This window comes from Bos mutus, chromosome 26 (assembly GCF_027580195.1).
Source record: "Bos mutus isolate GX-2022 chromosome 26, NWIPB_WYAK_1.1, whole genome shotgun sequence".
Lineage (NCBI taxonomy): Eukaryota > Metazoa > Chordata > Mammalia > Artiodactyla > Bovidae > Bos > Bos mutus.
The window spans coordinates 39,841,335-40,085,127 of record NC_091642.1 but is presented as its reverse complement, the minus strand read 5'-3'; the positions used below and the strand labels follow the sequence as shown (position 1 = coordinate 40,085,127).

The following is a 243,793-nucleotide window of genomic DNA, read 5'->3' as shown; positions in this document are numbered from 1 at the left end:
TTCCAGATAATTTAAAAATTGTGTAGTTGCACTAACATGCCTTGATTTCTTTTGAAGAACCATGATCCAAGGGGTGTTATTCCCTGACGGATGACAGTAGGAATGGCAGAAGACAACAATCTGAAACAGGTACTCTCACAGGCGATATGTGGGTTTTCACACTTACCTTTTTCAAAAACATCTTAGTTTCTGGAATTTTTTTCAGCCAGGTGGAAGTTGATCAAATGTTTTTGTGATGACCAAATTTTGAAACTCTTTCAGAATTATCAAATACAGTAGTGATCTTTTGGGAATAAGGAGTTAGTTGTGTAAGAACAATAAAGCTACATTAAAAAAATAAATCCTTGCATAGGGCTACACTACAGCTTTAAGTGAAGACAGAGCATTTTGGACCTTACCAAGCTTACGTGAAAGCTTCAAATTATGAAATGTAGAGTAGCTAAAGTATAACACATATTCCTTTTATGATACAAAAGCAGATAATATGGACATAAAGGTTAAGATATGAAAATGACATACACACTAAAACAAATCACAACAGAAACAGGCTTTATTTCAACCAGACAAGTGAACACTTTCATTAACATCAACTTCTTCAAGACTTGAAGACATGGAAATTAAAGATGGTGCCCAGAAGGCAAAGAAGGAAAGTCTCATCATGGAACAATGGTACTGCCCTTCAAAAATCCCTTTCGACAATATGCTCAATTCAAAAGATTAATTAGTTCTGAATCATTAGATCTCATGTTTCAATATTTGTACAAAGCTCTCATTTTCAAGTTACCCATCAGTCCCAATGATATCTTTCAAACAGAAAAAAAAATATAGATCAGTATCATAATTTTTTTTTTTAAATTTTAGAAAGTGGGATTGAAATACAGTTTTCAGTCTAAAATATTTTAAATAAAAAAGTTTGTTATTATTTAAGATGCATTGTTACAAAGCTCCTAGGTACATACATGTACAAAACACAGATGTTACTACATGACACCTCAACCCATGACTTCTCCTAAACATCCCAGTGTGAACAGTTATCTACCGGGAGACTTTCCCTGTAAATTCCAGCATCTTGCACAGGATTCGCTGCCACTCACATGCTCTGCATGGATGAGGACATTTAACCAGAGAACATTTCAATGTAACATTATAACCCAACATAAAAGAAATTCAATGCAACACTTTATATTCATAAGGGTGATGACAAAATTGCATATATTAATCATTTTCAACTTTTGCCAGACTCACTAAATTCATGAACACTTCTTCAGAGTTTTCTCTTCAAGGGCACTTTTGAGAGCTGTAGGTCTCGTGCTTAACTTTGTATTGAGTTGGTCAGCACCTTGATTAATGTGAACAAGGACACTGAAGAACGAATGTGTTGCAGGGGTGGGGGAGGGGTCATCCGAGGACAGAAACGGGGAAGGATTCTCTTTTTCCATAAGACAGTCAAACAGAAAAAACAAGACCAAAAAAAGGGAAACAGACAAACAAACAAACAAAATAGTGTTCACAGTAAAACATGCCAGATTTGTAGTTTCATTTGAAACCAACAGCAAATCATGAAACGTCATGAAAAATATGTCAAGGTAAAATCTTCTAGAGTCATTACTAAATGAAATTAAAAATTATCACACTGATCAGTAAACCCCAGAAGAAAAATAACCAGCACTTACATTTCAGGTCCTTCTTTAAACATCATTCAGCTTTTCAGAGTCAATGCATAAAATTGGTAGGTTTGGCCACGTTGCACAAATGTTTTTCCTTTTTTAAAAATACAGTATACAGAAAAAACTCTTGTATTCCCCATTTTGAATCATAAGCTCAAAACCCAAGAGTAAAAGATCAGCAAGAAGGATTTTAAATTATGTACAAATCCAGCAGGTTCATCTGCCATAATGGCTTGGCTTCCGTCCCGTGGCTCTCACCCTCTCCAGCAGCAGAGCTTGCGTCCCTGTCCTCACAGAGGGCTGCTCCATGTCTATGGCTCATCTCTACTGGTCATCAGGCATTTTGAACAGTTCCAACAGTGCCCCGACAGCTCCAAAGTAACCCTACAACAACAATGGGAAAACTTCTGTATGATTATCTCTGAACCTTGGCCCAATACCTGCTGTTTTTCATAATTTGAGGAATGCTGCCCACTAATGCTGTGTGTGCGTACATGCTCAGTCACTCATTCATGTCTGGCTCTTTGAGACCCTATGGACCGTAGCCCGCCAGGCTCCTCTGTCCATAGGATTCTCCAGGAAAAAACACTGGAGTGGGTTGCCATGCCCTCCTCCAGGGCACCTTCCTGACCCAGGGGCTGAACCCGCGACTCTTTGTCTCCTGCATTGGCAGGCGGGTTCTTTACCACTAGCACCACCTGGGAAGCTGTAGATAATGAGAAATTTAAAACCTGAACTCTGGTATGAAACATGATAGAATAATAATAATAATAAATGCACTGCGTATCTATTTGCTTATAAACATTAATTAACAGATGTAAAGTGCTTAGAAAAATCTCTGGCACCACAGTATACACTACTACCTTGCTGTTGAGTATTTTTAGGATTTTTCGGATTATAATTATTTCATTTTAATCCTTGTTATGGCAAAATTCACATTATTACCTCCATTCCACAGATAAGAAATGGAAGGTAATAAAGTAAATTACCCTTTCAGGGTCACATGCCTTGTCCTGGGCTCAATCCCCAAATCTATCTGACTCCAAAGTTGTCATGTCTCACAGGAAGGAACTCTAAGCTTCTCTCATCTGTAAAAATGACAGAACCTGAAAAACAGAAATATTTAGAGAAGTTGGTTTCCAAAAGGCAGGAGACGCCTCTTCTCTGCTATTTGCCTGGCTCAATGGTTACTTCCTGCAGAAATGGGTGGCAGATGTCAGAACACTACACAGCAGGGATCTCTGCCTCCACTGCCAACTGCTAACATTTATTGAGGGCTTGCTATAAGCTAGAAATTGTTCTAAGAACGCTACATGAATTTCTTCACTTAATTCTCACAATAACTTTATGAGACAAATACTATTATCACTTCATTTTACAAAAGCTAAAAGAGAATGGAGAAGTCATTGACTAAGGTCTCCAAGTCAGTGGGAGCCTGTGTTCTCAACTGCTTCACTAGACTATTTCTTTTAGTTCCAAGATACATGCGTGTGCATGCTCAGGCAGGTGTGACTCTTTGCAACCCTATGGACTGTAGCCCACCAGGCTTCTCTTTCAAGAATACTGAAGTGGATTGCCATTTCCTGCTTCAGGGAATCTTCCCGACCCAAGGATCAAACCAGCATCTCCTGTGTCTCTTGCATTGGTAGGCAGATTCTTTTACAACCGAGCCACCTGGGGAGTCCACTTCTCTTAGGAGATGCTCACTCATATAAGTGAAATGAATGAGACTGAGTGAGGACTCCAGGCAGGGCAGGAAAGCCACCTTACCAGCCCTCCCAAAAGTTCTCTCTCCATACCTTCCTCCAGAAAGACCTGCCTAACTGAGAATGAACCCAAGGAGGTAGAGAATTTTCTGAGAAGTACCTACAAGGAGATACAAAAACGCTCTATTTTCATTGGCCATAGAGACTGAGTTTAACACTTAGTAACAAACCATAGCTATCATCCAGAGGCCTAAGACTGTATGAAGGATATGCCTTTACACCCGGAGAAGTGGGTTCCCCAAAACATTGGGTTTTGCTCCCTATCTTACCATCAACTAACTACCCGTGTGCCCCGTAGATGGCTTTTAATCCCTGATGACTTCCAGCGTTTGTTTTGTATTTTAGTCCAAGAGGATCATAACTTAGGGTTGCCAGATAAAACAGATAAATGCTAGATAAAATAAGTGTGTCCTATTTGATTGCTAAATATAGTAACACTAGGGTTTCCCCAGTGGCTCAGTGGTAAAGAATCCACCTGCAATGCAGGAGCCGCAGAAGATGCAGGTTCAATCCCTGGGTCAGGAAGATTCCCCTGGAGGAGGGCACGGCAACCCACTCCAGGATTCTTGCCTGGAGAATCCCATGAACAGAGGAGCCTGGTGCGCTACAGTCCACAGGGTCGCAAAGAGTTGGATACAACTGAAGCGACTTAGCACAGATATCCAGAAGAGTGTTTTTCTTTTTCATTTTATTTTTTTAAACAAAACTTTACAAGGAAAATCGATTAACTAAGTAGATAGAAAGGGAGATGCTCTGGTTGGGGGAAGGAAAGTGAAAATTCTGAGGCCCCATCCTCCCCACAAAAAAAGTTAATATCATTTCTTAGCCTGCGTAAAAACATGAAAACAAAAACTTTCTTTAGTACTAATGTCTATCATTGGCCTTTAACTCTTTTGTATTTAACTTCCTATTGTTTTATATGCTTTAATAGAACATAGGTTTGCTGCTGCTGCTGCTAAGTTGCTTCAGTCATGTCGGACTCTGTGTGACCCTGTAGACAGCAGCCCACCAGGCTCCGTCGTCCCTGGGATTCTCTAGGCAAGAACACTGCAGTGGGTTGCCATTTCCTTCTCCAATGCATGAAAGTGAAAAGTGAAAGTGAAGTCGCTCAGTCGTGTCTGACTCTCAGCGACCCCATGGACTGCAGCCTACCAGGCTCCTCCATCCATGGGATTTTCCAGGCAAGAGTACTGGAGTGGGGTGCCATTGCTTTCTTTGAGAACATAGGTTTAGAGAGCCCTAAATAACTTAGAAATGCATCAGCAACTTTTCAAGTAAATAATTCAGTTTGGAAATGAGAAAAATGCCACAGTATTCATTACAATGGAAATTTATGATACTGCCTATTCTTCCTGCTGCATTATATCCAAGGCACTGGGTACCTGCTATGATAAATAGCTGCCTTCTTAAAAAAAAAAAAAAAAAAGAGCTGCTTTCTACAGTATTGATTTTATTTTCTTCCATTTTAAAATTAATTAATTTATTTTTGGCTGTGCTGGGTCTTCGTTGCTGTGGGGGCTCCTCTCGTGGTGAGCTGGGACTGCTCTCTAGTTGCAGTGCTCAGGCTTCTCTTAGCAGTGGCTTCTCTTGTTGAGGAGCACGGGTAAACAAGTTCCAGTAGTTGTGGCACATGGGCTCAGTAGTTGTGGCACACGGGCTCAATAGTTGTAGCTTGTGGGCCCGAGAGTGCTGGCTCAGTGTTTACTCCACGGCATGTGGGGTCTTCCCAGAACAGGGATTGAACCTGTGTCTCCTGCACTGGTAGGCGAATTCTTCACCACTGAGCCACCAGGGAAGCCCTACAGTATTGATTTTAAAGGAGGATAGAGGAGGTGGGAAGAAAAGAGGGCCCCCCTACTCACTCTTAGAAACCTCCAATTTAGAAACTGGATATAAGGGACTCTGAATTAATCAGAGCTCTCTACTTCTGTAAACAGGCTGCCTAATGTCTAGCACACTAGCCTCTCAAGGCCACCAGGTTACTAAGAGTAGCCTGAACACTTCTGTTCTCACTGACTGAGTTGTTTATTTGCCAAGGGTCAGTTGTGTTTATCCTCAAATTTGTTTAGGATAATTTCATTGTCAATGTAATAATCTAATGTAATTATATACCACCAAAACCAATAAAAAGAGTACAAGATGGAATGGTCACCTCTATGAAAATCCAGTTATTTTCTTAAAAAAGATGAAAAAGCTAGTTAATAATAGTGAAAGTTGCTAGGAGAGTAAATGTTCAAAGTTCTCATTACAAGGAAAAAAAATCTTTGTAATAATGTGTGGTGGTGGATGATAACTAAACTTATGCTATTAATAATAACCATTTTATAATACATACATATATTGAATCATTATTGTCTACCTTAAACTTATACAGTGTTATGTGCTAACTCTATCTCAAAATTGAAAAAAAAAAAAAAGCTACAAAGATTGAAAAAGGTAGTCACAACCGTTGCTCTCTAGGTAGATTCTACGTATGAAAGATTGGGATAATTTAGAATGATTTTGCAATCAAATTACTTCATAAGGATCTTTAATTTCTTGATCTACTTTAAAGAAACAAACCAAAAATCAAAAAATGTACATAATACTGTGGATTATGAAAAAGAGACAATTACAAAGCTCCCATCAGCAGAACCCATGCTCAAAATTAGGTCTTGGACCTGCCTCAAAAAATTGGTGAGCAAATGAACATTTACACATTTTATATTAAAATAGAATGTTGAAAGTAGGGAGGTATTTTCCTAGGATCATTCATTTTTTAACTTAAAAAAAAATTAACCATCTACTAGTCTTGATTGTCGGAGAAGGCAATGGAACCCCACTCCAGTACTCTTGCCTGGAAAATCCCATGGACGGAGGAGCCTGGTGGGCTGCAGTCCATGGGGTCGCTAGGGGTCGGACACGACTGAGCGACTTCACTTTCACTTTTCACTTTCATGCACTGGAGAAGGAAATGGAAACCCACTCCAGTGTTCTTGCCTGGAGAATCCCAGGGACAGAGGAGCCTGGTGGGCTGCCGTCTTGGGGTCGCACAGAGTCGGACACAACTGAAGCGACTTAGCAGCAGCAGTCTTGATTGTTGGATAAGAGAGTTTCCATTTTACATACTGTTCTTCCTTATCTTTTGCATAAATACAAACTAAGGAACCCGCTCACATGTTAGACAACCCAAAAATGTCCACAGAGGACAATTAAGTCCTTGTGAACTCAACTTACCTCATGTTCCAAAAACAGAGCTTTTAGCTGTCCTTTGGACCAAAAATCCATGGCGTATGCTAGCAGCTTCATGGAGACCATATTGATTCTGAGAAAATTCCCAACGAACACAACTCTATCAATATTCTGGGAAAAGAAAAAACGAAAGAGAAACAGTGAACCATGGCATAAAAATAGCATTTAACAGATCCAATGCTTTGTATATCACTGTGCTCCAGGACTTTGCAGAGTGAATTTGTTGTTGTTGTTAAGCAGAATTATTTCAGGATTTCCAAGGTGAAGCCAAATCAACCTCATAGTTCATTCCACAGTTTGCATGGGTGAGGCAGAGACTGATATTGGGCTTGTTTACAGGTATTATGTTAGGTTGCCCTGGGTCTAATATAAAATTCACCTCCCAACATTTCATATATGGAATTAAAACTGGAATTCAAGCTCATCGAAATTGCTTGTGCTTTCCTTCAATCCCCCAAACTTCCAACTCTAAAATATTATCAACTTATAAATTATTTTTTTATAAATTTTATCTATTTTTTAAAAAGTTTTTGGTGCTCTTGAAGGCAGCACCAAATCCCAACCACTAGGCTATCAGAGAACTCCCAACCAACTCATAAATTAAATGGTTATGGTATAAGTTATTCATCTAACAAGTCTGGTCAGGTTGCTCTGTTGCAAACACTGGGAATACAAAAAAGAAATGGTACCCAGTTTTGCCCTTTCGGATATATGATGAAATATCCTGTTTGATCAATATGTGGGTTACAATAAGATAATGAAAATCACATTTATATTTTTGTTGTCATGGATACAGATTTGTATTCTGAACACACACCTCACACTGAACTCAGCCTGTCTGCCACACAGACGCTGCTCACCATCACTCACTCAGAGAGTCGGTTGCTATGGTCACTCACATAAAAGGGAACAGAGTCTTGGGATCTGGCATTATTTTCTGTTCAATCTATCAAGAGCAATCAGAGTGTGGGAACATCACTTTCTAACTGTCTCAGATTTCAACAATACATGTTAACAAATCTATTAACCACAGTGAAAATTTTCCCTGGGTAGAGGTGTGGGAGGTAACTTTAATGTTTCCACAAATAAGAGCTGTAGCCACAAACTGCCCAGGTAGGACTTGCTCAAACTTTCGGTCCTGCATTGCTCTGGCAGGAAGCCAGAAGAAAGGGAAATGGCATTAGAATGTGATAGATACTCCTATTTCAAATAAATTCCAGGTGCGTCAAAGATATAAACGTTAAAAAAAAAAAAGAGACAAAGAAAACACGGAAGAATTCTTTTTAAAAATGTTGAAGTAGAAAAGGTGTAACACTCAGACTCCATTAAAGAAAAGTCTGACATATTTAATTCAAAAATCAAATATTTATTCAGCATGTTTACCCTATAATGCAGATAATACAGAGTCAAAACAAAACAGAAAAACTAAAACCAGTGCTACCTCTAGTGAGGTTAAAATTGAGGGATGGGATGGCAGTGGTGACTCATTTCCATGTATAGTCTACTTGTGGTGTCTTCAGAGCTCTGTATTATGTGTTTGTATTCTCTATTCCAAAAAAAAAAAGAATACAAACTTTAAAAGTTGGTAGAGAACTATTTGATAGCATTCCAGTAATCACAGAAAAATATTTTAGAGTCAGTAAATGTGGTGCCCCTCCGTGAAATGGCTGGAATCAAAGATCCTCCAGTCAGTGACTCCAGGGAGCAAAGCAATGGCTGGCAGGACGCTGGCCAACAGAAGCCTGGCCCCAAGCGATCCGTGAGTCCTCTTATTCATTCAACACCACAGAAACATTCAAAAGAGTTACTCCAACTGTTAATAGGATGTACCATGGCTACACTATAATCCAACAATAAATGGTATTGACACTGAAATAAAAATAAAAAATAAAAGCAGTTATTCTACTCGTAAAGTGATTATGATACCTGTAAAAAGATCTGCTGGCTCACGGCAGCTCTCTGGAAAGTAGGGGAAATGGCACCTATTACTCTATTGGATGGAAGACATTCCACCCAAGTGACCTTTGAGAGTTTATGGGCACAGCCAACTATACACATACTAGTCCTAGGGCTTGTTTGGCTACTTGGGAAAACTTTCCTCAAAGGTTAATGTCAAAAAGTAAATTCTCTGTTAAAGTGAATCCCATGACCACAGTGGACTTTGAAAAGGCATGTCTCTGGAATACATACTTTCATCTGAATACCACCCTCATTTAAACTCCAACTGAAATGGGGGCTTACAAAAAGCATGACACTGATCCATAGGCCAGTGACAAATTCTGTTCAATGCTGTAAAAGGAGTGTGTCTCTTTCGTAACCCTAGAGTTCAAAGGCAGGGCTGTCACCCACCTGTCATACAGGCTGCCTCCTACCCTGTGTAATATTCCACTGTTCAACTAGAAGGGGGCTGGAGAGGGTTTCTGCAGTTACCTGTACTGTTCCAATTCTTGATCTGAGTGGTGGCTATACAGGTGTGTGTGTGCACACATGCACATGTATCTGACAATCTGTCGGCTGTACCCTTGTGATTCGAGCCCTCTTCTGTATATATGTCACATTTCTATGAAAACTCGTATTTTAAAAACTCTTACTGATGCTCCAGTGCTAAGTCGCTTTAGTCGTATCTGACTCTTTGTGACCTCATGGACGGCAGCCCACCAGGCTCCTCTGTCCGTGGGATTCTCCAGGCAAGAATATTGGCAAGCAGGGTCTTTACCACTAGCGCCACCTGGGAAGCCCCACTACTGATGCTACAGTGATTCTTTAATACTTTTGCTATTACTTATTCCACATCCTAATGCCTCTTTCTTGTCTTCCTAATACAACTCGGTGAGAACTATTCTACTTGACACATCTTGTATTTCAGAAAAGGGTTCTGTTCTTCTCAAAGCAATTTTGCAATGTTTTAAAACACGTTACCAAAGCTTTGTCAGTCACCAACTCTGCCCTTTCTTGTGCCTGGGGCTCTGGCTGGCCTCAGCCGTAGCAAGCTCTCTGTGCTTTGATAGCCCTGTACAATGCTGCTTGAACTCCATGCCACAAGGCAACACTGTAAAGAAGCTGAAAGCAGAGAGAATATCGAAAATTGCAAGTGGAATGTTTTACCTGCAACTGTTTACAAGGATGCATGAGCTTTCCCTCACCGTTCAATAGGTGTGTGTCCACAAGGTTGGAGAGGTTATAGTATGGACTGTCATTTTTACTGTTTCCCCAGTTAGATGGTTTTATTTGTCATCACCCAGTGTCTCCTTAAAACACATACTCCTCTCCCTCCCCCAACAAACATCCCTCATGTTCTGCAAGGTATGATTATGAGAAACAGCAGGTTTTCCAAGGATCTGTAGTGTTGTGAGGGTCACCAGTTACTGCACTGCCAAAAATGGTGTTTATGAATGACAGATGGCTGTTCCCGGGGTGAAGGCCTTACCTCATTCAGCGCACACATCCGAGCAATGGAGCCAATGTTGTTGGTGATGGTGACAAGGGTGGCTCGGGCGAGGTCTTCCTTGCTGATGGAATCTCGCTTTTCCTTACTCATCATGTTGCCAAAGCTATGTTGGAAATATTAGCGAGTGTTCAAAATCATCCTCAGGCAGGCCCCATGCTTCCACCAAAGTACAGCGGAGAGTTTTATGAATAACTCTGATCAAGCTCAAATGACCTGATTTAGCTACCATGGTTTACAAGCTGACAGGATTACCATATGGATGATTGGCCGCCCTTTTCTTAATAGGGACAAAGTAGCATGGCTATTAATGGGGGGAAAAATTTTTTTTTTAATGCCTCTAGATATCTGGACAAGAATGGAACAGGGGAAACTGTTGCAGTTTTCCAGAACCTTCTTTCAAAGCTGCCTTATTTTAAGCACAGGTATCCAAAGCTAAACATCTCAGTGCTTCACCAAGGGCAGGAGATCAAGTCTGAGCTCCAATACCATAGATCCTTGCACCAGGCTGGTGGGTTGACATTAAAAAAAAACAAAAAACTAAATGAACAGCCAGGGTGGAGAGACTGCCTTGTGTTTAATCGCTACTGCTCCTAGCTACTTAGTCTCTACCTTGATGCTACCGCAGATCCTTGAAGGCCAAATCGTTCATAGTCTCCTCCGTAAATGTCCTTCACCAGCTTATCAACATTGGTGCTGTCGCCTTTGGCTGCCATTTCCAGAGCTTCTTCAAAGGTCTCACAACCAGTCAGCAAGCAACAAAGGCCTAGGAATGTTCCACCTCCAAGACTGAAGGAACAATAAGGTTTATTTTTTAAGTTTTACTGGAAGACTTTGCCCATCCAAGTCCCCAACTACATCAAGACCACTAATACGGGTGAATCAAAACAGAAAAAAAACTAAGGGGGCACTTGAATTAAAGTGCTGGGTGAAAAAGAGCTTCAGGGTAGATCGGATTGGAAAAAAAAAAAAAAAGAGGGCAGAGACTAAAAGAAACATCAAGGAAACTTGCCCTGAATTTTAAGAACAAAACCCAGAGAAAGACTCTCACTGATTTCCGTTGTGAGACCTTCAACCAGCCGCTGACCTAAGTGCTTCATGCAATCGTCCCGCCTAGAAACTGGGGCCAAATCATGAGCTAGCTCCCTTAATTTGGGTGGTGTGGAAGCGGCAAATAACCAGAGAAATGACTGCTATTAAAAAAACAAACAAACAAACATATGTAGCTAAATGCAAATACTTAGAAACTGTGTATACATGAAGCACAGTTCATATCTAGAGAGACAGACTCTATGACGACAAGACTGAACTGGGACTCTGCCAGGAATAGCCAGTCCCAAAGCTGTATCTTTCCTCCGACCTTGCTTCTCCTGCAGAAGTAATGTCACTGAAGATTCTCAGAAATTTCAAAAAGGAAACAATTGATGGATCTCACATTTGATTTTTTTTCTAGTAAACTTTGGAAAAGATTATTAGTATTTTACTTACCATGCGATAGTCAAAAAATAGCAACAGAGATCTTAAAATGGTTTCAGTGTTTGAACCATGTTTTAAAAGGTTTCAGTTTTTTTGTGGGGGTGGGGGGGGGTGCTGCAGGGAATTCCTCTACGATAGTCTTTTGAGACAAAATTCGAAACCAATCATGATAGTTGAGAGGGAACTCAATTGTATTTGAGGGGAAGAAAAGCAGATTCAGAATAAAACTGTCAGCAGTGAGCGCCTGGCAGAGAAGAGCACTGATATGGCCATGAATGGGCCTTACTTTCTGTTTGCCACTCAGAAGAGTAAATGCACATCAGTTTGTTCTGAAATTCCAAGAACTGCCAGCCCTGGGGATTCCATATGTGTTTGGATACTGGCTTTTAAGAGGAAATTCAAATTGAGATTGAGGTTATTTTCAAAACTTAAATCTAAAAAAAAAAAAAAAGAAAATTTAGGGTAAACTATATTTATTGTCAAAAAGTTGTTACCAAAAAGGTACCAGATTATAGACACACAGTTCTTTAGGATTTACATCTAAGGTGTAACTGTAATATTTCTTAAATAGTGATTCTTACGAAAATGCATACTTGATTGAAATGATGTGTCTTCGTAGCAAATTAGGTAGTTAGGCACCAGGCATAGCCATGCAAACTAGGTGCAGTCCCATGAGGACAAAAAGAGCTCCACGGGCATTACACTCTTGACAACTCAGTCACAGCAGAAATTCTGGATTTCCTCTAAGAAAGTTTGTGTTTATTTACATTTAACATGGTGCATCATGAGATGTTGTTAGTTTTTACTCTGCCCCACATAGCTAGCATGGTTTAATGGGAACACTTTTTGGCTTGTGTGATGTGAATTTGTCTTGTTTTCTGTGTGTGTGTGTGTGTGTGTATAAAAAGCTTAGCTCCCATTTCTAGTTTCTACTTTTCATCCACACTAATATCCTGTCTTTGAAATCAGGTATTTGTATTCCTCAAGGTGTTCAGCAACTGACTCCAAACATACAAGCACTTAAAGGCACTGGCTGACTTAGAAAGAAGGCAACTCATCATCTGATGTGTTGGTATGAGTGAAAAGGGACGAGGGCTTTGTATGAGTGGAAAATGACAGGTGACTGACAAAGAATCGGTGCTGAATGGGGAAAGCAAGCATGCACTGGCACAGCTGGGACACTGCAGGTTGGACGAAAGAACGTACAGTTGCAGAAGAGCACTTTATTAACATCCTCAACCTGCCCCCCGTTATCCAGTCTAGTGATTCTCTCGCTCATCATCAGATGCATGTTTGTTTCAGCAGACACATAGCAAAACCCTCAGCAAATCAGAGACCAAAACATCATTGTTTTTTTTAAAAAACCCAACAAACTTGTAGTGAGGAATTTCAGGAAGAAAGTAAAAGAATCCAATTACATGAATGCTCATGCCCTTAAAACAGATTCCAAAAGAATGAAATAAGCTGCACTGCTCATTTCATTGAAGCTTGGAAAGTCTTTACATTCCTCTTTTCATAGATTACACATTCTAACAATATAAGCCGTTAAGTTCTGCTTTTTTTTTTTCATTGACTGCTATAATATAATTGGAGTTGTGTCAACAGAAAGGAAATGTTGCTATGAATCTAGGATGCAGTAAAATTACATATAACACTGAAACAAATCATTTAAAATCATAAGTCTAAAAGAAAACTGATATCCTGTAATAATGTGGGTTCCTAAAAATAAAAATGCTTAATAGGAAAATAGGGTATACGAGAATAACAAAAAACCTAGAGTTACAGCCATCCTACTAGGAGTAGCAAAACTTAAAGATCAAGCCATTTGCTTCAATCAGCGATTTCCAAAGTGTGTTCCACACACTGATGTTCACGGCTGACCAAAATATAGGCACACCTCATTTTCCTGTGCTTTACTTTATGGTACTTTACAGATACTGAATTTTTATAAATTGAAGGTTTGCGGCAATCCTGGATCCCCAAGCCTATCAGTGCCATTTTTCCAATGGCACTTGTTCACTTGTGTCTCTGTGTCACATTTTGGGTACTTCTCACAATATTTCAAGTTTTAACATTATGATTTTATGTGTTATAGTGATCTGTGATCTTTGGAGTTAAAGGATTATGACTTGCTGAAGGCTCAGATTATGGTTAGCATTTTTTAGGAATAAAATTTTTTAATCAAGGTATATATATTTATTTTTAAACATAATTCATTGCACAATTAACAGACTACAATATAGTGTAAACACAACTTTTAAATGCACTGGGAAACCAAAAGACTTATGTGATCCGATTTATTGTGATACTGGCTTTATCGCAGCAGTCCGGAACTGATCCTGCAATTTCTCTGAGGTATGCCTATAGTTTATAGATAAATGGTTTTCTAACTTGGATCAAAAACAAAACAAAAAAACTTTGGCAGAATAAATGGTTGGACAAGGAAGACCTGGGGTCCAGAGACTTGATATTTCGTTCCCTTCCCCAACCTGTGGCAGCCCTGGAAAGGGCTCTCTCATAACCTTCAGTCTCCTGCAATACCTTTCCAAAACTACTGGTTAAAGAGAGCTTGTCAGAAAGCTTGGACATCCAAACAGTATTCGCTGATTGCGAAGCACTGGTCATTAACCAGCATTTACCAGTCACTGGAATTTATAGGCATTACTGCACATATATCAGATACCAAGCAGCACAGTTTGGCTCATTATTCAAAGACAACCAGATCCTTGGAACCTCCAAGGTTGAGAGCATGTACCTGTGACATAAATCATGACTTTGTTTAGTGTTAATCAACAAAACTATAAATATCTCTAATTGTGGACAATGGTTAGCTTGCTGTTACCTTGGGACTAGCTCTACCAATTCGATGGCTCCTTTTGGGAGGAAGTCTGTAGCTGAAGATTATACCTTTCCCAGAAGATCACTCTCTTCAGGTAAACCCAGTCTAGCCAAAATATTTACTTGTCTCTGATACTTCTGACAGTCCTAATGAGGCCGTGGGGCCGATTCTTCAGCTTAGTGCTGTATTCTTAGTAAGAAAGTGTGTTGCCTGGAGGCAATTTACACACACACAAGCAGGATCAGTCAGGATGTGTGTACCAGGGTTTCCTTATACCACTAACTGTTAACATTTGGGACTTGACACTTTTTTGCTGTAGGGAGCTATCGTAGGATATTTAGCAACACCCTTGGTCACTAGATGCCAGTATCGCTGAATCTCCAGTTGTGACAACCAAAAAACAATGTCTCCAAACATTGTCAAACGTCCCTCCCCTGAGGGGCTCAATCTTCCCTTCCCCAGTGGTGAACCACTGATTTATGCAGACCCATCAAAAGTCATGTTAATACAGGAGAAAAGCTCCTGTTAATACAGGAGTGCTCGCCTCCTCATGCATGAGTAGAATTACAGAATGTCGGTACTGGAGAGGCGGGTACAAATTAAGAAACAACTCACTTCATGGCACAAACAAGGATACTGAGGCTCAGAGGAGTTACATGGTATCTCTGTCTATCAAAAACAACACTTTCAATATCATGTCTCAAAGCACGCGTCACACAGCGCCAGTTCCTTAAATCATTCCTCCAAAAATGGGTTCTTGTGGTCCAATAAGTTAAAGAAACTTCATTCTAATCCTCTTACAAGTAAAGAAAACCCTTGTAATTTTGCTTACACTATGATCTCTCAAAGACTTCTGACCCTGTATCTTCGTTCCGTGTTGAATCCCTACTAACAGGAAGCTGAGCCCACATGCCCGTAGGGTGTGTGTACACAAAGAAACACTCCCTGCACCCCACTGCCGTCACAGGGCTGTTTGTCTATCCACTGCACTTCCAAATTCCCTGTGAGGTGTGCTGACTATTCCAGTTTGCAGCAGGAGCATTTATCTGAGGGTAAAAAGCACTGTAAACAGAGTCTGGCTCACTGATTGGAATGACATTATTTCAAGCAATTCTTTCTGTGCTAGGCACCAGGGCAGTTCCAAAGGAAGGGTTTCTCTGCAGCCCTCTGACTATCACAAGCACCCTTCCACCTGGCTTCTGGGTTGTGTGACCCTTTTCCCGCACCTGACCAGTTTCCCACCACAGCAAGACCTGTGTTTTATTAACCTTTCTATCAATCACCCTGTATAACACATTCAATAAATCCTTTTTGGTTGGTTGAGGAGGTAAGATCTTTCTTTTAAAAATGTATTCAATATAAGTAACCTTTTCAGAAACTGGTCTTTAAGGAAGAGGCCTGGGTTTAATAAGCACAGAAAGGTTCTCCTAGTGGAAACCGCGTTTACCTGGTCCCTGTAACTCTTTTATAGTTGTCCTTGGAGTACACAGCTAGGATGCTGACACCTGAGCCCATGTTCACCAGCAACATAGGGTACGGGTTATCCAGGCAGTACGGCTTTTTCTGACACAATTCGGGATTGGTGGGATTTTCAAAGTAGTAACATTCCGGCTTGCCGTTGAAGCCAATGGAGTCGACGTAAAGCAGGCCCTGAATCAGACAGTCCAGTTCGTCCAGTTTGTGGAGCTGCAGGTCAGCAATCTGAAAGAGAACAAGCCCGTGGGAGGGAGACTGCCACCACCTCAGGGGATGTCCTGGGGGCTTTTCTTTGGTCTAAACGTATCATGAATGTGAAAGGCATGGAACCATTCTTCTAGCACCGCATTGGGAAATCTTGTTGAGACTCAGTCATTCCAGTGGAAAACCAGCCCTTAGCATGTGGGGTGGGTTAAATGCTTGCCCCTGAAAGATATGCCCATATCTTAGTTTTCAGAACCTGTGACTGTAACCTTATTTGGAAACAAGGTCTTTTCATATGTAATTAATTAAGGATCCTGAGATGAAGAGAGCATCCTGGGTTATCTGGATAGCCCTAAGTCCATGGACAATTTCCTGATAAGACATAGGGAAGACTGGATGGACGCAGGGGAGAAGGCCACATGAAGACAGAAGGCAGAGACTGGAGGGCTGCACGACAGGCCAGGAATGCCAGCAGCCACCGGATGCCAGAAGAGGCAAAACATGGGTTCTGCCCGAGAGTCTCTGAAGGAAGTATGGTTCTAGCAACACCCTGATTTCATCTTTCTGGCCTCCAGAACTGTGACTGAACACATTTCTGTGGCTTTAAGCCGCTAGAAGGGTGGTAATTTGTTATAGCAGCCACAGGAAACTAACCCAGCGTACCATGGGGTGAAGAGAGTGAGAATGTTCTGGAAGCAGAAAGACTTCTACACTTCCTTGAAAAGATACACAGTCTTGAGGGAGGCACGTGAGCCTGGGGGCTGGGGACAATCTCCTTTGAGCCCAAATAGCCCAGCTCTCCTTTTCCCAGGCACCAGGCTTTGGAGTTAGAGGGGCCTGACTTTGAATGCTAGCTCTAACACTTAGCTAATTGAGGGATGTGGGGCTAGTTCCTTAACTTCTCAAGCCTCAGTTTCCTCCTCTGTAAAATAGGGACGATACCCACAGCATAGTGTGAAGACTACATGATGATAATATATAAAATGCTGGGACTTCTCTGGTTGCCTAGTGGCTAACACTCTGCCCTCTCTGTGCAGGGGGGCCCAGGTTTGATCCCTGGTCAGGGAACTACATCCCAAATGCTGCAACTAAGAGTTCAAATGCCATAAATAAAGATCCCATGTTCTGCAACTAAGGCCCAGAGCAGCCAAACAAATAAATATCTTAAAAAATAAAATAAAACAAAATGCTTACACATGGCTTGGCAAGTACAGAGGACTCGAAAAATAGTGACTCTTTTACTAATAGCTTAAGCAATGGCACCCCACTCCAGTACTCTTGCCTGGAAAATCCCATGGATGGAGGAGCCTGGTAGGCTGCAGTCCATGGGGTCGCTAAGAGTCGGACACAACTGAGCGACTTTCCTTTCACTTTTCACTTTCATGCATTGGAGAAGGAAATGGCAACCCACTCCAGTGTTCTTGCCTGGAGAGTCCCAGGGATGGGGGAGCCTGGTGGGCTGCCGTCTATGGGGTCACACAGAGTCGGACACAACTCAAGTGACTTAGCAGTAGTAGCAGTAGGTAGTCCTAGAGTGTCCTTTCATGCTCCTGAGAAACAAAAACTCCTTTTCTCCTAGGTACTGGGGGGAAAAAGAAAAGGGGAATGAGTTAACTGAGGGCTAGCCTTAGCAGGCAGTGGGTACTTTGCATCCTCAAAAGTTTATTAATGGTCCTCAAGAGTGATATTACTGCTGGTCCCCCAAAAAACGAAAACAATCTAATATTCACCAACATGAAACTGAGTCAACAATGGAAGATAATTTATAGGGTCTAATTTAAATTTTAAAAAATCTCTTTAAGAAAATAATAACTAGTATTTATTGTTTACTATATGCCCAACCCTTATACTAGATCATTTAGTTCTCACAAAAATCCTATGAAGAGGTACCATTATCCTAATGCTGTTTGAGGCTCATAGACCTGAAGTAACTTCCCCTAAGTGACACAACTGGCAAATGCTTTGCTGTTCTTCTGTCTTCATTCATAATGAGTCCTTCTTCTGGGATCTGGAAACCACCTACATGAGTACTATACTTAGATATATTGCCCCCAAAGCATCATCTTCATTATGAAAGTTAATAGCTAGAAGGAAATTTTGGACTTTTTGTCATCTCACTGTCCCAGTCAACAAAATCTACTGAAGCTTTATCTGCAGAGCAGAGTTAGAATAGGTTACTGGCAAGATGGTGGACATTTTCTTGATATACAGGAAAAAGCATTCTAAATGACACATGATGATAAAGCAAATCTATCAAATGATCCTGAACATTTCATTTTCCACCAAGTGAAATTCTGGGTGAGATGCATATCATGTGTTCGGGGGTAATACTAGAGGTGTAAGACCATCTGGAGAGCTAAACGCTATAGTGATACACAGCTGGGTAAACCCTGTCTTCTCTTCCTCCTAGATTCCTCAGCTCTATCCATGTCTTCCACTGCACTCACAGCAAGGGTCACATTCTGGCTTGCTTTGTGGTTCACTGGGTGCCCCTGCACACCACGCTCAAAGGCCTGTCCATTATAATGGCTTAATAAACATTTCTTAAACAGAACAGGGAAAGCCGTCCCCTCTTAAATCACCCCACACTGAAAAGTAGTGATTTCATCAGCCAGTCTTGGGGTCATAGGTTAATCTGCTTAAAAATTAATCAGAGGTCCATCAACAATATTGAAACCCATGCCCAGAACTAACATCACAAACGTGAACAAAGTGTGTCCAGGAGACGTCCTGAAACTGCTCAGGAGAAAGAAAAACCTGTCAAGGCATATAAAGCATGCAACTTTGCTCTGAAAGGAAAGATCTCAACTTTTCCCTCAAAATCACTTTCAAATAATGTGCTAGCTGCAAACAGACATCTCTTCTATAGCATTTTACTGAGGGACGGGTATTTGTTTTTATTTTTTAATTGGAGTATAATTGCTTTACAGTGTTGTGTTGGTTTCTGCTGTACAACACGTGAATCAACTATATGTATACGTATATTCCCTTCCCCTTCAGCCTCCTTCCTCCACCCATCCCGCCCCTCTAGGTGAGCACAGAGCACTGAGCTGAGCTCCCCGGGCTGCGAAGCTGCCTCCCACTAGCTGGCTACTCTACATGTGGGTGTATTTATGTCAGTGCTACTCTCCCAATTGGTCCCACCCTCTCCTTCCTCTCCACAAGTCCATTCTCTACGTCCTCTTCTCTATTCCTGCCCTGCAAATAGGTTCATCAGTACGATGGATATTTCTGAAGCCTGAGGTCATGCACCCCACACTGAGAAACAGAAATATTAGTCACTTTCATTGAGACCTATGGAGACCTCCCTCGAAGGTCTTTCTCATCCGGGAAATAGGACAGGCTCCCAAGTGTAAGCCATGAGTCAAATCATTACTTGGACAGCATGTTCAGATCCCAGCTACAGAGAAACGCTCTTTCTTGGGACTTGGTTTTCTTTATACTGGGGGTAAAGAAAAACAAATGCTGCAGGAGCCAGTAAAGGAGTAAAGTCCCCTGACTAAACGTTCAAGTAACAGAAGGATGGGGATCGTGGCACACAAGGCAATCCACATGTGTTTAAAATTCACTGCAGCCCACGTGATAGTGGGGGCTCACTGTTGCCAATGATCAGATTTCTCAAGAGTCAGAAATCTAGATTTTTACGTGAAACTTCCAATTTTTAAATGCTGGCAGCTAGTTTAAATTAAATATCTATATAGAAGGGCACCATAACAGCTGTGGGCTACATCTGACTTCCCACTAATAGGCAGTAAATTCCTATGAATTTTATATGTATTCTTAATGGTGATCTCTATAATGGGTCTTAGATGATGGTAGATCTGAAATATCAGATGCAGCGAATATGCAGATGAAGCTTCAGTTAATGTGAACATAACCTTGTCACCAAGGTGTGTTGGTAAATGTTTAACAATTACCTCTCTAGGAGCAAAAGCCCTGGTTTACAGCTTTTACCAATTTCAGTTGTATCATCACTCCCACCACGGCCAGCTTCAAGCTGCCAGCACAATGTCACTAAGCACCAACTTGGGAAGACACAGTGGGTTCTCATGAGCCAACAGGAGCTGACTCCAGCGCACCACTGCGTGTAACTCTCCTTAGCACTTTCAGAAGATATGATTTGCAGGACTTCCCTGGCAGTCCAATGGTTAAACCCTTCACTTCCACTGCAGCGGGCATCAGGCTCAATCCCTGATGGGGAACTATGATCCCACATGCCACACAGTGCAGCCAAAAAGAAAAGACAGTATGAGTTCTGCCTGTTCTTAAATCATTAAGTTTAAACTATTCCCCAAACTTAAAAACAAGAAATCAAAATTAGCCCTAAAACTCAAACTCTGTAAATAATGGGGATAGAGGAAGAAATAAAGTAAAAAAAAAAAAACACACAAAAAAACCCCCACTTTTTTTCAAATTATTACTATGATAAACTAATTCTGTTTTGCCCATTCCCAAAGTCACCCAAGCAAGCATGGGTGCAGTGGGGATTCTCAAATTTTAGGCACCATCAGAACACCTGGAGGCTTTGTTAAATCAGATTGCTGGGCCCCCACTCCCAGAGTTTCTGATTGCCTGTCTAACAATATCCCAAGTGATCCAGATGCTGCTGGTCCTGCGACCACACAGACTTTGGAGCTGAAGAGCTGGTATGAATGTATGATCACAGAGTGACAACAGGCCTTCAATAAAATCACATACTGTCCCCAGTACCGGCTGCTCTAGTTAACTTTCAGGGCTCTTTTCAAGAACCGGATGAGATGGCTGTGTGAATGCCTTGGAAACATGAGCTACACATGAGTTATACAATTTATACAAGAGGTGAAATAATTCAATCTTCTTAAGCTGAAATACATTTGGAAACCCACTTCCAAACTGAAGGCTCTAATTTCTCAAAGGAATTCAGTGATTCCCTGTATGCTGAAATTAGAAAAAAAATATGGATTATAAACACAAGACATGTTGAGGATACAATTGGAAGAGGTTCTCCTTATGTGCTTCCCTCTGTCAAAAATAACTAACTAGCAAAAATTATTATATATAAGATAGGCTAAACAAGAAGGCCCTACTGTATAACACAGGGAACTGTTGTCAGTATCCTAAACATAATGGAAAAGAATATGAAAAAGAAGGTGTATATGTGTATCAATACAGAGAATCTTTCTGCTGTACAGCAGAAATTAACACACAATTGCAAATCAACTAGTGAAAGTTGCTCAGTCATGTCTGACTCTTTGCGACCCCATGGACTATATACAGTCCATGGAATTCTCCAGGCCAGAATACTGGAGTGGATAGCCTTTCCCTTCTCCAGGGGATCTTCCCAACCCAGGGATCGAACCAGGGTCTCCTGTATTGCAGATGGATTCAATTAGATTCAACTAGGAAATCAACTAGACTTCAATACAATAAACTTTCAAAGTAACTAAATAAATAGCTGAATGAATAAATAAATAAATGCATTCATACATACATATGTATGTTCATAAATATGAAAAAAACCCATCCCAGGAGGTTTCATGCCTGCTCTCTATGGGAGTATGCCATTGACCTACCCCATTATATCACTCTCCTGCCCTTGAGAAATGAGTCACTAAATTGTTTGTATGATACACATTTGTATGATACCCCACACTGTCCAAGGTGCTTTTGCTGACATTGGCTCTATAAGTCATACTGGAAATGGTAGAAAAGGTTATCTTACTAAGCTCAAGAACAATCTGCATATAAAATGGTTGACTCTGAACTATAGATTACACTAGGGGCTCTTTGCTCCTTACACAGGAGAGCTGAGAGAGACCAGAAAGAGAGTTGAATTTCAAATATGTTTTGTGAGTGAGAAAAATAACAAAACCTGAGTAGGCAAACAGAAGGCAGCCCATATATTGATACTTTCTTTTATAGATGGCTAGACTGTTAGGCAAGTACTCCAGACTTGCTGCCTGCACCAATCTGTTTATTAGGCTCCAGCAGCCTGAAGGAACAGTTCAGTTCAGTTCAGTTGCTCAGTCGTGTCCAACTCTTTGTGACCCCATGAATCGCAGCATGCCAGACCTCCTGTCCATCACCAACTCCCGGTGTCCACACAAACCCATGTCCATCAAGTTGACGATGCCATCCAACCACTTCATCCTGTGTTGTCCCCTTCTCCTCCTGCCCTCAATCTTTCCCAGCATCAGGGTCTTTTCAAATGAGTCAGCTCTTCACATCAGGTGGCCAAAGTGTTGGAGTTTCAGCTTCAACATCAGTCCTTCCAATGAACACCCAGGACTGATCTCCTTCAGGATGGACTGGTTGGATCTCCTTGCAGTCCAAGGGACTCTCAAGAGTCTTCTCCAACACCACAGGTCAAAAGCATCAATTCTTCAGTGCTCAGCCTTCTTTATAGTCCAACTCTCACATCCATACATGACTACTGGAAAAACCATAGCCTTGACTAGATGGACCTTTATTGGCAAAGAAATGTCTCTGCTTTTTAATATGCTGTCTAGCTTGGTCATAACTTTTCTTCCAAGGAGTAAGCATCTTTTAATTTCATTGCTGCAATCGCCATCTGCAGTGATTTTGGAGCCCAGAAAAATAAAGTCAGCCACTGTTTCCCCATCTATTTGCCATGAAGTGATGGGACCAGATGCCATCATCTTAGTTTTCTGAATGTTGAGCTTTAAGCCAACTTTTTCACTCTCCTCTTTCACGTTCATCAAGAGGCTCTTTAGTTCTTCTTCACTTTCTGCCATAAGGGTGGTGTCATCTGCGTATCTGAGGTTACTGATATTTCTCCTGGACAGAGGCTTCTTTTTTTTGGTTAAATAAGACATGACTTTTCTCAAGTCAGATCCTTGAGAAACACATTTGCTCATGACCAACAAAAATTGAGTAACTTTCTCCTGGGGCATTACCCCAGAGGAGGGATAGAGCCTTTGATAGAGGTTGCTTAAATGCTGTAGGTCACCTTGGTTCACTTCAGGCTCCCTAGAAGAGATGGACACAGGCAACCTTGAGGGACCTGGGGAGCTCACAGCACTAGCAGTGGGTCAGCATCTGCTGAATCAGAATTGAGCTAACACTCAGCTCTCACCTAAGGGGGCACTATGAATGCCTCTTTATGGCTCTTTAGCTTTAGTTTCCTTATCCTTGTAGCCACCTTCTGCTGCCTTCTGAAGATGATGAAACTGAGTCCCACAGGAGGGACATGATTTATCCAAAGGCACCCAGATAGTTAAATGCAGAAACATAATCAGAATTCAGGATCAGTGCTTTTTCATTTATGAATTTGCACTTAATGTTCATGCTCCTAGATCTCAACCTTCTCAGTTTCAAAACTCTTCAATTATTGGGCCCCAAAGAGGAGAGTGAAAAAGTTGGCTTAAAGGTCAACATTCAGAAAACTAAGATCATGGTATCCGGTCCCATCACTTAATGGCAAATAGATGGGGAAACAGTGGAAACAGTGGGTGACTTTATTTTTTGGGGCTCCAAAATCACTACAGATGGTGACTGCAGCCATGAAATTAAAAGACATTTACTCCTTGGAAGAAAAGCTATGACCAAGCTAGACAGCATATTAAAAAGTGGGACATTACTTTGCCAACAAAGGTCCGTTTTGTCAAGGCTATGGTTTTTCCAGTAGTCATGTATGGATGAGAATTGGACTATAAAGAAGGCTGAGCAGCAAAGAATTGATGCTTTTGAACTGTGGTGTTGGAGAAGACTCTTGAGAGTCCCTTGGACTGCAAGGAGATCCAACCAGTCCATCCTAAAGGAATCAGTCCTGAGTATTCATTGGAAGGACTGATGTTGAAGCTGAAACTCCAACACTTTGGCCACCTGATGTGAAGAGCTGACTCATCTGAAAAGACCCTGATGCTGGGAGGGATTGGGGGTAGGAGGAGACAGGGATAACGACAGAGGGTGAGATGGTTGGATGGCATTACCGAGTCAATGGACATGAGTTTGGGTAAACTCCAGGAGTTGGTGATGGATTGGGAGGCCTGGTGTGCTGCAGTACATGGGGTCACAAAGAGTCAGACACAACTGAGCAACTGAACTGAATTGAACTTGGTGGAGAAAAGATTCCATGGATCATTTAAGTAAGTGGCAGCATCAAATTCTACTGCTGGGTAGGGAACACGGACACAAAAGGAAAAGTGAACACCTGAATATAATCAATCTGATTGAAGGGAACGTTCCAGGGCTCTATTGCTAGCTCTTGCAGAAACTACTTATCAATGAGATAAATGATGCTCCTTTTGATTGTGCAAATCAATTTGCATTAGAGCTTTATTAAATACAATGAATAAGGCATTGATTTACTAATTTATTCATTAATGATAAAGTTTCTGGCAAGACTGATCCCAGAATCTTTCAACCCTTCCTTCTTTTATGTTCAAACACTTCTGTTCATTTAAATTTCTCTATTATTTTTCTTTCTTCTCATTTTATTCCCTGTGAGATGAACCTAGACATTAAAGAGATTATCTTGATTATAGAAATGGGGAAATTGGAACACACAGGTGTTAGAGATTGCTTAATAAAGAGGAAGTTAGGACTCTATGCCACTCATCCATATCTTCCATTTAGCCAACTCTGTCAAATCTAAATAACCAACACAGAGGCAGAATATCCTGCTGGTCAGGATAAGGTATTATTTACTTATTTGGCTGCACCATGTGGCGTATGGGATCCTAATTCCCTGTCCAGGGATTGAACCCACACCCTCTGGACTAGAATCACAGAGTCTCAACCACTGGACTGCCAAGGATGCCCTCAGGATAAGTTACTATTCTTATTATGTAGAACCATACTGCCTAAATCTTGTTTATTTATAAAGGAATTTACCTGTAAGTAATATCAAAGATTTCATTTTTGTTTGTGAGCAAAACTTCTAAGGGACATTCATAAAACAGAAAAGACACAGAGCAAATGGGCAGAAAGAAGTACTCATTTTTAGTAAGATGTATAAAAAGTCTTTCCTGCAGGCCTCGGTCTATATATCTATGAAACTGGCACAATAATTATGTTTTTCACAAGACTCAAGAGTCTGGAAAACTAAAATAGTTCAGAAGGTGATTTACATCACCTTGTCTTTAGCACATTGTGCAGACATAATTGAAACAAAACTGAAGAGGGCAGCTAATATTTACTGGGCATTGTAAGTGCCAGGTACATATTACAGCCGCCAGCCCTATGAAGTAGGAACTATTTTTATTCTCATATAGACGAGGAAACTGAAGCAGTGAGAGGTGAGGTAAACTTGTCCCAAGTTGCCAAGCCTAGTAGCCTAGTTCTTCCACCGGGGACGCCATGCTTATGGGCATAGGAGAGGCTTCCTTTGTTTCTCTAAGAGGTGGTTTTGCGGTTTGCACAGGGCTAAAGCGGAAGACCCTGCTGCTGGGAGGGATTGGGGCAGGAGGAGAAGGGGACGACAGAGGATGAGATGGCTGGATGGCATCACCGACTTGATGGACATGGGTCTGGGTAAACTCTGGGAGTTGGTGATGGACAGGGGGCCTGGCGTGCTGCGATTCATGCGGTCGCAGAGTCGGACACGACTGAGTGACTGAACTGAACGCGGACATACCGTTCTGAAATCCTCTTCGAACTTGAAAGCCCCGCCTCCCGTGGCACAGAGCGTGGTGTGCAGGCTGGAGAAGTTCTTCTCGCTGCCCATCTGGATGAACTTGTGCATTGCACAGCTGGGGAAGCGGATGAAGTGCAGGTTCCCCTTCCGCCCACACATGGTCAAGTTTTTCAGTTCCAGGTGGACGTCTCGGATCCCGGTTTTCCCATAAGCCGTGTTAGAAGTCAAATACTTCCTGATGCTCTTTAGGTTCTCCACCTCCTCCTGCTCTTCTTCAGCTGTAATATCCTTCGGCTCAAAGTAGACCAATTTAACCAGCGTCCCACCGATATCCATGCCGAACCACGGGAACGCTAGGGGACAGAAAGAGTGACCATGAATTCTGTACATTCAAGAAACAGTCAATAATGAAACGCAGTGGTGTCGCATATGTATGTGCATTTACCATTAAATTTACCAGAATTCTACTCTAGGTGCCTAAAAGAAGAGACAGGCGAGGTGAAATACCCTCTTTAAAATGGTGCCCGTGATTCTGCTTTCATCCCACTCAAGAGTTGGACTCAGAATTGACTATGAGATAAGAATAGGATTCTCTAAGGCAGTCAATGGCCGCTTGCTTCTCAGGGCTCCAGAATGTCACCAAATGGAGTGCAATTTCAATACTTAGAGATACATATTTTGCATACACTCTGGCTCCCAAAAGCTATTTTATCAGAATTTCAGGGAAAGAAACAATGATCTGACACCAGAGGAAATGCTGCTATGCTATCTGTATGTACCAAGAGATGGTATGTTGACCCCTAAGCCTCATGCTCTCTTCCCAGAGCACTCTTGGATGATAATTATCACAGTATACAATTTTTGCCTTCACGAGCTGACTTTTATACAATGTGACTCCACCGCTTCACTCAACAGAATAAACAGGAAGGAGAAAGGAGAGACAGTGGGTTATAAGAGCTGAGGGGCAGACATGATGATTCCAATGGCAACAGGCCTCTCAAAAGAACAGATCGAATTACAACTCATTCCTTTCTTTTCTAAGGAAGAGATTCTCTCTCCATCTCCAGGTGCCCACCCAGAAGTCCTCACCTCAGCCCTGTGTCTCCTCCCCCATCGATTCTGATTTAATTCTTGGGGAGGACCTAGGCATGAGTGTTTTTTTAAGTTCCCCAGATGTTCCAGTTTGCAGGCTTGCAAACTGCTGAACTACAAGAACCATGACCACTGATGGTCAAGCCTACAAATACCAGGTATACAACACAGAGGCATGTTTTGTGTAATATTTTAATACATAAATATATGTTTATATTTAATAAAATGCTGGAGAGGCTTACCTATGACAAAATGAATTTCCATAGTAATTATTTTTATTGTTATTGTGAGGAAAGGGCTGAGCTCCCTGAACAGGCTGAGTTTATTTAGAGGCAACCTGGAAAATTAATACTGGACTGTTGAATGCTTTGTAGTAAGCACGGGGCAAACTCAAATGGGAATCTGAAATTTGGAGATCCCTTTTCATCTTCCTCAGTAGACTGTATGGGCTAAATCTGAATCTTACAGTAAAAGTGAGTTTACATTCTAAATCACCTATACTGAGATCTCGGAGAAGGCAACGGCACCCCACTCCAGTACTCTTGCCTGGAAAATCCCATGGACGGAGGAGCCTGGTAGGCTGAAGTCCATGGGGTCGCACAGAGTCAGACACGACTGAGCGACTTCACTTTCACGCATTGGAGAAGGAAATGGCAACCCACTCCAGTGTTCTTGCCTGGAGAATCCCAGGGATGGGGGAGCCTGGTGGGTTGCCGTCTATGGGGTCGCACAGAGTTGGACACGACTGAAGCGACTTAGCAGCAGCAGCATACTCAGATCTAAACTAAAAACACCAAAACTGAGTTTAAAGACTCAAGAAGTTAAAGTGGCTTCTTTCAAAAAGCTTATTTTATTCAGCCCTAGACAACAGCCACTTGAGCCCTGGTCAAATTGTGCACATTATGCCTAGAGATTACACGGCCAGCAACAGAACTAGGACTTAGAGGAAGTCTTCTTTCTAGGCAGCCCCACTATTTAGCCCTCTCCATCGGTACACTGGGAAGGGAGAAGGAAGGAGTACATAGGAGGAAGCCATTCCTGCCTAGAATCTTCTCTCCTGTGCTTGCCTGTTGTCATTTGAGTTCTGATCCAAGCCAGCTCCTCCACACTTGGTAAGCAGTAACTCTAATGGTAAATCCCAAACTCCCTAGAAGATTGAGAACAGCAGGGACTTCCCTGGTTGGTTCAGTGGCTAAGACTGTGCTCCCAATGCAGGGGGCCCGGGTTCAATCCCAGTTCGGGGAACTAGATCCCATATGCTGCAACTAAGAGTTCTCATATGCCATAACTAAAGATCCTGTGTGCCTCAGTGAAGGTCAAAGATCCCTCATGCCACAACTAAGACCTGGTGCAGCTATATAAATATATTTTTTTTTTCTCAAAAACATATTAAGAGAAGCAAATTCCGGTAACAAGACTGTTAACAAATGTCCTCTTATCTTTGCAGAAGTTTGCAAAGCAAATCCCACACAGCTCAGTATAGACTGGGAAGCTTGCCTATCCTAGCAGGAGAGAGCAGAAACCTGGGAACCATTCATCCCTAGCTCACAGATGATGTTCTTGGTCCATTCTTGAAAAATCACTGTCAGCACGGCCCACAGTGTGCATGCGTGAGTGCTCAGTCACTTCAGTTGTGTCCAACTCTTTGTGATCCCAGGGACTGCAGCCCACCAGGCTCCTCTGTCCATGGGATTCTCCAGGCAAGAATACTGGAGTGGGTTGCCATTCCCTCCTCCAGGAGACCTTCCCGACCCAGGAATTAAACCCATGTCTCTTACATCTACCTGCACTGGCACAAGGGTTCTTTACCACTAGCGCCACCTGGGAAGCCCAACCCACAGTGTAATAGGTGGAGTCCCAGTTCAGGATTCTGAACAACTGCTTCTCAGAAGCAGCAGCCAGTAACTAGCTCACACTAACTTCCTTCACCTCTCTGGATCACAATTTCCTTATCTGCGAAAGGAGTGGACTGTGTAAGAATGGCCTCTAGCCCCCTCCCTCCCATAAACTTCCCAAGGATTTTTTTTTTTAAGAAACACATATACAAAAATCACAACCAGCCACAATCAAATAGGCCAACCAGAGCCCTAGTTTTAAACCCCACTGAAATATACTGTAGTATGTCAACACTGTCCAGTTATGCAATCGAGGTTGCAGGTATAATCCATTCTTGTCCACGTAGGAAAGACACCTACTACTGAATAGGATGGGAGAAGTGTATTCTGGAACACTGCTAAGGATAACCATTTTTGACAGACTCTGCCAACATCTATTAAAAGCACACATACATTTTAAAATGCAGTTAATTCCTCTCTCGGACCATATTTTTTAAAGGACTAGTATTTGAGGATGGGTATAAAGAAATTTACTGCACCCCTTCTTGTTGACTAGTCACCAAGTCATGTCCAGCTCTTTGGCAACCCCATGGGCTGAACCTAGCAAGGCTCCTCTGTCCATGGGATTCTGCAGGCAAGAATACTGGAGTGGATTGCCATTTCCTTCTGCAGGAGATCTTGCTGACCTGGAGATCAAACCCATGTCTCCTGCACTGCAGGCAGATTCTTTAACACTGAGCTACCTGGGAAGCCCACTGCATCCCTTACAGTGGCCAAATGTAAGAAAAACAAAAAAGCAAGATCAAAACAAATTGGAAGCAACATACATGCCCTTTAACAGAGAAACTTCAATAAAGCATGACTTTCCAAACCATGGGATATTAGGCAGACATTAGAAAGAATGAATGAGATCTATACTAGAGATACCCCCAATCTTCTACAGATGAGAAAAACAAGAGATACCTAGCAGTGTAAATAACTTATTAACTCCATCTGGTTTGGAAAAAAAAAAAAGAAGGGAGAAAGGAAAAGAGGAAGGAGGAACGAAGGACAGTGGGCAGGCAGGTGGAAGGCAGACCCCAAGTGTTTATGATTATATGAGCCCACAGGAAGGTAGAGAAGGCCACCCCTTCGGGTTGTTTATATTGTCGGAGGATGGTGGGATAAGTAGATTGTATAGGTAGAGGCTAGAAGTCAGAGAAAAGCATGAGAAAATTCTATACTTAGAAATTTCAGTATGTGAAGAAGTAAAATAAGAATTCAGTGATAATGGAAAATAAGACATCTTAGTGCAGAATGGACAGAACAAGTTGTATGTAACCCAGAAAAGCCCCTGTGGCCTGTATATGGTTGGCTGTTGTTAATTTAAGTACAGGCAACTGAAAAGAGGTCTCCCTTTTTAAAATGTGTCTAGGGACAGCTAAGCATTTTATAAATTATTTATAATTCCAGTTTCTTCTTCCTGCGTCACCTCCTCCATTTCAAAGCTTTTGTTAGCAGCTCAGCAAAACAGTGGGGGAAAGTGTTGAGTTTTGAAAATTCAGTTAAATGGCATATGAGCAGTTTGGGTTGATTGGAAAACTATAGTTTAAATGGCAATATAAATTGCTTTCACTTACTGTATTCATTCCTTACCTTCATAAAAAATTAAATGCCCTTCTATTTACATTTTAATGCTTTTATAGGACACTATCATATTTTAAATGTTCAGTTTTATTTATCTTCCTGATATCAAGGGCTACCTAAACGATAGTTCCCATATACAAGCTGTGGTTGGAGACAGAAGAGAAAGGGAAAAAAGAAATCCGAATGCAGCCACCATCCATGACTCGTGTTTTCTTTAATCCAGGGTATGCAGATGTTTTGATAAATTTAGCTGAACCACTGATAAGAATCTCTTCTGTGTTTGCCAGAAGTGATGCTCCTTCTAGATACAGAATATCTGCACTCACTCTTTACTCTTCCCTTTTAAACCCAGATGCTTTTTTTTTTTTTTTTCAGAAGCCTCTAGATCAAGAGGACCCACATCTAGAGTTGATGTTGAAATAACTTTGTTTCACCTCCTAATTTAGTGCCAACTGTGCATCACCTAGGCTCTTTGACTGGGTGGGACTGTGGGGTTCTCTCCTTTGGGGAGGAGATGAGTATTTCACATGGAGGAAGGAGAGTGAGCCAAATACCTGGGAACCAGAAGCCCACCTTGTGGTGGTCACTGGTGCTGCTGGCCCCTTCCCTCCTGGACTGAGTTTCTTTCCCCACTCTTTGTTAATAGATTGTCAAGCAAACTAATAAATAGGTGGGAAAGAAGTTTGAGGATTGTGTAATCAACAGAAAAGAGACTTTTCAAGTACTTTGGAAGATATTTTTATACTATGTGAGTACCGATTATGCTCAAGTTGCCTAGGGACTTCTGCAAGTTAAAAACACCACCAATAACAACTTTAATTTAGATCCAAGTATGTAATACAAACTGTATTTCTTTACAAATTTCCTCAGTGCTAGCCACCCCCTCACTGTGTCTCAATTTCACTGACAGCATAATGAAATTCTCTGCTAATGTATTCACAGAAGCACTGAACTTTAAGAGGTGGAAGGGATCTTTGGTCAAATTCAACACTTTGTTTACAGATAACAAAATCGAGGTTTGGAAAGCTCAAGGGATTACCCAAGGTTGATCACAGTAGGTAACAGAAACTATTTTCAGTTTCATGAGCCCACATATTCCCCATTTCGCTAGGCTGGTCTGAGTTGAGTTGTCAGTCACAGACAGAATGATTGTAGGCAGGTTTTTCTCTTGAGCCATTTACTAACCTGTAAGATGAAGTAGACTAACTAACTAAGGTTCTGTTAAATTCTTACATTTCATCATCCCAATTACACATATACAAAGTCCTCCAAAAGCATAGCTTTAACAGCATAAAATATAAGAGCTGAAAACCTAAGAACTATTTAAGGACCTTGAAGAAAATGGTAAATGTAAAATTTAATAAAAGGGTTTCCATAACATTGTGAAGAAACCCGTAATTATTGTACACAGAGCAGTCTGCTAAACATTAAATACTCTACGCAAAGAAACTTGAGTCATGGTTTCTTTTAAATTAATGCATACCAGATTTCTTGAAATTTTAGTCACACTGCAACCCACTCCAGTATTCTTGCCTAGAGAATCCCCATGGACAGAGGAACCTGGCAAGCTACAGTCCATGGGGTTGCAAAGAGTCGGACATGACTGAGCGGCTAAGCACAGCACAGCACAGCACAAAGGTATCAGAACACAAGCACTTCCAGAGTAGGAATGGGAATATAAATGGTTGGAATCCTTCCTCTGGGCTATTTGGAAATATATACTAAAAAGCACCACATTCCTACGCCCTTTGATACACTGGTTCCGCTTTACCCTATAGAAATAGTTATGCATGCATTCAAAAATTTATCTTAAAAATCATTGTTTTACTACTACTACTGAGGAAATGAATTTCATGTCCAAAAATAAAAGGTTGGTTATAGACAATTATCCATTAATACAAAGGAACAATATATCACCATCAAAATAATTTTGTAAGATAGCAATTAATGCGGAGAAGGCAATGGCACCCCACTCCAGTACTGCTGCCTGGAAAATCCCATGGATGGAGGAGCCTGGAAGGCTGCAGTCCATGGGGTCGCTGAGGGTCGGGCATGACTGAGCGACTTCACTTTCCCTTTTCACTTTCATGCATTGGAGAAGGAAACCGCAACCCACTCCAGTGTTCTTGCCTGGAGAATCCCAGGGACGGGGGAGCCTGGTGCGCTGCAATCCATGGGGTCGCACAGAGTCGGACACGACTAAAGTGACTTAGCAGTAGCAGCAGCAGCAATTAATGACATGAGGAGAATGTTCATTATATATTATTAGGTAAAAAGTGCGGGTGGTTAGTGGTACATTTTGTATGATTACAGTTTTGTGTAAAAATTAAACAGTTACTTGTTCCCAGAAAACAAGACTAGAAACTTCAGGCCAAAATGTTAACAGGCATTATGGATAGTGTGTGCTAAGTCACTTCAGTCCTTTCCAACTCTGCAACCCTATGGACCACAGCCCACCAGGCTCCTCTGTCTGAATACTGGAGTGGGTTGCTGTGCCCTCCTCCAGGGGATCTTCCTGACCCAGGGATCGAATCCACATCTCTCATGCCTACCTGCATTGGCAGGCAGGTTCTTTACCACTAGCACCATGTGGGAAGCCCATTAGAGTGGGCTTATGGTTTTTTTCTTCTGGCTTTGCTGATAGGATGTTTTTCAATTTTTACAATCAATATGTTTAATCTTCATAAGCAGAGTTATTTTATAATTCTCAATCAAAAACTTCTCTGTAATGATGCAAAAGCTAAAAAAAAATGTTTTAATTTCACTTCAATGAACAGAGAGCAGGTCTGTGGTCTTGCTCATGAAAAAGTGTGCCTTCATTTCCTCATCTCAACAATTTGGGTTACTCATCTCAACAATTGCTTTCTCAAGCAATATTCTGCTCATGTCAAGCCTGTTACCAAAATCTAAGATAGCACTATAAAGAGCGTGTGATATATATATACACACACAATGGAATACTACTCAGTCAAAATAAAAGAATTAAATGTTGCTATTTGCCACAACATGGATGGACTTGGAAGGTATTCTGCTTAGTGAAATAACTAAACCAGAGAAAGACAAATACTGTATGCTATATAGGGAATCTAAAAAATAAAACAAACTAGTAAATATAACCAAAAAGAAACAGACTCACAGATATAGAGCACAAACTAGTGGTTACCAGTGGGGAGAGAGGGGCAAGAAAGGGGTAGGAGAGTAGAGGTACAAACCATTAGGTACAGTAAGTTGCAAGGACATACTGTACAACACAGGGAATATAACCAATATTTTGTAATAACTATAAAAAGGAATGATGCTAAAGCTGAAACTCCAGTACTTTGGCCGCCTCATGCGAAGAGTTGACTCATTGGAAAAGACGCTGATGCTGGGAGGGATTGGGGGCAGGAGGAGAAGGGGACGACAGAGGATGAGATGGCTGGATGGCATCACCGACTCGATGGACGTGAGTTTGAGTGAACTCTGGGAGTTGGTGATGGACAGGGAGGCCTGGTGTGCTGGGATTCATGGGGTCGCAAAGAGTCAGACACGACTGATCGACAGATCTGATCTGATAAATGGCCTATAACCTTTAAAATTTGTGAATCACTATATTGTACACCTTTAACTTACATAATATTGTACAGCAACTATATTTCAATTTAAAAGGTTGGGAAAAAAAAAAAAAGAGGGACTTCCTTGGGTGTCCAGTGGCTAAGACTTCACATTCCAACACAGGGTGTGCAGGTTCCTTCCCTGGTTGGGGAGCTAAAATCCCACGTAACTTGCAGTCAAAAAACCAAAACATAAACAACAGCAGCAATAGTGTAACAAAATCAATAAAGACTTTAAAAATGGTCCACATTAAAAAAAAAAAAAAACATTTAAAAAAAGAAAAGGAATGACAGGGGAAGCCTGACACTCAAGAGCAGAGTTGTTTAGCTAGTTAGATGCTTGACATCACCAGGGCTCTTTCAGGCAGGAAGGGACCTGATTTCCCTCACTGTTGGCAAGGCACACCCTTGACAGCCTGAATGTTAAACTTGGAATTCAGAACACACTGAAGAAAGCACGGGGATGTTTGTGGGAATGGATCACCATGGCAAAGGGCCCACGTCGCTGTGTGATAATAGCCCTTCTTCTACTGACAAGCCTCAGATGCCCATCAATTTTCTCCCTCTCCCAGACAGGTGGGAAAGAACCAAAAGGCCGATCATATTCTCATATGCAAAAGGGGAACAGAATAGTGAGAACAGTCCTTTCAGAGAATAATCCTTTCAGAACTCCCAAGGCAAGTAGAAGTATTACCACAAGTCACCAGAACTAACTTCTGGATTTCACCACCTCTGCCATACAGGCTCCAGTTAACTGTTAGGCACCAAAGGTTCCATGCCTACCATATTTTAAACAATCACAAAAAAATCAGAAGAAAATATGAATTTTCATGTCAAAGGAAATGCTGTCATACATAACAACACATCCAACTTTACAGCAACAGTCGTAAAAGGCCTTTTTTTTTTAAATGGAGCAAGAAGCCCACAAAGTCAAGAGTGCCTGAGATCCATGAGAGTGAGACTCTGTTTATATTCTGCTCTGTGCCAACCCCAGGTTAGAAGTGACGTGAAACCCAATCAGGGTCTACTTTGCATGTGCAATTTGAACGGCAGCTCTGTGATTTTCTTACAACTGTATTTCCCGAAAGCAACTCCCATTTTAGTATTTTATGCAACTAAATTTTAAAGTCAAATGTTTCAATTATCTTTAGTTTTAAAAACTGATTGTGTAGGGACTTGCCTAGTGGTTCAGTGGCTGGGACTCTTCTCTCCCACAGCAGGGGGCTTGGATTCGATCCCTGGTTGGGGAGCTAGACTAAATATCTTGCATGCGAAGACCAAAGATGCAGGGGGCTACAACTATGATCTGGTGCAGCCAGATAAATAAAGAAAGAAAAATAAATATTAAAAAAAACCCAAACAACAACAACAAAAACCTTGACTGCCATCAACAACATTTCTCAAATTTGCCTCATCATAAAAAACATCCAAGGCACTTGTTAAAAATACAGACTCCTAGGCCTTTGCCTGGAGAGCCCAGAGCAGGGGGACTAGAGACAATGTTTTCAAGGAGGAGCCCCTGGAATTCTCATGGGTCAAGTTCAAAACCAGAGTTCTAGCTGAACTAATGCTCTTGAATGCTCATAAGTACTGGACCACAATTTGAAAGTGAGAGTCAGAGTCTGAATGAGCTGTCTTTGCTCATAACTGCCAGGGAGCTCAGGCTGCCAACTGAGGCCAATGCATGGTAATGACCCGGCTGACGTCCCCATTCCCAGAGGGACTTGGAAACATCTTATCGCTTGCTAATGAAATTATTTCTGGACAATTTATAACACCAGTGCCGCGGGTGATTTTCACATTTTAAAGATAGCTTCTCAAGTTTCCAGTTATCATTCAACCAGGACTGAACCCAACCGACATGGGTCTAGAAATGTTACACATATAATTAAATTTCATCATGTGCTCCTCTCTCCCAATGACTTCCATTTTAAAGGTAACCAGCCATTCTTCCATAAAGAAGTAAGCTCTGGCAACAGCACTCATGTATTTAGGTCAGGCAGGCAGATATTCTCTGATTTGCAACCCACGGCACAGACAACCCCATGAAATCAGAACAAACAGGTATACTGACATGAAAGTCATGTCTCTCTCTCTTTTTGTTTAAGTTAAGATTTGGGAGGGGAAAAAAAGGCCTTGCAGGGCCCCACTGTGGTGGCACCAGTAAGTGTATTCTTAGCCTGGATCTGGGCCAGGAGGAATCGGGGCCAAGTTGGAGCCAGACCTGCTGCTGCTGCTAAGTTGCTTCAGTCGTGTCCGACTCTGTGCGACCCCATAGACGGAAGCCCACCAGGCTCCCCCGTCCCGGGATTCTCTAGGCAAGAACACTGGAGTGGGTTGCCATTTCCTTCTCCAATGCATGAAAGTGGAAAGTGAAAGTGAAGTCGCTCAGTTGTGTCTGACTCTGTGTGACCCCATGGATTGCAGCCCACCAGGCTCCCCCATCCCTGGGATTCTCCAGGCAAGAACACTGGAGTGGGTTGCCATTTCCTTCTCCAATGCATGAAAGTGGAAAGTGAAAGTGAAGTCACTCAGTCCTGTCTGACTCTTAGTGACCCCATGGACTGCAGCCCACCAAGCTCCTCCGTCCATGGGATTTTCCAGGCAAGAGTACTGGAGTGGGGTGCCACTGCCTTCTCTGGGAGCCAGACATGACGGGACCCAAAATGTCAAACCCCTGAGGCTAAAACAAACTTTTCCTCGAGTCTCTTCCATGAGTTGCTGACAGGCTCAGTGAGGTGCAATCTCTTTTCCAAGGTCCTGGAATCTCTCTCTCCATTCCACCTTCTTACAAGAAGTTAGAACAGTGAGGACGGTCATTGCAGTGTCCATTGAACTCATCTTCTCGCCCTCACGCCTGAAGTCCAGCCCTGCTTTCCTGCAACAGGTCTTAAGGAGGAGAAATGAAAGGCAGATGAAATTTGTTTCCTATTCCCTTGCAATATTCTCAGGCTGAGTGTATGTGTGTGTGTGTGTGTGTGTGTGTGTGTGCATGTTCAATTGTATCCTACTCTTTGGGACCCCATGGACTGTAGCCTATCAGGCTCCTCTGCCCATGGAGTTTACCAGGTGAGAATACTGGAGTGGATTGCCATTTCCTCCTCCAGATGATCTTCCTGACGCAAGGATCAAAACCGAGTCTCCTGCCTTGGTAGGCAACATTCTTTACCACCGCACCACCTGGGGTGGCAAGAGATGTATACAATTACAGATCTTCCATGTGGTCTTCACCTTTAGTTACACCACTCGACTCATCAGAAATGGCTTTGCTGGTGCTCAGCAGTAAAGAATCCACCTGCAAGGCAGGAGACATGGACTTGATCCCTGGGTTGGGAAGATCCCCTGGAGAAGGAAATGGCAACACACTCCAGTATTCTTGCCTGGAGAATTCCATGGACAGAGGAGACTGATGAGCAACAGTCCATGGGGTCACAGTCAGACATGACTTAGTGACTAAACAACAACAATTCATCAGAAATATAGTCCATGAATTAAAAAGAAGATGCCACAGTTTTGACCATGCAGAGATGTGCCAAGGGGACCTGAAGGCAGTGCACCTGTATGACTGTCTCCAGTGTGATCATTTCAGCCACCAGAGCTGATCCCAGCATCCACTTAAGAATGGTTCTTCCAACTTCCTAATACCTTGCACTGAAGCTCAAGATGGTAATCTCATTACCTCCTTAAACAAATCCCAGTTTAAATCTCCAAGAGGTTTAGCTTTGTGTCTTGACAAGCCACCAGAGCATGCTTACTTACTCTAGGGACGCTATTGACAATTTAATACCAGGGGGTGGTTAATTAAAGAGGCTTTGGGGAGAACGGCATTGCTAGGTGGCACTGCAGAGAACAACGGGGCTACCAGAAATGAGCTTTGTTCATTAATTTTAGCTGTGAAAGCCTGGCAAACCTTTCAGGTCTAGCTGGGTGGGGACTGAGAAAAGATGTGCTAACTGCTCATGTGGCGATACAAGCTGAAATCGAGGAGGTCACAAGGACCCTCCTTCAATGATCTAAGACCAAGTTATATGCTTATGGGGCCACCAATTCAGTGAACAGATACTTTGTTCTATAGACTGGGAGGTTCTATGGTGGAGTCAGGATGCAGCAATGAACCCGGTCTCCTGGCATTTACATTCTCCTCTGCAAGGACTGATCATTAATCAAGAAGTCTGGAAAGAAGAAGTGAAAATTCTGCTATGAGTGAAATTCACATTGTCCTTGTACCAGACATTACTTAATTAAAACAATCCTTTAATATTTACAAAGGGCAGCAGTTCTGTGCAGGGTTCTCTTTTGAGCACAGTAAAGTTTGACACTTCCCAGACATTCAGGAACCTTCTAATTCAACTGCAGATAAAGTTTGAACCTACTAAATGTTTCAAAATCACAGGATGCTAGTGTTCGAGGGATGTAAGGGCACTTTTTTAGGGAAATGCACATCAAAACCACAATGAGGTATTTCCTCAAACCCACTAGGATGGTTATAATTTAAAAAATGGAAAATAACAAGTGTTGATGGGGATATGGAGTAACTGGAACCCTCCTACACCGATGGTCAGAATATAAAACAGTGCAGTCACTTTGGAAAATAGTCTGGCAGTTTTGCAAGAGGTTAGACATAAGCTTGTCTATAATCTAGCAATTGCAGTCTTGGGTATATACCCAAGAGAAATGAAAGCATATGCCCACACAAAAATTTGTATGTAAATGATCAGAGCAGTATTACATATAATAGTCAAGAAGTGGAAACAACAGAAATGTACATCAATTGATGAATAACACAGGACATGTCCATACAATGAAATATCATTTGGCAATAAAAAGGAAGGAAATACTGATACATACTAACACACAAGTGAAGTTTGAAAACACTATGCTAAGTGAAAAGAGCCAATCGCAAAAGACCAGATATATGATTCCATATACATGAAACATCCACAATAGGCAAGTCTATAGAGACAAACGGAGAAGGCAACGGCACCCCACTCCAGTACTCTTGCCTGGAAAATCCCATGGACGGAGGAGCCTGGTGGGCTGCAGTCCACGGGGTCGCTAAGAGTCGGACACGACTAAGCGACTTCACTTTCACTTTTCACTTTCATGCATTGGAGAAGGACATGGCAACCCACTCCAGTGTTCTTGCCTGGAGAATCCCAGGGACGGGGGAGCCTGATGGGCTGCCGTCTATGGGGTCGCACAGAATCAGACACGACTGAAGCGACTTAGCTGCAGCAGAAGCAGGACTAGGAGTTGTGGGAGAAAAGGGGAGTGATTGCTAATCAGGTTTTTTTGGGGGGTGATGATGTAGTCTAAATTGTGTTAATGGTTTCACTGTGAATATGCTGAAAACCACTGAACTGGGCACTTTCAATGGGTGAACTGTATGTGTGTATGTCTCAATAAAGCAGATTTCATAACATATATAAAGCTCTGACCCAATCCATGCATTTTACCAATGACTTTTAAGATATAAATGCCAAATTATAAATAGTTTTTGAAGGAAATCTTTCTAAAACGCATGACTCACTTCTCATATTCTTAAAGAAACATGAATAAAGTCTTAGCTCTTTTGATGACTCAGGGTCATGTGAGAATCAATTACTGTACCCACTATATACTGATGCCCTCAAGTACCACATTAACTTGTGCTTCCCTGGCTGCTACTGTTTGAGTATTCATCTGTCTCTGTTATAGCTTTCTATGTCTTTCTTTTCAGCTAATGCTGTTAATTTCTTGGCTGCTGTTGGTGTACTGTAATGTCTATCCCTAACCTGCTATGTATGATTGCAGAGAAACCAGAAGATCAAGTCTGTTAAAGCTGTGACTTGGGTGAAAGTAAATAGACTCGAGAGAGTCCAGGAAGTACTCCAAGTGCAAAATGCACGAGCATCTCCAACTTGATCTACTTTCCAACACTGATTTTTGGCAGCTCAGAAGGGTTTGTTTCCTTCCAGATTCTCAGCTGCCTTCTGGGTTATGGCTGCCAACATGCCAGAAGTGATGATCGCTGTGATCAGCAGGAACAGCCAGATGTAATATATAATTGGGAAAAGAGATTCAAATTTCACAGATATATGAGTATTCAAAATATTTTGTCTGGTGCCACTTAGTTTGGGGGCATGGTGCCCTTCTCTATCACTAAGGTGAGACTGTCAAACTCTTGAGCATGGGAGCTTTTTTTTTTAAACATCTTAACTGTGGATCTCAAATATGAAAGAGGTAAAAACAGTATCTTACTTAAGTTGGCTTATTTTACAAAACATATCACGTATTTAACATTAAGTTAACCAATAAGAACGATGCTGTTTTGATGAACATAAAGACCGGAAAACTGTCATTTATGGATGACAGGCGCAGCGTCAGGAACCTCAGCACAGTCTATATTTGTACTTTCTTTGGATTACACAATATGGAGACAAATTTGAGTCACAGACAGTAGGCGTAAATCCTATCTGGTTTTGCAGCAGTTTTCCCTACAATCTCAGAGATTGCGTGAATCAAAACTGATGCAGTAGCTTGAAAAGATTTACTGGAAATGTATCACAAAAAGCTGAATAGTAAAATATCTAACAGCTCCTCAGTTTACTTGTAGTAAACATTAAAAAAAAAAACAAAACAAAAAGCCTCTAAATTTTATACATGCTAAAACTCGACGACGACATAATCAGGACGCAACAGGTTATCCATTTACTTGTGAGAGCATTTGCCAACCAAATATGCCTAAGCCTTGCCCCAGATTTAATGGAGGGTGGTAAACGTGTGCTGAAGTACTAGCTTATGCAAGTTTATCTGGATGTGTGGGCATAGACACACAGGCCAAATTTCAAAAAATACCTCAGGGCTGCACACATGCCAATCAAAGGTCTCTTTTTAGAAGTTCTGGAGAAGTTTATTCCAGGGTCTATAAAAAATGCAGCAGCATTGTAACAACTAGTGTTAAGGGCATACTATGTGCCAGGCGCTGTGCCAGGAGCTTCACAGGCAATATTTAATTGTCATAACCGAACGAGGTAGGCACTGTTATTATGCTCAATTTACAGATGACAAAACTGAGGCGCAGAGAGGTTAATGAACCCACCCAGACATTAGTTAAGTGAGCTCCAGCTTTTTAATTACAGCTTTTAAATAAATAAACAATTTTTTTTTTATTGAAGTATAGTTGATTGTAGAATGTTGTGTTAGTTTCAGGTATACAGGTGTTTACACACACACACACACACACACACACATCCTTTATTTATTTTTGGCCATGCCACACAGTATGTGGAATCTTAGTTCCCTGACCAAGGCTTGAATCCATGCTCCCTGCATTGGAAGCACAGTCTTAACCACATGACTGCAGTTATATCAATAAGAACTCACTGATGTTTAACTGATTTGATCCCTAGGAATGTTTGACAAACAAGAGTGATACTAGACAGATTCAGGATCTTTTTTTTCTCTTTTGTGGTTAACCTGAAATACAGGGTCATCGGTGGAGAGATTGCCTGGAATCACAAATATCTCACAAGTTTCAGCAATGTCCCTCTTGGCTCAACCCTGAATCTTGCACCTCCAGATTGCCAGGCCCGAGTCCAGACCTACATCCTACTTGTCTTTCTTTATCTCCAGTGTGAGTGCTAGCTTGCCTGTTCCCAGCCTACTGACTTCAGAAGAAAGGAGGGGAGAATTCTTGTAAGACTGTTCCTAACCTCTCAATGAGGGCTTCCCTAGTGGTTCAGTGGTGAAGAATCTACCCGCCAATGCAGGAGACACAAGGTCAATCCCTGGGTTGGGAGGATCCTCTGGAGAAGGAAATGACAACCCACTCCAGCATTCTTTCCTGGGAAATCCCATGGACAGAGGAGCCTGACAGGCTACAGACCATGGGGTGGCAGAGTCAGACACAACGGAGCAACTAAACAACAAGAAACCTCTCAAGCTCAAGACAAAAACTACATAGGAGATACCAGATGCTTCCATCTCAGTGATTTTGGAGTGACCCCAAAGCATCTGTTTTGGGGCACAGGACTATTTCATCCCAAGAAAGGTTTCAAAATCTCAGACCATGAAGAAATGGTTAAAAATTAATGATATTATGGAAATAGTACTCTAAGCATAAAAGCTATCTACAAATTCTTATAGAAAAAAAAATTAATGATAAACAAATAATAAAAGGTACTGCCCCCCCCCACCGCAAAAAAGAAAAGGAATCCTTCAGGGCAACACGATATCAGATTTTCAGCTATCAACAAATAGGATGCAACAATTTTAACCATGGTTAGATAATTGAATTTATTCATCTCATCGTGCATCATAAAATACTATTTTCTCAATTGGATATAATACATTGTTAATGTTTTTAGCAAATAACAGATTATGCCTATTTTTTTAAAGCATTCTTATCCTTTAAACATATATATGAAAATATCTACCACTGAAATGATACGATATCTGAGATTTGCTTTCAATATCATCCAGTTTGGGAGGGGAAGATTTGCATGTAATAGCCTAAATAAAATAAGATTGGACATGAGTTGATAACTGAGTTGAGTGATGAGTACTTAGTAGTAGGTTATACCATATACTCTGCTGATGCTGCGTCGCTTCAGTCGTGTCCGACTCTGTGTGACCCCATAGATGGCAGCCCACCAGGCTTCCCATCCCTGGGATTCTCCAGGCAAGAACACTGGAGTGGGTTGCCATTTCCTTCTCCAAGGCATGAAAGTGAAAAGTGAAAGTGAAGCCGCTCAGTCCTGTCCGACTCTATCGACCCCATGGACTGCAGCCCACCAGGCTCCTCCGTCCATGGGAGTTTTTAGGCAAAAGTACTAGAGTGGGGTGCCATTGCCTTCTCCGACCATATATTCTAGTTTTGTATAATGTTTGAAATTTTCCTAAATAAAAAGATTTAAAAACAAAAATCCCAACACTCTCCAAATACTTCTTCAGGACAGTGAGAGAACAAATGGAGCATAATGAGTTGCCTTTGGAGTAAAATGCAAGTGGGGATGAAATGGAGAAGTCCCTTTTTTGCTTGAGAGATCCTGTTTTGGAAGCAAACTTACATACCAAGTTCTTTCTCCTCCTGGCTGAGACAAATTTCAACCTGCCCATCATAACCAGAAACATGAAATGAAGATACTCTGGCAACTCCACCCTGTTGCTTCAGCAGCAGTAAATTCTAAATCAGTGTAGAAATTCTAAATTGGCAAGGCTCAACTGGGGCTGGATTTATACCTATAGCCTCTTGATGAAAGTGAAAGAGGAGAGTGAAAAAGTTGGCTTACAGCTCAACATTCAGAAAACTAAGATCATGGCATCTGGTCCCATCACTTCATGGGAAATAGATGGGGAAACAGTGGAAACAGTGTCAGACTTTATTTTTGGGGGCTTCAAAATCACTGCAGATGGTGATTGCAGCCATGAAATTAAAATATGCTTACTCCTTGGAAGGAAAGTTATGACCAACCTAGACAGCATATTAAAAAGCAGAGACATTACTTTGCCAACAAAGGTCTGGCTAGTCAAGGCTATGGTTTTTCCAGTGGTCATGTATGGATGTGAGAGTTGGACTGTGAAGAAAGCTGAGCACCGAAGAATTGATGCTTTTTGAACTGTGGTGCTGGAGAAGACTCTTGAGAGTCCTTTGGACTGTAAGGAGATCCAACCAGTCCATCCTAAAGGAGACCAGTCCTGGGTATTCATTGGAAGGACTGATGCTGAGGCTGAAACTCCAATACTTTGGCCACCTCATGCGAAGAGCTGACTCACTGGAAAAGACCCTGATGCTGGGAGGGATTGGGGGCAGGTGGAGAAGCGGACGACAGAGGATGGCATGGCTGGATGGCATCACCGACTTGATGCACATGAGTTTGGGTGAACTCCGGGAGTTGGTGATGGACAGGGAGGCCTGGCATGCTGTGATTCATGGGGTCGCAAAGAGTCAGACACAACTGAGTGACTGAACTGAACTGAACTGAAAGAAAAATTATATTGTTCTCCAATCCACAGGCGATGAGAGTGTAACTCAAAATTTGTTATTCAAATAAAAGCAATGGTGAATTATGATTTTGCTCTGATTAATACTTGGGTGCAAACATGTAAGTATACACACACACAAAGACATGTATGTTATTGTCTCCTTTCCTTGATTCCCATGCTGCACTGCTGGTACACTAACACCTACCTGCTCGTTCTACCTGCTGGGTCATCCAGCACTAGCCCCAAAGCGTTAGTCACTCAGTCGTGTTGGACTCTCTGCGACCCCATGGACTGCAGCCCTCCACTCTCCTTTGCGCATGGAATTCTGTGCAGGCAAGAATACTGCAGTAGGTTGCATTCCCTGCTCCAGGGGATCTTCCCGACCAGGGAGCGAACCTAGGTCTCCTCTATTGCAGGCAGATTCTTTACCATCTGAGCCACCGGAGCCCAGCTATTTTATTTTTTAGATTTTTTTTTTTCTGTGGGGGCCATTTTCAAAGTCTTTTTGAATTTGTTACAACATTGCTTCTATTTTATGCTTTGGCTTTGGCCATGAGGCATGTGAGATTTTAGCTTCCTTACTGGGGATAGAACCTGCACCCCCCTCAGTGGAGGGAAAAAGTCTTAACCACTGGACCACCAGGGAAGCATGTGTGCATGTGTGCTCAGCCATGTTTGACTCTTTGTGATCGCAAGGAGTGGGTCCCACCAGGCTCCTCTGTCCATGGAATTTTCCAGGCAAGAATACTGAAGGGGGTTGCCATTTCCTACTTCTCTCAGGGAAGTCCCAAGCCTAACTATTTTTGATGTAGAAATTTCAGAGGGAAAAAGGAAAGCAGATAATAGTTGTTCATCTAAAATCCAAGGGGGATTTGCTCCAGAACCTTGAACCCCTCCCCACCAAGTGGATACCAAAATCTTCAGATGCTCAAGTCCCTTATATAAAATAGCATAATATTTGTATACAACCTACATGCATCCTTCTGTATACTGGGGATAGAACCTGCACCCCCCTCATTGGAATGATCTCTAGATTACTTATAATACATAATACAATGTAAATACTATGTAAATAGTTGCCAGTACATGGCAAATTCAAGTTCTGCCTTTTGGAACTTTCTGGAATTCTTTTTCAAATATTTTAATAGAATCTGTAGTTGGCTGAATCTGCCGACACAGAATCTGCAGGTACAGAGGGTTGACTGTGTGTGAGTCTAAATTCTACCCTTATATTACAGTGGGTTTTCAAACATTTGTAGAATACTTTCTTTCCTGAGAATGAGGCTCCATCATCTAATGTCTCATATTCTAGTACTGTCCTAAGTATCAGAAGATATATTGAGCTTTTTCTCCCATTCTCTGCCCACAAAGCTGTGATAATTCAGTTTGTATTACTGCTGCCCTCTGGGACTTTTCTCTGAGTGACATGTGACCTGTATTATGGTCAGTGGTCAATATTTAACAACTGGATCTCTGAAAATAAAGCCCTGATTTTCGGCGTTTGCCAATTCCCGTTGTGTAAATACACCCATTGTAGCCAATTTCAAGCTGTCAATACAAGCACACTGACTGCAGAGTTGGGATGTAATGTATACAGCTGGCTCCGAGAGCCTGTAGCAGCCAGTTCCAGCACACCACTGGAACTCCTGGTTTGCCCAAGATGGTTCTGGCATCTTTATTAATGGTACCCTCTACCACTCTGTAAGGCTGCTGATGCAAAGGAGACATGGACATTTTGGACATAGTGGGGGAAGGAGAGAGTGGGATGATATGAGAGAATAGCACTGAGACATATACATCACCAACAGGTAAAACAGATAGCCAGTGGGAGGTCAATGTATGATGCAGGGAACCCTAAGCCAGTGCTCTGTGACAACCTAGAGGGGTGGGATGGGGAGGGAGGTGGGAGAGGGGTTCAGGAGGGAGGGGGCGTATGTATACCTAATGCCTATTTATGTTGCTGTAAGGCAAAAACCATCACAATATTGTAAAGTAATTATCCTCTAATTAAGAAAAAAATAAAATAATTTTTAAAAGACTGCTGATGAAATATTATGTGGTCACTGCAAAGAATAAATCACATTTGGGCTACTTCTTCACAGTAGAAAGCTTCCATGAAAGGAAAGAAGACGTGATATCTTCCCTGACCAAACTCATGCTATCTTTCTTCTAAATACATGGTATCTCTTTAGATGTTTTTCATCAAATGAAGGTAGCTGAGGAAATATGAATGGTGAACAGTTTTAACTATGTTCAAGCCTTCTGACTCATACACACAGTTTCAGGACTTATGGAACTGCCATAGCACAGGAGTAGAATAAAGTCATGTAACTGGTTTCAGGCTATACTACAGCTTGGAATCACATGGAAGTAAATATCACACCCAGAGTCTAGCACGGTACCTTGGCCCAAAGGAATAAAAACTGACTGACCCCTGTGCGACCCATGGGGAGTATTAAATCTCAGTTTTCAAGGTCACCCAGGTCAATACTTACCTGATCTCCTTTATGACAGTCCAAAAGAAGTCATCCTGTAGTCTAAACTTTAATACTTTCTGGTAAGTCAATACAACCTGTACTCAATCACATGGGTGAAGGAATCTGTCAGCTGAGAGTATGGCTCTTGGTTCTTCAAAGGGTGGGACCCCAAGGAAAAGTCAAAATAAAATAGATATCTTTAAATATCTATATAATATAAATTAGATGTGCTGCATTGTCAAGGAACACAGGGTAGAAACTGTGAGATGGATTCTGACTTAGTGTAAGGAAGGATATCTAACATCAACTCCCGTAATTTCTATTGAGTGCCTATGTTTTGATGGAAGACTCACCATACTGCTGAATCTCAAGTCAGCTGAGACTGAGCTTCAAGTCAGCTAAGTCCATCCCTGTCTCTTCCACTCCTGGACTGCTTACTTCAGGCTGTAAAGCAGTTGTTTTTCCGTAAGCCCCAGGATTCCCAGCAACTGGTACCACTTAGGCTGGCTTTAGCTTACAGAGGTCCATGCAGGTCCAGAGTGTCCCGAGCCTCTATCTAAAGTCCTGTGGCCTAAGATTCAGCATAGAGTCAAGGCCAGACAACACCAGAAGGTTCATATTCTGGCCCTGCAGGCAACAAGCACCCAGAAGTATCCATCTCATCTTCTGCCAGAACAAAGTTTGCTAGGCTGAGGGTTAAAAAACAACACCTAAGCACTGGATGTGGCTGTTCTGAATTCTGAAGCTTTGTTTGTGCAGCTTTTATAAAGGAAAAGTGCTCCCTTTCCTTATCTTTCTCCTCTCCATGGTGCCTATCTGCCTCACTCAAGGGCTGAGATATCAAACGGTAAAAGATCAAAGGAAGATACTTCCTGTTTTAAAAATAACTTTGTCCTGACACTAGATTAGCAGTAACATAAGTTACACAGCTTTCTTATTCACATCATTCTCAGGCAGGGCCTGCTCGTACTTGGTCTCAAGAGTTGCCATGGAGCCACCTATGAAAGTGACAGTGAGATAAAGACACGACACAGCCATGTGTCCTGCTTCCAGAAACCTCAGAAGGAATTAAGGAAGCTTCCATTTAGGAGATGATGTCAGATCAGGTTGGAGGATACCCTGAAACCCTGTCCACAAAAGTACTCAGTCAGAGCAAGATGGGTTGATGAGAATCCTGAGATTTTAGAAAGATTTGAAAGCCTCTGTGACTAAATAATAGCAAGAAAATTAATATTGAATACCTTTTATAAATAGTAGCTAGTATGAATAGTAAAATATCTTTTGCTCTGCACATATCAGGATATAGGCATTCTACTATACGAGACTTCACCTACATTTCCCACATTTGGTGCTCAAAACCGGTAAGATGTGTGTGTGCATGCTAAGTCCCTTCACTTGTGTCTGACTCTTTGCGACCCTACAGACTGTAGCCTGCCAGGCTCCTCTGTCCACGGGATTCTCCAGGCAAGAATACTGGAGTAGGTATCTATTTCCTTCTCTAGGAGATCTTCTCGACCCAGGGATGGAACTCACATCCCTTCTGTCTCCTGCACTGGCAGGTGGGTTCTGTATGACTAGCGCCACCGGGGAAGCCCTATTTTCCACATTTGGTCCTCACCACTGGTAAGACAGATGCCAGTTATTTGTAGTCAACAAAGTGAGCCTCTGAGAAGGTAAGCATCTCAACTGAGACTGCACTGTGAACAGGTAGTAGAATGAGGCTCCGAATCCAGGTCTGGTGACTCCAAAGCTCCTTCCACTCTAGAACACCACCCATTCATCCTGGGAATCCAAGAGGGTCCTGAGCCTGGTCTCCTGACCCAGCAGAGTCCAAATCGAAGCTCAATTTTCCCGAGTCCTAGAGCCCTTGCTCGGTTTCCTAGAGAAGGATAAACAGAAATTTATTCCTCACAGTCCTGGAATCCAAGATTAAGACACTGGCAGATTCAGTGTCTGGTGAGCTCAGTTCCTAGAAAGCGGTCTTTTTTATTTTTAAGCTTTTTATTTTGCATTGGCGTATAGCTGATCAACAACCCTGTGACGGCTCCAGGTGAACAGTGAAGGGACTCAGCCGTGCATATACATGTATCGATTCTCCCCCAAACTCCCCTCCCCTCCAGGCTGCCACACAACACTGAGTGGAGTTCCATGTGCCACACAGTAGCTCCTTGCTGGTTATCCACAGATAACTGTCTTTTTGCTTTTAACCTCTGGAGAATTCTCTGGGCTCGTCCTTATGACCTAATCACTTCTAAAATGCCCCACCTCTTATTACCATTATCTTGAGGGTTAGGATTTTGATATCTGAATTTCGGGGGGACACAAGAAATAAATCTAGAGTAGGACCTATCTCATAGGGAGCTGGGAGTGCTGTAATGAGATAATCCATGTAAAATGTTTTGGTTCCTGGCACAGAGTAAGGGTCCCTTAACATCGGCTACTGTTACCTCCACTAACACATGAATGAGCTTTTTGCCAAAGGTGTACCAACTGTATACACCGATCTCTTCTACAAGTTTTACAGAACACACTTCCTTTCCCAAAATAATAGGCTTAATGTGGCAGAAAAGAAGGCAGCTAGCTGAAAATGGAGGCAGACTTGGCTTTGAATTCTGGCTCTGCCGTTCACTGACTTCAGGTAGGTTGCTTCAATTCTCCAGGCCTTTCTTTCCCCATCGTATAAATCAAGTGTGGGAGTGCTGACCACATTCTTTTGTAAAGACACATAGAGAGCAATGGGACACACAGCTGTTGCTCAATCATAGCTAAGCTAGTTACTTGGTCAATCAAAGTGACCACTGTAAGTACCCACTATTGTCATAAATCTTTTCACCTTCTTTCCAAACTATAGAGAAATCTGTTAGAGGCACAGATCATTATTTTGATGTAACTGCCTCTACAAATAACACTCCCTTACCCCTTGGAATCATTGACTGCTTTCAAATACACTCCCAAGGATAAAACATAGTCAAACATACACACATACAATTAGCCAACTCTAAGCATCTAAAACATCTCATAAATTAAGTAATGAGATACCAAGCTTGATAGCTGCACTATCCAGAGGAAAGAAAGGTCTGCTGAGACATTCTGAGCACCCTATCTAATTCAGAATACTGTCATCCCAAGGCGAACACTGCCCTACACAGTGAAGGTAAAGCATAAAATTAAATGTAATGGAAGTCAAACCTTGATTGCTTTTCATGGTTATTGGTTTGTATTAAAACATACACACACACTATTAAGAGTCAGGCTATCACACACATTAAAACAAAAAACCAACCCCAAACCTGTTAATTAAAACCAGTACTCTTCTTTCCTGACTAATTATGTCTCCAAAAACCATGCTGGATTTTGTTTTATACCCTTGTTGAATGTCCCACATGTTAAAAATTAACAGCACTCTTTCTGTCAAAATTTTTGGTTACTGTGCCAAACAAAATATGTTTTGTATTAACGTTGAAATTCACTTGGCCTTTTGGGGAAAAGTGGTGTTCAGGTCCCTAATGAATCCTGACACCTAATTTAACCACGTAGATACTGAACACTTGGGCACTTAAATTCATAAATCTCTAGTCCAAATGTTCATTGTAGAATTCATAACTTCACTGACAAACTTAGAAATCGGACCACATCCCCGAGGTAGGAATTCTAGAGTGTGCCCCTGCTTTCCATCCTAAGTCTTTTGTTCTTGATTTGCAAAGCTTGTCCACCATCTAGAAGTTCTGATTATGTTTTTAATAAAAACGCATATATAGTCACACCGTTCCAGCCAGAAAATTCTACCTATTTACCTTTATATCCTGGTTTTTCCATTAGCCCGATTCAGAAGTTGGGGAAACTCTAGGTGCCAAAGCTAAATATCCTAATATTTAGGAAAGTGAAGACTTACGCTTTGTCAATGGTGGCCAGCTAAAACTGGTAATAGATTTGTGTTTCTTCAGTTTATACCCCACGAATGTGTTAGGTGCATAATGAACTCTCACCCATTTTCTGCTCGAGTTCTATCTGCATGATCTCAGAATCCAGAACTTCTACTAGGAGGCTGCAGGCACTGCTCCAGCCCTTATTCCCGCTTGTTGAAGAGGGCAGCTCACATCCTCGAGTCTTCTGATGACTCTCAAATATTTGCCTTTCTATAGCATAGTGTTTGCTGGCTCAAACAGCAAAAAAGTTATCTCCTTTGCATTTTTCTCCTCTCTTCAGTAGTATGGCTCATCTACAAGTATCCTTAGGGTCTAAAATATCCAGGATTTCAAGGAAACAGCTCTATACTTTTTTGTGCCATTTCTGTTCCTTCTCCAAAAAGTATATATTCATCAGTTTCATCAAAAATAAAAGAGTTATGTACAAAATTGTTGCTGCTGCAGTGTTTATGATGTTTAGAGACTCAAGCTGCAGTCTAAAGCTACTAGAGACAGGTTAAATAGATTACGGTGTATCTATATAATGGAATATTGGGAATGTAATACAACCACTACAAATGACGCTTTAATGCTGTAAGAAAATGCTTTTACTAAGATTTTCAAATAAAAAAGGGTAAGTTGGGAGTTTGGGATTGATATATATAGTACTATATTTAAAATAGATAATCAAGAAAGACCTACTGTATAGCATAGCTGGTGGTGTTTAGTTGCTAAGTTGTGTCTGACTCTTGTGTGACCCCATGGACTATAGCCCACCAGGCTCCTCTTTCCATGGAATTTTTTTTCAGGCAAGAATACTGGAGTGGGTTGCCATTTCCTTCTCCAGGGGATCTTCCTGACCCAGGGACCAAACCTGTGTCTCCTGTGTTGGCAGGAAGGTTCTTTATCATTGAGTCACATGGAAGCCCACTGTACAGCATTGGGAACTATTGATACTTTGTAATAATTTATAATGGAAAAGAAAATGAAAAGCAATAGATATATGTATATGTAAAACTGAATCACTTTGCTGTATATCTGAAACTAATATAACATTGTAAATCAACTATGCTGCTGCTGCTGCTGCCAAGTCGCTTCAGTTGTGTCCGACTCTGTGCAACCCCATAGACAGCAGCCCACCAGGTTCCCCCATCCCTGGGATTCTCCAGGCAAGAACACTGGAGTGGGTTGCCATTTCCTTCTCTAATGCATGAAACTGAAAAGTGAAAGTGAAGGCGCTCAGTTGTATCCGACTCTTCTCGACCCCCTGGACTGCAGCCCACCAGGCTCCTCCATCCATTGGATTTTCAAAGCAAGAGTACTGGAGTGGGTTGCCATTGCCTTCTCCATCATTACTCCCAGACATAACCAATTAGATCATATCTTCTTATTTTCAATAAGCAGTCAGCACTTCTCAAATAATTCAGAACATTGATTTCCAGGTATTTATCTCTTATGCTATTTATCCAAATAGATTTACATTGGAATTGAGCACTTTAGAAATGTATTAATAACAAAAATATATTAAACACTTATAATTGGACCACATATGGCTTTCCTTGTCTTCTATATAGATATACTTACTCAATCATTAATTTACTTATAGTAATACCATCCAGACCTATGAATAGTAATAGCCTGAGAACAAAATCCTGAGCATTAACGTCTGACCTCAGAGTTACAGGGTTTAACCAAATCAATTATTCACACACACCTCAGATATGCATTGGTTCAAACTTTGCACCTTTCCATTCATGCGTACCTTTGTTTACTGATTCCCTAATTAAGTCACTAATAATAATAAAGTCAATATGTAAAATTCAAAAAACCCTAAAAACAATATCCTAGAATATTACTAAGGTCTATCTATAGGCTTATTTTTCATAAAACTAAGATGCTATGTCTTTTTTGCAGCAGATCACGTTACACACAAAGATTATGGGCTTACTTGCTTCATGTCAATCCCATATTTATACTTTATCTACTATGCCTGTCCTTCATTCACTTAATTTTTCCATGTTTTAAAGATGGTACATATGGTAGCCAGCCTCCAAGACAGCATCCAAGGATTCCTGGCTCCTAGTACTCGTAGCCTTGCAGTCTCCTCCCATATTAAATCAACTATGGTCCAACATAAAATAAAAATTAAAAAAATCGTATCTTAGTGTGATCCAAAATTACCTTCAGCAAACGGCACATTTTAAACAGCCATTTTCTCTGGGTGATGGTATTTGTGAGCACTTCTTCCTGCTTTGTTTCCTCCAGTTTGTATTATGTAATATTTTTATTGGAACAAGGGTGTTGGAAGTAACTGTGGGACTAGGAGTGTCATAGATAATCAAATAAAACATTTTGGCTTTCTTATATTAGCCAACTCCCACCTTTTTGTAAACAAGAAAGTCAATCTGAGGTGTCTCTGTCAGCTCAGTCTCTTGTCCTATGGGTTAGTGGTGGACAGTGTTTTGCATGTGTGATAACAACTGGCATTTGCCAAATAACTGCTATGTGCCAAGCAGGAATTTACATATATATATACACACACACACACACACACATATAATATATATCTTATTTAATCCTCAGATCAACCTGATCACATAGTATGATTAGCTCCATCTTATCAATACTGAAACTGAAGCATAGAGGTTAAATAAGTAGCCCCAGGTCACCCAGATGTAATTTAAACTCAAGCCCTCCAGAGTCTGGATAACTCCACCATTTACAAACATTAGGCTCTTGGCATTTTATTAGGACTATAAAATTAGTTTCAAAATATTTGGGAAATGAGCTGACTTCATAAGGTGCTACTTACGTATGCTTCAAAGAATCAGAACACTAAGGAGCATACAAAAGGATTTGCCCTATAGAGACCTTACCGAGACTCCATTGAAGGGCTTTCGCCTCGTCTGTCCCATGGATGGAAATGGCTACTTTGATGAGGTGGTGGTGATGTCACCTGTACCTTTTTCGTCAACATCAATCAAGTATTCATGTATCCAAGTTGCAAAGCATATGAAAAAAACTATCATCTGTAATAAGACTTCCAACTTAATTGGGGAGATAAGACCAATAACATGCAGGGACAAGGCAAAAATAAAAAATTTTTAAATGATAATAAAATGCTAAGCCATGTGGTAGACTAGATGACTAGGGTGGAAGTTATGAAGAAAGAACTCTCAGCTCTTTAGAATCTTAGCACTTTGAAAGTACAAGAAACAACCCTTGAAGATCATTTCGTGGACTCCAGCATTCCAAGAGGAGATCTAACCTGGTTGAGGCCACACAATTGCTCAGTAGCAGAGACAGGTAAAGTAACCAAGGAAGCTCAATGAAACAGTTGAGTCTTGGAAAAGCTTTCCAAGGATAAGCACAGTGAGTGAGGTCATGGTACTTTTGATGAACAGAGTGGACAAGATTTCCTGGTTTAACAAAATCAACCTGCCACTACTCTGATTTTTAGATTACAAGATTGTGAATAGTCCTCGTACTGAGGGATTAGATTTAATTTTTTTAAATAATCAAAAACTACTGAATTGCCTGTTTCGTTGCATTCATTGTTTTCAAACATGCAGTATTTCAAAGTGTATTGCACTCTACCCAATATATTACTAAATAGAAACACATCTACCCACATATGCATTCCAGGTGCCTATCTGACAGAAGTGATACCTGGCTGTCCTAAAGCACTTCTGGTTCAGATAGAAGCAGGAGTCTGAAGTTGCAGACTGTAAGTAGGAAGTAGTTATTTGTCCAACTTTGATGATTTTATCAACAATACACTCAAATTTCATTTAAAGCATGTAAATACTCTTTGTAATAATTGCTTATGTAAAATTTATCAGTCATCAGAAAATAGAGAGATACTTAAGTCTAAGTAGATTTGTTTTAGATTACCTAAAAAATCAACTGATTGGGCAAATTTTTTCTTTTTTTTTGTAAAAAGATACTTGAATATTAATACACAAGGTATAAGGATCCTAAATTAAACCTAATTTCAACTAAGAAAATTTGGTAGTGAACACAGCAGATGTGGCTTAGAACATGTAAAATTTATTTCAGAAACGTTTGTTCAAATTTGAGGAAAAAATAGGCTAATGAAACACCAATTCTGATGAATTTTTTTAAAAAGTTGATAAATAAGTATGATCACTAAACTTAAAATACGTACGGTTTTCATTAAAAAAAAAAAATACAAAACCTATTTCAATACCTGACAAAACACACAGGCATAAATTTATACTTTCTTATATTCTAAATAATGCTTCCAGTGGATTTTCAAGCAAAAGTTAAGCCTCAAGGTTATTTCTCTGCCTTCCTGCAGAGAAAATTGTTAAGAGAGTATATTTTCAATTCCTCAAAAATTATTTCAAGAGGTATGATACACTCAAACATAGACCATTTATGCTCACAATACTACATAAAAACTCAAAGCAGTTCTCTTTGTTATATTTTAGCTATTTACATTTTAAACTCTAATATAGTTTGTTAAAGTAAATCAGAGAAATAAATGAAATGTGGCTTCAAAAGAAGTAAAACAGGTTAATAAATCATAAACAATCAATACTAGTGCATAAATAAAGTCATTTTCTAACAAGGTTCAAAAACAAAAGAAAACAGAAATTCAGGTTTTAGATGCCTTCCTTACAACCCTACCAATCTGCTGTGTGGGTTCAAAGTTCCTGACAAGAAGTTAACTTTGAACCTGAACTTTCAGACTTACAAAACACAAGTATCAGAGTTACTGAGTCCCACAGTTGGGTTAAAAAGCTTCCCAAAGTCTCAGACTTTAACTGAATGCAGAAAAGCTAAGAGTCTAAGATAATAAACAGAAACAGCAAAAAGTGAAGTTGCCAAATATCAAGGTTTTACAGATGAATCTAAAGTATATCTAGCAATTTCCCTGTATGAAACAATAAATAACCTATACGCAAATATGCATGTTTGAATGCAATCACGTTATTAGCATGCATTCTACTTACTTTGCTTTTTTGCCATTTATAAGCTTCATTGGGGAGACCCAGAAAGAGGTAACAAGTTGAAAGAAGTTCGGCTCAGATAAGAAACAGCTGTATACTTGATCTACAAATTTGCATCTCAGAACGTTCCGTGGGGGAGAGACTCTTCTCAAATTAACATATATACAAGCTTTAGATTGTGAAATTACGCATTTCAGCTTTCAGCACTGTATATTACTGTTGGAAACCTCAACTCTACCTCCCCATTCTCCGAAAAAAAAAAAATCCACCTCCAATCTTCATTGGTCCACATAGTTCCGGCCCACATGGTATCAGTGGGTGTGTCCCTCCCAACAAGTCCTCTCATTGGCTGCGAGGAAACAGCCTCTAATAGGCTGTGATTTGGGGGGCTGTCAAACTCCACGCCTCCAGACCTCGCGCTCGCCAATAGACCCAGGGAGCTGGCGGCTCCTCTGCGATTCAAAGGGCAGGCTGACTGCCTGAGCGCCAACCCCAGAAAGATGAGCTCTCAGAAAAGGACGAGGAGAAGGGCGACGGCAGCTCAGGCTCGCCCCCCACCGCTGCTCGACTCCTACTCCCGGACCGCACCAAATGTTGGCACACGTGCATTTTCCCACCGACAAATTAGTAAGGCGGCCAGCGCGTTTGCCTTCTGCAGAGCCGTTACCCGAGGAGCAGCTCAGAAGCCGAGTCAAACCGGCCCATTTTACAGATGAAAGCAGGAAAGGGATCTGTAGCGCCTGGCGCCCCTGGGGAAAGAATCAGTCCCGTGCGCCCCCTCAAAGCCGTCCCCAGACAGCTGGGGCTGGGATGCCCCGGGCGCGCTTAGGTGCCTGTCCCGCCGCTCCTGGGGGTCGCGCCCCGTTCTGCGCCCGCGCTCCCCTCCCTGAGAGACTTACGCGGCCTGTTCTTCCTCCCGGAGTCCATCCTCCTCCGCAGCCGGCATTTCTTGGCGGGGGAATCGTGCTGAGGGGGCGGCGGCTGTGGCTGGAGCTCTGGCTGGAGCGGCAGGCGCGGGGGTGCCGCGTCGCCGCCGCCCGGGGGGCCCCGGCTGCAGAGGCGCGACGGGTGGAACCCGTTGTGCAGCAGCCCGTTCACGGCTGCAGCGCCGACGCCGGCGGGAGTCCCCGGGGCGTGCGGGGCCGAGCGCTCAGGCTGCCCGCCGTGGTCGCCCATGCCAGAGGCTGGTGGGGCGGCGCGCGGGCCCCGGCTCAGACGGCCTCGCTGGAGGTCATTCTCGGGCGTCTTTATTTCCCCGGATCCTCCTTGCGGCTTCCGATTCAGCAGCCGCAGAGCCGGCGCTGGAGGATGGCGAGCCGGGCGCTCCTCCCCTCCTCCCTCCGGCGTTCCCACCTCCTCCACGCCCTGACCCTCGAGTGCCGGCCCCCCGGCGCCCGCCTGGAGCATGCCCGCTCCCGGCGCGGAATTGGGGATCCCCGCGCACCCCCAGCCGGGGCCCCCAGAGCCCGCCTTCCCCCGCTGCCCCAGTCGCGCGACTTCAAACGAGGCTTCCTCGCCTCCCAGACCTGTCCCCGCTACTGAGCATGCCCAGTCCTGCCCGCCACCGCCGAGCTTCAACATGGGGACTGAAGTTCTCCGGCTTCGCAAAGAAGAGATGGGCGGGTTGGGCTTTGTATGGCGGAGCAAGCCGAGAAGGGACTGGGCGAGGCCGGCGTGAGAGGAACGAGCAGCTTCGGGAGGAATGCGGGCGGGGGGAGGGGGGAGGCAATAAATATATGTAGAGGTTTGGGTTTGCTAATCCTGTCCGCACCGAGCTAGATACCTTTGCAAGGTCATTCACGTTGTCCCCTCCTCCCTGAAAGCTTTGTGAGCGTATATGTGTTTCTCTGGGTTTAGTTAAGTGACCACACTACTCACAGGCACGAGGGGAAGAAGGAGAACGATTATTTATAGACAGGTAGGCGGATTTGGAGAGGGAGGGGAGTGTAATTTCTTTACTGGCACTCACAGACACCATGTGGCCTCATGGAGTTGTCTTTTACAGGGAGGAACCTAGGAATACAGTGTAAGGACAGTGAAGGACATAGATGTAGGCGGGATTAACTGGTGCTGGAAGAGACCAAGTAAACAGAAGCAGTCCCAAGCTATAAAAAGCACTTTCCTCACCCAGAAAGGACGCTGAAGAGACAATGTCACCCTATTTATAGAGTAAGGAGTTGCCTGTGTTTTCAGAGGGGCAGGCAGCATCACAGGGGAGACAGCACCACAACCCTGGAGTCAGAGCTGGATTCAAACTCCAACTCAGGCACCCAACAAACCCTGAGAAACTCATTGCTCAAGTTAACACACCTGGTTTCATGAAACAGGACTGGGCATGCTCAGTAGGCAGGACAAATTTGGGTGCTGAGGACCTTCCCAAAGTTGTGCAATCCCTTGAGGCCTCAGCTCTTGACTCTAGAAACTGTCTTGAGAAATCTGCTACAGTCCTGGTGCACAGTAAATTCCCCAAAGATTGGTTATCCTTATTACTGTTATTATTAGCAGATCGCCCTTCATTTCCAACAAGGGGAATAAACCATACTCACAGTCATGTTTATTGTGTAACTTACTGTGTGTGATGTTCTCCATCATCTGCACTTATTTAATCTACAGAGGAGTCAGAGGCCTCAGAACACTCAGCAGCAGCCAGGGGCCTGTACCTGGATAGGAATTCCTTCCAGCAGTCTAACCTGGAATCAGCTTTAGGACCCATGACCACTTGAGTGCACAGGTCCCGTGCACAGGTCCCTTGACTCCTTTTTTTTAGATATGGAAACTGAGCCACAGACGGATGGCTGAGGTTATTAAGAACAAAGCAAAGAATAAACCAGGTGGTTAAATGACAAAGAATCCAATGGAGGAAACACAGGAGGCTTGGGTTCAATCCCTGGGCGGGGAAGATCCCCTGAGGAGGGCATGGCAATCCACTCCAGTATTCTTGCCTGGAGAATCCCATGGACAGAGGAACCTGGCGGGCTAGAGTCCACAGGGTTGCACAGAGCTGGACTCGATTGAGCTCGCACGCACATTAAAGAATAAGTCTTAATTCTCCTATTTTTGTTTCCCTGACGTTATCATATTATTTGAAAATATGAAGGAAAAACCTAGATGACCTGGCCCCTGCCTCACCTTGAGCTCCTGATTCTCCCTCTACTGAGCAGCCTTTCAGTTCCTCAAACACACGAACATCCCTTTTCATCTGCTGTGTTCCCTTGCGTGTTCCCAGATGTCTGTTTAACAGATTCCAACTCAGTCTTCAGATCTCTACTTCAACCTCTTAAAGTAGCCTTCCCTGACCCTTGGAACAAGATTAGAGCTCCCTCCTCCTACGCTTGACCTTCATGACTATCAGTTTGTAACACCACAATGGGGGTATAATAGGACATGACTGAGTTGTTACAGTGATAAAATGAATATATATGTCAAGTGTCCAGCCCATCATAAGTGCTATAAAAAAGCTCAATATTTGATTGTGCGTCTCCCCCAACTACACTGTAATCTCCATTAAGGCAGATGACTCTCTTTCATAACTATCCTTAGGAAGCTCTTGGTAATTATTTGTGACTGAATAAATGACTTGGGTGGTATTTCCCCAGCGTGTCTCTCACTTTCTACTGTAAATTTGCTAAAAACAAAACGCCTGGATTGTCACTCCTAAATATTCAAATATAAAGCTTTCAAATTCTGACATAATTTAAGCTCAGTAGTTTAGGAAGCACTTTAGAGCAGAAATGCAGAGAGTTAGCAATGCAGTGTATCCAAGGACATATCCTCTCCAGCATGATTCCCAGGCATGGTGAGGAAGGCCTGAGCCAGGTGGCTCAGACCCAGGTAGGGCAGGAGCACTGGTGCTGGGGACAGAACATCCTCTGCCTGCTTCCTTTCTCTCTTCTTTGCTCTGGGTGCCTTGAATCGGCTATACCTTGCATGTGATAGAGAGGAAGCCAGGTGGCACATCGCAGGTTTATGGGGTGTGTGGGAGTCAGGGGGGTGCGGGGAGGTTGTGGTTCAGAGGTGTCATTTTGAGGTATGAACTATGATGTGCTCCAGCAGGGGAATGGAACAAATAATGTTTGGAAGAGAGAGAAGGAGGAAGAACCCACAAGGCACTCTCTCCCTCTGTTCATTCATTTATTTACCAGTCATTTATTATGAGTGCACTATGTTGTAGGCAGTGAAATAAATGCTGGGAGTAAGTACGAAGTCAAAACAAATGGCTTCATTGCCCTCTAAGGGCTTACAATTCATAGACAGAGAGAGACAGAGACAGATAAGTCAATGATTCTCCATCATGTGGGTACATAAGAATAACCTAGGGACTTTTTCCTTTTAAACTTCTTGTTGAAAATAACATACATACAGAAATATATACATATCCTAAGGGTAGAGCTCGCTTCCTAAGGCCCACTTGTCTTCACAGTGAATTTTGCAGTGAATGAAACAAAGTGTGTCACCTATACTATGGAAGGGAACTCCAAAGGACTCCAGAGAGTGAGCAATGATGGAACAGGGAAGAGAAGAGGAAGATGGGGCTGAGATGGGTGTTAAAATACGCTTCAGGGAGGAAATGACCCTTAAACTGAAGTTTGACCAATCATGGAATTTCATCATGGAACACTGAAGGAAATCCATTCAGAACTGAGGGAGTGGAGGCCCTGCAGGTGTTTTGAAACCATCTGGCACGCTTGGGAACCTGCCAGGAGATCAACAAGGCCGAAAGGCAACCTACCGAGGGAGGAGGTGAGTGATGGCCAAAAACATGAGATGGGGTCCAAATCTCAGATGGCTTTCTACACCATAGGAATCAATTCAGACTTTTTTCCTGAAAGCCATTAGAAACCACTGAAGAGTTTTAGATTGTGGAAAAACTCCTAGATTCGCATTCTGGAAGGATCTCTGGCATCAGTCTGGAGAACAAAATAGGGGAGGAGGTCCCTAGTTGGAGGGACCAGATAGACGACTACTGGAAACAACCAGGAAAGAAGTGAGATGGGACCAAGTGAAGGACATACCATTCAGAATGAGATCACTAAGGGGACTCAAAAACTGTTTAAAGAATTCATAGGACTTAGTAACCAACTGCACAACGAGGAAGAGGTAAGGCCAGGATAATTTTTATGTTTCCAGTCTGGGCAACTGGGAATCTGGTGGTTTCAGCATGTAAGACAAAATATGCAAAAAAGAAGCAAGACCTTCTACTTATATTCTCTCTGGGATTTATATTTAAGAAGGGTGATCCTTTAAAAATGTAGATATGATCATGACATTCTTGTACTTACACTGATAGGTAAGCCATATCAATATCTGTCTGTTTCAGTCTAACTCCGCACTCCCCACTTGCCTTCTTTCCTCCCTCTCTCTTCCCCTCCCCCCATAAAAAGAGGGAGGTCAGCACTAGTTTTTAACTACTATTAATTAGACTTTTAATTTACTTTTTTTGGAAGACACAGATTAAAACCTGTCCACCATGCCATCATTATACATGATCACTGTAGAAATTCTAGTTCCTTGCTAAAATGGAAATAAAATCCAATGTGCCCAAGCTTTTTACCACTTAATAACCACACTGATGACACAGTATGAGCTTGGGAAAGGATACTCTTCAAGACATAGTTTAAAAAGAATTACTAGAATTTTAACTGTCAGAATACTATCCACCCACGATGACGTCTTTCATTTTTTCCTCTTTTGCTATTGGTGTCGGGGCCTTTCTTAGAGATTCGCATGAGGCACTTCAGGAGGCTATTTTCAAGGACTGTGCTATTTTCGATGACTGTGCTTTTCACTTCGACGACAGTGCTTTCTTCAGGGCCCTAGGGAGTAGCTCTGCTTCAGGGAGTCAAAGACCACCAAAAACCAACAAAACTGCCCTGTGAATAACTGTTATGGAGAGATTCTGAAGACCACTTCATCAGAGCCTCCCTCTTCTCCTTTCTTCAGAATTGAGCAACTGCTACACAGCAGGTACCATACTAAGTACCAAGGATATAGTCTTACGCAAAAACAAAGTTCCCATCCTTATCCAGATTACAGAATGGACAGGCCTTAAGCACGTAATCACAACAGCAAAAGCGTAACTATCACTCCGAGAAATGCAAAAATGGAAAGACTCCCAGTGCCATGAGGGCACATACCAGGGTGACCTGGACTCGTCTTAAACTTTAGTAGATGAAATGACATTTGCTGAATTCTGAATGCTGAATAGAAGCTAACTAAGGTGGAGGTGGAAGTGCAGGAGGTATTCTTAGGCTCTCTTATGTCATAAACATGTGGGCACTTCATAAACACTTGCTGACTGAAAAGATGAATTGACCCTGTTCCTCTCAATAGGGCAAATCGAATGTCAGGAAGATTATTCACCAAAATGAACCACTGGAGAGGGTTTAGGCCAATCCCGTTCTTTTTACTATTTTTTCTATATGGCTTGATGGAATATTTTAGTTTTTGTTGTTGGGTTTTTTTGGTTGTTGTTGTTTTTTCTTTTTTTGGTCAATAGAAGTGGAAAAACAAAACATCAGCAGTTGCCACTACAGTAATAACTGTGTGTACAGGAATGAAACACACCCCACATGAACTAACTTCCTGTTACTCACTAGTATTTTTTGAGCACCTACCAATGATGATTTATAGGTCACCATTACCAATGGTGAAGGGAGATGGGAGTGTGACTACCTAGGAATTTGATAAGCTATAATCAGAGTGACCCCAAATACTGGGCATAAGTTTAGGAATGTATCTGGCTTTAGCAAATTGTCAGTAGGCTTATTATCTAACATTTATTGAGTTCTTACATGCCATACACTGTACTAAGCACACTGGAAGTGTCATCTTTTTTAATTAGCAAGGTAGTCATGTGAGTTGGATTTGGATACTATTATTAGCTCATATTTTGTATGAGCAAACTAGAGCTTAGAGAGGCTAATGGGTCCAAGGTCACACAGCAGAAAATCTAACAGACATTTGAGTCAGGTCTGGATGGCCCTAGAACCTCACGTTTTGTAACTCAACCACCATGCCGCCCTCCCAAAAGATGGTGTACCTGCTGTCACCTGCAGATTTTACACCACGGTTGCAGACACCTGATATAGTATCCACTGCCCACACAACACTGCCTTTTAAACTACTGAGTCCCTTTACTTCTCACTGAAATGTTTTTGCTGTCCGGTGTCTTAGACTTTTGTTTCCAAAAGGGCTTTTTTCCCTCCCTTTTAAAAAATGTGCCAGCTATTGCCATTTTTCTATTTTGTATATCTATTCAACAAATATTTTAAAACGATGTGCAAACCATTGTTCCAGTTACAGTGATGAGCAAGGCAGAGAAGTCCCTCCCATTCCGGAGCACACATTCCTTTGGGGAGGGGGACAAGGAAAGTCAGAAAATAAACAATAAATACAGTCTGTGTTACGTAACATAAAAATTAAACGAAATGACGTGAAAGAGAATTATTGGGAGAAAGGAACCAGTTTACATGCAGGTAGTTGAGGAAGCCACACTGATACCGGTTTCTGAGGGCTGAGAGACTGAGGTGTGAAGCACTGTGAAGAGAGGTTTAGAAGAGCATTCCAGCACATGGAAGAGGGAAGAAAATGAGTATCTGTATGAGAGGGCTGGATGGCATCACTGACTCGATGGACTGAGTCTTAGTGAACTCTGGGAGTTGGTGATGGACAGGGAGGCCTGGCGTGCTGTGATTCTTAGGGTCGCAAAGAGTCGGACACGACTGAGCGACTGATCTGATCTGATCTATATCTATGTGTGTGTGTGTTTGACTCTTTGGGACCCCATGGACTGTAGCCCACCAGGCTCCCTCCTCCGTCCATGGAATTTTCCAGGCAAGAATACTGGAGCAGATTGCCATTTCCTACTCTTAGGGGATCTTCTGACTCAGGAATGGAACCTGGTCTCTTGCGTCTCCTACGTTGACAGGTGGACTCTTACCACTGTGCTGCCTGGGAAGCCCACTTCTGTATCTATATCCATATGTGTATGTGTGTGTATATATACATATGAATATATATACATATATATATTCATCTCTTCATCACCAAAGTTCCAATATTTGGGGGCATGCTGATGAATAAGGGGTATGCATTTTCCTTTGAGAATGACAGCAGTGGAAGGAAGAGGCTTTGATTAGGTCCCAGCATTCAGGACATTCAAATTTGTCTTATAGTTTTCCTGTTTTCTGAGTGAAGTCCCCTCTGAATCCTGAAGTTTCATCAGCTACAAATAATAAAAGCTGCTTTAACTCATTCCTACATAAAATGAATTAGTACAGGGAACTGGGTGAATAAAAATCTCTGAAAGGCTAAAGGAACAGCCTCTAGGCTGAGCTCCCAGCAGTGAATCCCACCACAGGATCACCTTCCTAAGGGAACTGCTGCAAGGGAGCTGCTACTTCTGGTACAATAGTAAACCAAGAAACCAGGGAGTCATTGCACCCTTGGGTCCCGGGCTGTCTCAGGCTGAATGGAAACGTCCAGAATTCATGCCCTATATTCTGTCTGTCCAAATCCATGGTGTCCAGGACAAGACACCAGGACCCCTGCTGCCATGCCACTGCCCACCAGACAAAACGGCAGAAGTCGGGCCTCCTCCTCCATCTGGACTTCCACATGCTGTCCAGCTGCATCTGCTTGGCAGAGCTAAGCGGTGTACAGGACCCGGGCACTAGCAGGGCCTGGGAAACTGACATCTTCAATTTTCTCATGTGTAGCAACTGATACGGCATGTTTAGTTCAGTTCAGTTGCTCAGTCATGGCTGACTTTTTGTGACCCCATGAACTGCAGCACACCAGGCTTCCCTGTCCATCACCAACTCCTGGAGCTTACTCAAACTCATGTCCATTGAGTCGGTGATGCCATCCAACCATCTCATCCTCTGTCGTCCCCTTTTCCTTCTGCCTACTATCTTTCTCAGCATCAGGGGCTTCCCAATGACTCAGCTCTTCTCATCAGGTGGCCAAAGTATTGGAGTTTCAGCTTCAGCATCGGTCCTTCCAATGAATATTCAGGACTGATCTCCTTTAGGATGGACTGGTTTGATCTCCTTGCAGTCCAAGGGACTCTCAAGAGTCTTCTCCAACACCACAGTTCAAAAGCATCAATTCTTTGGCCCTCAGTTTTCTTTATAGTTCAACTCTCACATCCATACATGACTATTGGAAAAACTATAGCTTTGACTAGATGGACTTTTGACAGCAAAGTAATATCTCTGCTTTTTAATATGCTGTCTAGGTTGGTCATAGCTTTTCTTCCAAGGAGCAAGTGTCTTTTAATTTCATGGCTGCAGTCACTGTTCACAGTGATTTTGGAGCCCAAGAAAATAAAGTATGTCACTGTTTCCATTGTTTCCCCATTTATTTGCCATGAAGTGATGGGATCAGATACCATGATCTTAGTTTTCTGAATGCTGAGTTTTAAGCCAGGTTTTTCACTTTCCTCTTTCCCTTTCATCAAGAAGCTCTTTAGTTCCTCTTTGTTTTCTGCCATAAGGGTAGTGTAATCTGCATATCTGAGGTTACTGATATTTCTCCCAGCAATCTTGATTCCAGCTTGTGCTTCATCTAACCTGGCATTTCGCACGATGTACTCTGTATATAAGTTAAATAAGCAGGGTGACAGTACACAGCCTTGATGTACTCCTTTCCCAATTTGGAACCAATCTGTTGTTCTATGTCTGGTTCTAACTGTTGATTCTTGACCTGCATGCAGATTTCTCAGGAGACAGGTAAGGTGGTCTAGTATTCCCATCTCTTTAAGAATTTTCTGCAGTTTGTTGTGATCTACACAGTCAGAGGCTTTGGCGTAGTCAGTGAAGCAGGAGTAGATGTTTTTTTGCAATTCTCTTGTTTTTTCTAGGATCCAATGGATACTGGAAATTGATCTCTGGTTCCTTTGCCTTTTCTAAATCCGGCTTGAACATCTGGAAGTTCTCAATTCATGTACTGTTGAAGCCTAGCTTGGAGAATTTTGAGCATTATTTTGCTAGTGTATGAGATGAGTGCAATTGTGTGGTAGCTTGGACATTCTTTGGCATTGCCTTTCTTTGGGATTAGAATGAGAATTGACCTTTTCCAGTCCTGTGGCCACTGCTGAGTTTTCCAAATTTGCTGGCATATTGAGTGTAGCACTTTCACAACATCATCTTTTAGGATTTGAAATAGCTCAATTGGAATTCCATCACTGGCAGTAGCTTTGTTTGTAGTGATGCTTCCTAAGGCCCACTTGGGACTTCGCATTCCAGGATGTCTGGCTCTAGGGGAGTGATCACACCATTGTGGTTATCTGGGTCATTAAGATCTTTTTTGTATTGTATACGGCATGTTACAGGGAGCTGAAATGGAGCTGAGTGAGCCCATCTATTTACCTGCAATAACCTCAATTGAGAATCTTGATAATGAAGTGGCACTGTTTGCCTCAGAGTTTTCTGTTTCCAGCAAACCCCATGGGACAATTGTTTACCCTAGGATGTAGCCAGGCTTGAAGCTCCCTATAAATCCTTCAAAGGGGCTGAGATTGAAAATAGGACTAAGCAACTAATAATAATAATGATACTACCTTATGCAGTTAAGAATTCCATCTTTGAAGTCACTCAGACATAGGCTTGAATCCCAGCTCCTCCTCTCAGCCAGCTTCCTCTATTATCTGGCACTTTCCAAGAATTTTGTGATGAGGTAAATGTACCGTGTCTACTCTTTGGTGGTGGCCACTGGCCATGCATCATTTCTGAGTACTTGATATGTGGCTAATATGACAAAAGAACTGGATTTTAAATTGTATTTATGTTTTAATTAATTGACATTTTAAAAGTTAGCTTATTTTAAAAACCACTTTATTGAGCTATGATTGACATATAAAAAAACTGTACATATTTAATATATACTACTTGATGAGTTTGGAGATAAGTAGTATATACCTGTCAAACCATCACAATTTGGCATAAATTTATCCATCACCTCCAAAAGTCTCCTTCTGCCCTTTTCCTCTTATTATATGATGATGATGATAAAAACACGTAATATACCACCTACCTTCTTAGCAAATTTGTAAGTATACACTAAAGTATAGCCATATTGTTTCCCACAGTAGCTAAACCATTTAAACTCAAATAGTAATATGTGACCAGTAGCTACTGTACTGGAGAAGGCAATGGCACCCCATTCCAGTACTCTTGCCTGGAAAATCCCATGGACAGAGAAGCCTGGTGGGCTGCAGTCCATGGGGTCTCTAAGAGTCGGACACAACTGATTTCACTTTTGCTTTTCACTTTCATGCGCTAGAGAAGGAAATGGCAACCCACTCCAGTGTTCTTGCCTGGAGAATCCCAGGGACGGGGGGAGCCTTGTGGGCTGCCGTCTATGGGGTCGCACAGAGTCGGACACGACTGAAGCGACTTAGCAGCAGTAGCAGCAGAGCTACTGTATTGGACAGCACTGTATACAATGGGGATAATAGTGGTACCTACCTCATTCATTTATTCAATGAATACTTATACAGTATCTTCTATGAGCATCTACAGGTATTGTGCTAAGGAAAACATCCTGAAGCCTACAACCAGTAAGGCAATCAGACCCATTTAACAAGTGAACAAATAAAATAGCTACAGTTTATAGTCAGCAGTATAAAGGAAGTAACACGGTAGAGCTTTGCAGAATAACAGGGGGTGAGAGGACACAGGATAAAGAAGTTCACCCACATGCTGGCTTCTCCATAACCTAACATAAAACATGAAAAAAGTGATGACTTAAATCACAACAACTGGAACAGGACCTCTCAAAAGCAAGAAATTTAAAAACATCCCACCTTTGATTGCAACACTCTTTTAAGTTGCTCTGACACTTGACCTTTTATTTTTACTGAGAATAGAATGTTCTATATCTGTTTTTTTTTTTTTTAAACCAGCTTCTGTGGGTCTTATGCTTATGTGCTCAGATCTGTTGCCTGCCATGCCCCTGCCCTGCCTGGTGAGGCAGGGGGCTGGCTCCCGAAAGCCAACTTTCTTAGGGTCAGTTGTCTTCCAGCAGGCTTAGTCAGTGGGAGATGTTGGTGAGAATGGCAGAATCTTCTCTTCCTCCCCTCGCTGTCTAGGGAGGCATCTCCCCAAAGTTGCTGACCCTCTTCTGGGGTCTCCATCACCTATGGACACGCCTGCCTTAACTGTCTTCTGCTTGGTGACCATAACTCCTGGGATCTCATTCTATCACCTTCTCCCTGCTTCTCGCCAGCCTAAGGTGGTGATGGCTTCGTGCCATTGCTAATGTCTGTGTTGCCTCACTGTTGTCTGACTAGCTTCTCTGCTTCTTCTTCCTTCTCTTCTGAACACCCTGGTTGGATGTTAGATGACAGACCATCTATGATGTTGACTCAGGATTGGACCTAGGACCATACCCGAAAACAGTTTTAAGGTTTTAACTACTTCCCATGGCATCCCTTTTTGGCCCACCCCTCAGGCCCGTTGAGGTATGATATTCATTATTCCATTATGGGTGGGTATATTTGTGTCAGAAATGCAACCTTCAGAAAATTAAATTTATCAAGTCAGCAGGGCTGCAATCATATAACCGCTGAAATAATGTATTTAAAAGGTCTGGAATCTCTGAATAAAGATTAAACAGTCCACTGGTCATATGAGATGTAGCATGTTCAATCAGTATACTGGAAATTTTATTAGCATACTTTATACTAGTTTCTGTGTAAATAAATAAACCCAAAAACTCAGTGACTTAATGCAATGAAAGTATATTTGCTGTTCTCAAAGAGTTCAATGTTGTCAGCTGAGGGGTGCCTGGTCTGTGTGGTTCATTTGGAAACTAGTGTTGCCCTAGATGTTGACATCCGCTAGCAGATGAGGGACAAAGAGAGTAGAAAGTGGTGGTGTTTTAGGGACCAAAACTGGAAACAGCATACATCAACTTTGGCCACATCTCACTGGGCAGAACTCAGTCAGTGTTCCCTCTGCACACCCACACCAGTTGCAGGAGAGCCTGAGAAGTGCAGTTTAACTTAATGCCTAGGAAGAAAAAGAAATGACCGTGGAAAATACATGGTCAATAACTACATTTCATTCTTCCTCCCATTTGTAGAATAAACTCCTCCCCGCTCACTTCCTAAAACATTATCCAAAGCTCTAGACCTTGGTGTCGGAGAAGGCAATGGCACCCCACTCCAGTACTCTTGCCTGGAAAATCCCATGGACGGAGGAGCCTGGTAGGCTGCAGTCCATGGGGTCACTAAGAGTCGGACACGACTGAGTGACTTCTTCACTTTCATGCATTGGAGAAGGAAATGGCAACCCACTCCAGTGTTCTTGCCTGGAGAATCCCAGGGACGGGGAAGCCTGGTGGGCTGCTGTCTATGGGGTCGCACAGAGTTGGACACGACTGAAGCGACTTAGCAGCAGCAGCAGCAGACCTCGGTGATGCTCAGCCAGTTCTATTTGGTTCACATGTTGTTCTTTTTGGTTGAGTACTTTGCAAACTAAAAAGAGGAGTCGTCTGCCCCTGCTCCTTTCTCGTCCCCAAATATACACTGGCGAGCAGAGACAAGGAGCTTCAGGGTCCCATCTGGAAAGGGAAGAAGTAAAAGAAAGCCGACAGTGGCCCAAAGTGGTTGGTTAGGCATTGAGACATTTCCCTGACCAGAAAGCACTGGAAAATGTCTTTTGATTGGACTCTTGCTCTCCTGTATGAGAGGCATTATCTTGTCCATATTTCTCTGTGACCCCTGGTTCCACTCTTCTGGAATTCTCTTCATTGTTCATTATCTATCCTCTGTGGCAATATCTGACGTGAGTGATGGGGAGTAAATTATCTCTGACACTATGCAGATTTTGTAGTCTGCCTCCTTCTCATGGAAACCTGTAAGTCCAAGGCTGGTTGTTGCTTTGTACCTTTTTCTAAAATTTATTTTTGGTTGCTTTGGCTCTTCATTGCTACTCACAGGCTTTCTCTAGTTGCGGCAAGCAGAGGCTACTCTTCATCGAAGTGCAGCGGCTTCTCTTGTTACAGAGCAGGGTTTCTAGAGCGAGGGCTCAGTAGTTGTGGTGCCCAGGCTCAGCTGCCTTGCAGCATGTGGAGACTTCCCGGACCAGGGATGGAGCCCATGTCCCCTGCATTGGCGGTGGATTCTTATTCCCTGTACCACCCGGGGAGTCCTGTTCTGTGCCCTGACTCATCTTTGTCCCAGACTTCTGTTTTCTTTGGAAATATCATTTGTGCAAAAACCTAACAGACTTCCCATTGATTTCCTTCTAGACAGTTCCTGTGCCACAAACTGAAGACCGAACACTGTTGCAGGCAGTGTTCTCAACATTCTTTATATCTTTCCCCCTTATCCTCATGACTCCCTCATCTTAATGGCAGCCACCTGGATGACGTCAGGATCGAAATGGAAAGCCACACCTGGGAGGTGATCTGTGCCGAGAGGTGGTGGTGACATAGCCGTTCTCTGTTGCTCACAATTTTCTCACTTTTATTTCCTACCATTTGAGGTCTAGATGTAGTCTACTTCAAGACTTCCAATTAATGTAGTTTTTCTATTTTCTTTCACTTCTCCCTGCAAACTGCCCAAATGTGCCAGCCACTTGTGGCCAAAAAGCACTAACAGTTTGATTCCTTCCAACTGCTTCTCTTGGAGCTGACAGTCAGGAAGCATATGGCTGGCCTCTCAACTGAGAATTCTTGCCAAGTTTTTGCCATGACAGCATGCATTGCCACCTTTTCTGCCTCCGGGATCAGTTTCCTTTCTTCCCACAACTGGCATGCTAAGCCGGTGCCACTTATTTCAGGTTTTCTGGATTTTTTATTTTAGGAGTTCCCGCCTTTAAATTGTAATACTGGAGAAGACTCTTGAGAGCCTCTGGGACTGCAAGGAGATCAAACCAGTCAATCCTAAAGAAAATCAACCCTGAATATTCATTGGAAGGTCTGATGCTGAAGCTTCAATACTCTGGCGACCTGATGCAAAGAGCCGATTCATTGGAAAAGACCCTGATGCTGGGAAAGATTGAGGCAAAAGGAGTAGAGGGTGGCAGAAAATGAGATGATTAGATAGCATCACAGACTCAGTGGACATGAGTCTGAGCAAACTTTGAGAGATAGTGAAGGACAGGGAAGCCTGGGGTGCTGCAGTCCATGGGGTCACAAAGAGTCAGACATGACTTAGTGACTGAACAACAGCAACCCCCACATCAAGGTCCCATTTGTGGTGTTTGTTATGGTATTAATGCTAGTTGCATAAAAAGAACCTTCAAGTCTCAGTACCTTAAGACAACAAACACAGTCAAGTTCATGTTTCACTCCACAGTCCAATGTAGGGGTGAGGGCGAATGTGGAGAGGGAACTCTGAGCTGTGCAGTCAGAGAGGAGGCTCAGAGGTTCTACCATCTTCAATGCATGACTCCTGAGGGTGCTCTGAGCATAGATATCCAGCCAGCAGCTGGGAGAGGACAGAGAGCACAGATGATCATATGGGTTGTTTTAGGAGTTGGGTCTGTGAGTGGTGGTGTCTCACCCTGCAGACATTTCATTTGTCAGAAATCACCAGTATAGCACAAAAGCTCAGTAGGTCATATAAGTGAGTTGAATAGGAACCAGGATGAATTCAGAAAGTGCATATTCTTTCTAAAGTGAGCAGCAGCCACTCAACTCCAACTGCTTATTGTCAGGTGGGAATGCAGGGTTGCCAGAACTCATTTTTCTAAAGTAGCCAGAAATCCAGATTTTTACATGAAGTCTTGTGATGTTGTCTTCCAACAACACAAGAGAAGAATCTACACATGGACATCACCAGATGGTCAATACCGAAATCAGATTGATTATATTATTTGCGGCCAAAGATGGAGAAGCTCTATACAGTCAGCAAAATTAAGACCGGGAGCTGACTGTGGCTCAGATCATGAATTCCTTATTGCCAAATTCAGACTTAAGCTGAAGAAAGTAAGGAAAACCACTAGACCATTCAGGTATGACCTAAATAAAATCCCTTACGATTATGTAGTGGAAGTGGGAAATAGATTTAAGGGACTAGATCTGATAGACAGAGTGCCTGATGAACTATGGACGGAGGTTGGTGACACTGCACAGAAGACAGGGATCAAGACCATCCCCAAGAGAAGGAGATGCAGAAAAGCAAAATGGCTGTCTGAGGAGGCCTTACAAAAAGCTGTGAAAAAAACAGAAGTGAAAAGCAAAGGAGAAAAGGAAAGGTATACCCATTTGAACGCAGAGTTCCAAAGAATAGCAAGGAGAGATAAGAAAGCCTTCCTGAGATCAGTGCAAAGAAATAGAGGAAAACAATAGAATGGGAAAGACATCTCTTCAAGAAAATTAGAGATACCAAGGGAACATTTCATGCAAAGATGGGCACAATAAAGGACAGAAATGGTATGGACCTAACAGAAGCAAAAGATATTAAGAAGAGGTGGCAACAATACACAGAAAAACTATACAAAAAAGATCTTCATGACCCAGATAATCATGATGGTATGATCACTCACCTAGAGCCAGACATCCTGGAATGCAAAGTCAAGTGGGCCATAGGAAGCATCACTATGAACCAAGCTAGTGAAGGTGATGGAATTCTAGTTGAGCGATTTCAAATCCTAGAAGACGATGCTGTGAAAGTGCTGCAATCGATATGCCAGCAAATTTGGAAAAAACAGCACTGGCCACAGGACTGAAAAAGGTTCAGTTTTCATTCCAATCCCAAAGAAAGGCAATGCCAAAGAATGCTCAAACTACCACACAATTGCACTCATCTCACACGCTAGTAAAGTAATGCTCAAAATTCTCCAAGCCAAGCTTCAACAGTACGTGAACCATGAACTTTAAAGATGTTCAAGCTGGATTTAGAAAAGGCAAAGAAACCAGAGATCAAATTGCCATCATCTGTTGCATTATCAAAAAAGCAAGAGAGTTCCAGAAAAACATCTATTTCTGCTTTATTGACTATCCCAAAGCCTTTGACTGTGTGGATCACCACAAAAGGCAGGTCTTTCTCAAGACCTGCCTCTTGAGAAATCTGTATGCAGGTCAGGAACAGTTAGATTTGGACATGGAACAACAGACTGGTTCCAAATAGGGAAAGGAGTACGTCAAGGCTGTGTAATGTCACCCTGCTTATTTAACTTACATGCAGAGTACATCATGAGAGACGCTGGGCGGGAGGAAGCACAAGCTGGAATCAAGATTGCCGGGAGAAATATCAATAACCTGAGATATGCAGATGACACCACCCTTTGCCTGAGGACACTCAGGCAGTCTGTGAAGAAGCCTACATGGGTTTACTGGTGTCTCCCATCAAGAGTCGCACCATTTTGCCCACCATGCGAGTGTGCCACCTTGATCAATCATCCATCTCCAATCGAGCCTTCGGATGATATAGCTGCAGCCAATATTACATTTGCAACCTCATGGGAAACTGTGAGCTAGCACCACCCAGCAAAGACTCTGAGTTAATAGATTCTTATTTCTTTTTTCCTTATTGTTGTTTTAAGCCACTAATTTTTTGGCATTAGAGCTCAGCAATGGATAACTAATAATGGCCCTAAGTCATATTTTACATTTTTTAAATACTTTTATTTATCGGGCTGTGCTGGGTCTTTGTTCCTACGTGGACTTTTCTCTAGTTGTGGTGTGGCGGCTTCTCTGCTGTGGCTCCCGGCCTCTAGAGCACAGATTCACTAATTGTGGCACATGGGCTTAGTTGCTCCCCAGCATGTGGGATCTTTATGGATCAGGAATCGAACCCATGTCTCCTGCTTGGCAGGTGGATTCTTTAACACTGAGCTATCAGGCAAGCCCCATTTAAAAAAATTTTTTTTTAATTTAAACATTGTATATTAAAAAAGATTCCTTCTACTGAATTCAGGTTATGAATTTATAACATCTATAGGGAAACCAAGAAACAGTGGGCTCCCTTTTTGTGATTTTTGCTTGTTTTGAATTGAACTTTTCAAGCATGATAAATCCAAGAGGGAAAGTGATTTAATTAACTGCATTACTTTTTGCCAGATTCAGTAAGACTGAAGCTTAAACATGATTCCACTATTTATTGGTTATGAGACCTTAGAAAATTTACTTGACCTCTTTTGACTACAATTTCCTTAACTGGAAGAAAGGAATAACAACAGAAGTACTTCTTGGGGCAGGGGGAAAAATTGTGAAATACTTTGAAATAAGAAAAAATTAGTGGGTGTCCTATCTGTTAATCTATTAAAAGTTTACTCTCTGCATTTCATTGGCTTTGAGTTATTTTACAACTCTACAATTTGCAGAAAACAGAGTAATGTAAATGTTCTTATACATAGAAATGCAAATTGTGTCCAGGGGTATGCAACCCATTACTTTCCCATGGATAAAGATCAGTTTTACACCAATAAAGTAAGTGCTTAATTAAGCATTCCTGATGGCTTAATGTATTCTCATTTGGACTGGCTGCAACATCTTAGTTATTACATCATTAATTAAATTAATAAAACCAGAGACATGTTTATATTTGTGAGTCATGACTCAACTTAAAAAAATTTCTCCTTCAACAGATTTCAGAGTGTTATTATGATGAATAAATTAATTAATGCATGTAAAGCCCTTGGCACCATGACTGGCACAGAACTTAAAATGCTAAGGAAGAGGGTAGTGAAGATGCAAAGATGTGAGGTCACCAATTTAGGTGAGACAAAGGTCTGTTGGTCTACCTTCTCTACAGATTCCTTTTGCTTTTTAAAAAATTTCCTATTTATTTGGCTGTGCCAAGTCTCTTAGTTGCAGCATGTGGGATTCAGCTCCCTGACCAGGGATCAAACCTCGTCCTCCTGCATTGGGAGTGAGAAGTCTTCTCCACTGAACTACCAGGAAAGCCTCTTCCATTCCTGATTTCTAAAAAGAATAATCAGAGAAAACAACTTTGCAAATCAACAAAATGGCAGTCAACATGCTAACCAACACAGCAATTACACAAGATTTCCAAACACTCATCTCACCTATCCTATCCCAGTGAGAAAAATAATACAATACCAACTTTAACAGTTGCTGAGAAGGCCCATGAAAGTAATATACATGGGGGGACTGTGAATGAGCCAGAAGGGTGCTAATCTGAAAACAGATTTAGAAAGCACGTGTCTGAGAATTCTTTCAATTCTCTGCTTCCTGGTAAGTAACTGAAATGCCTTAAGTGGGCCAGCTATAAGAAACAGCTCTATCAATTTTTGTTCCAGACAGAGATCAAATATTTAATAAAGAGAAAACATTTCTTCTTACACTGCCAACTGAAATTTTTATCACTTGCCATCTGCCTCTGCAAAGATTAGGTCACTAGCCACCACAGTTGCTGACCTACACCCCCTGAAAAGAGTTCAGGGAGGCAATCAGGAATGAGGCACTCTGTGCTCTGGGGAAAAACTCACAGAATAGGCCTTCAGATAGTTAGATATTTTCAGAAGATTTTATGAGCAGAATTTCTTGTATCTGCTCATAACTAGAAAAGCACTAAAATAATTAATGGAGACATCTGCTCCTCTTGACGAGCACCAACCTTCTTGTGACCAGCAGTAACCTTCGGCCAAAATATGTGCTTGTTTGCACATATCACCCCCACCTCCCAAATCACATATATACAGACCTCCCCCCTTACCTCTTCAGAGCAGTTCCTTAGAGCTACCTGAGAAACTGTCTCCCAGGTTATAGTCTTCAATTTGCCCCCAAAAAACTTAACTTCACAACTCTTCCCTTGTGTATTTTTTTTCAGTCGACACTAGGAAGTGAACAAACCTGATGATAACTGGAAACAAATACTCTGGCTTAGCATCAGAGAAGCAGTATGGAATGGAATGATGAACTGGAAGTGGGGGCCACTCTAGTCAAACGTTGCCACCCAGGAATTCTGGCCTCGGTTTTGTAAGAGCAGCAAGAATCTCAGTTATTACGGATATTTCTTCAGTTCAGTTCAGTTCAGTCGCTCAGTCGTATCCGACTCTTTGCGACCCCATGAATCGCAACACGCCAGGCTTCCCTGTCCATCACCAACTCCTGGAGTTCACTCAGACTCACTCACGTCCATCAAGTCAGTGATGCCATCCAGCCATCTCATCCTCTGTCGTCCCCTTCTCCTCCTGCCCCCAACCCCTCCCAGCATCAGAGTCTTTTCCAATGAGTCAACTCTTCCCATGAGGTGGCCAAAGTACTGGAGTTTCAGCTTTAGCATCATTCCTTCCAAAGAAATCCCAGGGCTGATCTCCTTCAGAATGGACTGGTTGGATCTCCTTGCAGTCCTAGCTCAAGCAATTAACTAAGCACCCAAATCAGGCAATCAAGACACATCTACCATTTCTTTGTGACCTCTGACTTAGGCCATGATGTTCTGGATGTGCTCTCTAGGTGGCAACTACTTGTTGGTGACACTCATCAGAAGTTTCTTATCATGGTTTGAAGCCTTATTTACTGGCATGAGTAGGAGATGAAGTGCCAGAGAACTGCTGATCATGTTTGCTTATCAGACTGGGGTTGCTGGTCCTCAACAAAGAGAAAGAGTAAGTAATATTTGTGGCTCTCCTGTCAGCCACTGGATACTTTCTTTTGCCATCGCACTTTGCTTTGTCCATCATAAAATGTACACGTGGGGAGAAAGGGTTCTAAGTATGTTCATCCTTTCAGGAAGCTTGTGAAAAACTGTAAGTGTTAGTCAGTCAGTAGAGTCTAATTCTTTGAGACTTCATGGACTGTAGTCCATCAGGCTCCTCTGTCCATGAAAGTCTCCAGGCAAGAACACTGAAGTGTGTAGCCATTCCCTTCTCCATGGGATCTTCCGGACTCAGGGATTGAACCCACATCTCCTGCATTGCAGGCAGATTCTTTACCATCTGAACCATCAGGGTAGTCCAGGAAGCTTGTATTGTAGTAGAAAACAGACAACTTTGGAGTCATATAGACATAGATTTGAGCTGCAGCTGCAGTGCTTAAGAGGTAACTGACTATGGATACTTTGCTTAACACCTCTGAGCCTTGGGTTTCCTCACTTGTAAGAGAATAAAAGTTGAATACAGAACCAGGCTTCTTCATTCTGACTGTTCGGCCATCTTCAGTGTGTGTCTTTCTGCCCATAGGTTGCAAGGTGGCTGTTACAAGTACAAGCATCGTTTCTGAGTTCCAGGCAGGAAAATGCAGAGTTAAGGTTAAAAGGCACATGTCAGCTATGTCTCTTTTATCAAAATTCAGTAGCTTCCTAGAAGTCATATTGAGCAGACTTTTGTTACTGGTCATATTAGCCACCTCTGGTTGCAAAGGAACTTGGGAAATAAAATTTTTTTTAGTTGAGTACATTTCCACTTACTCATAGGGCAGAATTCTCCTCTGAATGGGAGATTGGCTATTGGGTTAAAAAAAAAAAACAAAAAAACAAAAAAACAACCAAGTGGTATCTGCCAAAGTGCTCAATAATCCTGGATATTATGTTTATATTATATTAGTTTTTATCTCAGCTAGTATATTTCCTTTGTCATCATATCCAAAGGGCTGGGCATATGGTGTATGTGTGTGTATTCATTCTTGCTTCTTGCCCATCTAACTGGTACGTCAGAAGTACATTCTTCCTAGCTAGACTTAACAAAAAGCTAAAAATTAAAAAGAAAGAAAAAAAGGCACTTCTTCCATAAGTAACTACGCCAAGAAAGTACCTTTGGTGTTTTTTTTTTTTTCCTGTTGAAGATGAACCATTATCATTACGATAATAGCTAAAATTTACTGAGCATTTATGGTGTGACAGAGACTGTGCAAAGTTTTTCTATTCATTATAACCATTATAAAAACTCTATAAAGTGGATTCCATCATCCCTACTTTACCAGTAAGGGAACTGATGCTCAGAGAGGTTAGTTGGCTTAAGACCACACAGCTAATACACAGTAGAGCCAATATTTGAAGGTGGATCTGTCTGATTGCAAAATTCCTGCTCTCATTTTATAGTATTGACTATACTGGCAGGTTGTGAGATGTTCCTCACCTACATTTGGAAACTCTTTCCAAACTTTATTCTAAAGCCCAAATCTTGGTCTCAGCACTTGGCCAATGCCACAATAATAACTGATGTGGGTAAACCCCACCAATGGATTGTAGAATTAGTGAGGTAAAGTTTGATGAAAACAGGATAGATGCATATTTAAAAAGTATCTCCACATGAGAAACTCAATTATAAAAATAGTAACTTCATAGTGTAGAAAGCAGGCTCACATCACCGTAACCAAGTAATCCAAGTTAACATCACTAGTAATGAGACAGAGCAGTATCATGTGACCCCTGAAATGGTGCCCTGAGAAGCGCACAGCATTACTTCTGTAGTGTTCCTGCCAAAAATGCACAAGCTAAATTTAATCATAAGGACATCAGACCCAACTTGAAGGACATTCTACAAAGTAACTGGCCAGTATTCCCCAAAAGTATCAATGTCATGAAAGACAAAAAAAAATTAAGGAAGTGTCTTAGCCTGAAGAAGACAGAAAAATATGACAACTAAATGTAATGTATGATCCTGGATTGGATCCAGGACCAGGAAAAAAAATCAGTGTGACAATTAGGGAAATTTGAATAATATCGGTATATCAGTTAATAGTATGGTAAGAAAATTTTCTATTCTTCATAATTGTGCTATCATTATGCATTGTGAACATTTGGAAACTGGGTGAAGGATATATGAGAACTTATTTTTGGTTCTTGGTGACTTTTTCTTGCATCATTTTTTATAAGTTTGAAATTATCTTAAAATTAGAAATTAAGAAAAACCTGCCTTACCCAGTTCACCTGCTAAAGGTGTTTACTTATCAAAATTATGTCTGAACTGCAAGTATGTCTCCACCAGTTTTCTCATCTGCTCTGTGTTCTGTCTCTAAGAGGCTGACCTGTTCTTTGTCCAGATGGTACCAGGCTCAGTGGTGCCAGATCTGAGAACTATTCACACCCTAGATAGCATACATTTGTATATTCATTATGACAACTTTCTGGCAAATGAAAGGAAAATGTTTTGTGCTAAAAAACAAAGTATTGTGACAGTCTGTCATGATATGGAGGTAAAGTGTCTGGGGAAGGCTACTTTTTTGTTCTAATTCAGTGCGGGTGAGCAGTGGTCCTGCAGTCTGTTTCCTTCCGTCACCACCCGGGTACAGCCTCTCCTCGTCCAGATTAGATCTCGGCATAGACCACCTCCTGGCGGAGGGATATCCCCTTTCCTTATCTCTCCTTCAGCTGCAAAACAGAACCTTCTCCCAGATTTTCAAATATCCTGAGGCGCGACATCCTCAGTTGGCAGCGGGTAGGCTACACTGACCAGCCAGCGTGTAAAGAGGAGATGCAGACCTCAGGGCTGTAAGATGAAGAGCTGATTCTCAAACTTTCCCCCAGAGGTTCCCCAAGGTAGAGGAGAGTTCTATCAGTTCTGCAAATAACTGAAAATCCAGTTGAGGCTAGATTACACACAAAGAAATTTGTTTTGAGCTCTCAGGCAGTCCAGAGCTCAAAGGGGCTGCAGGGCCACTGCCATAAGGGCTTCCCTCCATTTCTTTGATACTCTCCTGGTTTATCCTTTGTGTATCAGTTTTGTCTCTAGATTAGAGTCCTCACTGAATAAATGGCTTACAGAGCAAATGCAGACACACATTTCTTCATGTTCTACAGGAGAAAAAGACTACCTTTCACCCACTGTACCACAGAAACCTTTCCCTTCAGGCTGACCGAGGGGTCAACTGAGGTCACACGTTCCACTCCTCTGCCAATTACATGCCCCAAGGGAGCTGTGCCATGAATGGCTGGAGCCTGAGTTCCTAAACCATTCAACGGCAAGGTGGTGGGATTACCACGAGTCATTCAGAGTAAGCAAGACACACTCCCAAAGCTAGGAATGAGGTTCAATTCCTTTGAGTACTGGGCCTCCTGAAGAAAAAGTGGATACCTGAACAAAAATCAGGGCTTTGCCAGGGAAAGGGATGGGAACAATTGACGCTGTTAAGTGAATTCCTATGCCCTGTGAATCTAGAGTGTTGGCCCAGCCTGACCTTCTACAAACAGGACTTTTCTTTGTATACCTTCTTCCTTTATAAATGGATTATACTGCTATGGAAGTTCCTCAAAATATTAAAAACAGAAACATCACATGATCCAGCAATCCCACTGCTGGGTGTACATCCAAAGAAGTGGAATGCAGGATCTCAAAGAGATATTTTCACACCCATGTTCCTGACACCACTGTTCACAATAACCAAGAGGTAGAAGCAACACAAATGTTCACCCCCGGATGAATGGCTAAATGAAATCTGGTTTACAGGAATATTATTATCAGTTCGTAAAAAAGAAGGAAATTCTATCACAAGCTACAACATGGATGAACCTTGAGGACACAATGCTAAGTGAAATAAGCCAGTCACAAAAAGACAAATATTGTATGAATCACAAATGGCCATCACATTGCGAATATTATATGAATCACAAATGGCCATCACATTGCGGGTTGTGATGACGTTTCACAAATTAATAATTTTCTCTTCCATCACATTTCATCTAATTTTAAAAATCCTTTTCCTGCTTTCTTTTAAAATTTTATTTACATTCTTGCTCTATTTCATAATGTCTGAGCCGGGTTCATCTTAGAATGAATCTTCCAATTTTGTGGGAAATTGGTTACTTTATTTTATATATATATATTTTTTTTATTTAGAGGATAATTACAATATTGTGATGGTTTTTGTCATACATTAGCAAGAATTGGCATTAGGTATACATATGTCCTCTCCCTCTTGAATCTCCCTCCCACCCCTTAGGTTGTTATAGAACACTAGCTTTGGGTTCCCTGCATCATGATGGAACTCCCACTGGCTATCTATTTTACATATGGTAATGTATATGCAGATATTTATTCTGTGGCATCCAGAAACCCTTAGCCACATTTGAGAGGAAAGGTATGGAACCTGGAGGAATGGGTTTTCTGGAAGACAATCTCTCTAGTTAAGTGAATTGTAATGTCGTCATATACATGATGAACTATTAGCCATTAAAAAGGCTTATGAAGAGTATAATTTTTTAATGCGGGAAATTCTTATTTTACAATAATAAATAAAAAAGACAAAAGAGAAGTCAACGTTGACCATGACTATAAAAGAAAGAAGTGACAGGAACAATATTGGGAATTTGAAACAGAGATATAGTAAAATACCCCAAAAGAAACCAATGGAAATGTTAACAGTGGTAGTCTTTGGGTGGTAGATTTCCAGGAAAGTTTTTCTTTGAACTTTCAATTTTCTTGTTTTTTTTTTTTTCCCCCTCCTAATTTATGATGCGTGTAGAATGTTTAGTAAGGAAAAAGTGAACTGGGGTAAACATAAAAATTGCATCTCTAAGGGACTCACTTATAAAAACATAAACATTATGACCACTGTTCTGGCTGTTCAGAGAAATTACACTACCACCCACGCCCCTGCTTTTTTATTTTTAATGTGATTTTTGACAGTTGAGGTCAACATAAAACTTCTACTGTAAACATAAAAATAACGATAGGTCCAAAACTAGGTGGCTCAGCTTTCTCTGTGATTTAACTTCTTGGCCATTTAAAGTTTTATCTCTGAGTAACAACAAACTATTCCTATTAGCATTGAAAGTAAAGTAATTCAGAACAAAATGCAATTCTTGGTTGTCCGAAAAAGGATTAAAAGTCTTCTATACAAAAATAGAAAATTGTTCACAGGGATATAATTTGAAAGTCTGAAAGCAGCACATTTATGTGTAAAAAGGTCATTTTGTTTTAATTCTCCCTTACGTAACTCACATACTAAAATTTAAGGAGGCTGAGTTTGTTCCATGTGAGTGCTCTTTAATAGTGCTGTCATTCCGTTTCTTCTAAGTACAGCTTTACATAAGCATCCCCATGTGGAAATTCCAAGGTCAGAATAATTCAGATTCTCTCCTGGGGACGAACTGTGTTTGTCTCGTGTAAGATGACGGAATGTCCCTGTAGTGAGATGGCTCTGGGTTCGGTCTGCAGACTCTGCTAAGACTCAAGCCCCTGGATGTGGTCCAGCCATGATCTCCATCAGTGTGGTCACAGGGCCGCTCTGAGCTGGCATTTGCAGCTGCTGCTCTCCCCTGCCCTGAGCACCTGCCCTGCAGAGACTTGAACTTGGTCTATCCAGGCATGTTCTAGTCAGCTGCTGTTGGTCTGCATCTTACTACTGTGGGGCTTTGGGTTAATCGGTAACTTAACTTTTTGTGGCAGGAAAACTTATTGAGAATCAGTTTTTTTTTTTACATTCTCCAGACCCTGTGCTCACCATCCCTTTTCTCAGCAGCAGACTCGTGGTATTTTCCTGCCTTGGGGTTTTTTTGTACAAGGAAAGACATTGCCATGGACCACTTTTTGCTTTGTTAAAGTTCAAACTCGGCCAGCTTCTTCTATGCATTCTTAGAAAGACAGGAGAAAGGGAGACTCTTTGAGAGAAGCAAGAAGGAAGAGACAGATATACCTGTCACTAAAAAAGGGGAGGCCTGGGAAGTGGAGGAGCCCAGAGATTTGAGTAGCTAGAGGAGGATGCTAGTGCCCAGAGAGGAAAGGTGTGTAGTGAGGTATACCTTGACCTACCCCAGCCCCTCAAAGATCCTTGACATTGCAGGTCACACAGAAGACATGGCATGTCTCATTTCAGAGGACATTTCCTAGTACAGAAAATGGGCATCCAGCAGGTAATCATGCAGTTGGATAAGAAAGGACAGGGCCAGACCCCCCCATGCTTTAGCACACTGGGCAAGAACTGGAATCCTGAGTCAGGTCCCGTGAAGGAAGCCCTCAAATGGCTGAGATGTCATTTCTTGCCATCCCAGTGGAACCATGTTAGGAGTTAGATTTAATTAAATTTTAGAGCATAAAATAACTGGACATTTCTTACTCATTTGAATTTGTGTATATTTCTGCTTTGGCTGTTTGAACCTCTATTTCTTCATCATATCCTGGAGATCAAACACTTGCCTCATAGTATCACTGTAAGGATTAAGTTAGGTTAAGATGGGAGGACCTGGGAAGGCCATTGGCCATACTCACTAGGTGGTTGGTTGCTGTTGATTCTCTAAAAAGAATGTTTTTTCCCTTCACTTCAAGATGGGACTGCCAGAAAGAATGGCAGAAGCTGCCATTCAGCTTCTATGGAAGGCTTTGGGTTAGGGAAGGCAGAGGGGCAGTGATTTTAAAAGTAATAATAATGATTGCTACTTTTTTTGGAGTCTATTAATTGGGGACTTTTTAATATTGAGGTTTAAACTGATTTGGGCTTTCTGGGTGGCTCAGTCATAAAGAATCTGCCTGCCAATGCAGGAGACGCAGGAGACTCAAGTTTGATCCCTGGAGCAGGAATATTCCCTGGAGAAGGAAATGGCAACCCACCCCAGTATCCTTGCCTGGGAAATCCCATGGACAGAGGAGCTGGCAGGCTACAATTCGTAGGGTCACAGAGTCAGACACGACTGAGCACACATGCATGCACATAAGTTGATTTACAATATTTTCTTTCAGGTACAGTACCTGAATTCACAATTAAAAATTCACAATTTTAAAAGATGGTAATCTATTTATACTTATTATAAAAATTGGCTACATTCCCTGTGCTGTATAATATGCCCTAGTAGCTCCTTTTATGTATAGCAGTTTATATCTCTTAGTATCTCTTAGTACCCTAAGCCTGTTTTCTATAACTGTGAGTCTTTTTTTTGTTGTTGTTGTTATATTTACTAGTCTCATTTTTCAGATTCCACATATAAGTAATAATATAAAATACCTGTCTTTCTCTGACTTATTTCACTAAGCCTAATGCCATTCAGGCCCATCTGCACGGTTGCAAATGGCAAAACTTCATTCTTTTTTATGGCTGAGTAGTATTCCATTTCACCCACATGCTGTATCCTTTTATTCATAATGATAGGCAGTATTTATTAAGAACCTGTTATGGATCAGACATTCCTAGACTATAAATCTTGTCAGAGGTTTTTCATCTGTTCTGTGGAGTTCTAAGATTCCATGGAGGGTCTCAGGAGCTGCAGTGAAGGGTCAAAGGGAAACCTGTGAGTCCACATACAGGGCTGATTCCTTGGCTTCAACTAGGTCAGTTTTGCATTTACCTGCTTAATGCATTGATCCTCTACATGAGACTTTGTTTGAGAAGTAGTATGTCTTTTAAAAATGTTGGAAAACTTCTACAGAAATATTGGATCATGATGGCAATCTAAACAAAAACATGTTCATCCAGCCTTCCTCCCCTGATCTAAACCCTAAAACTAACCTAAAGGATATATATATCTACAGATACCTATAAATATATAGATTCTATATGTCTTTAGATATATAGATATTTGAAGATCCTGTTGACTTGCAAGAATTTCTCTAAACGGATCAAACATTCTGCACAAACTGTTGAAATACAGAAAGTAGAACTGAGATAACACTGAAAAGGGACCCCTGCCCAACATTAAAGAAGAGGGCACCTATAAATTGTGAGTCAGGCTTCAGTACTGCTCCAATACTCAGTATTTTCCAGTAGTTAGGGAAAGGAGATAAACGGTCAGGAGGCAGTCCCAAACCAACATTTAGGGTGATTCTGGTAGCATTCCAGCAGCAGGGACAATCAGGCAGTTCCTCTTTTCTTCCTTCCACCTGTGCTACGCAGCAAACAGCCAAAGTAATTCCAATGGGACCTCTTGGGGATTATAAGCAAAGTAATAACCAAGAGATGTGCGTACCCCATAAGAAGTGGGAGTTCCCATGCTCAGAAGACCAGCTACTGATCCACTTGATCTGGTGGTATATCCTTCCTCTAACCATAGGAAGCAGAAACAACGAACAGATAAGCACTCAAACATATACGCAAGGCTAAGAGGTAACGGAAAATGCAGACAGATGAACAACTGAGAATCACCAAGTATTTGAAGAAAAACAAAGAGGTGTCCCAGAAGGAAAGAATGGAGGGAATGAAGGGAAATAAATATTAAAAAACCAACAGAATAAAATAGCTCATTGTCAATGAAAGACATCACACCTCCAATGAAAAGAGCCCATTAGTGCTGCTTCAAATGAATAGAAAAACAAAGCAAAACCCAGATCACATCCAGACACTTGATGGTAACATTCCAGAAAACTAAGGATAGATGACAATTAAAAAATTATCCCTAGGTAAAGAAATTAACAGCTAAAGTAAAGCATATTACTTGGGAGAAGGAGACCATCATCTATTATTATAATTTTGTAAAAATTATAGAAAACCCTGGCGTCACATGGGAATAAAGTCCAAAAATAAAACCACACAAGGCCAGTTCCCAGGGTCTGCCTCACAATACCAACTCTAGTGTCATCTAGAGCTAGCTGTTCATCTGGCTACATACCAGTGGGGTGCACTTTTAATCACGAGCTGTCTTCCCATTAGCTCACACCTATTTCAGTGACTAATTTTGAGACTGGCGTGGGTACCACTGAGGACACAGGGCCCACCCCTCACATCCCTACTTACCAAAATGGAGTTGCTGCTGTTTTTCTCTCCGTGGAGACTCTCACTCTCTTCCATGCCATGCCTCTCCTGCACAACATCAGCTCGTCCCAATCCAAGAACAGTGCTGAGTGGAGAATGGGAACCAACCTCCAGTCAGGTTACCTGCGAGTCCACACAAAGGTGAAGGTTATTATACCTTATAAGAGCAGCTTGCAGAGAGGCAGGGCATGAGACAATGGGAAATGAGAGGGACCATTCTGATGGGGAAGCGGTGAGGACAACAGAGAAAGGAAGGCTGGTCTGCAGAGGGGCTGCAGCATAGTGTTTCCCCAGGGCTAGGGAGTAGAGGTCCTGAAGTAAAGAGGGTAAGCGGAATGCAGTGCAGAAAATCAGATTTTGTCAGATCAAATAGGATTGATATGGGAAAATACAAGATAGTGTTAACTAAAAGTAATCTGGATCAAAGAACCTGTGAACACAGTTTGATCCCTGAAGGTGTGTTTTCTTTAAATCTTTTATATGCCTGCTACATGCTGAGGGCACAGCAGACAAGAGGCATGAATGGAAAGCCTGCCATTTGTACCCCCAAAGGGCTTATAGATCAGCATCATAGATAGCTTTCAAAGTAAACAAAGGTTAAGAGTGACTCTCACTGGCTGTAACATTGTTCTTTTAGTATCGCTAAGTCCTGTTCAATTCTTTTGCAACCCCATAGACTGTAGCCCTCTAGGCTCCTCTGTCCATGGGATTTCCCGAGCAAGAATACTAGAATAGGGTACCAGTTCCTTTTTCAGGGGATATTTCTGACCCAGTGATCGAACCTGCATCTCTTGCACTGGCAGGCGGATTCTTTACTGCTAAGCCACCTGGGAAGCGGTTGTAAAACTAGGAGTGAGTTAATTTTCTTCCTTATAAATCATGCTTTCTACAATAGCTATGTATGCCTTTTATGAGAGAAAAGCAATGAATCTTATATTTTAAATACACAAACACTACAGAAAAATGAAAACAAAGGAGACTAGGCTATAGAGAATCGATTCACACTCATCAGGCTAACAACAGCTTTATTTATAAAACACAATGCCAATTTTATTTATTCAGCCATGTCCAAGATCTTACGATAGCGGCCGAGGTTATACAGAGGGTTAGGATAAATCCTTGTTCACAAGGAAGATTAAATTATGGTTTATGTGGTATTTATGGAAGAGGGAGCTGGAAGAATGGTTAACAGATAAGGCACGTATTAATAATTGTATTTCTTTGATGAATAAAATAAGGGCTAACTAGAGGTGTATGCGGAGAAGGCAATGGCACCCCACTCCAGTACTCTTGCCTGGAAAATCCCATGGATGGAGAAGCCTTCTTTCCTTGCTTATGATAAAGCTTATTTCTAGGAAAGGTCTTAGCAATATTTAAAATTTATACTGATGAAAACAAACCTGTAACACATGCAACAAATATCACTTCTTGAAGAGATGATGCTGGTGTTACCACTGCCTGTGAAACCAGGTTGGAGCTGAACATCTGATGAGGAGCCAGAAACAGAATCCCCAAGTGATGAAGTGTTACCAAACACAGAGAGACTTTCCTTTTTCAAGACTTTCCTCAGTATTACTGGTCTCCCTAAACTCAGGCTTGCGTTTAAGCAGTTTCTGTTTTTTAAAAAATTTATTTATTCACTTAGTTTTATTTTTGGCTGAGTCTTTGTTGCTGCACAAGAACTTTCTCCAGCTGTGGCGAGCAGGGGCTACTCTCTAGCTGTGGTGTGCAGGCTTCTCATTGCGGTGGCTTCTCTTGTGGAGGGTGGGTTCTAGGCAAGCGGGCTTCAGTAGTTGTGGCCGCATGAACGCAGTTGCCCCAAAGAATGTGGAATCTTCCTGGACTGGGGATCAAATTCATGTCCCTTGCACCAGCAGGTGGATTCTTAACCACTGGACCACAGGGGAACTCCAGCAACTTCTATTTAAATGAGTAAACAGTCATAATCTCTTGCTCACTGATAAACACACGCTGTTCAGGGCTAGCAATTAGTTGGTCACACATTTTCAGCGTTTGGTCTTTGGAGACTTTTTCAAAGACTGTGCTTGTGATGCCACTGTCAGCACTGCTATCTTTGGACTGACCTGTACTCACCACTCTCTCAGCAATCTCCCCGTGACTCAAAGAAAGCATGGGGGCGTCGTTATGTGTTCAGCATCTCTTCAAAGTCTGCTCCTTTCGACTCTATTTACACTGTCAGCTGATACGTTTTTGGCAAAAGTAATGAGCTTTGCTATCATCTTTTAACCAGAGTCTCTAAATACTTCAAAATCTTTATTGGTCAGGTAATTTTCAAACATCATTGTGGCCCAAAGTCTGTACTAGTTAGCGTTGATTTACTGACATCATTCTAAGCGTTAGCAGTTGTGTTGGTGGCTCAGAGGGTAAAGAACTGACTGCAATGCAGGAGACCTGAGTTCGATCCCTGGGTTGGGAAGATCCTCTGGAGAAGAAAATGGCAACCTGCTCCAGCATTCTTGCCCAGAGAATCTCACCGACAGAAGAGCCTGGTAGGCTACAGTCTGTGGGACTGCAAAGAGTTGGGCATTACTGAGTGACTAACACAAAGGGCATTCTCGAGACTAAATTCTTAAGGAAGTCTTGGATTTTCAGGCTCCTGTTGACCAAAGCAAGAATACTACTCAAAAAAAGGAAAAAAGCATTTATACCTGTTCTTCAAGGAGCATAGAATTCCCTGGTCACAGGGTCATATTATGGATGTAACACTGGGGGCAAAGTAAGCACCATAAACATTATTTTTCACAAGAAGTTCAGGAGGGGGATGTGCAGAACAGTTGTCCAGGCACAGTAAAGTTTTGCAATTGTCTTCCAGTCCAGCTTGCTTGCAATGAGTTCATGTTGCTGGCACAAAGTGCTAATACAACCAATCCAAAAAGATTCCTCTTGTTACTGGTGCTTTCCTGTTTGCATAATACTGCAAAGGTAAACTGTGTACACCTTTTTGTTTTTTTAATGTATTCATCTGGTTGCACTAGGTCTTAGTTTTAGCACGTGGGATCTAGTTCCTTGACCAGGGATCAAACCCGGGCCCCTTGCACTGGAAGCCTAGAGTCGTAGCCACTGGACCACCAGGGGAGTCCCTGTGCACACCTTTTAAACATCTTGGACACAGACTTTTCTCAATCACTGTCAATTTTAACTTGTGTGTGTCTGCAGCCTAAGCACAACCAAGAACAGTCAACCTTTGCTTGGCATCCTAGATATCTGTTGGTGCCTTTTTGTCCGCCATTGTTAAGGTTTGTCTAGGAATGTAGTAGCAGTACAGAGCTGTAAATGTGTTCAGGGCTAAGGTTTTCATCAGATATAATCTTGGCAAATTTATCAATATCATTTTCAGTGGTCTCGTGATCATCAGTAGCTTCTTCACCACAGATTTTAAGATACTTGATACCGTGATGCTTTTAAAAGTTTTACAGCCAGTCTTCTGAATATTCACACTCACTCTCAATGTTCAGTTCTTCATGGTATAGCCTAGCTTGTTTTATGACCTACAAGGCAGTCAGTGGTGTATACTGACTTCTTTGTTGTTGAATCCATTCAGTTAACACACAGTCAGGATCCTTGTTTTTGGTCCTATGAAATGTTTTTCTATTTTTCACTAGCACTTGGTTATCACCATCACCGTAAAAATTTTAAGAACTTATCTTTCTGTCTGTACAAGTCATAAGTGTTGATGGTTCCCACACCATATTATTCAGTAAGGCATCTCACAGACATACCACCACCAAGCTTTGCGGTAACTCCACTTTCTGAGCTATTGACAAAGACAGATGCATCCTTTTCTTCTGTTACCCAGTGGCATGTCTTTAACTCTTTGGGTCATTTTCACAGTGCAATTAATCCTCAAGCCACCAAATGTCAGCCGAGAGGAGACATTAGTGGTGATGGATATGATGGATATGAGTGCTGAGATATACCTAAGGCTGCAGAGCTGAGGTTTTGCTTCCAAATAATCCTGGTGCCAAACTTATAAAAATGCTTTTGGGTCTCAGACAGTACTTTTTTGGTTTTGTGTTTCGTCTATTTTGGAATTGTGGAGTAGAGACTGTAGATCTGTATTAAAAATATCATTTTAATGATGACAAGACTGAGGCTCAATTAGTAACTTGATTTTCTATTTCTTTTCAGTCTCCTAAACTTCGGCCACTTTATTGGACAAAGAAATTTTATTTTTTTTTGGTATTGTCTGCCAAGATGATTTGAGTTGGAATATTTTTAGCAAAGGAACCTAATACTCTTGGCTGTTTGACTGACATAGCCAATAGTTGAGGCCTGTGCTGGGCAGTGTGAAGATGCCTAGGCAAGAAGAGGCTGGATGTGCTAAATTTATAGTCATTGAATCTAGATGTTTCTTTTTCTTCCAAATGATCTGTTTGGTACTTAATCTGTCTAGATACTTATTGTCCCACAATGAGTAATCAGGACAAATGAGAGAAAACAGCTCATTTCAGATCTGTCTCAAATACTCCTACAAGTTTCCCATAAATATCCACTCATCTGAAAGGTTTTGTTTGTTTTTTCTAATGATTCCCTAAATTATACATCCCAACTGTGACTCAGAATTACTGTTCATCAAGTTTCAGAATTAAAAACGTATTTTAGACATTCTGCTAAAATATTTCCTTTAACTTAGAAAGAATTCATTAGAATCTTGAATGCCTTTTAAGAGTCTGTGGTTAGGGTCCTACATCAAATATTATTTTATAAGTTCTTTGTGGAGGACCGGCCTTTCTCCCTTAGTCTCATCATCCCCATATTTGTGTAGATCTTCATGGAACATCTATAATGAACTGGAGATTGTTGATTCAGGCCTAAATCTTTTTCTCTTTTCCCATTATGTGCGAGAGCAGTCCTTAGGACTGAGGGGTTTATAAAACTATGTAAAGCACAGTTCCTGTAATCCCAGAAGTTTAAAACCTAGTAAATAAAATGAGAAATATATAAAATCCAATGAAAATTCTCTATCTCAGGAGAGGAAGGGATCACATTTGTTACAATCTATACCACACTTATGTTATTTTTTTACATTGGTTTCTCCTGTAAGACGGCAATAATAACTACCATTTATTGGTCTCTTCTGTACCCAACAGAAGCTGGCATTTAAAAAGCACCAGACTCAGAAATGTCCATTGACCTTGCTCAGTGTCACAAAATTCTAAGTGAGAGAGTCTGGAATTGATCCTACTACTTGACTGCTGCTGAGTCTTCAGTCGTGTCCGACTCTGTGTGACCCCATAGACGGCAGCCCACCAGGCTCCCCCGGCCCTGGGATTCTCCAGGCAAGAACACTGGAGTGGGTTGCCATTTCCTTCTCCAATGCATGAAAGTGAAAAGTCAAAGTGAAGTCGCTCAGTCGTGTCCGACCCTCAGCAACCCCATGGACTGCAGCCTTCCAGGCTCCTCCATCCATGGGATTTTCCAGGCAAGAGTACTGGAGTGGGGTGCCATTGCCTTCTCCAACTACTCGACTAGAAAGCTCTATTTATTTTTCACTCTGACTTAAACAACACTCTTTCCTTTGCCTTCAGCATATATTCTGTGTTCCCACCTGTCTCTTCACTATAGTCCGTTCTCCTACTTTAGAAAAGAAAGGCATACCCTAACTTATCTGAAATCTTATGGTGTTTTATCTCAATAAGTAAAAATCTCTGGTTGCCCAACAAAAGGATTATTCAAACGACTGGGAGACTTCACTGGAGATCCAATGGTTAAGACTTAGTCTTTCGATGCAAGTGGTGCAGGTTTGATCAGGGAACTAAGATCCCATACGCTTTGTGGCCAAAAGACTGAAACATAAAACAGAAGCAATATTGTAACAAATTCAATAAATATTTTTAAATGGTCCACATTAGAAAAAAATCTTAAATAAGGCTCCTTGAACAATTAATCAAGGCACATAAAATCCTAACGTTTGTCTTTCTTATACATATTTCTGTTAAGAGAAAAATGTTGCTTTAGAACCAGCATATTTTGGCCAGTGTTTGGATACTCTGAATTAAAACAGAATAGGTATTGGGGGTGACTGTGCCTCTGCCCTTTATGGACTAGAATCAAAGAATGCAGTGCCCTTGAAAGTTCCATGATAGTAAAGGAAAGACAGCTTAGATTTTTTTTTTTTAAGGAAAGCAATTTTTTTCAGCTACTTAAAGAATGCTCATCTTGGCACTTGTCATTAGCTAGAAAAAATTATAAGATTTTTCTCAGGTTAGTTGTCTATCATCCAATAAGGGAGCTAAACCCTATTTTATCAAATCAGATCATGAGATACTTATCCTGATTAAAGTCCATTCCCATTTTTAATATTTATTTGATTGTGCCAGGTCTTAGGTGTGGCTTACAGGAGCTTTAGCTGTGGCCTGTGGGACCTAGTTCTGTGACCAGGGATTGAACCTGGGCCTCCTGCATTAGGAATGCAAGGTCTTAGCCACTTAGCACAGGACAACCAGGGAAGTCCCCCATTCCCATTTTATTTCATCTTTTGAGTTACTTACTGTTTACTAACTCCTAATAGCTTCCCAGGTGGCTCAGTGGTGAAGAATCCACCTGCCAATGCAGGAGACACAGGAGATGTGGGTTTGAGCCCTGGGTTGGTCATTACGATCTCCTGGAGTAGGAAACAGCAACCCTAATAACAACATCTCCTAATAACAAGTGAATTTGCTAGATGCTGGGCCAATTAGTTATTAGCTGTGTGACAGAGACTGGTTGTGTGCTCATCAACTGGGCTTCTTCCTGGGTGTGAAGGAAAACCACATTTCCCACTCTCCCCTGCAGTCAGACTGGGACCACATGCCTAGGTTCCTATCCCAGGAACATGAGCAGAAGTAATCGACACCACTTTCCAGGCCTAGTTATAAACTCTCTGGGCACCATTATTCAAGCTCTCTCTTCTCCTTCTGCTGGGCCCACGGAGGTCAAAACTGCAGATTACCAGATGAAAGGAACCAAGCCACTGTTCTGAAGACAACTGCACAGGGGTGACCCTACTATCACTAGGGCTATGACATGAATGACAAATAGGGTGGAGCTGTAATTTTTTAAAATAGCATCTACCTTTAATTACCCTGATTAATATAAACAATGTATACTTTTATTATGGAGAAGTAAATGGCAACCCACTCCAATATTGTTGCCTGGGAAATCCTGTGGACAGAGGAGCCTGGCAGGTAACAGACCGAAGAGCTGGACACAACTTAGTGACTAAACAACTACTTACTTTTATTAAGCATACCAGATTTCGAATCAAGATTCCTAAAGAATATCACACCTGTTCTCATAGATCTTGATTTATATGCAACTTCTACTCTTAGCTGGATACTACATTGCATTATTGCAAATTAAGAAATGAAAAATGTGTTGCTTTGTTTCAGTTAAGTCATGTAAAATTACTTATATGAGAGCTGTATCATCGTAATCTTGACAGCTCATAGAAATACACTGTACAACATGGATTCTGTAACTTCTCAGTGATTTTGATACTGTTACTTAAAAGAAATATTAGCATATCTGAATTGAAAAATAAAATCTGACTTTTTCTGTCAGAAAATAAGTCATATTTTAGAGATTAGTTTCCAAATGAGGACTGGCTTTGTTAATTGGGTCATATGGCTTTGTCATTTGTGGTCTGGTTGACCACAAGATAGGGGTACTTTCCATATATTCAGTGAATGAAAGCTTTAAGTCTTGACATAACTATATTTAAAATATGCTAAAAGAAGTTTATAAAAAACACTTTACTATCATAAATAACTGAAATTAGTATCTCCAATTTTGACTGAGTATATTGGTTTAAATGAAACACTGCTGAGTGAAAGAATAAAAGGTAAAATTAACATTTACTAGATAATCTGTGATAATAGCATTTCTGGTGCAGTTTCAGAGACTGAGACTCTTAATATCTGTCTAATAAAACCTTTTATAAGTGAGATGGTTTCTAATTTATAGCTTTCAATAAAACTAAAAAGAGGACCTAATTCAATTATTAGCTGATAAAACTTTTAAGTAATTTTGGATAATAAATCACTTATTTTTGACATCTAATTTGAAAGAAGTTAAAGAAATTGGGTGACACTGCCATAATTTCTATTATTATATTATTATTGTGAAAAACAGCAAGAGAATAGAAGTGGCACTTTGTCCTATTTTTAGAAATAATGTTCTTCTAGGAGTACCTCAACTAATGATATACGGAATTTAGAAAAATGGTAACAATAATCCTGTATACAAGACAGCAAAAGAGACACTGATGTATAGAACAGTCTTTTGGACTCTGTGGGAGAGGGAGAAGGTGGGATGATTTGGGACAATGGCATTGAAATATGTATAATATCATATATTAAATGAATTGCCAGTCCAGGTTCGATGCACGATACTGGATGCTTGGGGCTGGTGCACTGGGACGACCCAGAGGGATGGTATGGGGAGGGAGGAAGGAGGAGGGTTCAGGATGGGGGACACATGTATACCTGTGGCAGATTCCTTTTGATATACGGCAAAACCAATACAATGTTGTAAAGTTAAATAAAATTAAATTAAAAATAATAATAAAATAAACTTTTATTAAAAAAAAAAATTTTTTGCATACTGCATGGCATGCAGGATCTTAGTTCCCTGACCAGGAATTGAACCCTTGAACTCTATATTAGAAACACAGTCTTAACCCACTGGACCACCAGGAAAGTCCCCCCACTAACTTCAATAAAATGTACTCGCCTACAAATTTCTACTTAGGTGCTTGGCAATTATGAAAAATATTTAACTGAACTGATTTTTTAACTACGTGTACAACAATAATAATCTTAACTACAGAGTATTTTTTTTTAACTTAGAGGGAACTAAAAAAATTAAAATCTGTATCTTTGTTTGAAGCACATGATAAGTGATCAATGAAAATCTTTGGAGCACAAATACTCTGTATTAGGGTAAAAAAAACTTGCATTAGGGTGAAAAACTGGGGGAAATGGAATGAAAAAGAGCTCAGGAAGTAAAAAGAACAATGCTCATTTTCTGAGTGCTAAAGAAGAGTTCATGTATTTTTAAAAAATGTGTGCTAGTCTCAGAGTTGCTAACATGAGATCATACTATTCTAATTATTTGGAGCTGATACTTTTCCTTGTGTATCTATTTTTAAAAAATTGGTTAGGTTCTTATAATTTATGTATTCATATTCTGGCTCTGGCACTGCCTATGATGAGACCTTGGGCATGCTGCTTAACTTTTCAGAGCCTTGGTTTTTTCCCTATAAAATGAGAAAGTTGAACCAGATCACTTGCATGTCCCATTATGTCTCTAATATTCTATAACTCTGTGACTAAAGACTCAGAAATATTCCTTTAGATGACTAAAAACAAAAACTACCCAAAGAGGTGTTTCCTTTTCCCCCCTTCTTTCTCATTTTCCTTTTTCTCTCCCAACATCACTAAGGCCCTGTTGGCATACAGCAAAGATTGTATGTTTTGAGGGAGTTACTAAAATTGGTCTCATTATGTTCCAATTAATTACAGTGAACTCACTGGCTTCCCTCAACCAAAAACAGTCAAACTACTCATGACATCATTATTTCCCCTAGTAATGAAAATCTGAAATGCATATAATAAAGGTAATATTTTCTGAAATAAAAAGATCACATTGGCATGATCCTTCTTCCTCCTTCTGAGGAAGACAGAATCTTCAAATAGCTCATCAGAAAGAGAACTCTTTAGAAAAGTTCACCAGAAAGTCTATAATTGCTCCTGAAAAATATGTGAGGTCCGCTAGCACCGCCTTGTGCTATTTTCAAAACAATGCAAGATATAACGCATAAATAGTACTGTTTTGGTTTTAAAAGGTCTGTCTAGTCAAGGCTGTGGTTTTTCCTGTGGCCACGTATGGATGTGAGAGTTGGACTGTGAAGAAGGCTGAGCGCTGAAGAATTGATGCTTTTGAACTGTGGTGTTGGAGAAGACTCTTGAGAGTCCCTTGGGCTGCAAGGATATCCAAGCAGTCCATTCTGAAGGAAATCAGCCCTGGGATTTCTTTGGAAGGAATGATGCTAAAGCTGAAGCTCCAGTACTTTGGCCACCTCATGCGAAGAGTTGACTCACTGGAAAAGACCCTGATGCTGGGAGGGATTGGGGGCAGGAGGAGAAGGGGACAACAGAGGATGAGATGGCTGGATGGCATCACCGACTCGATGGACGTGAGTCTGAGTGAACTCCGGGAGTTGGTGATGGACAGGGAGGCCTGGTGTGCTGTGATTCATGGGGTCGCAAAGAGTCGGACACGACTGAGCGACTGAACTGAAGAAAACTGAACTTTCATTTTGATAATAGAATGGTCTGATTTTTCATATTTGCAGTGAGAAAAAGTCTTGAAATGCTAGTGCTGTGTTCTTCTTTCTTGTTCCATACTTCCATGTAGTTAGATCTACCCATGTCGACTTGGGGACAACTGAGATTTTTAGATCAGGGATTCAAAGAGAGACAGTTAATAACTCAACTGATGGACTTCCAAAAAACAGCAGAGTAGGGCAGGGAACCCATGTGAGGAGATGGTTGCTGACCAACCCCGGGGAGCTATGTGGAAAGGAGGCCGGGGACTGCAGTTCATCCCCACCATGCGAGTGAGCGTGCCTCTTCGCGTATTAGGAGACCCGCAGGTGCTGCGGTCATCACTGTCAGCTCATGGCTGCATCTGCGCTGGGCCCTTAGCTCATCCAGCTGAAAGACATCTGCTGCTGCTGCTGCTGCTGCTAAGTCGCTTCAGTCATGTCCGACTCTGTGCAACCCCATAGACGGCAGCCCACGAGGCTCCCCTGTCCCTGGGATTCTCCAGGCAAAAACACTGGAGTGGGTTGCCATTTCCCTCTCCAACGCATGAAACTGAAAAGTGAAAGTGAAGTCGCTGAGTCTTATCCGACTCTTAGCGACCCCATGGACTTCGGCCCACCAGGCTCCTCCGTCCATGGGATTTTCCAGGCAAGAGTGCTGGAGTGGGCGGCTGCTGCTCAGTCGTGCCTGAATCTTTGCAATCCCATGGACTGTAGCCCGCCAGGCTCCTTGGTCCATGGGATTTCTCAGGCAAAAATACTGGAGTGGCTTGCCATTTCCTTCTCTATAGGATCTTCTTAACCGGGGGACAGAACCTGGATCTTGGCAGACGGATTCTTTACCACTCACTGAGCTACCTGGGAAGCCCAGAGAATGTCTGCCTGTGTCCTAAGACCTTGCTAGGCTCCCAAATGAACTGCTGTGAATTTCAACCTTGTCAACAGGATATATTTGAAAAGACATATATTTAAAAAGATGTTTATCTTTTCAAAATCGTGTGAGATCCTTCCCCACCAGAGGACACTGAAGATGAAGTAGAAAACAGAAACCCCAGCTTTAGGACTTGGAAGAGTCTGGACTGGGAAACCCATCTGTGGAGTATGTGTGTGTGTGTGCGTGTGTGTGTGCAGTTACATGTATGTATTTATGCTGAAGAAATATTAGGGTCTTAAGACTAAATGGGATGGCATATAAGAAAGTGCACAGTGTGAATTCCTCTATACATCCTATTAATAAAAGTTTTATTGAATACCTAATGAGGATTTATTGGGCACCTACTATGTGCCAGGCACTGTCCTTGGTACTAGGGATATAGGGGTGAACAAGATGGATGAGGTCTCTGTCTCATAGGTCTGCCCTATAGTGGGAGAAGACATATTATAAACAAAGAAAGTAATTTCAGTTATTGTAAGAATGTTATGAAGGAAGTAAATGAGGTCGGTTGGATAGAAAGTGACTGGCTGGGGGGTGGGGGGTGAAGGGAGCAATCTCAGGGACAGTGGGCAAAGATCACCTCTTTGGGCAGGGTAACACTGAATAATGACAAGTTAGTCATGGAGAGACATCTGGAGAGAACAGAGGGAAGACAGAGTGCAGAAGCTCTCAGGCAAGTACCAGTCGACCATGTTTTAGAAAGATGGCCAATGATGCAACCTCTGCAAGCTCAGGAGTGGGGAGCCTCCTTCAGTGAGGAGATGATTGGGTCTTATAGCTCAACACACAGTTAAGTGAATAGTGTGTTGTTTCTTTGACACACCGCATAAGAAAATTCTTATTACGAATTTAAAAAGAGCTTGTAACAAAAAGCTTCCCTGGGCCCCCTCCTGTCCTGCTTCTCAGAAGCAATCACCCTTACAATCTACTTTTAGTTCTGTTGACATATTTTTGAATAACACACTCCTAACGTTATTTCTTCATGTATTAATTATAGGCACTATCTACTTACTTCCTACAATGACAGATAAGCACTTAGCCAAGAGAGTTATGGTTATTTTTCTGCCTCTACTGGTTACCCTCACACCTATAAATAATTAACTTCTATGTCCTGTTCCTTCATCTCTTGATTCCCACATTGTAAGACTGGGATATTACAGACCTAAACCTTTCTGTTGCTTTTCTTCCTCCCATTTCCCCCCTGCATGTCTCTGTTGCACACAACCTCCTATGCACTATAGAATACAGTAATTCTAACTCTTTTTTAGCATGTCATACATACAGGACCCTTTATATGTAGGTGCTGCCTGCTTTTTCCATCTCCTGTCATTGTCCACAGTAGCTATACTCAAAGTCTTACTGAACTAGGTACTTACAGTTTTTGTAATGACTTTTGTGTGCTCATGTCTTTTTTTTCATTACCTCATATGTTTTCATTGCCTGGAATGGCCACCTTCTACAATTCACTGGCAAACCCCATTCATTCATTTCAGTCTACATGCCACTTTACAAAACCTTCCTTGGTGGATGTCATTTGTAAATATAAAAAATATTTATTCAATGGCTGTTATATGCAAGGCACTGTTGTAAGTGTCAGGGTTACAGAGGTTCTAGACAGACACGCATGAGCTTGCATACCAGTGACTTATGCAGATTGAATAAAAACAAATAGCATGATGAAACATATTATGTGTTAGGCTTTACTAAATAACTAACAAATGCTATTTTAATCCTCACAACATTAGGGAGACTTTTATATCCTTCCCGAGGTCACTTCCTGTAAGTGACTGAGTTTATATTCAAACTCAAATCTGTCTATCATCAGAGCTGTCACTCTAAATTATTCTCATTCTGCTCCTATTACTCTTTGTACACTTCTATCATAACATTTGTCATACTGTTTTGAAATTGTGCATGGATTTCCCCATATAAACCACAGGATATAAAAAAAAAAAATCATTCGTGTGACTATTTTCTCAGTTTTCTCAGGATGGCCACAGAAGTAATACCATTCTACAGGCATAAGAGAGAAATGATTGCATTACATACGATGGGTGCTGTAGGGAACAGGGATTATATTCTTGCTTGAAATCTCAGATTGAGAAAGACTTGCTTTAGGACAAAGCCTTCTTAAAGACAGAGATACCTGCTGCATAATGGGTACCTGATAAATGTTTGTTGAACCTGTTATTCAAACCTTTGCAAAAATACCTACTCAGTTTTTGGATTGAAAAAGTGTCTACATTAGTCCTGTATTTGGAGATGGCTTTGCAGCAGGAGCTTGGCACTCAGTCTTCTTTCAGTAGAGTTTCAGGGTGTTCAGTCCAAACTTTAAGAAGCAGTAGGAAGCAGTGGTTAACTGTGCAGACTCTATAGCCATCTACCCAGATTCCAATTCTATCGTTTACTATTTGTACAATAAGTGATTATTTAACATGTGCCAGGCACTTTTAAAAGTACTTTACAGGCATTTCCTGACTAAACCTAACACCTCTGCGTAGTGAATACCTTTACTATTCCTCAATAGTGCTACGACTCAGTTTTCTTCTCTACTAAAGGCAGAGAGTTGGACATGACTTAGCAATAGAACAATAACTAAAGGCAGGATACTGATAACAGAATACTTTACATGGTATCTAGGATTGAATGAGTATAAAATGCTTAGAATAGTATCCAGCACAGAGGAACTTAGTTATTACTACTTGTACAGGCTGTGATCAGAGCAAGAAATCAGCTTGATGTAACTTAATTTTTTCATCTTAAGCTAACGTTCACTTCAAAGGGACTAATGGGAATTATCTGGAATGGGCCTAAATCTTAAGCATCTCCCAATCAAGTTGGCTCTGTGTTTCTAAGGGAAAACTAGTGGCTGGTGCTGAGATGGAAAAAGCAGGAAAAAATACCTCTGAAATCTGTTCAGTTTTCTGCATCTGCTCTGCCATGTCCCAGTTCCACATTATCACCACCTCTTGTTGGGATGGCTGCAATAGCCTCCTGGCTGCTTCAACGGCATTCTCCTTGGCGGCCTCTATTCTCTGCTCCAGGAGATTAACCTTTTCAAAACACAAAGGCCAACAGTATTGTATGATACGCACACTTACAACAGTCCTTTGGTTTCTCATTGTTCTTAGAATAAGAATCCAAATCAGCCACTTAGTTGACTAAGCCTTGTAGGATCTGCCCTTAGCCCATCCCTCTCCACCCACCTCAGCCACATCAGCCTTCATTCATTATTCGGCAAGTATTTGTTTGATCACCACGTATTTACGGAGTCACTGAGGATACAGCAGTGACCAAGAGAAACACAGCTCTTATAGAACTTACCTTTTAGGAGGTGGGAGAACAATGACAACAAAAACCAGACATGTAATAATTACTATAAAAAAGATAATTGCTGGTTGTAATAAGTAGGAAAATGAAATCTAGCCTGCAAATAAGAAAGAGGAGCATTTGAGATAAGACGGACAGTCTTTTCTAAGCAGGTAATATGATAAAAGAGATCTAAAGCAGGAAGAGAAGTGAGTCACATGATAAATGGAGAGGAGAGAATTCAGGTGGAGGGAATCTATGCAAAGGTTCACATATGTTATAAGAGGCTGGTGTGTTTGAGGTACCCAGAGTAGAACTCATGGTACAGAGGTAAGAAAGTGGGGAGTAAGATTGACTGGTACTTGATCCTGTAGGGCCTAGTAGGTCATCATAAGAATTAGGAATTTGGGGGACTTCTGGTAGTCCAGTGGTTAAGATTCTGTCTTCCAGTAAAGGGGGTGTGGGTTAAGACTCTACCCTCCAACGTAGAGGGGGTGTGGGTTCGATCCCTGGTCAGGGAGCTACGATCCCACATGCAGGGCAGTGTGGCCAAAAAAAAAAAAAAAAATTAGGATTTTTTTCTCTTTTCATTTTAGAAAAGCTCAAAGCTGTAAAAACTATGAACTGTTTGTCACATAACTGTTTTGGTTCTATTTTCTTTGTTCTCTCTTCTTTTGTTCTCCCTAACATTCTTTTTTCCCCCTCAAATCTTCTGAAGGTAAGTAGTTGCAGACACTGATACACTCTGCTGCTAAATACTGAAACAAACATCTTTCCAAAATAAAGACATGCTTCTACATGGTTACAAATTATCACATGCCCCCAAATTAATACTGACTCAGTATAATCTACATGTAATCCATATTTAAATATCCACAATTGTCCACAATATGTTTTTCTTTTTGCAGTTACTTTTTAAAAAATCTATAACCAATGAAGATTCATGAATTTCATTTAGCAACAAGCACCTGCCTTTTGACTCTCTCTTTCCCTAACACTGACATTTCTAGGTCTGTTGACCTGTAAAATGGTCCTCACGATTAGATTCAGGTTAAACATTTCTGTCAGGCTTCCCGGGTGATGCACTGGCAGGAATCTGCCTGCCAATGCAGGAGATGCAGGTTCGATCCCTGGGTTGGGAAGATCCCCTGGAGTAGAAACTAGCAATCCACTCCAGTATTTTTGCCTGGAAAGTGCCATGGAGAGAGGAGCCTGGTGGGCCCCAGTCCAAGGGGTCACAAAGAGTCGGTCTTGAGTGACCACACACACACACAATCCATTGTTTTAGCATTCACTGATAAGCTTTATCTATGTTGATTTTGGGGCTTCCCAGGTGGCACTAGTGGTTAAGGAACCTGCCTGCCAAAGCAGGAGACATAAGAGACGAGGGCTCAATTGCTGGGTCAGGAAGATCCCCTGAAGGAGGGCATGAAAACCCACTCCAGGGTTCTTGCCTGGAGAATCCCATGGATAGAGGAGTCTGGCAGGCTACAGTCTACAGAGTCCCAAAGAGTTTGACATGACTGAAGTGACTTAACAGGGATGTCAATTTTTACATTGGGAGTTGCAAAGTGGGGACAGTTTACTATTCTTTTTGCATTAACTGGCATTCTCGTGTAAAGAATAGCTTTCCATTTTTAGTCCTTTTCTCCCTCATCCATCCTCCTACAAAGAGGACTTAAAACATTAAATGTGTTATTAAACTATTACCATCATTATTCTTTTGATGCACAATTTGTGCCAAACATGGTCAGTGTAAAACCCTTTATGCCAGATCCAGTGTCCTTTGTTAAATGACTTCATTCATTCTGAAGACTTCTTTGCTTTTTCTGACAAGAATGTTCTAGGCTCACTTTATAATTTTCTTGCCCCAGACCTGGAAGCAGTCTTCTCTCCAAGAGGCACTGTTTTCTTTTAGGGATAAATGGTATTTAGAAACCATTTGGGTGGCTTGGTCCTGGGGTGTTCATTGTTACTGGGGTGCCAGGGCTTCTATGCCTCCAGGCCCTCTCAGTGGACCCAATTAAGATAAAAAAAGATAATAAAACGCAAACAACCCAGGTCATTCTACTACCAATTCAAATCTAACTTCATGGGATTCTTCTTTACTTTCTATTATATTTATTTCCCTTCTCCCACAGTGAGAACCCTAGAACCAAACATGAATATATTTACTGATTTGCTTTTTCCTATAACACATGCATAATAGTTTCAAAATTATACCAATACCCGTTTCAACATCAAGCCTACTAAGCCAAGTTATTAATTTTTTTGCATTTCTTTTTGCTCTTCATCATATCCCACAACTCCTAACTCCTGAACATAGAATACTGTGCCCAAGTTAACTGAACAAGCTCTTTATCTCTGTGTAGCTATGCTGACAATTTGATATACAGGTAAATTCATCTCTTTCTTTGCATTAAATTTTAGGGCTTGCTTTTATTTTTAGATTTAATTTTTTGAAAAGGCAAACTCTGTTTTTTTTAAAAAGTTACAGAAGTCACATTCTCATCCCCTATAGATAACCATTTACAACTAATTTTCTGTTTTATAGTTTTTGTATTTCTATCTTCAAAAATATACCAAAAATGTGTGTGGAATATATATGTATGTAAACTCTGATTTCTTCTTTTTGCTTACATAATAGTACAGTTTTTATATACTTTTGCATCTTTTTTCTTCACTGAACAATACAAATATCATTTTATTCTAAAACATCATTGAAGTGCTTTAAGCCAGAGGCTGACATGATCATTCCCACCTGAAGCTGGTTTTGCTGCCCTATAAATAATGGAGAACAGGATGTGAAGCAGGCGACCAGCTGGAGGCTATAGGGGTCTGGGCAATGAAAAGGGAGGGGAGCATTTTATTTCACTTCTAACAAAAAAGTGCAACAGATACATTTGTTTATGAACTGGATGAGAGTGGTGAGGGAAAAGGAGAGCTCAGAGATGATTCCTCCTCATGAATAACTAGGTAGATGTGTGGTGGTGTCATTTACTGAGGCACAGATTAGGGAGGAGAGGCTTCACGTTTTGCAATGAAAAATCACAATCCCATATTGAATATGCCAAGGCAGAGATTAACAGTAAACAAGGAGAGGGTGACCTTTTGCTGGCCCAGAAGCCAAATGAAGAATGTTTCAAGGCTGAAACATTTAACTGTGTGGATGAAACAAACTGTGAGGAATACTTCTGGGAGCGAGAATAAAATAAGGCAGAAAATCCACTGGTTCTTGTATTTATCCTGCCCCTATACCTGGGTGCTTACTCCTCTCTTTTTTTTAAACTTATTTGACATCTAATAACCCTTGGAAATCCAGATTAAACACTACTTGCTCAGGTTCCAGTGACATTGTCTTTAGAAATGCTCTAAACATTTTCTTCAAAACACTCAGTACAGTTGTAATTTCTCAATTATTTGTCTTTGCAATTTTTTGTCAATTATTGGAATATAACAGTGACAGACTTTTATTTTCTTGGGCTCCAAAATCACTGCAGGTGGTGACTGCAGCCACAAAATTAAAAGATACTTGCTCCTTGGAAGAAAAGCTATGACAAATCTAGACAGCATACTAAGAAGCAGGGACACCACTTTGTTGACAAAAGTCCGTATAAAATTATGGTTTTTCAAGCAGTCATGGACAGATGTGAGAGTTGGACCATAAAGAAGGCTGAGCATTGAAGAACTGATCCTTTCAAACTGTGATGCTGGAGAAGACTCTTGAGAGTCCCTTGGGCAGCAAGGAGATCCAACCAGTCAATCCTGAAGGAAATCAACAATGAGTTTTCATTGGAAGGACTGATGCTAAAGCTGAAGCTCCAATACTTTGGCCACCTGATGTGAAGAGCCAACTCACTGGAAAAGACCCTAACGCTGGGAAAGACTGAGGACAAGAGAAGGGAACAACAGAGGATGAGATGGTTGGATGGCATCACCGACTCAGTGGACATGAGTCTGAGCAAACTCCTGGAGACAGTGATGGGCAGGGAAGCCTGGCATGCTGTAGTTCATTGGGTTGCAAACAGTCAGACATGACTGAACAACAAAGCTCCTGGAGGGTTAGGGTCTGTTTTGGTAGCTCTCCTCCACTGTCTCAGTACAGCCTAGTCTAGTGTGTGGTACTTAGCAGGTTTTCAATAAATATTTGTTGAACAATAAATAAATGTAGCACCTGGAGGGCCCAAGAGTTGGAATCAGTAACAGCTAGTAAAAAGCAATACAGGCATTATGAGGTAAAGACTGGAAGTGTAGATTTTTGGGTAGACTTGCCTGAAGGGGTAATGAAGAGTTTGACACAGAGGCCCCTAAAGACTTAAGTTCCAGCCCAAACAGTAAATTACAGTTTTATTTGATCATCTGTGCTTTCTTCCCTTTCACATCTACTTTCTCTGCTCATTTTTACTCCTGGCCTTGCATCCCTTCTTTACTCCAAACTGGCTCACCACAAATATGATTTTGTGGGGAAAGAAAGCAAACGGAATGAGACAGTGGGAAGTTAGAAAGGGAAGCGGGGTAGGTTATGGGAAACATAAATGTAGAAAAAGAAAAAGAAAGACAATAAGCTCAACAAAACAGTTACTATGTTACAAATGCTGCTAACCAAATAAAACAGTGGAAAATAAGATCACATGTGAGAGGGCAGGTCTTGAAGTCATCCAGCTGAGTTTAAATTCCTAGTTCCACCATTAATAGCTGTATGCCTTTGAGCAAATTATTTAATCTTGAACTCAGTTTCCTAAAAATCTATAAAAATGGCATAATAACAGTTTAAAATCTATAAAAAGTGCATATTAACAGTATCCACCTCATAGGGTTGTTCTCCAGATCAGTACCATAACCAGTTTTAAAGTGCTTAGGACCACGGCTGGCACAAGGTAAATGCTCAGTTAACGTTAGCAGTTACTTTTCTTTAAAATGAAGCACAGCACGCAGAGATGGCCCAAGTAGTAAATATTTGTCATATGACTGTAATAACACTGCACCAAAAGAAAAGGATCACTTTAAGATAATCAGAGACGATGTACTGGCACTTACATTTGAGCACTGCAAAGACCTTACCTGTGCATGCAAGATAGGTAGCTGCTTTATATTTTCAGAATGGCAAAAACTAGCAAACAAACCCACAAAGAGTGAAGAATGCTTTTGAAAATCTTTTCTGAGAAAAATGTACCTTGTCCATGAGGGCGCCTATGGACAACAGGTAGGATCATGAAGCGAAGGAAGTGAAGTGACCTTCTGGGTGCGGGCAGCGCTCATTCTAAGTTACTCTTTAGAAGCAGAGCCTGTCCCGGTCCACAGTGAAAAGGCCTGCCATTTCTCACCTGGTCCCTAAGGGAGTCGCGGAGTTAAGTGGAGTGGCAGCGGCCTCACTTCGGGGCCTCCGCTACGTCTTTATTGTCTCCAGATTGGAATCCGAGATCCGCAACGCTGCCAAGAGAGGGTGGCACCCACCGCAGCCAGGAAGCAGCATCCTACCCGGCTTGGCACGCGGATACCCGCGGGAAGCTCCGCCCACTAGCCGCTCTCCAGTCTGCTTCCGCCCATTGGTCGCTCGGCATACCGAGACCCGCCCCCAAATTTGAAAGCTTCTCCCGGGAGCGGAAGAAAAATCCACAGAGAGAGACCGCGGCGCTCCAACGCGTCTTTCCGGAAGCTCCGCCCACTCCCAGCGTTCAATGCGGGACCCTGGCCGCCATTGTTTGAATTTGAAAAGGGCAATAACTCAGTGCTGGTCGCGGGTGGGGCTGGCAGGGTAACGTTTGCAGGTGAGGGCCCGAGGAAGGAAATGGGGGACTCCATACATACCAGGTGAGGTGAAGAAAGGTCTCAGACGGTGTGAGTACCTTCCGACCGGGCTCAAGACGCCCCTCAGGTTACTGTCGATACGTGGGGCTCCGGGTGCTCTGTGGAGGGCTGAACCATTTTACTAGAGTTAGGGTTTAAATCTGGTCTCTGCCGTTTCAGTCCATGGGGTTGCAAAGAGTCGGACACAACCGAGCGACTGAACAACAACAACAATCGCCGCTTATTAACTCTGAGGCAAGGCAAAGTCTTTAGTATCTCTGGGCCTCAGTTTCTTCATCTGTTAAAAGGGCTTAATTATAGAACCTACCTCTTCCGCCTCTTACGAAGATAAGGATAATGTGTAAAACTGTTAGAAACAGTGCCATTGGTATAGTAAGCACTATGTATTTGCAAGCCTTAGTATTTTTATTATTGTTACTGCTGCTTTGAGGATCAGGCCTCCTTTGCCAAATCTGGTGTCCTGTATCCCCAAGGTGAGCATTTTGCTCGGCAAGTGGCTTGGTCTGTTTTTAGGGCAGTCGGGGGCTCGATGTCTGTGCAGTTATTTCCAGACTGCTACCGCCGGTGCCGGGGCGCTCCCTTCTTGGTCTTTGCAGTGCGGAGCGAAAGGGGGGGTGTGTGGCGTGTGTGGTGACTGCAGTCATCTCCACCCACCCACCCTCACCCCCGGTTTGGAAGGTTTCCCCCATCTCATTATACTTTTTGGTTCAGTAATTCCTGCTTAATGTCGCTCTCTAATATTCCTTACTGGAGGGCTAATTGACAGAAGGTCGAGCCTTATGGGTTAGTTTGTTTTTAATCCCCAAGCTGATCAAATTCAGGTTTGAATCCGTTCTTAAAACAAGCATTACCCGGAAACAGCCTTAACTGTGTACATTTTATTAAATGTCCAAGACCTGAGACTTCAGGTTGCAAAATAATGTAAAAGACTCATAAGTTAATTGTAAAGACTTTTTTTGACTGTATTTTGTGGATGACATGCGGCAACCTCAGTTAGTAATCAGTCTTCGATCATGAAATCTCATTGGAGAGACGAAAAAGGATACCATTTCTCAGACTTGGGAACAGCCTTCCGCAATGAGGTCTTGAACCTTGCTGTTGGCTAGAGATAATATAGGACCAAAAAAAATTTTGCGCATAGAGAATTTTATTTATTATTTAACCCACTTAACCCACTATACAAGGAGTCTTTATCACTGCCTAAATCTCTGAATTTGTTGTAGGGGTACAGAGTAGTATAAGATAAGGTCCTTGCTCTCATTTCTAGTCTAATTAGGGAGGCCACACATCCATAGAAGTTAACTACAAGTACAGGAAGTGACAATGTATCTCTCAATTTTATGATTGTTAAGGGGCAGTTTATTCATGAAAACTGAACATAGAAGCAAGCACAAACAACTGTAACATTTTTTTTTTAAGGAGGTACAATATTTTTTTTTAACTTAGTAATTTCATAAAAGATGTGTCAACATTTTTTTAAGCCAAAAATTAATTGAAGGCCAAGAATGAAGGTTACTTTCCAGTTTCCTGGGCATTTCCATGAAACTTGAGTTATGAAATGTCAAGCCATTACGTTCATGTTTTTGTAAACTTTTCCTCTGTGTTCTACATCAGTGGTTTTTATTCTATCAGATACGTTTTCTTTCTAATTTTCACCCATAAATTAAATATTTGAAATATTCTATCAAACTACATTTAAATACTTTTCTCATTTTGATTACATCACTGATACAATGAAAGCAAAAAGCAATAAAGATTAAACGTGCTTAATTGTATGGTTGGTTGATGTAGTTTGCTGGGTTTTGTTGAAGGTAAATGTATAGTTTCTTTAAATCTTTGAAGTTTAGGAAAAAAGAGAAACAGCTTTGTATTGAGTTTGGGGGTTTCAACGCTGATCAAGGAAAAAGATACCACAAGGTGGCAGTAACACACAAGGGTCTTTACCAGGTTAGCACTTGGACAGGACTGCATGCTTGGAAAGCTGCCCAAATCGTGAGACTTCTCGGAGACTAGAGTGAAGGGCTACCACCTAGAAGGGGAGGGTAAGGAATTGGAGAGAAGTGGGAATGATAGCAGAGGGAGCTCAGTATAAGTGTCCTAGCACAGTAGGGAGTCTGCATATCTGAGAACTTCAAAGGGCAGCAGTGGCTTGGGGTCTTTATTGTCTTGGATTTTGTCTGTGGCTAGCGGATGGTTGAGTGCAGTTTCATGGAATGTGCAAACCAGATAGGCTCTAAATGGCTAAAACTAAGATTATTTTGGCTATGTATAAAGCAAACAGATGTATAAAAATTTGAGTTTGACACCTCATTGGTTTTTTGAACTAACGTTGCCAGCCTGCTGTGAAGAAGTAAACAATTCAGGGCCAGTATATGGGGACCATCTTTGGCTCATTTACTTAATGCCTGTGGATGCCCGTTACAAGTACCTTCTTGAGCCAGGAACCCTATTGGCAGTGACTGTTCTGAGTATATCATAATATTCAAAGAATATGGTGCTCTCTCCATTTCTCCCTAATATTGTGCACCTAGTGGATTCTCAGTAAATATTTGAATGTTAATATTTTATCAGTGAAACTTACCTCTACATTTGTCTTTAAATTTAGCGAGATGCTTAATTTAGTTGTAGTAGTTTCAATTCAGTTCAGCCCTTCAGTCGTGTCCGACTCTGCGACCCCATGAACTGTAGCACGCCAGGCCTCCCGGTCCATTGCCGACTCCTGGAGTTTACTCAGACTCATGTGCATTGAGTCAATGATGCCATCCAACCATCTCATCCTCTGTTGTCCCCTTCTCCTCCTGCCTTCAATCTTTCCCAGCATCAGGGTCTTTTCAAATGAGCTAGTTCTTTGCATCAGGTGGCCAAAGTTTTAGAGCTTCAGCATCCGTCCTTCCAATGAATATTCAGGACTGATCTCCTTTAGGATGGACTGGTTGGATCTCCTTGCAGTCCAAGGGACTCTCAAGAGTCTTCTCCAACACCACAGTTCAGAAGCATCAATTCTTTGGCGCTCAGCTTTCTTTATAGTCTAACTCTCACATCTGTACACAACTACTACGAAAACCAGAGCTTTGACTAGACAGACCTTTGTCAGCAAAGTAATGTCTGCCTTTTAATATGCTGTCTAGGTTTCTTCCAAGGAGCAAGCGTCTTTTAATTTCATGGCTGCAGTCACCATCTGCAGTTATTTTGGAGCCCAAAAAATAAAGTCAGCCTCTGTTTCCATTGTTTCCCCATCTATTTGCCATGAAGTGATGGGACCAGATGCCATGATCTTAGTTTTTGAATGTTGAGTTTTAAGCCAACTTTTTCACTCTCCTCTTTCACTTTCATCAAGAGGCTTTTTAGTTCTTTTTCGCTTTCTGCCATAAGGGTGGTGTCATCTGCATATCTGAGGTTATTTCTATTTCTCCCGGCAATCTTGATTCCAGCTTGTGCTTCATCTAGCCCAGCATTTCTCATGATGTACTCTGCATATAAGTTAAATAAGCAGGGTGCCAATATACAGCTTTGATGTACTCCTTTCCTGATTTGGAACCAGAATGTTCCATGTCCAGTTCTAACTATTGCTTCCTGACCTACATACAGATTTCTCAAGAGGCAGGTCAGGTGGTCTGGTATTCCCATCTCTTTCAGGATTTTCCACAGTTTGTTGTGATCCACATAGTCAAAGGCTTTGGCATAGTCAGTAATACAGAAGTAGATGTTTTTCTGGAACGCTCTTGCTTTTTTGATGATCCAGCAAAAGCAATTTGATCTCTGGTTCCTCTCCCTTTTCTAAAACCAGCCTGAACATCTGGAATTTCTCAGTTCACGTACTATTGAAGCCTGGCTTGGAGAATTTTGAGCATTACTTTACTAGCGTGTGAGATGAGTGCAATTGTGCGGTAGTTAGAGTGTTCTTTGGCATTGCCTTTCTTTGGGATTGGAATGAAAACTGACCTTTTCCAGTCCTGTGGCCACTGCTGAGTTTTCCAAATTTGCTGGTATATCGAGTGCAGCACTTTCACAGCATCATCTTTCAGGATTTGAAATAGCTCAACTGGAATTCCATCACCTCCACTAGCTTTGTTCATAGTGATGTTTCCAAGGCCCACTTGACTTGGCATTCCAGGATGTCTGCCTCTAGGTGAGTGATCATACTATCGTGATTATCTGGGCCGTGAAGATCTTTTTTGTATAGTTCTTCTGTGTATTCTTGCCACCTCTTCTTAATATCTTCTGCTTCTGTTAGGTCCATACCATTTCTCTCCTTTATTGTGCCCATCTTTGCATGAAATGTACCCTTGGTATCTCTAATTTTCTTGAAGAGATCTCTAATCTTTCCATTCTATTATGTTCCTCTGTTTCTTTGCATTGATTGCTGAGGAAGGCTTTCTTATCTCTCCTTGCTGTTCTTTGGAACTCTGCATTCAAATGGATAATATCTTTCCTTTTCTCCTTTGCCTTTCGCTTCTCTTCTTTACTCAGCCTTCTCAGACAACCGTTTTGGCCTTTTGCATTTCTTTTTCTTGGGGTTGATCTTGATCCCTGTCTCCTGTACAGTGTCACAAACCTCTGTCCACAGTTCTTCAGGCACTCTGTCGGATCTAATCCCTTGAATCTATTTGTCACTTGCACTGTATAATTGTAAGGGATTTGATTTAGGTCATAACTGAATGGTCTAGTGGTTTTCCCTACTTTCTTCAATTTAAGTCTGAATTTGACAATAAGGAGTTCATGATCTGAGCCACAGTCAGCTCCCAGTCTTGTTTTTGCTGACTGTATAGAGCTTCTCCATCTTTGGCTGCAAAGAATATAATCAGTCTGATTTCAGTATTGACCATCTGATGATGTCCATGTATAGAATCTTGTGTTGTTGGAAGAGGGTGTTTGCTATGACCAGTGCGTTCTCTTGTCAAAATTCTACTTCTTTCTGCTTCATTCTGTACTCCAAGGTCAAATCTGCCTGTTTACTCCAGATATTTCTTTTTTTTTTTTTTTAACTTTACAATATTGTATTGGTTTTGCCATACATCAACATGAATCTGCCACAGGTGTACACGTGTTCCCCATCCTGAATCCCCCTCCCGTTTCCCTCCCCATACCATCCCTCTGGGTCATCCCAGTGCACCAGCCCCTACTCCAGGTATTTCTTGACTTCCTACTTTTGCATTCCAGTCCCCTCTAATGCAAAGGACATCTTTTTTGGGTGTAGTAGTTTACTGGTAAAGTATTCCATATTCTATTCCACATTCACCTGTAACATATCAGGTACTGTTTTAAATACATTCACATCTTTTTTTTTTTTAAGTCATGCCTCATGGCTTGCAGAATCTCATTTCCCCAGCCAGGAATTGAACCTTGGCCCTGGCAGTGAAAATGCTGAGTCCTAACCACTCAACCACCAGGGAATGCCCAGTACTTTACTTTTTACTTGTATCGTTTGGAAGAATTCAGTTGAAAGTAATTGTCCAGATAACCGAATTTAACTCCTAAATTATAAAACATTACAAAGTCTCATATTCTTTAGAAGACACTAAAAAAACTAAGCACAAGGTTATATTTATTACACCTTCTTATCTGACTTCTGAGAGCATTTCAGACAGATTGAATGTTTTATACTATCTTACTTTGTAGATTATCTTCACTCTTGAAATCTCTTTGGATGAATCTACCTACCTATAGGTTGGATCACATGAACAGTAGTGGTAGGCAGTGTCCAATATTAGTTGATTCAGAATCTGTAAATAATCTGTTCTTTTGTCTTTTCCATGGCTCATTATGTTGGAATAGTAATATCTTTCTTTTGGAAAGATAGTAGATGCAATAGTAATATGTTTCTTTTGAAAATCTAGTTTATGTGGCAAGAAGTAGCGGGCTGGACTCATAGACTTTTTAAACTATGGATGGTTTATATGCTGATATATTGAGATTTTCTAAAGACGTTACTGTTATTCTTACAGAATGGAATCTAATTTAAATCAAGATGGGATGTCTAGACCATCTTATGTTTTCAGTGCTGACCCACTTGCAAGACCTTCAGAAATAAATTTTGATGGCATTAAGCTTGACCTCTCTCGTGAATTTTCCTTAGTTGCTTCAAGCACCGAGGTAAGTACAAGAAAAGTATTATGTTGATTGTCGTGATTGAGTGTTAATGGACGTGTGCACACATGCACACATACACTTTTTGACAGGTACGACTAAAGACGAGCTTTCCAAACCTTGTAGGTTTAAGACAGACTTATCTCAGTAATTTTCTCATGGTGCCCTAAATACAGAACAGTTGCTTTCCAAATAGTAGGTGCAGACAAGTTAATAACTATTTATGCCTAACCTAGTAGCCATTTGAGAAAAAATTAAATGAAAAAAGAATTTTAACATCCTTCTTCACTAACCAAAGGTTACTTACTGATGGGTTATGTGTGCCTTTTGGGTGCTGCACAATTTCTCAAACTTCGCAATCAGATTAGACACTGCCACCTTCGTTTCCTTTTCTTCATTGTTTTGGGGTTGGACTTGCTTTTCATCACAACAACCACTGAGAAATCCAGCTTCACTAAGATATGACTTTATCAAAAGAAGTAGTGTGATCCAGTGTTGAAACCAAATTACTTCATGGTTTTCAACATGTGTCAAGTATTGGTATGGTTCTCTCAAAAATGTCAAATATTCCACTATGCCCCCGGGAACTGCCCTTAGTTTAAAAAATAATGCAGATTAAAAAAAAATTAGTAGTGTTTAAGAAATAAACATTACAAAGTTTCTACCACCCTACCTGTTACTATGTTTGCTGTGTTTATAGACCTTTTCTTACAAATGTACTTTCATTGTATTTATATTCTCTTTATTACAGATTAGATTGTTAACTTTGATGCCTTAGAGATGTACTAACCCCTTTTATAAAGACAGATGGAGTGGATATATGCATAGGTATAACTGATTGACTTTGCTGTACAGTAGAAACTAACAACATTGTAAATCAACTGTATTCTTATAAAAAAAGACTGAACTCTAATTAATGGAAACTGTGTACTTTGGGTTATAATGACATGTAACAAAGTTACCACTCTGGTGTGGGGTGATAGTGGGGGAAGCTGTGCTTGTGTGGGGACAGAAAGTATATGAGAACTTTGTACTTCCTCATGTACTTTCTCTGTCCTCAGTTTTGCTGGGATTTTAAAACTACTCAAAGTGACTTTGTTTTGTGTGTGTGTGTGTGTGTGTGTGTGTGTGTGTTATGTAAGTAAGGGGTCTAGGAACTGACACTAGCAAAAAAGGCAGACTAGAATGCTCCAAGTCCTCATTTCCCCCATGAAACATTAAAACAACAACAGTATCTAGAGACTAACTAAAATACCTTTATGAGAGCTCTGAAAAGCAAAAATGCACACCAACCATGTGAATACCCAATTAAAAAAAAAAAAGCTATGAAATGGTAGGAAAAAAAAAAAGGATGGAAGGGGAAGAGGGGGTATAGGAAACATAGATAAAAGAAAAGTAATTATTTAATACCCATTTCATGTGTCAGGCTCTTTTACTTTAGCTGATTTAATCATAAAAGAAGAGAGGAAGAGATGGCCTGTTTTTGTACTGCTCACAAGCTGTCACTGGTTTTTGCAGTTCTAGATGGTTGAAGAAGAAAAATCCAATTTCATGACATGAAAGTTATATGAAATTCAAATATTGATTGGTTTACTTATTTTCTAGGTCTTCTAGGTCTGCTTTTGTATCACAGTGGCATTTGCTTGCTGATGGGCACATGTGTTTATAGTGTCTGGCTATTACAAACAAAGCTTCTATGAAATTTTGTATACAAATCTTTGTATGGATATATGTTTCCTTTTTTTCTCCCCCTTGGATGAATACCTAGGGTTGGAATGACTGGATCATTTTTAAGAAACTACCAAACTTTTCCAAAGTGATATAGCATTTTATATTCCCGGTAACAATGTGTTAAGTTCTTCCACATCCTCACCAACCCTTGGTGTGGTCAGTCGGTTTGTTTTTAAATAGACTTCATTTTTTAGAGGAGTTTTATATTCACAGCTAAAATGAAGAGAAGATACAGTGATTTCCCATATTCTCTTTGCCCCCAAATAGCTTCCTTCATTACTAACATCTCCCACCACAGAGGTACATTTGTTACAATTCATGGATGTACTTTGACACATAATCACTCAGACTGGTTACAATATAGTTACATTATGGTTTATGCATGGTGTTACACATTCTATTGAACAAATGTGTAATCACATGTATCCATCATTATGGTATTATAGAGTGTATTTTCACTACCCTGAAATTCATCTGTTTCACCTGTTCACCCACCAACATTGATCTTTTAACTATCTCCAATGTTTTGCCTTTTTCAGAATATCATATTTTAATAGTTGGGATTATATGGTCTGTAGCCATTTCAGATTGGCGTCTTTCACCTAGCAGTAGGCATCTAAGATTCTTCCATGTCTTGCCATGGCTTGATAGTTCAGTTGTTTTTAGTTCTGAATTGTATTCCGTTATAAGGATGTTCAGTTCAGTTCAGTTAAATTGCTCAGTTGTGTCTAACTCTTTGCGACCCCATGAACTGCAGCATGCCAGGCTTCCCTGTCCATCACCAACTCCTGGAGCTTACTCAAATTCATGTCCATCGAGTTGGTGATGCCATCCAACCATCTCATCCTCTGTCGTCCCCTTCTCCTGTCTTCAGTCTTTCCCAGCATCAGGGTCTTTTCCAATGAGTCAGTTCCTTGCATCAGGTGGCCAAAGTATTGGAGCTTCAGGTTCAGCAATCGGTCCTTGAAGCGAATACTCACTTCTTTAGGATGACTGGTTGGATCTCCTTGCAGTCCAGGGGACTCTCAAGAGTCTTCTCCAACACCACAGTTCAAAAGCCTCAATTCTTCAGTGCTCAACTTTCTTTATAGTCCCCACCTCTCACATCCATACATGACTACTGGAAAAACCATAGATTTGACTAGATGGACCTTTGTTAGCAAAGTAACGTCTCTGCTTTTTAACATGCTTTCCAGGTTGGTCATAGTTTTTCTTCCAAGCAGCAAGCGTTTTTTAATTTTATGGCTGCAGTCACTGTTCACAGTGATTTTGGAGCCCCCCAAAATAGTCTCTCACTGTTTCCATCGTTCTGAATTATATTTAGTTCTAATTTTAATTTAGTTTATAATTTAAACTAAATATGTGTAAGTATATATTTAGTTTATAATTTTAATTTAACTTTTGTTTATAAGTTTAGTTGTGAATTATAATTAGTTCTGAATTATATTCCATTATATGGATGTACTGTGGTTTATTCATTCACCTATTGAAAGACATTTTAGTTACTTCCTTTTGGGGAACTATGAAAAAAACTTTTATGAGCATTCATGTGCACGTTTTCTGTGGACATAAGGTTTCAGTTTCTTTGGATAATTACCAATGAACGTGATTGCTAGATTGTATGGAACAAAAATATGTTTAATCTTGTAAGAAACTGTTAAACAGTCTTCCAAAATGGCTGTAACATTTTGCATTCTCACCAGCAGTGAATGAGAATTCCTGTTGATGCACATCCTCACCAGCATTTGGTTGTCAGTGTTCAGATATTAGCTATTCTAATAGATGTGTAGTGATAGCTCATTTTAATTTGCATTTCCTTGATGACGTAAAGTGTGGAGCATCTTTTTATATGCTTATTTGTCATCTGTATATCTTATTTGATAAGATATCTGATAAGGTCTTTGACCCATTTTAATCAGTTTGTGTTCTTATTACATTTTAAGAATTCTCTATATATTTTGGCTAATAGTCCTTTATTTGGTATCTTTTTGCACATATTTTCTCCCAGTCTCTGGCTTGTCTTATCATTCTCTTGATTATGTCTTTTACAAAGCATAAAATTAGTTTTAATGAAGCCCAGCTTATCTGTTACTTCTTTCATAGATCATGCCTTTGGCGTTGAATTAAAAAAGTCGTTACCAAACACAGGATCATCCAGATTTTCTAGAATTTTAGTAGTTTTGCATTTTACATTTAGGTTTGTATTCTTTTTAAGTTAATTTCTTTGGCGGGTGTGAAGTCTATGTCTAGGTTAGTTTTTTGCATATGGATGTCCAGTTGCTCCAGCACCACTTGTTGAACAGATTGTCTGCTCCCTCGTGTAGCCTTTGCTTTTTTGTCAAAGATCAACTGACTGTATTCATGTTGATCTGTTCCAGGGCTCTCTTCTGTTCCACTGATTCGGTTCTTTTGCCACTGCTACACTATCTTGATTACTGTCGCTTATAGTATGTCTTAAAGCTGGGTATTGTGAGTTCTTCATCTTTGTTCCTCTATTTCAATTTCATGTTGGCTATCCTGAGTAGTCTTTTTATTTTTAGTCATTCTAATAGGTATGTATTGATAATCTAATTGATATTTGCATTTACCTAATGACCAAAGATGTTAAATATGTTTTCATGTACTTATTTGCCCTCTGGGTGTCTTCAGAGAAATGTCAATTTAAATCTTTTGCCCATTAAAAGAATTTTTTTTTAATTTTAAGTGTTCTTTATGTTCTCTGGATACATCTGTCTGTCAGATATATCCTTTGCAAGTATTTCCTCTATGGCTTGTTTTTTCATCCTTCAACTGTTTTGGAAGAGAAGTTTTAAATTTTGACGAAGTCCATTTTACCAGTTTGTTCTGTTATGTATTATGCTGTTGATGGCATATCTAAGAAATCTTTGCTTAAGGCCACAAAGGTTTTCTTCTATGTTTTCTTTTAGAAGTTTTTAGTTTTATATTTAAGTCTGTGATCTCTGACCCATTTGAAATTAATTTTTCTATACAATGTGAGATATGTATTCAAATCGCTATTTTTAAAATTGTATATAGATATCCAATTGTTCTAGCACAGTTGGTTGAAAGAGCTATCGTTTCTGTACTGCGTTTCCTTTACAACTTTGTCATAAATCAAATACTCTTGTATGTGGAGGTTTATTTTTTAATACTCTATATATTCTGTTTCATTTATGTATCTCTCTGGCTGTCGGTACCCCACTGTTTTGATCACTGTAGCTTTAAAATGTGTTGAACTCAGGTGGTAGTGTTAGCCCATCAAATTTCTTCTTTATCAGAATTGTTTTGACTGTTCTAGGAACTTTGCATTTATCTATGAATTTTTAAATGAGCTTGTCAGTTAATCCCTCCAAAAAAACTTCCTGGGATTTTTTGTTGCGTTTGCATTGAATCTATAGATCAGTTTTGGAAGAATGGATTGGATATCTTAACACTGAGTCTACCAAATAATGAATGAGGCATATCTCCGTTTATTTTGGTCCCTTCTAATTTCTCTGAGCAATGTTTTTAATTTTCAGTGTATGGTGTTCCTGATCTATTGTTAAGATTTTTCTTTAATTAGTTTATAATTTTTGAGGTTATTGCAAATGGTATTTTTTTTTTAATCAAATTCTGTTTCTTCCAAGCATATACAGAAACGTTACTTTTTGCATATTGGTCTTCTATCATACTACATTGCTGAACTCATTTAATAGTTCTGGTAACTTTTTTTAAGGTGTTGTCATATTTTTAACATATAAAAATGTAGATGTTCATGATGTCTGTGAATAAAGACAATTTTATTTCTCCTTCCCATCCTTTCCCTCTTCCTTTTTCTTCTCTTCTTCTTCCTCTTCCCTCTCCTTCGCTCTTTCCTCCTCTCCCCCTCCTTTCAACTGATGACTTAGGCTAAAACATCGAGAACCTCTCATATAGTGTTGAATAGAGGTGGTGAAAGCAGAAATCCCTTTGTTGTTACTCATCTTGCAACTCTTCTCTGATTCAGTCTTTTGTCATCAAATATGCTGTTAAGTATAGGTTTCTTATAAGTGCTCTTTATCAGGTTAAGGAAGTTCCCTTCTGTTCCAGTCTGCCTGTAATTCTTATTATGAATGGATGTTGAATATGTGTATCAAATTCAAGTCACTCATATGCACTTCTTTTGCATCTAGTAGTGATGAAAGTTTCTCATTTGTTCTTTTAATCTACTAATTGATTTTTGAATGCCAGCTTGACCTTGCACTAGGATAAACTATTTTTTGTTAGGATATACTTTCCTGTTTTATGTATTAGCTAATATTTTGTTAGGGAATTTTTGCCTCTCTTTTTTCCTGACAGGCAACTTTTTTTCAGATTATATTAAAACAATTACATGTCAATAATAAGAAAACAGTCTAATAAAAATGGACAAAAGATTTGTACAGATACTTAACAAAAGAAGCTATACATAGGGTTAATACAGACATGAAAAGGTGCTCAACATCATTAGTCATAGTCAGTTCAGTCACGTCCTACTCTTTGTGACCCCACGAACTGCAGCACGCCAGGCCTCCCTGTCCATCACCAACTTCTGGAATTTACCCAAACTCATGTCCATTGAGTTGGTGATGCCATCTAGCAATCTGTTGTCCCTTTCTCCTGCCTTCAATCTTTCCCAACATCAGGGTCTTTTCAGATGAGTCAGCTCTTTGCATCAGGTGGCCAAAATATGGGAGTTTCAGCTTCAACATCAGTCCTTCCAATGAACACCCAGGACTGATTTCCTAAAGGAAGGATGGACTGGTTGGATCTCCTTGCAGTCCAAGGGACTCTCAAGAGTCTTCTCTACCACCACAGTTTAAAAGCATCGATTCTTTGGTGCTCAGCTCTCTTTATAGTCCAACTCTCACATCCATACATGACTACTGGAAAAACCATAGCCTTGACTAGACGGACCTTTGTTGACAAAGTAATGTCTCTGCTTTTTAATATACTGTCTAGGTTGGTCATAACTTTCCTTCCAAGGAGTAAGCGTCTTTTAATTTCATGCTGCAGTCACCATCTGCGGTGATTTTAGAGCCCAAAAAAAGTGAGGTCAGCCACTGTAGCCATTGTTTCCCCATCTGTTTGCCATGCAGTGATGGGATGGGATGCCATGATCTTCGTTTTCTGAATGTTAAGCCAACTTTTTCACTCTTCTCTTTCACTTTCATTAAGAGGCTCTCTAGTTCTTCTTCACTATAAGGGAAATGCATAAATTAAATCCACAATCAGATACCACCCTCACACCCACTAGAAGGGTGATAATGAAGAAGACTGGCCCCACCATCCACTGGTGAGTGTACAGAGCAACTGACATGTTTATCCACTGTTTGTGGGAATAGAAGATGGTACAACACTTTGGAGAACATTTTGCCTTTATCTTATAATTATTAGGGATATTGTTCTGTAATTTTTTCTGAGGATATCTTTGTCAGATTGTGGTATTCAGGTTATGTCAAACTCAAATTAATTGAAAGGTGTTCTCTTTCCATTTTCTTAGAGTTTGTCTTTAATTTGTGTAATTATAATCTTAAATGTTTGAGAGAATTTACCAATAAACTACCAGGTTATTGCAAATGGTATTGGTTTTTGGAGGGTTTGGAGTTTTTATATAGGATTATTTTGTTTGAATATAAGTTGAATTTCTTTAATAAGTATAGGGTTATTCAAATTTTCTTCTTGTGTCTTGTTTGGTGAATTGTGTTTTTCATGTAATTGTTTTCTTTTTACTTTTTAATATAAAGCATTTCTTTAAAATTATTTTTAAAAAATGAACTAAGCTAATTCCTTTCTTAAAGGAAGCAGTAAGGAGAATATAATACACCAAAATAAATAAATAAATAAAAAATGCATGATGGTCTTGAGCATTTGGGTTAATTGAGTATTCTGGGGACTTGTGATTTACTCTACTCTTCTATGTTTTAGTGACTTTCAGCCCTGTTATTTGTATTGGTTATAAAAGTTACAGTTTTATGCCAAAGAAGCATATTGTAAACTTTAAATATAAATATAGAAGGCAGGGAAAATTGAATCTTCTCTGGCATTTTTGTTTTTTTTAAAACAGATTTGTTTTTCTTTAAACAAATATAAAATGGATGAAAACAGAAGAGTCACTGTTTGCTTAGAGGTTTTGTATAATCTCAGATTATTCTATAACAATCAGCCACTTTAAAGAAAGGTGATCTCTGAAACTCTACATTTTGTGTCTTTAAAATATTTTCTCCTTTTTAAGGCAAACAGTTCTGAATCTAAAGATTATCTCCAAGTTTGTCTTCGAGTAAGACCATTCACACAGCCAGAAAAAGAACATGAGTCTGAGGTTGGTGCTGAATTTAATTTTATAGTTTATTTCCATTAAGTGAGCACAATATCATCATTTTAATGTACTTGTTGTGGGTTTTTAATTATTTGTGTTCTAGGGCTGTGTGTATATTCTGGATTCACAGACTGTTGTCCTGAAGGATCCTCAGTATACTGCCCTTGGTCGTTTAAGTGAGAAAAGCTCTGGGCAGATGGCACAAAAATTCAGTTTTTCCAAGGTAGGTACCCATATGAAACTGAAAATTTTTCTTTTAAGATAAAAAGACTTGGCTTGAGCTAAATTGCTGCTGCTGCAGCTGCTAAGTCACTTCGGTCGTGTCCAACTCTGTGTGACCCCATAGACGGCAGCCCACCAGGCTCTCCCATCCCTGGGATTCTCCAGGCAGATACAGTGGAGTGAGTTGCCATTTCCCTCTCCAATGCATGAAAGTGAAAAGTGAAAGTGAAGTTGCTCAGTCGTGTCCGACTCTGTGCGACTCCATAGACAGCAGCCCACTGTCCATGGGATTTTCCAGGCAAGAGTACTGGAGTGGGGTGCCATTGCCTTCTCCAAAATTGCTACCTAATTGTATATAATGAACTCTACGCACCTGTGCAACTCCATAGACAGCAGCCCACCGTCCATGGGATTTTCCAGGCAAGAGTACTGGAGTGGGGTGCCATTGCCTTCTCCAAAATTGCTACCTAATTGTATATAATGAACTCTACACACCTTGTGCTTATGAAACTTAGATCTTAGGTTCTGGTATTTTTTTCTCAATGGTAGGGCTCAACTTTTAGGTGTATAAACATATAATTGGAAGTGAATAAATCATTGTAAAAATCTTACAGTCTCTTTGTGGTTGGTGGAAATGTTCTTTTAACAGTTTAGATGAAAGGTTATTGGCTGGATCAGATTTCTATCGTGAAAACTTTTGGCAGTAGTTAAACTAGGAATTGTATCTGTTGGGATTGGGGATATGTCAACTCTAAGAATGAGTCTTGTAAGACAGATCTTTTAAATATTAAAAATATTAAAGGGTAGAACTCATGACTATTAATTAACTTGAATTTTCTAAAACTACTTGTTTTAAAAAATGCTTGTTTAGGTTTTTGGCCCAGAAACTACACAGAAGGAATTCTTCCAGGGTTGCATTCTGCAGCCAGTTAAAGACCTCTTGAAAGGACAGAGTCGGCTGATTTTTACTTACGGGCTAACCAATTCTGGAAAAACTTACACGTTTCAAGGTAAATGGTTTTATTTTTGGTAGAAAGAAAAAAGGAAGCCCTAATATTTGCTCATTTTCATAATACTTATAGTTATGTTTCCATTACCTTGCAAATTTGCTCTGTTTTTAATAGTAATAGCATATTGAATGTGTATTGCCCATGGCTTTTAAATCAGATTGACTTAATTTGTAAAACTGCTTTACCCATATGATAGAGAATTAAAGATGATGAAAACTTGGGAAAAGGACTGATGTAACATAAGGAATTAAGCAAAGAAAACCAGGGAAACACTTTATATTTTATTTTACTTTTATACTTTGTGATAATGAATGATAGCCAGTTTTAAAATCGGATCTGAATGTAAAATTTCAAGTTTTACATCAGACTAATAGCTGATAAATGTCAGTTATACAATGAAAACCAAAGTGATGGAACACTGAGTAATCTGCAACTTTCCTCACTTTTTGTCTTAGCTTTTTACTCTTGCCTATTGGTGGTATAAAAGGAGTCTTGGTAGCTCAACAATGTTTCTTTACTCTTTCTTAGTACTTTGAGAGACTGTAAAACACAAATTCTTGTCATAGGCACAGAAGAAAATACTGGCATTCTTCCTCGAACTTTGAATGTATTATTTGATAGTCTTCAGGAAAGACTGTATACAAAGATGAACCTTAAACCACATAGGTCCAGAGAATACTTACGGTTATCACCAGACCAAGAGAAAGAAGAAGTCGCTAGCAAAAGTGCATTACTTCGGCAAATTAAAGAGGTATGGGAGTATTTTAGCAGATAAAATACACATAATTGTGACCTTTTATTAGCTCTTCAGTTTGTTTTCAGCCTGTATTGAAATAGCTTGTTGTAGTTGTTGTCTTTTCTTTGTGATTAAAAGCTTTTTTGAAGACATTTCTTCATTTTGTATTGTACAAACAGCTGAAATGTTTAAACAAAACAAATATAAATGTTCTTTAATCATTTTAGGTTGTTGTAGAAACAGCAACTTTCTATATACTGATTTTTTAAAATCCTTTTTCTATTTGTAAAAGTAATGTGTATATACAAAATCTAAACAAGAGGATATGAAAAATAAAAAATAATTTTCTATAATTTCATTTCTGAAGAGAAAAACTAATAGTAACAGATATGAGCATATCCTTTTTGGTCTTTTTCTCGGTATACCAAAAATAATAAAATCTACTGAGGTTTCTATGTACGTCTATACATTGTGTAGTCTGTGAGTCATGTCCGATTCTTTGTGACCCCATGGATTGTAGCCCCCCAGGCTCCTCTGTCCATGGGATTTCCCAGACAAGAATACTGGAGTGGGTTGCCGTTTCCTTCTCCAGAGCATATTCTGAACCCAGGGATTGAACCTGCGTCTCCACCTTGGCAGGCGGGTTCTTTACCACTGAACCACCGGGAAGTTCATCAGATCAGATCAGTCGCTCAGTTGTGTCCGACTCTTTGCGACCCCATGAATCGCAGCACGCCAGGCCTCCCTGTTCATCACCAACTCCCAGAGTTCACCGAGACTCACGTCCATTGAGTCAGTGATGCCATCCAACCATTTCATCCTCTGTCGTCCCCTTCTCCTCCTGCCCCCAATCCCTCCCAGCATCAGAGTCTTTTCCAATGAGTCAACTCTTCACATGAGGTGGCCAAAGTACTGGAGTTTCAGCTTTAGCATCATTCCTTCCAAAGAAATCCCAGGGCTGATCTCCTTCAGAATGGACTGGTTGGATCTCCTTGCAGTCCAAGGGACTCTCAAGAGTCTTCTCCAACACCACAGTTCAAAAGCATCAATTCTTCGGCACGCAGCCTTCTTCACAGTCCAACTCTCACATCCATACATGACCACAGGAAAAATCATAGCCTTGACTAGACGAACCTTTGTTGGCAAAGCAATGTCTCTGCTTTTGAACATGCTGTCTAGGTTGGTCATAACTTTCCTTCCAAGGAGTAAGCGTCTTTTAATTTCATGGCTGTAGTCACCATCTGTAGTGATTTTGGAGCCCAGAAAAATAAAGTCTGACACTGTTTCCACTGTTTCCCCATCTATTTCCCATGAAGTGGTGGGACCGGATGCCATGATCTTTATCTTCTGAACGTTGAGCTTTAAGCCAACTTTTTCACTCTCCACTTTCACTTTCATCAAGAGGCTTTTGAGTTCCTCTTGACTTTCTGCCATAAGGGTGGTGTCATCTGCATATCTGAGGTTATTGATATTTCTCCCGGCAATCTTGATTCCAGTTTGTGTTTCTTCCACTCTAGTTTTTTCTCATGATGTACTCTGCATATAAGTTAAATAAGCAGGGTGACAATATACAGCCTTGACGAACTCCCTTTCCTATTTGGAACCAGTCTGTTGTTCCATGTCCAGTTCTAACTGTTGCTTCCTGACCTGCATACAAATTTCTCAAGAGGCAGATCAGGTGGTCTGGTATTCCCATCTCTTTCAGAATTTTCCACAGTTTCTTGTGATCCACACAGTCAAAGGCTTTGGCATAGTCAATAAAGCAGAAGTAGATGTTTTTCTGGAACTCTCTTGCTTTTTCCGTGATCCAGCTGATGTTGGCAATTTGGTCTCTGGTTCCTCTGCCTTATCTAAAACCAGCTTGAACATCAGGAAGTTCATGGTTCACATATTGCTGAAGCCTGGCTTGGAGAAGTTCATATACACACGTAAATATAGTCATATATAAACAGTTGTGTATATCTTTATTCCTTTTTTTATATGTGGGATAATGGTCTTTTATTTGAACAAAAATGAGATTTTATAGACATTCTATAACTTGCTCTTTCATTTAACATATCATAAATCTGTTACTACATTAGTTCACGTGTCTCATCGGTTGGTTTTTTCCTTTTTTTAAAATAATTTTTTATTAAAACATGTTTTAATAAAGTTATACTTGTCTATTTTTTCCTTCTGTGCCTTTTGGATTTTGTGTTATGTTTTTGCATGTTTATTCTAAAATTGTTAAAAACTAGTAATCTTTTTGGATATATTGAAAACACTGATGGGGATTTATTTTTAAATAATTTAGAAATCAGGGTTTCAAAGTAGTGTTGCTCAGTAGAGAGTAAAGTTCAGAGTCCATGATTATGCTCTCTGAAAGTAAAATAATATTTTAACAAGATTTGTGGAGATTGGTGGATATTTGTATAGATAATTCATAGAGGAAATTCAAGTCATTAATATTGAAAAAAAAATTCTCCAACAGGTTATCTAGTTAAAATATTATTTTGCCTGTGAAATTATTAAAATATTAAAAACTTGAGATCATATTTTCTTTTTTAAAAATCTCTTTTTATTGAGGTTGCTGTACAGTATTATATGTTTCAGGTATATGACATGAGATACACACTTTCACTTCCATAGATTGATTGTAAACTGTATTTCTCCAAAGCAATTTAGCAGTACTATATTATGAGTGAGAACCTAAAAAAAAGTTCATTATCTTTTCATCTATCAATTCAGATTAAGGTATATAGCCTAAGGGAACAATTAAATTACAGAAAGAAAAAATATACTAAGGTGTTTATCTTAATAGTATTTAATTAAGTCATTTCACATCACATCTAGTCAGTTATGCAGCCACAAATGTTTGTTAATAATTTTTAATTTTATAGAGAGAAAGCTTACAATGCAATCAGTGTAGGGAAAAGAATAGAAAGGAATATATTGAGATATTAATAGTAATTGCCTCTGAGTGGCAGGGATCATATATGACGGTATTCCTTTGAATATTTTCTGTAGTTTCCCCAAATTTCTTATTAGGTTGTTGAATTGAGTAGATGTAAGGCTGGTGACTTATTTGGATAGGTAATGAATTTACTGGTTATTTAATCTTAACAAAAAACATTTTTTAACTTAAGAAATCTTTTTCAGGTTGTTATGCATAATGACAGTTATGGTGCTCTTTATGGTAAGGTTTCCTTTCTCATATACTTTTAAGATGTTGATTATTTAAAAGACTTTTAATTTTTGAATCACTTCTGGTGATTTAATTTCTTTAATGACACAGTCAATAATACTTCAAAAGTGGTACATAACTATATGAAATGCCAGTCACCATAAGGTTTTATTTGGATTTAATAACTGATTGTTACTGATTGTTAACTTTTACTGATTGTTAACTTTTATGTTGAATTCAAGAGTGGCACTATTTTTTTCTCTGTCCTTTACGTTTAATTTCATTTTGGTTTGTTAACATATTTGCAAAACAAAAAAGCCAAATTTTGGTTAACACAAATATTTTTATCTGCTTTGGTCCAAAAAAATTTGGACACTGCTAATTAGAAGATTTGTATACTTAAGTTTTTCAAGCTGGGGAATCTTAAAAGATAATGAGATAATAGCCTATTATCTTATTTAATTTTGTGATTATCTTTTTTTTATTTTCTGTAGGAAGTCTAACAAACTCTTTGAGTATCCCAGAGTTTGAAGAATCCATGAAAGATTGTGAACACTCAAACTTGAACATAGATATTAATAGAAAATTTTCTGTGTGGGTATCTTTCTTTGAGATTTACAACGAATGTATTTACGATTTGTTTGTTCCTGTATCATCTAAGTTCCAAAAGAGAAAGACACTGCGCCTTTCCCAAGATGTAAAGGGCTATTCTTTCATAAAAGGTATACTGATGAGTATTGTTTCCTTTTTTGCTCTGAAGTTTCTTTCTAGGCTTTGTTATAAGAAAGCAGACTGGAAATTGAAAGTTTTTATACTATTTATTAATAGCAAGATAGTAAGAGTAGTTTGTGCTTTGAAAATATGTTTTGGAATGTTCATTAAATCTGAAGGTAAGAGGGTTTAGTAATTTGTTTCTGGAGTATTATTGATTGGATTTTAGGGAATAGGAAAAGCTGTATGTGTATATTCACATTATTCTGCTGCTCTGTAACAGTATTCAGACCTTGGAGTTACTAGGTATACCACAGTGGTATTTTTCCAACCTTTTAAAAATCACTACCCTACAGCAGGAAATACTTATTAATGACATCATGATTCTCCACCTGCACGCATGTGTGTGTGTGTATGCATATTTACAATTGAAAATGATCATTATATTTACCCTCATTGCAAGGAATACACTTTGGTGTTTTGTACATTCTACTTCATTTTTACAAAATGCTAGTTATGGCTCAAGAAATTTGATTTCATGACTCACAAATGAATTGCAATCTATCTAAAATCTCATAGCTAGTTACTTATCTAGGTTTACTCTGTAATGTACTTTGTCTTTTTTTTTTTTTTTTCCGATGTCTAATTCTGAGGAATCTTAACCTATTTTTAATTTTCCCTTTGGCAAACTGTTGAAGAACATTTACTTTTTGTGTTTATGCTAGAAAATCATTATAATATCCTCGTCTTGTGTATTTATTTTCTAGTGGAATATGAGATAGCTGAGTTGGCTATACCTAGGACGTGTTATTAAAAGAAAGATTTCATTATATGTCTTTAGGAAAGAGATTACAAATCTTCAAAGAGATTACATTATATAGCAAATGCTGTACATTTGTAAATTGATATGTGCCTCTTTATTTTTTAAAGATCTACAGTGGATTCAAGTATCTGATGCCAAAGAAGCGTATAGACTTTTAAAGCTAGGAACAAAGCACCAGAGTGTTGCTTTCACAAAACTGAACAATGCTTCTAGTAGAAGGTAAGGAGTAAATCTTGTGGTATAAGCCTGACCTGAGGCACCCAGGTGTTCTGTGCTAATTTGAAAGTGAAAGTGAAAGTCACATAGCCCCGTCGGACTCTGCGATCCCATGGACTGTAGCCCGCCAGGCTCCTCTGTCCGTGGAATGCTACAAGCAAGAATACTGGAGTGGATTGCCATTTCCTTCTCCAGGGATCTCCCCGACCCATGGATTGAACCTGGGTCTCCTGCATTGCACGCAGATTCTTTACCAACTGAGCTTATAGGGAAGCCCTAGTAGCTGTGCTTATTTAAATACAACTAATTTAAGATTAAATCAGACAGTAGGTTGTCTGATAAGATTATCAGGACTAATTTCATGTTCTAACATACAATTTACTAATTTGCACTCAAAGTGAAGTATTTTTATTCTTTCTATACGTGAATATCTAAGCTCAATGTTTTAATTGCCTGTAATATAGGACATTTCTCTGGGTTTTTTCTGCTTACTCCATGAACATAGACACTATAAATACTGAGTTAGGCCAGTATTTCAAAGGGCTAAGGAAGGATGTTTTAATGAAAGGGATTGGAGAATGAGAAACAAAAGGATGTTAAGTTTGAACAGTGAGATACTTAAAACAGATTTTCTCTTAAAGGGGAAAGAGCCCCGTCTCCCATGTATGGCTTAAGGACAACATATAATCCAGATAAGCCAATATTTAGTAGGCATCTAAGCCAAATGTATACTTGGCTTGATTCAAGTGATTTAGCTGTACATTATACCTAAAAGTAATACCTTTGTAAGCAAATTGAGACTTTATTATGAATTACTTCATTCATAGAAGTTGGAATGTTGAGAAGAGTAAATTTGAAGGGTCTGGGGCTAAGTGAAAGAAAGATAAGCTCTTTGGTTTTAGTAGTTGAGTGTTATGTAGGTGGCAGTGGAGCACTAAACTGAGATACCTGACGGCTAGTTGGAGAATGTAGTACTGTGATGATGGCCAGTATTAGGGTGAAAATAGATATTGATGTAGATGCTTGCCTCTCCTATTAGAATGCAGAAATAAAGAAGGAATGATAATATGTAATCTTTGTTTATTTCTTTTAGTCACAGCATATTTACCATTAGAATATTACAGATTGAAGATTCAGAAATACCACATGTAATACGAGTCAGTGAGTAAGTTGAGCATTGTTTAAATTGTTATTATTTTGAATTTTTTTGTTTTGAAGAATTTTTTAAAGTTTTTTTCCTTTGGTTAATTTAGATTGTCTTTATGTGATCTTGCTGGCTCAGAACGAAGCATGAGGACACAGAATGAAGGTGAAAGGTTAAGAGAGACCGGGAATATCAACACTTCTTTATTGACTCTGGGAAAGTGTATCAGTGTTTTGAAGAATAGCGAAAAGTCAAAGTAAGAGTTGCTGAACATGTTATCAGCATATCAAGGATTATATTAATAATATTTACACTTTCAGCTTTGCTAGTTTTAGAAAGTTCTTTTGTTTTTAACTTGCTTCTTACATAATGACTAGGAATGATAGAAATGAAAAGCATTATCAGTCAATGCCAGTGACTCAGGTAAACACAGTATTTTCTATAGCAAATATGTATCAACAGACAACTTAGATAATAAGCTTCTAATGCTGGTTTATTAACAGACTTTGAAACCATATTATTCTTATTAATGCACTGTGTTTTTCTGGATGTAGATTTCTGTATTAACTAGCATTTTAGGCTAAGTAAATGATAAATCCAACCTTTACCATTTTCTAGTTAAGGTTTATATATTGCATAATTGCTATACACTAGAGAACACAACCCACTTCATTGTGACTTCCTTTACATTTTGCCTAGTTGGTTATTATTGTCAGTATTAATAATAATAGTAGCAGTGTTTAAAGAAAACAACATGAATAAACAGAAAATGACTAGTACAAATGAAACTAATCACTAACCTAGAATTTAAGTCCATGGTTGTTATGTTATTTCTTTGTAAAATTTATCAGTATCCTGACTTCACAAGACTTGTTTTAACTTTTGATTTTTTGAAAATTTTTTCCATAGGTTTCAACAGCATGTACCTTTCCGGGAAAGTAAATTGACCCACTATTTTCAAAGTTTTTTTAATGGTAAAGGGAAGATATGTATGATTGTCAACATTAGCCAATGTTCTTTTACCTATGATGAGACACTCAATGTGTTGAAGTTCTCAGCCATTGCACAAAAAGTAAATATAGCTAAATTTCAGAATTTGTTAAGCTTTGTATTATTAGAGTAGTAATGATTTTTTTTTCTTAGAGTAGATAATACATTTTGCACTTACAGCTGTAAACCTAGAAAATAATTGAAAATTAAAAATGTAATATTTGAGTAGTAGGCATAGGAAAAAAATTGAAAGTTACCCCTGCTTAAGAGAAAATGACCTCAGTAATAAATAACTTACCCATTACAAATTGCAAGTACGCAGCGAACTATATGCTCTGCTGTCCGTCTGGCTTATATAGTGGCTAATCAGGAAACCACCTGCTGGGAATAGTACTAAGACCTTAACCCAGGAAAGTAGATTTATATGTAGTATACATGTGTAATTAGCTTTTTTCTTATCAAATATGTATTTGAGTATGCTAATTCCTTCTATATTTGGATAGATTTTTCTTTTTAATTCTCAAGTTGTCATTTGACTTAAATTTATAATTGTTTTTTCTTTGTTGACAGTTTTTGCCTTTGTTTTAAAAGTTACATTCAATATTTTACCAGGTTTATGTTCCAGATATTTTAAATTGCTCTCAAGAGAAATCATTTGGACCTGTCAAATCTTCTCAAGATGAATCATTAGATATTAATAATTCAGATAATAAAATACTAAATGAAAAAAGATCCACGATTTCATGGGAAAGTAGCCTAGAAGATGTGGTGGAAGATGAAGATTTGGTTGAGGATCTAGAAAAAGCTGAAGAAAAGCAGAATGTGGAAACTGAATTTATTGATGAAGATCTAGATGATACATTAGAGGATGATAAGGCTTTTAGTAGCCATGCGGGGAAGAGAGTATGTATTAACTCATACTTCTAAAATTGGCTTATTTATTATTCTGAAGTTTTGGTTAGTAATTCTTAAGGCTCTTTCTCCCATTTTTTCCAACAATACACTAAGTTTATCTTTCATTACATGTTTTGAAAGTTGCCATTTCCTTCTCCAATACATGAAAGTGAAAAGTGAAAGTGAAGTCGCTCAGTCATATTTGACTCTTAGCGACCCGATGGACTGCAGCCTACCAGGCTCCTCTGTCCATGGGATTTTCCAGGCAAGAGTACTGGAGTGGGGTGCCATTGCCTTCTCCAAATATAATGAATACTCATTTGCATTTCATCTGGATTTGCTAGTTGTTAAAATTTTACCATTTTTATATTCTCTTTCTGTGAGTGTGAATACACATCTTTTTTGCCTGTATCATTTGAAAACAAGATGCAGACATAATGACACCTTACAACTAACTACTTCAGCATGTTTCCCAAGAACATGGGCGTGTTCCTCACAATCAAAAGGCCATTTTCATACCTAAGCACTTTCACATTAATACAGTAACATAGTGTTGTATTGTCGATATCGAGATTTCTCTAGTGGTCCAAGTATTTCCTTTCATAGCCACTTTGTTTTTGATCTACAATTCAATACATTGCTTTTGATTATCACGTTTCTTTAGTTAATCTCTAATCTAGCATAGATATTTTTGAAAACTTGTGGTTAATTGTCTTGTAAAAAACCTCCAGTCTGGATCATCTTATTATCATAAGATAATTATCATAAGATGATCCAGGTTTAACACTTTAGGCAAGCTTGTTATATATATGAAGTTCTGAATTTCCCATTGAATCACATTAGGAGGCAGAGTGTCTAATTTCTCCATTTTTGGTGAAGCCAAGTTTTAGTTAACTCGGTGTTGTGTTTCAGGTCTCTTTTCATTGTTCCCCAGTATCGTTTCACCCTGTGATTTTAGCATACTCCTCCAAAATTTTACCTTGCAGTCTTAAGTACAAGAGTGCAAAATGTGTGCCTAGTACCGATTATTCTATTTTAAAAAATCACTTGATCATCTTATATTTATAGAAACAAATAAGATTTAATGGTGTTTCTTATAATTTCTGTCCAAATAAAATTCATACATATATTTAAGTTTCATTAATCCTGAAATACGGCTTCCCAGGTGGCTCAGTGGTAAAGAATTCGCCTGCCAGGGCAGGAGATGCAGGTTTGATTCCTAGGTCAGAAAGATCTCCTGGGGAAGGAAATGGCAACTTGCTCTGATATTCTTGCCTGGAGAATCCCATGGACAGAGGAACCTCGCGAGCTACAGTCCATGGGGTTGTAAAGAGGCGGACACGACTGAGTGACTGAGCACGCATGCACACAGTTCTGAAATATAGATCATGTCCACATTACTGGTTCCCCTCATTAACTGACTTGAGTGGTGTTGACACATCTGACATCATAGTACTCTTTTGGACTATAGACGTTTAAATAGATCAGTGATGTATTGAGTTAAATACTCTCATCTTAATAGTTTATTCCAGTGTCCCTGAAAGCCACTGTTGTGCCTGTGTTGCTTAGGAATGAAGATGAAAGCTTCAGATGCCATTAGTCCTAGTTTATCTGGTCACCATGTGATTGAACATGCTTTACCCTGGATCTCTGTAATGTAGTACTTCCCTCAGTGAAAAACTAGGCTAAGTTGTTAATAGTCGTCCTTTAATTTTTTTTTGATCTCAAAACTGAAGTTTATATATCAATGTAATGTTTGTTAAACTTACTAAGTTAGTCATTTATGAATTTATTAAGGAAAAATAATGTCATTTATGTAGGATTATGTAGTGTAAATGCATATCTTATAATATTTACTAGGTACTTCAAAATTAAAATTTTATCCAAGTTTTTTGTAATACTTCTCAAAATTAAAATGATTAGGCTTCTCATGCTTCACATTGTTAGCATTTTATTAATTAGAGGGTTGTGAGTATTAAAGATCATTATGAAATTATTAAAGATCGTTATGAAATATATTGATAGTAACATATCTATGCTTAAAATTCATTTAACTTGAATAACCAACCAGAATTTTTTTCACTCAATACTTTATCATATACTAACAGTGGTAGAAAACTAGTTGTTGAGAATTACTGAAAGAAACCAATTTCCCAAGGTTTTCATACAGATTTCTCTGAGTCTCCCACATTTCTTCTTCCATGTGAAAAGTGAAAGTGTTAGTAAGTCGTGTCTGACTCTCTGTGACCCCGTGGACTGTGCCTGCCAGGCTCCTCTGTCCATGGGATTTCCCAGGCAGAAATTCTGGAGTGGCTTGCCATTCCCTTCTGCAGAGGATCTTTCCCACCCAGGGACTGAACCTGGGTCCCCTCCATTGCAAATGGGTTCTGTACCATCTGAGCCAATAGGGAAGCCCCTCTTCTTCAATAGTTACTGTGAGTTACTATTAAATATTTATTGTTTTGAACAGTGGGAAAAGTCTGTGGTTATTTAAAATTATAAAAATATTATATAATCATGACAGAGTCTAGAAAAAGAAAAAGGGAAATAAATATAAATGTCTCTAAATCTACTTATCGTGTTAATAGATTTTTACTGTTTGTTACAATATTGTTAACTGATTTTCTTCATTTAAAAATAAATTGTGGAAATTATGAATTGTAAATATGTCATCATAATTCATTACAGTAGTTTCACTGTATGATGGTGCTATAGTTGAACCCATTTCTTAAGTTTGACTTTCAAGTTGCATTTTACTTTTTTTTTTTTGTTTACATATAACCACTCATTGTTGCAAAAAACACAGTGTCTATTTTATAGCCAAAATATAAAATTATTTCCTCAGTAGAAGTTCTTAGAATTTCAAAGTCAAGATATCTGTAAAATATTTTCAAATATAAAGTTGAGAAAGTGAAAGATCTGTAGCTTTGAGAGAGTTTATTAGTTTCTTATTGAGAAACTTTAATCAGAAACCTTAAAAAAAGGCTATCAGGCTGTTTTCTTGACTGCTATAATTTACATACCTATACTGGCTATAATGTCAAATTTTAATTGTTTTATTGTTTATTGTCCATGTTAAATGATTAATTATGTGTGTGCTTTCAAAGACAGAGTTGTTGCTTACATTTGGATAGTTATAGAAACCCAATAAAATATGTAATATCTCCCTTTGCCATTTTGAAAACTGGGGATTCACAGTAACTGCTCTGTGTAACATGTCAGCTTTATATTTTGACAGACTAACTTTAAACTCAGACTTAAGCATTTACCACAGACTTGGTCCTTACTTTCCCTACCTAGGAAATTTGAGTGCTCCTACTAAGTATAAAAAGGGTTGTGTAGATTAAATGAAATAAAATATGAACTCCCCAAAGTAGTTCCTAGTAGATAATAGATGCTCAAATTTTCTTTTCTCTTCATTCTTTGTGTAACCAGACAGACATTTGAACTGTGTTTCTAAAATGTGGTGAGACGAACTTGATTTTTCACATTAATCAATCTCTGCATATACATAGTTTTTAGTGAAAATACTATCTTTGTTAAAAAGAAACATAGTAATGAAAAGTTTTATTTTTAAACACATGGAATATCTTTCTCTTGGAATTTATTTGCTTTTTAATTAGAATTTTAATATTTATATTTTAGAAACTTCTGGATTTAATAGAAGATTTGAAAAAAACTAATAAAAATGAAAGAAAGGAAAAAGTTAACATTGGAATTTAAAATTGTGACGAAGTTACACAGGAGTTTACTCAGTATTTGGCCCAACGAGAAGCTGACTTTAAGTAAGTTTTTTTGTTCATGTCTAATAAAAATTGAAAATTTTATTTACTTGTGAAAAAAATTTATTTTTGCTTTTTTATATTAGGTGACTTCTAAACTCTAACCTTTATGCAAGCTTGAAAATAGCTATTACTAATCCCCATGGTGACTGTGAATTATATATGAGTGAGCATTTAAATTGACTTTTAATTTATAAGTCTTTTTATTTACTTTCTGAGCTCAGATGGTAAAGAATCTGCCTTCAATGCAAGAGACCTGGGGTCTATTCCTGGGTCAGAACGATCCCCTGGAGAAGGACATGTCAACCCACTTCAGTATTCTTGCCTGGAAAGTCCCATGAACAGATGAGCCTGGTGGGCTAGTCAGTGGGGTCTCAGAGAGTTGGATACGACTCAGCAACTAACATTTTCACACTTTTACTTTAATTTATAATGTGCTTAACCTTAGAAATTTAAAATAAAAATGTAAAGTAGTGGTTTTTCTGTTTCTTAATGGGATTTATTTCTGTTATAAAGGGAAACTCTCCTTCAGGAACGAGAAATTTTAGAAGAAAATGCTGAATGTCGTTTGGCTATTTTCAAGGATTTGATTGGTAAATGTGATGCTCAGGAGGAACCAAAGAATGAAGATCATGCCATAAAAGATGAAACTGAAGTATGTTAACTGAAATATTAAATACATGAAGTATAGGTACCAGGATTTAGTATATAACATCAGTGATAATTTAATATACTTCAGAATTTAAAAAACCACTTAATATGTAACTTTAAGTAAGTGTGCTTTGTTAGGAATATAAACACAAATAGTTTAAGTATAGCTATTGAACTTAGGAAAAAGTAGCTTTTACGTTTATATCTCAGTTTGGTGTTGCTTGAGTCATTGTGTTGTTTGTAGGTAGATTGCTTTTTGTCTGATTATGGGATACCCACTCAGATTTGTTTTAAACTCAAGAATTTTATGGGGCTGACAGACTTGTGGGATCATTTAATTCTATTCTGATTAAAACAAAAATATATATAGAAAAATCATTCTTGCTTGGCTGAATAACCGTTCTCTACTGTTTAGGAAACATTTTTCTTTTCTGCTGCTTCTATGGAAGCTGAAATTAATCATATCTTTTTGGAATGGTTGGTTGTTTTTGTTTTGCTTTGTTTTTTAATTACTCAGTTCAGCGGTCCACGATGATAATGTCTAGGCTCTTGCCCTCAAACCATCATTCTGTGTCCCTGACATAGTTTGGGATTCAGTCTGAATTGTGAAAATGAGGATTTGTTTCTTCAGCTTACCCAAAAAATATTTTAAAGACTCATATGACTAAGAGTATACCTGAACTAGGTAATTATAATTGTTCTGTAAACTGTACATAAACAACGTACAGTTTATGACATTGTTCTTATGGAGAAATAAGTCTCATGTTCCATAAAATAGAAGATGACTAATGGAACACATCTTTTTCATATTTGGAGCTACTTCTATATAAGAAAACATAAACATGTCTATAGTCACCTAATAGAAAAACATAAATAATATGTTTAAAAAATTGTAAGTTGTGCATTTGTTTTGCTATTTGTTTTTAAAACATGCTAGATGGTACCACACTGAAGTAGTGAAAGCCACTGTTAACATTAGGCATGTGGTTTTTGCTATTTTTAGGAAGGACATAATTATGTAGGAATTGAAGATATTATTGATTCTCTTCAAGATGATGTCACTGGTATTAAGAAACAGGCTGAAATTGCTCACTTATATATTGCATCTCTTGCTGACCCCCAGGAAGCTATTGCTTGTTTAGAAATAAAGTTTAATCAAGTTAAAGCTGAATTAGCTAAAACCAAAGAAGAATTAATCAAAACCCGAGAAGAGTTAAAAAAGAGAGAAAGTGGTAAGTGGTTGTATTATATCCCTATGTAGATGTTACAAATTCTTAAAAAGACAGTTGGTAAGTATGAGATTTATGCAGCTTATTTACAAAGTGGTCAGAAAATGATGGAGGTAACATTTAATATTTTACCATTTGTATGAGTTTACAGTAATTTACTAGTAAAAATATATTTTTCCTTTTCTTTACTTTTAGACTAATATTACTAGAAAATAGACTTTCAGGAAAACCCAAAACCTAAGTGTAGCTTTATTAGCAAATTAAGAAATCTCATAGGAAATTGTAAAGCTGTGAAGTTTGTTCATTTATGTGTGTGTGTGTGTGTGTGTGTGTGTGGTGGTGGGGGACTGGGAGGACTTGTCACATCTGAGTTTCAAGTGTTAGATGAAATACGCTGCCCTTTTCTGTGTGAACAAGATGGGTGGAAAATAGCAGATAAGTGATGCCTCATTATGAAGTGGATCAGAAAGGTATAAGCTACTTCTCTTCTGACATTATTCCAGAAATTTCCTACTATTGAGCAGATGGCATTCATTTTTGCCCTGGGTTTTGAAAGTAGCTTTTTCAGAAACAGTATTTTCTGGTGGTAGAATTTGTAGCTGTTTGTGTACTTTTAGTGCTGTGAAAATTCTTTTTCCTGAGTATAACAATGAAGTGTCTACTGTAGCAGCTTATGTTTCATGTTTATTTAGTGATATATTTTTTTAGGTGCTTAGATATTTATTTTTAATATTCTTACTTTTTCAGAATCAGAAATTAATTTAAATTCATTGGTTCAAGAGCTTGAGAAATCTAATAAGGTAATGCGTTTAAGCTTTATTTTATCTTAATAAGGAAATTAATAAGTAAAATTGACAGTATGGATAATTAATGAGTATATAAGTGACTTCACTCTCATACCTCTTTCCACATATGGTCTCTGGAAAGTTTCTTGGTCTTTCCAGAAAAGATTTTATTTGTATATGTGTATATATATGTGTGTGTATGTGTGTAACATACATCTTTTAAAAAATTTATACAAATAGGATTGTAGTTCTGTGTCTTGCTTTCTTCCTTTAGAAGGCATCTTAGATCTGTATGTGCTGCCAGAGAATCATCTCTATGTCACTCTTTTACCAGGTACATTGTATTGAATAGATTATTTAAATAGTATTTATCTTGTCTGAAGTTACTGTTTTAAAATTTAGGATATGGCCTGATCAGTGTGCAGCATCAGAATCTGAAAAATCTCTTGCACTTTATACCTTCAGATCAGATAATTACTCTAAGTGGTTGTAGATGGATTTGACATTGTTAGATCTAAGTATGAAATTGCAGGGATACATAGAGGTGAAGTGAATTTAAAACTCTAAACTTAATATTTTTCCTGACCTTCTCTTAACTTACATTTGTTCTTCTAAAGAGCTGAATATTTTAACATATGATCAGATATAAATAATTCGAAATCTTGGCATCTAATACCCAGTACTTAAAAAGATAACCAAAATAATGTACTCAATACAAGACATTTTAGCTGTTGTTTAGACAGTTCCTATTCTCCTTTCCTTTTATTTTTTTCCTATTTATAAAAATAGCTGCTAGTTGTAAACATACTGTTATATTAAACTATGTAAAATAGAAGGTACAGTAGTCCCCCGTAATGTCTCTCTTACATTGAAAACAAATCCAAACCAACTTGGTTGGTAGCTCTTAGAGATTATTTTATGTATATATACACATAACTACACACATATATGTATTTTTTATAGAACATTTTCTATGAACTCTTTTAAGTTCTTTAGTTGTCTAAGTCTCACAACAACCTTATGATGCAGATACTGTTATTTTTTTATGTAGGCATTAAATAACTTGCTTGAGGTTCACAACTAGAAAGTAGAGAAGCTTGGAATCAAACCCAGATCATGTGACTCCTGATTCCTCTTATCCATTATGATGTATTGCTTCTCTTTCATTTTATATTTAGGCATGTTAATTTTTTAAATGAAAATAAAGTCATGCTATGCATAGTGTATTGCTGTTGTTTTGTTTTGTTTTGTTTTGTTGCTTAATCTTAAAATTTGAAGCAGTTCTAAACTGTATCATATTTGCATTCTAGTTATCCCCAAAGTACATTGACTAAACTTTGTTTTTTTCCTTCCCAAAGAAAATAATTATGCAGAATCAAAGAATTCAAGAGTTGATGGATAAAATTGACCAAAAAGAGGATACTATTAACAAATTTCAGAACCTAAAATTTCATATGGAAAACACATGTAAAGGCAGTGTAAGAATCTAATTTTATTTGTGTTATAAATTAAAGAAAGAATATGTTTTGTTTGGTTTAAAATAATTTAAAATAGCTTATACAACTTGAGACTAATTCACTAAGAATGTTGACTTGCTTATCTTGGCATTGAATGCAATTCACTATTGCACCGAGATGAATTTTTGAAAACTTAGAAGATGGCAGTTTGATCTCTACAAACTAAGCTATGAATGCTTTGTACATAAAAGGGACAAGACCGTGTAGCCCTTAGAAGTTTAAGCCTCAGCAAACTGGATGAGGAGCTCTGGGGTGAAAGAAACTTAAATGTGCTTTGATTCCACAGGTCATAAAGATCTGTATCTCTCTGTAGCTCTACTCTATTGATATATCTGTCTATATCTGTATGTCCATCTCTGTAGAACTATAAATGACATTAGGTTTTAGAAGCTTGTTTCTAGTTTGTACAGTTTTGCTAAAGTTCATCTATTTAATAGCAGGGATATTTTCTTTTAAAAATTACATTATTAACTATAGCATATAAAGCCTTTATGGGCTTGTCAGGGCTCAGCAGTGAAGAATCCGCTTGCCATGCAGGAGGTATGGATTCAATCCCTGGGTCGGGAAGATCCCTGCAGAAGGAAATGGCAACCCAGTCCAGTGTGTCTTGCCTGACGAATCCCATGGACAGAGGAGCCTTGTGGGCTACACTCCATACTGTTGCAAAAGAGTTGGACACGACTCAGTGACTAAAATATAAACTACAGTGTTTTAAGGGTTTTTAAGTAGCCTTTCATAAATAGAAATTTAGGTAATTTTATATTTAGTTAGTTTAGGATTGGATGATCAGCCTGTCTTTTAGTTGTTTTATTAAACAATGGTTTTTGGCTTTCTTTTATATTCATTTTTTATTGCAGTACCTTCAAATTATTTTTTGACATATTGTTAATAACACAATAGGTTGAGTAAATTAATAGCTAAAATTCTCTGCTTTTGTATGTCTTTTCTCTAACAGAGGCAAGCGTGGTATACAGTAGTTCCCCTTTATCTGCAATTTCAGTTTCTGTGGGTTAACCAAGGTCAGAAGGATTAAATGAAAAATGCCTGAAATAATTCATGAGTTTTACATTGTGTGCTGTTCTGAGTAGTATGGTGAAAGCTTATGCCATATTGCTCCATCCTGCCTGGCCTGACTCATCCCTTTGTCTAGCATATCCCTCCTGTTAGTCTTGTTTATCAGATTGTCTGTTGTTGGTATCATAGTGCTGTGTTAGAGTAATGCTGATTTTGCTTAATAATGCCCCCAAAGCAGAAGCGTAGTGATGCTGACGATTTGGATATGTCATAGAGAAGCTATAAAGTGCTTTGTTTAAAAGTAAAGGTAAAAATTCTCAATAAGGAAAAAAAAATTGTATGCTGAGGTTGCTAAGATCTATGGCAAGAATGAATTTTCTATTTGTGAAATTGTGAAGAAGGAAGAAGAAAATCTGTGCTAGTTTTGCTGTCGTACCTCAAACTGCAAAAGTTATGGCCATAGAGCAAAGGTGCTTAAGATGTAAAAAGCATTAAATCTGTACAAGATAATTTTGAGAGCAACAGAGGCTGCATTCACATAACTTATTATGGTATATTGTTATAATTGTTCTATTTTATTATTGTTAATCTCATTCTGTGCTTAATTTAAAAAAAAAAAAAATTTATTTGGCTCTGCCAGATCTTAGCTGTGGCGTGAGGGATCTTTAGTTGCAGCATGTAGGATCTAGTTTCCTGACCAGGGATCAAACCTGAGTCCCGGGCACTGGGAGCAGGAAGTTTTAGCCCCTGGGCCACCAGGGAGGTCCCTGTGCTTAATTTTTAAATTAAACTTTAGGCATGTACTAAACTTTGTAAGCATGTAAAGGAAAAAACATAGTGTATATAGGATTCAATATTTCCATGGTTTAAGGCAACTGCTAGGTCTCAGAATGTATTCTCTACAGGTAAGCAGGGACTACCGTATTATAAAATGTTACATTTGACCCTCCTTTGGGTCTTGAGAGTTGAATGCCAGTACCCACAACTTTCTCTGTATCTTCTCAACATTAGATAGGTTTTTGATGCTACAAGGGTAAATAAGGAACATTGTCTGGAGAAGCATAGCTCAACCTTTGTCTACTCTTGTAGCAGCCCTCTCTTTTGGCATTTATTATAATATTTATTAATTATAGATAAATATGAATGCCATTTATTGGCATTTATTATTATTTTGGCATTTATTATTGGCATTTATTCACTCCATCTGACTTTTTGTCACTTCCGTTGAATACGTTATTGTAAATTAATTAATAATTATATTAACAGTTTAGGATTTATGTTAATATAGTTATCAACAAATTATATTGGTAATGTAATTAATATTTTAATTATAATTTATAATTATATATTGTTGGATTTTTTTCCAGATCTGTTTTATGTATTATTTAACTTTTCTGAACTGGGAGAATACCCCTGTAGTAAGGTAGAGAGTTAGGAGAAGAAGCATAAAATGATTTATTTTGTCAAGAAAAACTGAGATTCTGTGTGCCGGGTGCTCTGCTAGATTCTAGGGATTATACAGATTAATAAAAACTACTCCCCTTAACAACTCCCCAGTAAGAGAAAAGCAACATAAATGTATTTATAATGAAATGTGCAGTGGTAATCAGTATGTACAAGAAGCTGAGAATAGAAGGGTTTGAGAGAATACTTTGTGCAGATGAAAATGATTAAGTTGAATCTTAAATGGCAAGTGAAATTTATCTAGTCCAAAGTAGGAGCAGTTGGTGGGTGTGAGGGACAAGAAGATACACTGCTTTTCTAGATAAAAGAATCAGAATGCACAGTTATGGACATAGAAGGCTTTCAGTCAGTGTAGGAAAGTATAAGTTTTAATAATTTGCTCAAGAAGAAAGTTTGAAGCAGGAGAAGTGAATAATGATGCTAGGAGCAGTAGATTGGGGTGAGATAGTGTGTGTGTTAGTCACTCACTTGTGTCCGACTCTGCGACCCCATGGATCACAGCCCTCCAGACTTCTCTGTCCATGGGATTGATTCTCCAGGCAAGAATACTGGAGTGTGTTGACATTTCTCTCTCCAGGGGATCTTCCTGTCCCAGGGATCAAACCGGGATCTCCTGCACTGCAGGCAGATTCTTTACCATTTGAGCCACCAGGGAAGCAAAAGGCCTTAAATACTTCATTAAAGCATTTGGGTTGTATTCTGTAGGCAGCAAGGAGTCTAAGGAGAAGGATAGCAAAGTTGATTTTTTATTTTGAGTTGATATTTTTAGAAACTTGGAAGATAGGATTGAAGTGGAATTAGAATGAAGGCTGGGAGACCAACTAGAAGCCTCTTGGAAAAGTTCTGGTGATAGTTGATGAGGTTTTGATTTAAGGTAGTTGGGTAGTGGTAGTATGGATTAAGAAGAGGAAATTGATTTGTGAAATAAAAGGAGGAAAAACTTTTTACAACTTAGGGCTTTTGACTTTTTCAAGTAAATGAATTGCTGGACCTCCAGGCTCTTAGCACTTTGAGATTATTTGCCACCTGTTTTTGTTGAGTGAGTGAGTGAAAGTTGCTCAGTCTGTCCGACTTTGCGACCTCATGGACTATACAGTCCATGGAATTCTCCAGGTCAGAATACTGGAGTGGGTAGCCGTTCGCCTCTCCAGGGATGAAACCCAGGTCTTCCGCATTGCAGGTGGATTGTTTACCAGCTGAGCCACCAGGGAAACCCAGGAATACTGGAGTGGATAGCCTATCCCTTCTCCAGGGCATTTTCTGAACCAGGAATCGAAACAGTGTCTCCTGCATTGCAGGCGAATTCTTTACCAGCTGAGCTCCCAGGACTTGATCTGAATTTTAAGTTCAGCCTTAGATTTGTTGAAGGTTAAGGAAAAAAAAAAAAAAAAAAACTAGAAAAAGAGAAGCCAGAGACAGATCACTTCTATTGCCTACAACTTTGAAGAAGATTGTTGGAACTTTAGCAGGGGATTATATCTATTTCTGTAGTATGTTTGCATATCACGTAATGTTAATAATGTTTATGTAAATAATAGTAAAAAAGCAATATAAATGTAAATAATAGTAAAAAAGCAATATAAAGTAAGCAATATTCCTAATTTAATAATCCTTGCTTTTGAGTAAATTTTTTAGATAGGCTCTAGACTCTGTTTTATCAACTGACTTAAAACAGTGTGCTAACTTGTTCACGTAAATAAATGCAAAGTAAATTAGAACTTAACCTGACTGTGCTGATCAACTGTTGATCTAGGGTCACTGTTCCAAAGAGTCCAAAGCAGACTCTTTTAATGATTAAAAGTTTGTTTTGAATGGTTCTTTAGCATCCTTCCTAACAAGAATACTCTAGGCAGAAAATATTCCTTTCGGGAACTGACACTTGTGGAGGATAGATTTTTTTCTTGGTGAAGATTGTATAGTTTGAAGAGGAGAAAATTGATTAGGTGATTATAATACGTCTGAACGTGGAAGAGGGGACAACTTAAAATTGTCGTGGACTGTTTGAAAACTCAGACTTTGTCAGAGGTCTGATCCCTCTATCCCAGGACTTTGTCACTTATCAGTGACACCAAGGGACTAATTGTGAAAAAGCATGGAGGTTGTTCTTCGTGATATTCTTTGATTAGGGCTATCTAAAAAAATTGCTCTTTTTTTTTTAATCATTACTTTATGACTTAAAATCGTTTAAATCTATATCTCTTAACAAAGTGATGATTTTATAATATAAAATGATGTTTTATTTTCTCATATAGTTTTACCTACCACCTACCCGCCCCCCGCAAATGGTTGGCTACCAATATGTAGGGATTTAATTAATCTCTGCCTTTCCCAAACCTTTAATTACTTTATAAACATGCACTTAATTGCTAAGGTTTCACCCTTCTTTCTGGCTTCCTTTCTGCTGTCCTATTAGGGAGGTGTAGTCTTTGCCTTAAAAAATGAAAATCTAAATGGTGTTTTTCATCTAGATAAACTAGGAACTCAGTTTTAAAGCAGTATGTAGATTGTGTATCTTTGAATATACAAAGGCAAGAAGCTAAGATTAGAACTTTTTCTGGGATTGGTTAAAGTGTAGGACGTGGTTACTTTGAGCTTTGGTTGCAAAACAAAATGACTGATGTTTTCTAGTTATTCATAATTACTCAAAATTTTAAGTGAAAGTATCTATAAGGAGCAATTATGTCATACTGTTTTCCTGTTTCTCTTTGTCAAAGCTCATTTTGTTTATGATTTAGAGGTAAGTGTTTTAGGACTTGGTTATCTGCAAATAAGTCTCTAACCCACCTAATCTTCTTAGAAAATCTAAAGATGAATTTGTTTTTAGTTTTGGTTTCAGGATGAAACTACACAGTTACTTTTTTTTGGTGGGGGAGTCCTGCTTACTGATTATACAAGTTAGTTAATATTACTTATTTCATAGAGTCATCAGTTATTTTAGGGTAGGGTGAGATTTAGGAAATAACCTAGAAAATATCTCAACAAACTTGAAAATATAATTTTTATAATGCAGTATTGAATTTTAATTTATATAGTTCTTACATTTATTATAGCTTTCTATATGTGAACTAATTTTAATTTATTTTACTTTAGGACAATGTTGGTAATTCTTCTTTAATAATAAACAGTAAATTGGTTTGTGATGAAACGACTGAAATGTCTAAGGACAGCAAAACTAAAAGGTATTCAGGAAGAAAAAGATTAAATGAAAATGAACTTCAACAAGATGAACCACCAGCAAAGAAAGGTACTTGTTCAGCTGCTAACAGGAGGCCATTAAGAAAGCTGACTCCTACACCAGGAAACACAAAAGTTGCAAGTAGAAGGAAATTTACTTATCTAAGGAAAAAACCTGAGAAAATCTAAATGTCCCTAATTTTTACACTAACATGTTATAAACTATCTAGAGGATGCAGGTATTTAAAGCTGCCTTTATTTTAATGTTTTTAGATATTATGCTCTTATCAATTTAGCATCATGATAATTCTCTTATTTCCGTGCCTATCGTAATTGCAAGTCACCTTTTCTGCCAAAATTTCTCCACACTTTGTTTCTCTCTTTATTCTGTTTTTCATTTGAAGAAAAGGCCATTTGACAGGAAGACTTTGAGCTAAACGTTACAAAAGGCAAATGTGGTCAGGTTGTGTTTTCTGTGAAACTGCTAGAAAAGAAGTGTGCTGAGCTTACTCACTTTATGCTGTACCTCCCTGGCTATGTAGGAGAACATAGCGGCTTTCACCTTGTCTCTAAACTATTCTGTCTTTAGGAGAACTTTTATAATATAATACAGAGAAGGAAGACTTTCTAAGAGAACATACATTACTTTAGAAACCTAATTAGCTGCTTCACTTTGAGATAAATGGATAAATTAAGTCTTGCTTTGTTTATTAGTAAAATAAGTTAAATATACCTGCCTCCTAAGGTTGTTAAGAATAAAAACAATTGGATAATACACCAATATAATACAAACTTCATAGAACCTCAGTAAAAGTAATGTTTTCAAAAGTAGTTGACTTAAAGGATAATATAGCAGTAGTCGGACATGACTGAGCGACTGAACTGAACTGAAAGCATTAGCTATATTAATGTAATAATTTATGAGCTAATAGGTTGAAACTAATATGCATTTGTTGCTGTTCAGTCACTCATTTGTGTCTGACTTTTTGGCACCCTGTGCACTGCAGCATCGGAGAAGGCAATGGCACCCCACTCCAGTACTCTTGCCTGGAAAATCCCATGGGCGGAGGAGCCTGGTAGGCTGCAGTCCATGGGGTCACAAAGAGTCAGACACAATTGAAACGACTTAGCAGCAGCAGCACTGCAGCATGCCAGGCTTCCCTGTCCTTAACTATCGACTGGAGTTTGCTCAAGCTCATGTCCACTGAATTGGTGATGCCATCCAACCATTTTATCCTCTATTGCCCATTTCTCTTCCTGCCTTCAATCTTTCCCAGCATCAGGGTCTTTCCCAGTGAGTTGGTTCTTCGCATCAGGTGACCAAAGTATTGGAGCTTCAACATTAGTCCCTCCCATGAATATTCAGGATTGATTTCCTTTACTATTGACTGGCTTGATCTTCTCGCTGTCCAAGGGACTTGTGAGAGTTTTCTCCAGCACCACAGTTCAAAAGCATCAGTTCTTCGGCAGTCAGAGTTCATTATGGTCCAACTCTCAGATCTGTACATGACTACTGGGAAAAACCATAGCTTGACTAGATGGACCTTTGTCAGCAAAGTGATGTCTGCTTTTTAACATGCTGTCTAGGTTAGTCATAGCTTTTTTTCTAAAGAGCAAGCGTCTCTTAATTCGGTGGCTTTAGTTACAGTCCACAGTGATTCTGGAGCCCAAGAAAATAAAATCTACCACTGTTCGCACTTTTTCCTTATTTATTTGCCATGAAGTGATGGAATTGGATGCCATGATCTTAATTTTTTGAAAGTTGAGTTTTAAGCCAGCCTTTACACTGTCCTCTTTCACCTTCATCAGGAGGCTGTAAAGTTCCTTTTCATTTTCTGCCATTAGAGTAGTATCATCTGCATATCTGAAGTTGTTGATATTTCTCCCAGCAATCTTAATTTCGGCTTGTGATTCATCCAGTCTGGCATTTTACTCTGTATATAAGTTAAATAAGTAGGGTGACAGTATACAGCCTTGACTTATTCCTTTCCCAATTTGGAACCAGTCTGTTGTTCCATGTCCAGTTCTAACTGTTGCTTCTTCACCTTTTTACAGGTTTCTCAGGAGGCAAGTCAGGTGGTCTGGTATTCCCATCTCTTTAAGAATTTTTCACAGTTTGTTGTGATCCACACAGTCAAAAGCTTTAGCATAGTCAATGAAGCAGAAGTAGATGTTTTTCTGGAATTCCCTTGCTTTTTCTGTGATCCAGTGGATGTTGGCAATTTGATCTCTGGTTCCTCTGCCTTTTCTAAATGCGGCATGAACATCTGGAAAGTCTCAGTTAACTTACTGTTGAAGCCTAACTTGGAGAATTTTTTTTTTTTAATATATATATTTTTAAATATAAATTTATTTATTTTAATTGGAGGCTAATTACTTTACGATATTGTATTGGTTTTGCCATACATTGACATGAATCCGCCACGGTGTACATGTGTTTTGAGCATTACTTTGCTAGTGTGTGAAATGAGTGCAATTGTGTGGTAGTTTGAACATTCTTTGGCACTGCCCTTCTTTGGGATTGCAATGAAAACTTAACTTTTCTAGCCCTGTGGCTGTTGCTGAGTTTTCCAAATTTGCTGGCATATTGAGTACAGCACTTTAATAGCACCATCTTTTAGGATTTGAAATAGCTCTGCTGGAATTCCATTACCTCCACTAGCTTTGTTCGTAGTGATCTTCCTAAGGCCCACTTGACTTCACACTCCAAGGTGTCTGGCTCTAGGTGAGTAATCATACCATCGTGGTTATCCTGGTCATGAAGATCTTTTTTATACAGTTCTTCTGTGTATTCTTGCCACCTCTTAATAATATCTTCTGTCTCTGTTAGGTCCATACCATTTCTGTCCTTGATTGTGCCCATCTTTGCATGAAACATTCCCTTGGTATCTAATTTTCTTGAAGAGATCTCTAGTCTTTCCCATTCTGCTTTTTTCCTTTGTTTCTTTGCATTGTTTACTTTGGAAGGTTTTCTTATTTCTCCTTACTATTCTTTGGAACTCTGCATTCAAGATAGGTATATCTTTCCTTTTCGCCTTTGCCTTTCGCTTCTCTTCTTTTCTCAGCTATTTGTAAGGCCTCCTCAAACATTTTGCCTTTTTGCATTTCTTTTTCTTGGGGATGGTTTTGATCACTGCCTCCTGTACAGTGTGTGAACCTCCGTCCATAGTCCTTTAGGCACTGGAGAAGGGAATGGCAAACCCCTTCAGCATTCTTGCCTTGAGAACCCCATGAACTGTATGAAACAGCACACTAATATGCATGGTCATTTTCTATTATCCACTGAACAAGTGGTGCCGTAACTACAGGGAGTATAACCTTTTTATGATTTCCACAGCACTGTTCCTCTGTTTTTTACCTTGTTTGGGGCCATGGAGTAGTTGAGAATTCAGGGTAGTTGAGAATATAGGATCTGTAGATCACTAGGAAGTGGAAGTGTGCAGGAGCGAGTGATCCACATGGTACAGCTAATCCTAAGGGTAACTCATTCATGAAAAAGATGATTATATAGTGATCTGAGTTGTTAGCAATAAATAATTTGGATGTGAGTAGGTTTATAAGTTTAGGTAACAAAATACTTTTTTTCCCCCTAAATTCATAACCACTGTGGCTATTTCTTAATTATTTGTTGTTAAGAGATTATAAGGACTACGTAAGAGATCATATGACAATTATAACTATAATATAACCATTTCCCCCCCTCTACCTGCTACTAAAAAATCTCCAGAACAAAATACATGATTTCTGTACTTACTAGGATAGGATTAGGGGGTTATAGTTATGCAGGATTGATGTTTTCTGCTCTTAAAAGGAAATGCAAAGCTATTTCCCTATGAAAGTGAATTTATTTCTTTGCGTCACTGTATCTGTATTTTGGGTAAACTGAATAACCATGTAAACATTTCAAGAAATAAGCCTTCAGAATAGTGATAAAGGAGACAAACCAGAAATATGCTATAGTCTGCTCACCTGTGACTTTTCAACCAAAACTAATTTTTGTAGCAAAATATAGGTAAAGCAGTATATGTACAGGTTGGGTGTGGTGGAAATATTGAATTAAAGTAATTATCTTTCTTATTGCTATGTTTATTTTTTATAAGTTAACCTATATTAGGCTCATATACTATAAAATCTACTTCATCTTTATTGCTAGACTAATAATTTAATTTCTTCTTGACAACACTGTTTTGAATATGGTCTATGAATCCTTTGATATGAAACATAAAAATTTATAAAAGGATAATCTGAATATCTGAATATCAGATGCAAATCCAATTTCCTGAAGTATCTTATGTAATTATCTAGTTTATTAAAGTATAGTAAGAGAACAACGTGACAAAATACTTTTTTTGATCACAAAAGCTATCTTGCACTTGCTTTAATTTACCTCAATGTTTAGGGATATGTCCATATAGTATGCATGACTCAAGTCTCTTCTCTCAGGATATTCAGGATTTATTTGTGAGCTCTGAATTTCTGATTATCATTTTTAACTTGCTTACATCCCATCTCTCCTGATAAAGGGTTCAGACATTTTTTTTATAACTTGTCTTCTTAAAGGGCAGGAGGATTTAGTCATTTCCACTGGTGAAGTTCCACCGATGAAGTCATAGGTGTGAAAATTGTGCCATAAGTACTAAATTACTTAAAGGGAAAGTAGAACAGAAGTGTGAATCAGGGGGAAAGAAAGTTATTCCACTTTGGGATGACGTGGCTACAGTTTTGTAAAATGTTAGGAGACAGTCTGATAAAAAATAATGCATTGGTTGAAGATTATTTTAAAAAATTCATTAGAATAAATGGGCAAGTTTGTTATAAAAGTAAATAAGAGTGAATCTGTTAGTTTCCAAAGTAGCTGGAATCCTTAGAATAAACTGAGAATCTGAAGGAGCTAAATTATGAAAATGTAACTACAAACATAGGAAAATCTTCAATAATCAACTCATTAGCTTTTCAGAAACCAGGCTATAGAGCAGGAGTAATGCCATGATTTTCCTCTCCTTTTTGAGTCAGAAGAGACAATGTAATTTATAGGTATTAAAACGTTATCCAGTGTGCTTTTAGTTAGTCTGTTAAAGAAATCTTGGAATCCTGTTATGGGATTACATAATTACTGCTGCCCAAGAGCATTTAAACTATTGCGTGAAGGAAAAGAATATGGATTGTATTTGAAAAATGAAAACTTAACAAATAAAGCTTGTTTTCACAAGTATACTACTGAATGTAAAAATGGATAAATTTTTGGAGTGGCAAAATGATGTTCCCAGATTATATAGTGAGTTTCGGGGTGAGGGGATACTCTAACAGGGGACATCAGTATATTGAGAGAACTGGGATTTCCCCCCCGCCCCGGTCCTGTTGAGGTATAATTGAGAAATAATATTGTGATATATTTAAACTGTTTAACATGATTTGATATACATTGTGAAAAGTTTCCCACCATGTTAATTAATTAATACATACATCATCTCATGTATTCACATATTTTCCCCCTCTTTTTCTTTTTGGTGAGAACACTCAAGTTATATACCCCAAGCAAATTTCAGTTTTACAGTACATTGTTATCAATTATAGTCACCATGTTATAGTTAGATCCTATGACCTTATTCATCCTCAACTGAAAAACTATACTCTTTTCCATCAACCACTATTCTACTCTTTGTTTCTATGAGTTAGATCTTTTTTCTTCCTTGTATCGATACCATACAGTATTTGTCTTCCCATGTGTAGTTAATTTCACAAAATGAACCCTCCAGGTTCACCTATGTTGGAGATGGCAAGATTTCATTCTTCTTTAGGTTGAGTAATTATATTCCACTGTATACATACTTACACCCCTTTTGAAAAAATCCATTCACCCATCCATTGACACTTGGGTTTTTTTCAACGTCCTGGCTATGGTAAAAAATGTTGCAGTGAACATAGGGCATGAACTCACATGAACTTTGAATAGTGATTTCATTTCCTTTGGATATATACTCAGAAGTGGCGTTGTTAGATCATATGATAGTTCGATTTTTAATTTTTTGAGAAATCTCCGTACTGGTTTTCTACTGCCTATACTACTTAATATCCCCATTAACAGTGAGCAGATGTCCTCTTTCTTCTCATTCTTGTCAGCGTTTGTTTTTGTTATCTCTTATCTTTTTGATGATAGACATCCTAACAAGGGTTAGGTGATAATCTTACTGTACTTTGGATTTCCTTTTCCCTGATGATTAGTGATATTGAACACCTTTTCCCGTACCTGTTGATTATTTGTATGTCTTTTTGGAAAAATACCTGGTTGGCTCCTCTGCCAGTTTTTAAATTGAATTGCTTGATTTTTTGGCTGCTGAGTTGTGTGTTTCCCATATATTTTAGATATTAACTCCTGGTCCTACCGGACAAATGGTTTGCAAATATTTTCTCCCATTCCACAGGTTGCCTTTTCATTTTGTTGACTGATTCTTGTGCGTGCATACTGTTTGTATGTAGGATAGTATTAATTTTAAAGAGCTTTTTATGATCTTAAAGATGCCTTCTTAATTGAACAGATTCATTAGACTGGGTACTATCGTCTCTCATCGAGATGCCCAAGAGCCTGCCACAGCAGGGGGGAAAATTTAAGGGCTTGAATCTCATTGCTGTGTGAGATTTGATATTTATCTCTTATGGAACAATTACATGTAGCCAGCCTGCCAGATAGGGGCTTTATAATGAAGCAAACTGATATGTTTAGATCCCAAATGTATTATAGGGGTGACCATCAAGTTCTTCCAGAAGTTTAAACAGATAAGTACCTGGATCATTGTGTATGTACGCTCAAGGTGTTTGCATGTACAATACATTCCAGATTTACCAAATCAGTATGTTTTATATCTGTTTGGAATCTACATTCTGAGTTCTCTTGCTCACTCTAAAACTAGAGAATCACTGTTGTAAAAAAGATACCGTAAAGATAAAACCTTAAAATTTAAAACATAAAATTACACTACAGTAACTGAGTTAATAGAACTGGGGCATGTTAGATTATAAATTTGCACATATCTAGAACCGGAGTAGGTGACTGATTACAAAAATTGTGTTTTTCTGATCCAGTGATATGTCTTAGAGATAGAAAAGGAGAACATAAGCAACATAGCTAAATGTCAAAAATAATTCATTTAGGATTATTGTTCAAGTATGTAAAGATGCATTAGACACAGAGAGTCTTCTGTTGGGAAATTTGGAATATAATAGATGAGAGCAACAAGTATACATAGTATTTCAATATAATATGATGTACTCAGATTCATAGGATAATATGGTGGCACTTACTAAAAAGACAACTATAAAATATACCTTTTAAAGATTCTTTGTACAGTTAACAACTGAAAGTAATAGATTTTTTGGAGAATTTCAATCCAGTTCTCCCTTATGACTGCCTTCTACATTTATGGATTTCATATTGTACCTGGAACCTCTAAGCAGGAATTTGATTCTTAATATGCTTAACGAGACTGCCAGATAAAAATACAGGTGAAATTGACAGATAAATGGCCAATTGGGGGGCGTGCATGAAGGTCAGAAGGACGTGTTGAGTGGATCAATACAGTATTGTGTAAAAAAGACATATAAATTGTATTAGAGTCATGTTGTATATAAAATTCACACATATAAACATCAAACCATGAAGTGAAATAGAATAGGAAAAAAATTTAAAAACCAAAGGTTCAGATTCTTATGTTTTGAAGTAATTTTCCTAGGATATGAGACACTCATCAGATGAGTTATTATCATAATGGAAATTGTATGAAAGCATAAAAAGATAAATTTGTATATCTGGAGAATTGAGAATTATGTTTCAAGAGTTAATCATGCAATCTGTGAGAAAAATTTGAACATAATTTATACTGGACAGTTGTGTGAGATGATTTATTTTGTCAACATAAATATTAAGAATTAACTTTTAGCTAATAGTGCATCCTCTGGACACAGTTTAATTTATATCAACTGTATTTGTTAAAGTTCTTGTACTTATATAACATTTAGAAAATGTTTTAACATACATTATATATTAATTTATTTGGCCCTCTTAACACTACCTTGTAGAAAGTAGGGCAGAGAAATATCCTATTTTTGAAATGTAGGTATTAAGCCTGAAAAAGACAAACTTTTATTTATTTTTAACTAGCTGAGCTCTTCTGTACAGATTTTCAGTTTTTAATAATGTCTAACTATATCCCAAGCACAGTGTTCCAAGTTCATTTATTTTCTTGATCTTCACAATAACTCTGAGATGAAAGTGAAGTCGCTCAGTCGTGTCTGACTTTTTGCGACCCCACGGACGGTAGCCTACCAGGCTCCGCCATCCATGGGATTTTCCAGGCAAGAATACTGGAGTGGGCTGCCATTTCCTTCTCCAGTGGACCTTCCCGACTCAGGGATCGAACCCAGGTCTCCTGCACTGCAGACAGACTTTACCCTCTGAGCCACCAGGGAAGCCAGCTCTGAGATAGGTGATATTATTATTTCCATTTTACATTTGAGGAAACAGCCATGGAATCAAACAGTTGATTGACAGTTATGCAACTAGTAAAGATAAGGCTCCATTAGACTTAGCAGAAGTTTAACCATTTTTCTCCTAATTTCCGCTCTGAAAGTATAAGGCACTCTGTAAATCACTGATTTAGTAGACCTATAATATAATTGTACTTTTAAACTCTTCTTTAGTCAGCCTTAGGGTGTGATTCCCTACCCTCTGTCTCATAGTAATAATAGAGATTTGTGGTAGACAATTCAAATAACATTAAATGCTGTAAAAAGAAAGTAGAAGTAACTGGTAATCCCATTCAGAAGTAGCTGCCAGTATTTTCTAGTACATCCTTTACTAGTAACTCTGCTGTGACTTAATGGAACTATAATTTTTACCTAATTGGGTTTATAATATGTATGTTTTGCAACCTGATTTTTCTTTTTTAACTCAATAGCGTATCTCTGTTTTTCATTGTTTGTTTTCATATGTTTCATATTTTTGAATATTGGCTTATATGGTAACTTAGATTTTATTAAAGTTTGCAAGATTAATAATGTATATATATATTTTTTAAAGGACTTACGCATGCTAGTCCAGCTATCACTGAAGACCAAAAGAAAAGTGAAGAAATGCAAGAGAGCATTTCAGATGAGGAAAACATTAGACTTCTACAAGAAAATAATGAAGAGCTAAAAACACGTTTACTCACCATTGAGAATGAACTTAAAAATGAAAAGGAAGAAAAAACAGAATTAAATAAACAGATTGTTAGTTTGCAGCAGGAACTTTCTTCTTCTGAAAAAAAAAGTTTAGGCTTTAGTATAGAGGTCCAACAAATTCAGTCGAGTTATGACAATGTGATTTCTGAATTACATGTGCAGAAAAGTATAAATCAAGAACAGAAGGAAAGGATCATGAAATTGTCAGAGGAGATAGAAACTGCTAGACGAAACATCACAAACAATGTTTCACAGATAAAATTAATGCAAGCAAAAATAGATGAACTGCGTAGACTTGATTCAGTTTCTCAGATCGCAAACATAGATTTACTCAATCTCAGGGATCTGTCCAGTTGTTCTCAAGAAGATAATTTGCCAAACACACAGTTACATCATTTGGATAATGATTATTTGATAAGTAAGCAGGTTAAAGAACATGGTATTCAAGAACTTAGTAGGGAAAGGTCTTTCCACTCTACTGTTGAAGCCATTTGGGAAGAATGTAAAGAGATTGTAAAGACTTCCTCCAAAAAAACCCATCAGATTGAGGAACTAGAACAACAAATTGAAAAATTACAGGCAGAAGTAAAAGACTATACAAATGAAAACAATAGACTAAAAATAGAGGAGAGGGAGAAAAAGAATCAAGATGATTTACTAAAAGAAAAAGATAGTCTTATACAGCAGCTGAAGAAAGAAGTGCAAGAAAAAACCATTAGTCTTGATATTGAAGTACAGCATGTAGTGGAAGGAAAGAGAGCACTTTCAGAACTTATGCAAGATGTTACTTGCTATAAGGTGAAAATAAAGGAACTTGAAGCAATGTTAGAAACTCAGAAAGATGAATGTAGCCATTCAGCCAAGTTAGAACAAGAAATTATGGAAAAGGAATCTATCATTTTAAAGCAAGAAAGAAATCTGAATGAATGTCAAGCAAATCTTAAAGATTCTATCCAAAATGCCAGAGATTTAAGTGAAAGGGAAGTCAAATTGAAAGAAGAAATCATGCAGTTAACAAAAAATTTGCAAGATGCTAAGCATTCACTTCAATTAAAGGAAGAAGAAAAGGAAAGAAACTGGCAAGAAACAGAAAAGTAAGCTAAATGTTTTTAAAAGGTTTTAAAAATTTGCATTTCTTTTATTGATTTTTCCATATAGCTTTTAAAGAATTTAGGTGGGCATAACTTAAGCTGGTTAAATATAGCATTGTATGTTGAGAGAAGAACTTGAACTTTGTATAAACCTTTGGGACTGAATGTTATTTATATGCAGAGTTCTGTTTATAAAATCTCCTGAAATCCTCTTTGAAGTACTCATTCATGCTATGGACATTGCAAATTTGTGAAAAGATCTAATTTTGTAGGTTACTGGTCACACATATGATCCTAAGTGATTAGTGATATATCACCATAGGAAAGTGATTTTTGATTTTTAGGTTGAAAGAGGAGCTCTCTGCAAGCACTACTCTTACCCAGAATCTGAAAGCTGATCTTCAGAGGAAGGAAGAAGATTATGCTGAGCTCAAAGAGAAACTGGCTGATGCCAAAAAGCAGATTGAGCAAGTACAGAAAGAGGTTAGTTATTTGAAAAGTTGTGTGGCCAATTTAAATGATAATCATTGTTTTCCTTATATATCATGTTTATACACTAATTTTAGTATTGACCAGAACATTTGTCAACTCCATAATTTTTTTTAAAATGATGTGATCTGTTATTTCACCAAAAATTTAGTCAGCTTAAACAAACCAAAGAATGTCTAATAGTAAGAAAAACACTTGCCTTATATAAGATTAGAACCTTTTTTTTTCTTTTAAGGACTAAGCTCAAGTCTCCCCCAAAAATAAAAAGTAAACTTCTGTTTACAGATTGTATGTAGGAGAGTATGTAGTGCAGTTGTGACAAGTTTTTATTATAATTTGATTTTAAAAATAGGAAATACGTTCACATGGTTCCAAATGTAAAATACATGGAAGTGTATATAGTGAGGGGAGGCCGTCAGGCTCCCACCAAGGAATCAGATGTTACCAATAATTGTTTTTTCTTCACTTCTCCGTCTTCCTCTGTTGTTCCTTCCTTCTCTTGCTGTTAAAAAATGGAAACCTCCAATAAACACTATGTGAACCTTGTTTTTCTTCACATAGTGTATCTTGACTGTCTCTCCATCTCAAGATATAAGATATAAGTTTCCAGGTGACTTTTTTAATGACTAGGAACATGTATTTATGGTTAATAAGTCCCCTATTGTTGAACAATTAAGGTAATTTCCAGTTAATGATGCAGTGATGTCATTTTGAACTTTTGTAAGTCTTCCTGTGAAATAAATTCCTGAAAGTGGAATTTATGAGTCACTGGTTTGTACATTTTGATATTTTTTATGCTTTTTAGAGATTATGCCAATTTACTCACCAGAACTAATGTGTAAGAAAGTATTTTTTTCTATACTCTTATCCACAAAGTAGTATTTTATCATTATTTCTTTGATATCTGCTAACTTGACATGTAAATAATATATCTCAACTATAATTCTAACTTGCATATCTTTAATTAGAATGAACATTTTTTGGTTTATAGTTTAATTTTTTTTTCTCCTGTGGTCTGAGTATTCATATTCTTTAAGTTTAGGTTTTTTTTTTTTTTATTGTTATTGCTTTATGGGAGCTTATATATTTAGGAAATTAACTTTTTAGGGATATTAATTGTGGATAACCCCTGCACCTGACCCCTATCTTGCCATTTTTCTTGATTTTGATTATGGTGCCTTTTTCCCTTGGAGCAATTTATTTTTCTTTTATGAATGCTGTATTTTATATCACAATTAGACCTTTTTTAAAAGTTGAAATAATTTTAAATATTTTTCATTACTTAGAGTTAGTTACAAAAGAATACTTAAATGCTAAGGTCTGAAGATTGTTCACATAGCATGTTTGTGGGTCTCATCCATTTTTTGTTTCCTATCCCCAATGAAGTTAATATAATGAATGTTTTGTATTTGTCTTTTTTTAGATCTGTTAAAAATGTAAGTTAAACTATATATATATTTTTTATTTCTACACATTAATTGTGTTCTGAGACATTATCCACATCATATTCCTGAGAGTCATTTATGTATGTAGGTTATAGTTAATCACTTTCACTGCTGTGTAATGTTCCAAAGTGTGTGTGACTATGCAATTTAGTTATCTATTCTCTTGACCATTTAGATTGTTTTCATTCTTTGCTCTTAGAAGAAAGAGTGATCCTATTTTAAACATGCCCTAGGTATACGTGTACAAGAATTTGGAGAGCATGGGGTGGAATGGTTGGGTCAGGAGATAAAGGGGTATCTTATGGTTTTAAGTTGTATTCCTCACAGTGTCTGTTTTTATTCACTATATGTCTATTCTAGTTTTCACTTTGTGAGATACGTTTGTTCATATTTTCTTTTAATTTTTCTGTCCTTTTAAAAATTATTATTGTGTTGGATTTCTTTATCCTTGTGTCTGATTCTTTTTAAAAAATTTTTTTGTTTATTTATTTATTTTTGGCTGTGCAGAGTCTTCACTGCTACGCGAGAATTTCCACCAGTAATTCTTTACCATTTCCCACCAGGGAAGTCCTTGGTTCTAATTCTTATAAAATATATTGCAAATACCTTCTAGCTTACTTGTTGAAAGTCAGGCCTCCTCTTTCTATGAAAGCCAGTCAGTGTTACACTTATTTCTGTGATTATTTTTTCCCTTAATTTTTTTCTGTTATCTCGATATTTATTTTTTTGTTAGTTCCTCTGCTGCTGCTGCTAAGTCGCTTCAGTCGTGTCCGACTCTGTGCGACCCCATAGACAGCAGCCCATCAGGCTCCACCGTCCCTGGGATTCTCCAGGCAAGCTGGAGCGGGTTGCCATTTCCTTCTCCAATGCATGAAAGTGAAAAGTCAAAGTGAAGTCGCTTAGTCATTCCCGACTCTTAGCAACCCCATGGACTGGACTTTTAAAAAGATTTAAAACTTTTTTATCCAGCATTTGAAGTCCTTGAATAATTTTTTTAGGTAGCCTAAGAAAACTGACAATAATATAACATTAATGTAAATTAAAAATGAATGAAAAGAATGGGTGTGAACTTTTTGATCAAATAAATTATAATTTTCATGACTGTTAGGCCTGTACTGGTAAAGAGAAGCTCCCGCTAAGACTTGGGAGATACCCTCCATCTCCATATATGTAATATAGTTACTCTATGTGCTTGTGTGTTTTTATTTTTATAAATGGGATCAGCTATACCTAACAGAAGCAGAAGATATTAAGAAGAGATGGCAAGAATACACAGAAGAATTGTACAAAAAAGATCTTCACAACCCAGATAATCACGACGGTGTGATCACTGACCTAGAGCCAGACATCCTGGAATGTGAAGTCAAGTGGGCCTTAGAAAGCATCACTACGAACAAAGCTAGTGGAGGTGATAGAATTCCAGTTGAGCTATTCCAAATCCTGAAAGATGATGCTGTGAAAGTGCTGCACTCAATATGCCAGCAAATCTGGAAAACTCAGCAGTGGCCACAGGACTGGAAAAGGTCAGTTTTCTTTCCAATCCCAAAGAAAGGCAATGCCAAAGAATGTTCAAACTACCACACAATTGCACTCATCTCACATGCTAGTAAAGTAATGCTTAAAATTCTCAAAGCCAGGCTTCAGCAATATGTGAACCGTGAACTTCCTGATGTTCAAGCTGGTTTTAGAAAAGGCAGAGGAACCAGAGATCAAATTGCCAACATCTGCTGGATCATGGAAAAAGCAAGAGAGTTCCAGAAAAACATCTATTTCTGCTTTATTGACTGTGCCAATAAAGCATAGTCTTTGACTGTGTGGATCACAATAAACTGTGGAAAATTCTTCAAGAGATGGGAATACCAGACCACCTGACCTGCCTCTTGAGAGATTTGTATGCAGGTCAGGAAGCAACAGTTAGAACTGGACATGGAACAACAGACTGGTTCCAAATAGGAAAAGGAGTACGTCAAGGCTGTATATTGTCACCCTGTTTATTTAACTTCTATGCAGAGTACATCATGAGAAACGCTGGACTGGAAGAAACACAAGCTGAAATCAAGATTGCCAGGAGAAATATCAATAACCTCAGATATGCAGATGACACCACCCTTATGGCAGAAAGTGAAGAGGAACTCAAAAGCTTCTTGATGAAAGTGAAAGTGGAGAGTGAAAAAGTTGGCTTAAAGCTCAACATTCAGAAAACTAAGATGATGGCGTCCGGTCCCATCACTTCATGGGAAATAGATGGGGAAACAGTGTCAGACTTTATTTTTGGGGGCTCCAAAATCACTGCAGATGGTGACTGCAGCCATGAAATTAAAAGACGCTTACTCTTTGGAAGGAAAGTTATGACCAACCTAGACAGCATATTCAAAAGCAGAGACATTACTTTGCCAACAAAGGTTCGTCTAGTCAGGGCTGTGGTTTTTCCTGTGGTCATGTATGAATGTGAGAGTTGGACTGTGAAGAAGGCTGAGCGCCAAAGAATTGATGCTTTTGAACTGTGGTGTTGGAAAAGACTCTTGAGAGTCCCTTGGACTGCAAGGAGATCCAACTAGTCCATTCTAAAGGAGATCAGCCCTGGGATTTCTTTGGAAGGAATGATGCTAAAGCTGAAACTCCAGTACTTTGGCCACCTCATGGGAAGAGTTGACTCATTGGAAAAGTCTCTGATGCTGGGAAGGATTGGGGGCAAGAGGAGAAGGGGATAACAGAGGATGAGATGGCTAGATGGCATCACTGACTCTATGGACATGATTCTGGGTGACCTCCGGGTGTTGGTGATGGACAGGGAGGCCTGGCGTGCTGCGATTCATGGGGTCGCAAAGAGTCGGACACGACTGAGCGACTGATCTGATCTGATATATAAATACTGCTTTTAAAATTTGATCTAATTTTAAGATTTTTTTTTTTCATAGTTTTAGGTGGTATCTCTTTTTAAGTAATGTTTTACTGTGCAGATAACTAACATTACTCTAAGGGCGAGAATTAAGAGTGTCTTCTGTCTTTCATTGTTCTGAACTTACATGTATCATCTCATTTAATTTTCATACAAATGTTAGGCATAGGGACTATTTTTAGCTTCCATTTTATGACTAGGGAAATAGGCATTAAGAGAAATAACTTGTCCAGTGTTAGAGGCAGGATGGAAACGGAAGCAGTCCTTATGTACATCTTGGTGTAATATATAGTCTCTATATTATTGGCAGACAGTTTATTTCTGTAAAATTGATGAAGATGGTGTTTATTAGTGGAAGTCCCTTGTTTTTGAACAAAATAATATATAAAGTTAAATTTTATTAATGTATGATTATACAAGGAATATATGTTTATTATAGTAATTTTGGAACATACAGGAAAACTAAAAAGAAATGTAAAAATCCCCTGAAACCAAAGAACTGCTATTATTATGGTATCTCCATAATTTTTATGAAGGGGAACTTTGTTCAGTTTATTTCCTTCAGTTTATGAGATCCCTAGGTATCTTGAAAATTGGCCTAAAAATGTACTTTGATTACATGTTTTCTCTACTTATCCCTTTCCCTTCTCTCCCCTCTCTCCTTCTCCCCTCTTTTCCTTTAAGGTTTGCATACTAATTCAAAGTGCTTTTTGATTTCTTTAATAGGTTTGTAGGATTAAGTTATCTGTAACACCAAAAATCAATTGACCTTCCCTTGCATGGGTACTTTTTGATCTTATAATTGTTCTGTTTTCATCTTCTACATGCCATTATTAGCTGTTAAGTTACTTCTTATATTACTGGATCATATTACTTAATAAATCTTGGAAATCAGAGTCAGTATTTTTCCCCTAGAGTATCTCTATTGATTTTTCCATGATAATGATTTCCCTCTTGCATGCATGGGACTATTCTGAGTCTTTTTTGGGAGCATTTATAGAGTTTGAGATTCTGATAATTTGAGTTACATCATGTATGTTGAAATCTGTAATTTTTCTAATGCTCTTAAAAGGACATTAATCTTTGAAACAGTGGCCTTGAATTTTAAACAACAAAAGCAGTTAATATTTTTATAAATACCTAATTTGATTTATTACTTTGTAGATCTCTGTAATGCGTGATGAGGAGAAATTGTTGAGGATTAAAATTAATGAACTGGAGAAAAAGAAAAACCAGTGTTCTGAGGAAATAGATATGAAACAGCGAACCATTCAGCAACTTAAGGTAACAGTTTTGTTTTTAAAGATGATTTAAGTAGATTCTGTTGGTATATTTTAGTGTTTAATTAAATGTATATATATATATTTCTAAGTAAGAAATGGATAATCTGAGGATTGTAACCTGGAAGACAGTCTTTCAGAAGGCTCTTAGGACTGTTCTACCCATTAGAGGTCAAAGCAAAATTGCATACTTTTTGAGACAAAGGGTTATACATCAAATGATATATTGTTGACAATTTACAGTACTCAGATGTGCAGTATAAAGTGAGTAGGGGGTAATCATGGCCCATTTGACCATAAGAAGGAAGGTTATCTCCTAAGGAGTTACCTTGCTGGCACCAGGAGAAAATAGCTTTTTACCATCCAGCAGGCATTCCTGTGTCTTCTAAGGAGGGGTTAATGCCAGTGCATAATGCACAGTTAAAATAGGGTAGGAGGCGGGCACAGAGAATTTTATGTTTGAAAAAAATTTTTCTTTTTTTTCTTCTCCTGCCTTAAAATGTTTATCACAACTCAGGACTCTTAGGTGGTAAACCCAGCCCAGTTGTCTGGTCAAGGTGCCTAGAATAGCTGGGATTGCTCCAGAGACGCGTTTGCATTTGCCGTCAGGGAAGGGCACCGCAGCCCTGGGTTTAGGGGAGATTCCCAGGCCTTGGGAGCCCAGTTTCAGGGGGATGTCTTAGTCCACCATCATGTTCCCTGGCACCTGCAGAGCAAGAGTCACGTTTTCAAGAGATGTTTAGAGGCCTTTAGGGGGGAAAAGCTGTTAAAATCCTACTTTCAAGAAGACAGTTAGTTCATGATTCCAATACCTTAGGGATCTTTAGGGGACTTTGAGGAACAGCTATGAGTACTTGGCGATAAATGATTTGAGCATCAGTCCAAAGGAATGGTGAGGTGTCAAAACAGATGGAAATTTTGTTTATAGTGCGCCCTTGTGTAACCAGACACCGACTAGGCTCTTTCCCTCACTGTCGGACCACCTTTGACTACCGCTGTTGTTCTCCGTCTATTTCCGTCCCCATCTGCCTACCTCTGTCGCTCTCCATCTGCTTCTGTCCTGTCTGACCACCTCCATCGTTCTGTTAACAGCCTGTGGTGTTCTCAGCGTTTGGGTCTCTGGTCACCCACTTCCGCCCTTCTCCGTCTGTTTGCATCCACCGTCCTTGTTCTCTGTTTCAGTTGTGTCATGCTACTGCATCATTCTACATCCACCTCCGTCGCTTTCCATCTGTCTACCTCCCTCATTCTCGTCTATTTCCACCCTGTCCGTCCACCTCCTTGGTTCTCTGTTTTCCTTTCTGTGGGTGCATCTCTGTAGCGCTGTTTCTGGTCTGTTTTGTCCCTGTCCGTCAGCCTTTGTAGTTCTCTGTGTTTCCATCCGTCTCTGTCCACCTCCATAGTTCCTCTCTCGTTTTCTTTCATTGTCTCTTCACCATCCTTCCAGCTCCAGATGGAAGGTTAGATTACCAGACAGGTTAAAACTAAAATTGAAGGATTTCCAGTGTCCATAAATTAATGTTGCGTCTTTTTCAAACCTTCCAGCTACTTTCTACATATAGGGCATGTGGGGGCCCTATTTTTTGTGCATCTTGAGTTTACTTGATAAAGAATTTATTTATGGTTTACTTTGTTGTTCCCATATTAAATATATTTCTTCCCCTGTATGCTTTTTGTGTTGTGTAAGAGAACATACATGCTAGCTTAAAACATTGAGTGAAGAAGATGATTTGGCATTTTTGAGGTAGATTAAAGGTATAAAGTTGGGGGTTTGTTTTTGTTTTATTTTTTCCGATTATCACTCTCACCTTTACTCTGAGGTGAAACAAACTTGGAAGCTTAAGACTTAGCCTTCTAGGAGATGGATTTCAAAGTTAATAATAAACCCTGTTCAAGTCCCACTATTAAATATTGGTGTATAATTAAGTTTCACTTGGATTTCATGTTCTTTCATTTTGCAGGAGCAGTTAAATAATCAAAAAGTGGAAGAAGCTCTACAACAGTACGAGAGAGTGTGCAGAGGTCAGAGACACAACGCTTCTTCCAGTACTAAAAAGGCTGCAAAATAAGTAGCTAGAGGAACAGTTGCTTCATCATTTTCCTTTGAAAATTTTGAAGTGAAATAAGGACAATATAAAATGTAACTTTATCAAAAGAGAAAAGCATTGATTCTCAAGAGTAACTTACCACCCTGAAGTTTATCAATGAAGAGGGACTAATTTGGATCAGGAACTTGGATGTGAAAATATATGTCCCTACAGAATCTTATTTTCCTACCCTTTTAGGCCATTGTCCCAGAAGCATCTCATATTTCCGTAATATTTTTGGAATTTTCCTTTATTTTGGCTCCTTTGTCATTGTTGTCAGGTGTGAATAGATCTTGGCTAGTCTATAAAACATTCTTTGAACCAGAATATAGTTTCTTTCATATTTTAATATTTTATTTCTTGGCCATATATCGAGATGTGTGGTGTAGGCCCATTTTGAGTACTCTTAATCTTCCATCTTCTCCATTCTCTCTAAACTTTCATCCAGGCCACTTGTACCCTACATAGTGTCAGATCTTTTTGGGTTTTGCAATCCGTCCTTTCCTTTATTTTTTAATTATTTGTCAATTCATTTTCTCTCACTTTTGTTTTTTAAGTACTATTAATTGTATGAGTATTTTTTCTAAGTATAAAGGTGATGTGTAGCTTCCCCCTTTTTGAAACTCTTTTACCTTGGCTTTTTTTTTTTTTATGTTATCCTTTTTATTTAGGAATAATTTCAAAGGCACATTACTTATTGGATAGCTTTCTGTTCACAATTCCAATACCTTGGCTTTTGTGATCTATTCTTCTGGTTACTGCCTTTCTCTCAGAATGGACCTTAGCCGCTGTGACAGATTTCCTGAATAAGGCATCGTTATCTTTTTTGTGTTTGTTTTCACTGTTGAGTTCCTTCACCTTTGTGATTTTAACTTTGTATTAGACATTCTCTGACAAGCCAAAAAGTACATTTTTAGCTCTTAAGGATTTCCCTGGCTTCTAAAGTTCTATTTAAATATTGAATGCCATTTACCTAGGTATCTTATTGAGTTTTTAAATTGAGATATACAAACCATAAAATTTACCCTTTAAAAGTGTACAGTATGGTAGGTTTTAGTATATTCACAAACTTGTACAACCACTACCACCATATAATTCCAGAGCATTTTCATCACCCTAGAAAGAAATGCTGTACTGATTAGCAGTCACTCTCCATTCATGCTTCCATCAGAACTCCAGTTTGGTTTTATCTTAACATAGACATCTTCCCTCTGAGTGTGTTTTTCTTCTCCCTATCTGTTGCCACACAGACTTCCCTTTTCTTACAAGGACACCAGTTATGTTGAATTAGGGCCCACTGTGGAGAAGGTGATGGCACCCCACTCCAGTACTCTTGCCTGGGAAATCCCGTGGGCTGAGGAGCCTGGTAGGCTGCAGTCCATGGGGTCACTAGAGTTGGACACGACTGAGTGACTTCACTTGCAGTTTTCACTTTCATGCATTGGAGAAGGAAATGGCAACCCACTCCAGTGTTCTTGCCTGGAGAATCCCAGGGATTGGGGAGCCTGGTGGGCTGCTGTCTATGGGGTCGCACGGAGTTGGACATGACTCACGTGACTTAGCAGCAGCAGGGCCCACTGTAATCCAGTAAAGGGAGTTCCCCAATGGCTCAGCTATTAAGAATCCACCTGCAGTGCAAGAGACATGGGCTCCATGCTTGGGTTGGGAAGATCCCCTGGGACTTCCCACTGGAGCAACCCACTCCAGTATTCTTGCCTGGAGAACCCCATGGACAGAGGAGCCTGGTGGACTGCAGTTCATGGGGTCGCAAAAAGTTGGACACTACTGAAGCAGTTTTGCATTCAGGTACACTAAGCCAGTATGACCTTATTCTGAACTTGATTACCTCTGCAAAGACTCTTTTTCCAAGTAAGGTCATATTCACAGGGAGTAGACATAATTTTTTCCCCTGACATGCTGGTGGGTATAAAGGAGTATGTCATTTTGGTTCACTCAGCTGCAGCAAGTCTTAGTTGTGGTCCGTGGGATCTTCCCAGAGAAGGCAATGGCAACCCACTCCAGTACTTTTGCCTGGAAAATCCCATGGACGGAGGAGCCTGGTAGGCTGCAGTCCACGGGGTCGCTAAGAGTCGGACACGACCGAGCGACTTCACTTTCACTTTTCACTTTCATGCATTGGAGAAGGAAATGGCAACCCACTCCAGTGTTCTTGCCTGGAGAATCCCAGGGGCGGGGGAGCCTGGTGGGCTGCCCTCTATGGGGTCACACAGAGTCGGACACAACTGGAGTGACTTAGCAGCAGCAGCAGCATGGGATCGTCATTGTGTCTTTGAGATGTTTTGTTCTGGTGCACAGCTTCTCTAGTTGTGGACACAGGCTCCACAGAACAGGTTTCGTAGTTTAGACATGTGGACTTCGTTGGTCCACAGCATGTAGGATCTTAGTTTCCTGACCAGGGATTGAAACCATATCCCCTGCATTGCAAGGCAGATTCTTAACCATTGGACCACGCGGTAAGTCCTGTTTGTTGTTTTGATTTACATTTCCTACTGATATTGAGCATCTTGTCTTCTGCTATTGGCCGTTGGTATATCTTCTTTGCAGAAATGTCTGTTAATGTCCTTAATGTGCTTTGCCTATTTTGGGCAAAAGTTGCCCCCTCAGACAATGCAGTTGGGTTGTTTGCCCCCTCCCCCAACTTGTTTTGTGTGTGTGTGTGTGTGGAGTTGTGATTTTTATATTTTCTGGCTTCTAGACTCTTATCAGGTAAATGTTTTCTCCTATCCTGTGGGTGGTTTTTCACTTCCTGGGTAGTGTCCTTTGATAGATAAAAGTTTTTAATTTTTTAAGTTAATTTTTATTGGAGTATAGTTGCTTTACAATGTTTACAAAGTGAAAGTTTTTCATTTTGACGTTACCTATCTTGTTTTGATTGCTTATGCTTTAGGTATCATGTCTAAAAACCTGTTGCCTAATCTAAAGTTACCTCAGTTTTCTTCTAAGGGTTTTATAGTTTTTAGCTGTTGTATTTAGGTCTTTGATTCACTTTGAATTAATCTGTTTGAGTATAATTTTGTATATTATGTGAGGTAGATGTCTAACTTAATTCTTTTTCATTTGGAGATCCAGTTGTCCCAGCACCATTTGTTGAAAAGACTATTCTTTCTCCTGTTGCATTGTTTTGCATCTTTGTTGAAAATCAGTTGACCATAAATGTAAGGATTTATCTCCTAACTCTTAACTCTGTTTCATTGTTCTATATGTCAGTCTTTATGCTAGTACCATACAGTATTGTTACTTACCTTTTAGTGAGTTTTGAAATTGAGAAGTATGAATTCTCTCACTTAAAAAAAAAATTTTATTTGGCTGCCCTGGGTCTTAGTTGTGGCACTTGGGATCTTTAGTTGTGACATGCCAACTCTTAGTTGTGGAATGTGGTATCTAGTTCCCTGACCAGGGATCGAACCTGGGGCCCTGGCAGTGAGAGATCTTAACCACTGGACTGCCGTGAAATTCCCAATCACTGAGTATTTCTAATCCAGAGTTTTACATGACATTTGTATGTCGTTTCTTTCACAAGTTGGTGCAATGTCCCTTCTTTGCACAACCAACCTGTTCTCGAACATTATGCTTAAGCTTTTCTTCCTTGAAGCCTTGCTAGGACATTATATAGCTTTCAGTGATCCTCTCTCCTGAATGTTAAACACTTGATTGATTGTCTGCCAGGCATTTATTTAGCTATGATAATTCATAGCTGTCTTTAGATAGCTTTGATGAAATATCTAGTTCCTGTCCTTTTGCTTTATTTTGTGTTTTATTTGTTGCATATTTCTGGATTCTTTTCTTGAAATAAAGTTCAGTTATTGGAGGCTGTGACCAATATAATTATCTTTTTTCTTTTACTGTTTCTGCCTTTCAAAATAGATGGATAGCCATTAGTGAAGTTATCATTGGTGTCTTGGAACTTTACTGATTGCTATCTAGATACTTAAACTCCTTTTTTTGAACCCTCTAATTTAGAGCAGAAGATAGGATGTAGGAAGAACAGATTATTTGAATAAAATTGTGATTAACTATATAGTCAATATATTTGCATATCATGCTTTTTCAAAGGAAGAGTTTGGGGCAGAATACCAGTACTACTTTAACCCTAAGAAAGAATTCTGTTTCATTAATTCTCCTGGTGGCTTATATCAATGAACAGAAATACTGAAAATTACTCAAAATATTTTCTCATTGTATTGTTTTAAGCTTACTTTATAGTAAGTATTTTAAGGAAGCCATCTTTAGATATTTGTGTCATTTTTAGTGTTTCTTTTAGTGCTCTGAGTTTGAGCTATGCATTTATAAATTCATCACCTCTGACATGAATAGTAGTCTTGGTAAGAGGTGTGGGAAGTTAGCCCTGGTACTGTGTCACCAAAGACAATAAGCCAGTCTTTCCTCCTTATCTCTTTCAGGTAGGATTAGAATTATTTATAATCCATTATTATAGTTATTTTTTCAAGGGCCAGAAACAGTTTTAGTAAGGTTATAATAGCACAGTTGTTCCTGAGGAGCTGGTTTAAAAAGCACTAGAAGTAAATATTTTGCTTTGAAAATTTTTCTAGAAAAAATAATTACTTGAGACTTTTGAAAAAGTAAATTTGGGATTCAGTATTTATTGTTTTAAGGAGGTAAAAATTATAGTTTTAGTTTTGGTTTAAGAATATTAACAGTTCAGTTCAGTTCAGTCGCTCAGTTGTGTCCGACTTTTTGCGACCCCATGAATCGTAGCACGCCAGGCCTCCCTGTCCATCACCATCTCCCGAAATTCACTCAGACTCACGTCCATCGAGTCGGTGATGCCACCCAGCCATCTCATCCTGTGTCGTCCCCTTTTCCTCCTGCCCCCAATCCCTCCCAGCATCAGAGTCTTTTCCAATGAGTCAACTCTTCGCATGAGGTGGCCAAAGGACTGGAGTTTCAGCTTTAGCATCATTCCTTCCAAAGAACACCCAGGACTGATCTCCTTTAGAATGGACTGGTTGGATCTCCTTGCAGTCCAAGGGACTCTCAAGAGTCTTCTCCAACACCACAGTTCAAAAGCATCAATTCTTCGGCGCTCAGCTTTCTTCACAGTCCAACTCTCACATCCATACATGACCACTGGAAAAACCATAGCCCTGACTAGACGGACCTTTGTTGACAAAGTAATGTCTGTGCTTTTCAATATGCTATCTAGGTTGGTCATAACTTTCCTTCCAAGGAGTAAGCATCTTTTAATTTAAATTTTGTCAAATAGGTTTTTTTCTAAATCCCAGTATATGTGTTTATTAGTACAGGTGTACCTCAGAGATGTTCAGATGCTAAATCACTTCAGTCATGTCTAACTCTTTGCGACGTTGTGGACTGTAGAGCCTACCAGGCTCCTGTCTCCATGAGATTCTGCAGGCAAGAATACTGGAGTTGGGTTGCCATGTCCTCCTCCAGGGGATCTTCCCAACCCAAGGATCGAACCCAGGTCTGTCACATTGCAGGCAGATTCTTTACAGTCTGAGCCACCAGGGAGTCCCTTAGCACACCCGTGCACATAGTTAAATGGCTTAAAACAATGCAAATACATTACCTTACAACTCTGGAGGTCAGAACTCTGAAAAAAGGTCTGTTAAGGCTAAAATCAAGATATCTGCAAAACTGTGTTCCTTCTGGTTGCTTTAGGGGAGAATCTGCTTCTTTACCTTTTCCAGATTAAGACATAATAGTATTATGTTTAAAAAAACAGTGCTCACACCTAATTAAAAAATACTTCATTGCTACAAAATGCTAACCATCATCTGAGCTTCCAGGGAACTGTAATCTTTTTGCTGATAGAGTAGAGCCTTACGTTGATGCTGAAGACTGCTGACTGAACAAAGTAGTGGTTGCTGAAGATTGGGGTGGCTGTGGCAATTTCTTAAAGTAAGACAGTGAGGAAATTTGCCGCATCCATTGACTCTTCCTTTCGTAAACAATTTCTCTGTAGCATGCTCTGCTGTTTGATGCCTTTTTACCCACAGTAGAATTTTTTCAGAATTAGAGTCAAGCCTCTTAGACTCTGCCACTGCTTTATCAGTTTATGTAATATTCTGAATCCTTTGTTGTCATTTCAACATTTTTCACTCAGAATAGATTCCATCTCAAGAAACCACTTTCTTTGCTCATCCATAAGAAGCAACTCGTCGTCTGTTCAAGTTTTATCATGCGATGGCAGCAGTTAAGTCGTATATTCTGGATAACTGGCAGCACCTACGTCAGCACTTGGCTTCTTCACCTTGCACTTTTATGTTTTGGAGACAGCTTCTTTCCTTGAACCTCAAGAACTAACCTCTGCTACCTTGAAACTTTCCTTCTGTAACTTCCTTACCCCTCAGCATTCATCAGATGGAAAGAATTAGGGCCTTGCTCTAAATTAAGCTGTGGCTTAAGTGAATTTTGTGGTTATTTTTGATTTCTCTATCCAGGCCACTGAAAGTTTCTCTATATCAGCAGTAAGTCTCTTTCGCTTTGTTATCATTTGAATATTCACTGGGGTAGGACTTTAAAGTCTCTTGAAGAACTTTAATTTGCAGTCACAACTTGAGTATTTGGAACAAGAGGCCTAGCTTTTGGCTAGTCTCAGCTTTTGATATGTCTTCCTTACATAATCATTTCATGTCTAGCTTTTGATTTAAAGTGAGAGTTGTGTGCCTCTCCTTGAGCACTTCCTTTCACTTGAGCACTTAAAGGCCTCTGTAGTGTTATTAATTGGATTAATTTCAATATTGTTGTGTCCTAGGGAATCGGGAGGTCCATGGAGAGGGAGAAACAGGGAAATAGCTGGTCATGGGAGCAATCAGAGCACGCACAGTCTTTATGGGTTAATCTTACTATCTTGCATTGTTGCAGTTCATAGCATCCCCCCTAGAAATACAATAGTAATGTCAGAGATCAGTGATCATAGGTCATCATAACAAATACAACAATAATGACAGAATTATTAAAATGTGATACAGAGGCAGGAAGTGAACAAATACTGTAAAAATGGTGCTTATAGACTTGCTTGATGCAGGATTGCCACAGACTTTGAATTTATAAAAAAAACACAGTGTATCTGAAGCACAATTAAGTGAAGAACAGTAAAATAATAGTTTTATAATTTTCATTAATAGCTTAATTGAAAATGATTAATTTTATTTGAAAAGCTTTTCTGTCTGTTTATTCTTGCATTCATCTGTACATCAATTATTTGTTTGATCCTTCATTGATGCCAGTACTGGTCTAGGCATTGAAAATATAGCAGTGAACGAGACAAAGTTTTGTCTTGGTGGCACACATATTCTATTTAAGTTAACTTAATTTTCAATATGGATATCTAGATGTAGATGTTAATAATTTCTAAAATGTTCTTTATAAATTTTTAGATCTGAGCGTTAAAGAAAAAATAATCAAAGACATGCAAATGACCCTGGAAGAACAAGAGCAGACTCAGGTAGAACAAGATCAAGTGCTTGAGGCTAAATTAGAGGAAACCGAAAGACTGGCCACAGGTAAAACAAGATTGCTTACATATTTCAAAGCATACTTTTTCATTTTCTTTCACTAGTTTGCTTTCCTTTTTAATGTGGTTTAATATTTATAATAATTTATAATAAGAAAGTATTTATTGTCTTTTTGGAATATCCTGTCACTTGTTATGTTTTACTGTGATGAAAATCATTGTATCTCATTGAAAAGAGGAATCAGTATACTTTCATAATAACTGGATGATAGCTTGCAGTGTTCCCCAGATGTTAAGAATAAACTTTCAACTTTTTTCACCTCTCTACAGCAATTGGTATCATCTTGTATGTTTAACTCAATAAATACTCTGATTCTGTCCTTCAGAATACCATCAGTGGGTTTTGTTTTTTTTTTTTTTAATTTTTGAGAGCATGAGGTTTCCTATATATTGGCATGCATTTAAACTGTATACTCAGAACACTATTCAATGAGTTATTGAGAGGTTTTCGTAGTTCTTGTCTTAGAATTTGGTAAACTTGTAGAATGGTCTGTGTGTATGTGTGTACGAAAGTCTCTCAGTCATGTCCGACTCTTTGTGACCTCATGAACTATACAGTCCATGGAATTCTCCAGACCAGAATACTGGAGTGGGTAGCCTTTCCCTTCTCCAGGGGATCTTCCCAGCTTAGGGATCGAACCCAGGTCTCCTGCACTACAGGTGGATTCTTTACCAGCTGAGCTACAAGGGAAGCCCAGAATGGTCTCAGTTCTATTTAATATCCTGGCCTATGATCTTCTGCTTCTGGGCTCTGCTGTCTGTATTCCTGTCTGTATCCCATGCCACACACATCTCTGTGCAGTATAACTTTTGCATGTAGTTTAAAAAAAAATTTATATTTTCATATCAGAATTGGAAGAATGGAAGGAAAAATACAAAGATTTGGAAGCCAAACACAATCAAAGTTCAAATAAAGAATTTGAGGATAACACAGATGTACTTAATACAAAACTCAGTAAGCTTCAAGATGAGTTACAGGTATGATTTTTATCTACATGTGTAATTTTATCTATATATTTATTATATTTCTCTTAAGATTATTTAGTAAATATTTTATAATTAATTTAGATATGGAGGTACTCATAGCTGGGAAATGTTAGAAAATAATTTCTCAGTACACATTGAAATGACATGGGGAAGAGATTCCCTAGAATACAAGCTACTAAGTGCCAATGAAAATGCAGTGGTCGGGTCTTCAGTTTTACATATTTAATTCTTGTATCATCATGTCTTACGTCTTTGTACCTATTTTTGTACTGTTTAAACTTTTAACTCTTCAAATACTGCTGTAGAGATGAAACTATTAGGAAAATTATTTTGATTATTGTAAATGTAAAGATGGGCTCGATAAAGGACAGAAATGGTATGGACCTAACAGAAGCAGAAGATATTAAGAAGAGATGGCAAGAATACACAGAAGAACTGTACAAAAAAGATCTTCACGACCCAGATAATCACGATGGTGTGATCACTGACCTAGAGCCAGACATCCTGGAATGTGAAGTCAAGCGGGCCTTAGAAAGCATCACTACGAGCAAAGCTAGTGGAGGTGATGGAATTCCAGTTGAGCTATTCCAAATCCTGAAAGATGATGCTGTGAAAGTGCTGCACTCAATATGCCAGCAAATTTGGAAAACTCAGCAGTGGCCACAGGACTGGAAAAGGTCAGTTTTCTTTCCAATTTCAAAGAAAGGCAATGCCAAAGAATGCTCAAACTACCACACAATTGCACTCATCTCACACACTAGTAAAGTAATGCCCCAAATTCTCCAAGCTAGGCTTCAGCAATATGTGAACCGTGAACTTCCTGATGTTCAAGCTGGTTTTAGAAAAGGCAGAGGAACCAGAGATCAAATTGCCAACATCCACTGGATCATGGAAAAAGCAAGAGAGTTCCAGAAAAACATCTATTTCTGCTTTGTTGACTATGCCAAAGCCTTTGACTGTGTGGATCACAATAAACTGTGGAAAATTCTTCAAGAGATGGGAATACCAGACCACCTGATCTGCCTCTTGAGAAATTTGTATGCAGGTCAGGAAGCAACAGTTAGAACTGGACATGGAACAACAGACTGGTTCCAAATAGGAAAAGGAGTTCCTCAAGACTGTATATTGTCACCCTGTTTATTTAACTTCTATGCAGAGTACATCATGAGAAACGCTGGACTGGAAGAAACACAAGCTGGAATCAAGATTGCCAGGAGAAATATTAATAACCTCAGATATGCAGATGACAGCACCCTTATGGCAGAAAGTGAAGAGGAACTCAAAAGCCTCTTGATGAAAGTGAAAGTGGAGAGTGAAAAAGTTGACTTAAAGCTCAACATTCAGAAAACTAAGATGATGGCATCCGGTCCCATCACTTCATGGGAAATAGATGGGAAAACAGTGGAAACAGTGTCAGACTTTATTTTTGGGGGCTCCAAAATCACTGCAGATGGTGACTGCAGCCATGAAATTAAAAGGCGTTTACTCCTTGAAAGGAAAGTTATGACCAACCTAGATAGCATATTTAAAAGCAGAGATATTACTTTGCCAACAGAGGTTCATCTAGTCAAGGCTATGGTTTTTCCTGTGGTCATGTATGGATGTGAGAGTTGGACTGTGAAGAAGGCTGAGCGCCAAAGAATTGATGCTTTTGAACTGTGGTGTTGGAGAAGACTCTTGAGAGCCCCTTGGACTGCAAGGAGATCCAACCAGTCCATTCTGAAGGAGATCAGTCCTGGGTGTTCTTTGGAAGGAATGATGCTAAAGCTGAAACTCCAGTCCTTTGGCCACCTCATGCGAAGAGTTGACTCATTGGAAAAGACTCTGATGCTGGGAGGGATTGAGGGCAAGAGGAGAAGGGGACGACAGAAGATGAGATGGCTGGATGGTATCACTGACTCGATGGACGTGAGTCTCTGAACTCCGGGTGTTGGTGATGGACAGGGAGGCCTGGTGTGCTGTGATTCATGGGGTCGCAAAGAGTCGGACACGACTGAGCGACTGATCTGATCTCATTGTAAATGTAATTATTACGCTGAAAAAGAATAGAATTGTATGTCTGAACATTGGAATAGATTTGAAACTATATTACTACATTTGAAAATATATTACTACATAGAAGATAATCTGTTTTCTGTTTATATATTTTTCCGTATTTAGCTTTCACATACCATGAATAGGACGTACAGGGCAAAGATTTTTTAATGGGACTTAACAAATATGTAAAACTTTATACATTTTATTTATTAGAAGTTACAATCCAACTGTAGTTTTGGCATTGAAGAAAGCATAGTAATGGGTTTTGAAAAGATTGCATCTAAATTATTTTCTTAAATTCAGGCTGTATAGAATCAGATGTTAAACAAATAAATCCGTTCCTTTCTTTTTTGTAACTATTAATTACATACTATAGAATTTATCCTTTCCATTGTCAGAACTGAAAGCAGCTGGAACAGAGTGGATAATCCATTAGTTATGAAAAAATACACTAATTACTTTGTGAATATTCATATTAAGGAATACTGGTGTGTTTTGCATTCTAAAATAATAAGATCATGTATCTTAGATAATAAGCTTTGTAATTCTGTAATGGACTAGTGATAATTTATCTGGCACAGTGGTTTTGCAAGTTTTAAAAACAGATTTTTAAATACATAGCTTTTAGTGTAGTAGTATTATTTTTGCTTCAAAAGAAGTTTTACGTCAGTTTTGAATGTATAAATGAGATGTTTTTGAACTTGAAGGATCTATGGAAGCCTCTTTAAAATTTACTGATCAACTGTATTTTCTATCCAGCTATTCCCTGTATTCTTTAATAAATATTTGTCCTGTTACACAAGTTACTCTTTATTTGACATTCTGTATACCTGGGAAAATTTTATTTTGGAATCTCAGCTGGAAATGACCACTACAAATCAAAAAAATTTTTTTTAATCTAGCATTTAAAAAGACTTGGTTCTCTGTAATTCAGAAATTTCAGTTATTTCTTCTTAAGCTCACTGATGAAGGAAAGTTCTTAAATGGATTTTATAGCAAAATTAAGTTTATGAATGAAATAACTATTTAGGAAAGCAACCAACAGTGTTCATTTTATAGTCTGAAATATACTCAAACTTTGTCATTATTTAAAGAAAAATGCTTGTTTTAAGTTTTTGAAAAGGTGAAATGAAGAGCCATGGATTATATGGAAATGTTTATAAATGCAGATTTATTAACTGCTTTCAAAACATGTGATAGTTACTTATGCTATTTCTACATGTAGGAATCGGAACAGAAACATGAAGCTGAAAGAAAAAAATGGTTAGAAGAAAAAATGATGCTTATCACTCAAGCAAAAGAAGCTGAGAATCTACGAAACAAAGAGATGAAAAAATATGCCGAAGACAGAGAGCATTGTTTGAAGCAACAAAATGAAATGGTTGGTAATAGTTGTACTTTATCTGCTGTGTATTTTGCCTGCTTTCTTTGGCTTCTTAAATTGTTGCCTGGGAGTCTTAGATTCTTATCAGTGTCTACATGGTTGTGTGGGTTTGGTTGGTTGTTTATTTTTAAGGCAGTTTGTCTATTTGTAAGATGAGTTTTCTATCCCAGTTTATCTTGAAGTTCTTATTCTTGGGAAAATAATTATTTCTCAATATCTAGATTCAGAACTTAAAAATATTTTCCTTTTGACTGCCACAGGGTTATCCCTACTAGAATGTAAAATATTTGCATTTTGAACTGTAGATTCTAACATGGTGTATGCATTTTACCTCATAAGCTGCTTTTGTCAGATCTTTTTTTAAAAAAAAAAAACATCAACTATATAGTTTCTAGAAGACTGTAGGTAGAAATAACTTTGTTTTACTAGCTATAGTTCTCAAGTAATTCTGTCTTATTAATAGTTTGTGTTTTTTCCTCCTATTTTAATCTACAACTTAGTCTCTTTGATACTCAATCAGAAAAAAGTTCAAAGTCATCGTTGATCCTGGGAAAACTATTGAGTAATATGTTATCTTTAAATGAAAAGATAACCTAACCCTAACCTAGTTCCCTGTTTACAGTAATGCTAACATGGCAGTATCACATTGCCATCTGTTGGCATTTCCTTTGTTTATGACAGAATTTTACTTATATCAGCTCAATTTTTCTGAACAAAAACATTAATTTTCACTAAGTTAAAGAAGATTTTCCCACAGATTTTAAGAAATATTTTTTATTTTGAAATCACTTTATTTCCAGAAACATTGCAAAGCTAGTACAGAGAATTTCTCTATATCTATTACCCAACTTCTGATGTTAGAGCTTACATAACAACAGTACATTGATCAAAACCAACAAATTAATATTATTATAATACTGATTGCTAAATTATGGATCTTACTAGAATTTTACCAACTTTCCCAATAATTTTTTTTTTTCCTGGATATAGGATCATATCTAGGATACTGTGTTCCATTTTAGTTGTCAGGTTTCCTTAGAGTCCTGACCCTGTTTTCTTTGTCACATGACAAAGTACGTGAGACTAATACTTGTTATTACTACAGCACCCAGGTAGCAATATATTTCACTTCATGTACCAATGCCACGTGACTGGAGTTACCTTCAGGAAGTGTTGTGCTGAGCAAGATTGAAATGCTACATCTATCTTAACAGGAAATGCTGCTGCTGGTTCTGTTTCTGTCCATAACCCATTTAACCTTCCAGACGGTAACAAGAGGCAAGAAGTGAAATCAGAGCTGTTGACTTTCATAGTCAGTCACTCCAGCCCCAAACCAGGAATGGGCCTACTTCTTTTCCTAATCAGTGGTCCCTCTGGCAGCAATGCCAGCAAGTAAACCTCCTTTGAATTTTTAGTCCTAGAGCAAACTAGCTTTCTCCTTTCTCCTATATATTTCTTTGCACTTGTACCTAGGACGTGTGTCTGCAATATTTAAGAAATAAATTGTTGATTTTTTAGAAGCCTTTTAAGCTGGAATACACAGAACACAGTAAGTAAAATAAACCGTAGCCAGTCCCCAGTTAACTACCATTGAGTTTAAGAAATAAAACAATATTAGCATCCAAGAGACCCCATCTTCTCAATGATAATAACTATTCTATCTTTTAATGTTAAACTTCAGTTTTGTTCATTTTTTAAAACTTTATATAAATAAAAATACGTAGAATGCATTTTCTTGTGCCTGGCTTCTTTCACTCAGTATTATGTTTGTGAGGATCATCTATATTTGTTCCAAGTAGCTGGAGTTAGTCTCCTTTCATTGCTGAGTATTTCAGTGTATAAGTATACCACAGTCTATTCAATTTAAAGTTGAAGATACAGAGGTTGTTACTGTTTGGGGCTGTTATGAGTAAGATATCCTGTAAACATTTTTATATATTTCTCTTAGTGCACGTGTGCATTCATTTCTATTGCATATATAGCCAAGAATAGAATCGCTAGTGGATAGGGTAAACATCCCTGGAGGAAGGGATGGCAATCCACTCCAGTATTTTTACCTGGAAAATCCCATGGACAGAGGAGCCTGGCGGACTGCAGTCCATAGGGTCACACAGAGTCTGACATGAATGAAGCAGTTAGCAGGCAGGCAGGCACGGTAAACATATGTGGAACTCTAGTAGAATGCCAGACTAATTTTCAAAGTAGTTTTACCCATTTATACTGCAATTTGTATTGTTGGATGTTTTGTTTATTGGCTCTGCCTACCCAAGTCCCCTTGTTTATTTTCTGTTTGACTATCTTTTTTATACAGGAGTTCCTTATACTTTCTGGATAGGAGTGTGTTGCAATTACCTTCTTTCAAACTCTGGTTTACCTTTTTACTCTCATTGCCTTTTTAGAACAGAAATGAAGAATTATTCTAATTCATTTTCTCAGTCTTTTCCTTTATTAACTTCAAGGACATGAAGCTGTTCTCTTACATTATTTCCAGAAAGGTTTGGGGTTTTACCTTTCCTATTTTGATTCCAGTGTTAATTTTTGTGTTGGGGTGAGATAGGGGTAAAGGCTGTCATCGTTCTTATAAATTTGAATTACCAATCGACCTGGTAGTACTTTTTGAAAAAGCTGTTACTTTTCTACTGCTCTGCAACTTTTGTTGTAGGTCAGTTGTCCAGTGGTTAACTTTTGTATATGGTGTGAGATTATAAGTCTTTTTTTCCATTTGGCTGTTCAGTTGTTCCATCACCCTTTGTAGAAAAGACTGTTGTTTTCTCCATTGAGTTTCTTTGACATTTTTATGGAATATCAATTGACCATGATATTTTTGGACTGTATCCTCTGTTCTCTGATGTCTGTATATCCTTAAGACAATATCACACTGTCTTTATTATTATATATAGTAGGCTTAAAATGGTATGATTGCTTCTACTTTGTACTTCATTTTCAAAGTAAATTTGACTATGTCATTTGCATTTTCATGTTATTTTTAGAGTCAGCTTTTCCACTTCTACTCACTCACAGACACACAGATACACACACACACTTGCTTGGATTTTTATTGAAGTTGCTTTAACTCTAGATCTTCTAAGGGAGAACTGACATTTTAAAAATAATGAATCTTTTAATCTTTGAACACAGGTTCTCTTTATTTAAAAAAGAAAGTGAAAGTGTTAGTTGCTCAGTCTTGTTCTACTCTTTGCAACCCCATGGACTGTAGCTGGCCAGGCTCCTTTTTCCTTGGAATTCTCCAGGCAGGAATACTGGAGTGGGTTGCCAGTCTCTTCTCCAGGGGATCTTCCCAACCCAGGAATCGAACCTGTGTCTCCTGCATTGCAGGCAGATTCTTTACTGTCTGAGCTACCAGGGAAGCCCCTTGTTTATTTACATGTTCCTTTATTTCTTTCAGCAGTGTATTGTAGTTATGTTTAGATCTTGCACATATTTTCTCTAATTTGCCAGTTTTTCAACCCAGTGAAAAAGTATTTTTAATTTTCATTTTTCTGTTGTTTGTTGCTATTGGTTTTGTCATTTATTTTTTTGTAATTTTACCATCTCATTTTGCAAATATTGAGGGAAATGCTAGAATTAGTTTAAAAGCTCTAATTGTTTATTGAAGGAAGTGCCCAGTAAGCTTTTTTTGTTTTGAATGAGGTGGGATAGGATATAATATGTGGATAGTTAAGGTATATAAAGGCATTATGTATTTGGTTTTTTAAGTAAATATTTTATCTAGACTTGTCTGTGTAGTTTGTTGTGTATCCTGTTCACAGTTGTATTTATTGTGTTATCCATAATAACTTCAAAAATTCTTAGATTCATAATGTTACAACATTTACTTTAGCATTTTGTGTTTATTCTGTTTAGGAAATACTTAAAGGACAGTTGGCTGAGAAAGATGGTAACCTCCAGCAGTGGCGGGAAGAACGCGATCAACTTGTTGCAGCTTTAGAAATACAGCTGAAAGCACTGATCTCCAGTAATGTACAAAAAGATAATGAAATCGAACAATTAAAAAAGATCACATCAGAGGCTTCTAAGACAGTCAGTAGAATCTTTTTCTTTCTATGCCTTTTTTGATTAAACATAGGAGTTTTCCAAAATTATTTAATTGATTAACTTTTAAAGAATACAAATGTTAGTAGATCAGTTAGGAATCACAGATTGAAAAAATTATTTGCATGTTTGCCATGAATTTTGAGTTTTCAGAGTTTACTCTGAGTTGACCCATCAGTGACTGGTTGAGGAATAGTACTTTCTCTAATATTTTGGCCATATCTTCAGGTAGAGTATTTAGAAAATAAACAACTGGTGATTTAGTCCCTCATCTGTCTTTAAAATATGGCAGTGTGACTCAGCCTGAACTCTTGCTGATATTTAAATATTTGAGCCCATCCTAAATTTATGATAAAGATACACACTGTTTTTGAAAATAAGCACAATGGTGAGGAGATGTGAGTCATTCAGCAGGTACTTTTTTTTTCTTGGCCACACCACTCAGCTTGCAACATCTTAGTTCCCCGATCAGGGAATGAATCCGGGCCCCAGCAGTGAGAGCTCTGAGTTCTAACCACTGAACTACCAGGGAATTCCCAGGAGCTACTTTTGTAATATGCATTGGAGTTAGGAACCCTAGATGAAGAAAGTATTGCATTTCTCAGATAGCTGTTTCCCAGGAAAATTGAATCAGGGTGCATCTAAAGCTAGTCTTTTCAGAGTAAATGATTGGCATTTGAAAATATGCCATTCTAAAGCCTTTAGATAAATAATAAAATAAATGTGTATGTGTGTATCTGTCTCTTACATCAAAAGACCTTGTGATTCTCAGAGAAAGACTGCTCAAAACAGGTATTAGCATGTTGTATAAATTGTACAGAATAGACAGTTAGAAAAATGAGGTATCAACTACTGTCATTGTGGTTTGGGACCTTTGGGAAAATTACTCAACATTTCTGAACTTTAAATCAGAGGTGATAATGTCTTCCTAATGGAATTGTGAAAATTTATTGAGAGTGTTTATAAAACAGTTAGCACAGTTATTACAACAGTGGAAGTCAGTACATGCTAGTTGCTTTCTGCATTATGAGTGCAAATAGGATCCCTTTTACTTACAATTCTGGGTAGGTGACATAAGAGATGTATTTGACTTTTGATTTTGGTGGCAGTGATTAGAGGGTCCATGTTGGAATTTATCAAGTTTAGCAATGTAAATATGATTTTTTTTTATAGATAGGGTTTAGGAATAGAGAATATCCTGTGACTAAGTGGGATGAAGAGCGTGCAGCAAGGAAAAGTTCAGTTATCAGTATAGTCTTTTCTACTCTGATTCTGTAGTTGCATTCCTAAGACACCTCTAGTTTTTCAGAATTACATTATCAAAGTGATTTGGGAGGTTTAAGCTCCAACTCAGTACAGAGTCTGGTTTTGTTATTTAATGTCTCTAGGTCTCTGTTTCCTATACGGAAAGTAGAAATAATGATTCTTGCCAAATCTAACTCTGAGTTGCAATGAAAGTAAAATGAGAGAATATATGTAAAACACCTTGGAACTTGAAAGTAATCTTTCAAATTTCTGTTTAGGTCAGACTCAGAAGAGGCTGGAAAGTTGCCGAGTCTATGAGCATGCAAAAGAGGAAGAAGGAGAGTTAGTTGGTCATTGAAGTCTTTAGTTACTTCCAGTATTGAATTCATCTAAATCTTGATTTTATATTCTTTAGGTGAATTATTTTAATGTATATTCAGTTACAGCGGCTTGTTGCTTTAATATTTCCTTATTTTAGGAAAAACAGACCATGGATATCCACCTCACACAAATGAGTTCAACAGATCCTGGCAGGGTTGAAATTGAACCTCAGTCAACAAGTTTTGAAATTTCCAGAGGTGAAGTAGAGGTGGGTATTTGATAACACAGTCTGTTCTTTAACCCTCTTTGCCAATGACCATTAATTACTAAATAACACTTGAAAGTATAATTTAATTAGCTGTTGAAGGTATCTTGCTGTACAGTTAGCTATGAGTGCTCTTGGGAAGGAGAACTAAAGGCTTTTGAGGGGAGATGCAATTCTCCTGAGGAAATTTGATCCCCAAATGATACTGATCTCCTCAAAATGATACTGATCTCAAACAACAGATCTTTTAATATAAATAAATTTGATGGTCAGAAATAGGAAATCCCACCAAAGATAAAATTTGGATGACTGTTTTCTCTCATAAGTAGTCCATTTAAAAAGCATTCTAGTAAATAGTATTTTTTGGAAATTTTACCCACTTTACAACTTTATCACAAAATCCCAGTAACCTCACAGTGAAGTTTCTTTGGTTTGAAGTGGGCTTGGGGTTCTGTGACTCATGTTGTATAGCATAGAGTTTATCAGAGTGCCTATGAAATAGGTAAAAATCATATGTCACTTTTTGAAAATAAAATTACTTTTTAAAATATTTATTTCAAAAACATTTAATGGGAGCATTCATTGTTAGGAACTTTGCTAAGCCCTGAGGGTAAAGACATAAGATCGCCATCCTCGAGGAGTAAGAATTCTAATAAGACAGGTATTTAATGACTGTCTTGTTTGACCATTAGGACTGAGTGTTATGAAGAGAGTGCTGAGAAGGCACACTGAGGAAGATAGGATGAATTTTGCTTGAGTGGCTGTGTAGAAAAAGTAACATTATACTGGGTCTTGAAGGCTAATGGAAGTTTACCAAGCAGAGAATGGGAAGAGAAAGGCATTTTAATTCAGGAAAATAGCATAAGGCATTCCTTACAAGGCTTCAGAAGAACCATGTTACTTCCACCACATGCTGTTAGTCATAGAAGCCATTAAAGCCAGCCTCTATTCAGGGGCCGGGGGATGAGACTCTTGAGGAAGAATAGTATTCACAGCAAACTGTAGTTTACCACAGTGAGGGTGCTTATTACCTGGTAGCTCAGACAATAAAAAATCCGCCTGCATTGTGCGAGACCTGAGTTCAATCCCTTGGTTGGGAAGATCCCCTGGAGAAGGGAATGGCTATCCACTCCAGTATTCTTGCCTGGAAAACCCCATGGACAGAGGAGCCTGGCAAACTATAGTCCATGGGGTCCTAAAGAGTTGGACACGACTGAGCAACTTTAAATAAACAATAGATATTGGAATAGATAGGGTGCTTATTAAAAATCCTAGACTCTTTTCTTCGAGATTCCTGGTTTAGTAAATTCGTGGTAGAGTTCAAGAATTTTTAAAACTCTTTCTCCAGAGTATTCTTATGATGATACAGGTTTGGGAAATACTGAGTACCATGTGTAAACCTGAGAAAGTAGATGACAACTCACTCTTTATATCCCTGTTGTGATGAGTTTGACCCAAACGTTTTATCTTTCCCAATTCATTCTTTTTAATAGGTATTTGACAGAGGTAATTTTTGGCAATTTAGAAATTCATGTTCTGCAAATACGGTTTGTTTTCCTTTTAAATTCTGTTGTAGGATGGATCTGTAGTCCTTGACTCTTGTGAAGTGTCAACAGAAAATAATCAAAGCACTCGATTTCCAAAACCTGAGTTAGAGATTCAATTTACACCTTTACAGCCAAACAGAATGGCGGTGAAACACCCAGGTTGTACCTCACCAGTGACGGTTAAGATTCCCAAGGCCCGAAAGAGGAAAAGTCATGAAATGGAAGAGGTAAATACTTAACTATTAAGTGAACTAAACAAGTAAGTTTTATTATTGTTCAGCTATATAGTTAAACTCTGCTACCTTGCCCTCCTGTGCATAAGCACTAGTATTAGAACCCAGAGTCATAGTTTACAGTGTATTTAATACTCTTAAGAATGTCGCTGTGCTAAACAGTCCTTAAACAAAAAGCTTGAGGATTTTAAAATGTGTAGACGTTTCCTTGTTTCAGTGAAGCTGTGATAGGTCAAATGGTGGTGAATTTTAGTAGAAAGCTATTTCAGTATTCCGGTTCTGTTCATACTTAGTCACTTTCCTTCCTGTGGAGTAGAAAAGGGATTAAGGATAAAGGAATTAGAGAAACTGAAATGACTAACTTGCTTGAATAGAATCGTTGTGATTTAGTTAAAATCTTAGGTCTCTATGATCGTAATAGGTTTCAGAAGAGAAATTCTTTTTCTGTGAGCCAGTATGAAAATTTGGATCCTATTTAGTGGTAGGCCAAAAATGATTTACTTTTGCTTCTGCAGCTTTCTGATTGTGGGGTTACCAACCTTCTATCATATTCTAGCCATGTCGGTTCAGCAAGTCACATAAATTTTCTGATTCTCACTTTCCTCCTTTTGAAATAAAGAATTAGATATACTGTGTTTAAAATGTTTTGCTGTAACATTATGTACCTGTAATAGGTACATAATAAATGACAATATTTATGCTAAAAGCAGTATTTATGTTTAAAACTCTTTAGCACAATAACTTTTCCTCCAACTTGTCTTTTTCGCTTCTTTAAAGAGTAGTGTATTTTCAAGCTGGTGGAAGAACAGAAATAATATTAAACATACTCCTGAGGCTCTCTGTCAGATAATACATTTGATGAATGAGTATTATTTAGCATATTTCTTGCTACACGTAGAACACCTTAAAAGATTGTTTTGGAGAGCCTTAGTTAACTTTTATTCTATATTTAATACACTTAGATACCATTAAGATACAGATGACCCTGGGACAACATGAGGGCTCAGTGCCAGTCATTGTGCAGAATTAAGAGACAGTTATTTTATTCATTTTACTGCTGGTATATACTCCCCATTTCAGAATTACTTACAACAACAGATTGTTCAAAGTAAACCATGTAGAAACTTAAAACTTTTAAGTGATTTTGCTAGGCTCTTTCCTGCTATAGTAAACAGTGTTGTGAAGTCTTCAGGAAAATAATTTATACAATGCTATATTCTACTCTAAATTCTACTCCAAATTTGAAGTGCTCTATTGAAAACAGCAAGTGTGATGGAGTTACAATCTTTCTTCCTTTGCTTTCCCTGATTACCATCTATCTGTCTTTCCTGTCTTTAGAAAATCTGCTTCTTGTCATCCTTATGACTTTACTTTGTAACTTGAATTCTGAGGCTCAGTCATGATCTTCTCTCTTTCTGTTCTTGCCTTCCCCCGCCCCCTTTATGCTTATCATCTTTAGCACAGTTAGGATTTGCACAAGTTCAATTCAGTTAATAACTACAAAAGATTTTGTCTTAAGTAAGGTTATGTGGGGAAAAAGAGTAAGATGTCATGCCTATTTAGTACTGAAGGCAGATTTTATGTCTTCACTATCATTTTTTACCTGTGCTTATACTGAAGATTTTTGTTTTCAGTGTCACCAAGTACCAATTAGAGGTCATACTCAGCATGATTTGGGAGTTGGGAAAAGGGTAGATATATTACTATGTTGTATTTTAAAGATGGGACTCAAAAGATGTTATCCCTTCATTTAAGTAATGTAATTTCATTATGATGCATGTGAAAAATTCATACCTTCAATCATTTTGTAATAAAAACATGTATTATATCGTCACGCTGTGCACTTAAACCTACATATGTTATATATCAGTAATATTTCACTGAAGGTGAAAAAATTGTGAGAAGAAAGTTGTACCTTCAGTCAGGGTTTCTCAGCTTCAGCATGATTGACATTTTTGGCCAGATATTTCTTTGTTTTGAAGAGTTCAATGTCCTGTACATTGTAGGGTTTTTTAGCAGTATTCCTGGCCTCTACCCACTAGTTGCCATTAAACCTGCCTCTTATACCCAGCAATGACAATCATAAATATCTTCAGACATTGCCAGTGTCCCCAGTCAGAATTGCTCCTGGTTAAGAACTATTTGCTTGTTTTTTTGTTTGTTTGTTTTCTTTTTTTTCTTTCTCTGGAGTCTAGAGAGAGAAAGAATATGTTGTTTAATCAGTGCTGAACTTCATTATTTTTAGGACTTTGTGAAATTTGAAAATAAGAAGAATGCTACACCAAGAATTAATTTGAAGTCCCCTGTTTCTGAGCATAGAAATTCTTTCAAAAAGGAACAAAAGGTTTGTCTTTTAATTTGTCCAGAATTGACCATTTTCATAAGTTACATTTGTGAAGTAGATGATGAAAATAAAAATGTCAAATTTGATTAGTAATTATTCAGAAGTTGAGTTTTGTCCAGTTATAACTCACTTATATTCTGTTTTCTATTTATCTAATTCAACTTAGAATATATAACCTTTAACATTTGACAGGTAGCAGGTACTTCCTGATGTGTTCACCTCTGACTTAGCACTCTTATCACACTCATTCTCTGGCCCTTTCATCCCTCTCCTATATTATTAACCCCAAGTTCCCTGCCTGAGAATTTATAACTTGTGTCTGGCCTCTTTAATTCAACTATGGCTATAACTGTTTGTTCTAACATGCCTCATTACCAATAACAACAAAAAAATGTTTGTTTATTAGGTTTCCATACGCCCATCATCTAAGAAAACTTATTCTTTACGGAGTCATGCATCCACAGTTGGTGTAAACGGGTCTGCTAAGAAAAAAGAAGGAACGCTACAGAAATTTGGAGACTTCTTACAACATTCTCCAACTATTCTTCAGTCAAAAGGTTTGCAGACTATTAATTAAATGACCCTTTATGTTACATGTATGGTGTTTTCTAATATCTGATTTGTATAAACTCAACCACAGTGACTCTTACATCTCCAGTAGAAACTGTTCTGTGTTAATGTTAGGTATTGAGGGAGGAAGCATGAACCTGTGATGTGCCTTGGCGTTCACTGTGTGGTGGGAGAGAACAGTCTGTATTTAAATAATTGATCCAGAGTAGCTTCCCAGGTGGCGCTAGTGGTAAAGAGCCTGCTTGCCAGTGCAAGAGATGTAAGAGACATGGGTTTGATCCCTGGGATGGAAAGATTCTGTGGAGAAGGGAATGGCAACCCACTCCACTATTCTTGCCTGGAGACACCAATGGACAGAGGAGCTTGGAGGGCTACAGTCCATAGGGTCGCACAGAGTTGGACACAACTGAAGCGACTTAGCATGCGTGCATGCAGACTGCTTAATGCATTGTAGAGATACAAGGAAAGAACTATGGTAGTATTGGAGGAAAAGAACTGTTGGGGCTATGGGAAGATTTGATATTAATAGAAGAGATGGGATTTAACTTGGGTATTGAAATGCTGGAAGATTATACCTCCTAGAAGTAACCACTATTAGTATTATGGTATATATTCTAGTGCTTTTTTCCTCTGCATGGATAAATATTACCTAATCTTATGTACTATATCAAAAACATATTTCTTTAAATATCTGTAAAGTTTAGTTGCTTAATGCTTTTTTCTTTATAATGTAGACATATTAATACTCTGGTATTAATATGTGATAAGATATATATTCTCTCTATACACTTACACATAAATACATACTTACATACACATCTACCAGAAAGAACAGTTTTATTATAAGTAGAGTACCAGGGAAGTGGAGCACTTGTGCAGGCAGTTCTAGGTAGCAATATGCATCTGGCATCTAGAATGTGGAGAGGTTATTAGGAGGAAGGGAGCAGGAAGGAGTGAGTTTTCATGAAATTACCTGAGTGGTGGTGGTGGGATAAATTGGAGACTAGAGGTGGGGAGAATGAGGAGGGAAATGACTAAAAGCAGGGGGACAGTTGAATTGAGTCACATTGGTTGTGTAAAAATACTTTGTGTAAAAACTTACCACAGAGCTTCCCAAACTTTCTTGGTTCACAATGCCTTTAATGTGTCAGTAATTTTTTTCAGTGCGTCCATGCACCCAAAGAAACACCTAAATAGTCCCGTCCATTAATACTTAAGGCCAAACAATCCCTGAAAATTTAGCTTCTGAAAATCCAGGTTGCTAAAATATGTCACCATCCAAAGGAAGGATATTTGATACCTTTTTGAAACTGTGTACTACCTTGAGTTGAGTGTCACTGTTTTCCTTAGAAATTTAAAATATTCCAAGTTGCTTTTGTGAATTTGCTGCAACATGTCTTGGCACACAGTTTGGGAACTTCAGACTTAGATCCATTTGTGTGTATGTATGTGTGTGTGTGTATATATATTGTGTGTATGTATGTGTGTGTGTGTGTGTATATATATATTAAAAGTATACATTGTTGGAAAGGTATCATTTGTATAAGCATAGAAAATATCTGGAGAGGTAAACAGCAAATTGTTAAATGTCTAAATTTGGAGAAGTGGGACTTGTTATTTTAGATTTTTAGGTATTCTACTTAATTATATTGACCATTGTTTATATTTATTTAGTTGCTAAATTGTGTCCGACCCTTTGTGACCCCATGGACTATAGCCCACCAGGCTCCTCTGTCCATGGGATTTCTCAGGCAAGAATACTGGAGTGGGTTGCCATTTCCTTCTCCAGGGGATCTTCCCGACCCAGGAATCAAACCTGGGATTCGGGTTGATTCTTCCCGACCCAGGAATCGAACCTGCATTGCAGGTAGATTCTTTACTGACTGAGCTACAAGGGAAGCCCTTCTCCTTGAAAACATATTTCCTTTTGATATATAAACAATATATTGCCATAAAAAGCAATGCATATATGGTTTATATATTAACAGGAAACATGTTTTCAAGTAAAGGGAAGTACCCAGATAGTAATGACTTCCTGACTTGGTTGATTTAGCTTAACAGCTTCCCTACTATATACCTGGTGTGGGTTTCTTTTTTTAAAACTCCTTTCTAGGAATATAAAGATTGCCTGTTTTGGATTGTAACTGCAGTACATGTCTCTTGTTGATCACTTGGAAATAAAGGGAAAAAAGAAGAAAATAGAGGCTAGTTCTTAAAATTCTGTTGCTCTGACAACTACTCTTAATCCAGTACTCAGTATCACTGTTCTCCCCATTTATCCCTTATGCCTATCTCCTATCCATTCAGTACATAGCAGCCAGAGTGATCTTTTCAAAGTACAAATTATTTAAGCCATTTAATTTTTTGTTTTCTTATTATCTATTCCAGTAGGATATAAGCTCTGCAAGTGCGACATGTCTGTCTTGTTTACATCTTCGGCTCTTAGTACAGTGGTTTGCACATAGTAGTGTGGGATTTTGAGGCTCCAACCCAAATCCTATGTGTGATTTGTTTCAGGCTGACCATGGGCGACTACAAAGGTTTTACCTGTTAGGCCTCATAAGGAAAAGCTGCCCTTCCCACATCAAACATGATACACAGCCAGTGCATTCCAGTCTTTGAAGGGAGTTAGTCAGTCAAGGACTCAGATCTCCTGCTGGCCATACTCTTACACATATCTGCATTCCTAGCCTGTGTGTGTGTGTTAGCCACTCAGTGGTGTCCAATTCTTTGTGACTCCATGGACTGTAGTCTGCTAGGCTCCTCGTCCATGGAATTGTCCAGGCAAGAATAGTGAGTGGGTTGCCATTTCCTTCTCCAGGGGATCTTCCCGACCCAGGTATTGAACCTGGGTCTCCTGCATTGCAGGCAGATTCTTTTACCACTGAGCCACCACGGAATTGCTAGCCTAGGGGCCTTCATTTGGATGCTCCTAATTGTGAGTGCCTTCAGTAGAGAATGTCCTCAGGCATCTCTGCTGAAGACTTTATGATGGGGAAGGAGAAGGAACCTTGGAGACACTTTTTTCCACTGACTGTACTTTTCCACTCCTCCCCTCTAGTCTCCAGCACCAAGGTCCATAAAACTGCAAGTGCGGAAGCCTTTTGACAGTGATAGAACCACCACTTCTGTGCTGATGCACCTGACCCAGACATGCATTATCCCATGGGGGAGTGTGGAGCAGGGCAGGGTTTGGTATGTTCTCAGTTTAGACTTCCCTGGTGGCTCCGATGGTAAAGCGTCTGCCTACAATGCAGGAGACCCAGGTTCCATCCCTGGATTGGGAAGATTGCCTGGAGAAGGAAATGGCAACCCACTCCAGTAGTCTTGCCTGGAAAATTCCATGGACAGAGGAGCCTGATAGGCTAGAGTCCATGGGGTCGCAAAGAGTTGGACACGACTGAGTGACTTCACTCACTCAGCTTAGCCTCTTGCTTATTTAATTGCAGTAGATGGTTAAAGGCTTTAACTTCCATGTTGACTTATCTTAATTAGCTACTCTGACATCTGGCAGCTCTGCTCTTAGGCTCAGCTTAGCCACTGACAGGTAGACACTTAATTCTGCCTATTCCCTTAAATGTGTTCTTTTTTTAAAAAATATATATTTGATATAATATGTATATATATATTTATATATTTTAAATCCAGAAGTTTTCCTAAATGGAAATGTTTTGTGCTGAAATCAGTATTTGTCTGTTAAATAAATAAATAAAGCAGATGTACAAAGTAAGAAATTGAAAAATTCCTTTTCAACTCCCTAGAAACCATCAACTGTTAAAAATTTGGTTTCTATCTTTTAATCTATGTATCTGTGTGCATGTGTTTGTTAACTGGAAGTAAATGGCTCACAATTACAAGTTACTTTTACTTAATATTCATGTGGACATCTTTACATGTGAATACTGAACTAGCTCTGCCAACCTTATTATTCTTAGTGCTGCATGGTCCACTGTGTATGTGTACTGATCTTTTCCATAAATGTAGTACTGACCTCTTCCGAGTCGTTAAGGATGCCTGAGTTTTACTGGTGGTAGTATAATTTACCAGTATGTAAATTTACCAATAGTAAATTTACCAGATTTACAAAATTTCAACCTTTACAATATGTTGAATATTAGTGAAGTGATATTTTATTTATTTGCCTATTTTTGCTGTTGATCATTAGGTCATGTATTTATTGGGCATTTCTTTGTTTTCTATTTGTGTCCTTTCACCATTTATAAATTGCAGTGCTTTTTAATATGGCTCTTTATGAAGGGTTTATAATATTTGCAATTAGGAAATTATTTCAGGATTTAACTGATAAATTTTTTTTCATAGCAAAGAAGATAATTGAAACAATGAGCTCTTCAAAGTTCTCAAATGTAGAAGTAAGTAAAGAAAATGTGTCTCGACCAAAACGGGCCAAACGAAAATTATACACAAATGAAATTTCATCTCCTATTGATATATCTGGCCAAGTGGTAAGCTACTATTTCAGTTCTCTTAAAAGTAAAACTCTTTATGTTCTTTTTAATTCTGAAATACTCTTACAATTTGAATTACATAGTGGTTTGAATCTTTTATTCTGTACACCAAGTCTCATAAAACTTGCTTTAAAAGTTATACTATTGGTACTGGATATGTTAAGTTTGTAGTAATTGAATGTAAATGCTACATTGATGTATACAAGTGTCACGTGCATCTTGCATTGGTAAACTCATTAGAATTCTAGAACTTTTAATTCCATCAATAGAATTATCACTGTTTAATAATTTCTTGGCTTCTAACATCTGTTTTTTCATGTTATCTTTATCATAAGAGTTGTACAAATCTGGGCCTAAGTCTGCCTGGTAAAAATATAGACTTGACATTCAGTCATTTCCTCCCACTTTGCCTCTAAGCCTTCCATGTTCTCTTCAGAAAAGACTGTAGTTCGTCACCCCGACTCTGTGACTCATTCTCCTGACTCAGAACACGCTGTTCTATTACAGGGAAAGTTCTAATTTTCTATCATGCTTGCATTTGCCTAGTGGATAAAAGTGAAGATAGGAAAATAATTAAAGGAAAAGCCTTCAACAGGAAGTGGCCAAGAAAAATCAGGAGAGACCTTTTTGTAACAGTAGCTGTCAGATAAAAGATAGACACTTGAAGCAAGTAGTAAAGAATTAGGGTCATTAGGACATGCTTTTCAAGGTGCTGTTCTCTTGGTAACTTTTTTCCATCTGTCTGATAAAGTACATGATTTTCTCCCTTGGTTGAAATTGTTTCTTTTCTTAGTTGCAAAATAATGCTCTACTTGTTATTGCAAAAAATAATTTCTTAAAAATTACTCGAGATACTTGTTTCGAAATATTTTAGTTATTTCAAACTATGTATGTCCTGAATTCAGTGAAAGTGTGGATTTCTTTAATTTTAGAATGAGGTGGTATTGTAAGAATCTTTTATAAAGTCTACTGCCTCAGGCATGCTTTTTTTATAGAAGATAGTGTAATTGCAGTCCAGGAGGACAAAAATTACTGTCATGTACTTATTTCAGTTATTAAACACTGAAATATGAACATATCTTATTAATTGTAAGTAAGGTTTCATTTTTACTTTTATTTTCACTTATAAAATTTGTGAAATTGTTAATTTCAGATTTTGATGGACCATAGAGTGAAAGAAAGTGATCATCAGATTCTCAAACGACGACTTCGAACCAGAACAGTCAAATAAATCACTTATGGAGAATATTTTAATATAAATTTTGTATTCATAATCATTGTAACTTGTATCATAACTTTTTAAAGATAATTGTATATACTGTGTTGCATCAAATCCCTTTGTATATACATTGTTATTTTATACTGGTATAATTTTAATTCAATAAAGAAAACATGTCAACAATAAGTTTACTTGTCTACTTTTCTAAGGCTTTTAAATAATAGCTTCTTTTTAATAATAGCTTCTTTTATCCTAGGCGTGGGCCCAGAAAGATGCTATGGTTTTTGTTTGTGTTTATATATATAGATGTTATAAATTAGATCTTTGGTTTACTTATATTTAACTGTTGTAGGACTTGCTTTTACTGCATCTGTTAGGAAATACAGGTGATTTTACATATCTATACAGGAAGTGTGTATAGGTCATCTGGTTGCTAAAATGTGCACATATTTTAGAAAAGATGTCAGGTTTTTAATTAGAATATCTTTTATTTTTAAATAATAGAATAGAGTTGGCTTTCTGAATTTTTTAGGACACAGATGATTAGAAGCAGAAAGTTAGAAGGGAAGAGGAGATAACATCTAGAGGCCAAAAATAACACTGTTATCTAAGAAATATAGAATTTTAGTTGGCACACGCCCTGCAACTAGAGAAAGCCCACATGCAGCAAAAAAGACCCAGTGCAACCAAAAAATAAATAAATAAAAATAATAAATTAAAGCCATATGTAGAGAGAAAACTGCAGTGAGGCAAGGAAGATCAGTGATTGCCTTGAAGCCATGGTCAGGAGATGGAATCTGAGGACATGAGGAAACTTCTTGGGGGAATGGCTATGTTCTGTGGCTTGAGTGTTCTGTATGCAATCTCTAAAAATAAAATTGTCTTTGAATTAATTTTATTGCTTGAAATATAAAGCTGGGAAAAAAGATTTTAAAATAAGCACCAAAACTGCAATGAGGTACCATTCTGTGGAGACCAGAATAGCTAAAATTAGAAAGACTGACAATACCACGTGAAAGATTCTGGCTTCTAGCATGTACATTTAATGGAAATTTTTTCCCCCTGTAGAGTAACTGCACTCATTCTTTATTGTGGCAAGAGATCATATTTTGGAAAATGTTTTGGAGGCATTTTTTGACCTAAGGTTCAGTTCAGTCACTCAGTCGTGTCTGACTCTTTGCGACCCCATGGACAGCAGCCTGCCAGGCCTCCCTGTTCATCAGCAACTTCCGAAGCTTACGCAGACTCACGTCCATTGAGTCGGTGATGCCATCCAACCATCCCATCCTCTCGTCCTCTTCTCCTCCTGCCTTCAATCATTATCAGCATCAGGGTCTTTTCAAATGAGTAAGTTCTTCACATCAGGTGGCCAAAGTATTGGAGCTTCAGCATCAGTCCTTCCAATGAATATTCAGGACTGATTTCCTTTAGGATGGCCTGGTTGGATCTCCTTGCAGTCCAAGGGACTCTCAAGAGTCTTTTCCAACACCACAGTTCAAAATCATCAATTCTTCAGTGTTCGTCTTTCTTTATAGTCCAACTATCACATCCATACATGACTACTGGGAAAACCATAGCCTTGACTAGATGGGCCTTTGTTGGCAAAGTAATGTCTCTGCTTTTTAATATGCTGTCTAGGTTGGTCATGACTTAAGGTATGGTGACTTTAAAATGATAGAATTATAATAGAAACATTTTATTAAAGCTCACTTTAGAATACAGGTATTAATAATTCCACTTGATGAAGTGGTTATAGCAAATTTGAGGGAGTTTGCAAATCTGTAGGTAGAATTTAAAATGAAATATAAGACAAGTATAAGCTGGGTTCTGAATGCCCTAGGGGCTATCATTAGAGGAAGGCTTTTGTAAAGGAAATAATGCTTTAATACTTAGAGTAATCACTTTCTAATTTATGTGTTTTATAAGTTTAAAATTTTATTTTTTCTTATGTCAAGTTATGCCCGATTTGTGATTAAAAGTCAGTTTAGCAAATGCTTATCAAAAGTTAATGATGATGAATACTATTTAAAGGCATAACAGAAGAAAGCCAAATATTATATAATCTAAAAATGGAAAGAGGATATATACTTCTGAATTCTCCTTTTGGTTACTAATTTTTTCATCTTCAGCATTCAAGAGAAGTGAAGACTTTATATGGAAGTTAAGGGAACAACTTCAAAGAAGTTTAGTAACCTATTGGTAGGTGTGTTAAGCCTGTAATTTTTTTCTCCCTGTGGCTTTCAGAGGTATGTTCATCTGTTAATGCAATCGTACCCATTTTTAAGAAGTCACAGTCCAGTATACTGAATATTCTTACTGATCTGAGTCTCAAATCTCAATCGGGGGGACCTGTGAATGTCATGTTCTGGTTACTCTGATCTACTATACCAAGCTGTGCTTCACTTCCCAGCTGCCCAGCTTCCCTAATCTTGGTCTTATTCACTGCTTTTGGAGCAAGACGAAAGTACTATACTTTAGCTATTTAATCTCTGCCTACAACCATCACTGCTGATGTAATTGCTATAACTGCAGTTTGATTAAGATGGGCATTTTCCATCCCCTCTTCATACTTGGTAAAGCATGTAGGCTATCAGTGTTTCTGATTTGGCCAAATCCCAGATACGGACCAGACTGGGTACTAGATTGGAATTTTACTGGCTGTCATTCTTCAAAGCTTTTTATTTCCTATTGGTGACTAGTATCTTTGAACCAGTATCTGAACTTTGTCTCAGTGTCACATACACAGTCAAGTCCCTTGTTTCCCCAAATACGGAATTCATTAAGGAACTACTATATATAAAACATAACTACTAAGGACCTACTGTATAGCACAGGAAACTATTCAATGTAATGACCTAAATGGGAAATAAATCTAAACAAGAATGGGTATATGAATAATTGATTCACCTTGCTGTGCAGCAGAAACGAACACGACATTGTAAATGAATTTATACTGCAGTAAAAATGTTTAAAAACAGAAAAATATCTACACTCCCCCCCCCACACACACACACACAAAGAGGAAGTTTAGGCTTTGCTTAGGCTGTTTCATGGCCAAGTAGGCTAAACTTTCATAAATGGGAGGCTTCATTGTGGCTTTCTAAACCTAAGGCTTGAGCTAGCAGAGCCTAGTCTAATAATAGCTAAGCATTCAGTCTTTGGTTCTAAAACTCACTTTTTATTTTCCATGTGACTGAGGAACATAAATTTATGTATAACAGATGAACTGTTTATAATAGCCAGGACATGGAAGCAATCTAGATGTCCATCAGCAGATGAATGGATAAGAAAGCTGTGGTACATATACACAATGGAGTATTACTCAGCCATTAAAAAGAATACATTTGAATCAGTTCTAATGAGGTGGATGAAGCTGGAGCCTATTATACAGAGTGAAGTAAGCCAGAAGGAAAAACATAAATACAGTATACTAACGCATATATATGGAATTTAGAAAGATGGTAACAATAACCCGGTGTACGAGACAGCAAAAGAGACACTGATGTATAGAACAGTCTTATGGACTCTGTGGGAGAGGGAGAGGGTGGGAATATTTGGGAGAATGGCATTGAAACATGTAAAATATCATGTAAGAAACGAGTTGCCAGTCCAGGTTCGATGCACGATACTGGATGCTTGGGGCTGGTGCACTGGGACGACCCAGAGGGATGGTATGGGGAGGGAGGAGGGAGGAGGGTTCAGGATGGGGAACACATGTATACCTGTGGCGGATTCATTTTGATATTTGGCAAAACTAATACAATTATGTAAAGTTTAAAAATAAAATTAGAAAAAAAAAAAAAACAGTAGATGAACCTTATGGTACAGACTCAGCATGACTAGATTCTATATCCAATCTAAATGCAGATACATATTTTCCATACAGTTTGTACACCAGCAATATGATTGATGACTAGTCCCACAAAACTAGTGCAATATTAGTTTTATATCCTTCAACTAGCAGTGTATGGTTCAAGAATACAGTTTATGTATTAACATTTAGCCTCCTGTCCATATTATCATTCCATTTATCATTTATTTGGGGACTCTTGTCTTTAGAATACCATTTAAAACTTAATAACCATTGACAGCACCAAAATGATGTTCTCGAGGTAAAATATGTACGTGGATTATTGGGCAATGTTAAAACTAACTTCTGAAAGTTTCAACAGAAAAGAAAACAAATGATTTCTCAGATAACACATTAAGTGGAAATTTGAAGACAAGATACATGTCATTGATCAAGATTTCTATCAGTGATCCAGTAACCAGAGATCTATTTAGTAGACCATACTGTGGCCATCACTCATACATCTATAGTTACATTCATACTACAGAGTTGAGTGGTTGTGACCCTTGTCTGCAAAGCCTGAAATTTTTACCATTTGATCCTATACAGAAAAAGTTTGTTGGCTCCTGTAGTAGACAGTCCAACATACATAATGCCAGTTGGTAAGTGGTATTTATCCAGCAAGCTGCCAAACATGTTTTGGTCATAATCAGGAGATGTTTCTTGCCACTTCCCGGCATATTTTGGATTTAATGTAGTATGACAGTGTCTGGCATATAGGTGTATTTTTTGAACATTTACTGTTTCAATTGACCTGTTTTAACTAAAAACAAGTATATGATACCCTTATTTTTTAAAATGGATCATCACAAAATAAGAACTTAGAAATGCTTAGTATTATTTTTAAAAGAAAATTTTGATTAACATTTTAATACTGTCTCTAGATGATTTTGTGAAGCATTACTGTTGAGGAATATAGTTTGGAAGGACTGTCCAAGGTCCTTGTTACTTAAAGTGCAGTCAGTAGACAGTGTGGGCATCACTTGGAAGCTTGCTAGAAAAAGACACTCATGGGTTCCACCCTAGACAACTCCTGGAAAAAAGTTGTTTTTTTAAACAAGATCTCCAAATAAGTCATGTAAAGTTTGAGGAGTACTGCCAGTTACAATACAATGGCAAGTGATTGTGAGCAACTTCTACTCATGCCCTGCTGATGCTAATGTACTTGATAGAACCATTTTGGAAAATTGGTAGTATCAATTAAAACTCCCCCACTTAAGGTGAAAAGCACAGGGAAGACTTGATTCCTGATGAAACTATTTTATACCATCCTGGTTAAAAAAATGTAAACAATTCTCGTCACAAAATTCTATACAGCTCAATGAGTTATCAAAAGTGAATGCATCTATCTAATGAAAAAGCAAATTTTCTGTTATTACTCTCTTGGTCTGTCCCAGTTACAACCTGTCCTGTTATTGAAAGTAACCAACTATTTAAATTTCTAACAGCATAGAATGTACAAAAAGTATGCATATGTTGTGGCTGATGCCATTTGTACTAAAATATACTTGTGCGATTTATCTATATTTTTCTTTCTGGTTATAGTATTTTCACTTATTGCTATGTGATATTCCATTATATATCACAATTTATTCATTCACCTATGGATGGACATTTCAGTTCAGTTCAGTTCAGTTGCTCAGTCATGTCCGACTCTTTGCGACCCCATGAATCGCAGCACGCCAGGCCTCCCTGTCCATCACCAACTCCCAAAGTTCACTCAAACTCAAGTCCGTTGAGTCGGTGATGCCATCCAGCCATCTCATCCTCTGTCGTCCCCTTCTCCTCCTGCCCCCAATCCCTCCCAGTATCAGAGTCTTTTCCAATGAGTCAACTCTTCGCATGAGGTGGCCAAAGTACTGGAGTTTCAGCTTTAGCATCATTCCAAAGAAATCCCAGGGCTGATCTCCTTCAGAATGGACTGGTTGGATCTCCTTGCAGTCCAAGGGACTCTCAAGAGTCTTCTCCAACACCACAGTTCAAAAGCATCAATTCTTTGGCGAGCAGCCTTCTTCACAGTCCATCTCTCACATCCATACATGACCACTGGAAAAACCATAGCCTTGACTAGATGGACCTTTTTGGCAAAGTAATGTCTCTGCTTTTGAATATGCTGTCTAGGTTGGTCATAACTTTCCTTCCAAGGAGTAAGCGTCTTTTAATTTCATGGCTGCAGTCACCATCTACAGTGATTTTGGAGCCCAAAAAGATAAAGTCTGACACTGTTTCCACTGTTTCCCATCTATTTCCCATGAAGTGATGGGACCAGATGCCATGATCTTCGTTTTCTGAATGTTGAACTTTAAGCCAAATTTTTCACTCTCCTCTTTCACTTTCATCAAGAGGCTTTTTAGTTCCTCTTCACTTTCTGCCTTAAGGGTGGTGTCATCTGCATATCTGAGGTTATTGATATTTCTTCCAGCAATCTTGATTCCAGCTTGTGCTTCTTCCAGCCCAGCGTTTCTCATGATGTACTCTGCATATAAGTTAAATAAGCAGGGTGACAATATACAGCCTTGACGTACTCCTTTTCCTATTTGGAACCAGTTTGTTGTGATCCACACAGTCAAAGGCTTTGGCATAATCAATAAAGCAGAAGTAGATTTTTTTTCTGGAACTCTCTTGCTTTTTCTGATGATCCAGCGGATGTTGGCAATTTGATCTCTGGTTCCTCTGCCTTTTCTAAAACCAGCTTGAACATCAGGAAGTTCACGGTTCACATATTGCTGAAGCCTGGCTTGGAGAATTTTGAGCATACTTTCCTAGCGTGTGAGATGAGTGCAATTGTGCAGTAGTTTGAGCATTCTTTGGCATTGCCTTTCTTTGGGATTGGAAAGAAAACTGACCTTTTCCAGTCCTGTGGCCACTGCTGAGTTTTCCAAATTTGCTGACATATTGAGTGCAGCACTTTCATGGCATCATCTTTCAAGATTTGAAATAGCTCAACTGGAATTCCATCACCTCCACTAGCTTTGTTTGTAGTGATGCTTTCTAAGGCCCACTTGACTTCACATTCCTGGATGTCTGGCTCTAGGTGAGTGATCATACCATCGTGATTATCTTGGTTGTGAAGATCTTTTTTGTACAGTTCTTCTGTGTATTATTCTTTTTAATTTAATTTTATTTTTTAACTTTACAATATTGTATTGGTTTTGCCATATATCGAAATGAATCCGCCACAGGTATACATGTGTTCCCCATCCTGAACCCTCCTCCCTCCTCCCTCCCCATACCATCCCTCTGGGTCATCCCAGTGTACCAGCCCCAAGCATCCAGTATCGTGCATCGAACCTGGACTGGTGACTCGTTTCAATATGATATTATACATATTTCAATGCCATTCTCCCAAATCATCCCACCCTCTCCCTCTCCCTCTCCCACAGAGTCCTAAAGACTGTTCTATACATCAGTGTCTCTTTTGCTGTCTCGTATACAGGGTTATTGTTACCATCTTTCTAAATTCCATATATATGCATTAGTATACTGTATTGGTGTGTTTCTTTCTGGCTTACTTCACTCTGTATAATAGGCTCCAGTTTCATCCACCTTATTAGAACTGATTCAAATGTATTCTTTTTAATGGCTGAGTAATACTCCATTGTGTATATGTACCACTGCTTTCTTATCCATTCATCTGCTGATGGACATCTAGATTGCTTCCATGTCCTGGCTATTATAAACAGTGCTGCGATGAACATTGGGGTACATGTGTCTCTTTCCCTTCTGGTTTCCTCAGTGTGTATGCCCAGCAGTGGGATTGCTGGATCATAAGGCAGTTCTATTTCCAGTTTTTTAAGGAATCTCCACACTGTTCTCCATAGTGGCTGTACTAGTTTGCATTCCCACCAACAGTGTAAGAGGGTTCCCTTTTCTCCACACCCTCTCCAGCATTTATTGCTTGTAGACTTGAATCGCAGCCACTCTGACTGGCGTGAAATGGTACCTCATAGTGGTTTTGATTTGCATTTCTCTGATAATGAGTGACATTGAGCATCTTTTCATGTGTTTGTTAGCCATCTGTATGTCTTCTTTGGAGAAATGTCTATTTAGTTCTTTGGCCCATTTTTTGATTGGGTCATTTGTTTTTCTGGAATTGAGCTGTAGGAGTTGCTTATATATTTTTGAGATTAGTTGTTTGTCAGTTGCTTCATTTGCTATTATTTTCTCCCATTCTGAAGGCTGTCTTTTCACCTTGCTTATAGTTTCCTTTGTTGTGCAGAAGCTTTTAAGGTTAATTAGGTCCCATTTGTTTATTTTTGCTTTTATTTCCGATAATCTGGGAGGTGGGTCATAGAGGATCCTGCTGTGATGTATGTCGGAGTGTTTTGCCTATGTTCTCCTCTAGGAGTTTTATAGTTTCTGGCCTTATGTTTAGATCTTTAATCCATTTTGAGTTTATTTTTGTGTATGGTGTTAGAAAGTGTTCTACTTTCATTCTTTTACAAGTGGTTGACCAGTTTTCCCAGCACCACTTGTTAAAGAGATTGTCTTTTCTCCATTGTATATTCTTGCCTCCTTTGTCAAAGATAAGGTGTCCATATGTGCGTGGATTTATCTCTGGGCTTTCTATTTTGTTCCATTGATCTATATTTCTGTCTTTGTGCCAGTACCATACTGTCTTGATGACTGTGGCTTTGTAGTAGAGCCTGAAGTCAGGCAGGTTGATTCCTCCAGTTCCATTCTTCTTTCTCAAGATAGCTTTGGCTCTTCGAGGTTTTTTGTATTTCCATACAAATTGTGAAATTATTTGTTCTAGCTCTGTGAAGAATACCGTTGGTAGCTTGATAGGGATTGCATTGAATCTATAAATTGCTTTGGGTACTATACTCATTTTCACTATATTGATTCTTCCAATCCATGAACATGGTATATTTCTCCATCTATTAGTGTTCTCTTTGATTTCTTTCACCAGTGTTTTATAGTTTTCTATATATAGGTCTTTAGTTTCTTTAGGTAGATATATTCCTAAGTATTTTATTCTTTTGTTGCAATGTTTCCTTAATTCTCTTTCTGTTTTCTCATTATTAGTGTATAGGAATGCAAGGGATTTCTGTGTGTTAATTTTATATCCTGCAACTTTACTATAGTCATTGATTAGTTCTAGTAATTTTCTGGTGGAGTCTTTAGGGTTTTCTATGTAAAGGATCATGTCATCTGCAAACAGTGAGAGTTTTACTTCTTCTTTTCCAATTTGGATTCCTTTTATTTCTTTTTCTGCTCTGATTGCTGTGGCCAAAACTTCCAAAACTATGTTGAATAGTAATGGTGAAAGTGGGCACCCTTGTCTTGTTCCTGACTTTAGAGGAAATGCTTTCAATTTTTCACCATTGAGGATAATGTTTGCTGTGGGTTTGTCATATATAGCTTTTTCTTCTGTGTATTCTTGCCACTTCTTCTTAATATCTTCTGCTTCTGTTAGGACATTTAGATTTCCAGTTTTTTTGTTGTTATTTACAAATAATGCTGCCATAAACACATATCTCTGAGGTGTACCTAGCAATTGAAATTTGTAAGTTATATAATATATTTGTATGTTCAGCTTTAGAAGATACTACCATTTTCTAAAATGGTTGTACCAAAGTACATTAGCATATACATGTACAACTCAGCAGGGCATGAGTTGTAGTTCACAATCACTTGGCATTACATGGTTTTAATTTGCATTTCTTTGATGACTAATGAGTTTGAGATCCTTTCATATGTTTATTGACTATTTGATTATCTCCTTTTACTAAGTCATTTGCCCATTTTAAAATTGGGTTGTCAGTCTTATTTATTTGTAGGAATCCTATGTCTTCTAGATATGAGCTCTTTTGTCATTTATATGTGTTGCAAGTATTTTTTCTCTCTGATTTGCCTATTCACTCTTTTTTTTTTTTTAATTTTTTTACCTTTTACTTTTTTATTTTTGTTTCACTCTTTTAATAATATATATTTTGAATAATTTTTCACGTTGTACTTAGAGAGTTGATCAGAACCATCTAATTCAGTATTGCCAGAAGTAGAACTAGTTTCCTTTTTAATAACTAAATTTTATAGCAGTAATGTATATTTTGGAGAAGGCAATGGCACCCCACTCCAGTACTCTTGCCTGGAAAATCCCATGGACGGAGGAGCCTGGTGGGGCTGCAGTCCATGGGGTTGAGAAGAGTCGGACACAACTGAATGACTTCACTTTCACTTTTCACTTTCATGCATTGGAGAAGGAAATGGAAACCCAGTCCAGTGTTCTTGCCTAGAGAATCCCAGGGACGGGGGAGCCTGGTGGGCTTCCATCTATGGGGTCGCACAGAGTCAGACACGACTGAAGCGACTTAGCAGCAGCAATGTATATTTATGATTAAAACAGCCATTATCAGCAGGAATTAGTTTGACAAGATTTTAAAAGATAACAATCTATTTCAACCTATTCAATCTTCATTTGAAGTCTTCTAGGATATGTAAAAAAGCAATAGATAAGATGTAGCCTCCATGTTACTTGGGTAAGAACTTCTATAGTTGTATATTTATGCCTTTGATGATCTTCTCTCAAGATTACCAACTATGTGTTCAACAAATGCACATCAAATAGATCTGTATTGGTTGGGAAAAAGAGACAAGCTGAGATCTTGGCAATGTAAATATTAGAAAAATATTTTAAAAACTTATTTGTAAATAACTTCAAGATTATAGAAAAGTTGCAAGAATAAGAATATTGTATGGAATACCTATATAATTTTTACTCAGATTCTCCCTTTTTCAGCGTTATTAAGGTATAATTGATGGAAAAATTATGATACTTAGAGTGTACAAAGTGATTTGATATACGTATACACTGTGAAAATATCCCCCATCAGGTTCACATATCCATCACCTCATGTATTTACCTTTTTTTTTCCTTTTGGTAAGAAAACTTAAGTTCTAGCAAATTTCCGTTATACAGTATGGTGGTCTTCAGCAATACATGAACTGTGAAATTCCAGTTGTTCAAGCTGGTTTTAGAAAAGGCAGAGGAACCAGAGACCAAATTGCCAACATCCGCTGGATCATGGAAAAAGCAAGAGAGTTCCAGAAAAACATCTATTTCTGCTTTATTGACTATGCCAAAGCCTTTGACTGTGTGGATCACAATAAACTGTGGAAAATTCTGAAAGAGATGGGAATACCAGACCACCTGACCTGTCTCTTGAGAAATTTGTATGCAGGTCAGGAAGCAACAGTTAGAACTGGACATGGAACAACAGACTGGTTCCAAATAGGAAAAGGAGTATATCAAGGCTATATATTGTCACCCTGCTTATTTAACTTGTATGCAGAGTACATCATGAGAAATGCTGGGCTGGAAGAAGCACAAGCTGGAATCAAGATTGCCGGGAGAAATATCAATAACCTCAGATATGCAGATGATACCACCCTTATGGCAGAAAGTGAAGAAGAACTAAAAAGCCTCTTGATGAAGGTGAAAGAGGAGAGTGAAAAAGTTGGTTTAAAACTCAACATTCAGAAAACAAAGATCATGGCATCTGGTCCCATCAATTCATGGGAAATAGATGGGGAAACAGTGGAAACAGTGTCAGACTTTATTTTTTGGGGCTCCAAAATCACTGTAGATGGTGACTGCAGCCATGAAATTAAAAGATGCTTACTCCTTGGAAGAAAAGTTATGACCAACCTAGATAGGATATTGAAAAGCAGAGACATTACTTTGCCAAAAAGGTCCATCTAGTCAAGGCTATGGTTTTTCCTGTGGTCATGTATGGATGTGAAAGTCGGACTGTGAAGAAAGCTGAGCACCGAAGAATTGATGTTTTTGAACTGTGGTGTTGGAGAAGACTCTTGAGAGTCCCTTGGACTGCAAGGAGATCCAACCAGTCCATTCTGAAGGAGATCAGCCCTGGGATTTCTTTGGAAGGAATGATGCTAAAGCTGAAATTGCAGTACTTTGGCCACCTCATGTGAAGAGTTGACTCACTGGAAAAGACTCTGATGCTGGAAGGGATTAGGGGCAGGAGGAGAAGGGGACGACAGAGGATGAGATGGCTGGATGGCATCACTGACTAGATGGACGTGAGTCTGAGTGAACTCTGGGAGTTGGTGATGAACAGAGAGGCCTGGCGTGCTGCGATTCATGGGGTCGCAAAGAGTCGGACACGACTGAGCGACTGAACTGAAATATTAATGAGGAAGAGAAGAAGGGAAAAGCAAGTTCTGAGTGTGTACCTAGACTACTGTAGGGCTTTGTGTTCTTAGGTGAGTGTTGATACTCACAGGAGGCATGACTATCCACCTTAACAGGTCCTTAAGAGAATTAAATGAGAAAATATGTGAGAAAGTTTTTGGTAAATACAAAAGGTATGAAAGTCCAGTTAAAACTACGTGACAGTTTTGCCAAAGTACCTGATTGTGTACTTAGTGTGTGTGTGTGTGTGTGTGTGTGTTTGCTTAATGCATTCTTATCTCACTACAGGGAGAGTCACTCAGGAAGAAACTGGGATTTAGAGTTCTTATATTCTAAGACAGTCCTTAGTGATTTCCCCTCTGGAAACTGTAAAGGGGCCCCTGGAAGATGATGGAATCTACATACACAGATTGCTCTTTTCCCTTTGTGGCCATCAGTTTATCATCGTTTTAGAACTTCTAACTCAGTGTATATTAAAATCATGTACGTATTTTTTAAACCAAATATCGCTGGCTGGATTCTGTTGCCGACCTCATTGAATTAGTCTGGGGCAGGGCTGGGGTATTGGGATTATTGAACCCCTGGTGATTATAAGGGCTTGCAAGGTGGCACAACGGTAAAGAATTCGCCTGCCAATGCAGGAGACTTGGGTGTGATCCCTTGGATTGGGAAGATCCCCTGGAGAAGGAAATGGCAACCCATTCGAGTATTCTTGCCTGGAAAATTCCATGGACAGGAGCCTGGCAGGTACAGTCCACGGGGTCACAAAAGAGTCGGTCACGACTGAGCTTGTGTGCAGAGGGATCCCAAAGTGCACCCAGGCCCGAGAACTGCAACTGATGTTGCAAACATAAATTTTTCCACCAGAGGGAGACAAAGCACTTCTCTGTGAAAAGGCCTGGCATAAAACCCATTCTCTGACTTCATAGCTGCACCAATTTATGTAAAGTGCCAAGCAGGGCAAAAATGTGGGAAGATAGGTAATATTATCTTTGGCACTGTTCCTTGCCAACCAAAGAAGTTCTTGCCACCACGGGAGAAAATTCCAGGAACTGGAAATGCAACCCAGTCCAGTATTTTTGCCTGGAGAATCCCAGGGCCAGAGGAGCCTGGTGGGCTGCCGTCTATGGGGTCGCACAGAGTCAGACACGACTGAAGCGACTTAGCAGCAGGAGAAAATTCCAGGAACTAATTTTAAAAGTAACATCGTTAAAAATATCTCATTCATTCAGTTACCTGTACTAGCATCTAGAAATCTTTTCATTCCTTCTACTACCTCACTTTGATAAAATAGACTGCATGAAAAAAAGGGTTATATTGTTCATATCAAGTGGAAAATTTACATAAGATCACTTGAAAAATTTGACATAAGATCACTCGAAGAATCATGCAAATAGAAATCAACATCAGCAAAAGTAAATTAGCTTAAGTTATGCTCACAAAATTTTAGGAAATATGCATACATAATAGTGTGATTTAGATGTATTTGACTGGCATCTCCCAATTTTAATTTCTCCCATCTCATGCCTACTTCATCATGCATTGCAGGCAGACTCTTTACGATGTGAGCCACCAGGGAAGCCCCATCCTCCATCATAAAAGCCATAAAAGCTACAAACTTGATCTCTGTCCTCTTGTGGCTGGAGACGGTCAGTAAGAAGGAGGTGAAAATCACTGGGGAGGGCTTCCCTTCATGAATAAAATGGCAAAGAAATTTCTCTCTTTTCATTACCTAGCAGTGTGCTTGGCAAATGCCATATGTGATGGAGCTCATTATGGTATGGAACCAAAGTGAAAAGATATTAGCTTGCCTGGAAAGAAATGTAATTTGATGGCCAGGACAAGGAAGTAAATGATGATTTATGATCTGATTATTCAGTTCAGTCACTCAGTCGTGTCCGACTCTTTGTGACCCCATGGATTGCAGCACACCAGCTTCTCTGTCCATCACCAACTCCCGGAGCTTACTCAAACTCATGTCTATTGAGTTGGTGATGCCATCCAACCATCTCATCCTCTGTCGTCCCCTTCTCCTCCCACCTCCAATCTTTCCCAGCATCAGGGTCTTTTCCAATGAGTCAGCTCTTCGTATTAGGTGGTCAAAGTATGGGAGCTTCAGCTTCAGCATCAGACCTTCCAATGAATATTCAGGACTGATTTCCTTTAGGATGGACTGATTGGATCTCCTTGCAGTCCAAGGGACTCTCAAGAGTCTTCTCCAACATCACAGTTCAAAAGCATTAATTCTTTGGCGCTCAGCTTTCTTTATAGTCCAACTATCACATCCATACATGACTACTGGAAAAACCAAAGCTTTGGCTAGATGGACCTCTGTCTGCAAAGTAATATCTCTGCTTTTTAATATGCTGTCTAGGTTGGTCATGACTTTCTTTCAAGGAGGAAATGTCTTTTAATTTCATGGCTGCAGTCACCATTTGCAGTGATTTTGGAGCGCAAAAAAAGTAGTCTGTCACTGTTTCCATTGTTTCCCCATCTATTTGCTATGAAGTGATAGGACCAGATGTCATGATCTTAGTTTTCTAATGTTGAGTTTTAAGCCAACTTTTTCACTCTCCTCTTTCACTCTCATCAAGAGGCTCTTCAATTCTTCTCTTTCTGCCATAAGGGTGGTGTCATCTGCATATCTGAGGTTATTGATATTTCTCCCAGCAATCTTGATCCCAGTTTGTGTGATCCCAGTCCAACATTTTTTATGATGTACTCTGTAAGTAAGTTAAATAAGCAGGGTGACAATATATAGCCTTGACGTACTCCTTTCCTGATTTGGAACCAGTCTGTTGTTCCATGTCCAGTTCTAACTGTTGCTTCCTGACCTGCATACAAATTTCTCAGGAGGCAGGTCAGGTGGTCTGGTATTCCCATCTCTGTAAGAATTTCCCACAGTTTGTTGTGATCCACACAGTCAAAGGCTTTGGCATAGTCAATAACACAGAAGTAGATGTTTTTTCCTAGAACTCTCTTGCTTTTTCGATGATCCAGTGGATGTTGGTAATTTGATCTCTGGTTCCTCTGCCTTTTCTAAATCCTGATTGAACATCTGGAAGTTCATGGTTCATGTACTGTTCAGTTGGTCCTAAAAGTCAGCATCACAGCTACTATAGCTCCCTTACCCATGCATATATTCTCATCAGTCCCAAATGGGCATATCTGCTTGAGCCATTAAACTGTGAACACGTCAAGGGCGTTACCTTTAAGGTAACACTGATAAAGTTGTACCTTACACTTTTGACAGGAAAGCGCTCATTTTACCCTAATGTAAGTCAGATTCTTGTGGCGATGGCTGCTTGATCCTGGCTCTGTCTGTAATAGCACACTGGACAGTATGGTTTATGAGCTGAGTTTTTATTGTTCAGACTGGGAGTTAAAGAATAGCGTCTTGACAAAACCACCTGATATCACTTATATGTGGAATCTAAAAATGACAGAAATGAACTTATCTGCCAAACAGACGCAGATTCACAGACAGATCAGACTTGTGGTTGCCAAGTGGGGAGAAGGTGGAAGAGGTTTGATGAGCAGTTTGGGGTTAGCAGATGCAAACTATTATCTATGGACAAACAAGGTCTACTGTGCAGCACTGTATACCGCTCTAACGGTAGAAAGTGAAGAGGAATGAAAGAGCCTCTTGATAAGGATGAAAGAGGAGAGTGAAAACACTGGCTTGAAACTCAACATTAAGACCATGATCATTAAGATCATGGCATCTAGTCCCATCACTTCATGGAAAATAGAAGGGGAAAAAGTAGAAGCATATGACAGATTTTCTTTCCTTGGGCTCTAAAATCACTGAGGCTGATGATTGCAGCCATGAAATTAAAAGATGTTTGCTTCTTGGAAGAAAAGCTATGACAAACCTAGACAGAGTATTAACAAGCAGAGACATCACTTTGCCCGCAAAAATCCATGTAGTCAAAGCTACGGTTTTTCCAGTAGTCATGTACAGATATGAGCATTAGTCCATATAGAAGGCTGAGCACCACAGAATTGATGCTTTTGAATTGTGGTGCTAGAAAAGACTCTTGAGAGTCCCTTGGACTGCAAGATCAAACCAGTCAATCCTAAAGGAAGTCAACCCTGAATATTCATTGGAAGGACTGTTGCTGAAGCTAAAGCTCCAACACTTTTGCCGCCTGATGCAAAGAGCTGGCTGATTGGCAAAGACCTTGATGCTGCGAAAGAGTGAGGGCGAAACAAGAAGGGGGCGGCAGAGGATGAGATGGTTAGATAGCATCATTGACTCAATGAACATGAATTTGAGCAAACCCCGGGAGACAGTGGAGGACAGAGGAGCCTGGAGTGTTGTAGTCCATGGGATCACAAAGAGTTGAATATGACTTAGTAACTGAACAAGAACCACAGCGCAGAGAACAGTAGTCAATATCCTGATAAATCATGATGGAAAAGAATATGAAAAAAAATGTCTATAACTGAGTCTCTAAGCTGCACAGCAGATATTAACACAGCATTGTAAATCGACTACATTTCAATAAAATAAAAAATTTTTAAAAGAGCAATCTCTTGATAGCAATACACTGAAAGCCTTGGTGCTGTAGCAGCTTCTAAGATGGAGCATTTATGGACCCTGGTGTTTGGACAGCTGGACAAGTGCAGCTGTATTTGAGACATATTAAAATTTTGTGTGTTATTTATCTGATATTCAAACATGATGGACATCAAGTGTTTCATTTGGCATGGAAATGGCTTAAAAAACCACTCCACTGATTCCTTACCTTAAGAAATGAGAGGGTTTCAGATGCCATGATTTTCGGATTTTACTTGTTTTCAGAAACTCTGCACAAGTGAAATTTTAGGCAGAAGTCCACTATACAAAACAGATAAAAGCTGAGTTGCTCTGACTGAAACTGAGTGTGGGTCACTACCTACCTGAAAGTGGTAAAAAAGCAGTGGACTTAGTGATGTCTAAAATTTCTTCTACTGTGACAATCTGTGTGTCCAAGTGAATTCGTTTTACAGGAAGTAATCGTCCAGATTGTGATTAATCAGATGTCGTCCTTTCCTTTGACACTGAGGAAGGACAAAGTAGAATTAGTAACTGCCTTCATTTATTCTTTCCACAGATATTTGTTGAACACTTACTACAGCAATGTATTAGGCACTTTGGAACAAGAATACGAAGGGAAAATTTTAGAAGGCGCTCTGAATTTAGTAGAAGGGCTGATACTTATGACAGGTAACTGTAGGTGCATTTATTAAGATTTACTATGTGATGGGCATGCATTGCTTCCAATTTTAAAAAGTATTTCAGTGAGCATTGGTCTGACTCATAGCTCTTGTTCTTTTCCACCTGCTTTCATCACACCCTTATTTCCTTTTTTTTTCTGAAACTAATATGCAGATGATTTCTCTACTTGTTTTTATCTCTGAATTTGCCTATCTAATTTTGGATATTTCTTAGAAGCCCTGCCTCTACTAAAGTGTAAGATGATAAAGTTATAACGTGTTTTTTCCCCCCCCTTTCAGAGAGGCATTCCAGAGACCCAGCCTCTTCCCACAGCATGCCATGTCCCAGGTCGGGGGTAGAAGAGGTCATTTTGGACATAATCCTCGTTTTCACCTATTTCCATGCTGAGGCTGTTAGCAAATTTCACCATTCCCTGCTCTGCAGGATTCCTGGCTTTCTCTCCTTCCTCCTTCCTCTGCCAGGCCGGATCCCTCACCTGAGTTCTGGTCATCTCACATCTCTCTCACTGCTGTCTTCTACTCTTTCTTCCTCCCTTTCATATTTTGCATAACTCAGCAAAGGTTCTCTTTGACCATTCTAAGGTAAGTGGTTTGAACCCACGGCTTTGTCCTTGTCTTCCTGCTATTGAAAATTCCCAGGTGCATGTTGGAACAAATGTTCTCATTTTGACACAGCTCTCAATGGCCAGATATTCTCTTCCATTCACTTTCGGTTTTTAAAAAACATTTTTGTTTTTCTTTCATGGACTACAAAATAATATCTGTTGAAAAAATTTAAACATATGCTTTTTCAAAAAGTAAGTGTAAATCATATGTAATTCTGTCTCTCTGGAGTGGGAGGGGAGGTGGGGGATCTCTAAGGTATATTCTTCTGGATTTTTTTCCCCTATGTATTTTTTTTTTCAACAAAAATAGAAGCAAATACACATACTGTTTTGTGGCTTGCTTTTTCATTTAACAATAGTTAGTGAACATCTTCTGATTTTATTAAATTTTTTCCCTTGATATCATTAAAGACTGTGTAGTGTTCTATCAGATGGATGTGCTATGATTCATCTGGCCTACCCTACTTTGTTGGTCATCTGACTTTCCCAGGTTTTCCCTATTAAAAACGTCCTACCCTCAACAATATTGAAGCTAAAGTATAACATACATCAGTGGAATGTGTTAAATGTTTTTTCCCTTAGGTCAATTCATAGAGAAAATATTTACACATAACCCACTTCCCAACCAGATTTCACTTTGTGTTTCGGTCAAACTTTCTTGTGTGACTAGCCAGTTCCTGGATTGCTCCTTCTTGGCCATTGAAGACCCACTTCTCTCCTGTCAGTCATAGTCTCTCACTTTATACCACACCTGTGTTGGCAGATTTCACCCCATGAACGCTGCTCACTTTCCTATCTGCAGGTGGAAGGAGAGCAGAGCCTCCAGCTCCTTTCTCTTTCCAATGTTACCGTTATTCCTGCCTCTTTCTTGGAAACAGAGAGGCATGCACAAATCCCTTAATAACTTGAGCTTCACTTAAGATGGTGCTGGGGAAGCCCCTCCAGTCACTGTGTGACTCAACTCAGACACACACACACACACACACACACACACTGCCTTCTCAGACCTTTACCCAAGCCCCAGGTTCCCAGCGATGCTCCCACTGAGAGGCAGTCTGCATCCAGCACGGTGGAGATAGTTCCTATCTTTGGTGCGAGAAGAAAAGTCAAGCACTAAGTGCTATCATTTCAGGAAGTCTCAAGGCTCATTTTATGTTATTATGTTTTCTACAATTTTTTTTTTTTAGGCCGTGCCCCACAGCATGTGGGATCTTAGTTCCCTGGCCACAGAATGAACCCACAGTTCCCCTGCATTGGAAGTGTGGATTCTTAACCACTGGACTGCCAGGCAAGTCCCCCATTTTATGTTATGATGTAAGACTTCTAAAGAATCTAAAAGAGTGGATATAGATATTATATAACTGATTCACTTTGCTATACACCGAAAACTAACACAACATTGTAAATCAGCTATACTCCAACAAAAATTAAAAAATTTTTTTCTTTGATAGAAGAAGATAAAACTGTAGTTTTTCAAGCTGGGTTCTGTGAGGCCCTTGGGTTCTAACCCAACTTCTTGGGGGTCATCCCAAGTGGGGAGCAGAGAGCAAAGTTGAGGTGACCTAAGCTGATCTGTCTTTTTGTCTTGCCAGAGAAGAAGAAATGAAGACGCTGGAAGGAAGCGAGGGTCTTCCTAAAGTAAGCAGAGGTCATACGTCTTAACCCAAAGTTCCCAGTCTTTTCGTCTTTTTTGAGAGAAGGCTGCTTCTGCGTCTGGAAGGGGGCCCAAGAGAATCCCCCAGAGGTTGAGAGTTGACTTGGAGTTACCTTCTGATATGGTGTCTGTGAGTGCTGGACAGGGAGGCCTGTGCAGAGACACAACTGAGCGAGAGGGAAGGCGACAGCTGTGTCCCGTTGCATGACGTGGCAGACACACTCAAGTTCTCCCGTGGGCCCCGAGTGAGTGGGGAAGCGAGTGGAGAGCAGGGACTGATGGTCACTTTTCCCCTGCCGGACGCCGGGCCCCGAGTGAGTGGGGAAGCGAGTGGAGAGCAGGGACTGATGGTCAGATACTCAGAAAATACTGATATAGCCAGATACTCCTCCTGAAAATACTATTTGAATGTTGCCTTAGATTTTGGGGAAGAGGTATATGAAACAGATGAAGTGGAAGCAGGGACTTTTTCCAGGCTCCTATGTTGTTGTCTGGGTTTGGCCTCTGGCTGGAGAGAAAATTTCCTTGGGGAAATTTCAGGGTTGCTGGACAAAAGCTCTACCTTACGGAAAAGCCAGGGAAAGCTTGTGGATTTGGTGTTTTGTGGGGTTGCATTAAGTCCAGACTAAACTCTAGTGCCTGATGAACAACATCTGGCTCATGAACTGTAGATAGGACAATTAGTTTCTCCACAATCAGTCCATCTAGACTAGACAGCAGTGCCGTTTTTTCTTAAGACATTAAAAAGAAGAGGCATAATGGATGGGGACTCTCAGAGTGGATTATCTCAGATGCAGAGGATCCTCTGGAAATATCCAGCTGCTGAAAAAATTATAGGAGAGCAGCAGCGGCGGAGGAGGCGGGGCTGAGTGTGGGAAAGAAGTAGATCCCTCCGCGAGAAAAGCAGTGTGGACTCCCTGCAGAGTCAGGAAACCTCAGGGTCAAATCCGGCTGCTTCCTGGGAGACAGAGTTGAGAGTAGGCCGGCACGCTGCCCTGCTCTCTAAGAATCCAGGTGCTGCTAGGACGAAGTGAGGGATGCTGGGAGCTTCCACTGCGGGGAGCTGGGTTTTGAAAAGCATCCTCCTTGCCTGTTCCATGTTAATTAAACTGAACGTGGGAAAGGAGCAGGAACCCTGTGGGGAGAAGCAGAGCGGGCCAGGTGAAGGCGAAGCTGTCGCTCAGCCCATTTCCGCTGCTTGAATCTGTTCTCTGTACCTTCCAGCTGTGTAACCTTGAATGTGCTCCCAACACTGTCCGTGTATTGAGTTTCGCATTAGTCAAGGGGAATAGTAAATGCCTTCGTAGGGTTGATTAGAGGACGAAGGGAGATGGGTTTTTTAAAGAGCTATGGTAGGCCCTACCTAACATGTAGATGGTTCTCAGTGAATATTGGCTGATTTCTTCCTCCCTCAGCAGAAACTAACTTTTCCTCTGGTAATCTAGCAAGCATGGGGTGGCAGGAATTGACAATGATTTCACATAACTCTCTTTCTAATTTTTGGCTTTAACACAGATTGCAAGGAACAGAGCAGGTCACTGCAGGAGGCCTGTCATTTGGATCCAATACAGCCCTGCAAGCCACAGGCCTGAAGACACCTAATTCTAATTACCTGGAAGCAGAGAGGGGACTTGCCTGGAGGTCCAGTGGTTAAGACTCTGCAGTCCCAATGCAGGGGGCATAGGTTGCTTGATCAGGGAACTAAGATCCGTCATGCCACATGATGTGGCCAGGAAAAAAATAAAAAAAGAATGACTTTGGAAAACCCAAGCTGAGTGAAAAGAATAAAAGCTTACTAATATAACATTTACGTACATGTTTAAAACATACAAAGCAATGTCTAGAGCCAGAGAGAGAGGGAGCTGATTGGGTTGACTGACAACACTTACGAACATTGACACTGGTGTGTTGATTTCTGTCCCCCTCTAAACACGTGTGTGCTGTGCTAGGTCACTGCAGTCATGTCCGACTTTTTGCAACCCCATGGACTGCAGCCTGCCAGGCTCCTCTGTCCATAGAATTCTCCAGGCAAGAATAGTGGAGTGGGTTGCCATGCCTTCATCCAAGAGGGGCAGGTAAAACTTGGCATTTCCGAGTGTCTGCAGGCAGCCAGCAGCTAAAATTGACTGAGTGGCTCATTTGCGTCCGACTCTTTGCGACCCCATGAATCGCAGCACGCCAGGCCTCCCTGTCCATCACCATCTCCTGGAGTTCACTCAGACTCACATCCATTGAGTCAGTGATGCCATCCAGCCATCTCATCCTCTGTCGTCCCCTTCTCCTCCTGCCCCTAATCCCTCCCAGCATCAGAGTCTTTTCCAGTGAGTCAACTCTTCGCATGAGGTGGCCAAAGGACTGGAGTTTCAGCTTTAGCATCATTCCTTCCAAAGAAATCCCAGGGCTGATCTCCTTCAGAATGGACTGGTTGGATCTCCTTGCAGTCCAAGGGACTCTCAAGAGTCTTCTCCAACACCACAGTTCAAAAGCATCAATTCTTTGGTGCTCAGCTTTCTTCACAGTCCAACTCTCACATCCATACAAGAAAGTTTCAAATTCTAGTTCTGTTTCCATGGATCTAGGTGGAAGTTAGATGAAAACAGAGAAGGCTTAGAAATGGTTGGGGTGAAGAAATCAGCCCTACCAGGAAGCATTAACTTTCCCCCCTCTAACTTGCCAAAATGCACAACTATTTACAATGACTAGCTCATCCTGGTCTACCTGGACTTTTCCTGGCTATATCACTGAAAATCCTGAGTTCCAGTAAACCTTTGTCTTGGGCCAACCAAGACAGTTGGTCATCCTCCTGGAAAGGACCAAGAAAAACTGTTGAGAAAGAGACAGACTCAGTGAACTCTGGATGGATAGGCTGGGGTCAGGAGTAAGGGGAAATGGGTGGGGTTAGCTGCTTGAAGTAGGCCTGCAGAGTCACAAAGCTGAACTCTTAAGTAATTGAAACCCAGAAGTTGGAGAGGTTGCTGAGGCCACCTTGAAAAACCAATAAGCAAATAATCAAATGCCAAAAAATGAAGGCAATCTACTGCCCACCTGAAGTTGGAATAGGCTAGACCTAAAGATCTCCTTTGGGACTTAGGGCAGAGAAAGAAAATTAGTTTTTTAGGGAACTGGTCTGCAGAGAAAGACTCCATTAAAATTGCTTAGAGTGTTTATTAAACAGTTTCCTGGACCTTACCCCAAACCTACCAAACTTAATTGTTCAGGCTTAGGACTGGGAATTTGTCCTTTTAATAAGCACCTTGGCAAAGTTAATATGAAGTAGGTTTGGAGGATCACTTGCTCTGGAGTGGAAACTTTAAATTTTAATTTCTGACCACTCACCCCTAGAAGTGAAAAAAAAATTTTTTAATATATATTGTCAACATATGTTGTTGTTTAGCTGCTAAGTCATGTCTGACTCTTTGTGACCCCATGGACTGTAGCCCGCCAGGCTCCTCTGTCCTTGGGATTTCCCAGGCAAGAATACTGGAATGGCTTGCCATTTCCTTCTCTGGGAGCTCTTACTGACTACAAGATCAAATACGCATCTCTTGCACTGGCAAGCAGATTCTTTACTGCTGAGCCACCTGGAAGTCCCAACATATATATATTGTGTATATATATATATATACACATTTATATTAAAAAAAATGTATATATATGCAGCTGTCTTTTAGGTTTCACATTTCACACTTCTAGAAGTGGTTTAATCGAATTGGTCTATGTTCTTATCATACCTTGGATCTTTCTTTCCAGGACACATTTGTCTGCTAGACCAGAGTTTCATGAGGGCAAAGGACTCTATTTGATTTACCTTTGTACTCATACAGACTGTGCTTGGCCCATAGGAAATGTTCAATAAAATATTGGTTTGAGCTGAATTTTAAGGACTCCTCCTTGAAAGAAAGGGGGCTTTCCAGGTGGGTCTAGTGGTAAGGAACCAGGCTGCCAATGCAGGAAACACAAAAGATGTGGGTTCAATCTCTGGGTTGGGAAGATCCCCTGGAGTAGGGCATAGCAACCCATTCCAGTATTCTTGCCTGGAGAATACCATGGACAGAAGAGCCTGGCAGGGTATAGTCCATATGGTCGCAAAGAGCCTGATACAACTGAAGCAACTTAGCATGCACCCTTAAAAGAAAGAGAGCTTGTCCATGGAACAGTGCTGGTTAATGCTAACATTGCATGTCCAAAGTGCTTCAGGTTTCCATGGAAACTCTTCTAGGAGTTCATGTAGTCACCTCTACCTGTCGGTGCCAGGTACCCAGAGAGTTTAAAATCCCATTTCCTAGTCTCCAGCTGGTTTTCTCCTGCAATGGCAGAACTCCTGCTATAGGAGAAAGGACCCTCCGTTAAAAGAGCAGCAGGAGATATTAGTAAGAAGCTTTCAGTCCAGACAAGTAAAGAGTAAAGCAGTGGAACAGCTTCATTCTTCAAATATCACCTCCCCATAGGAGGCATGACTCAGTGGGGAGGTCTCCTCGAACAGGTAGGCGGGAGAACAAATCTGCTTTCCTCTCTCGGGGGCTTTATTGTTGAGTTCCAGTGATTGCTAACATCAATTATGCCATCACTACTTAATAGCACCTTTGAAAATAGGGATTGCTGGCTTTGGAAAAACCTAGTTAGTTTCTTTATCTACTTTGGGGTAAAAAAAGTCAACATGAAAATGAAGATTGAAAGACAAGGAGTGCTTTCATGGTGATGTAACTGCTTCCAGGCATGGGTGGCAGATGCTGTGCACGTTTAGGGAAATGATGAAATGGTGGAAGGTTGTAGCTGGGGAGATGTTCACGATTCTGACCCTCAGTCTGCATTATCACTGAGTAGGTGTTGTGAAATGACCCAAATCGCTCTGGTACAACCACTGGGTTCTTTTTGGCAAATGTACAAGTAGTTTTCAATGATTAGAAGCTGCTAAGGGTTATATGTTCCTGCTCATAACTTCCTACTAGGTTAGGATGGAAGCAAATTTCAAGCCATACCTGACATACATACTCACATTTAGTAGCAAGGAGACCCCCAAATGATCAGATCTGATCTTTGAGGTCTTTTGACTATTGGTAAAGAAAAAATTATCTGTGACACTTGTTACAACAGTAAGGCAGATTTTTTTCTTCAGGACCTTTGAGATAGGTATAGGGACTAATGCAATGGGGCTTTGATGTAAGGGAGAGAGATTGTGCTCAAATCCTGATATAATAAGAAAAAGTGGGAATTTTTTAAAAAGTGGAACTCTGTGTGTGTCTGGGGGATGGATTGGTGGGTAGGAAATTATTGAGGAAACATCAAGGGGAGGGGAGGGACTCTGGCCAAACTGCCCTCATTAGACTGTCACTGAAGGCAAGCTAGGATAATCAGACATCACCTGGAGAATGGTGGAGACCCTAATGAGCAAGGAGATGTGGAAGATGGGGGTTCTGGCTAAACTGACTCAGTGGGACTCCTCTTGAGGACATGCCCAAGGACAGAGGTTTGTTGAAGCAGAGTTCAGAGGATACAGATTAGAGTTTGATCAAGGAGAAAATCTTTGTTACTATACCTCCATGAGAAGAAAATGTGGCTAGACTCAGCTAACTTTACAGTTAAATCCCAATGGCAAGAATCCCTTGAATCAGTCACTGTTCTGTCTGGAATCAAGCTTGGGGTACATTTCAAAGGATACAGATGCCTGCACTTGCTCAATTTGTTTACACTTCTCACACTAGAGCAATAAAAGACTATAAGACTTTTAGCCAAACCCACTGTCATGAAGACTGTTCATTCTAGTGGAAAACCATAGTTCGTTATCACTACCTGGCGTTGATAAAGATGGTTGAGACAGTCATAGGGGCCAGCTCTGAAGTGTGGCTTCCTGCCAGTCTTTCCAACACTAGCTGCCAGTGTGGAGTGGTGTTCCCCTTAGGGCAATTGACCACTCGAGATTATAGCCTGGAGCTAGCAGGCAGTTAATGCCAAGTACTTAATGTAAATTACAGACTGCAGGATGGTGGAACTCAGGACTTTTTTTTAAAGTCTAAAACCATAACTGGAATAAAGCAAGGCTCTTGTGCTTCTTTCTGGTGTAGTACACCAGTCGTGCATGGTAGTGATTTTTAAGAAAACCCATATTGACAACAAAGGCATAATTTTAAAAAATTTACTCAGTCTAACAAGGTGGGAAAGACCATTCCTCATATATAGCAGAACTTAAAATATGTGTCCCTATCATTGCCTCTCTTAAAATATTCCTCATGGACAAAAGCTGCTTTCAGAAGCTCTCAATTTCTTTCAACTCACAACTTTAAATATTCTTCCAATTCCAGACTCACTTCTCTGTCTCCTCTCTCTTGTTTTCTCTCACAATTATTTTTTACCTCTTTTGTGGGAATCTAGACTTTCTTGCTGATTTCTCGCCATTCTTGCCATCAGTGTAATGAAGCACAGAAATGAGAGGTAGGTGGGGAATTAGGGAGAAAGGCGGGGCAATTGTCAGAGTTTGGGGGGAAGGGAAAAGAATGAATATTTCCCCCCACTTGTTACATAACTTAATAAAACCCTAGGCTCATGAGTTGAGTAAGATATCTCTATATATAGGTTATTCATTTTGGATCTCTTGTTTTTCTTAATCACTCCCCTTCCATTACAATACTCTTACATTTAAAAATAGTTTCATGTTTTAGATTAGTGTAGCAATAACATATATTCCAATGGAATTACAAAGTTTCTACTAGTAATGAGACTATTTTTCTTGTGCTTAAAAATGATACTAAAAAATGTATTCTCAGCTACACCACTGCAGTGTTTAAACGCATGCAAGATAATAAACAGAGCAACATGGAGTCTGTAACTATATAAATATCCTCCTCAGAATGAGTTGGCTGTGGTCCCTCTCACAGTGGGAGTCAGGTTATTTGACCTGGTAATTAGTGGGAATGCGAGATGAAAGGTAATTGTGTTTCTTTACTACTCAGCAGAGAAAAGAATTTTTGGAGCAGGGTGAAGGTTTCCCTAAGATTATATCAATTGATTAGTGGCCAGAATCTGGTGCTCTTTCCTCATTTTAAAGCTGTCCCTTTGCCAGATTTTGTCTGGCAGAAAATGGTTTGTTTTGACTAGGATATAGGAACGTAGAAAAGGACTTTTATTTCTACACATACACAAAGTTGAGCTTTGGGTAACTGGGACAGTTTAGATAAAAAGCAATAAAGGAGGAGTGCATCCTCTTACAGCATAATGCAATTTGGCATCTGTTCTCAGGTTTGCTTATAACAAAAGAAACTCAAGCACCTCTCTTGGCTGTTGCTCTTAGTTAAGTTGCAAAGGAGCAGCTGGGAAACATTGCTCTGATTGAGACTTCCCTAGGCCTGCTGAGAACAGGATGGGTGATGCTGAGAGCTTGAAGAGGAGAAAGTCCACCTAAGAGAAAAAGTTGACAATGAAATATTGTACTGGGTGGAGTTAAACAGGCAAGAAAGATTTAATTTGAGACTAGGTAGGGGTTTAATTGCAATAAAGTTACAACAGAAGAGAGAGTGAACTCCATGGGAAAAAAAGGCTGGAGGGTTTTGTTTGTTTGTTTTTAATTTACTTTTTTTGGGGCACGCAGCATGTGGGATCTTAGTTCCCTGATTAGGTCTCAAACCTGCACCTGCTGCATTGGAAGTGTGGCGCCTTAACCACTGGACCACTGGAGAAGTCCCTGGGGGGTGTTAGTATTGAGGTGAGCTCATGGGAAAGTACTGAAGGCATTAGGAGGAGCCTGGTTGATGTGATTAGGCCACGCGTGTTTGCTTGTTGACATCAGCCTCCTACTCCCCACAGATTAGAGAAATACAGACCCAGTCTTTTTTGATGATTACGTTTTCAAGGGCTGCCCTTCCCTCCCCTGCCTCCTAGAGAATGATTCTTAGGTTGTAGAAGTTGTTGTTGTGTCGTTGCAAAGTTGTGTCTGACTCTTTGCGATCCCATGAACTGTAGCATGCCAGGCTCCTCTGACCATGGGCTTTCCCAGGTGAGAATCCTGGAGTGGGTTGCCCTTTTCTTCTCCAGGGGATCTTCTTGATGCTTGTCTTCTGCAATTCGCAGGCAGGTTCTTTACCACTGAGCCACCTGAGAAGCCCAAGTTGTAGAAGTGTTACGTCTCAAAGGGGCAGAGAAAGAATTTCCAATACAAATTTTCTAAAGTTAATGCTCTAGGAAAAGGGAGATCAGTAGTGGGCCTACAGTTGGAAAGTAACCAGTTTCAACTTAGTCAAGTTGAGGGGCAGGTTAAGGTTTTCTTTGTCAGGGGGATGAGGCTTGGAGGCAGGTGGTTGCAGGGGTGTCAACTGAGATAAACTGGATTATACCGGGAAGCGTCTCTGTTCAAAAATTCCCCATTACAGGGACTGCCCTGGTGGTCCAGTGGTTAAGATCCTGCCTTCCAATGCAGTAGGGCTGGGTTGGATTCCTGGTAAGGGATCTAAGACCCCACATGCTGAAGGGCAGCTAAGCCCATGCGCCACAACTACGGGGCCCACAGGCCCTGGAGCCCTCGCGCCTCGACTGGAGAAGCCTGCACACCATAACAAAAGATCTGAGCGTCACAGCCAAGATCCCACATGCCACGTCTAAGACCCGCACAGCTAAATAAATAAAGTAAGAGGAAACCAAGGTCATAAAAGCAATTCCCCATTACAGGCAAGCCACCTATGACATCACACTTAAAGTGATTCACCCTTACCTGTACTACAGCTAAGTGGTTAACATTCTAACATATTACAGTATTAGAGTTTTAAAAATTTGGCTAGATGTTTATCTTTACCAGTGTGTCATATGTTTTCTTGTTACTAATTAGCATTCTTTTATTCAGTTTGAAGACGTTCAGCATTTCTTGTAAGGGAGGTCTAGTGGTGGTGACTCCCTCAGCTTTAATTTGTCAGAAAAAGTCTATCTCTTCTTTATTTCTGAAGGACAGTTTTGCAGGATAGAGTGTAGTTCCTCGATAGTTTTTTGTTTGACTATGTATGTATATACACGTACATAATAGTCCATTTTATGCTGATAAAAACTTAACTTTGCATACAAAAACTCTACCCTTTTACTACGCCCCACCCTTGCCCTTTTGACGTTTTGATGTCAAGTGTGATCTTTTGAAACATAAGTTAGACGAAGTCATTAATCTGTTCAAAATCCAGTCATGCTAAAAGTAAATGTCAAAGTGCTTGTGATGGCCCAGCGCTGCTTCCCCATCCCCAGCTGTTACCTCCCGGACCTCACCTCCTGCTGCTCTTGCGGTCTCTGTTACCTCCCGGACCTCGCCTCCTGCTGCTCTTGTGGTCTCTGTCTCCTGCCACACTGGCCTTTTGCTGCTCCTCCAGTCCTGGCATATCCTGGCTGTGGCTCTTTGCCTGGTTATCTCCTTTGCATCTTTTTACACCCAAGATGAATGCTGGGACTAATCCCTCATCTTCTTTATGTCTACTCAGACATCACTTTCTCAATAAGACTGACTTGGACCACTCTATTGAATACTGTAAACTTCCTCTTTATCCCACCCGCAACCTTCCTTACCTGTTGTTATTCTTTTTGTAACTGTGTAATTTACAGTATCATTTATTGTCTGTCATCACCATCTACTATCGCAGTTTCCTAAGATTAAGTATTTTATTTACTGATACACCTCAAAGGCCAAGCACACAATAGGTATTCATTAAATATTTATCGAATGAATAGATGCAGGTGGCCTAAAAATGCCCTGAAAGTGGGAACTTTGACTTGAATTGGGAGAGAACCCTTTGGTAGGGGCTAGGAGGGAAAATGGCAAGAAGTCAGTCTGGAGCCCAAGCCACCTTGAGGCTACTGTCGGTTGTGGGGTAGTTATAGATGGAATTTGTCCTCTCCTTATTCACATATTAAAGCCTTAATGTCCCTTTGCCTATATTTTTAGACAGAGCCTTTTATAATGTATTTAAGATTAAATGAAGTCATAAGAGTGTGACCCTAATCCAATGGGACTGGTGTCCTTACAAGAAGAGATACCGGTAATGTGTGCACACAGAGAAAAGGCCACGTGAGGAGAGGGAGAAAGTGGCCATCGTGCAAGCCAAGGAGAGAGGCCTCAGGAGAAAACCAACCTGCCAGCAACTTGCTCTCAGATTTCTAGCCTCTAAAACTGTGAGAAATAAATTTCTGTTACGTAAGCCCCCGTCTGTCATATTTTGTTGCGGCAACCTAGTAGGCAGGTAGTATTTGGCGTGAGAGTTTTTACTCCTGTCTTGGGAGGAACTGTCAGAGGAAAAGGAGAAGTGGCCAGAGAAACAGAGTTGGAAACTTAACCCTGTGCTCCCTTGGATGTTTGTGCAGGTCACTGTGCTTTTTCCCTCCAGCAGGTGTGAAACACATTGACTACTTGCCCAGTTTCCTTGATAAACTTGCTCTCATTTTGTGGCTCCTGCTTCAAGTAGAGTGGCTGGGGATGGGGATGAGTGCGGTGTGGCGTGTTTGGTCATTCATTTGTCCATCCGTTCACTCTTTCAAGGAATATGTGGTAGGTACCTGCATGTGCTAGGCTTCTGTGACATAGAGATGAATGTAATATGATTCCCAGCATAAATCAATCATGTGCTGATAGTGGAGAAATACATAGGCAGATAATTGCACTACAGTGTGAGACGTCTGAAGACAGGCATTCTAGTGACAGCAGTGATAGAAGAAGGTGCTGAACAGGAGGAGCTCTTGCATCCTTCTTGGTGACACCCAAAGTTCACAAATGTTCAAGTTAGCACAGATGCAAAACTGAGCCAAAGAGAGTCATTTTGGCTCATAGATATTAAGAATGTTAGTTTGCATAGAGCTCTCCAAGGATTCTGTAAACAATTGACAAAGCCTCATTCCGAAGAAAGCAACATTCCCAAAGGGGCACATCATGATGAAGTCTTCAGGATTCTGAAACCCCCTCTAGTGAATAAGTGCTCTTGATGGAATTCGGGCTTCAAATATTCCATTGTGTCTCGGTTCTACCGGCCTTCTGTTGTGCCTGAATTTCTATGGGAACAGGATTTAACCTTTGAGGTAAAATGGTTCTTAAACGGCACGATGGTGACAAGAATGTCATATCAGCACACTGAATTGCCGCTGTCCCTCGGGTGGTATTTTGTGCTTTGTGAGATCCCCAAAGTACAGTTTAATGGGAATCACTGTCACTGTAGAGTGGGTAAGGGCATTTTGTCTCAGATTTGGTGCTAGCTTAGAGACAGGGAGCAATGAGTAGGTAGAAATGCACATTTGTTTAGAAGGAAAAGGGTAAGCACAGTGGGGTTCCTCAGGGGTTCGTCTGAGTCAGCCTTAGTTAGTGCCTTTATAAAGGATCTGCAGAAGGCTTTGTACTGTGAAATCTCCAAGTCTGCAGCTAATGCTGAACTCTTCTGAGTCGGGAAAAACCAAGCTGATGAGTCCTGATTCCCTGATGAGCAGGGGAGACTTAGGAAGCTGTGCTAATGGGCAGGAAAGTGGTAGATGAGTTTAAGTGTGGACATGAGCGACATAATGCATTTAGAACAGGAACATTACAAAAATTTAAAAGGATGATTCTAAAATGGGACACAAGAGACTCATGGAATCATGATAAATTCTGGCCGAATGACATTAACCCACATGCTTCTGCAGCCAAATATGTGTATTATAAAAGGGAAAACAAGGACAGCTGTTGTAAGTATGATGTTAGATTTTCTGAAGCTCAGCCTCTTGGTCATGCATTAATTTAATTTATGTTTATGGAGCACCTACTATGTGAAACATGTGTTTGGCACTGTGCTGGATAGGAACAGGGCTCCAAGGGAGATGGCCTGATAACTATGCATCATCTGATAAGTGAAGGTGGTGGAGGGAACCAGTGAGGGTCCTTTAAATTACCAGGACCTGGCAGGCAGCCTAGAGTGAGAAGCAGCCAAGAACCTCAGGCACTGGTGGAAGCATCTGCTGATAAGGAAACGATGGTGTCCTAGGAAGGATACCCTTTGCTTTTGTGTTGACTTGATACAACAATCGCTGCCACTTGTAAGAGCCTATTACATGCTCTTACACTGCTAAACACCCTTGTTTACCCAAATCTGTAAAAACCCAGACTCTCTCCCTTTCTTTGACAAAATGAACATTCTCCTTGTTGCAGTAACCTAGATAAAATAATCTTCTCATTAATTGTCCCATACATCTTATTTTTCACAATTTCAAGCAATTAACTATAATTAAATATGTATTTGTTTACCTAACCTCTGTATATTTGCTCATCAGGCACTATATTGGCCTCCACATGTATAGCACTAAGCAAGGCAGACATAACTCTCTTTGGAATCCCCAATTCACAGTCTAGTGAGGGTGTCAGATGAACAAGGAATTACACCAAAGTGTGATGATTGTTGAGATAGGTGATATAGTGCAGCATCGGTTATAAAACAGGAAAGGATTTAATCCAGCATTGAAAAGTGCAATGTTTACTTTCCTATGAAATGCTTCTTTAATTTACATCTTAAAATACAGACATTGCCTTTGCCAAGGAGCAACGCGACTGATCATACAGATGACTGATGTGTTTGAGGGAAGGCTTTCCGTGGCTCTGTCCTGGCTGCTCAGGGGGCTCCCAAAATGAATAGACAGTGGCCAGATGGATTCCCTTTGTTGCTTCGTGATGGAGAGGACTCCACAGATGAATAAGCAGGCCGCCAAACCTCGGGTCTACTACAGGCCCAGTTTGAAGGTGGAGATGAGGATGAAGGTATGTTTCCTTATATGAAGTATAAACCTGAATTGATCTGGATTTTCAGTGTGTGATAGGAGGTAGCAGGAACTTGCTGATGGTCCATTTAGAAGACAAAAAAGGTCTCTGAACCAAGGCCACTGAGCAAGAAAGCATTAAAAATATTTCCTTCAAGTTTGTTTTATTTAGTGAATTGCCATGGCAATGGTCTATTGGGAGGAAACAGTTCTACTTACAAAGTTTTTTATTTTAGGAATTTGCCTGACTCCCATAGTGTGGGAAACTCAACGTTTAATATTCCCTAAGATCCCGGTGTGCAGATTTTCTAAATTTTTAAAATTTATCTTTGGGCCTTGAAAGGAACCATGATAGATATAAATACAGGTCCTGGTTTCTATGAATATTTTACAGTAATAATATTATTGTTTATGATAATGATTGTAAAAGTAATCAATTACAAACATTCAGAGAAAGAAGCAAGAATAAAATAGTATTTATTAATATTCTCTCTCCAACAAGGTAGTGATTATCAGCTTCATTTTACATATGAATAAACTGAGGCTTCAGGTTGAATACCTAGGTTTGTCTGGCTGCAAAACCACACTCAGAACCACTCTGCTATACAGTTTCTAAACATTGTCACGTGTTTTTGAGAGAGTCATTTCCTAGGCAGGTTGATAGGGAGTCTAGGGGTCCCCAAGGAGAGAGGGGTCTGGAATTCTCAAGGAGGAAGAAAGGACAAACTTTTTTTCTTTCTCCACATTCCTTAGGATTATATAACAATAATGTATCCTGCCTGAGGACAGTCTCTGGATTAAGGACAGTCTTTGGATTAAACCTTCTGGCTAATTCTGTTATTTTAAAATGTAAATTATGGGAGTAGGTCTGATGAGGTCTTTACAACCTCCAGACATTCTTTGGATTCACTGGAGAGTATATAACTTCATTGTTAACACTAGCAAGCGGGTACTCTTTCTACCCCCTTCTGATGCCTATGTCAGAAGCTTTCTCTATCTCCTTTATACTTTAATAAAACTTTATTACACAAAAGCTCCGAGCGATCAAGCCTCGTCTCTGGCCCCGGATTGAATTCTTCTCCTCCGGGGGCCAAGAATCCCGGTGTATTCGTGTGATTCAACAACAACCTTTCATTTTCCCATGGCCATTACATTTATTTTTAATGGTTTGCATTTTTAAGAAAGCACACTTTTTGAGGTGTTATGATTTTTATTTATTTTTTCATTTTTGGGCTGTGCAGCACGTGGAATCTTACGTTTCCCATCCAGGGATTGAACCCATTCCCCCTGTGGTGGAAGCACGGAGTCTTAACCACTGGACCACCATTATCATTGAACACTGTGACTACTATGAAAGAGAAGTTGCCCCAAACCTGGTATAGGAAGGAATCTTTGTATATGATGTAATTTGCTACCTCTTATTTGGGAAGAAATGAACATTCCAGTAAAATACTTAAGTAATTTTCTGGTAAATATTAATGGAACAAAATCTTGTTCTAGGAAAACTGTCATGTATCTACCCTGCTGACTGATTCAAAAATCTAGCATCTTTAGCAAGCATTCTTTTCTTGTATATTTCCCTGTAACATTTATCTATAAAGAATTCATTTTTGATCACCTCACTAGAGGCTTTTGCCCTTGCACCAAGACTGCAATAAACTGTGACAATGCCCATAATTAAATAGCCTGGAGGGTTTCGATGAACACTATAGCCTCACATCTCTGTTGTGGAACCTAGCTTTATTATAAATCCAGTGGGTAAGGAGTCCTTCAACTGTCTATTTCTTACCAACCCCTTGCCAGCTTCTCCATTGTCTTCCCCACTGCACAATGATTTCTGTTCCCAAATGATTAGGACCAGAGACATGGAGATGGCTTAGTCTTTGCCTGTATTGGAAACTTGCCTTGGAACATGTTTTTCCTTAAATGATTCTGAACCACATTTCAACTTCTAAGTGAATTTTTTTCAGAAAAGATGTCATGAGAGTGATGACTCATGAAGATAAGCTTAACTGCCCAAGATCTAGGCTGGAAAGAAGAGAGGTGCATTGGGAGATAAAACCCCAGCTAATCTCTAAGATCAACAGTCTAATCTGGCTATCAACAGAAACTGCCTCACCAAATCCTGAACACAAGAGAGAGCAGCCTCTTTGGAGTTTAAGTGAGACATGATTAGGATAAATAAAAGGAGATACTGTACTTCCTGAGTGGACAGTGAGTAGAAAGAAATATTAAGAGGTTAAAAATATTTTGATACATTCACAGATAAAAAAGCCATGATTAAAGGACCCTGAAATGCTTGAGAATGTTATTCCTGTTAATATGGTCATCAGGGATAAATTACATCCCCAATGTATTGTTGAAGATGCTGTTGGACTAAATAGATCATTGATCCAACCCAGAAAAGTTATCATTTCCTGTTTTTGTTTTGGTTGGGGGGGTTGTTTTCATCATTTTGATAAAAATTATAGAGAAAGAAGCATATTACATATTTAGCATATTGCTAAATTTCCGGTGATAAAGGAAGTAGGGCAGTTGACCATGAAGAAGGCTTAAACAGCATTATATATCATTCCCTAAGGTCCTCAGCATCAATAAGGCTGAAAAGTACAGTGTCTCAGAGTTCAGACTTGAGAATCTGAATTCCACCCAGCTCTGTTATATGCCAGACTTGAATTTTTCAGCAAATAATTTCATCTCATTCAGACTGTTTCCTCTTAAAGAAAATGGAAATACCTTTTCCACAGTGTATGTGAAGCTATCTACTTCTGTTTTGTTTGTTTTTCTTTGTATCAATTTCTCCTAGGTTTTTCAAGTAATAATTTTCCTATAGAAAATAACCTCCCCTTAACTTTGATCCAAATAGTTCAAGTAAGATTGACTCACAGAAGGAGCTCAAAATGTCAGCAGGTAACACAGACCTGGTAATGGGAAAACCCATGCTGCAGGGATTGGTTCAGTGGTGGACACGTGACCTGAACCAGGCAAATCAGAATCAGTTCTGGGACTTTTGCTGAGGTTATTAGAGAAACTCCTCTGGGGTTACGTATTAGCTGGGCTGACATGACGCAATACCATAAACTGGACAACTTAACAACAGAGATTTATTTCTCACAGTTGTAGAGGCTGAGATTTCTAACATCAAGATGCTTGTAGGGTCAGCTTCTGGGGAGTATTCTTCCTGGCTTGTAGGTGGTTGCCTCCCCTCTGTGTCCAGATATGGTGGAGAGCACAAGCTTTCTGGTGTCTTCTTCTCTTATAAAGACACCAAGCCAATCAGACCAGGGCTCCAACCATACAACCTCATTTAACCTTAACTACCTCCTAAAGGCCCTATCTCCAGTATAGTCACATTGGGGGCTGGGACTTCAACGTCTGAATTTAGTTGGGAGTGATACAAATCACTTCACAGCAGGTTTGTTTTGCTGATAGGATGTAAACCTGGAGCTAATGGCATTCATCTCATAATTACACAGAGACAACCTGAGAATAAGGCAATTTAGAAGGAAGTGGAGAGGAGAGAAAAAAAGTGTCTGGATGATATCATTGAGGTCATGTCTTTAGCTAACTATGTTCCAGAATTTTAGAGCTGCATTTTTGCCATTTGCAATCCAAAGATTCTTGACTAATAGTGAGTTGTTGGGAAGATACAATGAAATTGCACTTATGAAATACTTAACACATTACCTGGAGGAGAGTAAGTGCTCAACAAATACTAGCTGTTATTATTACTATTAGCAATTGCATCAGTGACAAACTCAATTGATTTTGGATTTTTCTGAGACATCTAATGGAAATATGAAACAGTTTAATCACCTGAAAAATGTTGTGAGGGTAATTTAGAGAACTATAAGTTTTGTGGAAATTCATTTTTGAAGGGCAGAGGGTGGTTGGACAGATTGCTCTCAGCAAAAAAGAAACAGCCATAGCAGCACACAACTCATAACTTTCAGACAATGTGATTTGTCTTTCCAATGACTTGAAGGAAAGGTCAGTAGAAATATATCAAAATGGAGAGCTGAAGTTACAGAAGATGATTACTTTTGGCCCTCAAATCAATTCAACAAAGTATGAGCAGAAGGGAAAGGAAAAGAAATAGAAAAATATATAAAGTTTCAACAAATTATTTAGCTGTTTGAACAAACACAGATCAAAACTAGTGGACTGATGTTTTGGTTTTCATACTTGGTGGGATATTACATTGATAAAGAAAACAACTCATGACATCACATTTATGATTGCCTTTCATTATCACTAGATTTACTTTTTTTTTTCTGTTTATTTTACTTTACAATATTGTATTGGTTTTGCCATACATTGACGTGAATCCACCACAGGTGTACATGTGTTCCCCATCCTGAACTCCCCCCAACCTCCCTCCCTGTACCATCCCTCTGGGTCATCCCAGTGCACCAGCCCTGAGCACCCTGTATCATGCATTGAACCTGGACTGGTGATTCGTTTCACATATGATACTTTACATGTTTCAATGCCCTTCTCCCATATTGTCCCACCCTTGCCCTCTCCCACAGAGTCCAAAAGACTGCTCAATACCTCTGTGTCTCTTTTGCTGTCTCACATACAGGGTTATCGTTACCATCTTTCTAGGTTCCATATATATGCGTTAGTATACTGTATTGGTGTTTTTCTCTCTGGCTTACTTCACTGTGTATAATAGGTTCCAGTTTCATCCACCTCATTCGAATGGATCAAATGTATTCTTTTTAGTGGCTGAGTAATACTCCATTGTGTATATGTACCACAGCTTTCTTATCCATTCATCTGCTGATGGACATCTAGGTTGCTTCCATGTCCTGGCTGTTATAAACAGTGCTGCAATGAACATTGGGGTACACGTGTCTCTTTCAATTCTGGTTTTCTTACTGTGTATGCCCAGCAGTGGGATTGGTAGGTCATATGGCAGTTCTATTTCCAGTTTTTTAAGGAATCTCCACACTGTTCTCCATAGTGGCTGTACTAGTTTGCATTCCCACCAACAGTGTAAGAGGGTTCCCTTTTCTCCACACCCTCTCTAACATTTATTGCTTGTAGACTTTTGGATAGCAGCCACTCTGACGGGCGTGAAATGGTACCTCATAGCGGTTTTGATTTGCATTTCTCTGATAATGAGTGATATTGAGCATCTTTTCATGTGTTTGTTAGCCATCTGTATGTCTAGATTTACTTCTTTTGAATGGCAGAAAATATTCTTACTATTTTGCTTATAGAAATATTTTTTTCTGTACAGATCTCCTAAGGAACTCTATATTCCATTTAAAATTTTGATTTTGAACATTATATTTTAAGTTTAAATTGATTTCTCTCTCTCTCTCTCTCTCTTCCTCTCTCCTCTCCCTATCCCCACCCCTGCCCCTTACAGGGGAAAATATAAAAAAAAAGATTCTGATATTTTTATCTAGAGCTTAAATAACTCTACAATGCTTAGAGATATTAACAAGATGGCTGTCTTCACCAAATGAGGAAAACCTAGCAAAATGTGTGTGTTTATTAAGGTGGTGTAAGACATTTTCAAAGCAATGAAACTATATAGTGATATGTAGGGGTGTAGAACCTGGAATTATAATTTTTAGAAGTGACTCATTCCCAACACTCTCTGTCGAAATGTAGAAGACCCAGGGCTTTAGAAAAGTCTCTAGTTTTCATAATCTCAAAAAATAAGAAAATAAATACAAATCCTAAAATATTTTGCCATTTCAAGGGGTGAGGAAATAGAAAACATACAAATAAAATATCTAGACAGTACAAGGATATATTATTCTGTATCTTCAATTAAAACTGTTTGATATAAAGCAAAAATTCCTGTTTTGTCTTTAGCACCCTGTTTGATACGTAAGAATTTTCAGCAATATGATCTGGATTCATTTTTGGCGTTGCCACTGTCAAGGACAGACTCTTTATAGAGACACACATTTTGGAGCATCTTGAGTTTAAAAAGCCACTGTAGAATTGGGTCACTGACATCCAGATGCCTAACTCCTTGACAGCAGAACTAGAACGGCCCAGATGAAATGTTTTTGTGTCCTTCTCAAAACTTTCATGAGGGTAAAACATATGATTTTACTTTCTATTTAGTCCACTGGTAGAAAAGAAGGGAAAAGTTTGCTTTAAAGTTCAGAATGCTATATTTGTTCAGCGTGCTGAAGTTGTTCAAAATTTGGTATGCAATAATTCCGAAATGGATGCGTCCCACATTTATCTTCCTATCAGTCAGTTCAGTTCAGTTGCTCAGTCGTGTCTGAGTCCTTGTGACCCTGTGGACTGCAGCACGCCAGGCTTCCCTGTCCATCACCAACTCCCAGAGCTTGCTCAAACTCATGTCTATCGAGTCGGTGGTATATGACACACAAAAAAAAAAAGAAAGAAAGAAAAAAGTATATTAAAAATGGTGGCAAGGGTGGTTCCTTGTCTTTAATCACTGGGCAAGGATTTCTATAACACCTCAATATGTCCCAAACAACATTAAGATAGAGGGGATAGAATGATGTGGGAGACAAGCATCATCCTCTTACCCTAATAGAGCTTCCTGTTTAGTCAAGGAGACAGGTCAAAAATACAAGGGCCTAGAGAATAGAAGAAAAGGACTTAAGTTAGTGAAATGACAAAGTGGTGAAATTTGTGACAGACCAAAAATAAGATGTACTGAATAAATCTCTTCAAGTTTAATGAAAAAGAAAACGCTCTTTGGACCATGGAATGTACCTTTCTCTAGGCACTTTAGAATCATACATCATTCGAAACTCCTACATTAAAGGAAAATTGCATAAATAATTTTGTAGGTGGGAAGGAGAAAAAAGACTATCAAGAATAATGTCATGGTCTGTGCATGAGTTGGAAGAGAATTTCTAGTCACGCGGCAGAATGAGAAGAGATAAGAGTTTATTAGAGTGGGAGATGCTATTAAAATAGTGGGCTGGCTCAAGGGAGAGGCAACACTTTTGTGGGCTAGTAGCCAATTTTTCTAGCCTCAAGACAAAGACAATTCCTGCTGGAGGGCTGGAATTAGGTGATTGGTTAGGATGCTACAGGGTAGGTATTTCCACCTAATATGGAATCAGGGAGCTGGCTGGTTTAGGTCTTTTCCAGTGAGTTGGCTCCTCACATCAGGTGGCCCAAGTATTGGAGCTTCAGCCTCAACATCAGTCCTTCTAATGAATATTTAGGATTGATTTCCCTTAGGATTGACTGGTTTGTTTTCCTTGCTGTCCAAGGACTCTCAAGAGTCTTCTCCAGCACCACAGTTCTAAAGCATCAATTCTTTGGCACTCAGCCTTCCTTATAGTCCAACTCTCATATCCATACATGACTACTGGAAAAACCATACCTTTGACTATACAGACCTTTGTCAGCAAAGTAATGTCTCTGCTTTTTAATACATTGTCTAGGTTTATAATAGCTTTTCTTCCAAGGAGCAAGCATCCTTTAATTTCATGGCTGCAATCACCATGCATAGTATTTTAGAGTCCAAGAAAATAAAATTCGTCACTGCTTCCACTTTTCCCCATCTATTTACCATGAAGTGATGGGACTGGATGCCATGATCTTAGATTTTGAATGTTGAGTTTTAAGCCAGCTTTTTCACTTTTTCCTTTCACCTTCATCAAGAGACTCTTTATTTCCTCTTCCTTTCTGTCATTAGAGTGGTATCATCTGCATATCTGAGGTTGTTGATATTTCTCCTGGCAATCTTAATTCCAGCTTCTGATTCATCCAGCCTGGCATTTCACATGATGTACTCTGCATATAAGTTAAATAAGCAGAGTGGCTTTGGTATAGGGCTATACAAATAGCTCAAGATGTCATGAGGAAGTGGCTCCTCACTATAATTTCTGAGGAAGTTACAAATTATCAGTGACATGAAAGATTAGTAGGAGTTAGGCAATAAGGATTGGGGAGAAAAGGTTTACATTGAATGCAACAGTAGCACTGATTGTGGGACGGGAAACAGCAAGTGATGAACTGAAGGGGCCAATGTGAGATTGAATAGGCTGTCTTGAGAATTTTAAATTCTTCCTGAAACAAATAGAAAATCAGTAAAGGATTGTAAACAAAGTGATTTAATCATATGTATATTTTTTATAGGAATACCCTAGATGGAGTGTGTAGAATTGAATAGAGAGAAGTCAAGATTGGATGTGTCAGGGACAGTTAGGATGCTATTACAGTGGTTCAGGTGAGATGGGCTGGGCTTGGACCATATGGTTGATGGTTGAAATGGAAAGATGACTTATCACTTGAAATTAGGAGTAGCCTTGACCAAAAACTTTGTACTATAGTAGATTGGGCAGATAAAATGTTTATTTCTTGCTCACATAATTGAACTATGCACATAGTCAGCATAGAATTAGATTGGTGGCTTCACAGTCATCAATACCAGGGACTAGATCCTTCTATCTTGTTTTCCAGCATATAGTCTCTACCTCCTGATCCAAGATTGTTGCTCCGATTCCAGCCTTGTTGTTACAGCTAACATGAATGAGGAAGGGGAGAAAAGGGTATGCCCCCTCCTTTTAAGGGCATTTATAGAAATTATACATGATACTTTTAGTTACAGATCATTGGACAGAAGTTAGTCATATGGCCGCATGTGGTTGCAAGACGTGTAGAGAAATAAAATGATTATTATAGGACTAAAGGTCTAGTTGAAAACATGGGATTTTATGACTAGAGACAAAGGGGACAATGAACAATGGAGACAACTAACATCTGCCCAGAAGTAGACAAAGTTGAGATATGTTTTGGAGGTCAAGCTAGCAGGATATGATGATTAATTTAATTCAGGCAAGGTGAGGAAAAGAGAAGGAAGAAAACTGAGTTCAACTTTCCTGACATAGTCAAAGGGATAAGTGGTAGTATATTTTTGAATATGAAGAAATGAAAGAAGGGGCAAGTTTGAGGCAAGAAACTAGACTTAATTAACTTCTAGGAGCTTGTCGACTCTGTCTTCAATCCTGGAGGAGAGCAGTTTATCCGATTGCTGTTGCTGTTGTGATGTGCTCTATGACCATATAGGTGGGTTTGTGTCAGCGTGTATACAATCTGTGTGTATACAAAGTTACTTAGACTCATGTAGATGCACACACATTTCTAATTTTATTTTTATGCAGTGGTAGTGTTCAATTATCACACCATTATAAATCTTAAATTTTTCACTTAATGTATCTTAGAGACATTTCCATATAAGTGTATGAGTGAGGGTGTGCATGCTCAGTCATGTCTGACTCTTTGTGACCCTATGGACTGTAGCCCACCAGGTTCCTCTGTCCGTACGTAGGGTTTTCCAGGCAAGAATACTGGAGTGGGTTGCCATTTCCTTCTCCAATAAGTGTATGAAGGGGTACCTTAGTATTTTTAACCATCACAGAATATTGTATTGTTTAGCTATGCCATAATTTAACCAGTCCCTGAGTTGTTTCTAGTTGTTTCCTATTAAGAAAAATGCCGAAATGCTGTAATACATGTCCTTACACATGTCATTACCACATGATTGAATATAATTGTGGGTTAAATTCCTTTAAGTAAAATTGTTGGGTACAAAGGCGCATGCATTTGAAATTTTCATTTGCCTATTTCACTCCATGGAAGTTTTAGCAATTTATACTCCCACCAGCAGTACATTAGAGTGTTTTCCTACACTCTTGCCAACTGAATGTGTTAAACTTTCTGAACTTTGCCAAGCAAAGGGCTTAAAAATTATACTTAGATTTGGTTTCATTTTGCATTTTTCTTACTATGAGTGAGATCAACCATGTCAAAAGTTTAAAAATCAGTTTTATTTCCTTTTCTCAATATGTCTTCACTTTTCTAATTGATTTGAAAGAATTGGTGACATATTGAAGAGATTATCTATTATGTTTTGTGAATACTTTCCTCATTTTATTCTTTTATTGCTTATATTTTCCTCATAGTAAATTCCTTTCTGTGAATTAAGTTAGATGATTATTTTTTAGTTGAAATAGAATTCCATATAACATTATATTAGTTTCAACTGTATAACACAATGATTTTAATATATGCATATATTGCAAAATGATCCTCACAATATGTCCAGTTAACATCCCTCACCACATATATTTACAACTTTTTCTTGTGATAGAACTTTGAAGATCCACTCTCTTAGTGACTTTCAAATAGACAGTACAGTGTTATTAGCTATAGTCACCATGCTGTACATTACATGCCCAGGACCCATTTATTTTATAACTAGAAATTTGAACCTATCGACACCCTTAACCTATTTTAGCCACCTATTCCTGTCCCCATCAACTATCACTCTGTCCTCTGTATCCATGAGGTTTTTTTCTTTACAGTCCATATGTGAGATCATACTACTTGTTTTTCTCTGATTTATTTCACTTATGTAATGCCCTTAGAGGGGCTTCCCAGGTGGTCCTAGTGGTAAAGAACCTGCCTGACTTTGCAAGAGACAAAAGAGATGTGGCGTTGATTTTTGGGTTGGGAAGCTCCGCTGGAGGAGGGCATGGCAATCCACTCCAGTATTCTTGCCTGGAGAATCCCATGAAAAGAAGAGCCTGGAAGGCTACAGTCCATAGGGTTGCAGAGAGTCAGACATGACTGAAGCAACTTAGTATGCACTCACACAGTGTCCTCAACATCCATCCATATTGTTGAAAAATGGCAGGATTTCCTTCTTTTTATAGCTGAATATTATTCTATTTATCATTAATGGCTTCTTACTCAGATCAGATCAGATCAGTCGCTCAGTCATGTCCGACTCTTTGCGACCCCATGAATTGCAGCATGCCAGGCCTCCCTGTCCATCACCAACTCCCAGAGTTCACTCAGACTCACGTCCATCGAGTCAGTGATGCCATCCAGCCATCTCATCCTCTGTCGTCCCCTTCTCCTCCTGCCCCCAATCCCTCCCAGCATCAGAGTCTTTTCCAATGAGTCAACTCTTCGCATGAGGTGGCCAAAGGACTGGAGTTTCAGCTTTAGCATCATTCCTTCCAAAGAAATCCCAGGGCTGATCTCCTTCAGAATGGACTGGTTGGATCTCCTTGCAGTCCAAGGGACTCTCAAGAGTCTCTCCAACACCACAGTTCAAAAGCATCAATTCCTCGGCGCTCAGCCTTCTTCACAGTCCAACTCTCACATCCATACATGACCACAGGGAAAACCATAGCCTTGACTAGACGAACCTTTGTTGGCAAAGTAATGTCTCTGCTTTTGAATATGCTATCTAGGTTGGTCATAACTTTCCTTCCAAGGAGTAAGCATCTTTTAATTTCATGGCTGCAGTCACTGTCTGTAGTGATTTTGGAGCCCAGAAAAATAAAGTCTGACACTGTTTCCACTGTTTCCCCATCTATTTCCCATGAAGTGATGGACCAGATGCCATGATCTCTGTTTTCTGAATGTTGAGCTTTAAGTCAACTTTTTCACTTTCCACTTTCACTTTCAGCCAGAGGCTTTTTAGTTCTTCTTCACTTTCTGCCATAAGAGTGGTGTCATCTGCATATCTGAGGTTATTGATATTTCTCCCGGCAATCTTGACTCCAGCTTGTGCTTCCTCCAGTCCAGCGTTTCTCATGATGTGCTCTGCATATAAGTTAAATAAACAGGGTGACAATATACAGCCTTGAGGAACTCCTTTTCCTATTTGGAACCAGTCTGTTGTTCCATGTCCAGTTCTAACTGTTGCTTCCTGACCTGCATACAGATTTCTCAAGAGGCAGGTCAGGTGGTCTGGTATTCCCATCTCTTTCAGAATTTTCCACAATTTATTGTGATCCACACAGTCAAAGACTTTGGCATAGTCAATAAAGCAGAAATAGACGCTTTTCTGAAACTCTCTTGCTTTTCCCATGATCCAGCGGATGTTGGCAATTTGATCTCTGGTTCCTCTGTCTTTTCTAAAACCAGCTTGAACATCAGGAAGTTCATGGTTCACATATTGCGGAAGCCTGGCTTGGAGAATTTTGAGCATTACTTTACTAACGTGTGAGATGAGTGCAATTGTGCTGTAGTTTGAGCATTCTTTGGCATTGCCTTTCTTTGGGATTGGAATGAAAACTGACCTTTTCCAGTCCTGTGGCCACTGCTGAGTTTTCCAAATTTGCTGGCATATTGAGTGCAGCACTTTCACAGGATCATCTTTCAGGATTTGGAATAGCTCAACTGGAATTCCATCACCTCCACTAGCTTTGTTCGTAGTGATGCTTTCTAAGGCCCACTTGACTTCACATTCCAGGATGTCTGGCTCAGGAGCCGTGGCTGCGCGGGCGCAGGAGGGCCTAGAGGAGCTATCCCACGTTGAAGATCAGGAAGCGTGGCGGTGAAGAGATACCCCTTGTCCAAGGTAAGGAGCAATGGCTGCGCTTTGCTGGAGCAGCCGTGAAGAGATACCCCACACCCAAGGTAAGAGAAACCCAAGTAAGATGGTAGGTGTTGCAAGAGGGCATCAGAGGGCAAACACACTGAAACCATACTCACAGAAAACTAGTCAATCTAATCACACTTGGGCCACAGCCTTGTCTAACTCAATGAAACTAAGCCATGCCCGTGGGGCAACCCAAGACTGGCGGGTCATGGTGGAGAGATCTGACAGAATGTGGTCCACTGGAGAAGGGAATGGCAAACCACTTCAGTATTCTTGCCTTGAGAACTCCATGAACAGTATGAAAAGGCAAAATGATAGGATACTGAAAGAGAAACTCCCCAGGTCAGTAGGTGCCCAATATGCTACTGGAGATTAGTGGAGAAATAACTCCTGAAAGAATGAAGGGATGGAGCCAAAGCAAAAACAATACCCAGCTGTGGATGTGACTGGTGATAGAAGCAAGGTCCGATGCTGTAAAGAGCAATATTGCATAGGAACCTGGAATGTCAGGTCCATGAATCAAGGCAAATTGGAAGTGGTCAAACAAGAGATGGCAAGAGTGAATGTTGACATTCTAGGAATCAGCGAACTGAAATGGACTGGAATGGGTGAATTTAACTCAGATGACCATTTTATCTACTACTGCAGGCAGGAATCCCTCAGAAGAAATGGAGTAGCCATCATGGTCAAAAAAAGAGTCCGAAATACAGTACTTGGATGCAATCTCAAAAACGACAGAATGATCTCTGTTCATTTCCAAGGCAAACCATTCAATATCACAGTAATCCAAGTCTATGCCCCAACCAGTAACACTGAAGAAGCTGAAGTTGAATGGTCCTATGAAGACCTACAAGACCTTTTAGAATTAACACCCAAAAAAGATGTCCTTTTCATTATAGGGGACTGGAATGCAAAAGTAGGAAGTCAAGAAACACCTGGAGTAACAGGCAAATTTGGCCTTGGAATACGGAATGAAGCAGGGCAAAGACTAATAGAGTTTTGCCAAGAAAATGCACTGGTCATAACAAACACCCTCTTCCAACAACACAAGAGAAGACTCTACACATGGACATCACCAGATGGTCAACACCGAAATCCGATTGATTATATTCTTTGCAGCCAAAGATGGAGAAGCTCTATACAGTCAGCAAAAACAAGACCAGGAGCTGACTGTAGCTCAGACCATGAACTCCTTATTGCCAAATTCAGACTTAAATTGAAGAAAGTAGGGAAAACCACTAGACCATTCAGGTATGACCTAAATCAAATCCCTTATGATTATATAGTGGAAGTGAGAAATAGATTTAAGCGCCTAGATCTGATAGATAGAGTGCCTGATGAACTATGGAATGAGGTTCATGACATTGTACAGGAGACAGGGATCAAGACCATTCCCATGGAAAAGAAATGCAAAAAAGCAAAATGGCTGTCTGGGGAGGCCTTACAAATAGCTGTGAAAAGAAGAGACGTGAAAAGCAAAGGAGAAAAGGAAAGATATAAACATCTCAATGCAGAGTTCCAAAGAATAGCAAAAAGAGATAAGAAAGCCTTCTTCAGCGATCAATGCAAAGAAATAGAGAAAAACAACAGAATGGGAAAGACTAGGGATCTCTTCAAGAAAATCAGAGATACCAAAGGAACATTTCATGCAAAGATGGGCTCGATAAAGGACAGAAATGGTATGGACCTAACAGAAGCAGAAGATATTAAGAAGAGATGGCAAGAATACACAGAAGAACTGTACAAAAAAGATCTTCATGACCCGGATAATCACGATGGCTTCTTACTACATAGGGTCAATATAAGTACTTTTTGGTGTTTTGAACCTTATTTTCCTTTGCCTACATAATTTTACAAAACATGCTCACACCATGCATACTATTTAGGTATTTGCTTTTAATCACATGTAATAATGGAAATCCTTCTATATCATTCAATATTTTTAAAAATCGTTTTTAATGGTTGTATGTATGATTTTGTCCTTTTGAGGTACAGTAATTTAACCAATCCCCTTACTCTCATTTAGGTGATTTCCATTTTTAAAGGGCTTCCCTGGTGGCTCAGATGGTAAAACGTCTGCCCATCTGCCCGCAATGCGGAGACCTGGGTTCGATTCCTGGGTCGGGAAGATCCCCTGGAGAAGGAAATGGCAATCCACTCCAGCACTCTTGCCTGGAAAATCCCATGGACGGAGGAGCCGGACAGGCTACAGTCCATGGGGTCGCAAAGAGTCGGACACAACTGAGCGACTTCACTTTCACTTTTTCTTTCCATCTTTAAAAACCAATGTTTAGCTACATATTCATGGTAATTCATTAGGATAAGGTATCAAAATAAAACTTGTATGTGTAGCGCAAAAGCCTCTCCTGTAACTTCGTGGCCTCAGGCGGCTCCACTGGACTCCTTGGATCTCAGGTCTCAGAGCGGTAGCTCCAGGCGTATCCTGCAGGGCGTTGGCGCAAGGCTGGAGGGCAACAGGCGCTCTGCAGCCCTTCCCTCCCCTCGCGCCCAGCGTAGCCCTTAGGCATGTTGGTACCTTACCAAACCGCCATCTCCAAAGCCAGTCACAATTTTAATTTCTTCTAGAAAAAATTCAGATTTTGCTGGAGAAGAATTGGTTCTTTATTTGGGTATGTACTTTGCAAATCCCTGGTGGCTCAGACGGTAAAGAATCCGCCTGCAATGTGGGAGACCTGGGTTGCATCCCTGAGTTGGGAAGATCCCTTGAAGGAGGGCGTGGCAATCCACTCCAGTATTCTTGCCTGGAGAAACCCCATGGACAGACGAGCCTGGCGGGCTACAGTCCATGGGGTTGCAAAGAGTCGGACACTACTGAGCAACTGACCACACTTTGTAAATTATACAATACCGGACTCTTTCCTCCCGCCTGCCCCCACCCCCGACTCTCCATTCTCCTATTAGTGCATATAAAATATGTTCCTAGTAGTTCAGCTTATCTCATAGCATATTTACGGGGAGTGAGTGTGATTTGTCTAGAAAAGGAATGGACATCCCCCAAAGATAAAGTGAACAATGAGACTTCATGTCCTCATTTGGGAAGCCACTTAGGGTGTTTTCCCTTATGCCAAGAACAGCTGCGTCATCTTTGGGGAAAGCTAGGTTTTGCCATTGCAGGTTAAATATGCCTATTAGAGGCATAAGACTGAGTGGGATACCAGTTTGACAGTGCTGGTTTTGTATGCTGTGGCCTGACCTAAGCTGGAACTACATTTATTTTATGGTTAGAGTTGGCGAGCGGGAGACGTGCAAGATTTAGGAGGTGAAAGTGAAGTGGCAGCTGTCATTGCCTGCAGTTGGGGTTGGCTGCAGTGAGAGGCAGAGGCAGATATGCTAGTGGGTCCTAGTTTGTTCCTGTTCTTCTGTTTTGCCTCCAGATTTTTCTGCCCAGTCTGCCCTGCTGGCCTACAGGAGCCCCGGGTCCCCCATCAGATACAGGGCCGCAGCTTTCCTTGGTCTTCTTCACCAGCTCCCATCTGTGTCCCACTCTTCCAGCTAGATGTTCTCTTCCCCAGATTTTCCTGCAAGTTCTGAGTTTCCCCTCATACTACTTTGCGAGGGCTCAACAATGGCTTTTCTCTGCTCCTTTCCCTCCTCAGTCTGGGCTTTCCTTCCTCGTCTCCTCCCGTTGTTGTGTAAGTTCTCGTTCTGTAAGTTACTAGACCATAAACTTCAGGTAGGCATACTGTCTGTTTTTATGACAACTATAGCCCCAGTGCCTGGCACCTAGAAGATATTCAATAAACATTTGTTGAATTTGTAAAGGATGTAACACATGTGCTTGGCCCATAATTAGCACTCAGTGAATGATTTGCAATTGGTTATCCAATATTGTTACCTGACAGAATTGAAGAGGACTCTTCCTCATGGGCCTCGGTTCCTGGTGAGGACACAGAGAAGAATCTGAGGTCTTACCCACAGCAAAAACAAGTTTATTGAAGAAAGAACAGAAAGAACAGCCCCAGGGAGAGGTGGCTTCTCTCCAGCAAGAGAAGCACTGGAATGATGAGGTAAGGGGTTTTCAACACAGGGCTTTTACATGTTCATCTAGGAGGGCGTGGACTGACAGTTTTGATTGACAGTTGCAAGTTACATAACGCTGGTCTCTATTACACATATCCTTCCCATAATTCAATCTGTTATAATCAGATGTATACAGAGAATATTTATGAACCCTTAATGGGCTCCTGGGAGAAGGCAATGGCACCCCACTCCAGTACTCTTGCCTGGAAAATCCCATGGACAGAGGAGCCTGGTAGGCTGCAGTTCATGGGATCGCTAGGAGTTGGACATGACTGAGCGACTTCACTTTCCACTTTCATGCATTGGAGAAGGAAATGGCAACCCACTCCAGTGTTCTTGCCTGGAGAATCCCAGGGACGGGGGAGCCTGGTGGGCTGCCGTCTATGGGGTCGCACAGAGTCGGACACGACTGAAGTGACTTAACAGCAGCAGCAGCAGCAATGGGCTCCTGTGTCTCCCTTGAAGACACAACTGTGTGTCAAGGGTGCATGTCCCTGATTTGGAAAAGTCTCCGTGGTTATTTTGTAGGATATCTGTGAGTGCTCCTGGGCAGCATTGGGGCGTATCTGGGGTCGGATTTCCAGATGAGCTTGGCACTTTTTCAGCTAGGCCACCTCTCATTGCTCTTGCCTTACTTCCTACCTAATAGTGAAAGTGTGAAAGTGCTAGTCGCTCAGTCAGTCCCTTTTGACTCTTTGTGACTCCATGGACTGTAGTCTGCCAGGCTCCTCTGTCCCAGAATTCTCCAGGCAAGAATACTGGAGTGGGTAGTCATTCCCTTCTCCAGGGGATCTTTCCAATCCAGGGACTGAACCTGGGTCTGCTGCATTGCAGGCAGATTCTTTACTGACTGAGCAACCAGGGAAGCCCATTCTCAAATGTGACTGTGTGGCCTGAGACAGAAGGTACATAACCAACTTGCTTTTACTATCTGGCTTAAAAGCTTATTAGGGAAAACTACTTTTTAACGTGTTTTCATAGGCATTTGAGGATCTCTGGACCTCTAAACTCAATCCAGTCCCTGGGAAGCCCTAAATTACCTATAGATAGGGTGGTCTGAAAAATTTTGGCTTGCACCTCACTGCCCAGTGATACATTCATCATAACTCTTTCCTGCTTTTCCTGGATTTTTTTTTTCCTTTTAGTATGTTAAGGTCAGCAGAATTGTCTTTCCCTACTTGTATAAGGTCATGTGGACTTCCTTAAAAATTATTTTATATGTAACTAAGTATTTATTCTTAGTTACTCATTGGAAATAACTAAATATTCTTATTCATTGGAAAAGACCCTGATGCTGGGAAAGATTGAGGGCAGGAGGAGAAGGGGACGACAGAGGATGAGATGATTGGATGGCATCATTGACTCAATGGACATGAGTTTGAGCAAACTCTGAGAGATAGTGAAGGATAGGGAAGCCTGGTGTGCTGCAGTCCATGGGGTCACAAAGAGTCAAACGTGACTGAGCAACTGAATAACAACAAAGTATTTTTTCATGTCTGAGAGAACTATTTTCTTTGCTTTTGTTTTGACTCAGTATCTTTTCCCCTTATTTATGTAAAAAATATGTAGCTCAACCATCCATGGATGAGTGTACAGCATTGTGCTATGAACATGTTGTTGTTGGAAAATTGTTAAGGACTTCAAATAATCCATGAAACAAATACATGGGATTTTTGTTTAAAGTATCTTTAATAGTAATTTCTCATTTTGTTATTAATTTCTCATTTAAATGCCTTCCTCTCTGCAGTCACCCTCTGTTTTTTTTCAGTCTAACCTTATTGAGGCTTCCAATGTGGGTTATTTTCAAATATCTTTTTATGTTGATTCCTAACATAATTCCACAGTGATAAGAGAACAGACTCTGTATAACTTCAATACCTTGAGACCATGAATTTTTTTGTACCTTGTTTTACATCCCTGGATATGGTCAAGTGTCTCCTAGTTTATAGTCTATGGGAACTTGAATAGACTTTGTATCCTACTATTGTGTGAAAATTGTATAAATCTTAGTTATGTTGAATTGGTCCACAGTGCTTTTCAGGTCTACTAGATCCTTCTACTTCTCTGCTGCTGCTGCTACTAAGTCACTTCAGTCATGTCCGACTCTGTGCGACCCCATAGACGACAGCCCACCAGACTCCCCCATCCCTGGGATTCTCCAGGCAAGAACACTGGAGTGGGTTGCCATTTCCCTCTCCAGTGCATGAAAGTGAAAAGTGAAAGTGAAGTCACTCAGTCGTGTCCGACCCTCAGCGACCCCATGGACTGCAGCCTACCAGGCTCCTCCATCCATGGGATTTTCCAGGCAAGAGTACTAGAGTGGGGTGCCATTGCCTTCTCCATTCTACTTCTCTGTATATTCATTAATTTTTGAGAGTTTTATATTGAAACTCCAACCAAAAATCCTTATCTACTTAAAAAATAAATATAGTGGCACTATGTAACCTTGTTCTGTATTTTCCAAGTCTTTTGTAAAGGTGTTATCATATTTTAATAATTAAAAAAATAAAAATATAAAACAAAATACACAAAAAAGAAGAATTCGTGAAAGGCATAGTCAGTTTTGGGGGAGGGTAATTTTCTGCTAATAGACTTTAACATATCTTCAAGGCTTTTCATATACTATATCTAAACTAATATATACCATTTTAACAAGTCATAATAGTGATTCATAAAATATTATGGTATTTATTCTCTTGTTTCTCTTGTTTTACTCTTTTCTCAGTGTTTTATTATGGAGAGCTCATATTTGTATCCTGTTTTATATTCTCCCATATGGACTATAACATATTGGTTGTATCTGGCACTTCTGTTCGATTAGACTTAGCATTTTTCACTTTCCTCATTTTCATTCATTTTCCTCTTTTTGAAGTATTTCTCATCATCTTGTTAGAGTTTCACTTTGGCCTTAGAGTCTACTCAATCTCTTTAATGTCCCGCAAGCACATTTCATGGGTTCTAAGTATTCTAACGTGCAATTCATTTTTGCACTCTCTAAACCTTTACGAATTTAATACATACTCAGAAAAATAGAAAATTCTTCAAGTAAGTATATTAACACTTAGCAGTGCTTATAGTTCCTTTAATTTAACATTGTTAAAGTAACATATGTTCTCCATCACGGAGTAAAAAAGTTAATGTCATAATGCAAGCTAGCACTCTGTTCTAGTCTTTATCACTTTACTGATTCTCACTCCCCAAAGACAACAACTTACATCTCTTTTAACTGTTTCCTCTTTTAGCTTCACATTTCTTCAACATGTCTGTAATACTATTTATTTTTTAAAGTGTAGATGATTTACAGTGTTGTGTTATTTTCAGGTATACAGCAAAACAAATTAGATATATTTATATATGTAGATATATGTATATATGTATACACACATACATATATCTTTTGCAGATTCTTTTCCACTATAGGTTATTATAATGTATTGAATATATTTCCTTATGCTATACAGTAGGTCCTTGTGGTTTATCTGTTTTATATACAGTAGTGTGTATCTGCTAATTCCAGACTCTTAATTTATCCCTTCCTCCCTGCCCCCCATTTCCCCTTTAGTAACCATAAGTTTGTTTTCTGTGCCTGTGAGTCTATCTCTGTTCTGTGTATAAGTTCACTTGTCTAATACTATTTCTTAATAATAGTTCAATTTATTTCTTTTCTCTTTTCTTCCTACTATTGAAGATGAATTGACTTTCTTACAATTGGGCACATATCCCCTTTTCCCCAGGGAAGGCAATGGCACCCCACTCCAGTACTCCTGCCTGGAAAATCCCATGGACAGAGGAGCCTGGTAGGCTGCAGTCCATGGGGTCGCTGAGGGTCGGACATGACTGAGCAACTTCACTTTCACTTTTCACTTTTCACTTTCATGCCTTGGAGAAGGAAATGGCAACCCACTCCAGTGTTCTTGCCTGGAGAATCCCAGGGACGGGGGAGCCTGGTGGGCTGCCGTCTATAGGGTCACACAGAGTCGGACACGACTGAAGTGACTTAGCAGCAGCAGCAGCCGCCCCTTTTCCCATCTTCCTAATCTAGAAATATTTCATTATTATATCAATTTCAGTGCTTATTTTGACACTGTATGATTCACAGCTGATCTAGTATATATTGTCTTCTCTTTACTATGTATTGTTTTTTCTTCGCTTAGTGACTCGGATTTTCCACCCACCTGATCCGCCACAGGTCCCTGGTGCCTCCCATCCAGAGCTTCCCAGGGCCCGCAGCCTGGAAGAGCTTAGCTTGCTCACACTCTGCCACTGCTGGTTAGGTTCTGGCTTCCTCACATTTGCCAACAAGTTGCTACTCATTCACACACAATGCATTCTTCCAAATTTTATTGCTATTGTCTTCCTGCCACTTCTGCTTATCCTTGTGGTTTGACCTTGTAAATTATTACTTTTACTGTCATTGTAGGACTTACCAGGAGGGAAGTGGAGGTAAGTGTCCTTGTTCATTTTTTGATGATTAGTGCGAAGTGTCTCATAAAATTCCTATACACATTTTTATACACTATTTAATGCTCATATAGGGTCCTAGAATCCTTAGAGCAAAGTAGCTGTTTTGCCGTGCGTACAAGCGTGTGTGCGTGTATGTGTATTGAGGAGAAGAGGGCATTGAATGGTAGTTGAGCCTTAATTGTATGTATTACTATATTTATTTAAATTACAAATTTAATCTCCCTTGTTCATTTTTTCCCACATATGTTATAAATAGCTTAATTTTTAAAATCTATTCTTTCATACACTGGCATTAAATCTGTGTCAAAACAAGTTCCTTTCCAGGAGTGAATAGAACCTATCTTTCTTGGAAACTTGAAAATAATTTTTCAAAATACAGCAGACCTTTTTCTTCTTTTTGTTAAACATGCTTGTGCCCCACCTACACACATTAGGAAAAACTAAACTTTAAAAACTATGGAAAAATTTGAAGTATAAAATTTGTCATAGCTCTAGATATGAGGATATAAGACATCTAAAATCATTTCTGTTTTTATTACCTCATTTACTTACATTAAAGTTCTCTCATATAAGTCCATTTATTCCTGTTAGTCTAAACTAATAGAATCAACAAATGTTAAGTACCAATAACATTTAAATACATATATTTTTTATTCTAGAATTTCTTGGATACCAGTGATGGAAACTCATCTCAAACTAACTGAAACCCAAACGGTAATTAACTTGTATAAATACTTGGGAATTCTGAGTTTATTTAGCTCTAGGTATAGCTGGATTAAAGTGGGTATCAAAAGACATTGTCAGATTTCTAGGGTTTCTTTCTCTTCTCTCTCTGTCTCTCGGTCTGTGTATACCTCTATCTATATATGTGTGTGTTGTTGTTTGGTTGCAAAGCTGTGTCTCTTTGTGACCTACCAGGCTCCTCTGTCCAGGGGATTTCCCAGGCAAGAATACTGGAGTGTGTTGCCATTTCCGCCTCCAGGGGATCTTCTTGACCCAAGAATCGAACCTGAGTCTCCTGCAGGAAGATTCTTTACTGCTGAGCCACCAAGGAAGCCGTATGTGTATGCAGGTATGTTTATTTTACAGTAAATATTTTTATCATGTTGCCAGTGTTATTCAAACAAATATCCAAATGAATGTTAATCATTTAAGATAGTTTTTTTTAGGAGACTAAAACACTAATGGGACATGTGTATACTTTTTCTTTTGAATTTCCTTCTGAATTAAAGCCACAGAAAGAAATCAGTCTGATAATTTTATAATCATTGAACTTTCACTGGTTCCCATA

At 39.3% G+C, this 243,793-nt stretch overlaps 2 protein-coding genes across 6 annotated transcripts; one reads left to right on the top strand and one right to left on the bottom strand.

The window, feature by feature from the left end:
• Positions 1-532: 532 nt before the first annotated feature.
• PANK1 (pantothenate kinase 1) lies at positions 533-104,737 on the bottom strand. Of its 5 annotated transcripts, XM_070363959.1 has the most exons (9): positions 104,581-104,737; positions 98,851-99,000; positions 84,669-84,809; positions 25,682-26,034; positions 15,872-16,125; positions 10,722-10,898; positions 10,092-10,215; positions 6,650-6,775; positions 533-2,051 (listed from the first exon to the last, which is right to left on the bottom strand). In XM_070363959.1, exons 4-9 carry the CDS (start codon positions 26,015-26,017, stop codon positions 1,992-1,994), a joined length of 1,077 nt encoding a protein of 358 aa, XP_070220060.1. In that variant the 5' UTR covers positions 26,018-26,034; positions 84,669-84,809; positions 98,851-99,000; positions 104,581-104,737; the 3' UTR covers positions 533-1,991. The 5 variants fall into 5 exon arrangements, with proteins under 5 accessions (XP_070220060.1, XP_070220061.1, XP_070220057.1 ...); XM_070363960.1 differs by lacking the exons at positions 84,669-84,809; positions 98,851-99,000; positions 104,581-104,737 and adding an exon at positions 56,935-57,042; XM_070363956.1 differs by lacking the exons at positions 84,669-84,809; positions 98,851-99,000; positions 104,581-104,737 and adding an exon at positions 56,051-56,918.
• A 207-nt stretch (positions 104,738-104,944) lies between these two features.
• Positions 104,945-189,596, top strand: KIF20B (kinesin family member 20B). Its single transcript, XM_070363490.1, is given in 33 exon segments — positions 104,945-105,067; positions 111,010-111,157; positions 119,115-119,201; positions 119,302-119,421; positions 120,292-120,430; positions 120,997-121,181; positions 124,305-124,341; positions 124,824-125,051; positions 125,971-126,082; positions 127,173-127,244; positions 127,333-127,479; positions 128,133-128,295; positions 128,826-129,116; positions 132,753-132,892; positions 133,406-133,544; positions 134,544-134,772; positions 135,517-135,569; positions 136,913-137,032; positions 142,640-142,793; positions 151,797-153,033; positions 153,375-153,513; positions 159,028-159,147; positions 161,105-161,165; positions 168,613-168,738; positions 169,600-169,727; positions 172,999-173,154; positions 177,022-177,198; positions 178,934-179,044; positions 180,618-180,815; positions 183,067-183,165; positions 183,572-183,722; positions 188,056-188,198; positions 189,355-189,596. Coding segments are annotated over 33 exon segments (5,511 nt in total). The 5' UTR covers positions 104,945-105,044; the 3' UTR covers positions 189,433-189,596.
• The last annotated feature ends 54,197 nt before the right edge of the window (positions 189,597-243,793 follow it).

Bases quoted from the DNA above. Each gene is read 5' to 3' on its own strand.
- PANK1 (XM_070363956.1), bottom strand. From the start codon at position 56,732: ATGTTGAAGCTCGGCGGTGGCGGGCAGGACTGGGCATGCTCAGTAGCG. The intron at 16,126-25,681 runs GTATGTCCGCGT...GTTCTCTTTCAG, and splicing joins TCGAAGAGGATTTCAGAACG to ATTGCTGACCTGCAGCTCCA. The intron at 2,052-6,649 runs GTAAGTTGAGTT...TTGTTGTTGTAG, and splicing joins CTCTGTTTTTGGAACATGAG to GGTTACTTTGGAGCTGTCGG.